The sequence below is a fragment of the Hirundo rustica genome, chromosome 4 (genome assembly GCF_015227805.2).
Source record: "Hirundo rustica isolate bHirRus1 chromosome 4, bHirRus1.pri.v3, whole genome shotgun sequence".
Lineage (NCBI taxonomy): Eukaryota > Metazoa > Chordata > Aves > Passeriformes > Hirundinidae > Hirundo > Hirundo rustica.
In genome coordinates, this window is record NC_053453.1 from 66404215 (window position 1) to 66649297 (window position 245083).

The window sequence follows — 245083 nt, forward strand, 5'->3', positions numbered from 1 at the left end:
GACAAAAATATCTTGAAATCTCTTTTAACTTAAAATTTGATTAAGACCTGCTCTGATTAAAAAAAAAAAAAAAAAACCAAAACAAAACAAAAAAAAAACCCCAAAAACAAAACAAAACAAAACAAAAAAAAAAAAAAAAAAACCACCAAAAAAAACACCAACACATTATTGGTGGGGAGAAGCAATTTCAGATTGCTTGGTTGCAGGGAAAGGGTTTTTGTTTGCAGCAGAGTCAGTATTTCTGTGGTGGAAAGGTTTGTCGCAGGTACACCATTTGTAACACATTAGTAACACATAAATATCGCGGGAAACAAAACACGGGGCTGAAAGGCATCTCTAAGAACTCTTGTTCGACTCTTGCTCCAGGAAGGATTACCTCTGTCTAAACCATTCTTGATTATCACCTAACCTGCTTCGCAAAATCTTTGATGATTCTCCAATGTAATTTACTCCACCGTACAGCAGTCAACGGTGCTTTCCTAAATGAAAGCCCAAATTTCCTTCTTTGTTCATGCTCATTAAGAACTTGTTAAGCAATCATTGCCAGGAATCATTTAACAGAAAAGTTCCTCCTGCATTGTAACACGTCAGCAGGTACGTGCTGCCTGTTTTGGTTTTTGTTTGTTTTTTTGTTTTTTTTTTTTTTTTTTTTTAATTGTTTGGTTGTTTTGTTTAACTAAAATGTCCAGTTTCCTATCTTCAGTGACTCGCGTCCACTTTGTAAATGATCTCTCTTGGCGTCAACAGGTGCGGGAAGCTTCCGCCTTCCCCTGCTCCTCCCCCAGTCCGTAATTAGCGGCCCCTGAGGTCGGGATGTCTCTGGCCAGGGTGGGTTACCGCTGCCGCGCATCGCCACTCGAGCGAGATCACAGAGCTACGACTGCCTGCGACGGCTCGGGTTACCCGGCCGCGGGGTAGGGCACAAACTACTGGAAGTGGGAAGGAGAGAGCGAGGTGGGGAGGGGATAAAAAAACCTTAGGGCAAGTTTGAGTAGCACAGTGGGAATTAAAAACCCCAAGGCGCCCGGCCGAAAGCGGCAGTGCCGGGGGTGGGGCCGTTCCACGGGGCGCCGCCGCCTCTCCGGGGCTCGGGGAGGGGACGGGTCCCTCCCGAGGTGTCTCCCCGACCCGACCCGACCCGACCTGACCTGACCCGACCTAAGGGGCGGCCCCGGGAGGGGCATCTCGGTCCCGTCCGGCGGTGGGATCGGCGGGGGCTGCGCTGGCGCCGGGGCTGCGGGAGGGAGCCGCGCTCTCGGCGCAGGTGAGCCCGGGGCTGCGGGGGGATGCGGGGCTCGGCGGGACCGGGGCTGGGCGGCTCGACCCTCGTGTCCCGCTCGGGGAACGGGATGTTTTTGCGCGGGTGGAGCGGCCGTGCTGCCGGAGCGGCAGCGGGACCCCGGTAAGGCCGGGCCGGCTCCGTGCGGCCGCCGGGGCTCTGCGGGGCAGCTCTCAGCGCTCCCTCCCGGAGGGGCGGCGGGGTGTGGAGGGCAGGGCAGCCCCCCCTCGGGCCCCCCGCACCTCTGTGAGGTTTGTGCGGCGCGGGCAGCGGTGGCGAAGGGGCGAGTGAGGGCGGCAGCTCACACGCCGTGCCCGCCTGTGCCGCAGGCTGCAAGGGCTCCGTCCTGCCCCGGGAGCGCTGGTGGGACGCTGGAGGGTCCGGGAGGATGGCGGCGGTGGGAGGCTGAAGAGGAAGGGGTCAGCCGGGAGGGAGAAAAGCGGAATTCCGCTCTGTCGGCGGTGACTAAGAGGTCTGGCTTGGCTGAGAAGGTGGAAAGACATCAGAACTGGTGAGCGGGGAGGGTGCAGTTGGCTGCCGTGTTCCCGGGCAGACGTGCTCTGGAAAACGTCGGAGTCTGGACGGGGTAAGGTTGAGGAATAAAGATGGAGATTCACCATAGAACTGTAGGAGACGGGAAAGAGACCACCTACTAAAGAGGCATAAAAAATATTACAGAACTCCTGTAACTGTAGTAGCCTAAAACTATTAATGTTGCTGAAAGAAGACAAGTTTAGAAGCTTTGGCTAAAAATGAACCATCCCGGTGAAGTGAACATGTTGCTTCCTAACGTGGGAGAGGTTTCTCAGAATAGACTGGATGTTTCTTAACTCTGACGAAACCGGTGGTTTAGCACTATTATCTATGGGGTTTGTTACAATGGAAGCCAGAGGAACAAATCTCAAGAAACTCAAATACCCCTGCGTCTGGGTTTTGTAGTAAACCCAGCAGCATCTCGAGTCATTGGCTCTGTAGGAGGAATCACTGACTGGTTAGACACACGTGAACGTCCTCTGTCCTGTTTGGCAGCACAGAAATGGCCATTACCCTTGAAGGCAGAAATGTATGAAGTTAAGTGAAAAGAAGTCTGCCTGCCAGGTTTAGCTTTAGGTGTGCAGTTCATGGAGCAGCTGTCCCTGTGCCTCAAGGTTTCCTTCTCATGTGATTTTTACTGGCTTTTGAAGCATTTGCTCTCTCCATCCAGTGGTGGCTCTAATGAAGCTTTTCCGGTTCAGGGGCATCATTGTGCCAAGTTACCGTGCACTGAAGTTCAGTGAAACCAGAAGGATGCAGCTTCCTGGATGCCTGCTTAGAATCTTTCTGTGCCTCTCGCTGGTGCCTGAGCCACAAGGAAGAACATCCAAACCTTCAGGAGAAGCAGCCTTTTGCTGTTTTAGCTTTAGCAAGGCTGGTCACAGCAGGTTCAGAGGAGCACCAAGGAAGAGCCAGAGAAGGGAGGGAGCGGGGCCACTTCCTTTAGCAGCAATCAGCCATCATCTTGGTTTAGTCATCAGCAGATACTTTGGCACAAGGTGCTGATGAGTAAATTCTTCCATCTTACTTTCATTTTGTTTGGTCTCTAGCGTAGAGAGAAGCCTCTGTGCTGGTCATGGTCACCATATGAAACCGTGCAGATGTGCATGTTTCCTGTGTAGAGGTGAGACCAGAGGAGCAGGATAGCCATGTGCTGGATGTGCCTTGCTGCCAGTGCCCTGGTGGTTTGGATCATGTTACAGTATGTGATGGCAGGAGAGACTGGGGACACCCCTCTTTTCTTTACTGGCAGCCCACCAGTAAATCAGCGTAGCTGTGCTGTTACTCAACTCCCTAAGAGTTGTGCTTCCCAGGTTTGTCAAAACCTTGGTCTGTGTCTTCTGGCTTTGTGGTTCATTCCTCTGCTCTCATCAGGGGGGTGTGTTTTACTCCTGATTAAGTTAACACTGAAACTCCTCAAGTTGCTGGGTTATTCAGGTTTCAGAACAGCTTCACAGGTCTTCTTTTAGGTGGTCCTTTCACTGGGCAAGAGGTGATGCACTACCAACTCACTTGTAATTAAATTATTTTGCTGTCTTCACTGACTTTTACAATTGTCTTGAACCAGGGCTGTGAACTCTGCCCAATAGTTTAAATGAGGTCTAGTGAACTTCAGATTATGGCATTGTGAACCAGCCACTCCCCTGTCAGCAAAAGACTAAGTACAATCATGTTTATTTAGATTTATCTCTTAGAAAGGAAAATGTTCACATTCTTTGAATTGCATAACATCTCCTGTCAATGCAAGGTTAACGTCTCCCAATCTTCAATAAGTTCAGCCTTTCATCTGAGCTGTCATATAGGAAAGTACTTCCTCAATACTCATAGGAGGAAAGCTGTGAGACAGAAAAAGAACCCCTGAGATCTTTGAAGAAATTTAGTCATCAACTTCAGTATAATTTCAAAACAGAGGTGACACTTCCTGTTTCAGTTCTAAGTGACCTGCTCCTTGGTCTGTAAGAAACCTGTTCCAGAGCAGCAAAATAAACAGAGGTCCCCAAAATCAATCTGTATTCGACCGTCTTTCTTTGTAGTTAGCAGTGGTACTGTGAATTAACAGAATTTTCTCACTTCCTGATCAGGTGGAGTTCTGGTTTCTGTGTTTTCATGGTCTCCTTGGATGTGCCACCAAAGGGCAGCTCCTTTTCTAGCCGTGTGCCAGTATTCTCTTGAGCTGTGAGGGTTAAAACAGTGTTTAGTCTTAAATTTTATACCCCAGCACACAAGAGCCTGCATGGTTTCCTACAGAAATGCAGTAACAGGAAACTACTGTTTGGAAGCTGTTGGTGGCATGGAGCTGTATCAGTTTCCCAGCTCAGCCACTGCTAGCATCTGTCCCTTTGTCTCTTTGCCCTTTCCAGCAGCTTTACACAGCCAAATTCTGCCATCCCTTTCATCTTAAGTATTGATGAGGGGTTTATGTAGTTGCTTTCTTAAAACTAAAAGCTGTGAGGTACAAAGTTAAAGACCCAAAAGATGGTCTACACAAAAAAGTGTGGGGAAACTTTTCTTGACAAGGATGCTGAGAATGATTCTCCTGTGTTCTTTTGGGTGGAAAGTGAGATACCAGAGGTTTCTCTGCTGTTGTGCAATCCCATCTCCTGTCCTGCCTCACGGCTCAGGGTTTGTGGGTTGTTGTTCAGGAACCTCTGAGTCCTGAAGCCATCCTTCAATATCTGCTGCTCCCCAGTGTCTCCTGTGCCAGGCTCAAGGGCTGTGGCAGGGTGGGGAGGAAGGTAGTGAGCAGAACGATGTTGGGGAATTATGCCACTGCCACAAGGAAGTGAGGCGGCCACAGCCCATCCTGAAGGGGGTTGGTCAAGGTTCAAAAAAAAAAACAAAATGAAGGGTGAGCTTCAGGTTACTGCAGGCCTTTTTGAGCTGGGAGGCAAGTTCCAGCTGCCGCATCGCTGGCATGCTGTGTTCTGCAGCAGGGGAGATGTTTTGTCCTTCTCTTGTAACTCCAGGGGGGAGGGGGTGGATGCCTTCTGATAATGGCCCAGCCATTAAAACCAGGCAGGGCAGTGTTTCTTATCTCTGTCACCACTCCTCCATCCTCCAGGGGAACATCTTCTGATAATGGGCCATTAGGGACCACCAATGGCATGACACATTCCATCATCCCATTGTGAGATCCTCCACACAGTGGGGGAGGAACCAGCTGTTACCAGCTAGATAAAAACTGGGACTGAAGGACACAAGGTATCCGGTTTTTCCACTCGATTACCGGAAGAAGACCGGACCCGTCTCATCACCCCTGGACTTTCTACAGGACCATCTCTGCTCCCCAGAACCACATCTGTTACTCTGGGAGGAGTTATTTGGATTGCTTCAAACACTCTGACCAACAGGGTGCCGGGTCATATCCCTGACTCTGTCAGGGTTTTCTAGGATTTTTGTTTGCTTCGTTGCTTGTTTTTTTTTGTACTACTATATTTGTATTTCCCCCTTTTTTTTTTAAATATTCCTAGTAAAGAACTGTTACTCCTATTCCCATATCTTTGCCTGAAAGCCCCTAATTGCAAAATTATAATAATTTAGAGGGAAGGGGGTTTACATTCTCCATTCCAAGGGAGGCTCTAGCTTTCCTTGGCAGGCAACTGTCTTTCAAAACCAAGACATTGCGTAATCCCAGGTATCCACAAATAGTGAGGAGCAGATGTCACCAGAAGGTCCTCCTGCCCCACACCTTGGTGGCCTGGCCCCAGTGAGGGCAGCTCATACCTGCTCAGCTCCCTGGAGGGCTTTGGGAAAACATTTCTGCAGGGCAGAAATGACACTTCCCTGCCAGCCAGTCCTCTATTTGAGTAAGATCACAGAATAAGCTGAGCTGGGAGGAACCCACAGGGATTTATTGAGTCCAACCCCTGGCCCTGGACAGGACACCTCAACAATCCCACCCTGTGCCTGAGAGGGTTGTCCAAATGGTTCTTGAACTCTCTCAAGCTTGTGCTGTGACCAAATACCTGGGGAGCCCGTTCAGTGCCCCAGCATCCTCTGGGTGAAGAATCTTTTCCCAAAATCTACCCTAACCCTGCCCTGGTGAGCTCCAGCTGTTCTCTCAAGTAGTTCAGCCCTGTGTTCATTTGAGCAGGCAGTCACGATTTCAGTGTTAAAAATCTCTGCTCTTGATCAGGCAGGTGAATTCTCGGTGTGAGTGCCATGTGGAACATGAACAGAATGTAATTTTAACAGGATGCCTTCAGAGAGGTCACCAGTGATCCTGATATGCCCTGTTTGAGCGAAGTCCAAATGGGATATTCTCATGAAGCCTGCAGAAGTGAACAGACCCAATTGCATTAGCTCTTGGTGTTCCATACATAGTGGTATCAGGCTATTGGTATCCCATGTTCCATATGTTCTGGTGTTCCTCAGCGAAAAGGAAGCTATAATTTAGGTGCAGGCTGTGTGAAAAGTCAAGGCATTTGCGGTGTGGTGAGCGCAGTACCTGGTGCAGCCTTGGGAAAGGCCCCACGCTTCCCCCTTAGGCTGTGATGGTGGGAATGGCTTCACACAGACGGAGCTGCAGCCGCCCCCATGCAGCCCGTAGCAGTGGGACAGGACCAAGGAAGCGGAGGTCCACACACGAGTCCTGAGCCCATCTCTGCTGCAGGCTGCCTCGTTCCGAGTGTTTCTAGAGACCGGTCTCCATCACAGCTCCCCACAGGACATGGCAGCAATTCAGAGTATCGCTTCCTGTTTCTGCTCTTGGTAAACAGGCTGGACTGGAAAGAGTGAAGGGGTAAAAAGCAGAAGGTGCAGTGCAGGGCAGTTTGGTCTGTGGTCTTTGGAAGGAAAGAACCCACATGCTTTGCTTTGACCATTTGTGCAGTCTGTAGTTCTAGGAGGGTTTTTTTCCTAATTTGTTCTTGATGAAAGCTTTGCAATCTTGAATTTCCCATTGTGCTCAAAAGGAAACTGCGAACTGATTTATGTAAACTTTCAGCGGCTATTTTTTTTTTTTTTTTTTTTTAATTTCACTTAAGGGTGCCTTAACACCAAATGTATTTGCTGGGGTTTACACCCACTCGTTATTTCTAAATTGCCTTAGCTTTGGATCCAAGATTAGTATGTTTAATTTTGGTGTACCAAATGTTATTTAAAAGTCTGCCTTGACAATTGTGCTTTGATTCTAGTTTGAGATTTTGTGTATCTTCTTGTGATTTAATGTTTCCATTGGCTTTTAAAGGAAAAGCTTAAAAACAAAGCAAACAAAAAATCTTGGCTTTCTGGGAAAAACAAAGCAGGGGCGAAACCTGTTGGCAGGTAGGAATGGAATAATGGATTCGATCTTCTCCGTGAAGCAGCAGCAAAAAGACCCTGGATCTTTTTGAAATATCCTCGGTATCAAGGACTGTATTTAACAAAGCATTTAAACCCAGTGTTTCACCTGACCTGTGCAGAAATGCCCTAAACTTGTATTATATGACCTGGAGTGGGTTGCACCCCTGTCTGCCTCTGGAAACTCTGGGATGGAGGTTTTGTGCCTTGCTGAGCCAAACAGCACATTGCTGCAGCTGGGGGTAACCAACCACTGGGGCTGGAATGGGATGTGGCTCTGGCAGCATGTGGGAGCTGCTTTGTGCCTCTTGGGATTGTTGCTGGGACGTGGCACACGGTCCTGCACAGCAAGTGCCACACGAAAGGGACTTTCAAAAAGCAAAGTTTATTCCTTGCTCTGTGTGCCATGAGAAAAGCACTCTACAGGTCAGTCCCTGGCCCCGTGGGAAATGCAGCCTGGGTTTGGTGAGGGAGGATCTGGCTCTTGTCTCTGGCTGCTGTAATTAATATCTCTTTCCTCCCAAGTCATCTCTGTGTTGTCCCAGGGAAGTCCTAAAGTGCCTTTTTCTGACAGGGCATGAGAACTTATTAATGTTTGCTTTGCTTTACTTTTTAGGCAGTCACAAAGTACTGCTAAGGTAAAAACAGGAGTGAATTTCAGGCAAACACAGCTGCATGTTTGCATTGGTGTGGCAGTCATTGCTGTGCTTGTGATCTTTCCTCTTGCTTTGTTTTCTCCATTGAAACTGCTGGATGGAACCTGAGGGGTGCATCGCCATCAGCTGTTGTGTCGCTTCTGATGAGACTTTATCAGACAAAATGGGAAGAAATGGAGCTTTTGCTCTGGCTTCAGAGGTGTTTGCAGTGCCCCAGAGGACCCTGTGGTTTCCCTGCTGCTTTCACCACTGTTGCTGAAACAGCTGCTGGAACCTGCTGTGCCTATTTACTGCCTGTGGTAGTTCTATATTTCTCCCCTTTTGAGCTGTGGAGTGTCTTTTAAAAAAACCAGTCCAGATCATTGCTGTTTCCTTGCTGTTTGTGAGAAGCTGAGGGAGCAGTAGTGCTCTTAACTACTCTCCTTCAGAGCTGTGCTTCAGTTGAGCCATTCTGTGCAAACCAAACCCTCAAGAAAGCTTCATATTTATTTTGTAGGCAAAGTTTTCTGCCTCATGTTACTGAGGTAATCCCCTCTTTGTTGGCAACTTCTCCTTAGGCTGGTTGAGTTGCAGCACAAAGTCTTGCTTTCTGGGAAATCTTCACAGTTGTGTGGCAGTGCTGGGCTGTCCCTATCTTCCTGTTTAACTGGTCTAGAGCCTTTTGGTGCAGGGATCAACTTTTGACAAGTTTAAACAAATTAGAAAATATGGGATGGGAAGCCACCAATAAATTGTTGGCTAGTCCTTTGCATTCAAGTTGGTAAATGATGACATGGAACTTAATATATTATTTGTCTTCCTTCTTTAAAGAATTTCTAAAGGATTGGACAGGTAACTTTTAGAAATTGATGTTACCCCAGAGGGGAGGGAAATAAATATATGAGTCATTCAGGAAACCAGTCACCCTCACCACCTAATTTCTTTTATAACCACTTTTGTTCGCCCTAGGTAGTGAAGAACAGCTCACCAGCTGGTAATCCAACATTCAAATCTGAATTTCACCCTTACAGGAAGGAAAAAATCTCTGTATTTAAACATTGTGAAGCAGTCTGTGTTGGAGTCCAGGGCATTCCTTTGGTTGCCCTGGAGGGGCAGGGACCTGGGCAGGGGGGTCTGGGACCCCAGCCCAGAGCTCAGAGAGACACTGGCTTTGATCTCAGTCCATGGGAAAGGCTTCCTACACTGAGAGAACGTTTACAGGCCACAAGAGTGTGAAAAATAGTAGTTTAGCTTATCACAGGGTGAAAAAATAGTAATTTTAGATTCCTAGCATTGAAGTGAATGGGGACAAGATGGAGAATCTGGGGTGTTGTCTCCTTCTTTTTCATTCTCCTTCCCTCACTCCATTGCTGCCTTGACGTGGCACAAAGTAGGTAGTGAGGATTGGGTCAAGGTAAAGATGACCTTTTTAGTAATAGTGATAGACATTGGTAAGAAATAGTAAATATAAAATACGTAGCAATTAGTATAAAAGATAAGGACAACCCAGCTCGGGGGGGAGACGTGAGAAATCCATGCAGCTGCGAACACCTTGTCGGACTCTGAAAGAATTGTAAGATAAGAAACAATAAAAAGAAACAATAAACGAAGTATGCAACCTTGAAAAATCTGAACCTGAGAACTCCGTCTCTTCCTTCAGTTTGGCTCAGAGCTGTGCAGGGGGGCAAAGGACCCTGAAACCACCTGAAAAATGGGGAAAGCCCCCAACAAGTCTGTATGAGGCAGAACCAGCAGGGTTTGGGGAGCCAGGGGCTGCAGGGCTCAGCTGTGTGTAAGGGGGCTCTGATTCCAGCTGGGTCCAACCAGCTCCAAACTCGACAAACTGCTGCTGGTCAGAGCAGCACACATCCTTTTAAGAAAGGATGGAAGCTGCTAGGGACAGGATGGTGGGGGTCTTGCTGTTTCTTGCAGCTGTACGGACAGAAAGTGTGCATTACCCTTTGAGTCCCAAGGAAAGGGGAGGGCAGCTAACCCGGAGGTGGCTGCTGGCCAGGTGATGTCAGGTAGTGTAGAAACACTCCAAAGTGGCCAGTCTGAGAGGCTGGAGGTGTCTTGGAGAAGTCATAGAACAATAAGGCTTTCGTTCAATAGAGGGGGGAAAGAAAATGAAAGAGAAAAAATATTCTCAGCAGAGAGTTTTCTTCCTGTTTTCAACTGAAGAATGATTAATCTGAAGTGGAAAATTCTGTTATCAAGCTGACCCATAGTTCTCTTTAGGAGACATAATATAGTTCTCTGTTACATTATGCACATTTCTGTTTTGTCTGACAGAACTTCTGGTTTTTTCTGTCAGATTGTATTGATCTTATTTCTTTTAAATTATGTAGACTTTTACCAAAAGATAAACAGGGATTAAAGCAGAGGAGACGATAAAATGTTCTGCATCTTTCAGACAACTTTTTTATCTTTTTCTTCAAAGAATATACTCTTTGTGAAATATTTCTAGGTTTTTAACTTTATTAAGAGCCAGCACTTCTGAGAAAAGCATTGCCACACTGATGACAGTGCCCTTCAATTAAAATGTGCATTTATACAGCTTATTTCATGCCATGTCTCCTGTCCTTGGGCTCATTAAACTTGGCTGGTACACGGATGCTGTACCTCAAGGGGGAAGCCACGGGTGAGGCTGGAGATGCAGAACTGGCCAGTGCAGCAGAAGAGGAGCATGGAAGGATCAGAAAGGTAATCCTGGATCCAGTCCCCTGGGAAGTGACTGAAGGATGTTTATTTTCTCTGTGCTGCCTGAGAGCTCTCCTGTGCCAGAAGCTCTCGTGTTGAGGGCATCCAGGACACATAGTAAGGAGTAATGATCTGTAGGGCTCTTTTTCCCCTTGTTATTCTCCTCCTTGTTTTATATCCCTCCTCCCAAAATGTGTAGTCTGGGAAGGCCATAGTGCAAAGTAGATTCCTGTGGGAAAGTGAAGTTACCTGTCTTAATCTGACATATGCTGGAGACTGAACTCTGCCCGGGGCTGGTGTGTCCTCAGCAGGAGAGAAGAGGGGAAGCAAAGCTTTCCCCGTGCTCTGTTTGGATATGCTGTTCATGAACATCATCCAGCTAGTCTCTCATAGGTACTTCAGGTTTATCTCTCTCGAGTGGTTGTGACCATTCCCTTGTTCACTTGGCTCGTGGTCTGGTTTTTGCTTTGTAACCATTCCTGGAAATCAGATGAGCAGGCAGAGGCAAGAGAGAACTGCAGGAGGAAGTCACTCAGCTGCACGCTGCCATTATAGCCCAAGCTGAGCTCTTGACATTTAAGTGTATAATGATGAAGCCAAACAGCATCCTGCAATATGCTGGCAGAGGTATGAAAAGTACAAAACACTCTTCAAAATGGCATCTATAACCAGGGGGAACATGAAGTAGGCACATGAGGTCTGGCAAGTTAAATATGGCAACATCATGAGACTATAGAAAACACTGTTTGAAAACAATTTCCCAAAGGTAGTAGAGCTACCAACAGTACTAATTATTTTTTTTTCTTTTTTTTTTTTTTTTCAGTTGCAGAAGGAATATGATGCCTGCTAAAGAGGCATAAGGTCGGTAGGGAATGAGATTGGAAGCGAGTTCAGAGATCACTTTGAAATAATCCAGAATTAATTTCTCCATCTGTCTACAGGTAAGAGGAGCTTGAGGATGCTGGGCTCTGCTGTTTGTGAACAGAGAAGGGCTGGTGGGAGATGTGATGGTTGGACTCTGCCTTGGGCATAGTGGTATTGAAATGAGAGTTTTCAGTTCTTGAAGAAGTATGGCATGGAGTCACAAAACTTCTGCCTTAGACTTTCAGATTTTGGCCTGTTCAGGGCACTGGTTGAGGCAGTCCCTTGGGAAGCAGTCCTGAGGGGCAAGGGGTGCAGGAAGGTTGGACATTCTCCAAGGATAACATCTGAAAGGCACAGGAACAGACGAGCCCAATATGCCATAAGACAAATCAGCAGGGAAGAAAACTGGCCTGGATAAACAGGGAGCTTTTGATTGAACTTAAAGGAAAAAAAAAAAAAAAAACCCAGCCTAAGAAGAAGGGGCAAGTGGCTCAGGAGAATTACAAGGGTGTCATTAGGTTATGCAGGGAGAAAGTCAAAAAGGCCAAAGGCCCAGCTAGAATTTAATCTGGCAGGTGCCACGAGAGATAACTTTTTTTTTTTTCTTTTCCCCAAATATATTAATAACAGAGAGCCAAGGAGACTCTCCATCCTTTATTGCATGTGAGGGGAAACATTGCCACCAAGGATGAGGAAAAGGCTGAGGTAATTGATGCCTCCTTTGCTTCATTCTTTAACTGAAAGACCAGTTATTATCAGGGTGTCAAGGCCCTGCCTGGGCTGGTTATCCCACAGGATAACCCCCCTGTGATCCAGGAGGAAACAGTAACCTGCTGCTCCACTTAAATTGCACAGTCTGTGGGGCCGGGTGGATCCGCTCAAGGGGACTGGCGGGAGCTGGTGGGTGAGCTCACAGAGCTGCTCTCCATCACTCACTGGCAGCCCTAGGGAACTGGGGAAGTCCCAGAAGACTGAGGGTTAGCCAATGTGACACCCATGTATGGGAAGGCTGAAAGGAGGATCTGGAGAGCCACAAGCCCCCGAGCCTGACTGACCTTGATGCCAAGGAAGGCTGTGGAACAGATCATACTGAGCGTAACCAACCAGGGGGGCGGGCCCACACATTCCTGAGAGGCAGGTCCTGCTTAGCAAACCTGATCCTAAAAATTTCTGACTGTCTAACTGGCATTACTGACCACTTTCCCTTCATCTTGGGCTACTGCTTATTGTATTCAGGGAGGCTGATTGAAAAGTAATGATGTTGCCATGTCTGGCTATCTGATTTTCTGTTTGGGGCCATTACTTAGGTACATCATTGATATTCTCTGTTGCAAATAATAGAGCCTGTAGATATATTTTTTTCTGGACAGCTTCAGTGAGTTGCCATCATATCTGTGGCTGTTTTGTGTACAGTGATCTGGGAATCAGCAGCTATCAAAACTGCCATATCATTTCTTCCCACAATCGGTTTTTTTGTAGAAACTTGCTAATCTCATTCTCTGACACTTTGCTCTGGTTTGCTTTTAATGCATCTTATCCCACAAAGTGTCTATCCAGCATTTCATTACAGCTATAAAAGAGGGTGTTTAAACTTCTTTTATTTCAGGAGAAAACTTGGTTCTAAACCCACTGTCAGTGAATTGGATATTGCAGGGTTCATTCTGGAAAGGTGAAATTGTGACAGATGCAGAAGATGCAGTTAAGAGACAGGTGTCTTAAATGTCCTCTGCCTTCACCCGCAGTATTTTATTGGTGTAATATAGTACATTTACAATATTTGCTCACCTCTTACCCAAACATTCATACGTGCTTGGTCTGCCATCCTCTCTGACTTCAGGAGGAGGAGCTCTAAAACTGTTGGTAAAATGCTAATAACTAATTCCCCTAAATACCAGGGGAATTTGCTGGTGGATACATCCCTGTTGGGCACCACCGTGCTTCTATGCTTAGCAGACTGATTGATCACCTACTGAATGCCGTTATTGTCAAATCTCACCTCTTCTACTCTCATTAGTAATGTAGATCTGGAGAAAATTAAGATCTTTAGCTGTTTTCTGGGTCCACAAAATATTTCTATCAGGCTGCTTGTAATGGGTGATATTTGTTGTTTCAGGCCCTTAGCAGCTACCTAGGTATGCAGCAGTACTTTGCTAGACATTTTCCCCTCCCCTCTCTTTTCTGTTACCGAGTTGGTAGCAAATTTCCAAACACCACCTCAGGTGTTTTGCGCTTCCTATGTCCACACATTTGCTTGAAAGGACATCGCTAATCTCAAGGGTGGGTTCATTATCCTGAAGACAACAGGGGCTAGTGCAAACACTTTTTCCAGGGCTAACCAGAGCTGTGTTGCTGTGCTTGATGTATATTCAAACATAGCTTTTATAGTTTAATGCCATAAAGTAGTTGAAGTCTTGATAAAAATACACAACAACAAGCAGTAATAAAACAAAGAAGTGAAGCTATACCACAGTGTACTTCCTTTTAGCCTGCAAAGACCAGAGGTTCATGAAAAATTCTGGCAGATGTCTACCAGATCCTCCAGAGCCCCAGGCTCAGCTCCTCCAGTGCTGGGTCCCTTGCTGCAAGAGCTGCCACTCTCTGCTTTGCTACCCCAGCAGTACTTTCCTTAAACCCAGAAGGATATTTTTAGTGCCCAGAATTGCAGGAATGACAGTTGACCTGGCCACGAGAGAGAGCACAGCTATTGCTTGAAAATGTTGGGATCAACCAAAGCATCTTGCCCAGTTTAAGATGCAGAACCATCTCTAACCACTTTCTCTGCATGTTCTGAGGTGCAACAAAGAATTACATTGCAAATCCATTTTAGTTAATAGTATATTATGTATCTATAGATACATGTATATTTGCTAATTGTTAGATCATCCCTTTGAACCTTCTCTCCTGTAATTTTCTGCTAATTTGCAGGCCTATCCAGCTTCATGGGCTAAATCTCCTAATTACTCAGGTATAAGCTGTATCAGTTAAATCCTAGAAGGGAAACAATGAAGTCCTTATTGATGTCCTTCATTTATATTCTGTTTTTGAATCAACACTTGCACTTATGGACATTATTTTCCTGTAATGATCTGATCACTTCTGACTAAAACACTTGTTTTTACTTGGTATAGTAAGATTTAGGCCTGGAGGTTTTGAGACCTTCTGCAGAACTCATATTCTGAGAATTACACAGTTCTAATGTAATTATGTATAAACAATCCTAATTGCTTTCAGTGCAAAGTGAGAATGTAACATTTCGTTCTCTGACATGACTAAATTATGCCCCTAAAGAATTTTTACAGTTAATTTCTTTGTTATCACTATTTGAAGCGTCATGTAGATCATATGATGTTTTATAAGAATATCACTCAATAATGATTTTTTTTTAATTAGGAATGATTTCCAAAGTTTCAGGGACTTCTGAATATCTGCTGTTACAATTTGAAAAGTTAAGGGTTGCAGGAATGCAGGATGCTTTTTTTGTTTCGTGTAAGTTGGCTTCACGCACAATTCATGTTGTACCATCAGTCAATCATTCAATTATCATCTAGTTTGGGTTGTTTCTCTTTTTTTTCTGTGACTTTCCTACCAAGGAAATATCAGTCATGTCATGTAGGGCAGGAAATCACCTTGCTCAGGGGAAGGGTGCACTAAAAGTAGGTGTGAGCATGTGCTGATCCAGCAGCAGCAGACTGCAGGCAGTCCTTGCATGGTGGAGTTACAAGATCATCTGTGGTGCCAGCCCTGTGTCCGTTTCCTTTGTTTTATCTCTTTTGTGCTTGGAACAAGGGATCCTCGATGATATTTCAACATCAGGGATTACATTGTGCAGCAAGGTGTCTCTGCATTTTGAAATTTTTGTTTGGACATTATTTTTTGTTTCCGTATTTCATTTTCACATTGTATTGGTTAACTTTGCTTTTAAATTTAATAAGCGAGGCCATGAAAATGATAGGCAACATTTTCATGGAAAGCACTTGGATGGGAGAGGGCCTGGTGGTCCCCTGGACCACAGGCTGACCACGAGCCAGCAGATGTCTCCACAGCCTGTGCACAATGGCCTGCAAGGTCATGGGGAGGGATCCTTGGCCACTGCTCAGCCCTGGTGAGACACACCTGCAGGGCTGCTTCTGGAATCCCAGCATGGGGGAGGCGTGTCCGTACTGGAGCAAGTCTGGCAAAGGGCCGCTGAGGTGAGCAGGGCACTGGAGCACACGGTGCGTGAGGAGAGGCTGGCAGAGCTCTGCTGACTTTTCTTGGGCTCGAGCAGGCTGGGCTGTCTGGTCAGGGTGTGCAAAGACCTGACTGAGGGTGGGTGGGTGAAGGACACGAGCGAGACTCTCCTCTGTTGAATGCAGAGATGGCAGGAGACACAATGGGCACAAATTGAACTGTGGCAAGTTAGAATGAAAGGAATGGTGGTGAGACACTGGATGGGGTAGCCCAGAGTGGTTGTGGGGTCCCTGTGCTGAGACAAGAGTTATCAGGAGTCCATCCATGGTGCTGCCGTTCATGGAAGGGCCTGGGGAGAGGAGAGGGGTCTGGGACTCTGCAGAGCAATTTTTGTTTCAGGCAGCTGAGGAAGAACTGCAATAAACCCTAGGTTTAGTGGTTGTACTGATAAAGGATGGATTTATGAAGGTGCCAATGGGTCTTATGCAAGGGAAGGACAGCCACCCTTGATCACGGGGGCAGGGGGGAACTCCCATAGAATGAGGGACACCTGAATGTGGCAATGTCCTTCAGTGAGGTCCCCGGCATATGAGGGAATATTTCCTGATGAACCAGTAAAGCCTCTGTTTAACAGTGTGTATTTTCAAGGGGGCATTCTGTACTTGGGGCTCGGGGTGTGAGCAGGCAGCTCTATAGAAGGGTCAGCTCCTTTATCAGTGGCAGCCCCAGGCGCAGCTTGAGCGCTGGGATTTCTTAGCAAAGGAGGAGAAAATCAAATGAGCCATTTTACCCCTATTCTAAAGCTTTAAGTGTAGCAGCAGTTGGATTTCAGTTTCCTCCTTTTTTTTTTTTTAATTACTTTTTAACTAACTGGTTTGTTCATAGTGCATCTGTGTGACCTTTGTATCAGCTACTCACTACAGATGCATGATGTCACATCCTCCCCTTTTTCCCCATGTGCTCACCGTTCCTTTTCAGAAGAAGGAAGTGCCAGACCATAGAGAATAGGCATCCTCACAGATCTTAATTTCTTAAGCATCTTTCCCGCTGAGCAGAGAATTCTGTGGTGTCTTGAAAGCAGGGACAGGTGAGTTTTGTGCCTTCTCTACAGCACCGACTCTGTCCCACCAGGTCTGTGCCTCTTTGTCTCCTACAGCTTAAAAAATGATTCACAGGGTTAACCCAGCTGTGGTGTGGAGGGTGGGGACTATAAAGGGGTCTGTAAAAGGCAAGGCGGGCTGGGTTTTGTTGTCTGTAGCATGGGCAGCACACACTGGCATTTCTGTGCAGGAGGAGAAAACCTGGGGATCCCGAGCTGATCATTTGTCTATCGGCTGCCTCTGCTCTGTCCCCTTAGTCCCAGTGCCTTGCATTTGGCTACGTCCCAATGCCTCTGACAGGCCATTTTCTGGGCACGTGAGAAGTTCCATATGTGATCCAGGCAGAGTGATTAGGGGAGAAATGACAAACAGGATAGTGTAAGCTGGGATCTCCGTCCTGTTCCCTGCTACATTGGTTTCCTCCTCCCAGAGATTTGCGTATGTATCTCATGTTAAGAATGACTGGAAGCTATAGAGGGTGACAGATGAGGTTTCTAATGATGTTCCCAGAGTTTGTTGTGCACTGCTCTGAAGGTGGGACACACCTGTGAAGGAAGGCTCATACTCTGCTACCTCATCTGTCAGGTTTTTTTCTTTCATTCCCTTCAGGCTGTCTTGGGAGAGCAGGCTCTGGCTGGAGAGAGGATGTTCAGGATGCCCAGCTGTCTCCTAAAGCTGACCAGGGTGGTGCTGAGCCACAAGCCCTGGGCCCTGTTTATCCTCATCTTTGTGTTGGTATCCTTCGCCTACATCAAGTTGTATTCGAGTGTCTGGGAGGACCCCAAGAGCAGAGGCCCTCCCTACAGCTTGTCTGCTGAAATCAGCTGTGCTGACTATGTGCCTTCTTCCCTCAACATTGCTGGTGAGCCCTCTCCTTCCACAGCAAATGTGTTTTTTGTGGAGACCTCGGAGCAAACTTCCCCAAGTTACCTCTTCTCATGCTCTGTGGAGTCAGCGGCCAGGACACACCCTGCATCAAAAGTCGTGGTGCTCATGAAAGGCTTGACCAAAGGGAACGTCTCCTTACCCAAGCACTGGGCTTTCTCCTTGTTCAGCTGCTTCCCCAATGTGGAAATACGGCCCTTGGACTTGACAGAGCTCTTTTCTGGAACACCTCTGAAAAGGTGGTACTTATGGCCTCTGAGGCAGTGGGAGCCTCATTTTTTACCCGTCCTGTCTGACGCCTGCAGGATTGTTCTCATGTGGAAATTTGGTGGCATCTACCTGGATACAGACTTCATTGTGCTTAAGAACTTACAGAACCTCACCAATGCCCTTGGGATTCAGGATGACAAGGAACTGAATGGGGCCTTTCTGTCCTTTAAGCCCAAGCACAGGTTCATGAAGCTTTGCATGCAGGACTTTGTGCAGAACTACAATGGCTGGATCTGGGGCCACCAGGGCCCGGAGCTCCTAACTCGTGTCTTTAAGAAATGGTGTTCCCTCAGGACTATCAAGAGCACGAGGTGCAAAGGTGTGAGTGCTCTTGCCCCAGAAGTTGTTTATCCTATTCCCTGGCAGGACTGGAAGAAGTTGTTTGAGGCAGTCAGTGCCTTGGAGTTCCACAAACTCCTGCAGAACACCTATGCCGTGCACATATGGAACAAACTGAGCCACGGGACCAAGTTAGAGATCCCCTCCCAGGCTCTGCTGGCTCAGCTCTATTCCCAGTTCTGCCCTGCCACCTACGCAAAGATGAAACAGGACTCTGAAGAGTTGTCAAGGAGCGCAGTGTGACCTGTGGGCCCTTGGCTGCAGGGATGTTCCTCAGACTGAAGGAAACTGAGTGCCTTTGACCTTCCCCAGAGCTGGCTCCTAGTCCTCAGCACAGGTGTTCTGTGTGACAGCTCTGTGGTTTTGTACCATTGCTGATATCTGCCTCAGATCCTTTGAGTTTCAAATTTACAGCAGAACCTGAGGTCAGCCTCTCTTGCTGTCCTTCAGGAGACCTTTTGCTGCAGGGAAGGTTGACCTGGTTCATCTGCGTCTCTCAGCTGGTCCTCTCTGGGTGATCTCCAATGGCTCCTCTTGTCAGTCCTGGCCTGAGCAGCCCCTTGTGATGTTTCAACAGCTGTAGGGACCCTTGCCTTCCTCTGTGTGGCCTTGCTGAGTTTGTAAATCACTGCCAGGCAGTGCCAAAGGGCACTATTTGCTGGAGCTCAGAACGGAACTTCCTGGTGGCAAAGATCATTTACGCCTGGGGAAATGCATGACAAGTATATGAAGATTACTTTTAGGAGCAAAAAACATTTTAGATCCATGTGTGGCTCAGTGTGAAGTTCTTCCAAACTGAGAAAGTTCAAATGATGCTTCCTACTCCTTCCAGTTCCACAGCTGTGGGATGATATTTTTTTCTGGGCCTCCTCAGGAAAAGAAATAGACAAAAGCACTTCTTTTGGAAGCAGAATTTATAAAGATCCTTGCTCTGCTGCAGTAATTCTAGTAGGATACCAGCATCTAACCAGCCATTGTCACAGTCCAGAGGGTCTCAGCATTGCCTGTTTCTGCAGTGCTGTGAGGAGGATGATGTCCCTTTCATTGGAATATTGAGCCCATTGTGGAAGTCCAGAGGACAACAGGTCCACATGCACAGAAGGACCAGGTCCAGGACTCAGAGCAGAGTCCCCAGTGACAGAAACAGAAACTCAGAAGCACATGAAGGTTGGAAAAGACCTCCAAGATCATCGAGTCCAACCTTCAATTCAGTATAACCATATCCACTAGCCTTTATCCCCAAGTGCCGTGTGTACTCATTTTTTGGAGCACTTCCAGGAATGGTGACTCCAGCACTTCCCTGGGGAGCTGGTGGCACACAGTGCTTAAGCACTCTGAAGTTTTTTCCTCATATCTCAGCTGAACCTACCATGGTGCAGGGAGTGCTGCATCCAGCCCTGGGATCCCAGCACAGGAAGCTGCTGGAGCCAGGCCAGAGCAGGGACACCAAGGGCAGCACAGGGATGGAGCAGCACTGCTGGGAGGAAAGGCTGAGGGAATTGGGATGGTTCAGCCTGGAGAGGAGAAGGCTTTGGGGTGACCTCACTGTGGCCTTGCGGTGCCTGAAGGAGCCCACAGGAAAGATGGAGAGAGACTCTTGGCAAGGGCCTGCAGTGACAGGACAAGGGGCAATGGCTTCACACTGACAGAGAGCAGGGTTAGATGGGATATGAGGAAGAAATTGTTCCCTGTGAGGGTGGTGAGGCCCTGGCACAGGTTGCCCAGACCAGCTGTGGCTGTCTCATCCCTGGCAGTGTCCAAGACAGGGTTGGACGGTGACTGGAGCAAGCTGGGATAGTGGAAGGTGTCCCTGCCCATGACAGGAGGGGTGGAACAAGATGATCTTTAATGTCTCTTCCACCCCAAACCATTCTATTGATTTTTCCCCTCGTCCTGTCCCTTCTTCCCTGAGAGCAGAACCTCATCCCCACCTGGCTGTGCCCTCCTCCCCTCTCAGAGAGTTGTGGAGAGGCGTAAGTCTTCCCGAGCCTCCTTTTCCTCCAGGTTAAACACCCCCAGCTCCCTCAGCTTCCATTCATCAGACTTGTGCTCCATCCCCTTGCCCAGCTCTGTTCCCTTCCCTGGACACGCTCCAGCCCCTCAGCGTCCATCCTGCAGTGCCAGGCCCAGAACTGGACGCAGCCCTTGGGCTGAGGCCTCGCCGTGACAGGGGGACAGTCACTGCCCCGGTGCTGCTGCCCGCTGCCCTGCTGACCCAGCCCGGGAGCCACTGGCTTCCTGCCCACCCGGGCGTGCACTGTGCTGGCTGTGCACCATGGAGCAGAGGCCCAGGCCCTCTCCTGCTGGGCTCTTCCCAGCCACTCTTCCCCAGCCTGGAGCTGCTGGGGGTTGCTGTGACCCAGGGGCAGGATGTGGCACTTGGCCTTGTTGAACCTCAAAGATATGAAACAGGACTGGCCCTGACAGTGGTCCCTGGGGTACAGCACCAGGGACGTGCTGCCAGCTGGATTAATTCCACCACCACTCTCTTGGCACCGCCACCCAGGCAGTTTTTTTCCCTGCAAACAGGCAACCAGTTAAATCTGTGGGCTGCAAGGACGAGGTTCTTCAGGAGAATGCGGTGGGAGCAACGATCAAAAAGGCTTTCCTGGACGCCCAGGTGCACAACATCCACAGCCCTTCCCCATCCATCAGGTGTTCATAGAAGGAGGTTGGGTCAGCCAAGCAGGACCTGCTTCAGCCCCTGCTGGCTGGGTCTGATGCCCCAGTGGTGCAGCACACATCGCGTGGATGCAGTCCAGGTGATCTGCTCCATACCCTTCCCGGGCACCGAGGTCAGGCTGACAGGCCTGTGGCTCCCCCGGTTGTCCTTGCAAGCCTTCTCCATTGGGTGTCACATTGTCCATCCTCTGGTCACCCAGGAGCTCTGCAGTTAACCAGGGCAGCTGATAAACGATGGAGGGTGGAGCTGTGTGAGCTGCTTCACCAGCCCCCTGCACAGCCGTGGGAGGAAGGATGGCATCTCCCTAGACTTGTGCATGTCTGGGCAGCACAGCAGCTCACTAACAACTTCTTCCTGCAGTGTGGGGACTTCATTCTGCTCTCTGTTTCTGTCTTCCAGCTCAGGGGGCTGGATATGCAGAGGGCAACCGGGCTTTCAGTTAAAGGCTGAGGTCAAGAAGGCATGGAGTACCTCAGCCTTTTCCTCATCCCTGAAGGTTGTGTTCCCACCCAGCATGCAATAAAGGATGGAGAATCTCCTTGGCTTCTTTTTGTTATTAATGCATTTGGAAAAGCATTTTTTCTTAACTTTTATGCCGGTGGCCAGACTGACTTCTAGCTGGACTTTTACCCTTCTAGTTTTCTCTCTTTGCTCTGTCATGATTAACTTAATGACGTTTTTGTAGTCTTCCTGAGTTGCCTGATCCTTCTTCCAGAGCTGCTGAACTCTCTGCTCTTTCCTGAGTCCCAGTGGAAGCTTGCTGTTCATTCTGGCCCGCCTTCCCTGAACTCTCTTACAGCACATTGGAATGGGCTCCTTCTCTACCTGTAGGGCCTCCTTCCTGAGGAATGTCCAGCCTTCCTGGGCTCCTTGGCCCCTCAGGACTGCCTCCCAAGGGATTCTCTCAGCCAGTGGTCTAAAGAGGCCTGTCCTCCACAAGTCTGAGGTAGTGCTCTTCCTGACCCCCTTCCATCCTCCCTCCCTCCCTCTCTCTCCATTGAGAACTGAAATCGAATCATGTCCCGGTCACTGTACCCAAGATGGCCTTTGGCAGCCTCATCTTGCACCAGTGCTCCTCTGTTTGCAAACAGCAGATGCCCTGGGACACCTCCCCTGGTGGGCTTGCCTGCCAACTGTGTCAGGAAGTTCTGTTCCACATGCTTCAGGAAACTCCTGGAGTTTCTCCTTTCTGCTGGGTGGGAGTCCAGGAGACACCTGGTAAGCTGAAGATGTCACCAAGGATGTAGGCAGTGGATGATGTGGGGTCATCTGTGCACCTCTGATGGGAATCCTTGGCCAGCACTCAGCCCTGGTGAGACACACCTGCAGGGCTGCTTCTGGAATCCCAGCATGGGGGAGGCGTGTCCGTACTGGAGCAAGTCTGGCAAAGGGCCGCTGAGGTGAGCAGGGCACTGGAGCACACGGTGCGTGAGGAGAGGCTGGCAGAGCTCTGCTGACTTTTCTTGGGCTCGAGCAGGCTGGGCTGTCTGGTCAGGGTGTGCAAAGACCTGACTGAGGGTGGGTGGGTGAAGGACACGAGCGAGACTCTCCTCTGTTGAATGCAGAGATGGCAGGAGACACAATGGGCACAAATTGAACTGTGGCAAGTTAGAATGAAAGGAATGGTGGTGAGACACTGGATGGGGTAGCCCAGAGTGGTTGTGGGGTCCCTGTGCTGAGAGAAGAGTTGTCAGGAGTCCATCCATGGTGCTGCCATTCATGGAAGGGCCTGGGGAGAGGAGAGGGGTCTGGGACTCTGCAGAGCAATTTTTGTTTCAGGCAGCTGAGGAAGAACTGCAATAAACCCTAGGTTTAGTGGTTGTACTGATAAAGGATGGATTTATGAAGGTGCCAGTGGGTCTTATGCAAGGGAAGGACAGCCACCCTTGATCACGGGGGCAGGGGGGAACTCCCATAGAATGAGGGACACCTGAATGTGGCAATGTCCTTCAGTGAGGTCCCCGGCATATGAGGGAGTATTTCCTGATGAACCAGTAAAGCCTCTGGTTAACTGTGTGTATTTCTAAAGGGGGGCATTCTGTACCTGGGGCTCAGGGTGTGAGCAGGCAGCTCTATGGAAGGGTCAGCTCTGTTATCAGTGGCAGCCCAATAAACTGTATGAATGCTGGGAATTTTGAGTAAAATAGGAAAAACAAATCTAAAATTTTCCTGGCACAGAATAAAGCTTAAAGTGTAGTACCTCTTGAGTTGCATTTTGCTCATTTTTTAACTGAGTTTTAGTTACTTTTTAACTTTTTGGTTGTTCACGAGGTTTGTTCAGTATTGCATCAGTTAGTGGATACATAAATCTTTTTGGACCCTCCCCTTTGTCTTTTCCTCTTGTGTTCTGGCTCTCTCTGTCACATCATTCCTTTTCAGAAGAAGGAAGCATCCGACAATAAACTTCGTGTCAACCTCTAAGACATTAATTTCTTAACTATCTTTTCCAGCTGAGCAGGGTATTCTGTGGTATCCTGAAAGTGGGAACAGGTGAGTTTTGTGCCTTCTCTACAGTAGCAGTTCTGTTCTGCCAAGCTTGTGCCTCTTTGCCTTCTGCAGTGCAGAAAGTGATCTACAGGGTTAACCCAGCTGTGGTGTGGAGGGTGGGGAATGTAAGGGGGTCTGTAAAAGGCAGGGTGGGCTGGGTTTTGTTGTCTGTAGCAAGGGCAGCACACGCTGGCGTTTCTGTGCGGGAGGAGAAAACCTCCTGCGGACCCCGAGCTGATCATTTGTGCATGAGGAGAAAACCTGGGGATCCCAAGGTGATCATTTGTCTGTCGGTGCCTCTGCTCTGTCCCCCAGTGCCTGGTGCAGAGTGGTGGCTCCATGCTCCAGCCTTTGGATGCCTCCCAGTGAGGCTGACAAGTTGGTTTTGGCCACAGGGGAAGCTCCGAGTGTGACCCAGGCACAGTGATCGAGCAGCAGGGACAAATGGGACCGTGCCCGCTGGGTCCTCTGTTGTGTTCCCTGCCTCTTTGGTTACAGCTGTTGGATTAAAGCTTTTCCTCTTTCCTGAACCTTTCTGTCCCAGAGCGTGGAGCTTTGGAGAGGGAGCTCATGGAGGCAGGAGAAAAGGTGGAAGCCTTGAGGGTGGAAGAGACCTTTGAGTGCCCGGGTCTGACCCCAAAGCCCGCTCTGCCAAGTCCACCACTAAACCAAGCCCCTAAGTGCCACACCGACATGTCTGTTAAATACCTCCAGGGACAGTGGCTCCACTGCTTTCTTGGGCTGCCTGTGCTAATGCCTGATAACTCTTCCAGGGCGTAAAATTCTGAGTAATGTCCACTCAACCTCCCTCGACGCAACTTGAGACCATTTCCTCTGGTCCTAAAAGATGCAGCCTTCCTCGTTGCTTCTTCATGTGCTCTTGCCTGTTGACCTTTGGGGCCCGGTGGTGGTCGCAGGAGGTGCTGCTTCTGGGTGCTGCTTCTGTTGCCCTTCAGTTTAGGGAGAGGCAAGGGCAGCAGTGCTGATGCTAATGCTGAGGATGGAGCCAGACTGACTTATCTGTTTGTTGCTGCCTCGGTAATAATCTCTTCCACTCCATCCCTGCCTTTTGCCAGAAGAAGGGAGGAAGTAAAGGCAGGAGAGAGGAGGGATTGCCTGTCCACCAGCAGGATCCACTGGGAGAGTTGAGCTGGTCAGAGCAAGTGTGGGCTGTGCAGGGTTGGGAAGCAGCCTTGGAACTCCCTTTACAGATGCAGTTCTGCACCTTATTGTCTGCATCTGCCTCCAGAGCTGCCCTGGATCAATTGCTTCCCTCCATCCATCCTGCCAGGCTGCAGTGCCAGGAACAATGGGCCAGGCTCTCTGCAGGGGCAGGTGGTTGGTTTGGAAAGGCAGCGACTGCCACGCCAACAACCTGGAAGACTGAAGCTTGTGTTTGGTTTGGGGGAAGGACATGTTGTGTATCAGGAGAAACCAACTCTCCTCACGACAACCAGCTGTCACTGGGCCTTAGCTCGACACAGTGTCTGTTGACAGGGCTCTAGCAATGGTCATAAGGAACATTCCTATTTCCTCCTGCCAGCGGCTTTGCCTACGTCTCATGTTCACAGTGACCTGAAGTTCTAGAGTGTGACAGATGAGGTTTCTAAAGATGTTCCCAGAGTTTGTTGTGCACTGCTCTGAAGGTGGGACACACCTGTGAAGGAAGGTTCATACTCTGCTGCCTCATCTGTCAGGTTTTTTCTCTTCTATCCTTCCCTTCAGATCATGACGGCTGTGTCGGGAGAGCAGGCTCAGGCTGGAGAGAGGATGTTCAGGATGCCCAGCTGTCTCCTAAAGCTGACCAGGGTGGTGCTGAGCCACAAGCCCTGGGCCCTGTTTATCCTCATCTTTGTGTTGGTATCCTTCGCCTACCACAAGTTGTATTCGAGTGTCTGGGAGGACCCCAAGAGCAGAGGCCTCCCCTACAGCTTGTCTGCTGAAATCAGCTGTGCTCACTATGTGCCTTCTTCCCTCAACATTGCTGGTGAGCCCTCTCCTTCCACAGCAAATGTGTTTTTTGTGGAGACCTCGGAGCAAACTTCCCCAAGTTACCTCTTCTCATGCTCTGTGGAGTCAGCGGCCAGGACACACCCTGCATCAAAAGTCGTGGTGCTCATGAAAGGCTTGGCCAAAGAGAACGCCTCCATACCCAAGCACTGGGCTTTCTCCTTGTTCAGCTGCTTCCCCAATGTGGAAATACAGCCCCTGGACTTGACAGAGCTCTTTTCTGGAACACCTTTGGCACAATGGTACTTGCAGCCTCAGCGGCAGCAGGAGCCTCATTTTTTACCCGTCCTGTCTGACGCCTGCAGGATTGTTCTCATGTGGAAATTTGGTGGCATCTACCTGGATACAGACTTCATTGTGCTTAAGAACTTACAGAACCTCACCAATGCCCTTGGGATTCAGGATGACAAGGAACTGAATGGGGCCTTTCTGTCCTTTAAGCCCAAGCACAAGTTCATAGAGCTTTGCATGCAGGACTTTGTGCAGAACTACAATGGCTGGATCTGGGGCCACCAGGGCCCGGAACTCCTAACTCGTGTCTTCAAGCAGTGGTGCTCCCTCGAGACTATCAAGAGCACGAGGTGCAAAGGTGTGAGTGCTCTTGCCCCAGAAGTTGTTTATCCTATTCCCTGGCAGGACTGGAAGAAGTTGTTTGAGGCAGTCAGTGCCTTGGAGTTCCACAAACTCCTGCAGAACACCTATGCCGTGCACATATGGAACAAACTGAGCCACGGGACCAAGTTAGAGATCCCCTCCCAGGCTCTGCTGGCTCAGCTCTATTCCCAGTTCTGCCCTGCCACCTACGCAAAGATGAAACAGGACTCTGAAGAGTTGTCAAGGAGCGCAGTGTGACCTGTGGGCCCTTGGCTGCAGGGATGTTCCTCAGACTGAAGGAAACTGAGTGCCTTTGACCTTCCCCAGAGTTGGCTCCTAGTCCTCAGCACAGGTGTTTTGTGTGACAGCTCTGTGGTTTTTGCCATTGCTGATATCTGCCTCAGATCCTTTGAGTTTCAAATTTACAGCAGAACCTGAGGTCAGCCTCTCTTGCTGTCTTTCAGGAGACTTTTTGCTGCAGGGAAGGTTGACCTGGTTCATCTGCGTCTCTCAGCTGGTCCTCTCTTGGTGATCTCCAATGGCTCCTCTTGTCAGTCCTGGCCTGAGCAGCCCCTTGTGATGTTTCAACAGCTGTAGGGACCCTTGCCTTCCTCTGTGTGGCCTTGCTGAGTTTGTAAATCACTGCCAGGCAGTGCCAAAGGGCACTGTTTGCTGGAGCTCAGAACGGAACTTCCTGGTGGCAAAGATCATTTACGCCTGGGGAAATGCATGACAAGTATATGAAGATAAGGAGCAGAAAACATTTTAGATCCATGTGTGGCTCAGTGTGAAGTTCTTCCAAAGTGAGAAAAGTTCAAATGATGCTTCCTACTCATTCCAGTTCCACAGCTGTGGGATGATTTTTTTTTCTGGGCCTCCTCAGGAAAAGAAATAGACAAAAGCACTTCTTTTGGAAGCAGAATTTATAAAGATCCTTGCTCTGCTGCAGTAATTCTAGTAGGATACCAACATCTAACCAGCCATTGTCACAGTCCAGAGGGTCTCAGCATTGCCTGTTTCTGCAGTGCTGTGAGGAGGATGATGTCCCTTTCATTGGAATATTGAGCCCATTGTGGAAGTCCAGAGGACAACAGGTCCACATGCGCCGAAGGACCAGGTCCAGGACTCAGAGCAGAGTCCCCAGTGACAGAAACAGAAACTCAGAAGCACATGAAGGTTGGAAAAGACCTCCAAGATCATCGAGTCCAACCTTCAATTCAGTATAACCATATCCACCAGCCTTTATCCCCAAGTGTCGTGTGTACTCATTTTTTGGAGCACTTCCAGGAATGGTGACTCCAGCACTTCCCTGGGGAGCTGGTGGCACACAGTGCTTAGGCACTCTGAAATTTTTTCCTCATATCTCAGCTGAACCTACCATGGTGCAGGGAGTGCTGCATCCAGCCCTGGGATCCCAGCACAGGAAGCTGCTGGAGCCAGGCCAGAGCAGGGACACCAAGGGCAGCACAGGGATGGAGCAGCTCTGCTGGGAGGAAAGGCTGAGGGAATTGGGATGGTTCAGCCTGGAGAGGAGAAGGCTTTGGGGTGACCTCACTGTGGCCTTGCAGTGCCTGAAGGGAGCCCACAGGAAAGATGGAGAGAGACTCTTGACAAGGGCTTGCAGTGACAGGACAAGGGGCAATGGCTTCACACTGACAGAGAGCAGGGTTAGATGGGATATGAGGAAGAAATTGTTCCCTGTGAGGGTGGTGAGGCCCTGGCACAGGTTGCCCAGACCAGCTGTGGCTGTCTCATCCCTGGCAGTGTCCAAGACAGGGTTGGACGGTGACTGGAGCAAGCTGGGATAGTGGAAGGTGTCCCTGCCCATGACAGGAGGGGTGGAACAAGATGATCTTTAATGTCTCTTCCACCCCAAACCATTCTATTGATTTTCCCCTCGTCCTGTCCCTTCTTCCCTGAGAGCAGAACCTCACCCCCACCTGGCTGTGCCCTCCTCCCCTCTCTGAGAGTTGTGGAGAGGCGTAAGTCTTCCCGAGCCTCCTTTTCCTCCAGGTTAAACACCCCCAGCTCCCTCAGCTTCCATTCATCAGACTTGTGCTCCATCCCCTTGCCCAGCTCTGTTCCCTTCCCTGGACACGCTCCAGCCCCTCAGCGTCCATCCTGCAGTGCCAGGCCCAGAACTGGACGCAGCCCTTGGGCTGAGGCCTCGCCGTGACAGGGGGACAGTCACTGCCCCGGTGCTGCTGCCCGCTGCCCTGCTGACCCAGCCCGGGAGCCACTGGCTTCCTGCCCACCCGGGCGTGCACTGTGCTGGCTGTGCACCATGGAGCAGAGGCCCAGGCCCTCTCCTGCTGGGCTCTTCCCAGCCACTCTTCCCCAGCCTGGAGCTGCTGGGGGTTGCTGTGACCCAGGGGCAGGATGTGGCACTTGGCCTTGTTGAACCTCAAAGATATGAAACAGGACTGGCCCTGACAGTGGTCCCTGGGGTACAGCACCAGGGACGTGCTGCCAGCTGGATTAATTCCACCACCACTCTCTTGGCACCGCCACCCAGGCAGTTTTTTTCCCTGCAAACAGGCAACCAGTTAAATCTGTGGGCTGCAAGGACGAGGTTCTTCAGGAGAATGCGGTGGGAGCAACGATCAAAAAGGCTTTCCTGGACGCCCAGGTGCACAACATCCACAGCCCTTCCCCATCCATCAGGTGTTCATAGAAGGAGGTTGGGTCAGCCAAGCAGGACCTGCTTCAGCCCCTGCTGGCTGGGTCTGATGCCCCAGTGGTGCAGCACACATCGCGTGGATGCAGTCCAGGTGATCTGCTCCATACCCTTCCCGGGCACCGAGGTCAGGCTGACAGGCCTGTGGCTCCCCCGGTTGTCCTTGCAAGCCTTCTCCATTGGGTGTCACATTGTCCATCCTCTGGTCACCCAGGAGCTCTGCAGTTAACCAGGGCAGCTGATAAACGATGGAGGGTGGAGCTGTGTGAGCTGCTTCACCAGCCCCCTGCACAGCCGTGGGAGGAAGGATGGCATCTCCCTAGACTTGTGCATGTCTGGGCAGCACAGCAGCTCACTAACAACTTCTTCCTGCAGTGTGGGGACTTCATTCTGCTCTCTGTTTCTGTCTTCCAGCTCAGGGGGCTGGATATGCAGAGGGCAACCGGGCTTTCAGTTAAAGGCTGAGGTCAAGAAGGCATGGAGTACCTCAGCCTTTTCCTCATCCCTGAAGGTTGTGTTCCCACCCAGCATGCAATAAAGGATGGAGAATCTCCTTGGCTTCTTTTTGTTATTAATGCATTTGGAAAAGCATTTTTTCTTAACTTTTATGCCGGTGGCCAGACTGACTTCTAGCTGGACTTTTACCCTTCTAGTTTTCTCTCTTTGCTCTGTCATGATTAACTTAATGACGTTTTTGTAGTCTTCCTGAGTTGCCTGATCCTTCTTCCAGAGCTGCTGAACTCTCTGCTCTTTCCTGAGTCCCAGTGGAAGCTTGCTGTTCATTCTGGCCCGCCTTCCCTGAACTCTCTTACAGCACATTGGAATGGGCTCCTTCTCCACCTGTAGGGCCTCCTTCCTGAGGAATGTCCAGCCTTCCTGGGCTCCTTGGCCCCTCAGGACTGCCTCCCAAGGGATTCTCTCAGCCAGTGGTCTAAAGAGGCCTGTCCTCCACAAGTCTGAGGTAGTGCTCTTCCTGACCCCCTTCCATCCTCCCTCCCTCCCTCTCTCTCCATTGAGAACTGAAATCGAATCATGTCCCGGTCACTGTACCCAAGATGGCCTTTGGCAGCCTCATCTTGCACCAGTGCTCCTCTGTTTGCAAACAGCAGATGCCCTGGGACACCTCCCCTGGTGGGCTTGCCTGCCAACTGTGTCAGGAAGTTCTGTTCCACATGCTTCAGGAAACTCCTGGAGTTTCTCCTTTCTGCTGGGTGGGAGTCCAGGAGACACCTGGTAAGCTGAAGATGTCACCAAGGATGTAGGCAGTGGATGATGTGGGGTCATCTGTGCACCTCTGATGGGAATCCTTGGCCAGCACTCAGCCCTGGTGAGACACACCTGCAGGGCTGCTTCTGGAATCCCAGCATGGGGGAGGCGTGTCCGTACTGGAGCAAGTCTGGCAAAGGGCCGCTGAGGTGAGCAGGGCACTGGAGCACACGGTGCGTGAGGAGAGGCTGGCAGAGCTCTGCTGACTTTTCTTGGGCTCGAGCAGGCTGGGCTGTCTGGTCAGGGTGTGCAAAGACCTGACTGAGGGTGGGTGGGTGAAGGACACGAGCGAGACTCTCCTCTGTTGAATGCAGAGATGGCAGGAGACACAATGGGCACAAATTGAACTGTGGCAAGTTAGAATGAAAGGAATGGTGGTGAGACACTGGATGGGGTAGCCCAGAGTGGTTGTGGGGTCCCTGTGCTGAGAGAAGAGTTGTCAGGAGTCCATCCATGGTGCTGCCATTCATGGAAGGGCCTGGGGAGAGGAGAGGGGTCTGGGACTCTGCAGAGCAATTTTTGTTTCAGGCAGCTGAGGAAGAACTGCAATAAACCCTAGGTTTAGTGGTTGTACTGATAAAGGATGGATTTATGAAGGTGCCAGTGGGTCTTATGCAAGGGAAGGACAGCCACCCTTGATCACGGGGGCAGGGGGGAACTCCCATAGAATGAGGGACACCTGAATGTGGCAATGTCCTTCAGTGAGGTCCCCGGCATATGAGGGAGTATTTCCTGATGAACCAGTAAAGCCTCTGGTTAACTGTGTGTATTTCTAAAGGGGGCATTCTGTACCTGGGGCTCAGGGTGTGAGCAGGCAGCTCTATGGAAGGGTCAGCTCTGTTATCAGTGGCAGCCCAATAAACTGTATGAATGCTGGGAATTTTGAGTAAAATAGGAAAAACAAATCTAAAATTTTCCTGGCACAGAATAAAGCTTAAAGTGTAGTACCTCTTGAGTTGCATTTTGCTCATTTTTTAACTGAGTTTTAGTTACTTTTTAACTTTTTGGTTGTTCACGAGGTTTGTTCAGTATTGCATCAGTTAGTGGATACATAAATCTTTTTGGACCCTCCCCTTTGTCTTTTCCTCTTGTGTTCTGGCTCTCTCTGTCACATCATTCCTTTTCAGAAGAAGGAAGCATCCGACAATAAACTTCGTGTCAACCTCTAAGACATTAATTTCTTAACTATCTTTTCCAGCTGAGCAGGGTATTCTGTGGTATCCTGAAAGTGGGAACAGGTGAGTTTTGTGCCTTCTCTACAGTAGCAGTTCTGTTCTGCCAAGCTTGTGCCTCTTTGCCTTCTGCAGTGCAGAAAGTGATCTACAGGGTTAACCCAGCTGTGGTGTGGAGGGTGGGGAATGTAAGGGGGTCTGTAAAAGGCAGGGTGGGCTGGGTTTTGTTGTCTGTAGCAAGGGCAGCACACGCTGGCGTTTCTGTGCGGGAGGAGAAAACCTCCTGCGGACCCCGAGCTGATCATTTGTGCATGAGGAGAAAACCTGGGGATCCCAAGGTGATCATTTGTCTGTCGGTGCCTCTGCTCTGTCCCCCAGTGCCTGGTGCAGAGTGGTGGCTCCATGCTCCAGCCTTTGGATGCCTCCCAGTGAGGCTGACAAGTTGGTTTTGGCCACAGGGGAAGCTCCGAGTGTGACCCAGGCACAGTGATCGAGCAGCAGGGACAAATGGGACCGTGCCCGCTGGGTCCTCTGTTGTGTTCCCTGCCTCTTTGGTTACAGCTGTTGGATTAAAGCTTTTCCTCTTTCCTGAACCTTTCTGTCCCAGAGCGTGGAGCTTTGGAGAGGGAGCTCATGGAGGCAGGAGAAAAGGTGGAAGCCTTGAGGGTGGAAGAGACCTTTGAGTGCCCGGGTCTGACCCCAAAGCCCGCTCTGCCAAGTCCACCACTAAACCAAGCCCCTAAGTGCCACACCGACATGTCTGTTAAATACCTCCAGGGACAGTGGCTCCACTGCTTTCTTGGGCTGCCTGTGCTAATGCCTGATAACTCTTCCAGGGCGTAAAATTCTGAGTAATGTCCACTCAACCTCCCTCGACGCAACTTGAGACCATTTCCTCTGGTCCTAAAAGATGCAGCCTTCCTCGTTGCTTCTTCATGTGCTCTTGCCTGTTGACCTTTGGGGCCCGGTGGTGGTCGCAGGAGGTGCTGCTTCTGGGTGCTGCTTCTGTTGCCCTTCAGTTTAGGGAGAGGCAAGGGCAGCAGTGCTGATGCTAATGCTGAGGATGGAGCCAGACTGACTTATCTGTTTGTTGCTGCCTCGGTAATAATCTCTTCCACTCCATCCCTGCCTTTTGCCAGAAGAAGGGAGGAAGTAAAGGCAGGAGAGAGGAGGGATTGCCTGTCCACCAGCAGGATCCACTGGGAGAGTTGAGCTGGTCAGAGCAAGTGTGGGCTGTGCAGGGTTGGGAAGCAGCCTTGGAACTCCCTTTACAGATGCAGTTCTGCACCTTATTGTCTGCATCTGCCTCCAGAGCTGCCCTGGATCAATTGCTTCCCTCCATCCATCCTGCCAGGCTGCAGTGCCAGGAACAATGGGCCAGGCTCTCTGCAGGGGCAGGTGGTTGGTTTGGAAAGGCAGCGACTGCCACGCCAACAACCTGGAAGACTGAAGCTTGTGTTTGGTTTGGGGGAAGGACATGTTGTGTATCAGGAGAAACCAACTCTCCTCACGACAACCAGCTGTCACTGGGCCTTAGCTCGACACAGTGTCTGTTGACAGGGCTCTAGCAATGGTCATAAGGAACATTCCTATTTCCTCCTGCCAGCGGCTTTGCCTACGTCTCATGTTCACAGTGACCTGAAGTTCTAGAGTGTGACAGATGAGGTTTCTAAAGATGTTCCCAGAGTTTGTTGTGCACTGCTCTGAAGGTGGGACACACCTGTGAAGGAAGGTTCATACTCTGCTGCCTCATCTGTCAGGTTTTTTCTCTTCTATCCTTCCCTTCAGATCATGACGGCTGTGTCGGGAGAGCAGGCTCAGGCTGGAGAGAGGATGTTCAGGATGCCCAGCTGTCTCCTAAAGCTGACCAGGGTGGTGCTGAGCCACAAGCCCTGGGCCCTGTTTATCCTCATCTTTGTGTTGGTATCCTTCGCCTACCACAAGTTGTATTCGAGTGTCTGGGAGGACCCCAAGAGCAGAGGCCTCCCCTACAGCTTGTCTGCTGAAATCAGCTGTGCTCACTATGTGCCTTCTTCCCTCAACATTGCTGGTGAGCCCTCTCCTTCCACAGCAAATGTGTTTTTTGTGGAGACCTCGGAGCAAACTTCCCCAAGTTACCTCTTCTCATGCTCTGTGGAGTCAGCGGCCAGGACACACCCTGCATCAAAAGTCGTGGTGCTCATGAAAGGCTTGGCCAAAGAGAACGCCTCCATACCCAAGCACTGGGCTTTCTCCTTGTTCAGCTGCTTCCCCAATGTGGAAATACAGCCCCTGGACTTGACAGAGCTCTTTTCTGGAACACCTTTGGCACAATGGTACTTGCAGCCTCAGCGGCAGCAGGAGCCTCATTTTTTACCCGTCCTGTCTGACGCCTGCAGGATTGTTCTCATGTGGAAATTTGGTGGCATCTACCTGGATACAGACTTCATTGTGCTTAAGAACTTACAGAACCTCACCAATGCCCTTGGGATTCAGGATGACAAGGAACTGAATGGGGCCTTTCTGTCCTTTAAGCCCAAGCACAAGTTCATAGAGCTTTGCATGCAGGACTTTGTGCAGAACTACAATGGCTGGATCTGGGGCCACCAGGGCCCGGAACTCCTAACTCGTGTCTTCAAGCAGTGGTGCTCCCTCGAGACTATCAAGAGCACGAGGTGCAAAGGTGTGAGTGCTCTTGCCCCAGAAGTTGTTTATCCTATTCCCTGGCAGGACTGGAAGAAGTTGTTTGAGGCAGTCAGTGCCTTGGAGTTCCACAAACTCCTGCAGAACACCTATGCCGTGCACATATGGAACAAACTGAGCCACGGGACCAAGTTAGAGATCCCCTCCCAGGCTCTGCTGGCTCAGCTCTATTCCCAGTTCTGCCCTGCCACCTACGCAAAGATGAAACAGGACTCTGAAGAGTTGTCAAGGAGCGCAGTGTGACCTGTGGGCCCTTGGCTGCAGGGATGTTCCTCAGACTGAAGGAAACTGAGTGCCTTTGACCTTCCCCAGAGTTGGCTCCTAGTCCTCAGCACAGGTGTTTTGTGTGACAGCTCTGTGGTTTTTGCCATTGCTGATATCTGCCTCAGATCCTTTGAGTTTCAAATTTACAGCAGAACCTGAGGTCAGCCTCTCTTGCTGTCTTTCAGGAGACTTTTTGCTGCAGGGAAGGTTGACCTGGTTCATCTGCGTCTCTCAGCTGGTCCTCTCTTGGTGATCTCCAATGGCTCCTCTTGTCAGTCCTGGCCTGAGCAGCCCCTTGTGATGTTTCAACAGCTGTAGGGACCCTTGCCTTCCTCTGTGTGGCCTTGCTGAGTTTGTAAATCACTGCCAGGCAGTGCCAAAGGGCACTGTTTGCTGGAGCTCAGAACGGAACTTCCTGGTGGCAAAGATCATTTACGCCTGGGGAAATGCATGACAAGTATATGAAGATAAGGAGCAGAAAACATTTTAGATCCATGTGTGGCTCAGTGTGAAGTTCTTCCAAAGTGAGAAAAGTTCAAATGATGCTTCCTACTCATTCCAGTTCCACAGCTGTGGGATGATTTTTTTTTCTGGGCCTCCTCAGGAAAAGAAATAGACAAAAGCACTTCTTTTGGAAGCAGAATTTATAAAGATCCTTGCTCTGCTGCAGTAATTCTAGTAGGATACCAACATCTAACCAGCCATTGTCACAGTCCAGAGGGTCTCAGCATTGCCTGTTTCTGCAGTGCTGTGAGGAGGATGATGTCCCTTTCATTGGAATATTGAGCCCATTGTGGAAGTCCAGAGGACAACAGGTCCACATGCGCCGAAGGACCAGGTCCAGGACTCAGAGCAGAGTCCCCAGTGACAGAAACAGAAACTCAGAAGCACATGAAGGTTGGAAAAGACCTCCAAGATCATCGAGTCCAACCTTCAATTCAGTATAACCATATCCACCAGCCTTTATCCCCAAGTGTCGTGTGTACTCATTTTTGGAGCACTTCCAGGAATGGTGACTCCAGCACTTCCCTGGGGAGCTGGTGGCACACAGTGCTTAGGCACTCTGAAATTTTTTCCTCATATCTCAGCTGAACCTACCATGGTGCAGGGAGTGCTGCATCCAGCCCTGGGATCCCAGCACAGGAAGCTGCTGGAGCCAGGCCAGAGCAGGGACACCAAGGGCAGCACAGGGATGGAGCAGCTCTGCTGGGAGGAAAGGCTGAGGGAATTGGGATGGTTCAGCCTGGAGAGGAGAAGGCTTTGGGGTGACCTCACTGTGGCCTTGCAGTGCCTGAAGGGAGCCCACAGGAAAGATGGAGAGAGACTCTTGACAAGGGCTTGCAGTGACAGGACAAGGGGCAATGGCTTCACACTGACAGAGAGCAGGTTTAGATTGGATATGAGGAAGAAATTGTTCCCTGTGAGGGTGGTGAGGCCCTGGCACAGGTTGCCCAGAGCAGCTGTGGCTGTCTCATCCCTGGCAGTGTCCAAGACAGGGTTGGACGGTGATTGGAGCAAGCTGGGATAGTGGAAGGTGTCCCTGCCCATGACAGGAGGGGTGGAACAAGATGATCTTTAATGTCTCTTCCACCCCAAACCATTCTATTGATTTTCCCCTCGTCCTGTCCCTTCTTCCCTGAGAGCAGAACCTCACCCCCACCTGGCTGTGCCCTCCTCCCCTCTCTGAGAGTTGTGGAGAGGCGTAAGTCTTCCCGAGCCTCCTTTTCCTCCAGGTTAAACACCCCCAGCTCCCTCAGCTTCCATTCATCAGACTTGTGCTCCATCCCCTTGCCCAGCTCTGTTCCCTTCCCTGGACACGCTCCAGCCCCTCAGCGTCCATCCTGCAGTGCCAGGCCCAGAACTGGACGCAGCCCTTGGGCTGAGGCCTCGCCGTGACAGGGGGACAGTCACTGCCCCGGTGCTGCTGCCCGCTCCCCTGCTGACCCAGCCCGGGAGCCACTGGCTTCCTGCCCACCCGGGCGTGCACTGTGCTGGCCGTGCACCATGGAGCAGAGGCCCAGGCCCTCTCCTGCTGGGCTCTTCCCAGCCACTCTTCCCCAGCCTGGAGCTGCTGGGGCTTGCTGTGACCCAGGGGCAGGATGTGGCACTTGGCCTTGTTGAACCTCAAAGATATGAAACAGGACTGGCCCTGACAGTGGTCCCTGGGGTACAGCACCAGGGACGTGCTGCCAGCTGGATTAATTCCACCACCACTCTCTTGGCCCTGCCACCCAGGCAGTTTTTTTCCCTGCAAACAGGCAACCAGTTAAATCTGTGGGCTGCAAGGACGAGGTTCTTCAGGAGAATGCGGTGGGAGCAACGATCAAAAAGGCTTTCCTGGACGCCCAGGTGCACAACATCCACAGCCCTTCCCCATCCATCAGGTGTTCATAGAAGGAGGTTGGGTCAGCCAAGCAGGACCTGCTTCAGCCCCTGCTGGCTGGGTCTGATGCCCCAGTGGTGCAGCACACATCGCGTGGATGCAGTCCAGGTGATCTGCTCCATACCCTTCCCGGGCACCGAGGTCAGGCTGACAGGCCTGTGGCTCCCCCGGTTGTCCTTCCAAGCCTTTTCCGTTGGGTGTCACATTGTCCATCCTCTGGTCACCCAGGAGCTCTGCAGTTAACCAGGGCAGCTGATAAACGATGGAGGGTGGAGCTGTGTGAGCTGCTTCACCAGCCCCCTGCACAGCCGTGGGAGGAAGGATGGCATCTCCCTAGACTTGTGCATGTCTGGGCAGCACAGCAGCTCACTAACAACTTCTTCCTGCAGTGTGGGGACTTCATTCTGCTCTCTGTTTCTGTCTTCCAGCTCAGGGGGCTGGATATGCAGAGGGCAACCGGGCTTTCAGTTAAAGGCTGAGGTCAAGAAGGCATGGAGTACCTCAGCCTTTTCCTCATCCCTGAAGGTTGTGTTCCCACCCAGCATGCAATAAAGGATGGAGAATCTCCTTGGCTTCTTTTTGTTATTAATGCATTTGGAAAAGCATTTTTTCTTAACTTTTATGCCGGTGGCCAGACTGACTTCTAGCTGGACTTTTACCCTTCTAGTTTTCTCTCTTTGCTCTGTCATGATTAACTTAATGACGTTTTTGTAGTCTTCCTGAGTTGCCTGACTCTTCTTCCAGAGCTGCTGAACTCTCTGCTCTTTCCTGAGTCCCAGTGGAAGCTTGCTGTTCATTCTGGCCCGCCTTCCGTGAACCCTCTTACAGCACATTGGAATGGGCTCCTTCTCCACCTGTAGGGCCTCCTTCCTGAGGAATGTCCAGCCTTCCTGGGCTCCTTGGCCCCTCAGGACTGCCTCCCAAGGGATTCTCTCAGCCAGTGGTCTAAAGAGGCCTGTCCTCCACAAGTCTGAGGTAGTGCTCTCCCTGACCCCTTTCCGTTCTCCCTCCCTCCCTCTCTCCATTGAGAACTCAAATCATGTCCCGGTCACTGTACCCAAGATGGCCTTTGGCAGCCTCATCTTGCACCAGTGCTCCTCTGTTTGCAAACAGCAGATGCCCTGGGACACCTCCCCTGGTGGGCTTGCCTGCCAACTGTGTCAGGAAGTTCTGTTCCACATGCTTCAGGAAACTCCTGGAGTTTCTCCTCTCTGCTGGGTGGGAGTCCAGGAGACACCTGGTAAGCTGAAGATGTCACCAAGGATGTAGGCAGTGGATGATGTGGGATCATCTGTGCACCTCTGGTGGGAATCCTTGGCCAGCGCTCAGCCCTGGTGAGACACACCTGCAGGGCTGCTTCTGGAATCCCAGCATGGGGGAGGCGTGTCCGTACTGGAGCAAGTCTGGCAAAGGGCCGCTGAGGTGAGCAGGGCACTGGAGCACACGGTGCGTGAGGAGAGGCTGGCAGAGCTCTGCTGACTTTTCTTGGGCTCGAGCAGGCTGGGCTGTCTGGTCAGGGTGTGCAAAGACCTGACTGGGGGTGGGTGGGTGAAGGACACGAGCGAGACTCTCCTCTGTTGAATGCAGAGATGGCAGGAGACACAATGGGCACAAATTGAACTGTGGCAAGTTAGAATGAAAGGAATGGTGGTGAGACACTGGATGGGGTAGCCCAGAGTGGTTGTGGGGTCCCTGTGCTGAGAGAAGAGTTGTCAGGAGTCCATCCATGGTGCTGCCGTTCATGGAAGGGCCTGGGGAGAGGAGAGGGGTCTGGGACTCTGCAGAGCAATTTTTGTTTCAGGCAGCTGAGGAAGAACTGCAATAAACCCTAGGTTTAGTGTCTGTACTGATAAAGGATGGATTTATGAAGGTGCCAGTGGGTCTTACGCAAGGGAAGGACAGCCACCCTTGATCACGGGGGCAGGGGGGAACTCCCATAGAATGAGGGACACCTGAATGTGGCAATGTCCTTCAGTGAGGTCCCCGGCATATGAGGGAGTATTTCCTAATGAACCAGTAAAGCCTCTGGTTAACTGTGTGTATTTCTAAAGGGGGCATTCTGTACCTGGGGCTCAGGGTGTGAGCAGGCAGCTCTATGGAAGGGTCAGCTCTGTTATCAGTGGCAGACCCAGAGGCAGTGTGAGCCCTGGGAATTTTTAGCAAAATAGGAGAAAACAAACCCAATATTTTCCTGGCACAGAATAAAGCTTAAAGTGTAGTGACAATGATGTCTGTATTTCCTCCTTTTTTTCCATGATTTCTTTATAATTAGATGGGTTCTTTGCAGCACTATCTACATCCTTTTTATGGCCTACTCACTGGGTAAATGATGTCACATCCTCCTTCATCTATTGTGTTTTTCCACGTATTCAGACTTTTTCTCCTATCATTTCTTTTCGGAAGGAGGAAGTGCCAGAACATGGAGTTGTAGGCACTCTCACAGACACCAACCTCTTAAAACACTTCTCCAGCTGAGCTGTGAATTCTGTGGCGTCTTGAAAGCGGGGGACAGGTGAGTAGTATTTCTAGTTTATTTACAATGGCGTTTGTGTTTTCAGGGGAAGAAATTAACCCAGGCTTCCTGTGTTTGTTTTGTAAAAGAATTGCTCTGGCTAATGCAGCATCTAAACTTTGCCTTATCTGCTCCAAAAGCAGAAATATATTTCTAACTTTATAGAGATATGATGGTGGAAATTTTCTGTCTCTTCCACAAAATACACCAACAACCTCAAACCTTGCTTGTGGTTAGATTAGCATGGTGCTTTCCTGCTCCTCTACTGCACAGGAACTTCCCCCCAAACCTGTACCACTTTCACTTCTTGTGCTTGCAAAGCAAAAATTATTTACGTGGTTAACCCAGCTATGGTGTGGAGGGTATGATCTGTAAAAGGCAGGGTGGGCTGGGTTTTGTTGTCTGTAGCACGGGCAGCACACGCTGGCGTTTCTGTGCGGGAGGAGAAAACCTGGGGATCCCAAGCTGATCATTTGTGCATGAGGAGAAAACCTGGGGATCCCGAGCTGATCATTTGTGCATGAGGAGAAAACCTGGGGATCCCGAGCTGATCGTTTGTGCATGAGGAGAAAACCTGGGGATCCCAAGCTGATCATTTGTCTGTCAGTGCCTCTGCTCTGTCCCCCAGTGCCTGGTGCAGAGTGATGGCTCCATGCTCCAGCCTTTGGATGCCTCCCAGTGAGGCTGACAAGTTGGTTTTGGCCACAGGGGAAGCTCCGAATGTGACCCAGGCACAGTGATCGAGCAGCAGGGACAAATGGGACCGTGCCTGCTGGGTCCTCTGTCGTGTTCCCTGCCACTTTGGTTACAGCTGTTGGATTAAAGCTTTTCCTCTTTCCTGAACCTTTCTGTCCTGGAGCCTGGAGCTTTGGAGAGGGAGCTCATGGAGGCAGGAGAAAAGGTGGAAGCCTTTAGGGTGGAAGAGACCTTTGAGTGCCCGGGTCTGACCCCAAAGCCCGCTCTGCCAAGTCCACCACTAAACCAAGCCCCTAAGTGCCACACCGACATGTCTGTTAAATACCTCCAGGGACAGTGGCTCCACTGCTTTCTTGGGCTGCCTGTGCTAATGCCTGATAACTCTTCCAGGGCGTAAAATTCTGAGTAATGTCCACTCCAACCTCCCTCGACGCAACTTGAGACTATTTCCTCTGGTCCTAAAAGACGCAGCCTTCCTCATTGCTTCTTCATGTGCTCTTGCCTGTTGACCTTTGGGGCCCGGTGGTGGTCGCAGGAGGTGCTGCTTCTGGGTGCTGCTTCTGTTGCCCTTCAGTTTAGGGAGAGGCAAGGGCAGCAGTGCTGATGCTAATGCTGAGGATGGAGCCAGACTGACTTATCTGTTTGTTGCTGCCTCGGTAATAATCTCTTCCACTCCATCCCTGCCTTTTGCCAGAAGAAGGGAGGAAGTAAAGGCAGGAGAGAGGAGGGATTGCCTGTCCACCAGCAGGATCCACTGGGAGAGTTGAGCTGGTCAGAGCAAGTGTGGGCTGTGCAGGGTTGGGAAGCAGCCTTGGAACTCCCTTTACAGATGCAGTTCTGCACCTTATTGTCTGCATCTGCCTCCAGAGCTGCCCTGGATCAATTGCTTCCCTCCATCCATCCTGCCAGGCTGCAGTGCCAGGAACAATGGGCCAGGCTCTCTGCAGGGGCAGGTGGTTGGTTTGGAAAGGCAGCGACTGCCACGCCAACAACCTGGATGACTGAGGCTTGTGTTTGGTTTGGGGGAAGGACATGTTGTGTATCAGGAGAAACCAACTCTCCTCACGACAACCAGCTGTCACTGGGCCTTAGCTCGACACAGTGTCTGTTGACAGGGCTCTAGCAATGGTCATAAGGAACATTCCTATTTCCTCCTGCCAGTGGCTTTGCCTACGTGTCTCATGTCTCGTGTTCACAGTGACCTGAAGTTCTAGTGTTACCCTAGTTTTTTTTGAGTTTTTTAAAGCCTTTTGATTGTTCATAAAATGGAGTCAGACCTTTAAGCTACTGCACAATATTAGGAGCAGTTTCTACCTTTTTCCCACATATGTAACATAAACAAATCATTTGTTTTTCATTCTCTGTCCTTTGTTTGAATATTTCTAACCTGAAAACAATTGTAACTGACAGTTGGTCTGGCCAGTTGGCTGAGAGGTAGAAACTCCAAAAGCCAATCTTCAGCCAGACCCACAAATGTATAAAAAGTAAGAAATAAACAGGCAGAGGGCTCTCTGCCTTGTTCTCCACCTTGGCTCAGACTTGAGCTCTCTCGGAGGAACCCTCTGCCCTGTGAAATCTCTCGTCTCTCGTGTGATTGCTTTCCGTATCCCGATCACACTAGAGGGTGACAGATGAGGTTTCTAAAGATGTTCCCAGAGTTTGTTGTGCACTGCTCTGAAGGTGGGACACACCTGTGAAGGAAGGTTCATACTCTGCTGCCTCATCTGTCAGGTTTTTCTCTTCTTTCCTTCCCTTCAGATCATGATGGCTGTGTCGGGAGAGCAGGCTCAGGCTGGAGAGAGGATGTTCAGGATGCCCAGCTGTCTCCTAAAGCTGACCAGGGTGGTGCTGAGCCACAAGCCCTGGGCCCTGTTTATCCTCATCTTTGTGTTGGTATCCTTCGCCTACCACAAGTTGTATTTGAGTGTCTGGGAGGACCCCAAGAGCAGAGGCCCTCTCTACAGCTTGTCTGCTGAAATCAGCTGTGCTCACTATGTGCCTTCTTCCCTCAACATTGCTGGTGAGCCCTCTCCTTCCACAGCAAATGTGTTTTTTGTGGAGACCTCGGAGCAAACTTCCCCAAGTTACCTCTTCTCATGCTCTGTGGAGTCAGCGGCCAGGACACACCCTGCATCAAAAGTTGTGGTGCTCATGAAAGGCTTGGCCAAAGAGAACGCCTCCATACCCAAGCACTGGGCTTTCTCCTTGTTCAGCTGCTTCCCCAATGTGGAAATACAGCCCCTGGACTTGACAGAGCTCTTTTCTGGAACACCTTTGGCACAATGGTACTTGCACCCTCAGCGGCAGCAGGAGCCTCATTTTTTACATGTCCTGTCTGATGCCTGCAGGATTGTTCTCATGTGGAAATTTGGTGGCATCTACCTGGATACAGACTTCATTGTGCTTAAGAACTTACAGAACCTCACCAATGCCCTTGGGATTCAGGATGACAAGGAACTGAATGGGGCCTTTCTGTCCTTTAAGCCCAAGCACAAGTTCATAGAGCTTTGCATGCAGGACTTTGTGCAGAACTACAATGGCTGGATCTGGGGCCATCAGGGCCCGGAGCTCCTAACTCGTGTCTTCAAGCAGTGGTGCTCCCTCGAGACTATCAAGAGCACGAGCTGCAAAGGTGTGAGTGCTCTTGCCCCAGAAGTTGTTTATCCTATTCCCTGGCAGGACTGGAAGAAGTTGTTTGAGGCAGTCAGTGCCTTGGAGTTCCACAAACTCCTGCAGAACACCTATGCCGTGCACATATGGAACAAACTGAGCCACGGGACCAAGTTAGAGATCCCCTCCCAGGCTCTGCTGGCTCAGCTCTATTCCCAGTTCTGCCCTGCCACCTACGCAAAGATGAAACAGGACTCTGAAGAGTTGTCAAGGAGCGCAGTGTGACCTGTGGGCCCTTGGCTGCAGGGATGTTCCTCGGACTGAAGGAAACTGAGTGCCTTTGACCTTCCCCAGAGCTGGCTCCTAGTCCTCAGCACAGGTGTTCTGTGTGACAGTTTTGTACCATTGCTGATATCTGCCTCAGATCCTTTGAGTTTCAAATTTACAGCAGAACCTGAGGTCAGCCTCTCTTGCTGTCCTTCAGGAGACCTTTTGCTGCAGGGAAGGTTGACCTGGTTCATCTGCATCTCTCAGCTGGTCCTCTCTTGGTGATCTCCAATGGCTCCTCTTGTCAGTCCTGGCCTGAGCAGCCCCTTGTGATGTTTCAACAGCTGTAGGGACCCTTGCCTTGCTCTCTGTCACATTTATAATTTTCCCAGAATATTCTGTGTTTGAATACCCACGACCATCATGGGTCCAACCCCTGACCCTTGCCAGTGGACAGGACACTCCAACAATCACACCCTGGATTAAAGCATTGTCCTTGGGGCTGTGACCATTCCCTGGGGAGCCTGTTCAGTGCCCCAGCACACTCTGGGGGAAGAATCTTTTCCTGATATCTACCCTGCCCCTCCCCTGACACAGCTCCAGCCATTCCCTGGGTCCTGTCCCTGGTCACACAGAGCAGAGCTCAGTACCCGCCCCTCCTCTTCCCCTCGTGAGGAAGCTGCAGAACTGCTGTGAGCTCTGACCTTAGTCTGCTCTTCTCCAGCTGAACAGACCAAGTGCCCTCAGCTGCTCCTTTTGTGGCTTCCCCTTCAGGCCCTTCACCATCTCCATGTCCCTCCTTTGGACACTCTCTGAGAGCTTTAGGACTTTCCTGTAGTGCTGCACCCAAAACCACACACAGTATTCCAGGTGAGGCTGCCCCAGCCCAGAGCGGGGTGGGATAGTCCCCTCCCTGTCCTGGCCAGTGATGCTGGCCCTGGTGTCCCCAGGACAGGGATGTCCCTGCTGGTCACTGCTGGCTCATGTCCAGATCGCCATCAACCAGGAACCCCCACATCCCTTTCCACAACACTGCTCTCCAGCCTCCTGTTCCCTTGCCTGTACATCCGGGGCTGTCCCGTTCTACGTGCAGAATCCAGCCCTTGTCTTTGTTAAACTTCACAGGGATGGTGATTGCCCAGCCCTGTCATTTATCCAGGGCTCTCTGCAGGACCTCTTCACCCTTGAGGGAGTCAACAGCTCCACCCAGTTTTGTACCATCTGCAATTACTTAGTATCCCTTCCTGTCCTGCTTTCAAGCTTTTCATGAGGATTTTTAAGAGAACAGGGCCTAAGATGGTGCCCTGTGGAATGCCACAAGTGACAGGCTGCCAGTCTACTCTCACCCCAGTTACTGTCATTCTTTGTGCTTGACCCACGAGCAAGATGCTCATCCATCACATTATGTGTTTATCCAGCTGTAGGCTGCACACTGAGATAGATGATATCCAAAGCTTTACTGAAATCCAAAAAGATTACATCTACTGATGTTTTTTGATCAACTGGGTCGGTTACCTTAGCCTAAAAGAAAATTAGTTTTGATAAGCAGGACTTTCCTCTCATGAAGATGTCCTGGCTGTGACCAGTGATTGTGTTGTCCTTCAGGTGTTTTTCAATACCTCCTGGAATAATCATCGTCATCTCCGTAATTTCACCTGGCACTGAAGTGAGACTGAAAGACCTGTAGCTTCCAGGGTCATCCTTCTTGTCCTCTTTGAAAACTGGGACCTCTTCAGGTTTGCAAGACTGTTCAAAAATTATCGAGAGGTGCCTTGTGATGATATCAGCCAGCTCTTTATGTTTTCTCAGGTTAATCCCATCACACACGATAGATTCATAAGGATCCAGGTGGAGCAGCAGATTCCTCACACCTTCAAGGTTAACTCAGAGTTTCTCATTCTTATAGTCACAGTCTTCTAGCTCAGGAATGCTCGGACTTCCTTAGTCTGTCATCAGTGTTGAAGACAGAGGCAAAGTATTAAACATCTCTGCCTTGTCCATGGCCCTGTTTGTGAAGTGAGCATCCTCAACTTGTAACAGGCTGATGTCATTTCAGCACTGCCTGTTGCCATTAATGTATTTTAAAACCCTCTTTTTATTGTCCCCCACATTTCTAGTGGCTTCAATTGCAATGGAGCTTTGGCCACACAAATTCTCCCCCTACAGTGATTAGCGGCATCTCCGTATTCCTTCCACATCACCTGACCTTGCTTCCCCTGGGCATACACTTTCCTTTTTTCCCTTATCTTCAAAAGAAGATTCCTGTTCGGCCAAGGTGGCCTTCTACCTCATTTGCTTTGTTTCTGATTTTTAGGAATTGCCTGTTCTTGTGCCTTCAGGAGCTGCTGCTTAAAAAGTGACTGGCGCTGATGGACCCCAGGACCTTCAAAAGCGTTTTCCCAGGGGACTTGACTTACTGGTTCCCTGAGCAGCCTGAAGTCTGCTCTTCCCATGTCCAGGATTGAAGTTTTGTTGGCACTTTTCCTCCTGTCACCAGAGTTTTTAAACTCAATGGCTTCATGGTTGTTGTGGCCAAGACAACCAGCAATCTCCCAAGAGCATCACAAGATCCTCTCTGTTGACAGGCAACAAATCAAGGAGGGCATCTTTCTGAGTCAGCCCTTTTAGTACCTGTACCATGAAGTTATCATCCAGGTGTTTCAGAAATACATAGGGAGTATATGAAAATTGTGTTAAGAAACAAAAAAATATTTTAAGGTCTGCTGTGGATCTGATAATCATCTCCCCACCCTGTGTGTCCAGGTCATTGTATTGTAAAAATGCATTTGAAATTAACTTCTTATTAAACAAGAAGAGGAAACAAAAACATCCTGGAATTCTGCCTTTGCCAAATCAAAGCTTCTGTCTGGAAGGTAAAGTGTAAGCAATGTGTGGTTATTGCTCTTTTAGATATGCAGTGATTAACAAATAAGAGAAATATGTATATCAATTTTAATACAACCTTTTTCTAAATGCCATTATTTGCTGAAAAGTACAGGGCTACCGTGCACAAGGGAAAACTGATTGTAATTTAGATGTAAATTTAATGTGAGCAGGAGTATGTTTCATGGTTTTGCAGACAGTGTCACAGTACACTATGATTAAACACTCCATTGCAAAAGAGACAGAGTCATCGATTTTTTCTTGAAACGAGTTGCATAAAGCAACATATTCACTTTGCTGTCTGGTCCTGTCCACCCCCCATCCATTCCTCCTCTCTCCACCACTCCCCCCTCCCCCGATTTAAAAAGAAAACTTTCCTGCTCACTCCACTAGTCCTCACTAGTGGTGCTGAGCAGTACTGGATACGCTGTCCCAATGTGGTGCCCATGGCGCCAGACAACCATCTGTAGGTCATACTCATCTATCTTCACTGTTTCACGTGTGACTCTTTCTTCAGACAGCAGGAAAATGACTGTGTAAAGGGCAAATTCGAACTCCGGGCTGACACCAATAAAGGTGCTTCCAATCGGCTTGATGGAGCCCTTCCAGCTGAACTGGATGCTCAGAACTTGGTCGTCCTTGTCAGGCTGAAAGCATATATGAAACAACAGAATAATCTCCAACACAGCTGTGATTGGACAGATAGAATTTCTGATTTCAGATTTTTGAGAGTTTTGTAAGACTTGGTCATCCTTGGTGTGCCTGGGTGCTATAGCTGGAGCATAATCTTTTCCCTGACCTCTGGAACATGACCGTTTATCCCAACTAAGCCTCAGCAGCGCTGCAAGTCTGTAAACAGCAGCACTACTTTTTAAAATAGCTTTTGAAAAAAAATGAAGCTGGAAGACATGTTATTATTAATTCTTCTTATATACAATTATGCACTGTATATACTTATTACTGTTCAAAACACTGAGCCTATGATTGCATTGTTACACTTGTTTCATTACAACTTTTATCTCTGGATCCATTTGTCTTACTTGAAAAGCCCCCCAATGGCTTGTTCATACCCTGGTTTTGTTCTTCCGAGCCACATATCCCTTGTAATCAATCTGGTTCAGCTTTTCCTGAAGGTAAAATTGCACCCAGTTGTGCAAACCTAAGATCTCTTTACCATGCCTTGTTTCTCCAACAAAAACATGTTCAAAACCACAAGAATCCGGTCTGTAATGAAGAAGAAAATAAGAAAAAAGAATATATAGGTCTTTTATATGTTTCATAGGACCGTATAATGGTTTGGGTTGGAAGGGATGTTAAAGCTCATCTTATTCCACCCCTCCTGCCATGGGCAGGGACACCTTCCACTATTCCTGGTTGCCCAGAGCCCCATCCAGCCTGGCCTTGGACAATTCCATGGATCCAGGGGCAGCCACAGCTTCTCTGGGCACCGTGTGCCAGGGCCTCACCATGTTCACAAGGAACAATTTCTTCCTCATATCCAATCTAAATCACCTCTCTGTTAAGTGTGAAGCCATTCTGAAGCTGTCTTCCAATTCTATGTGTAGCAGATGGTACTCAGGCTTTTATTTACCTAAATCAGAATAGCACAGAGATTATCAGTGCCCATACCCATCAAACATACCTGTCTCCTTCTTTCCTGGCATAGAGCTGGAACCAGATGTCATAAAGCTGATGTTTGAAATCAGCAAGGTTTGGCTTTGCTAGGTTTTTTTTCAGCAGATAGTCATGGGCTAGCTGAAGGATGGAAAACCAAGATATATGCACAATTTACTTTTTTACTCAATGTTTTCAGCAACAAAAAAGATGTGTTACTCACTCTCATGACTTTGGTTGCTAAGATAGCATCAAGGAAACAATTGTTTTCAACTATTTCTTCTGGAGTCACTACTTCTGCTATACCAGTTGATGTCTCATAGTTGTCCAATAAGGAAATAAAGGCTGCAGAAAAAGAGAGAACTTTCAGTCTGCTCATATGCCCAATCCAGGCATTAGAGTTCCATCATAAAAAGTCACCACAGAATATGCCTTGACAGCCCTTGGAGAAAGCCATTTTTTTATATGTCAGAGTCTACTCTCAGGTATACTGTTAAGTGTAGGCCTCAAGGTGACTCAAGGTCAGATCACTGCTGTACTTTTTAAAGATAAACAGCTACTGACCTTCCTTATGGAGCCAAGTGCTGAAGTAATAATGACCTTCTACCGAAACAAATCACATCTGGCCACCACAATTACAGACAGGCTTAGGACCTTGAGCTATGCTGGAACAAGGTTTTGTGGGCATTATTTCAGTAGAGGAATAACAGAGCATAAAGCTATATCAGATGTCTTGAGCTTGAGAAAAATTAGGGAAGGAAACATACATTCAGACATGTCTGAAATATAGCCCCCCAGAAATGCAAGAAATAGCTGTGGGTCTAGTACTATCTGAAAGGGCTTAGAAGCTGTAAGTAAAGGAGTAAAGATGAATTTGCTGTCTTTTTCAATGTATAGAATCATAGAATGGTTTGGGTTGGAAGAGACCTTAAAGATCATCCAGTTTAAACTCCCTGCCATGGGCAGGGACACGTTCCACTGTCCCAGCTTGCTCAGAGCCCATCCAGCCTGATGTTGGACACTGCCAGAGACAGGGCAGCTACAGCTTCTCTGGGCAACCTGTCCACCACTGTGTCTCAATTGCCCTCACAGGAAAGAATTTGTTTCTAAATTCTAATCCTAACCTCCTCTCTGTCAGTGTGAAGCCATTGCCCCTTGTCCTGGCACTCCAGGCCCTTGTCAAGAGTCTCTCTCCTTCTTTCCTGTGGGCTCCTTCAGGCACCGCAAGGCCACAATGAGGTCACCCCAAAGCCTTCTCCTCTCCAGGCTGAACCATCCCAATTCCCTCAGCCTTTCCTCCCAGCAGAGCTGCTCCATCCCTGTGCTGCCCTTGGTGTCCCTGCTCTGGCCTGGCTCCAGCAGCTCCCTGTGCTCCCTGTGCTGGCCCAGGGCTGGATGCAGCCCTGCAGGGGGGTCTCAGCAGAGCGGGGCAGAGGGGCAGAATCCCCCCTCCCCTGCTGCCCTGGGGCTCTGGGTGCAGCCCAGCACAGAGGGCTCTGGCTCCCAGCGCACACGGCTGGGGCAGGGCCAGCTCTCACCCACAGCACCCCCAAGTCCTTCTGCCAGGGCTGCTCCCTCTGCTCATCCCCAGCCTGCATTGATCCTAGCGGTTTCCCTGGCCCAGGTGCAGCACCAGCACTCGGTCTGGGTTAAACCTCATGAGATTCCCTTGGGCCACTGCTCAAGCTTGTGGTAAGTGTCTGATCCCTTTTACTTTGTAGTGGAAGAGACACAGAATTCAGATTTTGCCTAAGGCACAAAAGGATGTTCCTCCTGAGGCTCAGGCACAGGTAATCTCAAAGCAACTGTTATGAAAACTCCCTTCAAATGACCTGCAACCTGATGATCCTCACCACCATCCAGATTATATACAATGTTTTAGGCAAACACGTCAAAAACAGCACAGATTTTTATATCACATCCACCATTAACAGAAGAAGAGGTCTCACTTGCAAAAGTTTTTATGCTCCTCAGGCGTTCTTCATTTACATTGTGGAACAGATGTCTGGCTGCGTTGTCCTGGACAGCACTGTCACCACGCTGTGCTGGACCCGCTTCTCCCTAGGAAGAACACCGGAGGAAAACAATGTAAGGAGAAAGATGTCTGTCCTTAGAGGAGACAGTGCCCACCTCTACGATAGTCAAACCAAACCCTGTAATGCCATCAGGATTCTTTGCTAGGAATTTTCTTCCTATGAAACAACAGACAATATTACAGAACTGCCAGTGTGAAGAAAAACAACAATCTCTGACAACTTTAAGAGCCTGAAATTTCTCTGTTGACTCAGAGGTGATTGTAATGGCTCATGTAATTGTTCAGTTCTGCTCAGTAACCAGCTGTCAGTGTCCAGCATCATCTATTGTGCTATTATACTATATACGTCACAAATGGTAAACAGAAGTAATGTAGAGCAAGGACTTCCTCCCAGCACAAATAATTATAATGGAGATTAGGTACCTTCTGTTTCTGCAGTTTTAAGGAGGCTTTCCTGGTAATTTTCAAATTTCTATTTCATAAAGGGCATTCTCAAGGAAAGAAGATAGAAGATGAGTAGCAGCTTGTTAACATGGGCAAGGGGTACCTAGAACCTTGTTCTGACAAATGGAGAAACCATATGGGGGAAGTTTTCCCCACACATTTTGGCTTGAGGTAGGTGCCACTATTTTGAGTTTATCAGCAACAGGAAGTTATCTGTTATAACATGAAGCAACATTGGAATAAAGTGTTTGGGTAACATCAGAATAAAGTGAGTTCTCGTGTAAGTACAAAACTGGATTGTGAATATCCTGACCTGTTGCAATTTGTGGTCAAAACGCATGGTCACATTTGCACTGCACTGAGCTAGCAAGGAGTGAAATGGCTGCTTATGAAATCTCTCACTCCTCCCGCACGTTTCCCTGGGGCTGGAAGTGACAGTCCTGAAATCTTCTTCACCCATCCCTCTCTGCTACTCCCTGCTCTCTCAGAGAAACCCAGGATTTCTCAGATTCCTCCCTTATTTCCCTAAGAATGACTTGGGACCTATCTCCCTTTCTCCCTTGCTGCAAGTCACCCAGACCACACACACAAGCTGTCATTCCCACGCTGAAACACACGGGATGGAGCAGGACATCTCTAGTGCTGCTCAAAGTGTGGTTAACGCTGAATTCAGACTCTTTTCCTCAGGGTGTCATCTTATTGGGTCTTGAAAACCTCCAGAGGTGGAGATTTCACAGCTCCTCTGGGCATCCGGTTCCTTTGCCTTTGTTGAATTCCATGATGTTCCTTCCTTAGCGTATTTCTCCAGCCTGCCTATGTCCAGTGGAAGAGAAGCCCTGCGCCTGAGCATACCAACTTCATCACCACAGTTTGCTGTCATCTGCTAAATTGGAAGGCTAGCACACTAGTTCCTCCTCCAGCTCACAGACAGAGATGAAATATTACAGGACCCAAGACAGACACCTGGGAGATTCCACTTGTAACCAAAGTCCCGGTAAGTGTGAACCATTTGTGTTCTTTGTACTGTTCCCTCTCCTAAGGGATGCTTTCCTCACTGGACATGGCAAAGCACAGGCAATTTTTTTAAGCAAAAGTGCCTTTTTCAGAAGCCTTTTCCTGCAGCACCACACTGCCCTTAATCCTGACATGGCAATTGGTTACCTGCACTTCAATTGTGTAGTCTTTCCCAGGCCTAAGGCGGTGAACATCTGCATCCCACATCTCATTGAAAAGCTTAGAAAGTTCACGATTTAAGGCCTTCCTGTTAAGAAAGTCAGAGGAATACATGTGTTTAAAAAAGGCACCTGCTGTTATTTCTGCAAGTCACTTCTAGAGTCTTCTAATGCCACTCCATGTTCTGGGTATCAGCCTGTCATCAAGTTTCTCTTTCTCCCCACACATTCCTGTCAGTGCCACTGTGAAAAAACCACAATGCTCATGTTCCACATTCCTTTTTAAAGAATGCAGGTAACCTGTAAGGAAACCTGAGCCTTCCTTTATTGTCAGACAACAAAGTTCTTGTTGATAAGTCTTCCTGTGGTTTTCCATGTAATGAAACAAAAAGGGTGATAGTGGTGTTTCATTCCCGAGGATTCCGTGCACAAACCAGAGACAAGCAGGAGATTGTTACCAGCATGCAGCAACACTGCCAAAAGAACAGGAAGCAAAAAGTTCACTCTATGATGCTTTTCTAGCAGCAATCTATATTATAAACTCTTCCCTTCTTCCTTCAAGCAAGATTCCACACAGAATGTTTTCCTTTGCTATTTGATTATCCCAGCGTAAGGGTTGTGGTGACAAAGGGTGAATAAGGCTCTAAATGCCATGTCTGCATACTGTAAAAATCCCTCATGCACTGATCTTTGATGCACATACTGACTCAAGCTTCTCCTACCCTTATTTTTAATGGAGTCTTGTCCTGCATAATAGTGTACAGTTTTCAGAAGTCTGTCCATTCATCTACCAGCAAGATTTAGGAAGGGTTGTATGTGTTGGTTTTGCATGGCCCCTAGTTTTTGGTACTGGGCGGGGACACAGAGGGGGCTTCTATGAGAAGGTGCTAGAAGCTTCCACTGTGTCCAGCAGAACCAGTCCCTGATGCCTCTGAAGATGCACATGCCTCTGGCCAAGCCTGGGCCAATCAGAGGTGATGGTAACACCTCTGTGATACCATATTTAAGGAGAAAATCATCACAAAGTAGGCACAGCTCTTTTCCTAGCCAGAGAAGAGAAGGAAGTGAGACTATGCAAGGTAAACCACATGGAGACACCAAGGTCAGTGGAGAAGTGGGGAGAGGAGGTTCTCCAGGTGCCAGAGCCAAGGTTCCTCTGCAGGCCGTGGTGAAGACCACGGTGAAGCATGGATCCCTGGAGCTTCACAGGGGATGGGGATCCACAGGAGATGCAGAGAACCACTCGCAGCCCATGGGGGAGCTGCTCATGGTGGAGGGCGTGGATGCCTGGAGGAGGCTGTGATCCAGTGGGAGACCTGGCAGAAAGAGAGGGGCCCTGCTTCCAGGCTGGAGCAGCCTGTCCTAGGACAACTGCACCCCGTGGAAAGAGAGACTCAGCGTTGCAGCAGTTTTGGGAGGACTGTTTGCACATGGGAGGGACTCACATTGCAGCAGTTTTGGGAGGACTGTCTGCACATGGGAGGGACTCACATTGCAGCAGTTTTGGGAGGACTGTTTGCACATGGGAGGGACTCACATTGCAGCAGTTTTGGGAGGACTGCTGCCCATGAAATTCTAGCCATGCTGGAGAAGTTCACAGAGAACTGTCTCCTGTGGGAGGGACCCCACGGCATAGCAGGGGAGGGACTTCTTTCCCTGAGCAGCGGAAGAAGATCTTGGGTCACCAACTGACCAAAACCCCCTACCCTGTCTCCCTGCACTGTTGGTGGGAAGGAGGGAGGGGCTGGGGGGAAAAAATGTGTTTTAATGGCATGTTCTACTTCTCATTATCCTCCTCTGACTCTGTTAGTAATAAATTCACTTTGTGCTTCTAAGTTTAGCCTGTTTTGCCCTTGGAGTGTTTTCTCCCAGTCCTTATCTCAACTCATGAACCTTCATTAATTTTTTTTCTCTCCTCTGTCCAGTTGTGGGTGCCTGGCCTTTGCCCAGTGTCAGACCAAGACAGGTTGTTGCTGTGATAAAGCGCCCAGAGGTAGCTCCAGTTTCAAGTACATTATGTCCACACTAAGAGGGGATCAGTACAACAGAGTGGAGAAAAAGAGAAGTGGATTAATCTTTAAATGACTGACAGAGGAATCAATCAATTACAAACCAGCACATGCATCAAAGCCCAGAGAAGAACCGCTTGATAATTTTGAATTCTCCTCCTAAAGAGACGTTTTCCAGAAAAGAAGAAAAGTACAGAAATCTGTCAACAACTGGCATTTATTTCAAATACCTCTTGGGGCAACTTGCCATTATTTTAACTACTGGTTCTCCCAGACTGAACCAAGGCACCTTCAAGCCCAGTTCTGAGCCTCTGATTAGTGTTACGTCTTCTCCTTCTGTTCCGGCCAGGATGGAGACAAGTCGCTGCATCCTCCTGCCAGTGGCAAATTCCATGCTCTCTATCAGGAAGAGCAAACAAAGATTGTGGCAAGGGCACAAGGGCAGGGCAGATAACCCTAACTACAGCAGCTGCCACACCTCAGCCCGCCTCTAACAGTGGATCTGAGCCGCTGTGTTCCTGAGCGATGCTGGAGGCACTGGAAGTCCATTTTCCCTCAGGTTCTCTGGTACTTTGGGATAGCTCTGGATGGGAAATCTAAAAGATCACTTGAATTTTTAAGTAGGCTTGAGCAGGTGTCAATACATGAAAAAAGGAAAAGGATTAAAAATTCTAGTGTATAGAAGCCAAAAGATATGTTCGCTGGCTGATTAAACAGGAATGTGAAGGAAGATTTGTGTTTGGAACAGGTACTTGCATGGATCTCACAGTGGAGAAGAAGGAGGCTGTCACAGAGGAGCTTCATTCAGCCACTGCCCAATGCCCAGGTCCTGCTTGTACAGTCAGTGGGGCTTGTGGTGTCACATTGTCAACAGTGGCTGGGCAGCCCCAAGGAGGCCCCTGCTCAACATCCCAGGGAGCTGCCTCAGAAGCCACCAAGAGCAGCAGTTTTATTTATTTCCAGCCAGACTTCCATATTCTCTCTGGAGTCTTAGGAAGAGCAAGCCCTTCTCAAAAGAGCTCACAAACCAACACCAAACAGAAAACTGCTCACTTCAGCAGCTCAGCTGAAGGCCCAAGGACAGGACTGGTGAGTTGACAGAATAGTACTGGAGAGGTTTTTCAAACTTCAAGCCTTTACCTTGGACTGCCCTAATTTTATTGGATCACTTCTGTGCTGCGCTCTGGACTCTCCTGCTGTTTGCTCCTCTGCATCAGCTTATCCTGTCTGTTTGAGAACCAGTATATTACGTTTAATAGAGTTTTTACTTTGGAAGGAACTACTGCTGGTGAAGAGGAGTCTTCTGCCTCCGGAACATCCAAGGCATGTGGAACTTCAGGGAGGGTGTCCCTTGAGTTTTATTATAATATTCTGTTCCACAGATACAGTATTTTATATACATATCTTGTAGTATGTGTGTATTTTGGTAACAGTCGCCTATCTAGGAGAGATCTGTCATCTCTTTAATACCCACTTGCTCTCAGGCTGCTCTTGGCAGATTTGTCCTGTGTTTATAAAGCACTGTAGGGCTCTGTTTGACCTTTCTTCCTTTAGAAATATTATGAAATATCACATGAGCAGGGAGTATTTACTCAGGAGAGGGTTACAGCAAGAGTGTACCTACAGATTTTAATCCTCATTTTGGTTCAATAAATATACTTCTACTAAATTTATTCCCGCTTTCAGGAAACTTGTCCCAAAACTGAAATCACTAAATTTTACAGAGTAAAAGCCTTTACTCTCCTTTATTTCTGCTAGGTGCTACCACAATATCATCATGGATTTTCCTCTCCTTTTTGTTGTCCCTTTAGTTTCCAAAGAGAGAGAGCACCTGTTTATGCTGTAACTGAAAACCAAATTAAAAAAAAAAAAAAAAAAAACCAAACCAAAAAAAACCAAAAACCAAAAAAACCTTGCCAAAGCAAAAAACTTGTCTAGCAACTTACACAGTCATCTTGTAAAAGCTCTTTCTGAACGTTATTTCTTTTAAAAGGGCCGTACACTTAGCTTATACATACAGGGTGAGACAATTTCAATGAGAAGATGCCGAACACCTTTCATGCAAATCCATGACACACCAGCATGTAGATAAGGTTGTCGTGGAAGATGGCATTGCGTATTTTCCCCCTGGTTTTCAACACAATGGCATGGGTGACTCAAGACAGATTTTTATCAGTTCTCAATCCCTTCCGTATGGTAAAAGCTCTGAGTTGTTAGATTTATGATTTCACATAGAATTAATTATTTCTGTGCGAGAAGCCCGGCCGATTGGATTTTGTCCAGTTGGAGCCTGGCTTGGATGTGCTTGTGTGGGCAAAGCACCACCCCAGTAACAACACTCAGTCTGCACTTTTAAGAGCTAAAAAAGCCTAGGGAAGGGTCTTTGCAATAGCAATTGATGCACCAGCAGTGTGTTTAGAGCAAAAGAATCTAACATCTCCATTGTATTCTTCATTCTACCCAAAATAATGCTCCAAGATGAAGACTTTATTGCTATAAATCAGAAATTACTCAATACATGAAGAGAATTAAAGGTCAATGGCAAATAAAGCGACCAAGTCAACAGTGTCAGAGCAAGAAAAACAGGTATTGCAAATGGGTCATATGAAGCCCCACAAATAAGGTCTGATTGAACACCTTCTCCAAAGTAAATTTACTTTCAGAGATCTTTTCAGCAGTATGCAAGCTTATACAGCCTTTAAAATTTACATAGAGAAGAAAAGGATATGGAATACCTGATGAGCAGCCATTTGCAAGAAGTTTCCAATCATTTAAAAAACTTGGTTCAAATGTGAAATACATGCAACAGCTTTAATGGCTAACAGAAGATAGAAACAATTGTCTAGATTTTCATCTCACACCAGTGTCTATGTCTTCTTTTTGAGTCCAGTGATTTTTTGGGTTTTGTTTTTGGTTTGTTTTTTTTGTTGAGGATTTTTTGTTGGTTTTTTTTTTTTTCATTTAAAGCTGGTGGCAGCTGATGTCTGAAGAACTGATTCTAAGTTACCAGCTATGTTTAAGCACAATCTGATTTTAGCATCACCTTTATTTTAAGCTAATGGTTCAGTAGCCTTACCAATGTTTTACACAGCAGTGAGTCAGTAAAACTGAACAGAAAGAGGAAGAGGGTTCTTGCTGTCCTGCACATTTATAATATTCACCCTTTTACAGACAAATATATCCCATCCCCCCTGTCCTTCCTGTTAGAGAAGAGTTAGTATGATTGTCTCTTACCCACTTGCCATGTCAGGAAGTTTTTCTCTTGGGAAATATTCTGAGCAAGGAGAAGGCAGCCAGAAGCTCAGCAGTCCTCCCGTAGCACAAGGCACGGAGCTGTGTTCCCCTTTCACTTCTCTTGCTCAATGAGCACTGTCACTCAGCCTGAGAGGAAGGCACAGGAGAGGCAGGAGGTGCCAATTCTCACCGGAGTCTAAGGACAACACCACAATTCATGCCGCTCTCAGCGCAGGAACACTGCAGGAACCTGTAGCAGGCTCCTGCTTCACCTTATCTTGCATCATGGATTATTTGCCAAACCGACTTTATGTCTCTGGATGAAGTTTGAGCCCAGGAAAAAGCACTGCAAGTCTGAAAGCCTTGAAATAGACGGGACATTATAGTCTTAGAATGTTATTCTGTATCCAGTTATTATTTGACAGTAGAAGGGAAGATGGTAATTAATCTGAGTTAAAAAAAAAAAAAAAAAAAAAAATCGTGAGTGGGGAAGAAAAAAAAACCCAACAGATGCTTCTCTATTTACAGCTGAAACTGCTAAGCGTGATCTGGTGAATATTAGGAGATGCAATAAGCATGAAATGTTTTAGAAGGGCAGAGCTCTGCATGTGCCACTGGGAGCAGGTGGTGGCGAGTGCTGGTAGGTGCAGGTACTCACTCCAGTGTCTGGCCTGGGAAGCTTGCATTCATTATGTGACTAAATCAACCTCCAGATGGTTTAAAGCTTATTGTTATTTGGTTGGTACTTGTAACATTTTCTTCTTCATCATATTTAATTTCTGAAAAGCATTGCTTTAGGTCTAAACTAGATATATGTATATAGAGAAGCCAGGATGGCTTAAAGCTAGCTACCAGTCATACAAGTGGTTCTCCACCTCTGGTCCATGTACCCCTTCAAAAACTCAATTTAGGGCCAAATAAAGCCTCTGGTGATGAAGACCCCTGACACACATAATTGCATAGGGAACAAGACATGCAGCCCACTTAAAACACTTAAAAGTGAAGCTTCCTTCTGACACTGGTAGGGGAAATTAAAGTATCTCAAAATTGAATACCTTAAATTTTAACAAAAATTTTCTTTACCATCTTTGGTTAGTATTTGTTGCAATTCAGGGTAAACAAGGTAAATGACAAAAATCCAGTGCCCTGGATTTGTCAAGTGCCCCAGTTTATCAACTGAATAAAGAATTTCTTCTTCTGTGTTTTCATTTAAAATACAAAAGCCAGTGGGCATATTCTGTCTGTAAGAAAGTTGCAAATTCTTTACTCACACTAGCAGAAGGAGCCCAGATGGGAGCCCAGAGAATTTTCACTTACAAGCAGCATCATCATTGGAATCAATGGTTTTAAGTTAATCTTTAATAAAATTACAGGTCAGTAGCATCACCAGCAATTTCACAACCAATTGTGTAAGTGAATCTCTTTTAAAACTTCTGTCTTTTGATTTGGACAAATTAAAATGCAAAGATCCTTGAGGAGAGTGAAAGGAAACAAAGCACTGATCAAAGACAAATTAGATCAGCACAGAATCTGGATCATTCCCAGGTCTAATACAGCAAAACAGAAAGTGCAGAGAGCAGCCTTGGTATCTACATGGGTTGGCTTCCTCTGCAGCAGAGCCCAGCCAGTGCTTTGTCAAACCCATTGCACAGGGCAGCAGATGTGGGTTTTGTGCAAGGGTTGACGCCCAGCTGCCTCTGTGCCCTTTTCCTCTCTGTTCCTCTTTTTTTGTCACAAGGGAATGGGGGAAGTGTTTGGTGCAGTTTCACTCACACATGGCCAAAGGAGTGGGGCAAGGAGCTTGTGAAGATATTCTGTGTGACAAAACCACCACCTCAAGCATCAAACGCTGACTTTTACCAATGTAAAGGATCAAGGAGATCCTGGGAATAAAATATGTTTCTAAAGCATGCACATGAATACAATCTCTGCACATTTCTGGCCTTAATATTTTGCTTTTCCAGACAAGGTGGCCAATGGATAAGTGTTGGTTTGTCACCTCTAGCCTACACTTCCCTGAGGGGAGAAAGGGTTAATTCAGAGTTATATAAATCTCTTGGGTCAATCTAGAGAGGTGTGACTGAGAACATGGAGTTTTACAGGCTTCTAGACCAAAGCAGCCAAGGCTCACACCTTCACAAAGGGCACGTTCGGGCAGTACAGGCTCACTCAGGGAGACTGAGTAAAAGCTGCCAGCTGGAACAAACACCCTGCAGATCTGTAGCACGCTCAGTCCTTTCCCAGGAAAAGGTAGAGTAGGTCTTTGGGTCACATTTTGCATGTGGATGTAGGGAAGAGGAAATTTTATGAGAAACTGAGGATGCTGGACATTCCCGTGGGAGCTTTGGCTATTGTTGCCAAGTCCCCACAAGCTGACACACACTGAAAAGCAGTGGAGACACAGCCTGGGCTGGAAGCCAGCCAGGTCAGAGCTCAGTGGAAGCAGAGCATGGGGCAACTGAGGTCTCCACCCTTCCTTAAATATTAATATTCAAGCTGGAGCCTCTTCTGCCAGATTGTTTCCCACCAAACTCCATGATCCCTGTGCCTGTCTCAGTCATCTCCCTTTTCCTAAGCCTCAGCCTCTCAGTCCTGGAGTCCTTCTCTGTAGCTAGTGGTGTTACAATCTCTGCAACTACCGGGGAGTTTCTGGTGCAGCAGCTGTATTCCTGAAAAAGAAAACGATGAGGATTACAGAGCCAGGCATGTTCTTGTCACAGAAATGCCAGGAATAAATAACTCCATCCCTGCAGCTAAATGTGCGTACCCGGACTGTGACACAACCTTCTCACCAGTAGGTAGGCCTGCTAATATTCTTTCACTTACCAGTGCTAATTCCCAGGTCTAATAAGTAAATAATGACTGACTTATGATATATTCTCACTGCCAGATGAAGCCAGCTGCTCGCTCAGCAAACCACAAGATTGAAAGAAAACATCTGCTTGGGCACACAGTGGGCTCAGTACCTCTGTGTGAGCCTAGGGGATAAGGAAGGACATTTTTTTATTATTTTTTTTTTTTAGGACTGCTAAGCATACACCTTTCTTGATTTTGTAAGGAGAAACTGTCTAAGTGTCATTGAAGACATATTATGAAGACGTAATATGTGAAGATATCTTAATTAAAGAGATTTGAAGTGTTTCACGTTTAGCACAGACACAAAGATACATGTGGTAATTAGTCACTAACTTTCACACATTGGTGCAAACCAAAATTGAAGGGAGCCTGGCCGAAACATCATTATCTTATTGCACCACTCACTTCTGGTGCTTTTTGGATAAACGTTGCCATTAAAGAATCCTTAAGGCTGGGAAAACTGGGATTGTTGAGCCTGGAGAGGAGAAGGCTTTGGGGTGACCTCACTGTGGCCTTGCAGTGCCTGAAGGGAGCCCACAGGAAAGATGGAGAGAGACTCTTGACAAGGGCCTGGAGTGACAGGACAAGGGGCAGTGGCTTTGTAATAGACTATGAACACGAAGAAAAGTTCCAATAGGAATTTATTACATTACAGCAGGCAAAGCAAAGGCAAATACAGCGCTGGACGGCAGGGGAGTCTCGCTCCACCAACTGCCGTGTCTTGGCAGGTTTTTCAGTCTTGCTTTTATCTTGCTTCTTTCCTCTGATGATGTATGTGTGACGTGTTGCTAGGAGGGTCTCTTTCTGTCCCTCGGTGGTCGCAGAGATGAAGGCTGTAGTTGTAAGCTGGAATTCCTGAAACTTAAAGCTGATTAAGCAAGTAGAGAGAGAAAACAGAAATGGGCGAAGGTATGTTTGCCTATAAGCTTAGATAGTAACATAGTAACTTCTTGTTATCTTGAGTTATTTGATCTCCAGTGAACAAAAAATAGTTAATGTTTATCACAGCTTCACACTGACAGAGAGGAGGTTTAGATGGGATATGAGGAAGAAATTGTTCCCTGTGAGGGTGCTGAGGCCCTGGCACAGGTTTCCCAGAGCAGCTGTGGCTGCCCCACCCCTGGCAGTGTTCAAGGCTGGGTTGGACAGGGCTCCGGGACAGTGGAAGGTGTCCCTGGCCGTGGCAGGAGGGGTAGGACTGGATGACCTTGACAAACCCTTCAAACCCAAAGCAGGCTGTGTTTATTCAGGCAGTAAATAAAGCGCACAAGGGCGCTCGGGCCGCGCTGCGCTCACACACCGCAAGACGCCTGAGGAAAGGGGCGGGCCAGCGCCACGGCCATGCTGGGGCGGCTCGTGACGTCACTAAGGGGGCGGGAGCATCCCCAGGCGATGCGTGACGTCACGGGGCGGAGCCTGACATGCGCTGCTTAGCGTCTCTCGTGACGTCATGAGCGAGGCGGGGCGAAGCTCAAGGTGTGTGACGTACTGTGTGACGTGCCGGGGCGGAGCGGGCCCGGCGCGGTTCATCGCGGTGCGTGACGTGCCGGGGCGGAGCGGAGCGGGGCGGTGCCCGCGGTGTGTCGGGGCAGCGATGGGGGCGCAGCTCAGCGTGGTGAGTGAGTGTCGGGGAGCGGCCGGGAGCGGGGTCCCTGCCTGCCCGACCCCGGCTCCGCCCGCAGCGCTCCGGGGCGTGGCGGTGTCCCGGGATGTCCCGGGGTGTCCCCGCTGCCTCCCGCCGCCCGAGGACCGCGCGGTGCGGGTGCGGGTGCCGGGAGCCCCGCGGCGCTGCCGAGGCTCCGGGGACTGCTGCGGCTGGGGCGGTGTTGGTGCCCGTGCTGGCTGCCCGGCCGGGGCGTTTTGCCCTGCCAGCTCCGGATATCTGTGTTTATTATTGTCGTTTCTACTGTTGTTATTGTCGTTGTTGTGGGAGGCCCGCGCTGTTATTGTTGGGGGCCCTGAACGCTTGTGGTATTTCCCTCCGTTGCCGTAATTTCAGACTGTAAGTGCGTGGGCTTAGAGCGGCTGTGAGGAAGAAATTCTTCCCTGTGAGCGTGGTGAGGCCCTGGCACCGAACACCCGGAGCTGTGGCTGCCCATCCCTGCAGTGTCCAAGGCCAGGTTGGATGTGGCTCTGAGCAGCTTGGGATAGTTGGAAGGTGCGCACGGTGTTGGAACAAGATCTTTAAGGTCGCTTCCAACACAAACCATTCCACAATTCTGTCCGCGATCGTGCTTGCTGGGCAGTGAATCTGCAGCGCTGTCATCTCTGCCACGCATCGTTCCCCTCTTTTCTCAGCTGCCTCGTACGGCTCTTTGCTGCTGTGCTCAAACACTTCTTCCTCTGCGTTTGTGAGAGGGGAAGGACGGAGCTGGATTCAACATGTGCTCGTTCGGGAGCAGCTGCTCATGAGGTGCATTCAACAGAGGAGATGAGGCTAAAGCTACAGAAGTGAAGAAATCCTGTTATCCTCTCGCTGGTTTCTGAAACAGATTAGAAGCATGTTTAGCTGACATTACTTCCAAATCAGGGATTTGGAAGCCGAGGGTACAAGGTTTCTCATGCCAGAGCAGGATTTGGTCTGTGTGTTCGTAGGGCAGGGCTGTGCTGGGGTGTCGAGCCGTGGGTTTGTGTTTTGGACTGTGCTGTGCTCGCCACACCCTGGCAGTGCAGTCTCCATGGCTTTTCTCTTTGTTATCACATAGAGGCCTCTTTCCATTAATAAAAATTCCTGCTCAGTTACTAACTCTGCCTTGTCTGTTTGCAAAGATTTGTGCAGCTGGAAATGATGAGTCACAAGGTCCCCATTTAGTGTTTCCCAGGCCTTGTTGCTCTCTGCTGCTGGAGACCTGATGCTGTGCAGTTATCTTCATTAAAATCTTGGTCTGCCTTGTGGTGAGAGTATATAGGCCACTTTTAACCCAGAGAATTCTTTTCTTAGCAAGCATGACTTTTTGTAATCATTCAGCCTTCAGTTCTTCCCCTTTTTTCTGCCCACCTGGGGATAGATCTGAGTAAGGGACTAAAATAAAATAGCTTTCTGAATTAGTGGGTGTGCTATTTCTTTCCAGGCCAAATCCCATGAGACTTTTGCACTAATTGATCATGAATAACAAAGTGCTTTCCACTAGGTAAACGCTGTGTTAAAATTATTTGTTACTGCCTGACAACAGCGGTGCTATCTTTTTGTTCATTTTAGATAGCCACATTTGCAAATGAAACTGTTTTTAAGTTATTAATGTCTCATTTGAGATACCTGCTGCAGAGTCAGCTTGCTATTGCTATCAGACCCTACTCACATATTAATTTCTCATTAAGGAGTTTACCTGCTGCTCTGTCACCTTGAACAACTTCCCTCCCTCTCCCCTTTTTTGTGACTCAACAACAGAAGTTCTTCCCAGAGCTGTAGTAATCTGGTGGATCTATGAGAGTTAAGGAATAATTTTCCTGTAAACTTCAGCTTCTTCAGAAACAACTTGTATGGAGCTATTTCAGTATTCCCAAATAAAAGTGAAAAATGCAGCATGTATATATGGCTTAGTGTGCCCTCAGGCTGTCCACGATGGGGGTACATTTTAAACCTGTACAGTAGCATTTTAAGAAGAGAGAATTTATGCCGTCCCACAGTTCTCTTATTAATAATGTAGGAAGTTTTTATACCTCCTGAGAGACTGTCACAGTTGCACAAATGCCATTCTAAAATACTGTTCAGGTCCCTTTAAAATAAAATGAAAGTGAAAGCTAAGCAGGCAGACCTTTGAGCTCTTTTTTTTTCTTTTTTTTTTTAAACTTTTGCGGTAGTTGTGCTTTTCCCCCTCTCCTCTGTTGAAGTGTTGAATAACAAGTTACTGAGTGAGAAGGGATTTTTATGAGTAGTTGTGCGGTTTGTTCTCCTGCTCCGCTGTGAAGAGGAGTGGCGTGGTGTCGGAGCATAATTGTTCTGTCTTACAGAGCTTCAGATGTGGGGGAAATGGTGGTAAAGGGACAAGCAGGGCTGTCCCTTGGTTGTGTCCTGCAGCTTAGCTGCTTTCCCAGGGAAGGGGTGCTGCTCTGCATGCACGGGTCCGTGTGGTGGTGGAAGCACCAGTGCCTGCACCGCAAACTGAGCTGGAGGGTGTGTGCATGCTGCCAGCACCCAGCAGCAGCGTGGCACGGCTGGCAAAGCCCTGCTCAGCTGCCAGAGAGAGCATGGGGTCTGTGGGCGAGTGTGAGAGCCCAAATTATGGGGTGTCTGCAGCGCCTGGGGTGGCCTGCGAAGGGGTCTGTGCAACAGTGGCCCCTGTGTCCAGCTGGGCAGCCTGGAGAGTGGGCACACTCTGCCAGGGCAAAGCCAGCTGCTGGGGGATCCACCTCGTACGTGTGTGTGTGTGTATGGAATTCCCACTTGTGGACCTTCATCCTGCTCAGTTGGGAGAGGGACACGGTGAGCCCATCCGTGCTGCTTGCGTGTGTGTGGCTGTGTTGATCAGTGTGGTCAGCCACGTGTTTAGGTTGGATATTAGGAAAAGGTTCTTCCCAAAAGGGTGGCTGGCCACTGGAGCTCCCCAAAGAACAGTTACAGCCTGACAGAGTGCAATGAACATTTGGACAATGTTCTCAGGCACAAGGTGGGATTTGTTGGGGTGTCCTGCAGGGCCAGGGGTTGGACTGGATGATCCCGATGGGCCCCTCCTAACTCAAGATATTCTGTGTGTATTTGAACACCTGTGACACATGTGTCTGTGTGCCTGCTGGAGGTGGGGATTCAGGGGACCTGGGGGTATGGAGCTGTGATAGCCTCACTTTGTGTCCAGAATGGCATCACCCCACTGCCTCAACACAGGAGTGATGCCAAGTCTTCATAAAGCAAATCTGTTTGGGATTTTTTTTTTTAAAATGCTGCTTCTTCTTCCTGCCCAAATAAACACGTTCTTTTTTGGTGGTTAGATTGCCATGGCATAATACCCAATTCCTTGTCACCCAAATAACTCCCTTTCATTCTGCATTTGTGTCTAATGCTGTTTCTGTGCTGCTGCAGTTGCGTCAGGTTGTGACATACCCAATATGGCTGATCTACACCACCATCATGAGGCTTTTCAGGAATCCCCAGCCTGCAATTACCCTGAAGGACCCAGAAGTGAAGTATGCACTGAGGCTGATTGATAAGGAGGTAGGTGCACGTGCAGTGCTGAGCATGACCTCTCCAGGGGCGCTGTGAAATGCTTACAGCTCCTGAAGTCTTGGGTGATATCCCAACAGGGTGGATACTTTTGTCCTGAGGAAAGGACTTCTTTACAAAAGCTCTTTGTGTGATATAACTTAGTTCTGCACTTCTGCGAGCAGCTTGTTTCCAAACAGTTTAGAGTGAAGAACGCTGCTTAGAAATGACCAAACTCACAGTCATGTGTGTCTCATGTTGTGGAGCACATCAGCAGAAATTCCCAAACTCTGCACCACTGCCTGGGCTAAAAGAGAGAAGTGCTGCTGTCAGGCAGAGAAGGCAGTGTAAATGTCCATAATATCTGGAAAGTTATCACTTAGTCTTAATCTGCACACAAGTATTGTCAAATGTCATTAATTCTTAATCCTGCAGGATGCCAGACTTGTCTTGTTTTAGAAGTGAAATCACAAATGTTAAATCCCAACCACGGAGCTGACCGTTGTTTTGATTTTCCTCTTTCAGGAAGTTAGTCATGACACAAGGAGATTTCGATTTGCTCTCCCTTCCATGGAGCACGTTCTGGGTCTCCCTCTAGGTACGTCCCTTATGAAGAATCCAAGTGTTGCTTGCATTATTTACACTATAAGAGATTTTGTAGGGTTTTTTTGCCCTATGTTTTGAATTTGAAATACTGCTCATGTGGCTGGAGCTGTTACTGGGAGCTCTGCAAGATTATCCTCATGATGTGAGTAATCTGGAGGCTCTGATTCGCAGTGTGCGAGTGAACACCCAGCTTATTTCTGTGGAGAGTAGGAACAAACACAGGTCTTCACTTGTACTTTTCCAGTCTCAGCTTTCCAGCATGTGTTATTCCTGTGGGGCTGAATCCCTGCAGTTCCTTTCCATGCCCTAAGGCACCGCTCTCATCCACTTCTCCTCTAACACTTGTGGTTTACCGGATGATCTACTCACTTCTGAATTTCATGGAACTTTTGAATCACCCAGGGGTAGCTGTTTCCAAAGGCCCTGCCACGTGGTCTGGTGCCTTCCATAACAGCTTAGTGCCATTGTTTCCTCCTGCTTGTATAAAGAGCATTTAATTGTGACTGGTTTTTAATAGGACTTCTGCTTTAACAAGCTGCTGCAGTGATCCGTGGCTCCTGTGCTTTGTGGTTGTTATCAGCACCTTTTCCAGGTGTTCCATCTTGTTTGGGGTGTTAAAAACCTCTTGATCTTTCTAGTAGCCATGAAATCAAAGCTCCTTTCCCTGGCTTATCCAAAATGGACGTTGAGGAGTGGTTTGCAGGGTGGGACTTGGGAAGCAGAGAGAGCTGAAAGCTGCAGAGGATGGAAAAGCAGCTGGGAGCAGCAGAGCTGCAGTTGGGTGGCAGATGCTGTTTAGTCCAGCACCAGCATTTGCCTTTTATCACCAAAAACACTGAAAGCTTCATTCTGAGGGAGAGGGTTGTATGTGGCCCCATGCAGAAGCTGCCAAAGTACATCCTGTCAGCTGGGGTAAAGCTCCAACAGGTGAGGGCATAAGGCACGTTTTCTCTCTGGAAGGAGCCCCTTTTCTGCTGTGTACCAGTTCCTGTGAGATTGGCCCAGCAGCAGCCCCACTGTCCAGGCTGCCAGTCTGCAGCGGTCACCAGGGGTCCGTGCCTGCAGCTCCTTCTGCCCTAGAGAAGGAACAGGAGCTCCCTGCTGCAGCTCCCTCCAGGATGTCTGTAGGCTTTGCTGGGAGCAGTACTGGAATATGATGTCCGTGTGCAGCTTCAGGTGAGTTGTGGTTGCTCATTCCCCAAGTCACCAGGTAGCACATCTTCCTTCACCTGGCACTTTGTAACCCTTCTGAAGTAAGGAATTAACCATGCCTGAAGGGTCAGCTGCTTCTGGAGCAATGTAATATGGTCATTATGATCATTTGCAAACCAGCTCCTGGTAAAATCCCTTCTTTGTGTTCCCATAACAAGCAGAGGAGCTGTGCCATACTGGAGATGCTTTGTTCTGTTGACCTAATGGTGATAAAAAAAGCAAAACTCAAAACCTCTCCCTCCCCTCCTGGTTAATATTCACTTGGGTGTCTTAAGAATGATGGAATTTTATAGGAAAACCTTCGACAGAAGTTAGTTATTTTCTTGTTTTTTCAGAAAAAAATACATAGACATTGAGAAGAGAAACTGTTGTAGAGAGCTCAGAGGATGTGTGACAGATGGAAGCGTGGTTGCTGCATTCACATGTTAGGCTGGAGGAACAGCAAGGTTAGAAAAGTGCTTTGTGTCTAGGTAGCCTTAGCAAAGGCAGCTGGAAAGCTCCTGGAAGATGAGAGGGGTCTGTGGTCAAAGCAAGAACAGTTACAAACTCAGTTTTCACTAAACTCTGGCAGTTTACAACTAATAAAGATGTGTGAACAGCGCTGGACAGTTTTCCTCTCCTGTGTCCCTCTTATTTGTCTGTACAGGAGAGACAAAGCCCATCTTTTGAAAGATCTCAGGTACAGCTGAGGCTTTGGTAAATATAAATGCATGAAGTTATGATTGACACACAGAGTTAGCAGTGGAGTTATCTGTCCTTCCAGGTAGATGTGTGCATGCCTAACAACTCTGGCAAGGTGTTGCAGTATCAGGTAATTAAGAAAGGAAGAAGTGATGCCCCAAAATAAGGTAGTTAGAGCTTTGAGGCTGCATTTCACTCCATATGCCAACTCAGCATATCCACTAAAAGAAAAATCTTTTGAAAGAAAACTAGGTTTTGGGTTTTTTTTCCCCTGCAACAGGGCAGCACATCTACCTGTCTGCACGGATTGATGGAGCTCTGGTTGTCAGACCTTACACTCCAGTTTCCAGTGATGATGACAAGGGCTTTGTGGATCTTGTTGTCAAGGTGAGAGTGTCATGCTCTGTTCTCAGGCTGGGCAACTTCTGAGCCACCTTTGCAGTGTGTTTATGTGAAGTTTGGTGTGCTGGCTTCTCATCAGGAATGTGCCAGGGACCTACAGTCCACATGGCATTTTGCAAGCTCTTCTTTAGTAAGGGTGTTTTATGAAATGCTGCATAATTTTCCACCCTCTATGTAGACCAGCAGATGTTCATAAGCTTTTTAAGTCTTCTGGAATAAGGAATTAACCTTGCCTGAATGGGCAGCTACTTCTGAAGTTAAAGGAATTTGGTCATTATGATCACTGAGAGTGGTGTTCATGATGCAGGCAGTGGAAATGATTGATTTAATTGGTAAGAATGTGATTTTAACGCTTGTGACAATGTACTTTTGTTTTGCTTCTTGGTAGCTAGACTACCTATCATTTAAAGCTGTTAGGAATTTAAAATATGAATATCTGCACTGGATTTCCTCTTAGAATTTTGCTCTTTGGAATCACAGTATTTTGGTTTTTTTCTTTATTTTTCTAGCCCCTTTTAAACTTGGGTGTAAATTGTGGTGATTATTACCAATATTTTCTGTGTTGCCGAACTGCAGTGGAGAAATCAAAGGTCTGTGTCCAAAAATTGGGGCAGGAGTGGCATTTTAATCCTTTATCAGTCCGACGTTGCATTTCTTTATGATGTAACTGTGTGCTTTGCATGAGGAGTACTTGTACCTAAAAATTTGAAGGGCAATGCTCTTGTCTGAGCTGTGAGTTTGAATTTCTTTGTTATTGTTTTTAACAGGTCTACTTCAGAGGTGTCCATCCCAAGTTTCCTGATGGTGGGAAGATGTCTCAATACTTGGACAGCCTGAAAATAGGGGACACCATTGACTTCAGAGGACCAAGTGGCCTCCTTGTGTACAAAGGAAAAGGCAAGGCTGGTTTGGAAGATAGAATTCACCCAGAGTAAACAGTACAGCAAAAATGTCTTATTGCTATAGAAGTGCTTTTTATTGATGTTCTCAAGTAAAGGATTGGTTTTTTCCATGCTTATATGGACATAATTTATACACTGACAAAAACACTGGGTATTTGCACTGTCCACTGCTAATTTCCCAAGTAAAAATGAACTCTATGAGTAGGCATTACTTTTATGTCAGTGTAAAATATCTCATGTTAGCAGCCAACAAATGTGTCACAAAAACCTTCTGGCAGTTTTGTGAAGCAGAACTCGGACATGTGGTTTTCCAGAGCTTTGTATGTAGCATTCATGTTATCCTGGATGAAGAGAGGATGTTGTTGTGAATACAACACAACATTTTGGGGAGTTGCAGACTCTGTTGTGTTTGGCTGAGATGGGCAAATCAGCTCCAAAAGAGAAAAAATTTAAAAACCCACCATGCAGCATATGTTACGTTTTCCCTTAAAGTAATCTGCTCAGGGGAAATAAACTTTCTGAGCAAATTAATTCCTTAGTGTTGAACTGTTTCCAGAATCTGGGCTTGTCACTGGGGGTGTGGGATGTGAGCAAAGTGCAGTACAGGTGGTGTGTATGTAAGCTGTGACCCATGTCAGTGTCTGATGTTACCACCTCATGTCTCAAAACCTTCTTTCATGATTGATTTAATTTGGGATCTTCACCTTTTCTGTTCTCTGGGAGGAAGGGTGCCAGGGCTGAAATGAAGTCAATTTAGCAGGATGTGCTGGAAAGGGATAACAGGAGGTGTTTCCTGCTTGCTTCAGTGTTTTCCATCTCTTTCTCTCTTCAGGCAAGTTTGATATCCGGCCAGAAAAGAAAGCTGAACCAGTTACCAAGACGGTGAAATACGTGGGCATGATTGCAGGGGGGACTGGTAGGTATCTGTAAGGATTCATCTGTGGTTTCTGACAGCTGGTAGATGCATTTGCTCACATTTTCCCATTTGTCCCTTCTTTTACTCCACATCCTCACATCGCTGACCTGCCTCTCTCTCTCCCAGGGATAACACCTATGCTGCAGATCATTCGAGCAATCATAAAGGACAAAGATGACCCCACCGTTTGCCAGCTGCTGTTTGCTAATCAGGTAATTCTGTCCTTTTTTTTCTGTTTGTAGTGTTTTACTTACCTGGCAGGACTCCGCTCCTCAAGTGAAACCACAGGGATACAAACCCTGAGGGGGGAAGTGACTGAAATGTTGTGAACCTCCCATATAAAAGCACTGAGATAAACAGAGGGTTTAGCATTACTACAGAAATGTTTGCTAATGTTTGCCTTCCTGTGACTCAGTGCCTGCTTCTAATCCAGTTTATGAATGTTAAAGCCCTGCATTCCTTTGTGCAAGTTGTTAATGTTTTGGGCAGACTTTCAGGGCTGTCTTTCTTAGTGGAAACTTGAAAGGGGTGGACGTTTGTCTCCTCCAGCAATTTTCACTCCCCAGCTTTGCAGCAGTGTTTGTCTGTGGAATCTTTCTGTCTGAGGACTTCTTGGGTGAGGCTAAAACTAACTGTGGTCTCTAGCAGGTCCCTCAGTCACAGAGCTATGATTCTTCTTGGCTGTCTGCTTTCATTTCCATCCCCTCTGTCAGTTTTTCATGTGCTTCTGTTGCTCCTTGAGGTGTGGCATGCTGGCCAGAGGGAAGCTTTCTCATCCATGGAATCCTTGCAAGAGAGACAACACCCCTTCTTTGCCTGATGTTCTTCTGCTGTGAATCTTTCTGCTTTTTAATTTCTACCTCCAATGAGTATTTGTGTCTGGATTATGAGTCATTATTTGTGGTGAGCTTCACTTCGTGCTTGTGGTTTTTAGCTTCTTCAGGCTCTCCTCTATTTTTCTTCTCATATTCAGTTGCGCGCTCATTTCATTTGTGCCATGTCTAGGCCTACAAGAAAGATGGAGAGAGACTCTTGATAAGAGCCTGGATTGACAGGACAGGGAGGAATGGCCTCACACTGACAGAGGGCAGGTTTAGATGGGATATGAGGAAGGAATTAATCCCTGTGAGGGTGGTGAGGCCCTGGCACAGGCTGCCCAGAGAAGCTGTGGCTGCCCCTGGAGGTGTCCAAGGCCAGGCTGGATGGGGCTCTGAGCATCCTGGAGGATGGAACTGGATGAGCTTTAAGATCCTTTCCAACCCAGGCAGTTCTGTGATACCTGAGTTAGAACCTGAGGTTTTTCTGCCCAGGGGCTATGATCCAAGAGCTGAGATTCCCTTCTGAGGAGCCCTGCCAGTGCTCTCTGCTGCTGGCTGGAGCCCTTGGATGTGGCTTAAAGTGCAGTGGTATCAGGACAGGAGGGCCAGGATTTGCTAGGAATGATTCAGAAATGCTAACACAGGGCTGGAGCTGCTTTAGTAGCATGGGAAACCCACTGCAGCTGGGAGGGAGAGCCTGGGGAACTGTTCCCTGTTTGCAACAGCCTATGGAAACATCAGTCCCTGGCTTTAAAGAGTCCCTGCGCCCAGTAACCCCACAAATAGAAAGCAGTTTTAAAAAATATTTTGAAGTGTTTAAAACAATGTACATGGGCTCCTGCTGTGCTTCTGGCTGGCACACTTTGAGCTGGCCAGAGCCAGTAGGGGGTTTTTCTGGAGCACCTACAGCTGCAGATCCAGGAATCTCACCTTCTCTGGAATAGCTGCTGCATTTTCCTCCTTATCCCCAGTAATGGACTTAGTGGTGACCTCTGTGCCAAATTGCTATGGCTGCAGGTAATGGCAGCAGTTTCAGCCCCTACCCTTTTCCTTCCAGCCCAGACTGCAGCTGCTCTTAGGGAAATAAGGCTTTTCTTCTGCCTTCAGTGGTGCTGCATCAGGGAGGAGCCGAACTTGATACCCCGAGTAATGTTTATTGTTCCAGCCAGAACTTGATACCCTTTTGGTTGTTCATTCCACATGCTTTTTAAAAGCCAAGCAGTCTCCATATGGCAATGCTGATGATACTTGAATTAGCAGAGGTGAAAAGCCTGGCATTTCCCTCTCTGGATGGCACAGTATGAAGGGGTGGGGAGATATTTCTGTGCAGTCACAATTAGTGTTTTGATGTAATAGTGCTATAAAGGGCTTAATTCTTCTGATTCCCTGATTAAGTGATGGTTATGCTTTGTTGTATTTTTAGAGGGAAGGCATTGCATGGTCAGGATTTGGGAAAGTTATGAGCCTTTTATTAGCTCTGCCACAGGCTAGGCGTGGAAATAACTTGGGTTTGGTCTCTTCAGCCTTTAAAATGGAGTTGAATCATCTCTTCCATCTCTCAGGGCTGTGCAGCAGCTGCTGCTCTGTGGCCATGTGAGGGCTGCACTCACATGCAGGGTGTGATCACTGTTTTCCTTGTCCTGCAGACTGAGAAGGATATCCTGTTACGTTCCGAGCTCGACGAGATCCAGGCCCAGAATCCCAGTCGCTTCAAGTGTTGGTACACACTGGACACAGCACCTGAAAGTAAGACCTGAAGTGCCACACTCATGAGTATAAATGTGCTTTACAGGAGACATGCTATGTCACATGTGTATTTCTGAGCTCCATGATCCATTTCTTGCTTAGTGAATGTCTGAGTGCATCTGGTGGCATCATTCTCCATGCAGGGATGCACACAGGCTCAGGTGTAAGCAGAGAAGTGTTTCCAAAGCTCCCCTCAGGCCTGTGGCAGTGCAGTGTTCCTCCCATGGCTACACCTGAATATTTACCATTTTCTCCTTCCCCACAGACATAAATATATCATGTTCTCCTTGTGTTTGGAGCCTCCCTGAGGCAGCTGCAGTACCAGAGGCACTGTGTAGCTCACAGGCACAGGTCCCTGCCTGAGCTTGCTGGACAAGCTTAAGGAAGAGAAGGCTAAACAGTGTTGTTCCTTGTGGTTTTCCTTTCTTACCATTCCTTGTCATGCCCACCCACGGCAGGATAGATTCACACTCGTATTCAGTGGGGGTTTGGGGCAGAGAAGGAAAAGCTATATTCCTCCTCTTCCCTGTGACCAAGAAGACACCTCTGGTACACTGAGGGAAGGGTCTTTTCATCCCCACAGTCTGTTCTTGTTGTCATCCGCTGCAATTGGTGTTCTCCTGGAATTTCTGATTGCTGTTCCTTCTTTGGGGAAATTGTGAACTAACCTTAGCAAGTTGGGATAAAAGTTCCTCTTTGGGCCTCCTCAAGACTGTTCTGCAGACTTTCACTGTCATGTATGAAACCTGACCAAAACTGGGATACAAGAAAAGTGTCAGTCTTATGGTGTCCAAAAGTTTGGGTCAGCAGCAGCAGCAAAAGTTTGTTCTGCATCCGGGGCTGGGGATGTGGTGATGTGATGGTTAAACCCAAATCCCAGAAAAACTGACTGTTACTGTAAATGTTCCAACTGGGAACAACTTCATCAGCAAGATTTCTCCTTTCTAAAATGACTTGTAGCTCTTTTTTCCTCCTTTTAACTTCATTCCCCTTCCCCTACTTTCATGTTTTTTTTAACAGATTGGGATTACAGCCAAGGATTTGTGAACCAAGAGATGATCAGAGATCACCTGCCCCCACCTCAGAATGATGTTCTGATCCTCATGTGTGGACCTCCTCCAATGATCCAATATGCTTGCATTCCCAACCTGGACAAACTGGGCTATGCCAAGGACATGAGGTTCTCCTTCTAAACACGACTGTTATTCAGGGATCTTGTGTAGAAGGGAAGGAAGAAAACCCCAAAACATTTAATGGGGAACAGGACAAAGTTACAGAGGTGGCTAATGCACAGTGCTGGGAAAATACATTTACATTAAAAATGCTTCATATTTTCAGACTCTCTGGCAAGTAAGACACATAACTGTGCTAAACCTGTGTGTAGAGAGGTGGTGATGCCTCGTGCTCTGTGTTGTGTGCCCCATGTCCAGGAAGGACAGTGCACCTGCTCAGGGCAGCACACGCTCATTTATGCTTTTTCTTAGTGCTGTAATCAAGTGGCAGTAATACCCTACTTCCTAACACTGTGCATACCCAGGATTCTATTCAGTATGATCTATGAAAACAATGAAAAGTATTGGATTATTCACCTTGCTTGTGCCAAATTGTAATCCTTACAGAGCTCTGAGGGCCAGGAGTGTTTGCCTTGTATCCATAACCTTTGCAACATCACTTTAAAGATGCTTGTTGAGTTGAAGGATGCCAATTAGCCACTCACGACTGAAGGTGTTGCAGCTGCCTCGTTAATCAAAACAGAGAGGTAGGCAGTGATAAAAAAATGGTTTTTCTTTGCGTTTTGGAATAGCCTCTCCTAAGTGCAAACACTCTTCCATCTGGTCACAGTTCTCATCCCTGGGCAATGAGAGAAACTACAGAAGGTGGCTTTGGGTACTGTTCCACAAGTACCTTGAATTTTTTTGCTTGATAATGTGTGGGATACTGAAAAAAAATTCTTAATTTTGTATTTACTCCTAAGTACTGGACGATGGCATAGGAGTACAAAAGCAATTCTTCTGCATGAATTGTGCAGTGAAAAAAAAAAAAAAAAAGAAGCTAGGTGAAAACTGGATGGGATTTTCTTGTTAATTGTTTCCCAGAGATGGATTTGGACTGAAGGGAGTCCAGGTTCATTGCCAGGGGGGTTTTTGCAGGCAGCCCTGCCCTGGGTGCAGTAGCACCCGATCACCTCTGTGTCTTGATCAGGCAGAGCTCCCCAGGGTTTGCTTGGTAAGGATGTGTGGGAACAGCCTTAAATCACCAAACTGACAGCAAATTCAAGTGTCTCACTGAGTCTAAAACTGTTTCCTAGAAGCTGTTTACTACAGCTTCAATTTTTATTTTTTTTAATATCCTTTTTTTACAGCAGCCTTTTACCTAGCTTGTAGGACACAGCAGGCATCTTGCATGCCCAACCTTGTGCTTCTGACTAGCAGATGTGCTGCTGAGGTTGGAGTGTCCTGCAAGGAGTCTAGGAAACTAAAAACCTTGTTCTGGTGATGACATCAGAGTGACTGAAAGGATATTTAGTTATGTGTAAAGTACTGTGGGTGCTGAGGTAGCTACAGGTGTCAATGTACAATAGCGATTTTTAAAGATTGGGTAGGAATTCAAGGTTATAACTCACTGTGTTTTCTTTTGTGCCCGTACAACAGGTGGGTACTGTGTATTTAAAAGGTTCATTTTTCAGCCAGAATTAAAAGGCAAAGATACTACAGTTAATTTAAGGAACCTCAACTAGATAATATTGTTATTAATTTTATTAATTTGACGTTTGCCTCAAGTCTTGAATTTTCAATGTGTGTTTATGAAACTTGTTCTTTAATACTATGCTCCAAAGTTGAAATACTACTCAATTTTTCACGATTTACTCCCTTTTTTGGAAGGCAAAGAGCAGAAATACGAGAGACGTGATCTTGCTGCTGGTCTGTATCACTGTGGGATATGCATAGATTTTTTTCATTATTGTATTTGCCGAGGTCATTCTCATCCTTTTTTATCCTGAATAAAGTTTTGGAAAGCTGAGTTTCATGAGAACTGATTCATATTTTGATTATTCTTAATTTGGAGTTTCCCTTGAAACCAAAATCAGTGGGTAAAGCCAGCATGTCCTTGAATGGCCATAAGATCCCAGATACCCACTCCCCAATTCCCTCAGGATTTGTTCATTGAAGCTTTTCGGGGTTAATTTAGCAAACTTAAGGTTTTGGCAATTTCATGATCCAAACAGTACATCTGTGAAACTTAACTAAAGCTGCCTAAAAGTGGCCCCTGCTGATGGCTAATTAAAACAACTCACTGAAAATGAGGTAGGATAATAAAGTAATTCCTGGCTTTCCAACACTGAAAATGCAATACCAGGGGGTTCTGTTATCCCAAGGGTTTGGGGGATATTTGGCAAAAAGTTATGGTGGCCCAGGTTGGACTTTTAACACTCCCTGGATTCACAGGATTGGACGTTCCAGTGTGCACTGCACAAGTTTTTTCAGGGAAGTCTCTTGATCTCCAAATCCATGTGAGTTGAAAGCAAAAACCCCTGGGAGTTGAAGGCAACAGAATGCTTCTGGGGCATTTTGAAGAATTTGGTGTGTCCTAAATGTTAGGTATGAATTAATGCAAATTTTCCAGGATTGTGTGTTCAGAGTTGCTGGCTTAGGGATGGCAAGGTCTGGATTTGGATTTGTGGGCACCGAGTGCTCCTTGTGTCAGCTTTAGGTCTGGAGTGGTGGGAATTGTTGGAGGAAGGAGAAGGGAATTGAAATGCACAGACCATTCCTGGAGAAATGATCAGGATGGGAGAAAAGAGGGTGTGGAACTGCTGGGAGCTCCTGGAGTGAGGGAAAGGATCCAAGGATTGGAAGCAAAAGCTGTGGAATAAGGCCTGAAAAGGGCAGGGGGTAAAGAGGGAAAGAATCCGTGCTCCAGGAATCCAGCAGGGAGCAGGAGAGGAACATTTTCCACCCACCAGCTCTTGGTGAAATCCTAGGAATTTCCTAGAGGAAATGATTTGTTTGCTATTAGGTTTGGAATGAAAGGTGCTATTCCAGAGGGGATTATTTACCTGTTGAAATTCTGTTGGATAAAGAAAAAGAGGGAGGGAGCAGCTGGGGAATGAACAGGTGGATTTTTGGTGGATACAGGAGAAGATGTGGGAAGGGGCTCTTAGGTAAAATACTCGTCATGGGTACCACCAGGAAAAGCCCCAGCTGCCCATTTTTCCAATCCCTGACATTGCAGAGGGGTAGCCAGTGGTTAGCACATCCATTTCTGTGTTCCTTGAATGCCCAGTGCCTTGTTGGGAAGAGAGAATATTAGGAAATTAACAAATCCAGGGATGTAATTCCTGATAAAAAGGCTCTGGGGGCCCAGGTTTTGATATTCTTCCAGCAACTAAACCCAACAGAGGGAATCCTGGAGGAGGTGGAAAACACTGTCACTCTGTTGGTGGAATTAATGGGAAATGGAAAGGAGCAGAAGCAGTAAAAACAGAGCTAGAACCAGACTCCAGCCAGGTAGGGCAGACACTTAAATCCTTTGAAATTAGAACTGGGCAGGGGTGAAGAGAATTAACTGCTAAATTTGTACTCCACGGGATACTCCATGAGAAGATCTAGACTGGGGACTGTTCCCAGATGGGAGCAGTGAGCCTTGGAATTGTCTGAAGGGAAGAAAGGAATCCTTTCAGCCCAAGGATCAGCTGTCAAACATGGAGTTGTTACCAGAAAATTACTCAGGACTGTCTAGTTCCCAAGCCAAGTCAATCTCCTGCCTTGTGAAGCTCAGAAATCTGGGAAGACCCCTACTACAACTGGCTAAAAGTGGTCCCCGCTGATGACTAATTAAAACCAACTCATTAAAAAGGAGGTAGGGTTGATTCCATACTCACAACCCCATCTTGCCAAGATCAAAGTTCTCTGCCCACCAAGGACCCAGCAGGGACATTTCTCCCACTCTCCAGCAGAGACCCTCATCCCTCCACACCCAGGGAGCTGCAGCCACTCAGGGAACAGCAACTTAGACTGGGGCTGGGAACAAGAGAGGGACAAGGAATATTCTGAAGTCATTCCAACCTCAGCGGTGTCCAGACCTGGGAGAAAGCACTTCCCACACCACTCTTGGAATTTTCTTCCCTGTCCCTTCCAGCTTTGGAAGGTTTCTGTGGGAGCCTGACTTACTTGTGTGCTTCAGAAGCTGTACCTCCCTAAAGCATTCCTTAGGGGACATGAAGCTTCCCTTGTGTATTTCATTTCTTTATCCCAAATACTTTCCCCAATTATCTGTAATGTAGAAAGAAAACATTCCCCTGCTTTTCCACCTCTGATTCCCTCATTTTTACTTCACAATATATATTTAATGAAGTTTTTCTCAAGATTTGCCCCCACAACTTTCCCTGCATGCCCACTGTTCATCGCCTCATCTTTCCCTAGAAAAAGATGTTCATTTTCTACGCCAGAGATTTCATCAAGTGTTGCCTCCAAAATTTTCCCTACCTGTCCACTACAGAGTTCCTAATTTTCCCCCCAAAATATTGATGCTATTATTCTAGTATTCATTCATTTAAATATTCTATTTAGTCCCCTACAGCTATATGCACAGCTCCATTCCCCTGAGTCTTGTAACTGGTCACCAGAGAAAAAAGATCAGTGTCTGCCCCTCCTCTTCCCTTGTGCTTTATATACATTTCACTTCCCAGGTCTTTAAGAATTTTAAGGTTTTGTTGGTTTTTTTTTTTTTTTTTCCATCTGCAAATGCAGTTCCGGTATCAGATCCTGTTTTCATTATCACTGAAGAGATGAGAAATCCCTCATCAAACAGCAAGGCAGGTGAGCTTAGTGCAGCTTGCTGGAACAACAATCAGCTTCTAAAGATTTGCTCTGTGCAGCTCTGGGCTGCCCACGCTTCATTCCCTGTGGAATCTGTGCTCCAGCCCCTCGGGTGTTCAGGATGCCCACTCTGCTGGGGGCAGCGATGGGCACAGGCTGGCTTCTAGGACAATTGGTGCAGGAAGAGCTGCTTCTCCTCTTTGGGGCTCCTGCTAGTTCCACTGTCAGATTTCTGTTGGATTTGTGGATTGCTGCTTCTGGAGCTGGAGGAGCCAGCAAAGGCTGTTTCGTATCTTCTGTTTCTCTGTTACTCGTGGCCACTTAGGTCTTTATGACAGTGCTCTTTTATGAACCCCCAGCTTCAGAACTTTTTAAATCACAGCAGTTTTCAGGCCTGTTTTGCTTGTGGTTTATTACAGTAATTTGCTGCCTGCTCCTAGATTATCTTTAAAAAACCCAAAACAATGTATTTAGTCTCCTGTGGTAATTTTTAGATATTTTGTATCCAAGTTCTGTAAGGAATTTGAAGTTTCCAAGACACGTGTTGTGTATCTCAGAAATCAAAGGTTATTATTGCAGGATTCCTACAGTTGCTTTGGTAAAGAGTCATGGGAAACGCTCCCATGTTGTGGGAGCTTGCAGATAAACAGAAAGATCAAATGGAATGAAACTCCAGATGCAGCTGCAAGAAACACACGTTTTTCACCCCCCCCTCCAAAAAAAGGGGGGGGGTGGAGGGTGGCAGAAAGTCAGGACAACTACTTAGATAAATAATCTAAACCCCAATTCTATCCCATGCTGCAAGCAAGACACTTGTATGACTGTGTGGCATGCTGCTCCCTCAGCTCCTTTGGGATGAAGAAGAAGGGGATGGATTGTTTGCTCTTCTCTCTCTCTCCACCTTTGCTGCATTTAAACCAAATATTTACTCATTCTGATAAACTTTTTCATCATGGGCACTTTTCTGGTGTTCCAGATTTGTTGAAAAGGGTTGGTAACTTTTAAAATGGTGAAGAGGATTTCTGACAGCAGCTAGAGAAGAAGATATTTCCAAGGGATTATTTTCCCACTTAGTCTATTACACAACTACTGTGGCTACCCCTGGATCCCTGGCAGTGTCCAAGGCCAGGCTGGATGGGGCTCTGAGCAACCTGGCGTAGTGGAAGGTGTCCCTGCCTGTGGCAGGGGGTTGGAACTGGATGGGCTTTACAGTCCTGTCCAATTCAAGCCATTCTGTGATTCTCAGAGGGAGTAGGTCTTTAACAATTCAGAGTTCAGACATTTCAGTCTCACAGCAGGATGCTTTTCACAGGACAGAACTCCTAACTGTTCCAGTAGTCCTAAACCACTTCAATAGATGACTCTGGATGTGGCACTTATGCACATGGTGGACTTGGCAGTTAGGTTTACAGTTGGATTCAAGGATCTTGAAGGGCTTTTCTAACCTAAATGATTCTATAATTCTAGAAATAGGTTACAGATGTGGGTGTGGGATGGCCAGATTTTCTTTTTCCCCCAAGTGACCAGACCTTCATCGGTAATTTCATTTGGTCACCGACGGGGAGGGAATTTTATGGCACTATTATCTGTAATTCTGTGAAATGCCCAGCTTAATCTTGTGTACAGCAATGAATGATTACACACTTCTTTGTCATTAAAAAAACCTGTGGAACATCTTCCAGCCCTTCAAATTCAAATGGAGGATGAGCTTTTGTTTCTTCTGAAAACTGAGTTTCACTGAGAATGCCGAGCAGAATTTACAAGATTTTTACTATGTCCCAAGTGAACATCCACATTGTAATTGATTTATACTGACAAAAACTGAGTGCAAACTTGACCCCACTGCAGTCAGGGAGAATCTTTGCCTTCAGCATGGCCAAGATCAATATTAAGAGTAATTGCGAGGTAGCTGTAAAAACTGAAGCTCAAGGTAGAAAAATGGGCTGAGTATAAATCCTCTCTGCAGACAGGCTGTATTTTTTCCTCCATTCTTCCTCTGCAGTTATCATTGCACAAGATTTATGGGCATATATGAATCAATATATATTTAATTCACACAGGCTGCAGATGAGATCATTGTAACAGAAGTTGCTTTGTCACGTGTAGGCAAAGTAATGCATCTCTTAATAATCCAAACTTTCTAAATGTTGATCTTCTTAGGAACTGAGAGGTTAAAGTCATGTACAGCTGTTAAAAATGAAGAAGCAAAAAAGAAAAATGCAGCAATGCTCACATACTGCACTTAAGGTCAGTGCCACAGGTAATGGCTCGGAGAACAAGTCAGATTCAAAACCAACATTTGGACAAGAAGTTTGTGTCAAAACAATGAAATTAGTTCACATTTCACGTGTTTTATTTCGTAGAGCTGGAAATGGTATAACCAATATTTTTTTATAAACAAATGCTTATAAATTACCTGTTGTGAATGGAAGGATGTTGTTTATTTTTTAAATGATGGAGCATTTTCTTGCAGAAAGATCCCTGCTCTCCTGATGCCACTAATGATGTGATAATGCTGTGCAGCAGTGTCTTGAGAAAGCCCAGAGCTGTTTCAAACCAGGCTGTTTGTGTCTGGCACAGTACAGCACCATCAGCACACCAGTGAATCCCAGAAATAATCAAGTTACAGGAGCAAAGCCCAGCAGACCAACCTAACTGGCTTCTCTTCCACCACCTACCTCCAGTTCCAGCTTGGGATTCTCCACACAGCACTCTCAGGATGGTGTAAACATTGCCTAGAAGCTTAATCTGGCAGATATTTTATTGTAAGTAGCTTTTGTTCTAGACTAGCTCTGTTGAGAATTATCCCCAGTAAATATTTACACTTGGAGTGTACATGGTAAAATTAAATTCCACAATTAAATTGCTGCATTGGTTGGTGGTTAAGTGGAAACTCGTGGCAGCACTGAAAGTAAAAAAGACGAAATAAGAAAAACAGGTGGAGCCACAGGAAAAAAAACTGAATTGCTTTTTAGCAAATGTTTACAGCATCCTAACTATGTTGAGATAATTGTAAAATTATAGAAAACTTAAATAGAAGTGATCTATTAAAACTTAAATTGAGGCGATCTGCACCTCAATTTCAAACTTACTTTGATTTTTAACGCAACAATTTTAGCTGAAATATTTCTCCAAGAAACACACAGGTTAATTAACATTAGGAAAATATCAGCAACATTTTCTTAAGAATGTGTAAACACTAACGAATTGCTGAGTTCTTTCTGCATCAGAGACAGAACTTGGGAGTTCAAGGGCCTTTTGCTGAAATTCCAGGACAAATATTAATGGTGAGCTGAGCAGAGCTTCTCCTATGGAAATAGGAAACTTGGCTGCAGAGCAAAGCCAGGATAAACATGTGGATTCAGCCATCATTTAGCTTAAGCAAAGCCACACAAAAATAGCTGCAAACTTTACTGAGCAGATGTGACTTCTCTTCTGTCAACTTGGGACACCACTTGCAGATTTGTAACTTTGCCTATTGGTTCTCATTGTTACAGCCATTCTTATGATTGCTATGCATTTTTAGCGATGAATTTACTTTCCCAAAGCCCACAAACCGAAACAAAAATGTCTTCTGGTCTTGCCTGTTGAAAGTGTCACCATGTGTAGGAATAAGGAGAAGATTTCTGGGGCCAGAAGGAGACTGAGGAAGGGAGCACAGTCCTGTGCACAAGGAGGAATGAGGCTCCCCACAGAATGAAAACTGGTCACTGGCTGATGAAGTTGGTGGTTTTTTCCAAATAGGTGACATCTCTCTATGTGCATGTGAATTGTGAGGAAAATTCAGATGGTCAGTTGGGATTTGAGCCGCCCAGCTGGGATTGCTTCACACATTCTTCAAGCCTTTCTGTGGGAAAGAATTAGTTCAATACTCTCCCTTGGCTTGTGTTTTCAGTGTTTGATGGAGGGAGGTGCTGCCTCTGGCCACAGCTCCATGACAAGGAAGGGCCTGACCCTCTCACACTTGAGCAATATCCACTCTCCAATCACTTGCATGTACCATCACTTGCAGCAAGTCTTGGTTTAAAGATGAGCCCAAATTAAAACAGGCACCAACTCAGCGGGACTGACACTTCCATGTCTGAGAGCTGTCCTACCCCCAGCCTCACTGCGTGGCGCAGCAGTGGTAACTCAGTGTCTCACCTCATCTGCCTTCTGAAATAAGGAGGATTCCAATGGGTTTCTACTTAGTCTTTATAATGAGAAATGTAGACTTAATCTGCAAAATCTCATTATCTGGCTTTTCGTTTGGGGTGATTTGTCAGTGGCAGAATTACATCACTTAAATGAGTTTAAATGAGAATAGGAATTAGGCCATCAAATCTGAGATAGCATGAGAGTTACTGCTGTTTGGAGCTCACCGAATCCCAGTGATGTGGGGCTTACAAAGAGTTTGGGAAAGGGAGGTCTTTGCTTCTGCTGCTAATGCTGAAATAACCTGGTTTGGATCCTCACTTATGTAGCAGGTTGGTAGTCAAAGGGTGCTGTGCAGAGGAGTAATTTGTAATTCTTGGTTCTGGGAATTCTCCAGGTAAAGGGTGATTCCTGCCACTGGTGCTTCTGAGAGCAGGCAGGGGAAAAAAAATGCTGAGCTGAGACAAAACAAGCTAGGAAAACTCTTGGGACTGAGATTCCTCAGATTTTTGTTTGAAAACCAGTCAGGACCCTAGAGCTAACATCGAAAACCTATTTGCTGTTTTCATTGGCATGATAAGGCTGAAACCACCGACCATGCAAAGCTCTGTTTGTCATAAAATCCCATGATTCGGGGTATGGGGTGTGAGTGAACTGTTCTGACTGCAGTAGCTTTGCTTCTTGGCAGTGGCTGGGGAGATGGATGAACTTCAGTGCTTTAACATCGGTGCCTACAACATCATTTGCCTCACAGTGGCTACTCAGAGCTGTTCCTCAGCCTCATAAGGAGCTGGAGCAGGCTCCTTGGGCGCACTTTGCATTTAAGGATGGATGTTGGTGCAGATGCTGTTGTAAACCCATGAAAGAAAAGGAAAATAGGAGGGAGCTCTTTCCACTGCTATTTTTATTCTGCCTTACATCACGTTTACAAGGATACTGAGTTCAGCCATTGTGCATTTTAGACAAGGAGCCTGGTGTTGGGATCTCTGTGTTTAGTCCTTCAGCTTTGCATCCTGGGTGACCTTTGGACTTCATATATTGCCTCTGTTTCCCACCTGTGTAAACAGAGCCCAAAGCACTCCACACTTCAAAGGCCTTTCCTTGAGAAGAATCAATTCACTGTTACAGGAAGAACAATCATAAAGTGCTCAGAGCTGAAGAAAGGCTTCTCCTACCTGGGAAGGCTGCACAGATGGAGAGTTAATAATTGCCAAATGTAATTATTGTCAAGCTGAGGCTGCATTTCTGAGCAATGTACAGGGCAGACAGTTAATGCCATAAGGAAATCAGCATCACAGCTGGTACTGTAGCTCAGGTATGGGATGGAAAGTTCTTGCTAATTTGTTAATGAATTGGTGTGCCATTAGGATAAAAAAATAATGAGGTGTATCAGAGAACAGTGGAGTGGCTGGGCTTTAAGGCCTGGAGAAGTCAGATGTCTCCTGCTGCTGGCTCTCCTTGCCTGTCAAGGAATGCTGCTGCAGTCTCACAGTGATGATTTTGTTGGTAGTTCTTCCTGAAAAGTGAAATAAGCACAGTGAACCAAACTCGAGTCTGAAAAGCTGAACTTGCAAGCAGCGACACTCTTTTTCAGCTTGATTAATTAAAATTTAATCAATAGCTGGGACACAGCTGCTGACTAGAAAACCAGCATATGGAGCTGATCTCCATATGGATCGTCTGAAGAAAATAAGAATTTGTGCACACATTGGCCCTGCCCTGCTGTTACATCAATCGCTGATTATATTTAAATCTCGTCAGATTGACAGTGAGTCTGAGTTCTTACTGTGACTTGACTTTTGAAGGTTTTTTGGGGAAAATGGCATGTGGAGATCAGCTTTGTGCTATCTATAGGATTTCCTGTCTCACAATAGCCCACCCAGCTGTCTTCTCTATAGCTGAATATTCATCCCCAAGTAATGATGTACAGAAGATGTAATTCTGCAACGCAGCAGAGTGCTAATGGCAGCTGTAGATTTGCTATCCCCCCATGTTAGTACAGAATACAGAGGTTTTAGTGTCCCACTACAAAGAATTGTGGCCAAAGCACCCTTCTTGCAGGTGTACCTGGGTCATTGCTGGGCTTGTACTTGTAATTGTTCCCTCGGGTAATTTTAGCCCGTTCCCTGTGGTGTGCAAAGTGTAAATTGATGTTATTCCTTCAGGCCGAGAGAGGCTTGAAATCTCTAGAAGGCTGTATATAGAAATACCTGATTCTGCACACTTCTCTCAGGGGGATGGAGCTAACCTCTGTTTTGCTCCTGGCCATTACAGAATGGATGGAGCTCGAAGGGACCTCTGGTGATCACACAGTCCAAGCAGGTTCACTTGGAGCAGGTTGCACAGGATCACATCCAGGTGAGTTTTGAATCTCTCTAGAGAAAGAGATTCCACATCCTCTCTGGGCAGCCTTTTCTGGAGCTCTGTCACCTGTACAGTGAAGAATTTTCCCGCATGTTCAAATGGAGTGTGTTCCCGTTTGTGCCCATTGCCCCTTGTCTTATCACTGGGCACCACTGAAAAGAGCCTGTTCCCCTCTTCTTGACACACACCCTTAAAGTATTTGGACATATTGGTAATATCCCATCTCAGTTGTCTCTTCTTCATTCTTCCTCATCAGCTATTACTGTCCAGACAGCTACTGTGAGATAGACCTCAGATTAAGGGATTCTTTAAAAAAACCCCAGCTTTTATTAAATGAGATTCCTGAAGTCGGGACTTCCAGTGCCTTGTTTACAGCCGGTCACTGAGCTGAGCAGTGCTGCACTTGAAAGAGTCCTCCAGAACATTCCCACCAGGCAGAGCTCAGATTAGGCCAGATGATGGTTCTGATTACCAGAAAGTAAGTGGGAACAGAAGATTCACCATGGTGTGTGTAGCAGAAGCTGGGACCATGCAAGGAAACCAAATGTCTCAGAGGGAGATCTTTCCAGGGTGCTGCACCTGCTCCCCAGCTCGCAGAGCCAGAGAAATTACAGCAGTGCCATTGTCTTCCTCAGCATCTGGCCTTGCATTGTCACCAGGGAAGCTCTGGTTTAACTGACAGGCAGGGATGGCCACACAGACAGGTAAATCCCCAGTGAGAGCACCGATGCACATGCAGGGAAATGTTATTCCAGAGTTTGTCCTAGCTCCGGTTCAGAAACATCCCCTGCAGACCTGCCTGCTCTGCTGGGTCTTACTTCTCTTTAAATATCATTCTGTGCTAGTTTGACATTTCCCCCTCCTGCCAGCTACAGAGCTGGTCTGGAAAGCTGGAGGGGTTGTTTCTTTTTCATGACGTGAACGGGAGCATTCAAGCAGCGAGGCAGATCTGCTGCAGGGCACCAACAAATAAATGATACCAGCCCTCACCCAACAGAGCATAGATGGGAATTTCAGCTTCAGAGAGATGTTCTTGTTTCTCCTGCACCAGCATGGCATTTGCCTCAGCAAGACAGAGGCACTCTGCTGTCCTGCAGCTGTAGGTTCTTGCCTTCAGAAGCTGCTTATGTAGGTTTCGAACCTAAGACATTCAAACCTAAGACAAATACCTACAACAGGTTACAACAAGGGATGGAGGGAAAAGACAAGCATAATATGACTGGAGGTTGCCATTTTGTCTCCTGGCATATCTACTCACTACGATTTGTTTCTGAGTTTTGTTCAAAGTTATACTATTGTGCTCTCAATCCCCCTCCTTAGCCTGCCCTGCTAGAGAAGCGGCTGCCCACGGCCCAGGCCTTGTGAGGGACATCAGGACAGGTAAGCCAACTTTTCCCACAGTGCTGGAGTCCCTGGAAAGGCTGTGTGTCCATCTGAGGTGCATTTGAGCACAACCCCTCCCAGTCTGATGGTGTGCTATGCTTGTCCCCCCTGCTGGCTTCCTCCCAGGCTCCTTCCTCTCATTCTCATCCTTCCCACAGCGATAGCCTGTGGAGTCTCATTCAGCCATTTCACAATAACACTGTATTGATGCTGGAAGTTCAGATCATTATTTACAGAGATTACTTCCCCCTGTGGCACTCCAAAAGCTGCTGGCAGGCCTGCACGGCCCTTGTGCCAGCTGCCTTCCCAAGGAAAGCAAATTCCAGGTGGAATCAGTCTCGAGGCCTGGGGCAGAGAAGGGGATATGAGTCTTGGCAGAGCAAGAACTCACTTCTGACGCCCCATTTTTGGGAATGCCATGGCTGCCTTTGGGTTGGATGAGACAAACGTTTTGAAACTGCCTGAAACTCGTGTTGGTTGAAGTCACTGGGGGCCCGTGTCAGTCTCCCAGTGTCTCCCAGCTTGTTCATGCAGGAGCAATCAGCTGTATCATTTTCATGGGAAGCAGGAGGGCAGCTTGTTTTAATGTCTTCCTACGTGCAAAATATGACATGTCGAATTGAAAAATGCCCCCACGCACTTAATGCAGCTTTGGTAGCTCGCTGTGGGGGCCCACACTGATTGCTGCAGCCCGTGGGGATTCTGTGGGCTGAGTGACAATGGGGGACAGGAAAGGCTGTGATTTTTAAGTCCTTTTTGCATCATACTTTATCATAAGAAATGCAACATTGTTTGTCCTGTGTCACTGGAACATTCCCATGATCTCCTGTGTTTGCAGGAGAGGGGGAGCTCAGTTTGTCCCCTGCAGGGACATGCCCGTGTATCACATGTTTATTTATTAATTAGATCTGACTAACCTGGCAGACCTGGACAGGTGTGCTGTCCACAGAAGAACCCATGCAAAGCTCATCACCATCGACTTTTTCAAAAAACGTAGCTGATTTAGACAGATCATTTACAGGAGGTCAGTATCCCTCAAAATGTAATCCTGAAGAGAGGTGGCACTTCCATTCCTTGCTTTTATTCTCAGTTCATGCAGCAACACAAGCTTTGGTGGGTAGTCCCCAGTTAGTTTCTCAGCTTTGAATTTATTGCTGTTCCTGTTTCAGATTATTCAGCTTGTTGAGATCCAATATCCTTTCTGCACATGTAGAAAAATCCCTTTTATCAAAAGCTTCAGCCAATTCTTGTTCCAGATGTTCAGATGGTAATTCCATCAGCCGGGCTGATTTTATGTTCTTTAAAACTTTAGTAGCAAATGTTCGTGATTTTCACCTTGAAATTTATTTAATTTTAAAAAATATGTATTAAACTTATGTTTTAATACTCCGTGTAAGAATTTCACACCTTTTTTTAAATGGGCTTATATCTTAAGTATGCTATTGAATTATTAGTGAATCCAGCTTAACTGTTTACTTATGTATATGCAAAAGTATAGACATATACTTTAAAAGAAGAAAAGATTTTTAAAAATCATCCCATCTGAAGTCCTGATTCCCAAACATTAAGGGGGACTTTTGTGTTTGAAAAACACTTGCCAGAAGATAATGATTACCTCTGACTTCTGTTTTATCTTAAATGTGAAAACATCATTCCTCAGATGCCTGAGATGGACTGAAGCATCTTTTAATGATCCCTGCACATGTAAAAATTAAAGGCCTCATATCTGAATTTCCTGCCTTTCTTTTTTTTTTCTTTTTTAATTTCCAGGTGGTTTGTGTACAAATATAGCAGTGCTGTATCTAAGTACACAAGAAGTAATGTGAGTAAGGGGAAGTGGTGACTAAATTATTTGGAAATGCTGAAAGAGTTCTTTCCAGAACACAGGAGTAGAAAAAAAACCCAAAGCAATGACTTTGATCACTTATGTTTGAAACTTCTTTAAAGAACCTTTGTAAGAGAAAACGATTCTTTTAGGAACCAAAGCTGCTTTTCTAGAAGATGGACACAGCTGTTCTCTGAAACTGAAGCAGACCTCCTGCTCTGAAAGGCCTTGGTGAAACCTTCTTGGTGCACTCTTTCCACTGTCTCTTTAAAGAAGTTCTCGGGGGTTTTTGGCACGAAGGCGAAACAGGACAGGACCGCTGATGCAGAATCTCTCGTGCCTGTGCATTAGCAAACTGGGCATTAATGAGCTGATAGGGCTGGTTCGGCAGGAGGCATTTAGCCAAGCAGGTATTGTCATGAAGCCGAGCTGCCAGAGGAGGTGTGGCTCTCATCCTCAGCAAGGTCGGGCTCGGGATGTCATTAATCTCGTCTGAGATGCATGTTTGCTTATCTGCCTTTACGTTGTGCTCACCTGCTTTCTGTGCCTTCCTTTCTCTGCTGCGCGTGTTTGACCTTTTATCACTCACAACGTGTGTTGCATCCAGGCTGCTCTCCTTGTCCCGGTGCAGGAGCTGCAGGGACAGCAGCACATATTAAATGGATGCAGAAGGTACAGCTGAACAAGACAGAGGGACCCTGCAGCCGGGCAGAACTCCTGTGCTTTGTCCCAGCCTTCACCTCCTCACTTGGTCTCCACCACCTTTTCCAAGCTAATCCCTGGATGGACACGTGTATTCCCGTGAAATAGCCTGATGTTTACGTTGTGATTTTCATATTATTTTGTTTAGCTGCTGTTCTTGGAATATTTGCTTTAATGAAAATCCTAAATATCCATCTCTTCATCCCAAATGCATTGCTCTAAATGTTAAAATCAATGCTTTGTCAGGGGTGGAAGTTAAAATGTTTGACCAGCAAGGACATTGTTGAGTAAGCGCAATCTGAAAAAGCAGAAGAGATTCTTCCCTGTGAGGGTGGTGAGGCCCTGGCACAGGTTGCCCTGAGAAGTTGTGGATGCTCCATCCCTGGAAGCATCCAAGGCCAGGTTGGATGGGGCTCTGAGCAACGTGGGCTAGTGGAAGGTGTCCCTGCCTATGGCAGAGGGCTGGAACTGGATGGGCTTTAAGGTCCCTTCCAACCCAAAGCATTCTGTGATTCTGTGACATCCAGATTTCAATTGTGTAATGACTTCAGTGAGATATTCAGGCACTTCTGCAATGGGAAGAGGCAACTATTCCTCCAATTCACCAGCAGACAACTGAAATTCAGTCCATCCTGCACGTCTTCCAGCAGGAATGTTGAAGGGTGATTTTAGTTTTTACGCCATTGTTTGTCTCATGGATGGTCCTCAAATCATTTGTTTTAGGTATATAACATAAACATTTCAATTTTATAGGTTCAGTGAAGTTCTATTTATAAACTATTCCTATCAGCCATACTCACTCAGACATGACTTATTCCCCACTTAAACAAAATCGCTTTGTTTCTTCTTCTACTAATCCTTAACACAAAAAGACAGGGCTCACAAGTGAAGTGGAGAAAAAAGATCATTTTGATGTCTTTTCTAACCTAAAAAATAGGTATCTTCCATAAATGAAAGCTTTATTCTCCACACCTGTGGAGAGAGGGAGAGAGAGGGAGATCAATTCCAGTAGTACCTACATTGATCACCATTACTTTGTGCTCCCTTGCAGCTGTATTTTCCATGTTTCTCCCTTCTTCCTGGAAAAAATAATCCCTGTTGTCTGGCTGTCTGTCACTTTGCTTGGAGCATGGCAAGCACCGTGCTGACTGATACAGTGAGACAGCTCCAGTCAGCCCCTAAGACTTTCCTTATCACTTCTTGTCTCTCCAGAGCAGAAGATTCCAGTAATCTCAAGTGATTAACATGCTTGGGTCCTGCCACCTGATTGACTCAGCCAGGGAGCCTGGTTTGGCTTCCCACCTCAGTGAGTCACCAGAAAAGGGCATTTCCAGAGAGGTCAGTCCAGGAACAAACGATGTGAACGCATCTCTTGGAGATGGGAAGCAAACGCAGTTCCTGCTCCCGTCTGGGCAGGATGCTGCCGCCTTCCTCCGTGGCCTCTCAGCCCGAATCTTTCAGGAATGTCTGAAGCGCATTGTTTTCCGCTCCTGAAGGCCACTTAAAGCCTGAGCCCTGGCCGAGCCGGCTCTGACACTGCCTCATTGTGCGAGCTGCACCGAGCGGCTGCGGTTGTGCCGCAGCGTGCCGGGCAGCGACATCCGCGCTCAGCACTGCTGCTCCTGCAGGGAATGCACGAGGGGAGTGAAGCCTTCGGCTGCTCTGCAGCATCACAGCCCTGCTGTGGCACTCACACTGCTTGAGATACCCTTCAGAAAGGTGCTTCATGGCTGTCCCAGTGCTGGCTGGAGGGATCTGGGGAGTGCCTGTCAGCCTGGTTCTGTCGGGACTGTGGAAAGACCGCCTTGAGCAGCACTTCAGGTGGTTCTTCATTACCAGCTAGAAGTTGATGCCAGGAACAAACCAGGAGATGTGCTTGGGTATCTGAGAAACTTCAGGAAAATTTAAGGAAAATATTCACACAATTCCCCAGGCAATGGGAATGTGGAAAGATATTTTGAAAGGAAGGAAGGCAATATGTGCTCAGAATTAGTGGGAAGTGAAAAGTGAGAGTTATCCTGGTGTCTGGGGAGAAAAACTTCAGTGTAGGATGTCATCAGCAGCCAGGCATGGATGAAGGGTGGCAGTGAGGTCAGCTGTGATTATCAGTGTGAGTTGTGCAAGGGATGAGTTTGGCCGTGGCTAGAAGGAAAAGTCTCCTCCAGATTAGACAGATGCTACAAAGGGAGTTTCTGGTAGGGTTGTTATGTCCTGCTGCATCCAGCACGCCTGCTTTGCTCTGATAACACTTTGCTGTGCTTCACAGACTTGGGTATGTGCCTTGCTGTGCCAGCCTCGTGTGTGCATTTCAGTGGAGAGGTGCTTATCTGGGACATTCCAGTGTGCGGGCTACCAGGAGAAGTTATTGCTGGCACCTCTATGCCAGTTCCTGACTCCTCTGGGGAACATTTTGTCCTGTGTTTGAAGTTAAACACTTTTAGTACCCAAAGGGCTTCTCTTCAGCCCCATTGAGATCTGACTATACCAGGAATCCTCTCCTGAGTGTAAGCAACAACTATCTGCTGATACTGAAATTGAGGGAATGCTGTAACAAGTACATGTACATGAACCTAATGAGGATTTCAGCCCAGTTAAGGTGCACTTATACCTAAATTAGTGAGTGGGAGACCTCCAGGGAGAGGAAAAAAAATGTTTGGTAGGCCTGCAGAAATTTAAGCATGTAAAACTTTGTCAAAGTGTAACCTTTCCTTTCCTGATTCTTGATGACAGCAGTGATTTAGAGAAAGGGGAAGACAATGGTCTGGAACACCCAATCTTTTCAAGCAGCTGTGCTATTGCACATACCATGATATGGATTCCTCCAGCTGAGCCTGATGTGATTCCCACTCATGTCAGGAAGTTTTCTCTTGCTCACGTTTTACATAAAATATGCAGCATCTTCTGATTTGTAGCACTGCTCTTTGTGATTTCCAGATCCACCCTGACACTTCTCTGAGGTTCATGCTGGTTCATGCTCAGTGTTCCTGCTGGAGATGTTTCTGTAGCTAATTACATTTTCACCCTCATGGGTACGAGAAATTTTACAGAAAGCTTCCTTGTCCACTCGAAAAAGAACTAGAGTTTGCTTTTTCTTGATTTGCAGGGGCATTCCACACACACAACATTCCAGATCAAACACACGAGGCTGATCATCTGAAACTGAGCACTTGAAAGAGTCCCAGGTGCTGAGGCAGATTGGTCACTTCTTACATGGCCTTCTGCTTTTTGGGGGGTTGAAACCAGAAACTTCAGGACAGAGAAACTTTAGACGAGAAACTGCAGCAGAGCCAAGAGAGGCCAACATCTCTTCCATCAGTTCAGCAGCAGGTTCAGTGTGCAGGCTTTTCTTCCTGCTTTCAAACTCTGTGGGAAGAGTCAGGGATGGGACAGCCAAGGTCAGGTTTGACTGTTTCAGGGACAGTTTGGGAGCATTTTGTACTTCAGCTGCTTGGGATAAATGAATCCTTTGGGCACCAAATCTCTCCTGCCCTTTTTAGGAAGGGATTGGATGGGAATTTAAATATGCGGAGAAAGGTTCAGGTATGGATTTGACAGCTAGAAATAGTTTATGCAGTGCTTTGTCCCAGGACTGAACATGGTGCCAATACCGAAGCTCAAGGCCAAAACAGTTCGCTGTGTTGAGCATTTAACAGTCAGGATACTTCAGGTAGCTGAAAGCCAGGACAGCTTTGACAGCCCGGCTACAACAGCTGGTCAGAAGATCAAACATTTCCGAGATAATGGCTTCTAACAGTAAAACAGTGCTGCTGCTGAGAGAGTGAATTCCAGCTCCCTCATGTGAAAGAAGCTCCCAGGACAAAAGCACCATTTTCTCTCCCTATAACTCCATCTGCACAAGGTGCTTTTACTGGCACAGCTCCACCTTCAGAGGATCTTATCACAGCCCTGACTGACACAACTGTGCCGAGAGAGTCAATGCTGGAGCTCTGACCTGAAAACACCCTGTCTCAGCTGCGGGGTTAATATCTGGCTGGGAGTAAAAGAGGGACTCACTGAATCCAGTTTCTGAGCTGTCCTGAAGTGAAAGCCATGCATAGCCTGGGTGGGAAATCATTGTTCTTTGGGAAGGAGATCCCTCAGCTCTTTCAGCTCTTGTATTTTGGGGAACAGGTTTGGTGTAGAGGAAAACCTTTGGGGCCCAACAAAATGCCGAATTTATTTACAAAAAGTTGTTAAAAATTGGCTGTGATATACATGGGTTGTAATTGCGTTTCAGTGCCTTCCCCGTGAGCTAGCATTGATTGAATCATAGAATTATAGCATGGGTTGGATTGAAAGGGACCTCAAGGATCATCCAGTTCCCAGCCCCTCCCATGGGCAAGGACACCTTCCACTATCCCAGGTTGCTCCAAGCCCCATCCAGCCTGGCCTCAGATGCTTCCAGGGATGGAGCAGACACAGCTTCTCTGGGCACACTGTGTCAGGACCTCACCACCCTGATAGGGAAGAATTTTTTCTTAAAAACACTTGCTTTGTGCCGGGGATCTTGGAGTTCATCTGCTCACCCCATTGATCCAGCTGAAAATTAACTGCAGTGGCTCACTCCTCCTGGCTGTACCATGCTGTGTGTGGGAGATGGGAAGTACTGCCCAAAGAAAATCCTGTAAGAAAGTGCACACTGCTCCTTCAAAATGCCTCTGACAGCTCTTGAAATACTGGGCTTAATGCCATTTATTGATTTGTAACCACGGAGACGGTGCGTGTTCCCAGTCCAAAGTCAGGGAAAAACTCTTTTCCTTTACCTCCTCAAGGAGTGAACAATGCTGGAAAATGCTCTTACTCCTTGTAACCTCCCCAAGCCTTCACAGGAGGGACCAGCAAATTGTTTGCCTGCTCAGAGGCTGCTGCATTTTCACAAAGGTGGAGAAAATCAACCATTCCTTGTAAACCAGCCTGGAGCAAAAAGGGCTAAACTATTCTGGGAGATGAGAGATAAGCACACCAGAAAGCCTTATCAGAGATTTGTCTTAACTTGCAAAGGCATTTTCTTTGATGAAAGAATCCAAACAGTTGTTTGAAATGTTCTGTCTGCTAAGATTTGTTTTCAGAGAAATCTCTCTCTTGCCATGCTGCCAAATGAAACCCTTCTGCATTAGGTTTTTTAATAAAGATCTTCACTTTCTGAATTAAAAATTCAAAGTGCAAAAAGCGCAGTCAGAAACAGAAAATTCAAAAAGCAAAGGCTGAAGAATAGTGGATCCATATTTGTTCCAAGTTCTTGTTATTGGGCAAATCCAAGTCCAGCCATTTTGGTTAGGATGGAGTGCTGGAGCAGGATCCCCGTGATTCAGCCTGGTGTGACCTGGAGTGTGACCAGCACTCACCCATCAGCTGACAGCAAACTGGTAACATTTGCCGGAGAACTGATGACAATTTGAGGAAAATGGGAAAAACACCAACTGCAGAGCACCAGAACCATAGGTAGGCACCAAAGTTTTGAAACAGAGGTACTAGAAATAGAAGATACCAAAGAAATCCAGGTATTTTAAAACTGCCTTTCTTTTCTCATAGTCTAAAATTCAGTCCTGCTGTTTAATCTGAGACACACTGGAGCTGTGTGGCCAACATGACAGGCTGGTAACTTGCCAGAAAAAAAAAGTGGTTGGATCGACTTGTCCTCTTTGCCAACTGTGTTTAAAAAGCAAGTGATATCTTTTCATTTTTGTTTGGAATTCAACATGTCACCAATACCTTTTTTTTTTTTTTTTTTTTCATTTTGAATGGGAACTTCCACTTTTTTGCGTTTTATAGTCAGAAACGGAGTACAAGCAAATTGTCTTTTCCATGAACAAAACATGAATTTTTTCCTCCAACCCAGCTCTTGGAGAAGGAATGGGAGGAAGAGCTTTGAGTCAATGCCAAACAAAACTAAGAGTTAGTTGGCTGACCCCCCCTTGGTCTGTTATTTGTGCGGCTCCACTCCTGAAAGTGCAGCATCTCAGGCCTTTCTGCCCTGGAGCTGGTAAAGCAAAGGCTGGTTTTTGGCACGGCCGCGAGGCTGTTGATGCAGTGCACTGAGTCCCTTACACTGCATAAATGAGAGAGTAATGCTCGTGCGAATGTAGCAAGGACGGCTGCATTAAAACCCGCACCGTGTTTACCCTCGGCACTGAGGCGAAGCGCTGGCATGGGTGCACTCAGGTGCAACCAGGGTGTCTGTCACCCAGTGCTGCGGTGCCCCGCGGTACGGTGCTGCCTCCTGCCAGCCGCAGCGCCGGGGGCCTGGCCCGACCCTTTTCCTTGCCGGGGAGCGATTTTGGGGAGATCTCGGGCTGCTCCAGCACAGCGCAGACCGCGGACATTGCTCGGGGTCCCGAGGTGTGCGGGGAAGGCCGGCTCCCGGGCAGGGCACCCTGGGCTGCTCCCAGGGAGGTGGCGGAGTCGCGGCTCTTGAGGGTGTTTTAAGCCTGGACGCGTTTAAGTGTTTGAAGTCACTTGGTACCAGGGTGAGGCTCGCAACGCGGTGTTCAGTCACGGGCTGCACTCGATGATCTCTGAGGTCTCTTCCAGCCTCAGCGATGCTGTGATTGCCCGTGAGGGGCATTGGGAACACGGCGGCTCCCTCATGGCCGGCCCCGGCAGCGGCGACGGGCGGTGCCTCGGCCGGGCGGGGCAGAGCCGCGGCTCGGGGCCGGTCCGGGGCCGCGGGCGGAGCGGGGCGGAGCGGGGCGGGCACGGAGAGGAGCGGGGCGGGCACCGAGCGGAGCGGGGCGGGCACGGAGCGGAGCGGCGCGGGCGGGACGGCGGCGGGGGCTGCCCGGAGCCGGCGGAGGCGCGGCCGCCCCGGGAGGGCTCCGCGCGGTTCGGCCGCAGGTAAGGGAAGTTCCCGGGAGCCGCTCCGAGACCGCTCGGAGCCGAGTGCGGAAACTTCGCGTCCCGGCGGGATGAGCCCCGTCGTGCCCTGCCCCGGCGGCTCCTCCTCTCCTCCTCTGCCGCCGCCATGGCCCGGGGCCCCCGGCAGCGGGGCCGGAGCCGGCCCGGGCCCGGGGACGGGAGCGCCGGGTGTGCCCGGAGCGGGGGGCAGCGGGGGAGCTGCCCCGCCTCATCCCGCCAGCCTCTGTCCCCTGCGTGTCCCTGTCCCCGTGCCCCGCCTCATCCCGCCAGCCTCTGTCCCCTGCGTATTCCTGTCCCCATGTCCCGCCTCATCCCGCCAGTCTCTGTCCTCTGCGTATTCCTGTCCCCATGTTCCGCCTCATCCCGCCAGCCTCTGTCCCCTGCGTGTCCCTGTCCCCGTGTCGCTTCCCAGGGCTTTCGGCACTCCCGACCTTCTGTGCCTTGTTTCTGTGCTGGACCTGACGTAACTTTTCGGGAACTTTTGGGGAGAGGTTGGCGGTCTCCGGTTTAATCTTTTCAGACTCGAGTAGGACGCTTCAGGCACCGGTGCTGTGAAACTGCAGTTATGAGTTTTATCTAGAGCTAACAAATGTGGTTTGATTTAAGGCCTGGGGTTCTTACATCCTGTAATTATTTTTTCGAGGTCTGTTTCTGTTCGAGCCGTGACTTCTAGCAGCTGAAATAGCCGTGCTTGCTCACGCCGTGTCTGGGCTGCAGCCGGAGCTGTAGGAAGGTGCTTTACACCTCCGTGCCTGTTTCTGGGGAGAAGGGAAGCTTTGGTGTTCAACGCTTGGCTGTGGTGTAACACGTGTGTGCTCCCTCGTGTGAGTGAGGAACACGAGAGGAGTTCCAGGCTGGGCTTGGCCGAGCCTGAGCCTCCGGAGGCTCTGCTGGCTCTCCTTGCTGTGTCCCGAGCAGAGCCAGGGCCGGCAGCACCGTGTGTAGGCTCTGTGTGGGTTGCACTGGCAGCATATTGAGCAATACGAGTGTCGCTGCATTCCAAAAAGTAAACAGCAGAAATGGGTCACGGAGTGGGAATATTCTCCATGCTTACCCCATGGAGCTTTGGGGAGGAAGATGTCCCAGAGTGTCAGCTCGGGATTTATTGCCTCTGTTAAAGGGAGCAGCTGTATCTTGAGGATTTACATTTATGTAAGTAGAGGTTTCAGTAAAACTGGTGCTCTCAGTGAGGCAGCATGGCAGGTTGGTTTGAGAGGCATTCTGGAAAGTACAAGTACAGAAATGTACTTCAGCTCTCAGTTTCAAGTGCAGCAAAGATTTTGGCCTCTTAACTTCTTCCCATCACTGGGAAATGAAGAGCCAGAGCGCTCCCTAGATCAGTTTCGTAGCCTTCCCAGTGCTCCCAGTGGAGTTTTGGATTTAGCACAGCTTCTTGAGGAGCTGTGTCAGAGCTCAGCTGCTGGCAGTGACAGTGACTGTCGGTGGTGTGCAGCGGTGCTCACACATGAGGATGGATGTTCCCGTGCCAGGAGTGTGAAGTTGGTGTTTCTCTCCTCCCTGAAGGCAGCGGGAGCCCCACTGTTTGCCTGGCTGTGAGGGGGCCCTGAGGAGCAGGTTCCCTCTTTGGCAGCCCATCCATCTCCTGCCTCCAGCCCTGGGATTTCATGCATTTGCTGCATGTGGGTGTAGGAGTTGTGCTGAGGAATGTGGAAGTTGGTTTGTCCCGGGCACTGTGTCTGCAGCAGGTCCAGGCTCTGGAGAAAACTCGGTGAGTAAGGTTCCTGCTTGTCCCTGACACGCAGGGTGGAGCACCTTGAAACCAGGGATGTCCCATGGGCCAGGGAACCGTGGGGAATTGCATCTCTTTTTCCTATTTAGATACATAGTCCTGTTTCCTTCTGGGCTTTGACACACATTGCAGGAAGGAGAGGGGTGCTGCTGAGATTGTCTGTGGAGGTGCAGGGGGAGGCTTTGCCTGGGACCCGTGGCAACAGGAGGATAATTGTTAACATTCCTGAAATGGCAGCCATTCCCAGGAGCCCGAGGCTCCCAGGTGGTGCTGCCGGCCTGTCTGGTGCCATTGGTCCCTGGTGCTGAGCAGGACAAGGTGTGGTCAGTGCTCACTGGCCGGCTCAGGTGGCCCGAGGACAGGCCGAGCTGTGTGCTGAGGTGCTCGGTGCAGTGTCCTTGAGGAGGTTTGGTCTCTTTAATCCATCCAAGTGGGGGTTCTCCGATGGTTCTTTCCTCGCTTGAAGGAACACTTCCAGTGAAGTGGAAATCCTTCCCCTGCAGAGCTTTGAAACCAGCGAAGGTTTAGTCACTTTCTTGTCGGTGGTATGATTGCATCAAACCAGGCCTTTGGCTTGCTGAGCACAGGGGAGCTGCTGTAAACTCCTTTGAGGAACTGATTCTCTTTGTTGTGCTTTGTGTTTTTCTGGGAAGGAAGGGAGGAGGGAGCATGGAGAGGGGTCCAGATCCCAAATCTGGTACAGCTGTTCCAAAAACATATCCCTGACTCCTGAGGTGGTTCAAAAGGGGTGCAAAAACCCCCAAATGCCTCTGACCGGGAGTCTGCTGTTTTGCAGTAGTTTTCAACAGAGAAAGCAAGAGCCCAGATATTGGGCAGGATTTAGGGGGCTGATAAAACATCCTGTGGTGTTAGTGGTGGTCAGTAAAGCCCCTGTCCCACTGCTGAATTTGCATGCCCTTCCTCAAGGAGGTGCTGGTAACTTTTGCCTCAGCTGCTAAATGGTGATGTGCAAGTTAGGTTGGCACATCTGAGACAGCTTCTTCTCGTACTTACCTTGGTGATTGTCAGGGCTTCAAAGCAAAACTGAAGTTATGTGGCTGCTTTAAAGTGGGCAATTATGATCTGACCTATTTCTGCCTGGCCAAACCACATCTCTAAACTTACAAAGGCAAGGAACAGGTTAATTGGAAGGTTCAGGCAAGTTTTGTTGTGTTCACTCTTCTTGTGTGGAACGTGTGCATGCAGCTGTGCATTAAGGATGCATAAAAACACTTAATACCTTCATAAATAAAACTACTTAATACCTTCCTGTACTTAGGCTGAGTAGTGAACCCATTCCCCCATTAGTAATTGTGAGATCCCATTAGTCATCCCATTAGTCATCCCATTAATGTCTTTGCTTTTGAATCCAGCCTAGGAGAGGTGAACTACGTTGCCCTGCCTCATGCTTACTGCTGGTGTTTATGCCCACGTGATTTTTTAGCATTTACAATAATTCCCACCCTGACTGAATGAAGGCAGGGTGGTCATTTAATGACAGCTTCAGAAATCACAGGTAGCTCTTTGGAGATGTTTGCCTTGCAAGCATTAACCTTTTCATCACACAGAAAAGATTCTGTGCTATTGCTCAGAGATTACATCTCTCTGTCTTTGGACAAGTCAGCGTCTAATCCAGAATGCAAACTTGGTCATCTTGGAGGTCAGTGTTTCTCCTGCTATGGGTTTGCTACCTGTTATTGTGTGTTTCCAATTTGAGGCAACTTCAGCAGAGATCACAACATGTCCTGACATCTCTCAGTGGGTCTCTCATGGGATCTTTGCCTTGGATCTCCCTCTCCCTTGGGAGGTTGCTCAGCTGGGAACATACCTTGAGATGTAGGGAATAATGCATTTTTGTATTCTCTCCTTTTTATTTCCCCCCGTCTCTCACAAGTTGACCTGGGTGTTAACTCAGCTCATACTGAAGACAGTAACTGTTTGTTACTTTTCCACTAGTTCTTGCTGCCAAAGTAGTACTTTATTTGTGCTTAAAGGATGGAATTCTCAATTAATAATTCAATCATCACACTGGATTCACAGTTGCTTGCCCACGCTTGTATTGCCCTTACTATGGGCACATACGATTTCCTGGTGTCCTTTAGCTTCCAGAGCGCTTTGTTCCTCTGTGACTTCTGCAGTGCATGAGGAAAGTGCGTTGGGTTAAAGTTTTCCCCTTTTTTCGTTGGCTGTCTTTCTGTTTCTGTTAAAAGGCCAAGATAAACCAATTGTGTAGAAAGCTGATTTCTTTCCTCAGTGGAACTATATTTAGGTACAGGTTTTACAGCCCATTGTAGGCAAAGCCTTTCTGTTCCCTGCCCGGATCATCTTTATTATCAATCATGGAATCACAGCTTCTGTTAGGCTGGAAAAGACCTCCAAGGTCAATGAGCCAAATCGTTGACCAATCTCCACCTTGTCACCCAGCCCAGAGCACTGAGTGCCATGTCCAGTCCTTGCTTGGTCACCTCCAGGGATGGGGACTCCAGATCTCCCTGGGCAGCCCCTTCCAATGCCTGAGCACCTTTTCCATGAAGAAATTCCTCCTGATGCCCAACCTAGAGCCCAGCTAGAGGCTGTTTCCTCTTGTCTGGTGCCTTGTTCCCTGGGACCAGAGCCTGAATTCCCTTGGCTTCATTCTCCTGTCAGGGAGTTGTGGAGAGCCATAAGGCTCCCCTGAGCCTCCTTTTCCTCCAAGTTAAACACCCCCAGCTCCCTCAGCCGTTCCTCATCAGGCATGTGCTCCATCCGCTTGCCCAGCTCTGTTCCCTTCCCTGGACACGCTCCAGCCCCTCAGTGTCCATCTTGCAGTGCCAGAACTGGACACAGCACTTGGGCTGAGGCCTCGTCATGACAGAGGGACAGTCACTGCCCTGGTGCTGCTGGCCGCTCCCTTGCTGACCCAGCCCAGGAGCCACTGGCTTCCTGCCCACCTGAGCAGGTGTTAGCTCATGTTCAGCTATTGCCAGCCAGCACCCCCCATCCTTTTCTGCTGGGCACTTTCCAGCCACTCTGCCCCAGCCTGGAGCAATGCAGGTGGAACTTGGGATAGACTGGGCTATGTAGTCCAGCCTTGCCAAACTAACATATCTGCTGGCTGTGAGTCCTGTCAGCTCTTGCTGTGGAGTGCTCGGTCCCTTTGTGCTGACAGAGCTGATACTTCAGGAGAGAGCTCCTCACCAGAGGTGCTGCCTGGGAGGAATTGTTTTTGGTCAGGTGAGGATGCTCCTATTCCCCTCTCTGTGCCACTGCATCATTAAGCAGTGCAAGTTGTGTCAAGGAGCAGCATCAGAGGCCACTTCAGCAGTCTCTGGCTTGTGGTGTTTTAGGGGAGATAAAAGTAACAAACCCAGTGACTTTAAGCAGCCCTTGGCATCCATTTTGATGGGAATCCCTGTTCCAGCAGGCACAGTGTGGTAACTTTTGCATGAATAAAAAATGCCAAATGGTACCTGTGCACAAAAGGCTCTGAGGTCAGGTGTGCTGATGCAAAAGTTAGTTTGCACTTGCATCTCTCTTTATAGGCTTTTTCCCTAAATATTAGTGGAGAACTGGAGGTTGAGGCTTGAGCCAGCTGCTGCAGCATCTGAACTCCAAAGTGGAGAACTCTGTGCTGCCAGACAGCTGTGAAATCGTCACAGATGGGAAAAATCTGATAACCACTAGTGTGAATCAGCATCTTTTAAATCCAGCAGTCCTCATGACTCCAAATGTGATGGATTTGGGAGAAGAACTTTGCGTTCTTGCTTTGTTACAGACGCATCAAAATAAGAGGAAATTATAATGGTCTGGTCTCCCCTGCCTCATCTCAGACTGATCAGTTCTGAAGCAAAAGCATAGGGAAAATCAGGGTGTATTTTATATGTCGGTGTAGAATTAACCCTAGATAGTTCATGGGCACTGCAGTGGTTGTGAAGGGAGACACAATACACACAATTTACGGTTGGTGACAGAAAAATAACTAGAAAAAAACCTAAAATAACTAAAGTATACAAACGGCCAAACAACCAACCCCCCAGCTGCCTCATTCTCAAGTCTTTCCCTTGTTGTGCTTTGTTATGGAGGACAGAAACAAGAATGCACATGCACTCACCCAACCAGCACCAGGATCTGTTTTAAGGATGAGGGAGGGCAGTCCCTTTCCTTGGTTCTGTGACAGCTGTGCACACAGCTGTCCATCTGCTCTGTCAGCAGGCATGGCCGTGGGGGTCTGGTTCCCTCCCAGCTTTGTGGTTCGTGGGCTGAGTCTGTCCAAAGAGTCCAGACAGAGAAATCTTGACTTCATATTTTCTCTTTATAGTGTGTGTATTTTCTCCAAAGTGTCTGTACTAGCTACAGCCAGGTAGGAAGTTTTGACAGAAATACAGCCTTTGTGAAACATGGAAAAGATGTGAGCACTGTTGAAGGAAGTTAGGTATTCAGACTAGCCCAGGTCATGCAGAGTGTAAGGGATGGGGAGAAGAACCTGCATCCCATTTGGAGGCTGTTCTCTGTGGTTTTGGGTGTTGTGAGGTTGGGATGTGAGGATGTCTGTAGGATCAAATTAAGGTTCTGTAGTGTGTAGTGCTGCTAATTAATCTGTCTTGAAGAGCAGGTGAGAAGAGTATCTTTTTTGGAAAAACACCTTGAGCTGTTGGTGTGTTTCTGAAAATAGTTATGATCTCACGTGGTTGTAGCCCTTGTGATCTTGGGTTCTGTACAGCTTTGCTGTGTCCTTACACAGCTGCCATAGGTTGGTAAAAATCCCTCTGTCTGTATGGAGAGTGTCAGAGTCTGTTCTCTGTGAGGCTTGGATCAGGTGGGCTGCTCCTGTGGAAGAAGTGCTGTGGAGACAGGGGAAGGGAGCAAATGCCTTGGGATCTTCTCAGTGTGAGGGTAAGCAGATACTCATAGATGTCAGCTGTGTTTTGCATGATTTTGGAGCATTTTTTTGTGTCTTTGAAGTACCCATCTCCCCTGTTGTCCTGGTTTAGGTTTTGCACCTGTGCTAAGAGTAGGATGGATTCATCTTTGTCCATCCCCAGCCTCAGGGGGAGTATGCTGTCTTGGAGAGCTGCTGCATGTAGGATGCTGAGGCAGGCAAGGGCTGGGATGTGGGTGAAGCTTGGAGGAACAGGAAACATTCCTGGTGCTGGAACCTACATTCCAAGCTGGAAAACACGTGGGAGGTGGTGGTTTGATGGCTGTGATGCTCAACCTTTTTGCTCTCCCTCATGTGCTGGAAGCATCTCTGTTAGACTTTTGTTCAGTGGTGAGGGAGGGATGGTACAAGAAGTTCCCTTTGAAAGAACCAGACAGAAATTTTATCCTCCCCATGAAAAGCAAGGTGCTCCATCCCACAGCTCACAAATCCTTTGTGTGATCTACACCCTGGGGACCTCTGTGCTGCGAGGGGGGACCTCCACATTGCAGCTGGAGGCTGAAGTAGCCGTCCCTGGTGACTTCCCTCAAGATCCAAGTTCAAATGTCTGTTCTCCTGGACATGGATGTGCATCATAGGCAGTGTCATTGCATTAGTGGCCTACAGAGAGGGAGGGGAGGACATGTTGGAGCATCCAGGGCACACTGAGGGCTCCCCATTGCTGCCCACAGCTGTTGGCACAGTGGAGCAGGGGTCTTGCTGAAGAAGAGATGGGTGTGTTGAGCAGCTGATCTCCAGGAAAGGCTTACAGCAGCTGGGTGGCTTCTGGTGGGTTCAGGTGCTGGCTTTGTTGTAGTATCCTCTGTCCTGCTTCCAAACCAGGATTAAGCCAAGGAAAATATTTCTTTGCTCTTAATTTAAATCCCTGGGAAGTTGGTTTTGCATCAGAGCAGACTTGAAAAGGCTTATCAGTTGGATCTTAGAGCCATCAGCATTTTTTTTCCCCTCCACTTAACCAAAGCTGTTTTAATTGGTGACAGCACTTTTAATTTGTTATGTTTGTAAAGGAAACATCACAGGGGAAAGTTCAGAAATGCATATTTATATTTCTTGCCTGAGCTTAAATTTGCTCTAAGAATTTGGGGTTTGTGTTTTTATAAAGAAGGGCTGGATTTTTTTCCTATATTGCACAATTTTTGTTTGGTTTATTGTTTGTTTTCTTCTCCTCCAGAACCAGCGTGTAGTAGCTTGCTTTGGTGTCCACCTTCTCTTGGATGTGAAACATGTAACTAACAGATCCTAACCAAAAGCATCTTCTCAGAGGTTCCCACACTCATGGTGGAGCTGGTGTTGGACCTCCTGTGCTGGGCAGGGCCACTGCAATCTCTGATGGTGCTGGACACAGCTGTATTTTCTGGAATAGCTTTAGGATGTGCGGCAGGAATTCGGATGTTGTGGGGGGGTTGTGCCATTCCCTGCCCCTCTTCTTGGCAGGACTGGAGCCTGTGCTGGTGAGGGATCCTAGGGAGGTGTGTGCCCTGCTCTGGGTGAGTGGGAGGACTGCAGCTGGGTTTGGGGTGCAGATATGCCCCCTCCCTCCCCAGTGCCCTGGGGGAGGCATGCAGCCATCCAGCAGCAGTGGCTGAGGCTGGGACTGTGCCCCGTGGCGCAGTGGGGACGCTGCAGTCTCATGGCTTGCTGTGGCAGCTGTTGGGTGGTGTGACCAGATTTGTTGTACTGCTCTAATGCTGGGATGCTGCTGGCAGTGTTGAGGTGGTGGAAACATCTGGGAGCAGCTGGCTGCGCGATGAGGTGAGTCCTGTGGCTTCCCCCTGGCATTGCCTGTCCTCAGACAGCTTCTTGGGGAGCTTAGAGGATGATTAATTCTTCACCCATTTCAAGCCTTCACAAGAGCTACAAAGACTGCATTGAAGATGTGGCTGCATAACTGGATGGGCATTAGGTGGACAGAGCAGTCATGGGTTTGTTCTGCAGCAGCAGCATCTGGCTCTCTTTGCAGTGGAGCTTGAGAGTGTCCTTTTGGTGAGCAGTGATGAGGCTGTAAACGCATTCCTGAGATGAGAAGACTGAGATTTGTTTTCAGGGTGGTGCTGGTAAACTTCCTGCAGCTTGTGGTAGAGATAATTCTGCAGGTTCTGGCTCCATTATTGTGGCTGGGTCTAAGGTGAATTTAAGAAAAAAGTTTTGGTTGAACAGGCTTTCCTTTCTGTTTTATCCAAAGGGAAGTATCTGTTCAGAGCCTGATCTGTTGTTCTCATTAATGAGGGAGTTTCTGAACAAGATCTAAATCCATGATTATTTGCATATCCTTATCTGTGTCACACAGAGTTTTCCAGGTCGATATCTCATGTTTCAGACTCTTTTGTCATGGTGTGCGGTCCTAAATCTGCATATGCAGGAATGATTTATCTTTAAGGGTCAACTGAGTGAAGGCATGTTTCTCAGCATCCTTTTGGGCAGAATCAGCTGCTGAGGACTGGCAGTCCTGAGTTCATAGAAAGCTCTTGGGCTGTTGTTGGAAGCAGAATGAAATGCAGAACTGTCCATCCTGTCCATCACGAAGCTGTAATGCCTGGTGGGGGTGGCGAGGAGAAGGCAGCATCTTGTAGCCCAGCATGACTGTGAGGATGGAGGTCCACCAGAGAGATTTGTGTTGGAGCAGAACCACAGCCAAGCCTTGTGTAGTAGGGCCTCCATTTGTGCAGGGTGATGGCAGCGGTAGCTGGAAATGTTTTTCCTTTTGGAGCTTGTTGGAAGACAATCCCTGTTACGTGTGTGTATGTTTACCTCCTTTTTTGCATAAGTACCGAAGCAGGACCAGGTTCAAGGCTATCTTTTGCAAGGAGCTTCCGTGCTGATGTCTCCATCTGAAATCTGCTCCCATTTTCTTCAGCTTGTTGCTCTCAGACCTCACAGTGCTTGAAACTCCCCCTCCCTTCCCCACTCTTCCAAGGAATTTTGCAAAGAAATCAATAGCTGTCTGGTTATGACAGCAAAATGAAAAAGGCTGTAACGTCTCCATAGCTACCTAAAAAGTACTTGTAAAATGCTGGTGGAAGAGAGTGCCCTGGAATTATCCCATGCATTCCTTGCACGCAGACTGAAAATGGTTTGCATTAGTTAAGTAATCGCTGCACGCTTGTCCGGTGAGCAATGTTTGGTTACTGCAATAAATTTTTGTTCCTTAAACCCTGTGAAGCTGAAAAAATGAATTTGTTTTACATAGAAAACAAACTGACCTGAACTCTCTCTAGATGAACTGATTGTAAATGGACCAGCTTAATCCAGCTTGTTTTTTTTCTCATGTTTCATGTAGCATCTGAAAAGAGACAGCTTGTGGCAAATTAGCCAGGGTGAGGCTACAAAAAGATTGAATTATTCCTGTTTGAACAGTTCCCAGCATGCAAGCACTTGCTGCTTGGCTTGTACATCATTTGGCTTGCCAGGGCTGCTGTGATTGAGGTGAAAGTAAATAACCTCCAACTGGAAATCTTGCTCTTGCTATAAATGGTGATTTATTCGTTCACCAGTGAAAATGCCACAGAGATATGATGAACAAAATCTGTAGTTGCTGTGTGTTTGGCTTTCTTGCAACAGATGTCCCTCCCTGTTGCATTGCTGAGCGGAGAAGCTGTTGAACACTTTCTCCTGTGCTGTCCTAGGAAGTCATTTTGCTGCTGGTGGAACCTGGCACTGGTGTGGAAATGCAGCTGTCAGAACAGAGGCGTTGTGCTTGGCGTGTGTGCTTGCCTCACTCTGGGGCATGGCAGCAGGAAAACAGGCAGCAGAGTTGGGCCTGCCCTCTTTAGGCAGGGCTGAGCTGACTGTGGGGCGCCTGGAAATGCGAAGAGTTGGAACAAGGGGTTGTTCTGTATGGGCTTGCCTTGATACACTGGTGTATCTCTGCGCCTCTTTCAGAGGGGAAGGACTCTGCAGTTTTGAGAGCCACAATATAAGAAGGATGTGGAGCTCTCAGAGAATGTCCAAAGGAGAGACATGGAGATGGTGAAGGGCCTGGAGGTGAAGCCACACAAGAAGCACCTGAGGGCACTTGGTCTGTTCAGCTGGAGAAGAGCAGACTGAGGTCAGAGCTCACAGCAGTTCTGCAGCTTCCTCACGAGGGGAAGAGGAGGGGCAGGCCCTGAGCTCTGCTCTGTGTGACCAGGGACAGGACCCAGGGAACGGCTGGAGCTGTGTCAGGGTGAATATCAGGGAAAGGGTCTTCCCCCCAGCAGATGCTGGGGCACTGAGCAGGTTCCCCGGGGAATGGTCACAGCCCAAAGGCTGTCATAGCTCCAGGAGCATTTGGACAACAACCTCGGGCACAGCGGAGGATTCCTGGGGCTGTCCTGTGCAGGTCAGGAATTGGATTTTGATGATCCTTGTGGGTCTTCCCTGCTCAGCTCATTCTATGGCTAAAAAGGGTAGGGAAGCTACAGCACATGTGGTAGTTTGGGATCAGCTACCCGGTTGTTTAGGATGGTGTATCCAGCTGGACTGCTGAGGCTAAATTGGAATTTGGCTGTGATACTGCAGTTAATTTCTCTTCTTACTAAAAATGCTCTATATCATTTTCCAATGGCTGTGGTAATTAGGCCTGGCTTTGTGGTTGCACATGGTGAGGAAGAACATTTCTGTTCCTCAGATCCAGCTGTGTTCACGTAGCTCCTGCAGAGCGTGCATTTAGGAGCAAAACAGGGGATCTGTCTCTCTCTGTGTTAAAAGGAAGGAATGGGATCCTACCACCTTCCCTCTGAGCGTTACTTTGTTGTCTCTTTGCCCTAAGATGTGGAGCCATTTGTGGGTGAGGTGTTACTCGCTGTAAGCACAGTGAGAAATAGGAGTGCTTTCTATTAAATACCTGCTAGAGCCAATGACAGCACCATTTCTGCTTCTAGTCAGACTTCCACTTTGCATTGTTTGACTTGCCTTGAGTCTTTGGAAGAGAGAGGTGGTTGGGGATGGAGACCCAGTGATGGTCTAAATGGAGATGCCTTTGCTGATGTCCCTTTTGCCTGGGCAAGCTGCTAGGGGGATGGCTGGGAAAGGGAGGAGGACACCCTGGTGTGGAAGGGGTGGTGGGGTTTCTGCTGCTGAAGTCCTTGGGCATGGAAGTGAGGGGCAAGGTAACAGGTCCCCAGGGAATGTAGGAGAGCTGGGCTGGGCTCATTGGGTGGTGAGAGCCCCACCTGAGCTGCTGCAGAGCAGGGAACCTTGCTGGCTTTTGGAGTTTGCAGTGCCACCTGCCATATGGTCCATCCTCTCTGTGCATGTCCCTGCCCTCCCACAGGCACACAGGGAAATTCAGAGTGCTGTAATTTGTGGTGTCCTTCCTTCAGTCCTTCCTGTCTTGCCTGTGCTGCAAAGTTCTGAGGCAGACGTTTTCCTCTGGTATCTAGGTCCTCATGCCTGGATTTTGTTGATGTTTATACAGAAGCATGAGGGCAGCCAGAGGTTCTGCAGGGTCTGATAGAAGCCATACATGAAATTAATCCAAATTAAACTGTTAGTCATTCCCTGATAAACAGGAGGTTACAGCGCAGACTCAACATGTTGCATAGCTTTGAGACTATGAAAAATGAAATGGGAATCCTCCTGTAAAAGCTGGCTGTCCCTGTTTGAGGCCTGATGAGGTTTTGAGATGAGCCAGTACACCAAACTCGCTGTGTAGGCGTTTGTGGGAGATGAGGCAGATTTCTGGGAGGGGACTGTGGGTGCAGGGAGGCAGAGAAGTGCTGGAGATGAAATAAAGTAACTTAAAATCTATGGGGCTGCTCATGGTCAATCTATGGACCTCTAGACACTCCTCTGTGTGGAGGAGGGAGAGGTCAGGTTGTGTGTCCCACTAGTGTGGGCCAAACTGGAGCTGCTTTTGCTTATATGATGGGATTTTGTGTGCCGGTCTGCATGCCAGCTTCCTCCTGGTGCTCCACAGCTGTGGAGCATGTGGCAGGGATGTGGCAGGCAGGGGAGAACAGTCTGGACAGGGCAGCTTTCCAGTGAGTGGGTGACAGCCCTATTCTTGTTGCAGAGCCTCTGGTGGGGCTTAGAAATGCTGGAGGCTGATTAATGGCCAGATTCTCGATGTGAAGCAAGGAGTTTGAAACTGCAGGTCAGCCCAGGAATGCAGCAGTGCTTCTCCAAGGGGAAGAGCTGCCTCTCCTGCCCACATGGAGCTTGTGTTGGTCTGGTGGCTGTAAATAGACCTGCAGCCTTTCTGCAGAGCTCTGATAGCCGTGGAGAGGCAGCTTCTGAGTGGGACACTGATTCTTAGCTGTGATCCTGTGTGCAACACAGCCTGGAGGAAAGGAGCAATTCTGTATTACAGTCTTTAAGGCAAGCATATTGATCTCTTTCAACACTGCTTATGAATAAAGGATCAAGGAAATACTGCTGGTGGCAAGGAATGAACTTTCTAATTCCATGCTTGTGGGTCCCTCCTTCCCATGGGCTGTATGCTTGGCACTTGAACCATACTAACTACTTGTGTTTGGAATTCCGAAGAAGAGGCTTCCCCTCTAGACTTCTTATTGCAATTTACATCTGTGAAGCTGAATGCAGATGCTGCCAGCCAGGCTGTGGAGATTCATGTCCAGCTGTGTATGTACAGAGAGGGAGAGATGTTATTTTGGCATCTGCAAAGGCAGCTTACTAAAAATAGGCTAAAGCCCATGAACCCGGGAGTGAAAGTAGTTGTCCCTTAAGTCTCACTTGATGCATCTTTGGTTTTTTTCTGCCCTGAGAAATATTTGTTTGGAGTATGCTCCATGTCTCAGCGTTTGCAGAAAAGCCAGCTGTGTTCTTGCTGGAGCTGCTGTTGTGTGGACAGGGTCAGACTGAGCTCTTAATTCCACCACTCATTGCCTTTGAGACTGGGATAAGTTGCCTTCCTTGTTTTCACTGCTTTCCTGCTATCATGGCTTTTGTCTGGCTTCTTGAAGCCTTCATGCTGTGTGAGGGCAGACAGAAATCCTGTCTGAGCAGGAGCAACACTTTTTGAGGAGGCACTGTGTTGCTAGAGGACACAAAAAGAATTATACTCACACAGTTAAGTCATCAGGGCAAAAAGAAGGGAAGTTTATTTTCTTGACTTTGCTTATATAGATTCTGGCCGATGACCAGGGATTGGGGAATAAGGCTGACACCTCTCCACCCCACTGGTCACACTAGAAGTCTATCAATTGTCCTTCCTCCAAGGAGGAATGCGAAAACAATAATTTTGTTTATGTTACAATCCGTGAGGACTCCAGTACAAAAATGTAAACGATCAGAAGGCGAAAAGAATATGGCAACAGCACTGCCAGTCAAGTGGCACGTGAAGAGGTCAGTGTGTCACAGCAAGGCCTCTCCAGTCACTGAGGCTGCTGGCCCTGGCCGTGTTTTGTGGGTTTGTTACAGGCAATTCCTCACACACACGTAGCAGCCTTTGCTCCTGAGCTGCTTCGTGTCTCGAGTCCTTTCCGTACCTTGGTGCTGTCTTTCCCTGCATCTCTTCCTCTCGTGTGTGCATCCTTTGAACTGACCTGTGCCAAGGAGTCCCTGCCAAGACCTCGTGCAGGTGTTGGGAGTGGAACTGCCAGGCTTCCTCCTACACAAGGCTGGGGCCTCCGGCAGTGCAGAGCTGGCTTCGTTTTCAGGAAAACAGAATAAAGCAGGACGGTATTAACTTGTCTTCACAGAGCTGATCCTGGCTGCAGCTTAGCGGGGTCATAGCTGGTAGAGAGAGGGACTTCCAGATTTTAATGCTGTGAAGAGAGAGCCTGTGCTTGGCTGTGTCTTCATAATTGTTTTCTTTCATTGACTGTGCGCCTGGAATAGTAGGGAGGTAGTGTTACATTTCTGGATAATGCTTTGAGCAAGGTCTGCTGTCAGAACAGCTTGATAAACTGCTTACTGTGATGCAGAATGCTAGTCTGTCATTTTGCAAATTGAATTGCTGGAAAGCTCTTACGATTATTAAAAGATACTTTGTGTTAATTTAATTTCCTGTAAAAGACACAGGCTGGGTGATTTAAAGAAACAAAGCAAATGCTTAATCAAGGTAAAAGCAAAAACTTCATATCTGTACATATGTAAATCTTAAATATTGCATACTTCCAATGGCATCCTGTGCAGGGACAACGTAAAAAATTATACAGAAACCCCCTCTACTTTAAAATTCGTCAGTTTTGAAGAAAGCTGGAAAATGAGTAATGAAATCCAGGCAAAGCAGGAATGAAGAAAATGTTGGTTTAATATCTTCTCTGAGTGATGAGAAGCAGGAAATTTTCCCCTCATTGTGTTTTAAATGAGTTTAAAGCTGTGTTCCAGACAGCTTGTGAACAATCAGGATTCAGGGGTGGTTTTGTGAGCAGAAGGGCTATTATCTGGGCTTTCTGGCTGGGTTCCAGCTCAAGGAATCTCAGCTGGGGTGAAATGCCTCCTTGCTATAGGCAGGCATAACTGTTGCCTCCTCTCCGTGTTCCTCAGGGACCAGCAGCCTCTCCTCCCACTTTTTCATGCTGATGTCCTTCAGAACCGAGTTAAGCTCGAGTGATCTCACCCACATACATTGAACGTGGCTTCTGCTGGCAGTGAAGGGCTTGTGTGCCCAAAATACTGAACGATTGTCTGGCCACTCTACCCGTGCTGAGCGGCTGAAGAGAGGTGTTCTCAGCTGTGTGTCCCAGTGGGACTGGCCCCTCTCAAATGAGTCAAACATGAGTGATCTTGGACATCCTTTGAAGGAAGGATGCTGCTCTGGAGAGCAGTAGCTGTGCTTTTAAGGATGCTGAGGGGTCTGAAAGCTCTGCTGTAATTATATACAGCACTAAACTTTTAAAACAAATATATAAAAATATGTGTACAAATGTTGTGTTGCTTTCTGAGTTTGTCCACAGGGAATTGTGTTGAAAATAGTTGGAGAGCTTTGGGGTCCCTGGGTGTTGGTTGCCAGCAGTGGTGCTTAGGCACTGCTTAAATGTACTTAATCAAACATTTGCCTGTGTCTCCTGCCAATTGAAGTTAAGTGTCATGCTCGAATTCAAGATGTAGATAGAGGGCAAGTCAGGGACAGTGCTGGAGTTAATTCTTCACTATAGACAAACTCTCTGGTAATCAGTCTGTTTATCTAAGTCCTGCAGCAGTTTAGCATTCCTGTTCTGCTGTTCCCTTTGCCTGTACTCTCCCCTCCTGCTGCGCTGCTGTTCAAAGTCCGTCTGGCCTCGGAAGCGGCTCTGCCTGTCGATAACACATCAAGTGATGTTCCTGGGGCTGTGTGTGCTCTATAAAGTGCATTGCGTGGATAGCTGCTTGTATCGTTTCCAAATGTTTTTCCTTGCAAGAAGACTACTAATGCAGCGGTGTTCATCATGAACTGAATTTTTCACTTAGTGTTATTTCTCTTACAAATACCCGACCCTGGGAGCAAGGTTGCTCTGTGTGTGTGTATCTAGGTGGTGTTTTATTAACTGTGTTTTGTTGAAGAGCTTTGCTGTGTCCCGTTGCTGCTGATTCTGCTCTAAAGGAGTCATAGAATGGCCTGAGTTAGAAAAGACCTTAAACATCACCTAGTTCCAACCCTCCTGTCAAGGGAGCACCTTCCAGTATCCCAGGTTGCTCCAAGCCCTGTCCAGCCTGGCCTTGGACACTTCCAGGGATGAGACCAGCCACAGCTTCTCTGGACAACCTGTGCCAGGGCCTCACCACCCTCACAGGGAACCATTTCTTCCTAATTTCCAATGTAACCCCACGCTCTTTCAGTTTAAAGCCATTCCTCCTTGCCCTGTCTGTCAGTACCTGCCCTTGCCAGAAGTCTCTCTCCAGCTCTCTTGTAGCCCCAGGAAGTCTGGAGACCTGAGTCCCAAGAGAATCCTGCTACCATGTGTGACTTGAGCGGATCCCCTTTGCAGGACAGCTCCAAAGCGTGGTTCCCTGCCCCTGTAGCCCAGGATGTCTCAGGTGGGGTGAGGGGTTCCTGTGCTGGGCTCTGTGTGTGTGTAGCATGGCTGTGCCCAGCCGTCCCCAGGCCGTGACCCTCCTAGTGTTCCTGAACTGAAAGCTGCAGGTCACAGGAAGTACAGCTGCATCGCTTGGAATCTCCTCAGTTCTTGAAAAGGATTTCCTGGGAACAAAGGCTCTTATTGCTCTTTTTCTTCAATTTGTTGTTTTGGGTATTTTTTTCTTCTTCTTCTGCCTGCTAATAATCTTGGCTTCTTGTTCACTGTTCTCTCCCTTTTTAAGGAGGCTGAGGAAATAATGGTTTCCTTGTTTTGTTTTTTTTTTTTTTTTTTAATTCTGAATTAAGTTTGCTGTGGTATCTCTAGGGCAAATAAATCTCCTTTTTGCTTCTTCCTGGCTCAAGAATATCTTTAATTTAAGAGAAACTATAAATCTGAAATAACAAAAATTACAGTTTGACCTTTATTAGTTAGGAAAATAGTGATGTAATGAAGTGGTTACTGAGAAGAATCAGTGGGAACAATCGCATGGCCCTTTACTTGTCTGTTTCCTGGCTCTGCTTTCCAGAGAGCCCCATGCTTTGCCAAAATTGGGTTTTAGCCAGTGCAACCATAGGGCTCTAAGTTTGCTTTGGTATCTGCCCTTACCCAAATGATCAGTTCCATGAAATTTAGATTGAGCAAAGGCAGAGGGAACAACTGGTGAGGGGTTGCAGCAGAGTTCCTTGCTGCCCCATCTGTCCCAGGACAATCTCACCCCACTGGAGCCGCATGCCAGATGTGCCTGCCTATAGCACAGCCCTTCTTCCCCCCGGCCAGGCAGTCTGGAGCAGGAGGGCAGTGGGCCATGGGGATAACCTCTCCTTGCAGCCCAGGTTAGGGCGGCATCCTTGTGAGGAGGGCTCTCAGGTGGCCATACTTCTTTCCTTTTCCCACCCCGCCCCGCCCCTTCGCATCATCTTGGGGATAATTGCAGCTGTTTGGGGAGCAGAGAGCTCCAGCTGCTGAATCAGTGGGCACATGCATGTTTGGATTGTTCTCCCTCAGGGTTTGGGACTAGACTGTGTCTTCACAAGCCAACTGTAAAGGATTTGTGACTGACATGAAAAGACCTGGAAAACCTTAAAAATTGGTTTAGCTTTGCCCTGGTGCCTTCTCCTGCTTTCATGGCATACAGGTGTGAGCATCAGAACTTGGCTTTCTGGGACTAATTCAGCCTTGGCTTGAGGAAATGAGTATTTAGATGGTACTCCATTAAGTCAGTGCTATAGCTTTTTTACAAAATGCCCTTTGAATCAAACTTGGTTCCTTTATGCTGAGATAGAGCAAATGATCAGTGTTGGCCTGGGTTTGCAGACTCCCCTGCTTATCTTGTTCAGTGCTCTCTTCCTTCCTTGACTTTACAGTGCTATTGAGTCATACCTCATTGGGTCCTGTGGTGTGCATGGCTGCCATGTGGAAAATCATCTGCAATCCTCAATCTACTGCAAATCTGTTGGAAAACCTTATTGTTCAGCTTAAACAAGGAGTTGAAGAGACTTGTAGTGGCTCACTGACCTTTTGAAAACACACTGAGCATGGATTGTGCAAAGTTCAGTCTTCAAAACCATATCCTGCACGCTGGTGTGTTTGTTTGGTTTTATCTGTGCTAACAAAGCTTATTTTAAACTCAGTATCGGCATCCTAGTATGAAGGCTCCAATATTACCTCTGGATTTATTACAGCCAACTTCACCGTGTTGGATTTGCATAGGCTTAACAAGGTTACAATGTACAAGTTTAATTAAAAGTAGTAGAGCCTTTGGATAGGAAGTCAAAACCACTATTGTTAATACTGTACAATTAAGTTTCTCAGTACCTAGCTAGTAATTACACAAAATTCATTGTAGTGTGGAAAGACTGTTTGGAAGCAGAAGCACAGAGGCATGCAGAAGGAGATTTTTGCAAATACCAACTGCCTGAATTGTTCTGCATTTAAAAAAACATTTTCTCCCTTTTGTTGAAAGTAGTACTGTTTCTGCTGTTTGGAATTTGTAACTACAGCCTATTCCTTCGCTTGGCATGGGTGGTTTTAAACAGCTAAAGCTTTGAGGTTTGTGTGTCATGAGGTGCTGCAATCAGTCATTAATTTTCTCTTCCTTGGTGAGTGTTTACGGAAATTTTGAGGGCTCAGTGAAGACTTGGACTCATCCAGAAGCAAAATCATCTGTCGTGAACACTCTTGGATTGCAGGGAAGGCTGGATACAGATCTGTATTCCATGTTGTCAACTGACTTGTAGGGAGTGGTAGTTAGTGCAAGACAGTGATTATTTCAGCAGTGACCTTTTCAGCATCAAGCATTCTTATTGCCCAAAAACTGTTGGAAAAGCTATAGTCTTTAAGGTCTGGATTGCACGCACAGGACTGGGGTCTAAGCACAGAATAGCAGCTCTGGGTTTAGGCTGTCTTTTGTTGCCTTCCCTGAGGGAAGCCTGGAACAATGAGGTGAAGAGGTGTGCTGGAGCTCCTGAATGGGTTGGTAGCAGAGTCCTGAACCCGAAGCCAGAAGGCAGAGCAGGCTGTAGTGTGATCACCAGACAGTAATTCTGGAGCCACGGCTCTGGGCAGACGCACAAGTGCATCGCTCTCCTGCCGCGTGTGGTGCTGGCGTCTGTCCTGCTCCCCTGTCCTGTGCTCATCGTGAGCGTTAGGTAAACTCCATTTACCCTGCTCTGTGTGGAGAGTTGAATTCTTCAGTGCTGCAGTGGAGGAGTTATTTTAAGAAGGAAGTTCATGGATTTCTTTTGGCAGGTAACTGGGAGTAAACTCGAAGATGTAAAGCTTCCTAAATTACTCATCTTTTCCACACAAAACTGGGTAAAACGTAGAGCTTGTCTCAGACTTTTTTTTTATGAACAAATGTATCTGGCATCAGACTGAACATCTGAAAGAAACTTCTGGGAAGGAGCGCCTTGGAATAAACAGCAAATGAAATAATTTTACAGCCCTCTTTTGTATTACCAGGGGAGGAGGAGAGTGATTACTTCTTAGCAAATTAGTCTACATAAAAGAACTCTATATAAAGATTATAAGTGCCCTAATGAGTAATAATCAGTGACGCAAGCAGAAAGGGGAAATGCATTATCGCCCTTGCTGCCATGTCTGTGAGGATTACTGGGCTTTAATGAGGACCTGCAGGAAGCTCTTTCAGTAATTCCATCTTGCAGGAGGTGATCTCTCAGCCTGCAGGTCCCCAGCTTGCATGAAGAGTGGGGGAAATCCTGAATTACAAAACAACGTGGTGTTGCATGTTGGGAGCCCAGTGCTTGAGATGCCTTCTGTGCAGAAGAGAGGTAGCCAGTATCTCCGTGTGGCAAGTTGTGCAGTGCTGCACACAGCTTATACATATCTTCCCAATTTGTCCTTCTCTTCCCTGCATTTCATTTCTTGTGTTCTCCTGGTCCATCAGTACCACCCTCTGTAGAGCACTGCATTGATGTAGTCCTCTCTTATGCTGGTCTTGATCTGCAGAGCCCCAGATTTAGAAGAGAGTACCCGTTCAGTGTCTCCTAGACCTTGTCTTTGCTGGGTTAGAGAGATGCTAGATACCTCAGGATAGTAAACAAGGAATGTATGGGAAGTGAAGGTTGTGCTGCAGCTCAGCAGCTAAGGGGTTTCATAGAAATCAAAATTTTTGCAGTGTTTTGTGAGTGATGACTTGCCCTGTAGATAAAGCAGGAGCTATCGTTTACTGTCTGGTCAGGTATGGAAAGCTATTCTCTTCCCTCATAAGTTTATAGGATGCTTAGAGGAAATTTCAGGAGAAAAGGAGCTGAGACAGAAGCCCCATCTTTGAATAAGTCTCTCATGTTTTTTGTGGAGAGGTCTCTAACGAGACTAAATGACTGTGTACAGTAATGAGGGCGGCTTTGGATTGCAGGAGGTGAGAGATATGTGGTGACTTTCCCTGAAAAGCCCTCTTGGAATGACCTTCTCCTGCCTCCATTGCTTCCACCATCCCCTCCATGGGACAGCAGCACGTGCTCCTGGGTATGGCTCAAAGGCACAAGACCCTGCAGCCTTCCAGCGTGTCGTGGGGTGACTGTGTATGCCCAATCGTCTGTTGGGTGCAGGGGGGAGGGCAAGCGCGGTTTGTTTTTCCCCAGGAAAACTCTGCTCATCGGAGTGACCTTGAAGCGGGGGAGCTGGAACACAGCAAGACAAAAGAAGCTCTGGTTTTTTTCCCCAGCAGTTAGTTAGTTTAGTACTAGCGTAGTTAGACGCTGTAGAATAGCTGAAGCTTTTTGCTTTTTTTTTCTTTTTCTTTTTTTGTCCTTTTTTCCTTCCTTTTTGCTTTTTTTGCCCTCTCCTCGGAACTGTTCCAACCTCTCCAGACTAAGGACCTGGGGAAGCACCGGGGGCCTCCACAGGGGATCCACCCCACCAAGACCAGCCCTGCACATCTCCTTTTCTCCCAGCGTCAGCAGAGACGGAGCGGTGGAGCACAGTGACGACCCTCAAGAGGAGACTTTCTTTAAGTTTGTTATCCCTCCGTAAGCGGCACGAAGCTCTTGTCATCGGGTATTGTGCTGGGAGTGCTTTGCCTGTTTAATAAACAGGTTTTTTCCACTTCTCTCTGAGGAAATCTTTTTTCCCGAACCGGTTGGAGGAGGGGAGGGGGGCGCCGTGGGAGGGTTTCTCCCAAAATCTGCCTAAAACCACCACACAGCGAGAGGCTTAGGTTTCACCCAGCCCTTCTGCACACGCGATAGATCTTCCTGTGCTCCACTACCTCTCCTGAAGATGGCCCCTTCCACAGTTTCCCTGATGGAAAATAATCAGTTTAAGTGATGTTGAAGTCTTTTTTTACACAGCAGTTAAAAATCTGTTTAGGTGAATTGTTGGATTTTAGGAATATCTGTTTGTAGGATGTTTAATGGAAGCAACCTTGTGTGGGATATATCCTGCTTCTAATATTAGCTCTTCCCTGTGGTAAAGATGGTTATTAGGGGATTTCTAAATGAAGATATAACACAACAAATATATAATGGTGCACTTGTTTACCCTCAGCATCTTCTAAGTAGTGCTTTCACATCTGACCTTTCATTTTGGAGTCTAAGCAAAGTTTGCCTCTTTCCTTAAGAAGACTTGACAACTGCTCTTCCACAAAACAAACCAACCAGCTAAGTATGAAATATATTTATTTATCCATATTTCATGTGAAATATGAAAGTGGCTCTCGTTGTGCTGCTTTCTGCTTGGCTGCTATGGTGGCTAGGGCTCGTTCTTCCACAAGAATGAAAACTGGGGCGATGAAGGAGAGTTTCTTGGACTAAGTTGAGTGGAAAGCTCATAGGTGAAGATGCTGCTTTCTGGGGTCAGATATACAATCAGAGACTGGCTTGGGTTGGGAGAGACCTCAAAGATTATCCAGTTCCAGCCCCCTACTGTGGGCAGGGGCACCTCTCACTCTCCTAGGCTGCTCAGAGCCCTGTCTAGCCTGGCCTTGATATCCCCATCTCACGCCGTTTCAGGATATGGTACAATGAATTTTGTTGGTTGAAATTCATTGGGATTTAAGGCTTATTGTTTTTGTGGAGTAACCTTTATGCCCAGGCTCCGTCTTGTTCCCAGTCCCAGTGTTTTGAAGCTCTTTTCCATAAACCTCTCCACCTTGCTCCTGACAGACTGCACTGCTTGGCACAGAGCCCTGGGCTGTGGATGCCAGCAGCTGCTATTAATAAGAGGAGCCAGGCTATCCCAACTGGAGAGAGATCCTCTCATCACAGGACACATCCGTGCTCCTGGCAGGACCAGCATTTTCTCCATGCTGCCATAAGGACACGTGTTGCTCTTGACCTGGGGTGTTTGCAGGGGCGATGGAGCTGTTGTGGCTGTCCTCCTGTCTGGAGGCTGGCCAAAGTGCCTTCTGTCAAGTGGTGGACGTGGTTTTGCATATTATGACCCTGGAGAGCTTGGGGGAAAGCTGCTGCTGGTGACTTTTTAACTCACCGCGTAATTGGTCTGCAGTTGGAGTGATGGTCTGGAAGTGGAAAATGATTTTGCATCTTGTTTAGCCCCCGGGTCTTGTACTCTGCCTGCATCTTTTCTGTGTCATGAACTACCTCCTTGCTGTTTTTTCTGATAGAAAAGCTGCTTTTTCTGTTGTTGCAAGATGCTGACCTCTTTAAAAAAGGGCAGACTGAAAGCTAATGAAGTTTTTCCTCTGAGAATAATGCTCTCTAATTGTTAGTGAAACTGTTTTTAATACTGGTGGCAACATCCTTGTTTGTTCCTTAACTAAAGTACTGTAATAGGTTAGTTATAAAGCAGATTCCTGAATAAAATTAGGAAGTGGGACTAACTATATTTGCCACTGGTGACCATGGAACTTGCCCTGAGGTTGCTGATGGAGCAGCTGCTGGGCCAGCCAAAGGAGGGAATTGCTGAGTTCCTGCAGCAGAATCTGATCCTGTGAGAGGCTGATTTGGATGTGTCTCCTCTACCTGCATAATAATTTTCCCTAAAGGTGTAGGAATGTGACACCTGCTTGGATCTCTTCACCTTCTGCCAAATGTGGTCAAAACTGACAAGCAAGTTGAAAATTTAATAGGGTGAGGACTGACAAACAACCCTACCACCATATAAGCCTAATTTCTTTAAGAATCCAGGCCAGAAATATGTGCTGAGGGTTTTATTCTGCAGTCATGTGCTTTAAAACTGTGTGGAACAATGTGATTAGTAGAAATGGTATTTTCAGGATCATTTGCAGTGCATATGAAAGCACGACAGCTGAATCCTGTTGTGTGCATGTGTATTAGCATGTAACCAACTTTAAAGGGCTGAAACAACCCAAGTGTTTGCATGGAAAGAAAGCAAAATACATGTATAAAGCTTTTTTGTGAAGCTGGAGAAACATCTAGTTAAGTTGATCCTAATTTCTAGGGTTTTCAACTCTAATCCTTGGGCTGCCTTCTCTTGACAGGGGCAAAAGGATGTTATTTTCTTCCTTTTCTTGGTAAGTGCTTTTGGGTTTTCCTTCTTGCAAAGCTTCCTCCTCACTTCCCAGCTCTGGAAATGCAAGAGTTGGGCTGTGTGTGCTTCAATAACAGGATTCTGTAAGTTTGTGGTGATTGGAGCTGTTTAAGTTCCTTTAAGGAACATCGAAGCAGTGATGTGAATGTGAAGGATACCCAGAACAATTAAGGGTAGTTGAAGGGCAGGCATGTTCATGGAAAGTGCCATGGGAGACCTTATGTTATGGGGAGCCTGGTGCCTTTTTGTCAATGAATATCTTGTGCTTGTTGTGAGCACAGTTGGGAAGGAAGACAGAAAACAGTGTGGCAGCACCAGTGAGGTTTAGGAGACGACCACCACTGATAGAGCAGTGCCTTTTGCATCTGATGGAGTGCACCAGGGTTGAAGGGATGAGGGACATGGAGGCTTTTCCTGGCTCTTTTGCATATGCAGTAGAGTAAAATCAAACTGGTGCCTGAGAGAGAAAGCTCTTTGATAATCTTTCTGTGTTCATTTAGTGATAGCAGTGCTTCACTGTGACATCTTGCCCTAAGGAAAAAGCGGTCTCCTCTAGCAGCTCTTGCAGCCTCTGCCTTCTTTGGGTAGCTGTCTGATTAACAAGATACATGGCTTTAGTCACTTCAGTGTCAGCAAACGTGACACAACTGTGAGGGGAGGACACTGACAGCACCAGCACTTGGTGCTCTCAGATCTGTCATTCTTTCATTTCTGATTCCACAGACTTATCATCACCCTGTTTCAGTAACATGGGGTTTGGGGCATAAGATCTTCAGTTAAATTAATGAAGGAGTCCTCCATGTTTTTCAGACAGTTCTGCATCTTCCATCAACTAACATCTGCATTTTCACAGATGATGAACTGCATAATCTGTTGGTTTGGCTTGTAGAATTAAAACAAAGCACTAGCTGACAGAAGCTGCTTGCAGTGGCATTCCAGTTCAGAGATGGACACAGTGATTAATATAAAATTAGTCATAGAGTAGTCATATTTTTTTCTTTGTGTAAATCATGTCTAATTTCACTTAATATCTGATAAGTTAGTGATTTAAAACTTCTGCAGTTTGTTCTTGCTGCTGGTCTTACAAATATTTCATTGAATCGTCTATCTTGTGTTTTTCATCTCTGACTCACGGGATTATTCAGAATATTTTATTATGCTTCCAGAAAGTGTTTCTTTGCTGTGGCGATTGGCTATGTCGTCTGTATCCTCCAGTGCTGCTGTGTTGATTCAGTGACTTCTGTGCATGTACATTGTTCAAAAGTGCTGTTTTGTGGTAGGAAATGTGTGAGCTCTCAGCTGGTTGGGTCACTGGAGTTAATGATGTGGTTAATTTTGTTCAGGCCCCTTTAGTTGTGCCAGACCCCCTGGGTTTGGATCGAAACTTGTTTTTTAGCTCAAGGCTGGCACTTGTAAACGCACAAGTTTTGGGTTTCAGCTGTGGGTGCAGTAAGACCCAAAACCAGACTGGCTTGTTACCATTGATGCTATGTGATTTTTGCCTGTGTCTAAATGTCTGCGGCCTTCCAGAAACCAAAAATAAAGATAAGGGCTCAAGCATCTGTGTTTTCTGTTCTTGCCGAATTTGTCTGAGTGCAGCTAGCTTGTCCCAGCTTAAATAAGAGATCTGCTACATGGTCTGCAGCGGATGAAAAATGCATCCTGGGACAGGGTGATTTAAAGGTGAAGGAGGCTGTGTTGGTGGGTGATACTTGTCGGGGGATGGACGGTTTATACAGATGTGAGGAAACCATTCAAGCTGCAGTCCTGATTGCTTCCATTCAGATTCAAACCAGCCTTTGCCCAAAGGCCTTTTACAAAAAATTGTGCCATTAGTGTTCCAAAATAAGATGTGCATCAATGGCTTTTTCCATGGAAAACCATTATCTCTTCAGATCATTCAAACTGTTAGTGTTTCTTCCTTGCTTTGATTCTTGGCTTTAAATCCTTCCTCCCACCTTTCCCAGGCGAGATAGCTGGACACAATCAGCGTGCATCAGTGACTTCCTTAGAATTGTATGTTAATAGTTTTTCCTTAGTAATTTTGAATCCTGTTGCCTGTGGAAATTTCTTTTTAAAATGTAGGAAGAATGTCATAGTAGATTTTTAATTGAAACACAAACAGGCAGACATGAGGCAAGTGTGTGGGAAGTAGCAGTGATTTGAAATGTGCTGTGACTACTGGGGTCCCATGTTACTGAGTAATTTTTCAGCTTTTAGTAGACAGGAGGGGCTCTTTCAGATCTTGCATCTCAAAGCCCTGCTTTTCTTGATCACAAATGATTAGGCAAAACAGATCTTTATTTTTATCTAGTAAAGAACAGACATGAATCAGACTATTTGCTTGCAGTGCTCTTGGTTCTTCTGGAAATGTTCCTGAAACAAAGCTTCTAGGAGTCACAAAGCAAAGAATTAGTGCTGCATCTTTCTCATTAAGCTGTGCCCCTAAACACAGTGCAGCATGTGAATTTTTCAGGTCTTTGAGCACAGGGCTGTGTCCTGTTTAAATTCACACAGTGTGTAGTTAATTGCATACAGTTACGCGTCTTGAATTTGAAAAAGAAATGGGTGACTGTTGCAGAAAACATTTGATTGGCAAGGTAAAATATTACTGCTGAACATGCAAGATTGTGGGATTAGGATTTGCATTTTCTTCCTGGTTAAGAAATTAGAGTCTGGAGAAGAAAAAGAAGACCATATCATGCACCTTTTTTTTCTTAGGGATGTTGGAGAGGTTCCCTCAGGGTGTTTATACTTTGTGATGTTCTCTCTATGAAAGCAAAAACCCAATTAACTCTCTCCTGGTTTGCCTAGTCCTGCTCTTCTTAAATGATCATTCCTAACAACTGGCTCTTGGTTGTGAGTGTGGTTTTCTGGGAAGATGTTTTCTTCATACTGAAAGTGAACTTGGATTGAACTCGGTGGAGGGCTTTGCTCTTGCTGGCGAGGCTGGATAGCCCCTGGCCACCTTTGTGCCCTCACATCAGGGCTGTGTGTGACATGGGAGCAGCTATTCCCTCAGCTCCTGTTCTTGGTTGATAATTTACCCTTCCAGTTAAACCAGAAAAGCCCCACCCTTTCCCAGAAGTCCCGACAAGTCCCAGTTTTCACTTGTCATCCTGAACTCCAGACTTTCCCTGGGGGCTGTCAGCCTTCCTGGCATCCTAATGCAGGGCACGGGGTGATCCCCCTGGATCTCTGTGTCCTGTGCCCTGTTCAGGCTGGAGAAATGCTGGGATGAACATCACAGCTGGTCCTATAGGAAATACTTCTGTAAACAATCTTCAGAGGTGAGGCTGTGCAAGAGGGGTTTCTTTAGCTTAGGGTTAGAGGGTGTCCGGTAGTGGTAGTGTTTGGGTTAGGGCAGCACTGGTGGCTGCAGCAGGAGGACCCAACCAGCAACTAAACCCCAAAAAGTCACTTACTCACTCCTTTCCTGGTGGGATCAGAGGGAGAATTGGAAGGGTAGAAGTGATGAAGCTTATGGGTTGGGACAAAGATGGTGTAATATATAGGGAGAGCAGAAGCTGTGCACACAAGCAAAGCAAAGAATTCATTCTCCACTTTTCATGGACTGCCAGGGATTCAGCCATCCCCAAGAGTCCAGGGCCCCATCACAGGTAGCAGTGACTTGAAAAGACAAACACCAGCACTCCGAACATCCTCCCTGAGCTGTATATACTGAGCATGTTGCCATAAGGTCTGGAACGTCCCTTTGGTCAGCTGGGGTCAGCAGTCCCAGCTGTGTCCCCTCCCAACTCCCTGTGCACCCCCAGCCCCTTACTGGGGTGGGGTGAGAGGCAGAAAAGGCCTTGGCTCTGTGCAAGCCCTGCTCAGCAAGAACTAAACCATCCCTGTGTTATCCCAACTGTTTGCAGCACAATTCCAGAATTTAGCCCATACTCCCCGCTGTGAAGAAAATTAACTCTATCCCAGCCACAGCCAGCACCGTAAGTTCATTAGTCAGAATTAAATTGAGTTTGAGGAAGGAAGGACGCGGGGGAATGGGAAATGAAGCCCACTTCCCTAGCAGCCTTGGGAACAAACTGAATCCTTGTGTTGCCAGGGTGTGAGGCAGTTTGTTCCCTTTTGAGGAATGCAGGGACACATTCCCTTCCTCATCAGACAGCCAGTGGCCCTACAGCTTGCCCGAGGTGTGGGCTGTGTGTGTGTAACTCTGACTCTGTCGAGAAGGAAATGACTAAACTTGCTGTCAAACCACAGTAACAAAGAACATCTTTGATTTACTGAAATAGTGCTGGTGGAGAGGCTTGGGAATAGCTGCGGTGCTGCCAGCCGTGCTGGGAGTAGCAAGTCAGTCTGGAGAATGGCCCTCGTGGGGAGCGTGAGTCTCCTGCAGTGATGGAGGGAAATGGACCCAGTTCGGTTCTGAGCAGCTGCTGGGACTTCCCTGCGCTGCAGAGGATGCTGAGAGAGTTAGGGCAGCACTGGTGGCTGCAGCAGGAGGACCAGGCCAGCTGTGATGGGCAGTGCTGGCCAGTCCCATGCAGCAAAGATGCAGCTGCAGCATCCCATGGCCGCCACGCTCTGTGTCTCCTTCCCCCTGCCCAGCTGCTGCCTGCGTGTCCTGATAGCCTGGGCAGTGGGAATCCCAAAGGTCCTGTCAGTCTGGGAGCCTCAGCTCCAGTCAGATATTTGTAATGAAGGGGAGAAGCTCCATCTAATTATAGGTTTTCCATTTTGGCCCTTCATATTACTTTAGGCAGGCTTAAAATAACACCGTTAACTAACTTCTGTTCTCTGGCTTTACAGTTTCATACATGACATTCTGCAGTGCCCTTTATAGAAACCTCAAATATTTTTTTTTCCCCCGCCTACCACATTTTGTGTCTTTTTCCATCTGGCAGATGTTATTTCCCTGCATTGCACAGGGCTCAGTACATAATTATTCTCTTGCTATAGCCTGGAGCCCCAGTCCTGTGACGGAGTCTGCTTACACAGGTTCCTATGTCCTGCTCAGTTCTGTGTAATTTTTTTTTCCCCCCTGGTGGTTTTATTCTATCTACTCTAAAAAACTATTCTGAGAAGTAATGAGCACCCAATCATTTGTGTGCCTTGAGATTGTCTATTATAGTGTTCTATTGTATAGCCCTGAAAATGTTTGTGTTTTTTTCCCCTCCCAGTCATACAAGGGCTGAATTCTCTGTCTTCCAGTTCACAACCTCTGGATATTTGCAGTTTGTTGCAACAAGTCAACAACTAGTCAGTGTGCCTTTATTCCTTCATTTTTGAGCTGATTCTTTGCTTTCCAGTCATGTTGCTTGTCTTAAACTCCTGCTCTTGCTGATGGCATGATTTTTGTTTGGAGAGCAGTGTCTCAGTGTGTCAGTGAAGTGTCACAGGTTGGGGTACACTGGGGTGTTTCTGGTTGTTTCCATCCTTCTACTGACCATATTTCACTGAGCACGTGTATTTGAGTCACTTTTTCTTAAGCCTCTTCTAATGGGAGCTCGTGTAACTGCATAGGTTTGGAAGTTTTTAGTTATTAGCCTGAAGTTTTATTCCCCAAAATCCCTTTTGCATTTCAGATTCAAAGCCTACTCAGAATCTTCTCCTGGAACAATTTTGTCAAATTTCCCGTACCAAATAGCTCCTCTTTTGGGCACAGTCTGTAGATGGGAGTATCCGAGACTAAAACTTCCTGTCAAACCACAGGAACAGAGAACATCTTTGATTTACCAAAATAGTCATAGCAAAGAGACTCAGGAACTCGAGTTGTTGGGAGTGAGTTGTGGGGTTGTTTCAGTGCTCTGGGCTGCTCTGACTTCCACTGGCTTTCCTTCACACCGTGATTTTCAGATGTTCAGCAATGTTGGGTGCTTGTTTGGGGTTTGTTTTGGTCACAGTAGTGAGAAGGAAGCCTTGCCAGGCATTATTCACTTTTGTTATGTGCTACACGTGTGTGATCAGCTGAGGAGGTCAAGGGCAGGCACAGGCCTACTATGTAATGTAGAGATACTGAGAAATAATGTTGCTGGGAATTATTTGGAATTAACATGCTCATTTCCTTTTTGTACACCCACTGTCATCCTTTAATCTCTTGGTATTAGCTTTTTATAAATGCTGTTATGTACACCATCCACAGTGCTTCCTGTATCCTGTGTCACTTGATAATAAACTTTTACAAGATATCACTGTTAAGTCATCTCAGACTTTGAGCAATTAATCAAAATCTCTATTTCTCTTTTTCTCAGTGTTGGAAGTTTATATGGATCAGTGGTACTTGCTCAAGAGTGAGAGTGGAGATCAACACTAAGTCTGCTCCTGTAGGTGAGTAATCTAAACCCACTGCATTGCTGATGTCTATTATCTACTAGCTGCTTTTTAAATTTTTTTTTTGCTTTTTGATACCTTGCACAACAGCTCCTTTGGGCTTTCATTTCAAATGCCATTAAAATGATGCTGTATATGATTTCCAGTAAGAGTTGTAGAAGAATGTCGGTCTGCTTCTGCAGATACCCATTGATTTTGTATCTTTTAAAGGATGGTCCTTACTTAACACAGTCTAAGCTGTTGTTTAGAGTCAGAGAAATGTGGAAACTGTGTTTCCACATTTTAATGACAGTGGATTTAGGGTTAACATGTGGGCTGTGGCAGAGTAATGAAGTATATTTGGATTATCCAAGAAGCAAAACTGAAAGGAGCGCTGGAGCTGGCATATGAAAGGTTCAAGCAGTGTCAGTGTGCCCCAGTTTGGAGGGTTCAGCTCCAGCACAAGATCCCCCTGGACATTCTGTGACTGAGTGATGCAGCTGTGCATGTGCAGTTAATCTGACTCAGCAGGTCTATGGCAGCATGCAGAGAAACTGCCAAGAGCTTTCAGATTACTGGGGTAAGTTTATGAGAAAATGCACTCAGTAAAACAGAGTATGTGTTATAAGATCCTTTGGAATTGTCCCAGTTCTGTTTGCTTCAAGGAGCAGCATTTTGCATTCGGTCTAGACTGATTTGATCCAAGTAGCCCGGTGCATGTCAGAGCTGGCAGTCTTGTTTTGGGAATGGTTAGCCCTCATCTACTTTGTTTTGGATATTATGGTACGATTTAGCATCCTGAATTCCAGCTGGAGAGCGGGGTCAGATTGCTGACCCGTGCACTTGATCTGTGCACCCTATGGCTGGGATGTGCTCATCCCATAGCTCCACAGCTGGGCTCCCAGTCCCACAGGATGTGAGGACTGGTGTCTCATTTAAAATACCATTTGCCTTATTTTACTCCCTTACTCTCTCCATAGCTCTTGGAGTGCTTCTTTGTGGCTCTTCAACCCTTCCCACGCTAAATCACTGTGCATGAGCTCTCTGGGATTCACAGCTGCACAAGGTCTTGCACCAGACCTGGAAAACAGTGGGTATTGTTGCTCCTTGTTTGTCAGAAGCCCTAAACTCCACTGCCAAAAGCTTTTATTCCCTGGGTTTTTAATCAGAGGTCTGCTGGCTCCGGGAGTGGTTGTCACCTATTATCTCCCATCCTGGTCACATTTGTTCAGTTTTATCACTGCTTATCAGGGTTGGTGGGCTTACATTCCAGCTGGACTTGCATCCATCATGGCTGTAAAAACATGGTTAAAACTCTGATGCTGGCTGGCAGCCACATTCTGCTGGCTGTGTGTTTGGAGATCTTCAGTCTGCTGGCGGCACCGTGCGAATGTCTTGCCTTTGCTGGAAGTTTCTCCCTGTTTGCTCCGCAGATGCTGTGCTGATTCCCCCTCCCCGGGAGCAGCAGAAGGCCTGGGACAAAAACCTGCCCGGTTTTCCCTGTCACTGGTGCTGCTGCTCCCTGGGAGGGGGTGTGTGTGTGTCCATGACCATCCAGGGCTGTAGTAGCAGGTGCTCACTCCTCCCTTCTCCATTCCTGTGGCTCCAGTACCGGCAGGTCTCTGGCATTTGGAGGAGTCAGACCTGTTGCCCTCAGCAATCAGTCTGAAAAGCCTGATTTCTCCAGCTGCTGCTTGCTTTCCCCATTAAGCAGATAAATAAGAGCCTCTCCTAACGAGATGGCAGGAAATTCCTGTGCCTGACTCAGCACTGACAGGGGCAGGGGACTGTGTTTCAGGGTGCTGGCTGCTTCTCTCAGATGGAGAGGAACACGGGCTTCTTTGCTGGGTTGCCACAAGCTCAGCACAGATGTCTGACCTCCAATCTCACCACACAGAATACACCAATGTGTTCAGAGTGGAGTTTAAGTGCCTCTGCCCATGGCCTCTATTTATCCATAAAAGCATGGATTTCCATCCCGCTGTTCCCTCCCTTGCTAGCTCCATGTTAAACATGCTGCTGCCAGTTCAGCCCTGCGCCACAGTAAGGCCACATGTATAAATAATTCAGAAAAGCTAATAAGGCTTTTAAAATAAGCCTTAGCAGAGATAACTGCTTCAGCATGCTGCCATGAAGACACAGAACCCTGGCTAAGTCCATGTAGCCAGAATCAGTCGTACTCCCTGCAGATCCTGCTCTTTCCTAGCAAAACCCTGCAGGTTTGCAGGTGTGTCTTCACCCTCCTCCACCAGCTCTGAGTTAGGCTGTGCTCAGTGGCAGCAGATTTTTGGTGTGTCTGAAGCTGAGACAGAGCCTCACATGCAGCACTGAAATAGTGTCCAGTCCACCCTCTTAGAGTGCCTGTGTGCATGAGGCAAAAATCAGTATTTGTTGGGTTTTCCCCCCTCAGTGTCACATTGAATACAGGGGGGAAAGAAGCACGAGGCTACTTCTATGTATTCCATTTATTGGCGCTTGATGACTTGTCCTGCAGGGCCCAGCCCTCACACAGCTTTTCTTGGGCTTTTAATAGCTGTGCTAAACTAAATTGTGCTCAAAATAGTAATAATTTCAAACATTTCCCCAGAGCCTGTGGCTGTTCTGAATGTTTATGGGAGGTTGGGGCATGGGAGGGTCCCCAGGCAGGCTGTGATGGGGATTTTTCTGGTGTCTTTTTCCTCCCCTTCTTTTGAGAGGAAATACTGCAGCTTTCTGAAAAGAAGCATGCTATTGTGCTTTTGCTCCTCACATCTTATGTGATGTGGTTTGGGTAACCTTAATGTAATTTGAGGTTCTGCTCACCCACAGTTCTGATGGTGGCTCTCTAACACACATAAATCTCTGCAGGGACGGGGGATGTATTTATCTGTAAACAGAGAGCAGCCTGCCCTGTTTATCCAGCATGAGACTGCTCTGCTGCACACAGCGTTTTCCTGCCTCCCTCCCATCCGGTTCTTCTTATTTTATTGACTTTCCCAGTCCTGGAAATGGCTTTATAGTCAGAAAACATAAATTCATCCCTCACAAAGCTTGCAAACACGATTTCAGTTCTTCCCTTCTTCTTTGAAAAACTCTTTTTGCTCTCTTTAAGACTGAAAATGTACATTTTCCTTGTTTATTTAGACAAGCTTATTTTGTCTGCAGAAATCTTGTCAAAAGCCAAGTTTCTTTGCTTGCATTTATAATCCTCTGAGGTTTATGTATTGGGAATAATCTTTGTGAGCTGGAAAAAGATTGTCCAATCTGTTTTAAGATGTCCCACTTTTCGAGTATTGCATCTCATTAGGAGTACAGTCGGCTGTTTGCATGGCTTTTTTTTTTTTTTTTTCCCTCTGTATAGCTTGGGGGAGAAAATATATCATTTCTTCATCTAGTGATAATGCTTGGCACTTTGCATCTTCAAAGAACTCTGTGGCTATGGATTGAATAATTCCTCTAACATTGTGTATTAGTTTCTCCTCATTTCCCCCATTTTACAGATGGGCAAAGTGAACAAGAAGCCGAGTGAGCTTAGGCCATGGAAAGAGAAACCAGGTCAATTTGAGTTCCCCCCTTCCTGGCTTCTAGAGCAGAAGGAGGTTTGATTCAGGTTGACACAAAGGGAAATGTAATGATCTTTCCTAACCTTCTTAACTACTTATTAAAGTGCATTTGCTGGTGGTGTTTTTTGGTGGCTTGGTTGTTGTTTTTTTTTTTCCTAAATAAGTTTTCTCACTGACTGATGTGGTTGGAGGTGTGTGAGGAATTGTCTGAAGTTTTATAAAGGTGAAGCAGCGTGTTAATGGGGTTGTGTTTGTGGGGTGTCACTCACAGCTGTCTGGGGATCTCTCTACCCCTTCCCCCCTCCTTTGTCTCAAACCAGAAGCAGAGGAGATCTTTTCTGTATTATTTGGGAATATTTTTTTCCCCATCTTGTTTTCCATCTGAAAAGACGGGAAAAGTGATCCTCAAAATGGGAACTGTATCAGCACATAGAAGCTGATCTTTCATGTTTCATCCACCACATGCCATGCTAAGAATTTTTTTTTTTCCCTCCCGTGGATTGTAGTGGAAGTTGTTGGCTCAGAGTGGTGTCTGGAATGATGTCATTTGCAGAAATAATTTCATACAACTGCACTAGGCTATAGGCCTTGATTTACAGCTGCTTAATGAACTGACAAGACCCCCAAATGCATACAGAATAGGTGAGTGCTGTAGGCAGTAAACTGTGGAATTAGGCACTCTGTTACGGAGGAAGTGATGGTAACAATTTTGTTGCCTACTTGCTAGAAGTTAGTTAAAACCTATTTTTTTTTTCAGGAATTCTGGCTTTTTACAGAGTTGCTTCAGAGCACTGGGCAGTGTTAGGACAGTTTAGTCCTCTGGGGGAGTACAGATTATCTGCTAGGTGGAAAGGAGCATGGAAATCACATGAAGAATTCCTTATCTTCTTTAGGAAAATCTCATGGCTGCTTCTCTGCGGGCTCTCAGAGGTTCCCTGGCCACCTTCTGCCTGGCTTCAGATGCCTTGTTTGATAAACTTTCAGGCAAAAAGCCTTGCATGGCTTAACACAACTTTATTCTGGGCATGCCGTGCCAGTGAAGGCGGTGGAGAAAGCAGCTGTCTTCCTCCATGTGCTCTTTTTTGGGGATGCAAAACTTGACAGAGCCTTTTTTGGGGGCTCAAGATTTAGTTCCAAGATTATATTTAGTCTTCTGTTTCTGATGGGGGGGTGGGACAGATATCCTGATGCTTTAGATGAGACCTTCAGTGATGGACAACAGCACCAAGGTATCACAGTCGGTATTTTTACTTTCATTTTTCTTTGACTTTCTTATGTAGCTGATACCTCATTTGTGCATGCTCCTTCCCAGTGTTGTGCAGAACATGCTCTATGCTCCCAGGGCGCTGGTTTCACCCTCTGCTTCTCATGACACCCAAATTGCTGATTACCTTTTAAGGATCTGAATGTGGCTTTTCATGAATCTGGATGTTTTTCCCTCGCTGGGCTTGGGAAGCCCTCAGGGCTGAGTTGGGACCTGGACTTTGCAGCAGTGAGTGCACAGCCGCTGGTGAAGGCTTTTACGCCTTGCTTGCAGGGTGTGAGTACTTGTGGGGGGGTCTTGGTGTCTCTCCATTGTCATCTGACAGCTTCTCTCATTAGATTTTGATTTCAATTGCTTAGGAAAAATATCAGCAGCTCAGCCTGTGGGGAATTGCATGTGCATCTGGGATTGTTCTGTTGTGTTTGTTTTAATTTTGTGTTCTGTCGTTTTTTTGTGTTACTGCATCCAAAAGTGGTGAGTGCCTCCAAAAATACGCCCAGGGCGAATTGCTGGGATCATGCTGATAGCCAAGGAATTTTGTTGAGATCCTTTAGGATCTCTGGTTATTCTTAAGTGTTAGAAATTAAGAGCAAGGGACCAACTGGCTGGAAGGGCTGGAAGGTGATTGCCTAGGGAGAGTTGGATAGGGCTTTTTATTTTTTCCCCTGGGGCATCAAACCTCTGTCAGAAAACACTGGGGTCTTCAGTGGAAGACCAGCTGTTGACATTTTTTCGGCTGAGGTGGTGCGGCCCAAGTCTGACAAGGGCTAACTGGGGGAACCTGGCTGTGTTCTCTGCAGGGGTTCCAGCTGTAAGCTGGCCATCTAAAATGAGCAAGGAAGTGGCTTCCAGGCTGAGGTACCTGGAAGATATCAAGGGGTGGGTGACAAGGTGTGAAAGGCAAGGGCCACTCTGAGCGGTGAGAGTGCTCCAAAAACCTGGCAGCAACAGCAGTAGGAGCGGTGCTGGATGCAGCTGGAGGTGGGCTGGAGCAGGAGCTCTGTGTCCAGTCTTTCCCCTTTCTCTAAGGGAAGTTCAGACCCACTCTGCATGAAATTGGTGTTTGTCCCAGCCTGCTTATCTGCTGGCCTGCCCAGGCACTTGCTCCAGATGTTCTCTTATCTCAAACCCGGAGATGCACCTGAAATTGTCCTTCCAAGGAAACTTTTTTGATAAAGATGTCTGTCTGCCAGTGTTTTCAAGGACACATCACACTTTGAAATCGTGGTATTAAAATAATTGCTTTTGAGATGAAGGGAGGGTCATGTGTCCTACATCAGAAATTCCTCTAAGTGCTTATTAATCCAGTATATAAATGTCGTGGCTTACATCCACAGGGTGTTTGTATTGAATTTTTAGCTGCATCACTATCTCTTGCTCCTCAGAATAAATGCCATATAATCTGGTAATGAGCAACATTCTTAATTTAGAAACCAAAAATAGGACATAGACAAATCTGAGTTACTGAAAGAAAGTAGGAAATAGCCTTACCTCATGAGGGGAGAGCAAATTCAGTTGAATCATCTAGTGTTTAGTGTAATGGTAAGGCCAGAGAATTCCACCTGTTTCCCTAGGATGGCACAGCAATTGCCATATTCCAAAGGCCTGATCCTCCTCTGGTTAACATCTTCTGAGGCATGTAGTGGGTTAGTTGGGAAATATCCCTTCTTTCCTTACGCAGAGTAGGTCAGTGCCCACCAATTGGAGGTACATTGAGCAGTAGGGATTTAGGCTTATGCCCTCCAACACCCTGTTTGAGGGAGATGAAGTTGTTCTCTGAGACCTGCAGTGGGCAGCACTGGCTGGGACAAGATGAGAATTTGGGAGCGGAATCATCCTTGCTGTGGCAGGTGGACATCATCCAAGATGTCTGGAGCACTTTCCAAGCCGACAGTCCTACACCCGAAGGAGGTGCTTTTTCTCATGCCCTTAGCATCCGTTCTTAAGTGACAGCAGGGGAACCAATAGTCATATAAGCATCAGTGGCTCAAAAAGTCAGTCCCTAGTACACTAAGGATGGTAATACTGCAGGATGTCCCCACAGGGTGGTGACTCAGTGGCCAGTGTTTGTTTTCTCCTCACCATGAGGGGCATAGGCTGTTAACTTTTAGCTCAGGTGCTGTTTGAGTGCTGGGCAGATGGGTGAACTTTGTTCAGTGGAAACTTTCCGTGACTTACTCCTTTTCCCGGACACAGCCTGCTCTCCCACCCTGTGAACTCCCTCGGTGCAACAGAGCAGCACTTGTTTGCCCTGATTCACTGAGTGAATTTTGGTTTGTGTTCTGTATGCAGTAACAGTGGCTCTGTGTAACCCTAGGTAAATTTTGCCTTGAAACACCTTGGTCAGGAAGCTACCTTTCTATGTGGTGGTGGAGTCACACTGAACCAGAGTGATGTGGAGCAGGATCCATATTGAAAGTGAACGTGTCTTTGTTGCAAACGTGGAGTGGGTTTTGGAACTTCAGTGTTTTCCGTGGTCCCAAACACACCCACACCCCCAGGGCTGTGCTCTGGTGGCGCCTCTGAGAGGAGAAGGAAGGCAGATTGTCGCCACAATGATCAGGATGTTTGTGGAGATTTGCTCATGTTGTGTTTGTGGCTGAGGCCATGTCTGACAGATGGTCTAAAGTCAATCAAGGTGAGGAGAAGGCTGCTATTATTACTGATAGCACCCGCAGGTTGCACAAAGCTGCCAGGATATGTATTTTGAGGTCCTGTTTTGGTCACTTGGTCAAACAGGCAGCAAGTGTTAAGCATATTCTCAGCAGCATTGACTTCAATGGCATTAGAAACATGCTTGACATCAAATGTGGGCTTGTGCAACTTGCTGATCTCAGGCTGGGTGGGTCTTGCTGAAAAGCTCCTGTGCCGACAGAGAGACTGTCGCTATTTCAGGCTGTGGTTCTGCTCGGCTGTCAATCCAATTTAAGGGGACCAGATTATAAACACTGTGAAATGCTGAGCTGGTGCAAAGCTGCTTTGCTGATAAGGAACTGTTCAAAATATTTGGAAAGTTCAACTCTGCTGCAGGACTGGGCAACCATTCCTGGCTCCACTCCCAGGGCGCAGTGCCAGGGGTGTTTTGGCTGGTTTGCCTGCTTGGCTGGATGCCAAGTGGCCGAGGCTTGACATGCCCTGGATGTCACTGTGCCTGAGGGACACTGGAGAAGGGCAGTGGTAAAGCTGCTGTCCTGGTTCTGCCATCTGGGCACTGAACAGCTGTGTGTCCCTGTGGGGACAGAAAATAGAGTGGTGCATCCCATGGGATGCTGCAGCATTGCCAGGAATACCAAGACTGACCTTATAGCAGCTCTGGTCTCCCTGTATCTGTTCCCAGCTCCCAACAGGAGATGAAACTCTGATAGGTGGGAGTGCTGCATCCCTGTCTGAGGAAGAGCTTTGTTGACTGTCAGTGTTTCGGCCCCAGAACAGTCTGGCAACAGAGCAAATTGACAGCTTGCAAGTGCTTGCAGGAGCCTCTTTGTGGATTTGGTTGCTTTCTGCTCCAAGACGTCAGCAGAGATTTCCACGGTTCCTTCCTTGCCCTTGTCCTGGCCCTTGCCCTTTCCCACCCTGTCCTTCGCAGTGCAACAATGTGCTAGTGTTTTATTGCTTCCCTTGTAGATTTTGGGCACTAACAGAATTAAAAGAGTCATAGAATGGTTTGGGTTAGAAAGGACCTCAAAAACTATTTCATGCCAACCCCCTGCCATGGGCAGGGATACCTGCCACTATTTCAGGTTGCTCAGAGCACCATCCAACCTGGCCTTAGACACTGCCAGGAATCCGGGGGAAGCCACAGCTTCTCTGGGCACCATGTGCCAGGGCCTCAGTACCATCACAGGGAACAATTTTTTCCCAATCTCCAATCTAAACCTGCTCTCTGTCAGTGTGGCGCCATTCCCCCTTATCTGTCACTCCAGTTCCTAATGAAGACTCCCTCTCCAGCTTCCTTGTCGGCCCTCATCAGATTCTGGAAGGCTGCTATGAGATCTGTGTGAAACCTTCTCTTCTCATATTTTTGTTATCAAGGGGTTTGTCATGTATAAACTTAACACCTTTGCATCCTGTGAGTATCTAGAGCAGCTACACTTGCATGTTCCCACTCCTCTGTACCCTATCTCATCATTTCCTTTGGGGACCTTCTTTGCAGCTGTGCTGCCATTCACAAAATCTCTGCCAGCTGTGCTGCAGTGCTCTGGGCAGGGAATTGGGGGGAGAGATGTGCACAGTCCATCATGAGCGTGGTGTTGTGTCCTCTGGATAGTTCCTGTAAGCGCTCACCTGCTCGGATGCCTGGTGCCAAGGGGTTTCCTGGAGCCTGGATGCAATGTTTAGGTGTGTTTTCCTGTTAGCAGGATGTTGTCAGCCAGTGATTATAAATGTGTCAATAAAGGCAGGGGCAGAAATAGCTGCCTGTTGGGATGATGGGAAAGGGGAGCTCAACAACCTTGCTACATCAGGAGAAACTATGAGTGCAGTCAGTTCTGACAGCGGGAAACCGTGTAGGTACACAACAAACAGCAGTAATGGGCTGCGTCTGTCTCCTCTTGTGCTTCCCCTATCTGATCAGTTGTCAGCATCTGTTAATCTCTGCTGCCACAGAACACGGAGACAGCTCTGAGGTTTGTGTTGGGAAGGGTGTGTGCTGTGTATAATTCACAGAGCGTTGTGACAGCTGTAACGAGCGCTGTGATCCACGCCAGGGAGCAGTGGGATACGGCTGCGTTATCTCCGGTGTTATCCAGGAGCAGTTGGGAGCCTTGCTGGCATTAGAGCAGGAGAGGGAACGTGTGTGGTCATGTAACCTCAGCAGACATTTGCATGTGCCTCCTTGGAGCACCAGGGTTCTGGCCCGCAGCCACACCGGCGTCTTGGTATCTTGTCAGATCTTGCCAGCAAAGGAGCACCAGGCTGGGTCACGGTTCTTGGACAAGAAGCTTCCAGGGAACAAGCTGCTGATGCAGAGATACCACAGACGTCCTTCTGGTGCCCTGTGCGTTCTGACATGCATGCTGGGTGTGTTTCCCTTTTACTGTTGTTACTTGGTATTTTCTGACTTCAGAAGAACACTACTATAATTCTAGTGTCAATGAGAAATAAGTTGACCCTCCTGACTCTCCTCACCCCTATACCGTGCCCAGTTGTAAAGGATTTGAAATGAGTGTTCTGGAATCTGCAGAGGGGTATAGCATTGATAGTTTATGAGATAAAAATTGCTCAGGCACAAGTTGAATATCCACTTGTGCTAAGCTTTAGCAGCAGTGGGGAGCTGTGCTTCAGATTCCTGGATGCAGTTGCCATGTGGAGAGCTGTCTTTTTTCCTCACTGGTGTAAAGTTCCCACGAGTGAGAAGTTCCCACTGGAGAGAATTTTGCACTAAGTGGAATGTGTGCCCTGCCTGAGTAGGCTCAAACCCTTAAAATAGCCATGAAGACCAGAGTAACAGGAGCCCCAACTCAGGTGGGCAGCTTTTCACCTAAGCCCTTCAGGATAGCTGGTTTAGCTAAGCTGTTTCTTTTGATTTAATGCCCAGTTTACTTTACCTTCATGTCTGTCTTCAGTCAGGTTAGCTCTCTTGAGTTTGGCAGCTGGAATTAGGAAAATAATGGCTGTTTTGTAGCATATTATTGGCACGCTGCTGTGTACGAGTTCAAAATTGTTGACCCCACCTAAGATGGAAGTTTCCTACCTTCACCCATGGTGCTGCAGTACCAGGAGAGCCTCTTGGGCAGGGTTGCCACAGGTTGAGGTGTTGTGTGAGTACAGAGCATGGGGGTCTCAGCTGTCAGAACCGCTGCTGAGTACAACCTGAGGAGTGTCTGTGGCATGGGAACTCACCAGCAGCTATGTGGGATTGTTTCCTCTGGCTGGAAGGAGGATTGCAGCTGTCCGGCCATGATCTGGCCCCTCAGTACTGGTTAGAGGCCTGAAGAAGTCCTCTGTCCCATATCTGTTGGTTTTCCTCCTTCCCCTTGCAAGCTCTCTGGGCAGCCCTGGTGGCCGGAGCACTGCCTTCTGGGCAAAAGTCGCTGGTCACTTGCTGTAAGGCTGGTGGTAAATGTCTCCTCCTCAAGCTCTCAGATGCATGGTCAGATCAGGCTGGCCTCATTACCTGCTTACTCAGCAGGCTGCCTTTGGAGACATCCCAGGTACCCTACTCACAGCTCTTTCTTCCCTGCCAAGTGCACACTTGTGCTAAATCACTTCCTTCCACTCCTCATCAATGGTCACGAGTGCGGTGAGACATAGCTCTTGTTTCATTGATACTGAGACGTAGTTTAGAAAAACAGGATGCCATGGAAGTAATTGTCTTGTTCATGTTGCTTTCCTAAGTCTTGATTTTTTTTAGATATAATAATGTGACAGGGAATTAAACCCCTACTCTTTGGAAGATTTTTAATTAGCTGACAGTATTGATTAAGATCTTGCAATCTGTAAAATACTGCACATCACGCTACTACATCTTGGGCAATGCTGCATTTTATTTTAAAGACAATTTAAATAGAATATTAGGGGAGAGGGAAAAAAAAATCACCCCAAACCAGAGCACAGAAATGGCAATTTAGGATTCTTGACATTGCTCAGAAAGCTGCTTAAGATTATCTCCTTAAAATGGCAGATTTTGCCTGCAAGTCAAGTAGAGGAGCAGGAGCTGGTATTTCATTAAAGTACTAGGAGAGGCCTAAATGCATTTATGATCATTGAGACATTTGCAGGAAAAAGAAACATAGAACTGCCAAAAGTTTTAATAAAGGACAAAAAACAAATCCCAAAATCCAACAGCATGGCTCAGATACTTCCTCTGGCAGAGATCTCTGCTTGTTACCATGTAGAGATACTGTTCTGGCATTTTTTTCCCCTCCTTTTTCTGTGTATGCTTGTATAAGCCTTAGCCTAAACTTCCCAACACAGGTCTGTCCTCAGGACCCTGGTCACCAGAGAGAAGAGATCAGTGTCTGAAACAAACTAAATAACATTTCAGTAGTGCATGATTCCCAAGGTATTTCAGTACCTCCAGAGCTGTAGTGTACCAGGAGGGAGCACGCTGATGTTAAGGGATCCTGGGCTGCACCCAGAGCCCCAGGGCAGCAGGGGAGGGGGGATTCTGCCCCTCTGCCCTGCTCTGCTGAGACCCCCCTGCAGGGCTGCATCCAGCCCTGGGCCAGCACAGGAAGCACAGGGAGCTGCTGGAGCCAGGGCAGAGCAGGGACACCAAGGGCAGCACAGGGATGGAGCAGCTCTGCTGGGAGGAAAGGCTGAGGGAATTGGGATGGTTCAGCCTGGAGAGGAGAAGGCTTTGGGGTGACCTCACTGTGGCCTTGCAGAGCCTGAAGGGAGCCCACAGGAAAGATGGAGAGAGACTCTTGACAAGGGCCTGGACAAGTGAGTGACGGGACAAGTGGCAACAGCTTCACACTGACAGAGAGCAGGTTTAGATGGGATATTGGGAAGAAATTGTTCCCTGTGAGGGTGCTGAGACCCTGGCACAGGTTGTCCAGAGAAGCTGTGGCTGCCCCATCCCTGGAAATGTCCAAGGCCAGGCTGGATGGGTTCTGAGCAACCTGGGAGAGTGGAAGGTGTCCCTGCCCATGGCAGTGGGGTTGGAATGAGATGATCTTTAATGTCCCTTCCAACCCACAGCATTTTCTCATTCTACAATAGGAATTAATTTGCAAAAACAACAGAATTTATCAACGAGAGCTGAACCTCTGTGGGGTAAATTACCATGGTAGCTGTGTCTTACCAGCAAAACCTTTAAGTGGATGAATCCATGTAGGTAAGTGGCAGTTTAGTACTGTAAGGAGGGTGGTGAGTGATGGGGTTTTATAGCACTGCTGGAGGGGTGGGTGCAGCAATGGATTTTTCTGTGTGCAGTTCAATGTGCTTGCAATGTAGAGCTGTCCCCGTTTCTGTCCAGTGACTGAAGCCGTGCAGAGCTGCCAAAATGCCCCTGCTGCAGCCTGTTTCCATGGAGTGGTAAATAAACATTGAGCTATCCCTGAGAGGAGCTGTACTGTGACACGAGCCTTGCGTGAAGATGTGTGACAATTTCCATCCTGAAATAAGTGATGTTTCTTTCCCTAAACAGGGGTGAAACTGTAGTTCTGTTGTGTATGTAAAGCGAACATTCGTGCCAGTTTTGGATTTATTTTTCCCATGTTAAGCAGCAGGATCATCATGGCTGAGGCCTTGGCATCACCAGTGTCTTCTGCAAGCCCAAACTAGGCTTGTCTCAGTGCTTTTTTATGTTCAGCAGAGTTAGTGTAAGAGCCTCCTCTAAGGGAAAATCCCTTCCTAACTTTAGCCTCTTTAGTCCTTTAGAGCTAAATATAACCTCCCAGAAACCATCCCTCCAGTGATGGCTCAAGTAAACACATGGAAAAATACTTAGCCCCAAAAAGGGAAGCACAGGAGGCAATAGTTTTATATAGTTATTTGTACATATCTGTTATATATGAAGCAAGAACCAACATTTTAAAACTTATTTAGTGCTTGAGAGCATGCAAGATTATCTCCAGGTAACTCTAGTGTCTCCATGTATACCACAAAGGATTTGGCCCCACGTGTTTGCATGGTTGCTGAGGAAGCTGCTAATTCATGATGAGAAAATGCAATAATTTGTTTACTTCTGTTATTTGGGGGTGGGGTTTTGCATTTTTCTGGTTGGTTGGTTTGTTTCCTGTGGGGTTTTTTGGCATGGTAGTATAGGGCAGCTCTAGGATCATCCTTTTATTTCAATGGTTCCAAAAAGGTCTTTGATTGAAGCACAAAACCTGGTACATCTTGCTAGCTACCCCCTATCACTTCCTGTGGTAACTTTCACAGTGTTTGGAAGTCACGTTGAGTTTTTCCCTTTGCCTCTTAAGAAAACCACTGAAGATGATCAGCTCACCCCAATTAAACCCCATAAGGGCTTTGCCAATACTGCTGTACTTTGGTTTTGTCCCAGCCTCCTCCCTCCTGTTGCCTTCATGCACTGGGCACTTCTATTAATCACAAATTCCCATTTGATGGCAGCAAGTCAGGTTGTATCCTACAGGTTAAATCTGTGTTGTTATTTGGGAGCAGGATTTTCAGCCACGGGTGGGGACTGGAGGTGTACCCTGGCTCTATTTGACCTTTGATTCATGAATAACTCCTCCTTGGCCAGCTGGTATAGTGAAAATCAGCCTATGGTTAATATATACCTTTCTTTCTATGAGACTGAATCTTGCCCCACCACCCATAAAGGTTGGGAAAGTGTGAAACACTTTCAGTGTCTGCTTCTTTTAGCATCAGATGTCTAATTTGATTTGTATGTAAGTAGGAAAACTTTGAAGTGTGGTCAGAATACAAAGGGAAAAGTACTTCAAAGAAATGTAACATTATAAGTGCATCTGATCCCTCAAGGTTTTTGAAGCTTTATCTTGAGATTATGTATTCAGAGGAAGATTTGTATGGAAATACTGAGGGTCATTAATGCATCCAAGCCTTTATGAGTGTTGGCCTTGAACTATTCTGTGCTAGTTTCACTTTACATGGTGGAAGGCGAGTGGTCCTTCACCCATCTGTCTGCGCTGCCAGTGCCCCTGGCACAACAAAAGTTAACATGGTCTCTGAGGATGAAACCAAAGCAAAAGCTGATACAGAGTGAGACTTGTTCAGCACTGTTACCCCATGATCAGCAGAGATCTCTGGTACGGCTGAACAAAACCAGTGTGCAAACTCCCCAAACTTCTGATTTGCACTGGTTGCTCTGCTGGAGTCCAAGGTGGTCTGTGGTGCTGGATTACAGGTTTCTAATAAATACTTTGAACTTTGGGAGAGTTCAGATCTTGGAGCTGAGCTTTGTTTTAGGGTTGGGCATCCACCCCTGTACAAACATGCCCAGCTGTGCTGCAGGAGAGTGGTTGTTGTTTTTCCTTTTGGCAGACAAGGATTCTGGCATGGAAGTTTTTAATTGCAGGAATTATATTAGCAGTTCCCAGTGCTCAAGCGGGGGGTGTGTGTATGTGTGCTGGAGGAGCTAATTAGATGTGTATAAATAATGGGCTTGGGAGCTTTTAATCCTAGATTTATTGTTCCATCCTTGCTATCATCTCTTACAGTGGAGCTGTGAAAAGTAAGAAAATGATGAAGTTACACAAGAGCCACTTTTTCTCAATACAACTTTGAAACATCAGTGAGGTTACTTTTAGTCTTTCTGTGTCATAAAAACATCTTTGAATTTATTCAGTGTTTTAATAAAAACATCTTAAAATATTACAAATTTTTAATATAATTTTTGAATTTTTTTTTTAAATTAGATTTAATTTTTAAAAAATTAGATATGTAGGTCAGGGGAATGGAAACAGTTAAGCAGTCTAGGATTTTTTTTTCTCTATTACAGACTTTAAAAAAGTCAGGTGATCTTGTTTCCCCATGCCTTCCTTTCCTTCTATGCTTTACTGTATTTCATGTCAAATAAGGGCCTTTCTGTGTTCAAACTTTCAGGATATTCATAGATCACAAAACTTCCTTCAGCAGCCATATGCCTCAATAATGCTGTTCTTTCTTAATGAAAACTAATATCCCAGTGGAATGGCTCCTCTGGAAGACCTCGAGTTTTGCAAGAGTTTGTGGGGTAAAACTGAATTTCCAGAAGAGTCTGTAAACCTGACTGGTTTAAAAATGTGGCAGATACTTAATAATGGAGAGGGGCAGTTCAGCTCTTGCATGTGTTGGTATTTCTACATTATTGTTGTCATGGGGTTTAGCCACACCTAAGTTTGCTTCAGACTTGTTGACTTGGATCATGGCCCCAGTGGTGCTGTGTGCTAACCCATCCACTGCTGACCCTGTGCCTACAAAGAAAGTTCTGTAGCCCCTTGCTTCAATTAGACTGTTCTGGATACTCAAACCAGGTGATTTATAGGTGTATTCACACTGAGCTGCTGCAAATGCACTGTAAACTGCTCTTAAAAGTTATTTTCTTCTCCATTTTAATGTGTAATAGCCCTGTGTGCTAAAGGCAGCCCACTCTTGGTAAGGTCAGTAATGAACCTCAGTTTATTGTTGTATCTCAAGAAACAGACATTTTTCATTATTCTATATAATAAAAAATGTTTCATGTTTAGAATACCTGTACTAAGTAACTCCAGTCTCAGTACCTTGTCATCCCAGAGAAATCCGTGTAGGTTTGCAGTAGCTGCAGTTCTGCCCCAGTTGGGTATCAGACATCTCTCGATGCAAGCATGTCTTAATTTTCTGAGTGCTAAGATTTGTCTTCATCTCAAGGACGGCATCTTCCTCAGTTGCAAAGCCAGTACTTTCTGCTCATCTTGCTGTTGGGACGAGGGGTGGGACATTCCCCACTCCTACATGTGCCCAGAGGCTTGGCCATGGGATGGAGAGTGACCACTTCCTTCCATCCCTAGACCTTTTTCTCTCTTACCGGGGAAGCAGCAGAAAGAAGACACTTTCTTCTCTTCCAGCCTTTTTTCCCCCAGTTTCTCTCCCTGCTGTTAGGAGCAAGAGGAGAGTGTAGGGCTGGGTCCTGTTGTGTTTAAAGCTCTGTCCTTGCAGAGGCCACAGCTCTGGCTTGCTGCTGGTCTGCTGCTTCCCTCTGCCTTGCTGGTGAAGCCCTCCTACCCTTCAGTATCAACCACGAACACATTATCCTTACCTGTGTAGCCCTCCAGCCCACCCCAGCATTGTTTCCATTCCCCTAGCGCTGATGCCTGTATCTCCTGAGCTCCTCTGAGCCCCAGGCACAGATCAGCCCCTGCTTCACCGAGTTTTTTAGCCTTGGGTGATGCTGGAAGCTGCAGGGCACCAGGGCTGAAACTATCTTTCTGCAAGGGATGGTGCAAGAGGAGGAGAGGTTGAGATGCGCTGGAGAGGACAACATCTATACCCTGAAGAGCCATCTGCAGGTTTTCAGGAGAAAGGAGTGAGCTGCAAAAGAGCTGATTCCTGTGTCCTGGCTGCTACAGTGCTTCTGTGCTGAAGAACAAAGCTGGCACAAGGGTAGGCAGGACACACGGCTCCCCGGCCAAGCAATGGTGTGGACAGCATGTGGTTTTTTAAAGCTGCACTGTAGTAGTAGTGGGGTTTTTGTGATTTGTTTGCTTGCTACTCACCAGTGCAGCATTCAGAAGAGAAAGGCCCTCTCTTGGAGCTGAGAGCACACAGCTTTTGTCCTTCATCTCTTGGCACTGGGACTTTGGTGTTGAAAAAGCGGGACAAAATCAACAGCACTCTGCTCCCTGGCTGAAAATAAAAAAGAATAAAAAAACTTTGCTTACTCCAGTGTTACTGAAATCCCTGGGACTGTGCTTTCCCTAGGGATTGGAGAAGGGCTGTGGGGAAGATAAGTGGTTGAGAGAAAGTTTGGGAAGAGCAGCACTGGGAAAATGCCCTGTGTGTGTGTGTGTGCCTCTTCTTCAGCCTAACATCAGCGAGTGGCACTGGAGCTGCGCAGTCAGCACAGGCTGTGTCCCAGAGTAAGGAGAGGATGCTCCTGAGGGGATGAGGGAGTGCATCCCTGGGCAAAGAGGCATCTCATTGTTGTGTAGATGGGCAGAGCCTTGCTCTGCAGGGTGTGTGGCGGCTCTGGCTGGCTGTGGGATAGCACACTCCGCAGTTATCAAACATCGGAGGTCACTGTTTGAGGAGAGCAAACACATTTTTCAGAGTGTTTTGCCCGTGAGCCACTTGTTCTTTTTCAAAGCTCAGAGCTAACAGATAATTTGAAGTCTGTGTTTTGAACCCACATCGAGTATTTCAGGAATATCAAAGGTAAAACATCCATTTTTAATAGTGATTAAAGTCCATGTGCTGCCTAAAGCAGCTTGGCTTGATGTGGACTCTCTGATTCCTAGTTGTGCTACCTAAACAAAGGCTGTTGGCAAAGTTCCAGCGTGAGTTATGAGCAAAGGGCTTCGGTTTGGGAGAAGATGAAGAGGTCCACAAGTTTTTGAGGAGAAAAAATCAGCGGGAAAATGGGCCTACAATTTATTGTTTTTCACTTTTCTGCGATTTTTTTTACTCATTAAAATTCAGTCCCATTCTATTACATGGCAAACAAAGATTCCTTGACCAAGCTGAATTTTACCCTGCTTCATTTTTAAAATGCCAGGAGAGTTGAGATGGCAAATCATGTTGTGGCAGTGGTGCAGTGATGGTACTGGCAGCCTCAGCTTCTCAGAGATTATGAGTCTTTGAAAAACTAAAGTATCCTCACACACGAATGTGTGCATCAGCTGTCACACTCTTGTTTCATGTATTACTCCTGAAAGGTAAATCTTAACACAGCAAAATCAGAGGATGCAATATATACACACAGATTTTCCATGTGTAACAGCTGATGCTGCAAAATGACAAGGAATTGGGGTTTTTGTTGTTTTCTACAGACACGTATTAAAACACTATTAAGGCTAAATGTATTTTATTTATTTATGGACTTTTTATGGGTGGTGCCCTCTGTGCTTTGTGTGGTGCCAGCTCTGAAAGTGTGCATCTGGGAACCCTGAGACCTGAAGGTCCAAAATCGAGACCCAGATCCTTTCAAATCTGCAGGCTCGTGAATCTGACCTTTGGATGCAGCTCATTGAAAGAAAATGGCACAAGCTGTGAAATGGGATCTAAATGTGGGTCAGTGCTCAGGACTAGGTGGGTTTTAAGGTTATTTTTAAGAATTACCTTTTGGCCTGTCACCCAACAGTGCCCCTTTTGTTTTGTAGCCTGTGTGGCCACCGTTTGTCAGTAACATGTTGTTGGGGAATGTGAGGCATTTCCTTGCTTGCATTAGCAGTCTTGGAGTCAGGGATGAATATCTCATTTGTTTTTCTAATCAGTGGACCCAAGCAAAACAAGTGAGAAAATTATGTATTGGTTCTCAGGCTCTCTGAGGTGAGAAGTTGAAGACTATTAAATAATTAACCAGTAAAACAGGAACAGCCTGAAGTGGTCTGTGGGGGGATGTTTTGTTTTGTTTTGTTTTGTTTTGTTTTTTTACAAGATTTCATTTGTCCTTGCATTGCTGGTGAGACAAGAGTGAAGGTGAGTCTGAAGAGGGTGTGCAGACAGGTATTAGCATCACACAGCTGCTGTGCAGGCAAGGAGCTGCCTCCCTGTCACCCCGGCACTCAGAGCCCACAGAACATCACCTGTCAGTGGAAAACCCGGGTTTTTAAATTTCCTTTCAATTGCAACAACAACAACACAAAAGAGCTGCTGGAGTGCACTAGCAGAGATAAGCAACCAGAATGATTTCAGCGCTGGAGACCCAAATAAAGGGTTTGTTTTGTAATTGGATATGAATCTAGCCATAAACCTTGACTCAGAGACTTGGGTGTTTACATAAGCTGTTTGCTGTGTATGCATCTCCGTCTAAGGATCTCAAGGATGCTTATCTTGTCGAGGCTGAGCTTTTGATTTACGACCAGAGTGTTTAACAAATTTTAAGGCAAAGTGCAGAATGCGACTCAGCTGCTTTGTAGTAAAAGTTGTGTGATTTGAGGTAAGTTTTTTCCCAGGTATAAACATTTACATTTTGGAAGGACTTCTGTGTTTTGTGCTCTTAAAGTACTTTAAAGTAATTTCTACAGCTTGAAACCTTTTGTCTCGAGACGTTTCTTACGTACTATGGGATGGGCTTTTTTCCTCAGCGTGCTTCCATTCATTTTTATCAGTTAAAGGAAATAAATAGTGTTTGTTGTATAATAAAGAAATAATGAAACTCAGGGAACAAAGAAAGGATCTAGACTTAGGGAACAAAGGGACATTTGTTGCTTTTTTTGTAGTCCTGCGTAATAGGACAGCAGTATTGCTTTGATGTCATTGACTACAGCTCAGCAAATTCAAACAGAATTTTATTTATAAAAACAAATAGGCATTATCAGTTCAAAGTAAGCCTTTGCCAACATTTGGGTTGTTTTTATCCAAAATAATGTTATGGATACACCTGGCTCCACATGGTGACCTTGGGTAAGGGGGACAATGTCTGAATTATTTGGCCAAAAAGCATATCTGGCACCTTACTAGATTCCCGTCCCTGCCTGAGACTGATATTTCTCTATATTATTCCCATTGAGGTATTCCCAGCATTTCCTAATTTGTCTTTTTAAATTTAATTTGTTGTTTTATTTCAAAACACCAGAGCAATGTATTCAGCTAGGATCCATTTTCTTTTTTAGTTTCTTCTCCCAGGCCTGGAAGGAATGAAATGGAGTCATCATTTACATTAGAAGAAATGTTAATGACTCCAAGTGTAAATTACCCGAATATATTCATTAGTAAGTGTTAAACTGCTACTGACTGGTGGCACTGTCGTTGAGCATCTTCAAAACATTCCATGAGTAACTGTGCCAGGAATTTGGATTGAATTCATTTGAAACTGTTTGCAGTTGTGATTGAAATGTATTTTGTAAATAAGTCTCTGTGTGTTTGTGTTTCTCTTCTGGCCTGGCAGAAAAAGCAGAAATAGCTGTGTCTGAAATGGCATTTTTCTTCATGAAATAGAGCTTTATTTTGTGAAAGTTAATTGCTAAGGATGTGTTCTTTTATTGCAGTGAGGCAAGAGAGATGAATTCAGAAGTTGCTTTAGACCTCTTGTGCCGTCATCTGGTACGTGTAGGACAGAGAATGTAGGACATGGATTTTGACAGCATTTAGGGTCTTACTTTTGCAGTGGCACAGGTCCTTTCCCCCTATCCCCCCCCCCCCCGAAAAGATGACTGCAACTTCTTAGCTTTTTCATTTTACTTTCATGGGAGGCTGCTATGGAGTGACAGCCAGCTCTTGGGGGTCCTCTTTTACTCTCAACAGCTCTCAGAAACAAGCCCTAATCAAGGTTTTTAATTTGTGTGTATCAAAATTTCCTGGCTTAAGGAGTGTTATGTGTGAATGGGAGAGCTGGGAAACTTAAGTCATCCACCTTATTGCATCATGTCATAAAAATAATCTGTGACTGATGCTTTATTTCCCAACGCTGAGCATTTGCAACCCATGTGCACAAAGAGGAAGGCGAGTGGGACCAAAGGCCAGCCCTCCCTTCCTCGGAGTGGTGACATCCAGGGCACGGGGTGTCCTCTGGGCCTTCAGACCTCTGCCAGCAGGCAGCTGATTCCCTTTAACTCGGCAAACCTCTGGGCTTTAAAGCGTGGTGTGTTTTGCAGGTGGAGATCCAGAATGAGACCACCCCCAAAACAACAAACAAATGGGTCTGAAGATGTTGCCCCTCGATGCCTCTGTGTGTGCTGTTTGATCTAGGAAAGAGGCAGCCTCTGGGTGGAAAACTATCATTTCCTACATATGTAAAGTGCTTAATCACTTTCTTCCCTTCTCTTTTGAAGTCTGCCATCTTCATTAAATATGAGATTTTGAAATCCATATCCAGGCAGCTTTTCTGTTTGCATCCAACAGACTGCACTTCCATTCACAGAGCCCCTTGTTGGTTTTTTTTTTTTCCCCAGCTTTCCTTGTGTTTATTTGCAGGGCAGCGTTTTGTTTTCTCTGTAAGCCGTTTGGAATACGTCTTCACCAGTGCTGTAGCCAGAGGGTTTGTATGTCATTCAAAAATAAAAATAAAAAATCTCCACCTACTGAAAAGTGAACAGCACAGCCCTAGCAACCGGCTGGTGCGTTTGAACCAGAGGAAGGGACATTAAACAAGTAAGACCACATTATGTCTTCTCTGTTACAGCCAGGGATGTGGTAGAAATGCCAGCTAGTGATAAGATTAATCATAAATGATAGTGGAGAGAGCTGCATTTGTATTTTATTTTTGGGGGTTTTTTTAATGGTGGGCTATAAATACAAGCTCGACGAAGCGATGCTTGTTCTTGCCGGCATGAGCAAGGTATTCAGCTGGGAGCTCTAAAAGGGGGATCTGCCTCTGTAGAGCCCCCCACACCCCACCTGGCACTGGTTGTGCACACAGGAAGGTAAGTGTTGTCATTTTCTTGGAAAGCAAGAGAAAACTTATTTTAAATTGTCTGTCAGGCAGGGCGCTGTCAGTACTTTCCTCTCAGGTGTGTTGTCAGTGACGTTATGCCAGGAGTGGATTTCATGCATCTGCCTCTCTGTCTCCTGTGTGCACCTTGATGTCTCATTCATCTGCCATGCCATAGATACCTGTCTGTGTCAAAGGGATGCTTTTCCCCTTCCTGCTTTTGTGGATGAAGGAATTTAAATTGCTTGTCATCATTAGCTACACATTATTTTCCTAAGGAGCTCCACTGCACTCCTCCAGGGTGGATTTTTGTTCACGTTACCTGTGTGGTTTTCCTTAATCACTGCCAAGAAAAAAACCCAAAGCCTTGAGTTTTCTCTTAGGTTTTATTTGTATTAGACCAAAGCCATAAAGAGGAAAGAGTGTATGTAAGTTCCAATGTGTATTGGAAAAGCTCTGCTGTGTGAGTGGCCAAGCTGAGGCTCCTCTCAAAGTCTGTGAAGTCAGAGTGTGCCCTTCAGGAGGCACAGGGATTAATCTGCTGGTGTTTCATTGTTGTCCCCTTTCCTATAGTCCGCAGAGGGCTGTTGATTGCTGATTCGTGTTTCTTTGGCTCCCTCTGCGCTTACTCTTTCCACCCTCTTCCTCCTGGGGTTTGTTGTCTTTTCTGGTTCCATGCAGTTTGGTCCTTTGCTCTCCTGCTGTATGAGGTCCTCTTTGCCCTCTGTCCACCCCCTCCCCGCATGCCGGTGATAGTTGTGCAAAGACCAAAAACAATTCTACGCTTTTGCTAGGGAAGGATACTTCCAATATTATTTTTGTATCACAGCAATTTTACTTCCTGACTGCTGGATGTGCTGCACTGTGCTGGGAAGGTGGCCAGAGCAGGATGTGCTGTTCCAGGCTAGTTTTCAATGACCACTTTTAGGACCAAATAACCAGGGAAATGGGATTTAGTTGCGTCAACCCCAGCTGTACGGCTTGGGGGCTTTTTGTTCTTTTTGATTTCACCTCTCCAAGTTTCTCAGCTGTGGGCTTGGTCAGGCTGCTAACAGATGCTCCATGAGTGGTGGAAGAGTTTTTGGAGGTCTGTGTGTTTGCAGGGTCTTGCTTCAGTAAGTTTTATCTTAAAATTTCTCCCTGCTGCTCTGAGCAGTGCAGCTCCTTTGGGAGCAGCAGTGGAGGAAGCTCCATGCAAAGCAACGTGCCTTTCCTTAGAGGCAGAGCCAGGTAACCTGGAAGTCTCTTGGATGCAGTTGGTACCACTGTCTGCTCCCATCAGTAGAGCTGTCTTAGGGATTTCTGATAACCGTGGACAAACCCCTTCTTTAGGCAAGCAAGGAGTGCTTTTTGCAGACATGAGGGTTGGTTGTACCTGGATGAAGTGCAAGGATGGTGATTTTTCTATGCCTACGAGCCATGGCTATCTTGTGCAAGTATCAATTACCAGTTCCTTGTCCCCAGTTCATGCATTTTTAGCCAGAAGGTGAGAATCAAGGGATGCACTGTGAACAAATGTGGTTAGGGAGCACTCTGTTCCTTTGTGTGTGTTTCAGCCTATATAGGCTTTTCCTACCTGCCTCCAGGACTGTGTTGAATGCTTGATCATGAGCTGCACTGATCTTGCTGATGCTGAGGTGGGAAGGCACCACTGAAGGTCTCCAGCCCAGCCCCTGCCCAAAGCAGGGATGCCCAGCAGAGGCTGTGCCATGCAGGATCCAGTTGGGCTGTGAGCAGCTCCAAGGTTGGAGACTCCCAAAAGGCAACCCTTTCTGTGACTTGCCATCCTTGTAGTAAAAAAAAACAACCAAAAACTTTCTAAAAACACTTCTTTTTATTTAGGCTTTTTTTTTTTTCTCTTCTCCCCCTTTTTTAATTCTAAGGTGAATTTCCCTGTGTTTTCATGTGTGCCCATTGCCTCTTGCCATGACACTGGGCACTCCTGACAAGAGCCTGACTCTGTCCTCTTTACTCACCCCATGAGGTGTTTCTGCACTTTGAAAAGCTCATGTGCACTTCTGATTCCCAAATATCGATTGGTTTCTGTGGGTTTGTGGTTGCTTTCTGCTCTTGGTCGTTTTCCACTTAAAGCTGTGAGGAATCAGTGTTTTGCCTGGGGCTGTAGAAGCCCCAGGCTTTCTCATGTGTTCTTTGCCCTTTGAGGGAAATCCACAGCAGATTGTTCACACTCTGCCTTCATAGACACCCATATTTGAGCAGGACCTGATATCAGAGCCAGGAAATCTTAAGCAGTTAAAAAAAGAGACTGTCTTCGGTGTTTTCCAAGTGAATGTGTGTGCAAAAGCTGCATTTTCTGCTCATTTTTATCAGATGTGGAGGCACAGAACCCTACAGTTGTCTTGTAGGATCTGCATATTCCGGCAGGTCTTATACTGATTGAAACGGAATGTTTACATTGTGTTTAAAACTGGGAGCTCCCTCCTTGAAGGCTGAAAGTCTTTAGTTACAATGCTACTGCATTTTTTAAGATTTGTGACATCTTCACTTACAGGTATTTTGACTGTTTAAAGTTCTCTTGGTTTTTCTGACTCTGACAACCATGTAATAAAACCAGGCATTGGCCAAAAGCACGGCAGTCTTTGTGCTGTCCTTCAAAAGTTACCTTAGGGTTTGGACCTACTTCATGTAATAAAAATGTTGTTGTGGAAGATGAAATGTTTGTTGGCATTTTAAGGATAACATTTCAGCAAGCTGGCTGGCAGCCTCCAATAAGAGCTATTTCCCAGCTGGGTCAGACCAATAAGGTGACTCGTAGGAGGGAAAAATCAGTTTATAACAGGGATTTTTGTTTAGGTTTGTTTTTCAGTAGATTCTTTTCCAGGACTTACGCCAGAGATACGGTGAACTACTTTCTTAATTGCTCATGTTGGGGCAAGTGTCAGCAGTGGTGCGGCCTAATACAAAAACCAAATGGCAGGGCATGCAAAGGTTAAAGCGAGTTTTCCTTCCTGCTGTTTGTTTAGCTTTGTTCCCTCGCTGTATTTATAGCAGAAGCAGTCTCACGTGTATTAGATTAAAGCCAAGGCAGTCTTGGGGAGGTGGGTGGTTGTGTGTCCGTTGTGGTGGGCTGGAGGGATTGGAGATGCCTCTGACCCCTGCAGCTCCACGTCAGCCAAGTTCCTAAGCACCTGCTTAAATTAACTTGTAGCCCATCAGGATTTCTGGTTTACTAGCTCACCTACAGGCAGCATGGTGGGCAGGCTTGCTTTTCCAGCCTGCTGGAAATACTCCTCTGGGGACCACTTCTGGCTTGTAGAAGTTTGGGAGTGAGATCACATTGCAGTGTAACGATGTGAATCTGCTGAACTCAGAGCAGGGATGGTCCATGCACGCACACTACATCCAGTGAGCCGTGGGCATCTGAGAGATCCTGCCTGTAGGCAGACAGTTCCACACCAGGAACTTCTGGATTGTCAGACATCCAAAAATCTCAGACAAGTGGTCAGACTTCTCTTTTCCTGTCTATTGGGGAGAAAATTACAGCAGACACACATGTGGTTTACTGCTGAGTCGCAGCTCCCTTTTAGTGCCAGAAGGCCTGTGTCTTCTCTGTGAGCTTCCTGGAATGTGGGATTTTGGAGGTGTTCTGTGGGATGCCCTGTCAGTGGCATGGACCTGTGGGCAGAGCAGGCCATGGGCCAGTAGAAACTGGGTCATCAGGTCAGTGCTTTGATTCCTTGATCTCAGTCCATGCCTTGTGGTGAATACCTCTGGGTTCTATTGTGATGAACAGATCTTCTTTCTGATCTGACAAGAGTGATGCCCAGTGATGCCTGAATTCAGAGAACATGCAGTGAAATCAAATTCTCTTTTGCAGATTAAATTGCAGACTTGAGGCTCTGGACCAACTCACACCGTCGGCGTTTTACTCCTCCTTAGGGTTTGGCTGCTGATTTGTTCCTGAGAAGAGAGAAGATGATGAGTGATGCAAGCGACATGCTCGCTGCAGCCCTGGAGCAGATGGATGGCATTATAGCAGGTAAACACCTGGGGCAGGTGTTGATTTTGCTTTTTGGGTGCTCCTTTCCCCCACTGGGAGGACAGAGTTCCAGGTGGAGAAGGGAATATGCTGGGAATTGCTTTTGTTGCCTTTCATTATAGCTTAGAGTTAACAAATAACTGGGGTGGAGGGATTGCACAGACTCTCACAGGCTCCATGTAGGGTTTTCTCCTACCCTCTCTCAAAGGGCTGCTGGAAGTGGCTGAGTGATGCAGTTCAGCTCCTGCATGGAGTACCAGGAAGAATCAAGGACAAAAGGGGCTACTCTGAATCTCCCTCAGCTGGAGGAGTTAAAATATTAATTGAATTTTCCTTTTTTTTTTTTTTTTTTTTTTTTTTTTTTTTTTTTTTTTACTTTTTATTTTTTCTTTTCAAAATTAGAGTGCTTTGGGTCCAAATGTTTGGTTTGGAACTGCTTTGAATGTTTGGATTTTTTATAAGTACCTGTAAATTGTAAGTTGCCTAGTGAGAGGCATTACAAAGAGCACAACCTCTGCTTTTAAGCTAAGTCTAGTGAGATAGAAAGTAATATAAATACCCAACACATAGGAGGGGAAGATTAAGAAGTCAATAGTCAAAAATACCCTCACAAGTATAGCAACACAGTTATAAAAATTTTAGTAGTTCTACTTAAACAGTTTTCTTTAGGGAAAAAATAATCATACAGTGTGTGTTTTGTTTGAACAATGACTCTTCTCTGCCTAAAGATATTAAGGGCTCATAGCAGGAACACATGTAAAGGGGATTCAGTTTGATCATGATGATCTCTAAAAATACATGTAAGCTGTGACTTCAGTAATTTCCATAAGTAGACGCTGGTATTTGGATCTGATCGTGTATTTGTGTTTCCAAGAGCCCAAGTTGGTTATGGCAGGATGAGGTTTAATATAAAAACAAAATGTGATGTTGGAAGATTCAAGTCACCACAGACTTCATTTACTCATGTCTGTGAATAGATCTATAAAGGAGTATAACAAAGGGATATCAGCTCCTTTGCTCTTGAGGTTATTTTTCTCTTTTTTGTCTTCAGTGGGAATTTAGCAGAATTTTTGGATTTTTGTGGCTTGCCAGATGGGGTGAATGAAAGTTCATGGAAGTGCATATATGGCATATCCCTGTAGTTTCTAAAAGTTGACAGCACAAGTGAAGGTCTGTCATGAACATGTCTCATTGTGCCAAGGTATTACAGAATTAAGGTCACAAATCAGTGTACTGGAATTACAGTTGGAATTAGCTGGGTTGGCTTAAATCAACCTTAATCCTAAATTCATAGTTTCCTTTCTTAATATGTAGCAACTTCTAATGTAGGTCAAATATGCATCCTGTGAATTTATGCAAATGAGAGATTTTTCTCTTTATTAACATGCACATGTCAGTGCTACTGTGTCAAATTGCTGGGTTTAAAATTTATTCCCATGCAGAAGCAATTTGGTCTTTTAATTTACCTTCGTCTTTATTATTTTAAAAAATTTCCACTGCCTTGGAGCAGCATAACACATTCCTGCATGGAAAAGGCAGGGCATGGTTTCCACTGGGCTCCGTCACTGGAATGTGACTTGTATCACTGAGCACCTGCAGGGTGACTCAGGGCATTGGCAGAGGATCTTCCATCCTTGGCAGCACCTTCTGCCTTGGGAATTCATCCCAGGGAGCAGGAGCCCAGTCCATGCCTCAGCCCCAGGGGCAGGCTGTGGCATTCCCATTCCGTGAGGACCAACCCACCTTGTTCCTGCTGGAGCTTCCCTCCCCAAGCACCAGTGCTGAGTTTGGTCTGGATAAACCCTGCCAGGAACAACCCCCACCCTTTCCCAGCCTCGGGGTGCGCCCAACCCTCCTCCTGTGCCTGACCCTGTGCGATTTTACTCCCTGCAGGTTCCAAGGCGCTGGAATACTCCAATGGCATCTTTGACTGCCAGTCCCCCACCTCTCCATTCATGGGGGGCCTGCGGGCGCTGCACCTCGTGGAGGACTTGCGGGGCTTGCTGGAGATGATGGAAGCGGATGAGAGAGAGGGGCTGCGCTGCCAGGTTCCGGACTCCACGGCAGAGGCTCTCATCGAATGGCTCCAAAGTCAAATGGTACCGTTTTACCTATACCAGGCTCATTTTGGGTGTTGGCTAGACTGGCTCTGTTTCACACAGCTATTTATGAAGTTTAGAGTGGGTATCAGGGAAGAGATTTTGGTTTGGAGATACTGCTGTGGAGCCTTGGAAAAGCTGTTGCTCAAATGCCTTGTGCAGTGGGTTGGCCTTTGCTGTCTTTGATATACCACTGTGCCTCAATCTAGGGAGCCAACAATAAAATGTTGTACTTACCAAAAGGTAAGTTAAAACAGCATCATTTTTGAAGAAGCTGCTGGGTTTGCTTCCAGATGCCCTGTAACTGGTGTCTGCCAAGCAGGTCCAAGGAAGAGTCCTTGTGCTCATGGTGTGTGGCAGCGTTTGTGTTGTGGAGGTTTTGGGGAAGCTCCAGCAGTGGAAGTCAGGAGTTGCTCCCAGAGGCCACACTTTGGTTTTTAAGCCAGCCTCACCGCAGCTGGCAGTGACGGCGGTGGGTGGGCACTTCAGCATATTCTGTCAAATCCATCCTGCAGCCGTGGCCAGGTCCTGCTGTGTCACACACTGGCTGTTGGCCAAGGTGGCACCGTGCTGCTGAAATTGGGGTGCCAGCCCTGGTGGAGGCTGGGGCTGCCGCGGTACTGTGGTGGCTCTGTGTTCCGTGTGCCCCGCGTGCCGCTGCTGTTGGGACAGACGGCCACCGTTGCCTGCTCCCTTCCCAGGATGGGCGCTGCAGCCCCTGGGAAGGACTCAGTCTCCCTGCAGTCACGGCTGATCTCGCAGAAAGCATTTTTAACTCGACGAACGGATTGATCTCTGCGCCCAGTCGCTGCCCAGAGGACTGCTGGGCGCAGGGCTGCGTTTGCTGCGGCTGGCGCTGGGCAACCCTTTGTGCCATCTGCTGTCATGGGGGCTGAGCACAGCAATGTGGGGACAGATGGGCACCTTGGACTCGCTGCTGTAGCCCTTGCAGGAAGATCTGAAGGGAGAGCCTTCTTTTTCCTCTTTTAAAATCTTTGCTTTGAACTACTCCTTTGGAAATGCTTGAAACGTACTGAAGCATGTGGGAGCCCTCCCGCTGCCTCCAGTGGGATTTGGATCTCGCCCCCACTGTCAAAGTGTGGCAGCCAACGCTGAGATCAGGAGGAGGAGACAGGAGTGACATTGAAGTCAGATCTTTAAAACAGGCAGAGTTCCTGCTAACATCAGCATTCCCTGCCTGTGTAACATACAGCTGTGAACATTGCTGTAACTACTTGCTGCTCTCTGTGGCCATTACAGGTTTCATGCAACTATGGCCTTGATAAACAAAAAAATATGCCAGATAAACAGTCTTGGAAACTGCACTCTCCCATGGTGTTCACAGTCATCTGTAGGCCATGTTTAGTGGGGCTGATCCCCTGCAGGTTATTCTGGAGTAAGGGGGCCTGGCAGCATGGCTGAGGCTGCAGTGCTTGCTGAGATTAATGAGGTGGAGACCAGTCATCGCCCCTTTTGATGGCAGATGTGTGATTTAGGGGTGCCTGGCTGGTGGGATCTGGAATGGGGCCCTTCAGACCCACACAGTGTGGATCACCTAATGGCAGTGAGACATTGAGCAGTGGGGTTTTATTGCACCCATGGGCTCAGTAGGAGAGGAAGGGCTCTGTTGTGCCGTTTAGTACCTCGCAACCCCTGGAAGAGATGTGCAGGGCTTGTAAGTACCAAAGATTACAGAAAATTGCTATTCCGTCTATGCCTCAATTGCTTTTTATTCTGCCTCAAATTATTACCCTGTATTCTCTGTCATCTTTAAGGCTGCTTGTAGGAAAAACTTAACATTCCACTTATAGTGTGCTACAGCTAGAGGATTTGCAGGTGTCACCCGTGTCACCAGTCCCTGTCTGGGCAGGGAGGTATCACATGAAGTGCCTGGGTGATTTGCAGGAAAGTTTTCTGCAACTATGCCCCTCCTTACAGAGGAAGGGCAAACACCTTCTTTGTTTGAAACTGGTTTAATCCTCCATGCATGAAGTTGCATCCCCTAGGATGCTGGAACTGGTGTGTGATATCCCATGTGGGGCCATAAGCAAGCCTCCTGCATCTCAGAGGAAAACAAAAATAGCGTTTGCTGCTGCCAGACAGTGTGTCACAGGAGAAAAATCCTCCCCTGGCTCCTGCAGCCAAGCCACTGCTGCCCACATTGGGAAAAGGGGATGACAGCAGTCACTCGAAGTTTCTGTAAAACAGGGCAGAGCATTCAGTCCTGCCATGCCAGAATGGGCTGCCATGTGTCTTTGATCCTCTTCCTTTCTGCTCCTCTCTGTGTGTGTCTGCAGGCACTCAAAAAGGGCCGGTGGATTAAAACACCTCGTGCTGCTTTTTGTTTTTTTAACGGGTGGGTGCCAGATGGCCACGTGACGCCAGAGCACGCGTACAGCGCCCGGACATCTGGCACAGCTCTTCCAACAGAATCCATGATGTGGTCCCCAAGGGGAGCTGGGAAAGGTTGTACATGCAGCTCTCTGCTGCACAGAGAAGTAGTTTCACTGTAACATGTCATTGCAGCTCAAAACTGATCTCTGCTGCTGAAACCCTGCTCACGTCTCCACCTGCAAATGGTGAATGTCATGAGTGAATATACCGACAAGATTGTTCCGAGTCTGGAAAGGGACTGAGACCTTTCTGAGCTCAAACATGTTTGGACTCCATGCTTTCACTGGGAACCAGGCCTGAAATCCATGGCCAGGTCATAACTCTTCCAAAGTTCTGGAGTTTTTTCAGAATACTCTCGGTCAGCAGAAATGTTTAGTGTGTTTCAGCGTGCACCGTAATAAGGCATGTGCTGCACTCTGTGAAAATGGAGCTTCTGGCTTCAGTACAGGCACTGTGTGAGTAATCTCTAACAACAGCACCAGTAGCAAAACCATTTTAAACAGAATTCCACATTTTGCAAGACCAAGGCAGCCCCGTTGTGTCCAGCTGGAAGCTGATAGATCCATCTCTTGAAGGGTAATTCTCTCAGACCTTGCTTCCAGCCATGAGCGTTGCTCCAGTTTTTCTTCAGCTGAAACAAACAAGAGGCAGTTTTCCTTCTGGTTATTACTTTTCTTGAAAGTGGTTGGGGTGGGTTTTTTTGCATTTTTTTAAAAATACATCTTATGCAACAACCTTCCCAGAAAGAAGAAACCAACTGTGTCTTGTTAAAAGCAAGAGTGAAGGGTAGGAGTGGGTGGACAGTGCCTTCCCACACCTCTGAGCCATTTTCCCCATGCTCCTCATCTGAACTTGTGTTTGTGGGTCCTGGTGTGTGCCTTCTCCTCTTTAAAGGATCTGCTCCTGAAGTGAAAGAGCCAGGATAACGTAATATTTTTTCTTTAAAACCCACAGCAAGTGCAGCTGTGGCTTTAGCTTTGGAAGTGACTTTCTGAATTTAAATAAATAAATAAATAAATATATAAAATAAGGCATATTTTAATAATTATTTTCACTTTATGAGTTAATTTCTGAAATTGACTTTAGGATCAAGCAAAACGTTATGGCTTCCAAAGGTTTCTTGAATCATATGGAATCATAGAATCATTGAGGTTGGAAAAAACCTTTAAGATCATCATAAATTCCAGCCTCAGAACATTTTCAGCTCACTTCAGGATGATGGTTGAGCTGAGGTATCCATCGTGGCTCAGGCAATCCAGTGTGTTGCTGCTGCCTCACACTCTGGCTTCAGATTTTGACATGTTTTCTTTTAAGTTGATTCTTCCAGAAAGTAGCTGGGAATAAGGAGAGTTAATATGAGGGCATATTAGCTTTCAGGGAGAAATTTTCCTTGCTGGATTGACATAGCTTGTAATCTTACAGAGATGTGCTGACCTATTTGGACAAGAGGGTGCTTCCCAAGTGGATGAATCAGGAATCATCTCTTACTCATGGGAAAAAAATTAAACCTTGTCTTCAATCCCAAGTTTGTTGTTTGATTATCCTGGTGTGGGTGTACAGTGCAGTCATTTGATTCAGCTTCTGCTTGTTTTGAGTTTAGGTATCAAAAGGTCCTATGCTAATGTGTGGCACCAGGGTGTTAGCGCCGAACAGTTTGAGATCTCTCCTCAGGCTGCCATATGAAAGGAGTCTTGTGATACTCTGACAGCCTGTCATCATCCACTCCCTGCTGGCAATGCGTTTTGTCCATGAGAGATCCACCTCCCAAAGTTCTGGAAACACAGGACCCTGCTCAAGGTGATCATCCAGATTGGTGTGGGTTTAACACTGGAAGATGAGAGGGGCTCATTTATGGTAGGCCTTGGCACGGTATCTTCGTGCATCGGGAGTGAGTTCTTCGGCAGTAAGAACGACCCATCAAAAATCACCATTCCCAATCCCAAATGCATCAGTTTGGCTTAAAAAACACAGCTCCTGCTCGTCCTTTGCTCCCCTGATATCTGTGGAGTTACTCAGCATTCGTGGGTTTGAGATTTTTCTCTGTCAATGGTAGTTGTAGATGTTTCATTATAATAATAAAACTGATTTTTGAGATAATCACAGGACTCTTGGAGCTGGGTTCTGTGGTCAAAAATACTAAGAATTTGTCATGCTGCTGCTGGTAGTGGGTCAATTGAAACTTGAACCCGAGGACAGAGGTTGGTTGTTACTGTTGCTTGGTACAGCATCCTGGAGTATGACATAAACTTGGAACAAGCCGCTTGCGAGACCTGGGACAGTTGAGTCAACTTTTTCTTCCATTTTCTCTTGGCGTCTACAACCGAATTCATTACGTGTGCTCCTGCGGCTTTTACAACTGCTAGGAAAGCCCCTCCTGTTTACTCTGTGGTCAGGCGAAGGGGTGGGAATTGCTCTTTTCCCCTGTGTTTTTGGGTCGGATGCTTTCCGGGCGGGTCCGGAGGAGGGGGCTGCGCTGGTGACAAGAGCGAGGGTGGAGATGGCCGGGTGACACCTGCGTGGGGCTGTCCTTGCTCCCGGTCCGGTTTGTGCTGCTCTGCCCCTCCCTGCCTGCATCCTGCTCCTGTGTGCGCCGGCTTGGAGGAGTTTCGTGCCGGGCTTTGATGTGTTAATTCCCCAGAGCTGCTTGCTCCGCCTGAGGAGCGCTGCTGCCTTCCCACGTCTCCCACTCCGCTCGCCTCCATCCTCGGCTGGGCGAGGGGACCTGCTGTCACTTAACCTCGGCTCCGAGGAGCGCCGAGCCCTCAGCCTCGGCTTCTGGCGTCCGTGAATGCATGAAAACAGTCATGACCAGCATGGAGTACAGCTGGGACATTCACGGGCACTGCGTCTGGCTAAATAAGGTAAGGAGATCTCTGCTTGTGCTGGCTCCTGCGTTTCTCCCAGGGACAAGCCGTAGCTGGGCACGGCTGGGAATGAGCCTGTCATCCTTCTCATGTACCAGGCACCAGCTGGGCTGCTGTGGAGGAAACAGAGTATTGTGGAAAGGTTTCATCTTCCCTGTTCAGCAGCGTGTTATTAATGCTTACAAAATGTTTCAGGTAATGCCTGAGTGAAGGGCCGTGTTCAGCTGCTTTTCTTTCACTTTTATTGTAGTGAAGTCTTTAAAATATAACGTGGGAGGCTTTGAGTGGGTTAGTGGTTGTTTTTATTTTTCCCCTTGTCATTCTGTGCGGAGGAAGTAACCTGTAAACTTTAGGGAGAGCTTAGCAGCAGGTCTGCTGCTGGAGCATGTGGAACAGTCTGCAGATATTCTGAGCAGGGAAGCGGGAAATGCAGGAGAGGCTGGTTTGGGAGGGCAGAGATGGGCTCTCACATAAACTTGTTACACACCAGCTCAGACAGTATGACCAGTATGAATTTGGGATGGGATTGATGCTGACAGAGGGTAAAGCTGTCACGGGTCTGTATCACAGGGGCTGGGTACTTGGCTTGGGAAGCCCAGAGGCTCTGCTCAAGGCGCACCCAAGTGATGCTGAGGTAGTTGAGGCCGGAGGAACCGTCTTGTAAGGGACTCTAAAGCTGAGGGAACAAGCAGAACAGCAGCAGCTTTGTTTAACTGAGCATAGGTAATATGTATTGTAATGATCTGAACCAGTAAGCATGTTGATGAGCTCTAATTTAACTCCAGATGGTCGGGAAAGAGGTGTTGGGAAAGGCTGACTTGCCCAACTGTTGACTTGACTGTGGTGGTCAAAACAGTCAGTGCAATCTGCTGTACAGGGAAATGATGCTGTGGAGTGGCTGCTCCTTCTATACAAACCAAGCTGCACATACAGCAAGAGCAGTGTGATTTGTGCTGCTTATTTCATCTCCAAAGCAGAAGAGAAAATGAAGGAAAATGAGGGTATCAGCTGTGATAGGCTAAAAATGATGTTTATTTTTGAAAGGAGAATTCAGCAACAGAGAGGAAATGGATTTTTTTGTTGTTGTTATATTATTAGGAGTTTTAAACCAGCAACCACTAGAAATGTTCCTGCAGTTTGGAATGCTAGCTCACTTCCAGGGAAAAGGGATTAAAGACTGAAGGCAGGCAAGCTGTGAAAGTTTGGTGATGCATCTACTTAGTACAGGAATAATTCCCTCCAGAGCAGCATGGATTTTTACACTTAGATGCTTACAGACAAAGCTTTACACACATGTTTATCAGATTAGCTGTGGATTGATCTTGCAGGGTTTGTAAGTGCACTGGGTCTGATCTTACAAGGCATTTTAAGTAAATGCTTGACCTCATACTTCTGCGAAGCCTCAGTGGCATTGTGACAACTGTTCTTTTGTTTTTAGGATTAAAATCGCTATGGTAAATCTACATTCTCTCCCCATACAGTGTTTTGCAATTAGTAACTAACATTGAAAACACAAGCAAAATCTAGCTGCTTAGTTGAAGGTGGATTTTAGGTTGCTGATAAGAAGAGAAATGGAAAGCCTTTCTTACACATCTAGTAAAGTATGTTAATCCTTTATTGACTTAAATGATATAAATATGATCCAGAAATACTAAATGCCCTAAATATGCTTGCAGTTGCTGCTCAATCAAATATTTGCTTTTCTTTCCTCCCCCCCCACAAAACAGAGCTGTTGCTCTGTGGGGTGAGTAGTTGCTGGGCTCAGTCTCAGGGAAGGATGCAGATCCCCTGGTGAAGAGATGCTCCTGAGGGACACACTGAGTGTTGCTCACCCAGGTTTTTCGCACACCAGGTTTCCTGGCATTTTTCAGACCTCCCTGCAGCCCATTCCTTCCCGTTGGGTCTCCCTCCACCCCATCTCCTGATGCACTACTTTCCTAAATCCAGTGTTAGAGCATATTCCCGCTCCGTTTCTCTTCTGTCCTGCTCACTAGCATTATTGCTCTGTTCTTTTCTCTTCCTTCCTCATCTCTCTGGGAAGAATATCATGCCAGGAATCAACATTTTACCTTTGAAGACAGTCCCGAGCAAAGATCTGGGAAGGTGTTGTGTGTCCAGTGCCTGCAGGCCCTTGGGTGTGTGCACCACTGTAAGCAGTGCTTACTGCTGCTCCTGGAAATAGCTGCCGTGGTCCTTCTCCATCATCCATTCTCCAACTGTCATCATTTTCTCCACTGAAACCAAAGTCAGGGGCTTTCTTGCCTTTTCATACCTAAAATTAAGGGTCAGTCACAGGTGGTATACAGAAGTTACAACACTTCAGGCAAAAAGCTAACAATCCTGGTGTTGTACACAGAATTTTCTGGGTTGGGTGTGCTACAGGAGGTCTGGTTTTATGCAGGTTTTAGAAAATACTTCGGGCAATACCCAGAAAAGAGATCTTTGCACCCAATACACACAGGTTGCAAAACTAAGACGTCTCTGCAAGGTTTCTCCCAAAGAATAGATGTACTGCCCTAAGTGTTAGGATGAGAGGAAATGGCCTCAAGTTGTGCCAGGGGTTGGGATTAGGTCAGATATTCTGAAAAATTTCTTTCCTGAAGAGGTTATTAAACATTGGAACAGGCTGCCCAGGGACGTGGTGGAGCCACTTTCCCTGGAGGGATTTAAAAAATGCATGGATATGGCACTTGAGGACATGGTTTCATGGTGAACGTGGTGGTGGTGCTGGGTTGATGGTTGGACTTGATGATTTTAGAGGTATTTTCCAGCCTTAACAAGGCTATGGTTCTATGAGCACTAATTTTTGTTTTGTGGGAGACAGCCTTTGCACTTGTCCTGTTTGGGGTTCCCATCACTTCTTTCTAATGGCAGGGTGCAGCTGCAGCCTGAATTCTCCCTCTCTATTTAAAGCCAAGGCTGACGTGCTGAGCCAAGTGGATTTTTCCTGAGAAATGTGATCGGAGTTTAACAACAAAGGTGTCTTGGCAAGATGCTGTGCACAATGACTAACGTTCTGCTTTCACACCTCGTTGGTTTTCACAGACATTTTAATCGTGCTGTGAAACCAAGACTTCCCTCCCCGCATTTTCTTCCTGCGGCCTTTGGGTTTAGTTAATTTGTGTCTGGTTACGCTGACTGGAGCTCTCATGGGGGTCAGTGGTTCAGATGTTGTTGTGGTGGCTGGGAGGAAAGGAGTCAAGTCTGTGCTTTGGCACGGAATTCCGTGTCTCTGCAGGTGTCTCTGCAGCTCTGCTGCCTGTAGTGAGGGATGGATACCCCTTTCCTACATCAGACACATGCATTGGATTGATAAATGTGTTGTATATTACAAAATTCTTACACAGGCTGAGTAAGTGCTTGAGATTTACTGGAGGACTTAAAGGACAAGGGAGTTGCAGAGCAGCAAAAGGAGACAAAACCCTCAGTCCTGTTTTCACAAACAACTCAGGTCACAAAATCTTGAAGCATAATCTACCAGTTGAACAGCTAAAAGGTTTATTTCATTTTGAATTTTTTTCACCTAAATTGAAGTGTTGCAAAACAGAAGATCTCACTGATCTTGAGTGGCATGAGCTAAATTCTGGTAGAGGTCAGGGGAAAAATACGGCAAACTCAGAAGTTTAAGGGAATTTTGCCCTGGGGTTTAGTGTCTGGGTGGCTTAATTTTGTGCTGCTAAATAATGCAGATACAGGGTCATAATTCAGATCATTGTGATGAGGTACTGGTACAAATTACTAGAGAGCATCCTTTCTTAGTCTGCTGGAGCAAATTTCAGGGGAGATATTATAGTCACCAAGTGAAATTTCATGCTTGGGGACACTTTTGGTACTGCTCAGTGATTCGAGGCTTGCCGGGACACAGCCTGATTTCTGGAGAGCACTGAGGTGAGGTCAAACACTTTTACCTTCTCCTGTTTGCTTTATGCTAGATCTTTAAGTGATGCTGGAGGGAGTTTTATTGTTTCAGGCTCAAACAAGGCAGTTTCTCCCACCACGCTGGGTGGGTCAGACATGTACTTTAGAAAGGGAGTTTTAGCCAGGAGGTTTCCTGAGGTATCCTCTGTAATCAGGGGAGATTCAAAGCAGGAGCTGGAGGCTTGGAGCTCCTCAGTAGTGGTGTCTTCTCAAGGCAAGGTTGTGCTGCAGGCTCATGGGGGCACAAGGATCAGTCACTGAGTTTCTTTTCCTCACATATTCAGGAGGAAATCAGTGCCCCTAAACGTTGCTGGGTGTCTCCGCTGAGCACCCTGGATTTCAGAGCAGGGTCTCAGCCTCCTCTAAGCCATTTATACCATGATGGGAGCAAGGCTTCCTTTTCTGAGCCGAGATCTGATAGTGGTGTGGATCACAAAGTGCTTTGAGACAGCTTTGAATATGGATAGAATAAAATCCTTCCCACTGCTCCAGAGCATTGAAGTTATTATGAAGAAAGTTGCTGATTCGTCTGAACTCTCTGATAGCATTAGCATGTATTCTTGTTTCTCTCTAGCCTCAGGCAGCTTTACAAAGAGATGTGTTTAGAGTGCAGACGTTCACCCATACCCAGCAGAATGTGCCTGATGTAAAAGGATGTCTCTGACTGTGTGTCTGACTGGCAAGAAGTGTAATACACATTTTGTAGATTGTATGTTCGGCTTTTTTCACTTGCTAAATGTCTCAGGGTATTTGTGTCTTTGCAAGTATGGCTTAGTGTTGTATAGCAATGAGTCCAAGTTTTGTTAGCAAAATGCTGAACGCACAGTAAGTGAATTTTGCAGAACTGGGTCACCAGAAGGTTCTTCCTTTCTCATCTTGAAGCTCCTGAACAATTCTCTCCTCTCCACAGGAATGGTGGTCGTGTGTCCTTTGTTGACAGTTTATTTGATTTGTAACCCTTAGTAGGGGGCTGGAGAACACTTCAAACCTGTTCTTAAACTGTGCAGACTAAAAATGCTCGTGAAATGTTTTTATGATGTTGGATGGCACTGTGGCACAATAGCTGACTATGCAATATTGGTTGTCTTTTCCAGACTAATGGACACATATCTGGGAATGGAGATGTTTATCAAGAAAGGCTGGCTCGTCTGGAAAATGATAAGGAATCTCTTGTTCTGCAAGTGAGTTGTCACCCAAATTATTTTTTTTTCTGTTCTTGCATTCACAAGACTGTCTGATAGTATGTGATAAAACCTCTGAGGAATTATTTGGAGTTGTAATGTCTTGGACAGCGTTCAGAAGACTTGCTAGTATGTGAAAATTAACCTGAATTAGGGAAAGGTGTGAATTTAGATTCACGGGAAAAATCTAAACATCTTTCTGTCTGTGTATCTGTTCTCTTTGAATTTTGTTAGTGGAGCAGGTCTGTAGAGCAGCCACCTACTTAAATCCACGTGTATCCTTAAGATCACCATTTCCCAGGGCCATTCACATGATGCCTGCATCAGGAGACAGTCTTCCTGTCCTTAGGAAAGGTGACAAAAGCTGCAGGACGGAGCAGTGCGCAGAAGGAGACAAGCAGCTCCTTGGTGGTCCTGCTCACCTGCTGCTGGGCTGGATGGGGTCAGCCCTGGCTGCTCTGACTGCTGGCTTCCTCTTGCTGTTGGAGCTGGGAGTAGCTGGCACCCCTTGGACTGCTCAGGTGGCATTCCCTGATGTGGACCCAGCCTAGGGGCTGTGACAGCGCTGAGCTCTGCTTTAGCCAGCTCACCCTCCTTCCCAGCAGTACTGCAGGAAGAGCCTGTTGAAAACAATAAAATTCATTCAGAAAAGGCAAAAGGGAAATCTGTCTGCAGTCTCAAAAATGTTGTCTTGGTCTTACCCAGCCTCTGGCTGTGTGTTTTAACCTCATTTGCTTTTATTGTTCCGAAAAGGAGAAAGTGCTTGTTATGGTACTCTGTGTGCAATCACTTGGGAAGGAGAATAAATTATAGGCAGCGAGGTTTATGTGGTGATTAAGGTAGGAGCTAATGGGTTAATGTATTGTCACAGCAAAGGCATAATTACTGGTAGTGAAATGCAGCAGCCAGCCCTTGTGAAAACTTTCAGTGAGATGGGGAGCTGCAGAACTGCAATGTGTCTGCCAGAACTTTGACTGAAATTCTAGTAAGTGTGAGGGGAGACCCTTCCCTCTTCTCCTGTTCTCTTTGCCAAGTGTTGTGCTCACTGCAGTGCTGTGCTGCTCCTCTTCATCCCTGAGCAGTCCCAGTTAATCTTTAGCCCAACCAGCACTGTTGCTCCCCTGCAGTTCTTCAGCTGACACATATGGCACAGGAGCAAGGTGTTAAACATGCATCACTTTTTTCCTGCTGCCCAGGTAAGTGTGCTTACAGACCAGGTGGAGGCCCAAGGAGAAAAGATCCGGGATCTGGAGTTCTGCCTGGAGGAGCACAGGGAGAAGCTGAATGCCACGGAGGAGATGCTGCAGCAGGTATTTCACAGCTCCATGTCTTTCTTGCTGTCTTGTCATCCTTCTGTCTCAACAAACTTAGGTGAGAGCAGGGCCCTTCAAGGTGTTGCAGCCCTTGATGTCTCTTAACTAAGGGATGATTTTCTACCATATTGTCTTTAAAGTCTTTGTACTTAGTAATGTCTGTGCTGCTTTATGCTGCAGGAATCCGGTTCTGCTCTCCTTTGAGTCCTTCCTCACTGAACTTCAAAGAGCCTTAGATTAAAGCCTCTGGCTGGATGGGTGGATTCCCCTTACAGCTCCTTGCTGCCCGGAGTGACTGTGATGACAGACAGGCTTTTTTCTTGTCCTGGCAGCCAGCCCGTGATAGTGCCCCCGTGATCCCAGATGCATCCTAGGTGCCTGGAATCTGTCACATGGATAATAGCTGTGTCTCAAGGGCTTCACATAGTGCAAGGATGAGGGTGATGCTATTCCCATGAAGGAGACCTTTAGCTGTCAAAATAAATTACTGTTTTCTTCCCCTTGGGTAGATAATTCCGTTCTCTTCCTCTTTATCTTGAATCAGGAGCTTTTAAGCCGAACAACCCTTGAAACTCAGAAGCTGGATCTTATGGCAGAGATTTCCACTCTGAAATTAAAGCTTACCTCTGTAGAGAAGGATAGATTGGACTATGAGGACAGATTCAGAGACACAGAGGTGAGTAAACCCCAACAGGATAAATTGTGAAAGTTGTGTTTGTCTTCACATCACCTGAACATTTTCTGGGATTTTTTTTTTTTTTCTGTCAGGCAAGAAGGGGACTCATCTTTAAGGTTAGAACATGCTCGTTTTAAAGTAAAAAGTGTCCTCTTTGTTAAATTCTGGTTTTACAAAGGAAGATTTCCAAAGGCAATTTTTGATTCTGGCTGTCAGGTCTCAGGAAGGATGGATTTAAGTTGGATTTAAATAAAATCATGAAATCATGAACATACTGAACTTTCCTGACCCCACATGAAACTGTCACCTTCTGAGTAAGGCATGTCTGAGGCCAGTGCTTCAGCCCAGTGCAAGTACAAAAAGCACCTGTGTGCAGAGACACAGCACAGTAAAAGAGCTTTGGGGGTTGGTAACAGACTGAGCTGACTCGATGTGGGGCTGGTGGGAAGCCTGACTTCAGACCCCAGCCTTGCAGGAGCCCAGGACCAGAGGCTGGGGGGAGCAGAGCCAGGTGGAACTGCCTCCCCTGGCAGTGCTCTCCTGAGACATTTCCCTCTGTGCTGCACATCTGTGTAGCTGAACCTCGGTCATGTTAGAAGCCAAAAAGCCTCAAAGCAGGCGGGCAAACCCAAGAAACCCCGGTTATCATCTAAGCTGTCCTGACAGGATGATAGAGCCCTTATCAGAAATACCTCAGCCTGCCTATGAAGCAGAAGGAAATTTCCAGTTTGGGTTTCATAAATGAGCTGAATGTCAGGTGTTTGTTATGATTGTGGATGTTCCAGATGCCATTTGTTTCTAGAAAGAAATAAGCCATATTGCCATGACAGGACACAGAATTGCCCTTTCCACTTCTGCCAGTGGTTTCCCACCTCCTCAGTTTCCAGTAAAGCACAATTCCTCACTTGTATTGCAAGCACGAGAACAAAAGTCAGACTTGCTTTGGAATTGCTCTTTGGGCCTGTGTGAAGTAATCTGCAGACCCAAAGAAGTCCACAGGTTGAGAACTAAGGACTTGTATCACTTTCAGATTTGAAAGTGATGCTTTAGGTCGTGACAGCAGTATGCATTCCTGCAGTGCAGCACATTTCCTTGGGTGCTGCTAAGCTGTGGATGCATTCCTGTTGCCTCCTGTTCCCTTTCCCTCTGGACTGGTAACAGGTGTTATGTGAAGGATCACGGCACTGCCTTCAAAGCAGCTGATTTTGCAGTGCAGGTGAGCTCTGTGCATGGCATTGCTGGAGGGATTGGCAGGGGGGAAGGCTGGAGGGAATCACTGGAGGTCTCCTGAGTCTGTGGGAGGTGTGTGTAAGAGCTGGCTGCTCTCACAGCTCTCCTGGGACTCTGCCCACACAGAGCTCAGCTCTTTCATGAATTACAGCACACAGCAAATAACTCCCTGTGGGCTGACACTTACTCTAAGCAGCCCAAATGAGGGATAAACAAGCTGGCACCAGCAGTAAATGGCTGTGGGGAGCAAGGTTTGGTCCAGATGACCACAGGGAGCAGGTGCTTTCTGACCTGGGTTCTGTTGCATCTTCATTTGCAAACACCCTGTGGTCTCTTGTGCTTTCCAGAGCTGGTAACGACCATAACTGGGCTCTGAGTGATTTGCTTCCTCTATATCTACCCTTGTTTTTACTGAATATTGTAGAGTTCTCCTGGACTCCCCCTTTCTTTGTTTCCCCCCTGCACTGCAGTCTCTCCATAACTTCATTGCACAGCTCAGCATACCAAGAAGGTGGACAGGGAGCTACAGATTCCCAGAAAAATGGTGCCAGTGTGCACACAAACTGCAAATCTGTAATCTCTGTGCAAGAGGCTTATCTTCTGTGAAGACCTCCCTCTCTGAAATACTTTGAAATACACTAAATGCCTTTGATAAAAATAACCTAAATTTTATTTAAGTAGTAGTTAGTGTAATTAGGGACTGTATGGATTTATATCAAGGGTATTTATGCCAGAACTAATGAACTATTACTAAAATGTTTCTCCCTCCATTTGAAAACCAGAATGATGTAGTTTAGTGTTATATATATTATTATATTGTCTCTTCTTTATTCCAACACTTTGTAGCTGTAAAAACACTTAGGCTTAAACACTGGAAGGGATATTATATCTTAATTTCCATTTGGTTCAGTGAAAATATGAATGTATAATTAGGTGTTAGGGTCTCAGCCCTTATAAAATCTCAGAGATATTTTGGAGACAGTACTTATTCAGAAGTACGAAGTATTTTATTTGGTGTCGATCTAATTATATTGCTGTTTATCAGTTATTTTAGAAAAGCCGAGTATTTAAATGAATATTTAAAATATTTTACCCTAAAACACATTATGGCACTTATGTGGAATGATTGAAATGGAAAAAGATTCATACCCAAACTAGGAAAGCAAAACTATGAATATTGCTTCTGGTTTTATTTAGGGAAAAGAAAAAAATTAATGTCTGACAACTTGTGGAGCTACTGTCTCCTACAGAATTACTATTCTGATTAAATCCTTCATATTATCCATTTATTACTTATGTCTGTCGTTGCAGCTTCCCATTCCAGCTTGGTTGGTTACTCATATTCCCCATTCTTTGTCTAAACAGATGCCTCAGTAGATCTTTGTGCTCTAGGATTTGCTGTCTAGATGTTAACAAACACCCAGCTTTTTCAAAGCTAACTGTGTGCTTAATTGAGATTTGTAATTGTTCTGTTCTTTGAATTATTCCAGTATTTCCACTTTCTCAGCAGACACCAGCGTTATCTTCCTTGAGGAGCATGGGTGGTCTGAGTTGGGCTGAGTTTATGTGAGAAAATACCCTGCAAAGGAGTTTACGTAGGAAGGAGTCCATAGCCAGACTGAGCCTTTGAATCAGCAGCCAGAGGGTAAAACTGGCTCACTCACAGGGAATTCTTTGGGATTTATCCACCATCACCTCCAGTCTGGTTGCAAGATTGTTCTGTTTTCTGTATCACACTGAGTATTTTAGAAGTCACATCGTTCAAGTGGCAGATACGTGGCGAGTAGCCTCAGCAGCGAGTTTCACACAGTGTATTTTGACGTTGCATCACGCTGCAGGAGAGAAAAACCCCAAACAAATCAATTGTTGAGGAATTTCAGGTGTACCTGGATTAGAAAGTCATAGGTTAGAAGCAATAATTACTAAAAGTATGAAAATGTTCTGTATTTTCACTTTCCTCGTAGTTCTGAGAATCGAATTTGGATCTTTCTGAAGAAATACAGATGCTGCTCTCTCAGCATCAGGTTCATTAAGCACAAAATAAGAACCAGAGGCTTATAAGCTTAGGAAGTGTGGTGTGGGTCTGGAAGGCAGGTGTTACCAGGGACCCATGAATACCCTCTAAATGTCAGCTGCTGGCTCGTTAATTTATAAATATAAATCTCTATTAATTATACTAGTAGTTCTGAAAAAGTGTGCTTAGAGCTGTTAGCTCGACGTGCAACATTGCTTGGCATGGATAGGGTTTGCCTCAGATGAAGGAAGGAAAGCAAACATAATGACCATAACAATTCCTTGCCTGAGGGTGCTGAAGCCCTGGCACAGGGTGCCCAGAGAAGCTGTGGCTTCCCCTGGATCCCTGGCAGTGTCCAAAGCCAGGCTGATCGGGGCTCTGTGCAGCCTAGGGCTAGTGGAAGGTGCCCAGGGCAAGGGCGGGGTGGAACTGGATGAGCTTTAAGGTCCCTCCCAACCCAAACCATTCTCTGACCTAGAGGATGAGGAGGCTTGGTGGAGCAGTCAGACTCAGGGTTTGTTGGACCAAGGGGGCTGGGGGCACTCAGGCCTGACCCCCAAACCTGGCAGGATCCATCAGGAGGTCGAGCTGGTCTCCTGAAGAGCTCAGATGTGAGTTTGTGACTGCTCTGAGGTTCTTCGAAGCCAGGCTGAATTTGCAAAGCCCAGATGCAGTGGTGCCATTGATGATTAAACACAGGTGCCTTTGCTTGTAGGAACCTGTGGTGGATCCTCTGTTCAACCCTCAGTGAGAGGGCTCTTTTAAGTGGTGGAAACACGGATTTTTACAGTGTAATCACTTCATATTTTGAAAAAAGCAGGTGATGGCTGGTGAGCCCGGGGCAGGAAGGACTGCAGAGGGGAGAATGTGGCTGCTACGTGTTGAGGGATGTCTGCCCCTGTTTTCCATTGCCCATCCTTAGCATTGGGCTCCAGGCAGCTGAACAGAGAAGCAGAGGCCCTTTCCTGGCCCTCAGCACAGGGAACACAACTTCAATTTATGTCTGCCTTTGTCCTCTGCCCTCTTTTGGTGCAATAACACAGAAACTGAGAAGCTTGGTCCCTAGATATTTAGGAAGCTCTGAGTTGTTTGACTTAGTGATGGATTTGGGTGGTGTGGTTTTGTGTACTGAGTTCCTTTTATGCCTGCTTTTCTTGTTGTTACAGTCTTAGCTATTCTTTTGTTCTGTCTACTGAAGTTCTTTGTTGTTTCTGGTTGTCTTTTTCCCTCCACTCAGGATTTGATCCAGGAAATAAACGAATTACGGTTGAGGGTGGGAGAAATGGACAATGAAAGACTCCAGTATGAGAAAAAACTGAAAACAACCAAAGTAAGTGAGGCTGAGGGGAAGAGGCAGATACGGGTGTAAATTAGGCTTTAGGAATTCACTCTTTTCCCTAATCCTTGCCTGCACCCTGCAAAATCCTGAGCACTCTCAGGTCCTGGAGTTTCATGGTTCTCACTTAGCAGCATACATCCCAAATTTCAATGCTCAAAACAATTTGAGCATTGTTTTTATTAGGAAGGATAACTTATCATGCTGTTAACAATAAATTTATTACCTGTTTAGACCTTTGTTTCACATGTGTCAAGAAATACCAATTGCAGTATGTAAGGTGCATGCCGCAGGTTAAAAACAGCATTTATTTTCTCCTAAACGTACTAAAAATAAACCACTTCTGAAGAGAAAGCATTCACAAGTATTTCTAGCAGCCTGTTTCTCTAAGTGTCTAACTTCTCTTTGCCATTTAGCCTTGTCTCTTTTCTACCTTTAGTTTTCTCTCACTCCTCTGTCTCTGTTACCAGTCTTTAATGGCCAAACTTTCTAGCATGAAAATCAAAGTGGGTCAGATGCAGTATGAAAAGCAGCGGATGGAGCAAAAAAGCCAGATGCTAAAGGTGTGGTAGCTTCTGGGTAACGCTGGGCCTGTTTTGAGTCCTTCATGTTCCACCCTTTGCTTGTCTGTCCTGCACTGTGCTGTCATGCTCTGTTCTTCATTAATTGCTGTGTGTTGATATGCAGTGTGCCCTTCTTCATTTGATGTGGAAAGCTCTTTATGTAGATGTTCCTTGTAAACAGCTTTTATATTGCAGGGGAGAGGATTTTCCTGCTCTGAACCTTGCATAGGTTACACATATTGGCATTAGACTTGGGTTAAAATCACTCCCCTTCCAAGGGAGGATTGCCTCATCTGTAGCTTACATCCATTATTTAAACAGAACTTTTTATCACCCTTTTGTAGAAAATGTATTCATGAAAACTAGCTGGGAAATAGTGATTCTTTTATACTGCCCCCTCTCCCACATGTAAATTTGCATATTGTACTTCTTATTCAGGGGGAGAAATACACTTTGACAACCACACGCAGCTCTAGATGCCTGTGGGTATAACAGCAGCTTCTCAAGTGACCAAGAAATGGTCTTGTTTTGGAGTAGCATGGATCCTACACTGGCAGAAATCCCATCATAGTCATAATCAGTGCCAACTTGGAGCGCTGGAGAATTGTAATTATTGCCCAGCCACTCTTGTGCAAAAAGCTTTGATTTCTTGACGGTTTTAAGATTGATCTATTTTTTTAATGATGCTTTAAAGCAAAGAGGAACCAATTTCAGGAGTAGCTGGGCCATAGTTTGTGTTGCAAACATCACTTACGTATTTGCAACGGATCACCTGAGGGTAGCTCAGGAAAACACCTAAGCCACAGTATTCTAGTTTGATTTATTCCGTTGAGGATTTAAAACGTCATTTAGAAGCTGTAAATGCCAAAGTGATGAGTCTTGCCTTGTTTTGCTTTGTTTACAAACTGAACAAATTAAATTTTCAGTGTTGGGTACAGTTGCAGTGAGGGTCCTGTCTTGATGATGCTGTTGCACAAGATATCCTCGGACATCAAAGAAACATGTTACTAAACTGGGTAGGATTTGACTCAAATTTTAAAAAGTTAAATGCATGGATCTGTGCCAGTCACTTGCTAGTGCAGATGGTTAGAGCTAAGTTAAAACTTGACAGCATTTTTCTAATACACCCCAACTCCCCCAAACACCATCTGTCTTATTCCCAAGAGTCTCAGCTCCAAGCTTTCTTTCTTAATGCTTGATCAGCAAACCCAAACTGTGGCAGAGGCACCACGTTCTTGTCTGAGCTGCTTTCCAGTATGTGTCCATGTGCTTGCTGGTGTTGTGATTGATTTTTCTTCCATAGAAGCAGTGGTTGTTTCTGAAACTGTCCTCAGCCTGGTATAAGCACAATTGTTTGGCTTCAAACATGCAGAATACCCTATAAATACCTGAAAAATACCCTAAAAAAAAAAAAGTGTGGAAATGTTAGCATTCAGCCTTTTCACCTGCATTTTTTTTCTATCTCTGCAAGGTTAAACAAATAAGAAAACTGCTTTTTCCCCCCCTTTTACTCTTTTGTCTTTAAATTTTGATGTGAAGTTTCTTTCCAATCGTACACAAGACCAACAATTTCAGACCACAGACCCCCTGATTTTGCTCTGTCATGGGCTCAGAGGTCTGTTGGGATGTTCAGAGTCGCTTTGCTGGGTGCACCCTCAGGCAGTGTTAAATGTCAGGGGCCCTCAGTCACTTCCACCAGCTGAGGACCTGTCCACTCTGCTTCCTAGGAGGGAATTGTGCAAACATCTCAGCTGCCTGTGGAAGCTGTCACTGAGTGGCTCTGTGTCTTTACAGGATGAGCTGTCAGCTCTGAAGGACAAACTAGAGCAGAAGGAAGCCGAGGTGAAAAGGTTGCACGAAAAATTGGTTTCCAAGCTGAAAGGAGAAGGGATTGAAGTACTGGACAGAGGTAAGAAAAAGGGAGGCTCTGTCACTGTGTCCTCCTCAGTCACCTCATCTGGGGTCACGTTTCCTTGTAGAGGAAATAACTGATAAAAGCCTCAATTTTCCTTTGTCTTGATGTTTACCTCTTGAAATATATTTAGAGGGTGTTGACGATGCAAGTGCTGAACTTGCTGTCACAGCAAGGTCTTGGTCAAATTTAAACAAGACAAAAAAAAATCCCTGATTAGCTCCTTATGTGACTTGCATGGGGCCTCAAAAGATACAGTTTATACTGGCTGAGAAATTTTTTAACTAATTTCAACAAATGCTCCAAAAACATTGTGTTGAAAAGGAAACTCGCGGGTAAGGAAGGGGAAGAACCATACTGCAGACCAAAGTATCAAGGACTGTTTGTGGATTTGTGTGCTCGTTAAGTCTAAACCTCAGTTAAGCTTGGATTAGTACAAAAATTTTACGTGCTGGGTAATTCTTTTGTTTGCTTGTAAAGAAGAAATATTAGCATTTGTTAGTATTTCTTTGAAGGAATCTTAGATTGAGGACTTATTTAAAAAGATAATTTTTTTGTTAAAACATCACAGGAATTCTCCACAGACTTTTTTGACCTGATGCAATTTCAATTCTAAATATATCTTGCTGATATTGCTGATTTTAAGACTGTGCTTTTAAGGTGTGTTTTTTAGAAAAAAGAAATGCACAGGACATTAGTCTTCTCCCCTGACCTGAGGAGGAATATGCTATGTGTAGATTGTCACATTTTATTTCATGAAATGGTGTTTTCAAAACCGCCGCCTAAGATCACTAAAAGTGACCACAATGAGCTGTGATTCCTTTTTTTTTTTTTTTTTTTTTAAGAACATTTAAATGTGAACAGGGTCTGACTTCATTGCATTCATGACTACTTATATAGGGCTTTTTTTCCTCGGGAGCTACTTGAACTCTCATTACCCTCTGGTCCTCAGCTTTATGGATTTCAGTGTAGCTCAGCAGAGGATCTTTTGCTGTGATGAAACGTGCTTTATCTGCCTTGGACTGATACTAAAAAATGCTATTTACAGATAACAAATCATCTGCCTCATTAGCTGAATGAAGTGAGGAAGAGTTGACTCATAAAGTATCAATAATGTCTTAAAAGTTATTTCATGTCATAACCTTCATGCTAATTTCCAATCCAATGGATTTTCCCCGCACAGATGAAAATTGTAAAAAGAAGCTCAAAGATAAAAGTAAGGTTGCTGGTGTCTTTCCATGAGCATTTGCATTCCAGAAGTGCTTTCCAGAATAGCTTTCTGCATGTGTTTGCAAAACTGCTTTAACAAACATCGTTAGGTTGCATCATCTATAACCCTTACTTACACTTTAGCAAAACTGCAGAGCAAGGCTGGGTCCATAACACTTGAAACACAAAGTTTTCTGAGGAAAACCTGATAGATGAAGGAAGTTTGGGTCTCGGGAAAGCTCACAAAGCAGTTGCTTCTCAGTGAAATGCAGTTGCAATCCAGTAAACCAGATTTTCAACCATCATAACAGGGAAAATCACTGGAACTGGATCAGTCGCTGGTTTAGCCCGATGTGTCTAAATGTCTTTCATCTAGAAAGCCAGCCAGGCAGCTTCCTTTCTTCATGTGTTCCATCAAGGAGGAGAATGTCCTTCCTGCTCTGTTTGCTTTCCATGAATTTTTGGGGAGTTGAAACAAGGCTTTTTTGCCTGTGAGCTTGGCCACCTGCTTACATTCGTAGTGAAATTTGAATTTTACTTCTTTTATGCAAGGTAGATCTTTAGGAAAAAAAAAATTGAGATTATTTCCATTCTTTTTGAATTCCTAGTCCACAACACCTCCAGAACATACACGTTCCCATCTATTTCTACTTCTTGGTAAATAAGGATTATAGATGAAGCGCTGTTGTCTGTGTTAGGAACCTTTCCCAGGCCTGAGCTGCAATGTAATATTCCAGCATGACTGCTCATCACAGCAAATACCTGTATCATTCCATTGTGCCCCCCTCATTGCTCCATCCCTGCTGGATTAGGGCTGAGCATCACTGCACCGTGCTTCCTTCATCACATCCATTAATCCCCTGGCTTTGCCAAGTAGGTTTGTGAGATGCCCTTTGGGGTGGTCGTTGACTGTTGCACTGAGGATGTGTTTTATTGCATTCCAAATGCAGTGCTGGGGTTTTAATTATTTTGGACTTCTTGTTTTGCAGGTATTTGGTTATTTTAAAGATAGAGATGGTGAAAGTCAAGCAGTTGTTTTACTCTTGAGTTTTCCCTTCTTGTAAGGCTTGGAGAGGGGTGGGGGGAGGAAGGAAATTTCCTGGACTTCACAGTTTCCTCAATAAAAGTGTCAGAGAAGAGGTTTTGAAGAAAAATAGCTTCCTTCTTCGTGTTTGCATTTAAAAAAGTATTTAAATGGCTTATGTTTTGTCTGTAAATTTGTCAGTCTACTTTCAGATATTACTGGGTTGCTTCTAGATTTTTTTTGTTTTTCTTGTTTCCTTACACGGTCTTATTTAAATTGACTTTGAGAACTGTGTTGTGTTTTTAGATATAGAGGTGCAGAAAATGAAGAAGGCGGTAGAATCCCTAATGGCAGCAAATGAAGAGAAGGTAGCAAAGTCATTATTTTTTCAGTAATTATTCATCAGATTGGTTTAAATCTCTAAGAAAAACCTTCATGTGTGAGCTTTTCACAATTCAATTAAAAATCAGATTTATAAGAATCGATGATTTCCTGCAGTCAGAAAAATCAGATTTGTACGAATTGATGATTTTCTGCAGTCAGAAGCACTGCAGTGCCTTTAAGGGACTATGAGGATTTATGAGCTCTCTGCATCTGCACAGAGTCCTTACACTGTTGTTGTGTTGAATTCAGTGTGATTAATCTGTGTTCTGCAAATGTAAAGATCTCCATACAAGTGCCAGATCACAGGCTGTGCTTCCAAAAGGGCTTTTCTGTGAAGTATGAATTATTTTCATATGTGATTTTATGCTTTCATATGCATGTGCATTTTGTAGGATGTTTTCTTTTGATCACCAAAGCCCGAAGTCCTTTGTACATGGCAAATTTATTATGCTCTACCTTTGACTTAATAAGGGAGCTGTGATCCACTTTCAATGCTGGGACAGTCCTGGTGATTAATCAGATGATAGTTTTTGCTAAATACGACTTCTGATATTTCAAAGCCTCTCAGCATTCTGAGTCCTGTCCCATCCACACTTCCCATTTCTTTTAGTCTCACAGCCAGTTAAAGCAAAGGATCTAGTATTTGTACTTCTTATTTCTGGGGGAGGAAGCACAGTCACAATTTCCTTTTATTTCAGGATCGGAAGATAGAAGAGCTTCGGCAGTCACTGAATAGGTACAAGAAAGTCCAAGACATGGTGATACTGGCTCAAGGTAAAAAAGGTATTGTGCAACCAAAAAAAAAAAAAGAAAATCTTCTGTTTCATTTAAACTCCAGGTGTGTTGTGGTGATGAGCTTAACCGTGTGACTGAAGCAGAAGCTGTATCTATGCCACAAAATGTAATGGCCCATTCCATATATTCTAAGACTGGTGGAGGTTTCCAGACCCCTTCAGAGGGTGAAGATTGTCAATAGCCCACCAAGAGTGAAGAATTGTCAATAGCCCACCAAGAACAGACCTTGATTCTCTGGGAGCTGTGTTAAAATTAACAAATTATTTTACATTTTTCTATAACTAAAAAACTAAACGGTACTAACCCATGACACATGGTCACTTCATGGAGCATGGACAGAGATTTCAGGCAGTGAAAAATGGGCAAGAGAGGTTTTTGTTGTGAACAGACTTCGGTGTGTGTGTTTGTCTCAGGTCTCTGGCAAGGAGCAGCGGATTTCTGCTCACCTTTTAGGAAGTATTAGCTGTCTTTCACGACCAGTCCAATCCTTTTGGTAGCACTGAGGTAGTTGAGAAGCATCCAGGGTGGAAGGAGCAGATTGTGGGCTCACTGGTGTGGGCTTTAGCACTACCTAAATGTGACACGCTCGGTTTGAGGCAGGCTGCAGACCTGATGTGCTCAATTCTAGGCTGGTTATAGACCCCTGAACAGTGGGCTGCATTTTTCCTCAGGGCACCTTGAAGGGACCACAGAGACATCTTCAGTTTTAGGCAGACTCGACCTTCTGGTCTTTTCCTTGGTAAATAAGGGAAACAAAGTATTTAGAATGAAATTCCAGAACAAACAGGAAAGAAGTACTCCAGTTTATTCAGCTTGTAGAAACTAATGCCACTAAATGCCCTGAGGGTGTTTGCTGGGCTTTTTGACCTTCCTCTGTTCCAACCCTGCTGTGTTGTGATGGTTGAATTGAGAAGTGTCACTTGGCCGTGACTCTCTTTCTCCTCTTGTAGTCTGTCCTAAAAAACCCCAGCAATCAAATCCTTACAATTTTGGCCCATAACTGAGCACACTGGCTGCAGCTCGTGTGGGAACAAGGGTTGTAAAACCAACAAGTTTCCATGTTCTCTCCCTTCAGGCAAGGAAAGTGAAAGTGAAGACTTGAATTCAGGGTCTGTTTCCATGGGTTTATTGGACGCACCAAGTGTGACTGACCCAGAGAAAAGCCCATCCCCAACCCCAGTAACAGCATCTCCAATCCATGATGAGTTCAACGTAAATATTCATGAAGAGGTAGGTTGTGGGTTTTTTGCTTTATTTAATGCCATCGTTCCTTGAAAACACTGCTTCTGCTGGATTCCTATTGCAGATGACAAAACTCGAGTTTCTGAAAAGATTTTTTTTTTTATGGGTTTCACATTTTTTTGTAATGTCTCATATCCCTTTGGAGAAAGTAGTTTTCTTGTGAAAGCTGCTGAGGAATTTCAATTAAACTTACTTTTCTTAATCCTCAGATGGGATCAGGAGACAGCAAATAGCTGTATTTATCATGAGAACAGATCTAAATGACTTTTTCTATTAGACATAGAAATTATTTTTCTTAGCAAACTTAGCTGTTTTAGGAGCTACATTTACTTTGGCATGAACCCGAAGTAAATATGTTGGGACTTGTTAAATATGTCTTGTCTTATTTAAAAGGATGCAATCATAATTGCATCCATTCAGTTAAATGATAAGCAGGTTGTGATTCAATCTCTGATTTTTACAGTCAGATTTTCCAGTAAAAATCTACAGATCTCTTCTCTAAGCTCTGAGTCAGAGCAGGGTCTTGACTTACTTAAACAGCAAGAGCACACTATGAGGAAAATCAAATGAAATTAAACGTTTAGCAGCTTTTTTTGTATTCTCTGAGTGTCTGAGGACAGGATTAAACCTGAAAAGTGGATACCCTTCATGGTGTCTGTGGTAGAGACAGATTTAGTAGGCAGCCTTGGGAGGCTTGTGAGATTTTTGTGTTTGCTGTAGCTTAGCTGTGCAATGATTCATGTTTTATCTGCAGTGCCATCTTTCAAGGAGTAAATCATTCAGTTACAATAAGGAAAAAATCACTTTTGAAACGTTATTTCAGATCCTTCTCCTCATGGTTTATCTGTTACTCTTTTCTTCATTTATGATTGCTTAATTTCAGCTCATAAGATTGTAACACATATTCTTCCTTCTTTTCAGAATTCCTTGCAGATCCACACCAGCATTTTACAGATTCCAATCCCTTCCTTTTCATCGACATCCAAGAGCTCAGAAACTGTTGCAGAGAGACTGAAAACACACCCTAGGCCAGATCCTACAAGTGAAATGAGGTATTATGGTTTCTATGTATTTTTCAATTGTAAATCAAATATTCTGTGACATTTAAGAAGAGCAGTAATCTGTCAGTCACTGAATTATCAAGCCATTTGCCAGGTAAACAAGGCTAGGATTCCCTTGCCTAGCTGCAGCAAACCAAGCTAACGTTCCTGAAGTGCACTGATTAAATCCTGAGTAAGCAAGGGCTGCTTTGGTTGCTGTTGTAGCAGCACTCATGGTCCGTACCAGCTGTGTAAGGCACTGCCAGAACAAAAGGGCTTCCAGCTCTGACCTGAGGAGGGGAGGAAACCCAAGGGATGTGTGGCTGCAGCCTGGGGCTGTGCCTGAGCTGTGGCACCCAGGGGTCCCCATGCTTGGAACCAGTGACAGCTGCTGGGTGAGGAGTGGCTGTCACCTTTCACCAGCATTTCTAATCCTGCACCCTCCGTGTCCTGGGAGGGAGCCCAATGAATCCCTGCAGACCTGCACTGGCACTGCAGGGAGTACAGAAAAGCACCTCACACTCACAGCTCAGCAAAGGCTGTGCTTGGGTTTTTTCCTTCTGGGTCCAAATCCCTGGCTTTATCTTTAGGAGTGTGAAACACTAAGAATCCAGAGGCAAGGAGATGTTGACTTGAAATAGTCATCAGTCTCAATGTGAAATATCAGTGTGAGCTCAATTTGATGTGTGATTTTTCCAGCTCCAGTGGAGGAAAGGATCCTGTCCAGAAGCCCAGCTTTGTGCTGTGCATGTTCCTCCTGCAGCTCGAGCTGTCACCAGCAGGGATTTCACCTGGGTCTCCTCTTGGAACAAACCAAAGCAAGCACTAAAGTGCAGCAGAGTGCCCCATGCTGTGGATGGTGTCCAAGAGATGGTGACTGCCTCTCCTTGTGCTGCTGCAGAACTTGCTGGAACCTCTGCATTTATTGAAGTTAAATAGTTCAGTATTGTCATCATCTTACAGTGAGAGTTGTCTTTCCTGGGGCTCTTGAGCTCACCTTTGTCCTTTATCTTTTACAAGACTTGCCAGCATAGCAGGAAGAATTTGCCATATGTTAGTACCATAAGAGCTGAAGTGAAAACAGAATTAGAGCAGGCTGAGATCATAGGATTTCTGTCTCAGCCTTTTTTCTTATCTTTTTTGTTTTTACAGTGAAGGAAGATCAACGGGTTCCTCCCCTGAAACTCATCTGTGTGATAGTCCAGTGTAAGTGCCATAATCAAAACAGTTCAGGGGACATATTTAAATGTGATGGTCTACTTGAACCCCCACGAGGCACCTCCCCACATTTTACACACACATGTAAATAGGTCAGTTAATTCTAGCCAAGATGCTCTTTGGTGATGGTAGGTTTCTGCTCGTGTCTCATGCTTTCATGATCATTATTTTCCAATGCTTTATCTGGGCACGTGGTACTTCCTGTTACATTGTGAAGCATCCCTAATTTGGTGGTAGACTATCAATGTACTTTGAAATTGATAGTTTTCCACAATGCATGCACACATGATTTGCCTTTTTCTTTTGATAGTGGGGGGAAGGTGATCAGCTGACTGCAATGAGAAAATAATTTTAGTTTCTGCCACATATCCATATTCCCTAAAGCAGCAGTTATTCCAGTGTGGAAGTTCTTACAGTATCTCATTAAATTGCATGGGCTCTGATTACTGCATTTACTGCACTGATTACTGCATCTTAATTCAAAATATCATTTGGTTTATATCTCATCATGTATTATAATGCTGTCTTTAAAGCTGATTCCTTTGAGTGTCTTTATCTTAGCAAGTTTAATTCTAATAATTGAGCTTGGTTTTTATGTTGTTGTTTCAGAACTTCCACACTGCAGAAGTCCAGCAGTCTGAGCAGTTTGAGGAAAGAGGCATCTGAAGTGGTAGGTTTGGTCTCGTGCTTCCATCTCCTTGCACATAGGTGTGCTGTTGTGTCCCTGTGGGTGTTGTGTTGCCTTCTGAGAAATTGTGAGTGAAAGCAGGGCTCCCTGTGGCATGTGTTGGCAGTGGTCACACACATGTGACATCTTCCATATTCTATTAAAGGAGAAATCTGTCCTTGAAAACACAGGTGCTTTTTTTTTCCCGCCTCTTTGTTTGAGCTTTTTACCTGAGATTCTCTTGCTATGTTTTCGCTCAGATAATGAGGTGGGACTTTTTTACTCAATATGCTTTTCTGATTTAAGACAAGAAAAAAATAACTCCCACCACCACTTCCTACCTGTGTTTAAAGTGAATAATTCTGGAGGGCCATGTAATTAATGCACTGTAAAATATGGTCTGGGCTGACTGTATGTATTAGGTAGTCAGAAACAAAATACTGAGCTGTTGGATGGCTGGGGATAGCTTTAGTTAGGCTTCTGTGGAAGTGACTAAAAGCAGGTAATCTCTAGCAATGCCGTCCAGTCAGTGCAGTTGATGTGCTCTTTTGTGACAGTCTGAGCTCCTGGAAGCTCCTGAATTCCCTGATACCTCCTGTGCCTTGCAGTGTAGGGGCGAGGCTGACAGGACTGAAGATGTCACCAGAATCTGATAAGAGCTGGAGTTCATGGCTTGGGGAGTCTTTGGTTTTTTGTTTGTTTGGACAGACAAGGAGCAGAGGCTGTGGATGTTTTATCTACTTGGCTCCTACCCTGTCTGGTCCCTGCTCTGGGTCCCCTCAGGCAGCTCTGCCCGTGAGTGCCTTCACATTCTGCCTGTCACTAATCGTATGCACAGCTAATCCTTCACAAAGTGAACCAAAGCAACCCTATTTCCATGTCAGCTCACTGACCTAAAGCAAGCAAGGCTTAATCCGTGTGAAATACAGCTCTAAAGAGATTTTTTTTCTGGGGAAAAGGAACAGTCAGGGAAGGGTATTTCACTCAGAACTTGACTTGGGTAATCATAATGAATTGAATAATGGGTGTAAACCATGACCTTTTTAAATGTCTTAATCTTTCCCAAACAGGACAGAGACTGTGCACAGAAGCCATCAGAGGTAATGTGTGTGTGCTGATGTGTGTCCTTGGAGAAACATGGGCAGTGAGGAGGTGTTGGGAGGCTGGGAGGGGTGGAATTGCCACACGCTGTTCCAGAGGGGGAATGGACGTCCTGCAGGCGGGACAGAGGAGTCTCTGGTGGGTGTCACCATCGGTGGCACTGCTCAGTGCTCAGCACGTCCTTTGCCTCCTCACACATGGATTATCTTCCAGTCTGACTGAGAATAAGGCTACCAGCTAAGCTAATGCTTTTCCCCCACTAGATAATGAGCAAAGCTAACCGTTAAGCATTTTACTGACTCGGTGATTATCTTTGATTAGCGTATCTTGTAAAACCTTTAGGTTTCTCAGTTGTCTTCTGTGAGCAGCAAGCGTGTTTCTGAGGAGCCTGTCATTGCAGAACAATCACCCTGTGGTACCTTAAGGCCACATCTTGCAGTTCTTACCTCTAGGAACGCCTGAGCAGAGGTGACAAACCTCAGATACCACTCTTGGGATGAATGCTGTATTGATTCAGCAAAAGCCAAAGGATTATATTTGGGCTGTGAATGGTTTTGCTTCCTTCTTTCAAAGAGACAGTGAAACAGCTGGCAAGGTTACAGTACTGCTTTAAATTGGCTGACTGGAGTGTCTGATATCTCTCTTGGCATTTATACTCCTTGCTTGATACATAATTTCCTCTTTGCTTTGGCAGTGGACACAGTCAATTAATCCATTAATTAAGAAATTGCAGGGCAATGATAGACAGAAAGAGCTCTCTGACACTTGGCAAACAACCAATGTACTGTGGGGTGTTGTCTCTCTGCTTCCCACTTACTGCCCCTACAGCTGCCAGTGGGGGAGACAGGGACCCTGAAATGCTGGAGAAGTTCAAAGCCGTGCAGGACTCTGTTTTTACCTTTTCCATACCTTTAAGTCAGCCTTACAGAAATTGAGGAACATGTGAAAGAGCACAATTTACTCTTAGCAGGTAGTGGTGGTAATCCTGGATTCTGAAGACACGTCAGGGTTTAATCCTGGCTGACGACAAAGGGACCCCACAGCTGGTCCCCTTCCCTGCCCCAGTGGGATGGAAAAGAGAATCAACAAAAAAGAGAGAGAGGACCTGGGGATACGAACAGTTTAATAATTGAAGTCAAGTAAAATTATCATAATAATATAGTAATGATAAAAAATACTAATAATAAAAGGGAGAGGAAGTGAGAGAGAAAACCCAAAAAAGACAAGTGGTGCACCACAATACTATTGCTCATCCCCCACGGACCAGTGCCCAGCCCATCTCCAAGCTATGACTGGCTCCCCTTCCCAGTAACCTCCCCAGTTTATGTACTGGGAATTCTGTGGTGTGGAATATTCCTTTGGTAGCTCAGGTCAGCTGTCCCAGACATGCTCCATCCCAGCTTCTTGTGCACTTCCTTGCTGGCAGAGCGTGGGAAAATGGAAAGTCCTTGACTCGGGGCAAGCACTGCTCAGCAACAATCCAAACATCTCAGTGTTATCCATGTAATTCCCTGCTAAATCCAATGAAGCAGTACACCATCTCGAACTAAGAAAAAGTTAACTCCATCCCAGACCAATCAAGGACAACATATTTAAATGAAGATCTTGTTTATGGTTTTCTTTATGGTTTTTATCTTCTGTATTCTTGTAATGACAGATGAAGAAGGACGTCCCGGATTATCTGCCGGTGGTCGCTCTGCAGGCTCTCAAAAGGCCTTCTGCAATTCCCTTGTATTGACTCTTTATTTCCCTGATTCAAGCAGGTTAAACCTCCTGTGGAAGGCAATAATTTTGCAACCCTCCCTCCCAAGTCTCCTTCCCACGGGGGCGCAGGCGACGAGGACAGTTTCGGCACCCGCAAAGCCAGGTCGTCCTTTGGCCGAGGCTTTTTCAAGATAAAAAATAACAAGAGGACTGCAAGCGCCCCCAATCTGGGTAGGTACCATGCCTCTGCATTTAGCTTGTGTGCATTTGGAAGCATCTTAACAACAACTTAACAGGCTGTAACTGCCTTAAGAAGCAGGAAAGGCAGCCTTAGTCTCACTGTGACTTGGTGGCACTTCTGACAGTAGAATGTTTGGAGAATATCAAACGGCAAGCAAAAACAATCACTGATGAAAGGAATTATTTGATGTGGTTTAGACTCTGCAGTGGTATCTGCCCTGGGACCTCACAGGGCCATGCTGCTGTATGAAATGGTGGCTGCCTGGCAGCAGTTCACACATGGGATTTGTGGGCTTTTTTCCCCCTGGCTCCTTCCTCAGTTTATGTTTCATAGGATTTTCAGATATACAGAAATAGGACAGCCGCACTCAGTCTCTCTTTTTTTTCTTTTTGTACTTAAGCAGCCTTGCAAAAGAGGTGATGACAACAGGAACGGGATTGGCAAGTCATTCAAACTGATGTTGATTTTTCTACCTGTAGCGTTGGTGGGGGCGTTTTTTGGTATTGTCATTTGGTGACATTTGCATATGACAAAGAAATAAAATGTTCTGCTTAATGCAGAAGTCACTGTTGTCACTAACTGGAATTCTACTTATATTTACTGCTCTGCTCTAGCAGTCTTTCCACTGATCCAGTTCAAGCATCCAGTGAGTCCCTGCGTCAGATCTACTGCCAAACATCTCAGATTTTTGTTTTCCTCTCGCACGAGATTTAGGAATTTAGCTCTCTATTTCAAAAGCCTGAAGGGGGATAGCTTCTGCTTTGTTACTTACTCCAAGAGAATTTTAGATTTTTGTTCCAAACAAGTAACATAACTACACGTTGATGATATGTTGCCCATATTTGCCTGTGACATACAGCCTGGGAAGTTGCTAGCTTACTTGGAATAGATGTACAGTCTATTCTGAGGGTTAGACTCTTCGTTTTGGTTTATTTCATGTTTGCTTTTGTGTAATCCCGTTTTGTCCTGAAATTAATTTAACAAAGCGCAGTACTTGTGTCTGTCGTAAAGGAGTGAAAGATGGGCCATCTAAATCAGGGTCTTTGAGTAAATCATTTACGTTATCCAGATTTCAGTGCTTCCTTCTGTAAAGCTGCTGTCCAGATATTTGCCGCCTCACAGGAGCAGTGGGGTCCTGGAGCAGGTGACCTCCTTCCCTCCTCACCACAGAGCTCCACTCCTTTGTTGTGACAGGGAGTTTCCCAGTGAATTGGGGATCCTGATCCCGTGTGAATTCAGCATTCGTGTGGCGCTTGTGTCTCACGTCCCTCCCTCCTTTCGTCCCGTACTTTGTGAGTTTTGAACTGTGTTTGACCTTGTGCCTCTGCGTGTTCTCTCCCGTTGCGCTGCGTGTGCCTTTGTGCCTTGTGTGGATATCTGAAGATCGCAGTCGAAGTGCCAGTGCACCGACTTTAGGTACAGTAATGCTGCATGTCTGCCCGTGCCAGCGCCGTGCCCTGACTGCTGCTGACAGCTGGCTGTGGCCACACACTTCCCAAACCGCAGCCAGGCACCAGAGCTCCGCCTCGGAACCTCTGCCCATCACTAAAAGGAGTTTTCATGTAACATCTGCCCTCTGCTAAAAGTCAGCTGTGCTGGTCCTGAGTAGCTGCTACTAATGAGAGATTGCGGGTCAATTTGCAGAGACTTTTGCTGTAGCTTTGAGCACAAAGTTACCACAGACCCAGGTACCGGGTGAGAATTGGTGATGCTTAGTTGCCTTTGTGCTGCCACCTCTCCTGGATCCGCTGGAAGAGTTTAAAGGGTGGTGAAGTTAGGAATGAGCTGTATTTCCCAGGCATTCATTTAAGGGAGTTCTGAGGGAAAGCATATCTAATTTGCCTTCTAGATGTAGTTGTATTTAAGATACAGTGAAACGAATGAGAAATAATTGGGGCAGACGGGGAAGCAGCCTTTCACAAGTAAATAAAAGTCTTGTGATGTGAGCATTCCCTGGGTGGTGCTGGCGAGGGCAGGTGAGACCTGCCTTGGGAGGAGCTGTCTCAGTGGAGTGGCAAAGAGACCGAGGGCTCTGGGCCCTCTCTTTTTCTCTCATGGCCCCCTAAACGTTATCTGTTCTATGGGGTTGTGTCAGCGCGTGGAAAGGAGCCAGGTTTGAGGAGCAAACAGCACAATTCCCGCAAATCTCTGCTACTAATGCATCCAACCTTGTCTTGGTGTTCTGTCTCTAGATTGCCATTTACGTGTTTTTGGTTTTTATACTTTACCTTCTACAGTAAAGCAAAAGCCACGAATGCCACAGCCTGGTTCGATGTTACTGCTGTCACTCTTACTGGCAGGATCCCTGTGTTCGATAGTGGCCAAACCAAAGTGCCTGGAAATGGTCTTTTGTGTGACCTTGCTGCTTCACTGCAAGGTTTGACAAGGTGGAAAATGGGACAAGTTCGTGGATATTCTGACTGAACCATCTAAAGTTTGCCCAGGAGAGGGATACACCGGCAAAGCCTGGAATTTGTTGCTGGTCATGGCCCTTTTTGTGGCCATCTCCACATTAACTCTGTGGCTTGAGACCACATGTCCCAGCAATATAAGCTCTGCCTTGATGCTTTATTTACTTTTCTCCTGGAAGTCTGAAAGTCTGTTCCAAACACAAGTTATGGTCATTTAATTACAGAGCTATATTAAAAGATGCTGCAAGTAATTCCTGGCCTGACTGCCCTGCCACAGCTGCTTCAGCTGAACAAGCTTGTGCTCTCACTCTTCCCCAGCAAGCAACTGGCATAAACTACACGTGGTAGTTTAAATCAGCTCTATGACACTGGCTGGCACATCTCTGCTTATGTAGTCTAGTAGATACTGCAATTCTTTCAGGTGGTTGTTTTTTTGTTTTTGTTTTTTTAATGATCTTAAAATTGTTTTTCCTTTAATAGTTTAGCTTTTGTGGTACTTTCCCCCTCTGGGGACAAGAGCCCTCAGGTTTGTTGTCGTGGAAAACAGCTACAGATCAAGGATTTAATGCTTTTAGAGTGGGTGGTAATGTTGAGGGTCTCTGATCAGAGGCATTTTGTTCACTCAAAACATACAGTTCAGACTGTTCATGCAGTTCAGAGCCTAAACTCCACGGTGTTCCTCTGAGGAGGAACAAAATATTCCACAGTTTGCATAAGTGAGGGGAAGAGGGCCCTCCTTTTGAGGCAGGAGTTTTGTTGCTGGAATTTCCTGGCCAGGGAATGACATACTGCAGGTTTTGCGGAAAGATATCCGCAGGGAATATCTACTTGGCTTTCTGTGCTTTGGGGACTCCTGGTTCAGTTCCCTGCCACTGCACTGAATTGTTTCTGAGCACCCACGTGCCTTGGCTCTGTCTGTGAAAGCACTGTAAGAGCACTCCCTGAGGAAGAGTAGATTTGGGATTTAATTCACTGCTTGATTCACGAGGTGGATTTTCCCACCTTGGATGCAAGGCGTTTAACTGAAGCAGGACATCGCCTTGGAACGTAACCAGCCAGGCCCACGAAGGAGGAACATGTGGTGTTTCTCATGGACTTTCCCATCTCTCTTTGCCCCGTTTTCTTGATATGGTGGCTGTCAATAATTTAGCAGGAGTCATTCCCAAGGTCAGGAGCATGTCTGTACAGACCCTCTTGTGCAGGGCTTGACAGAGCTTTTGTTTTCTAACAGCTGAAACAGAGAAGGGATCTGCAGACCACTTGGATCTGGCTGGCTTGCCCCCTCGCCCAAAAGAAGCAGATAGTCTGCAGATGACACCACCTTCTCCAGATTCCAGGAAGAAGGCCAGAGGAATCAAGAAGCTGTTTGGAAGGTAAGTAAAAGATGAGAGATGACCGTTCTCCAGAGCTGGGGCTTGGGCAGGGGTTTGCTGGGAACACGCCTCCTCTTCTCCCCTGCCAGTGTGGCTCTATGGTGTCATATCCCAAGAGCAGGAGCCCGTGTGGTGTTTGGGAGATTTAACAGTAGGCTGGGGGCAGGTAGAAGAGGAGCTACAAGCCCTAGGGGAGATCTTGGCCTGTGTTGGTTGCAGTGGCAGCAGAAACATGCCTTTTCCTTAGCCAAATGTGAATGTGCTTTCTTCCCTTTAGACTTAAAAGAAGTCAGTCCACCACCTTCAACCCGGACGACATGTCCGAGACGGAGTTCAAAAGAGGAGGGACGAGAGCAACTGCAGGGCCCCGGTTGGGCTGGTCCCGGGACCTGGGGCAGTCCCACAGGTGAGGCACGAGTGGGGACCAGGTGTCGGTGCTTGGATCCCAGCGGCACCCAAAGGAGGAGGGCAGTGCCAAAATGAGGCATCCCCTCTCCTGGCTGAGCAAACCCAGGCTGCTCCCTCCTCTGAGAGAGGGTCTCTGCAGGGCTGAGCTGGGCTGGGGGCTGGGGTCCTGCTGCTGAGCTCTTGCCTTCGCAGGACGGGGCTGTGAGACGGAGCGTGAGCCCTCGTGTGGCAATGACAGATCCTCCTTCTGGCCCTTTCCTGCTGCACTTCCAGGGATTAAAGGAGAGAGTGAAGCCTTCCAGTCTCACTCCAGAGCTGTAGCCATGCTAGGCAGCAGAGGAGGCTCTTTTCAGTAGGATTATAGGAGCCTGTGTTTATTGTGACAGTGGCAACAGATCAGCGCCCAGCACTTCATCGTGCTGATGGTTCACCCTCAGAGATAGTCCCAGCTCCCACAAGATGTGAACTAGGCTTGATTTTTTGGTTTCTCATTATTTATGAGAACAGGAGATTGGAAGCACGGGATTTATCAGTCTTTTTTGGGTAAACTCTCCCGCAGTGAGCTGGACATGCCTTTCGCAAAGTGGACCAAGGAGCAGGTTTGCAACTGGCTACAGGACCAAGGGCTTGGCTCTTACATCAATAATGGCAGGCACTGGATATTGTCTGGGCAAACACTTCTGCAGGCTTCTCAGCAGGATCTGGAAAAGGTGAGGAATACCAGAAACGCTCCTTTCAAATAAAGGTACAAAAAAATCACAGTTTCTGTGAATGTAAATCAGGTCTGTAAAGTGCACCTGGTAAAAAGCTGTAAACTAGATGAGTTTTCAAAATACTGTCACCTGCAGTGATGTCAAATCCATTTCTTTGTAGCTGAAGTTTTGCAGAAATTTAGTGCTCTGTAATGAAGCTAATAATTACAAATACATGATTTAACTTCATTAAGCATGGACACATCAATTGACTGTAGCACCTTCTAAAAATATGCATGTGAAGCTGCCTCATTATCATATGAGTTTGTAGCCTTGCTTCATTAGCACTCATATGTGCTACAGTTATTTTATGCCTATGTTAGAAGGGTGTGAAAAGGTGCTATTTTGGTCTAATTGTATTTTCTGTCCATTTTATACAAAGAGAAATGAGGATTCGTTACACACAGGTTGATCAGTCTCTGTCTTTAATTGCTGCAGGATTGCTTGTCTATTTTTAAAAATGAGAAACACAGAAGAAATTAATTCAATTTATACTTTTAATCCATAGTATTTGCTACAATTTGGATTTTCAGCTTTTAAAAAGTCCCTCTCCTCACCAAATAGTAAGCCTGTTTTCTCAATTGGGTAGTTACACTACAACTGGAATAAGAGAAGTAATGGCTTCTAAAAGTGTTATCGGAGGTAACATTAACCAGCAGGCACTGCTGAAAGTGGAAATGGGATTAAAGAGATCCTGGGATAGCTGCACTTGGCAACTAAACTGGGGAATGATGTTACGCATTTGGAACCATGAATGAATTTTAGTTGTTCTTGGGACATTCCTGTGCTCTTAACTAAATAGTTATTTTAACTTTACCTGCCTAAGTGAGACGGGAGGAATGAATCCCAGCAAGTATTTTTTTGATTGCTAGCATTTTAATTATATTGTGGAATTTTTCTTTTTTTTACCTGTTATGAGAATATTGTGGCAAACATTTTAATTCAGTTTGAAATCCATCACTCCTTGAAATTAACCTACCACACTGTGAAACTACTCCACCCCAGTAAGCGGGCCTTTCCCTAGTGCTGAATGTGTGCTAAAAAAACGCTGAAATTCAGCAAATAGAAAATGCTCCTGCCAGGTCACCAGCAATGCTGTGGAAGTGTGACTCTCAGAAACCCTTTGTCATTCAGCAGGGGGAGGAATAAAATAGTATTGTCTCTTGATTGACTGCTTTTCTTCCTTTCACAGGAGCTCGGGATAAAGCACCCTTTGCATCGGAAGAAGCTCCAGCTTGCTCTGCAGGCACTGGGATCTGAAGAGGAAAACAACCACGGAAAACTGGATTACCACTGGGTTACCAGTAAGATTTTACTGAGTGCTGAAGCAGTGGCTTGGGATAGGGGTCCCTAATTGTGGCTAATTTGGGGCACTGAGGATGGGAGCAGTAAGTGCTGCCACTCTGACAGGAGTGTCTGTCCTGCCCTAGGGTGGCTGGATGACATTGGCCTGCCCCAGTACAAGACCCAGTTTGATGAGGGGAAGGTGGATGGACGCATGCTCCATTACATGAGTGTGGTGAGTAAATGGTTTCTTCCTTTCCTGACATCCTTTCTATGTTCTTGGCTCCTCAGTGTTCAAAAGGACCCCTTTAAACTCCAGTAAGTGTCCTGTGTTAATGCCAGTAGCTGTAATCTATAGAGATCAGATGCTACTGCTCACCTGCAAGCATTTCCTAAGTTCCTTCCATCTTTAGAGCTGCTAGGTTCAGGTGGAAGAGCAAACACCTGAGAGTGTGTTTGCAAGTAAAAAGAGTAAGCAAGAATCTGGACTCGTGCATGAGAAATGGGCAGTGCTGAGCTGCAGAGTTGTGTGTCACACCGGTGTGCTCAGGCAGGGCTTGTACACCTTGTAAAGGTGTGCAGATGCTCTGGTTGCCATTCATGCTTTTGCTGTTCATGTTGTTATTAATTAATTAATAGAAGCAGATGGAATCCTTTTCTTCAGCGAGCAAGCATTCTATCAGCTTGCTTATTTACACGGATGCTTAGGTGAAGAAAACCCAAGCAATTTCCTTTGAAGAAAATTGCAGTTCTAAGAGCCAGCTTGTTTGAAAGCAGGTTACACTTAACAGCTTTTGCATTTCAGAGTGCTTAGCACAGGCATCACCTCCCCACTTCACTGCCAGTCAGGTTTCCTTTGTGTGAGGGCTCAGGTAAGATGAGATAAGACCTTCCTTCTCTGGGGACACAAATGCAAATTGAACATCTCTAATATTAATTCTTTCTGTACGACAAAGAAGAAGTCAATCACAGCCCTGCTCTCTCATGAACCATGAGTTACCTTTTCATGCCACTCTTGCATGTGTTTTGCATAGGTTTTACGTCATGGTTTGCAATTTTATTTATTGTAAGATTGCTTCTTCTCCTTCTTAACCCTGGGAGGTGTGATGCCAGCAACCTCCATCGAGTTTGATGTTGTGTTGGGAGACTTTAGTACCATTGTCACTGCCCTTTAATTGTAGATCACTGGGGATATTTTAAGAGCAAGTTTAACCATCAAATTATGACAACAGATTTGCCATAAATAACAAACAAAATACGCAAAGTATTAAACTAATACTTGTTATGATCTTTTGAAGTTACTCCGACTCAAAATAAATAATAGGGAACATTTATTATTTTATAATAAATGAAACAGCAAACCATGACATAGTAACCTAGTGTCAGATTCATCACAAAGTTAGCTGAACACAGTGGGATGTTTGGGTAAGCAAAGAATCTTGTCTTAAACATCTGACAAAATAGATTCCAGTGCTCATAACAAGTAGCTAAAACTGAAAGATTAAGCTAGGCTAACCCTGGAACAAGGGTGCATAAATTTATGTAAGTTAGCCAAATTGCACTTGGACTTCGAGACACTTTTCTTCTTCACCCTTTTTTAATTTTTTTTTTTATTCTAACCATAGAGAATGTCCCAGTTATCAGGGTAATTTATTGTTTTCAGTTAAACTTCTAGCTGGACATTTGAGGTATTAAAACTTCTGGCAGGATTAAGTGCCAGGTGAGTCTAGTGCGTTGGTGCTGTCCTGTTGGCTCTTATCTTGTCACTGAGGAGGTTTCATCTCACCCTTTTCCCCTCCCTGTAACCCAACATTTCTTGTACTAAGCTCTGTACTCTGTGTGAAAAACATCCCCCAGGAGCTGGTACAGTGCAACACAGGAAGTTTTTATTTTGGGACGGATGTTTTGATATGAATCACCTGTCTGATACATTAAAATCTTCCCCCCGATGTGTCAGATGTGCCATTTTAAGCCAGGGGCCAAAGCAGTCCCCTCCAGGAAGATGCTGGTCCCAGGAATAAGCAAGTCTGTATTTATTAATTTCCTCTTGCTCTTTGACAGGATGACTTGCTGTCCTTGAAGGTCATCAGTGTCCTTCACCACCTCAGCATCAAAAGAGCCATTCAGGTTTTGAGAATAAACAACTTTGAGCCCAACTGCCTGCGCAGGAGGCCGTCTGATGAGGTACTGCTTTACGGGGGAGCTGTGAAGAGGAATCCTCTGGGGTTTTATCCTCGGTGTTTGATTCTTCCTGCTCGGCTCTCTCCTCCTATCTCCTCATTCTATTTCATTTTTTGTTTCCTGTTTCTCAGGTTGTTCTGTTAACCTCAAGCTCTGACATCACTTTCTTTTCTCTACCTGCCATGACCCCAAACTCATGTCCCCCTTTCCAAGTCTCCCGCTTCTCCTCCAAGCCAACAGCTGGCTCTTTTGGCCCAGTCTCTGATGCCCTGTCTGGAATGCAAATTGTCTTGAACTCAGAGCACTGTTGCCACGAGTCTTGTGCAACTCTCTGGAAAACCGATGGCTGTGTCAAAATTTTCTGTGTTAAAGGAGCTTGGCCCCATTACCAGGCTGGAGACTGCCTTCACTGTGTTTTAGAAGCAGTGAATGCTGGGTAGGGCAATGGATGACAGACCAACCCAGACTCTTGGATTTCGATTCCCAATGTGTACCTGCAAGAACAGCACAGCAGCTCATGAAGCCAGCTGAATTTTCAGCCCTACCAGTAGAAATGGCAAATAACCCTCGTGCCCAGCACAATAATCAAATGACCTGACACACCCCTGCCCAAGGCAGCAATCCAGACAGATTTTTCTCCTCACTGTAAATAGGATTGTATTCCTTAAGGGCAGGGGAGGTATGTTCCAATAAAGACTGGGGCTGGGATTCAGCTGGTTTTTGACATCCCCTGACCCGCCTGTCCCTCCTGTTGGCAGAATAATGTGACACCTTCCGAGGTCACCCAGTGGACCAACCACCGCGTGATGGAGTGGCTGCGCTCCGTGGACCTGGCAGAGTACGCGCCCAACCTGCGGGGCAGCGGCGTGCACGGGGGGCTGATGGTGAGCTCTCGGGGCGGCTTCTTCCATTTTATGGAAAAAAAGATGTCTGGGAATCGCTGGGTCAACGTTCTGACATTGTATTTGCCGCAAACGCCTTTTCTGCTTATTCTGCTTAATAAGAAGTTTCTTACCTTATGGTTTAAAGGATATGAATGTCTTGAGGGGAAGTAGTGTGGTTTAATACTCTGTATTCCCCTCACAATTCCACTTTGGTATGGCATTCTCCTCCTCCTGTCCTACAGTGGTACTGTGCTGTTGGGCAGCTGCTTTCTGCCTTCCTAACCTGGATGTGGTTTTCTTTTGTGTGGGAAGCTTGTTACTTTTGTAAAATGTGGGATTACACTGTCAAACCAGGATTGTTTTTAATTGCTCTGGCATCACATACTCCAGACAAGAAACTTACACCTGCACAGGTTTGTTGTGGTGATTAGGAATTATATCCCTGCTCCAGATGTTGTGTGTTTATTTTCCATGGTTTCTCTGGCTACCTTTTCCAGAATTGGAAGATGATGCTGGGTAAACATTTTGTGATAGCTTCACATGGTACTTCGGTTAAGGGTGGATCTATCTGTTCATTTCTTCTTACCTGCCAATTTTTTCCTATTTATAACTCCAGAAGGAAAGCCTGGAGGTAGCATTTTAGGAATCCTTTAACTAGTTAACTCTCATTCCTCCTTCTTTGTTGTGTATTTCCTCTAAAATACAAACAAAAATCCCAAAGCAGCCTTAGGGAGTGACCAAGATAGGCCTGGATGTCCTTGAGATGTCATCAGACAGTGCTGGCCTCAGCTGGTCTCTCTGATTGGATTCCCAGGTTTTGGAGCCCCGTTTCAATGTAGAAACCATGGCCCAGCTGCTGAACATCCCACCCAACAAGACGCTGCTGAGGCGGCACTTGGCCACTCATTTCAACCTGCTGGTGGGGCAGGAGGCCCAGCAGCAGAAACGTGAAGCCATGGAGTCCCCAGACTACGTCCTCCTGACAGCAACTGCCAAAGTCAAGGTAGGCCCCTTGTTCTGGGAGGGGTGGGAGGTTCCAGGGAGGCATTTGGATCTCCGGTTTTATCCGTGCTGGGAGGGCACTTCAGTAAGATATGAGAAAAGGGGTTGGTCCTGAAAGAAAGAAGCATGAGAGCAGGACTGGCAGATCTGGGACACTTATGTCTACCATGGGCAGGCCACTTCTCAGCCTCTCTGACATGCACAGACAAGAGGTAGCGCTTGTGTTGTCCTTCTGTCTGTACTGAGATGTTTGGGAGGGAGACTTACTCTTCACAGACTCATGGTTTAATGTGGAATTTTTACCTCATTTGGGATTTGTTAAATGGTGGTGTCTTAACAGCGGTAGAATGAGAGGACACATTGTCCTTTCAGGTGCCACTGTCATGAAATCCTGAAGATCTGTGTAGGAGAGCACTGGGGTTTTGACCCTTTGTCATGGAAACACAAGAGGGCACAAGTAGGCCTGTTAATTCTTTGCTGTTTCTCTAAATACTTGGCGAATTTCTTTTCGCTTTTAAGCCAAAGAAACTTACCTTCAGCAATTTTGGGAGCCTGAGGAAGAAGAAGCAGGATGATGTGGAGGAGTATGTGTGTCCCATGGAGCTGGGACGGGCATCTGGCAGTGGATCAAAGAAGGGCTTTAAGCCTGGCCTGGATATCCGAGTCTATGATGATGATGATTTGGACAGGCTGGAGCAGGTAAGTCAGTTCTAACAGTTCTGAGTCTTTGAGCTGTCAGGTTGGGTGGGAAAACCTTCCATTTCCCAGGGCAGTCTTCCTTTTGCTTCGGCCCGTGAAGGCCCTGACTTCTTGCTGTCACACAGCATTGGTGACAAAAGGGTCTGCTCCCCAGGAGGTCGAAGGTGTGAATGCAGCACTTTTAGGACCTGCTCTGGAGTAACTGTCCTCTCCTGACAGGCCGTGCTTCTCCCTTGGTCTGAGCATCTCAGGTGTAACCAGTAAATTGTGTGCTGCACCTGATTGTCACTGTTGTAGCAGGACAAGGACACAGAGTGGATTTAGATCTTAGGAGGTTTAGGATACTAGAAGAATGTTCTTCCCTGTGAGGGTGGTGAGGCCCTGGCACAGGCTGCCCAGAGAGCTCTGGCTGCCCCATCCCTGAAAGTGTCCAAGGCCAGGCTGGATGGGGCTGTGAATAACCTGGGATAGTGGAAGGTGTCCCTGCCTGTGGCAGGGGATTGGATTGAACCAAGATGATTTTTAAGGTCTCTTCCAACCCAAGCCATTCTATGATTCCACTCTGTGATACAAATAAGTTATTATTAATTCATGATTCATTATTCATTCTCTGTTTTTTTTATAGATGGAAGATTCAGAAGGGACAGTGAGGCAAATAGGAGCGTTTTCTGAAGGCATCAACAACTTGACAGTAAGGCTGTGGATGGGGTCTGTGCAGTAGGGTCTCTGTTTCTGTGGGATGTGTGACCCCCTGGGCAGTCACTCGTGTTAAACAGTGTCAGTGAGGTCCTTTGGGTGTTCTCAGGGACAGAGGGCACAAGAAAACCAAGTGTTTCAGGAAGGTACCTGCCCATCCTGGTGGGGAGGTTTGGTGGCCTGTACTGGCTCCCCACACACTGGGGAGGGCAGGGGACACAGCCCCCATTGCCCATGGTCGGTGGGTTTCCAGGCTGCATTTTCTGGGTGGAAGCCCCGAGCCACTGGGGCCAGCAGGCAGCAGAGAGCTGGTTTTGCAGCAGGGTGGGTGAAAACCTCCCTCAGCAGAACAAAGCAGTGGCTGGCAGGCAGTGTTCGCTGCCCAGCACAGGACAGGTAGCTGACTCCAGTTGTGAGATTGACTCTTCCCTCCTTTCCTTTCCAGCACATGCTGAAGGAAGATGAGATGTTCAAAGACTTTGCCACTCGCTCTCCTAGCACCAGTATAACAGATGAGGACTCCAACGTGTGACAGTCACCGCCAGGCACTGACAAAGGCTCATTCTCCTGCGTGCAAGGACATCCCTGTTCCACGTGACAGGCAGCACATCATGTACTGTACATTGCTCTTGCTTCTGTTTGTTAGAAGTAACGCTGAGGGGTGGAGAATTTTAAAGAGAAAAGGAGAAAAAACAAGGTGCCTACCTAAGTTGCCATAAAAACCACCCAGACGCTGGTGAATGGTAATTGTTTTAACTCTATTTAATGTACAAACTGGTGATATGTTTCAGAGTGTTGCATTGAAATTGATGTGGTATGATAGTGCTGCTTTTGCTTATTCGTGGCCTCAGATAATCCTTTATACTGTTTGAAAAGAACAGAAGGTGTTAGGTGGAAGTGTTGCGTCTGTAGATACCGCGCATCCGCTCTCTCTGCGCTCTCAGCTGAAAAATAGAAGTTTCTGCTCTTTTCTAAGTGCTTTTCTTTGGCACAAGCACCAGTTCAGCCCTGTCCAACGTAAGATTTTAGAGTTCTGTGCCCTGTGTAAGCTCCCTGGTAGCCCTTGACTCCTGTTGCTCCTATTTTTATACTGTTTTATAAAAAAAAGAAAGAAAAAGAAAAAATAAGTATATGAAGTACATATAAAAGCAAAAATTTAAATTTTGTGAGATAGAGTGATGGAAAGTTGAAGGTGTGTGAGGGAAAGGGAGAAGGTTGTAAAAAAAATATGCCAGTTTGCGAACCAGCTGGTTACTGGGAAAGGCAGGCTGACCTTTGGAACTGTTTGCTTTCGTTGCTTTTTACTGAGTGCACAGTTTAATGATCTTCCATTTGAGATAAAACAATTCTAAAGCATGTTTCTTCTAGCAGTGACTCATCCAGAAACTGCACATTTTAAAATGTCTTCTTTTCTTGTCCCCAGCAGCAGTAGTTAGTGCATTCAACGAGGTTATTAACTCTTCCATGACTTTAAAAATTTCCTTAAAGCTGAGAGTACTCCCTGCGTATGGAAGGGATATTTCTGTGCTGTGACTAACGTGAAGATGGTGTAGTTGCAAAAAAATAAAGTTATATAGAGAAATGTATAGGAAATATATTATTTCATATTATTAAGCCTAAGGTGGGACTTTTCCTCCAAAATTCAGATATCGAATGTGTGGCTCATCATTTTACCTTCTTAAAGCACAGCTCCTCTAATCTTGAGGATCATCAGGTTTTAAAATTCCTAAGTAGCCAGTGGGAATCTTGTGTCAGACTTCCAGTATTGCGAGGTGTCCTAGCCAAAAGCAAACAAAGAAAGTAACTTTTTATTCCAGTGGTCATTTGTATGGTGTTGAACGTTGCATGTATTTTAGCACAATGGCATGAAGCTGCTTTGCTCCGTAAAGGCAAACAGAAATCCAGCTGGAATTGTTCCTTGCGGTGGTGTTGCTTTGCCAAGCGTTTGTCACCCGTTTTGTCGCTCTCCTTGCTGGAGGTGAGACCATTCCTGGTGTCGTGCAGGGGATTTGGGGTTTGTGCTGACTTTGGGAGCGTTTCTAAAACACTGTTAACAAAGCTAGGAAAGGAAGAGAGGGCTCTTCCCAGGATTTTCAGGGAACTCCCCTCAGATCAGAGGCATATCCCAGCATTAGAATGATGTAAGCTGACCTGGACCTTTGAAGGTTGTGCAGTGTAGGTGATTATTGATGTACCAAGATGGAAAATTTAATGTGGGCAGGTTTAGGGTGCAGATGCTTGTGATGTGGATTCAGGCTTCCCTTTCTGTGAATACTCAATATTGTTACTATTTACATGGAAGTTGAACGTAAAACCCTGAGGAAGCGCTGGGAAATGTGGTGCAGGCTTCTGAACAAAAGTGTTCCTCTGGATGGCTCTCACTAGTCACCGGCTACTGGACAGGACTGGGTGTTCACAGGGGGGAAGAAGGGAGGTAGTGACACAATAGTGTGTGCTGAAATAGCCACAAACACTCTGCAGTTTCTCTGGAGTGTTATCAGTGAGGGCAGTGATTGTTTATTTAAGTGCAGTGAAGCAGCATTCTGCTCCAAACATCCCCTTCCTGGCAACCAGGTCATCCCCTCGGATCTGAGCCCTGGTTCTCTTATAGGGTGGGGACATGAGAGAGGTGATGGAGTCGAGGATTTTATGTGCATGTGTGCACGCTGTCGATACCATCAGGGCGTTTAATTGGTTTGGAGAGGGCAAACGTAACTGCTGTGTATTGCCATGTGAAATCCAATAAAGTCTGTGGAAAATGCCAAGTGTTTCTGGAAGCTGGTTCCCTTTTTCACATGTCTTCTTTTTATTTTTTCCTTTTAATTTTCTGAGGAAGCTTGTTCTGTCCTATTCAAAAAACAAAGGAGGGAAAAGCGGCAAAATCACACATTTTTTGTTGACTCATTAATTTGTTTGTCAGTCGTGCCTGCAGCAGGGCTCAACTAACAGCTAAGAAATCAACTATATCAAGACTTTCTAGTTATTTCTTGGATCCAGATTTGAACCATCTCAGGTTATTTGGTGTGGTGAGAAGTGGCACGATCATTGCTCAATGTGTGATCCACAGGAAGCCCTCCCAGGGTGCTCTGTCCCTTCTTGCTGTGAAAGACACTCTCTCTCTGGTCCCAAGTGTTAGTCTCCCTTCTCTGGGAGATTAAAAGAAAAAGGTGGTTTCATCTCCAGGCAACACGCTGTGCCAAAAAAATGGTTTCTGTGCAATAGTCCTAGAAAGGAGATCCAGGGAGATAAGATCAGGCTGGAATGAGATAACATCAGTCAAAGGAACGGTGCCGGAATTAACAATAAGGAAAACAAGCAGAGATGAATTCAGTAAGTGTGAAAGCTACGGGGCCTGTTGGGCTGGTCCCTGCTCAGTCAGCTGTGGAGAAACACACCCAGGAAAAAGCCTGGCTGCCCCACGGGCTCACAGAGCTCAGCTCTGCCATCACCTTCACCAGGGAGGCTGCAGGTGTCCATGTGCAGCTGCATAGGTCTGGCTGAGCCCAGCACCTGCTGAGCCTTTGCTGGAAAATAAAGATTTGTCCCTGAGGCAATCCGCATGTGGAAACGACCTCTTCTGGCAGAGAAGATGGGCCAGAAGGTCTCCCAGGAGGACAGCCAGGAGAACAAGGCTGAAACTCTGGTCATCTGTGAAGTCTTCAGCCAGGGTGTGCTCCATGCATCTCAGAGGCTGCAGGACTACCTCGGTTTTGTGGATCCTCAAAGCAAATTCCAGCCTGCCACGAACACGCTGAGCGAGATCTTCCTGGTCAACTTCATCAACTTCTGCGTGGGGAAGAGCATGGAGGAGCAGATCACGACCAGCAAAATGACCAAGCAGCAGTCCTCCCTGTTTGGAGTGGACTGGATCTGGACTCTCTGTGGCTCTGACAAGCAGATCAAGCTCCAGATCGCCGTGCAGGCTTTGCAGCTGGCCGAGCTCTTCCACGGCGAGGGCGCTGCCGAGGATTGCTGCCGGGAGGCCGCGCTGGCCGACGAGCGCTTCCAGAACATGAGCAGGTTTGAGAAGCTGGCCGAGTTCTGCCGCCTGGTGGGACGGGACTGCCTGGGCTTGTTCGTGGTGTTCGGCGTGCCAGGGAAGCCCAAGGACATCCGAGGAGTCTTGCTGGACAACGTTGCCAGGGAGGAGCAAAAATACCGCCTGTCGGGCAGGAATGCGCTGCGGCAATTTGTCACCAGCACTGACAGCTCCCTGCCCACAAAAGTCATGCTGGAAAACTGCCTGGGCACCAAAAACGGGCTGAAGGATGTGGGCAACGTGTACATAAACTTCGTGTGAGCAGCTGGGCAGGAGCAGTGGCTCCGTGCAGCACCGGGGGCCGCGCGGGGCTCAGCTCTGCTCCTCTCTCCTTCCTCCCCACACTCCATTCCCTCCATCTTCCCCTCGACCCATGGTGTTCCCTCAGCTCCTGCAGAAGACAGGCTGAGTCAGCCTCTCCAGGTTTGAAAACAACAGGACAGACCTGCCAGAAAAATGTTTATAAAAGGCACAACGTTTTTCCAGAACATTTTGTTCACCAGACATTAAGTCTTGGCTGGAGCTGCTGAAAGTTTTATCAGCCAGAGCTCTGGGGAGGTCCTGGTGGATTTGACTCAGAGCCTTTGTTTGCTGTGTGGCAGATTTTTTTTCTGCCCTAGGAGGGTGGGTCTGTAATAATGGAAATGTGCTGGTGCTGGTCAGAAGAGTCGCAGTGAGTATGAAGAACAATACCAGGCCTTAAAATTACTGATTTGAAGGCGCGAGCTGGTTTCAATTAAGAGGAAAAGCCCTTCCCAGTGCTAGAAATGGGCTCTGAGAGAGACTCATTAATTACCTGCCACCTAATTGGTGCCAGGCTTCACAGGGCCTTGGAGCTGTGAACAAAAGGCAGCAGGGCTGGGGCCAGCTGTGAAGCTTTTCTCGCTGAGTGGCTGTGTCAGGGCAAGGTATGGCAAAAGCTAGGGGCAGGTGTTCAAGAACAATCGAGCAATGGGGACAAAAACCAAGCCTGATGTGGGTGGGACCTTTTCATAGCAACAAAGGCACCCCTGACCATTCACAGCAGAGAGCAAATTTGGAGGAGGCAAGATTATTTCACTTAGAATTTCTTTTCAGTAGCTTAGAGCTGATGGCATTTATGGGCTTGATTTATTCTGTTTCCCTCAGCTTTTACTGGACTAAGTGAGGCTTTTGGGTTGGTTATACCATTATAATTACTTGCTTTGCTGTTAACCAGTGAAGCAGGACCTGGTCCATATTCAAACTGGTAAACTCACTTTGGTTATAGCTGGTTGAACAGCCTTGTCAGTGAAAAACTCATCCACCTCTAATTTTCGTATGAATTCAGTCATTTAACAGAATAAAAATAATTTTGAAAACACATTCATCTTTCACTATTTACTATTGGAGCTGTGAGATGGGGGCAGCTGTGAGAGCTGAGAATCAGAGGCTGTTACTTAAAGAGCCATTAAACAAGAGCCTAAAGAGGCTGAGGCATCAGTGCCACAAGTGTTTGCAGCATTCCATGGCAGAGGCAGGGAGGCTGAAAGGGGAACTGAAATAAAAACAAACACAGAGAACTTTGACATTTTTGCTGAGTCACAAACGTAGCTGGAATTGGAGAAGGGTGACCTTTCAGTCCTGAAATAGTTCATTTAGAAAGAATTGCTTTCAAAGAGCTGCTGTCACTTTATCCTGTGTGTGTGGCTGGGCTTGGTGGGAGGAGACAGTTCTGGTGTGTTGCATAGAGAACCTGCATAGCTGTGGGGGATTGGGGGTTTTTTGGCTGTCTAACAGAATAATCAACACTGCAGCAGGATTGATACTGGTTTATAAAAGACCTGCAGAAAATTTTAATTTTGCATTAAATTGGTATATTATAACTAGTGTGACTTCACCTATGCAGTTCTTTAGAAAAGTTGTCTCACTTGAAAACTGGACCTTTTTTCCATTGCACATTTTCTCAGCAATAGAAGGGGAAGGGGAAAATCAAAATGTCTTGACTGTAGAGAGTTTGAACTATGAGAGTTACACAGTGGGGCAGTTGTTGATTATTCTGTTAGAAAGGCAAAAGACCTGGAAAAATCTCTGGAAAATCTGTGCCAGGGCCTCAGCACCCTCACCAGGAAGACTTGAGAATGAGGCAGCTGGGGGGTTGGTTGTTTGGCCGTTTGTATACTTTAGTTATTTTAAGTTTTTTTCCAGTTATTTTTCTGTTACCAACCATAAATTTTATGTTGTGTCTCCTTTCACAACCACTGCAGTGCCCATGAACTAGCTGGGGTTAATTCTACACCGACATATAAAATACACCCTGATTTTCCCTATGCTTTTGCTTCAGAACTGATGAGTCTGAGATGAGGCAGGGGAGACCAGACCATTATAATTTCCTCTTATTTTGATGCGTCGTAACAAAGTGAGAACGCAAAGTTCTTCTCCCAAATCCATCACATTTGGAGTCATGAGGACTGCTGGATTTAAAAGATGCTGATTCACACTAGTGGTTATCAGATTTTTCCCACCTGTGACAATTTCACAGCTGTCTGGCAGCACAGAGTTCTCCACTTTGGAGTTCAGATGCTGCAGCAGCTGGCTCAAGCCTCAGCCTCCAGTTCTCCACTAATATTTAGGGGAAAAGCCTATAAAGAGAGATGCAAGTGCAAACTAACTTTTGCATCAGCACACCTGACCTCAGAGCCTTTCGTGCACAGGTACCATTTGGCATTTTTTATTCATGCAAAAGTTACAACACTGTGCCTGCTGGAACAGGGATTCCCATCAAAATGGATGCCAAGGGCTGCTTAACGTCACTGGGTTTGTTACTTTTATCTCCCCTAAAACACCACAAGCCAGAGACTGCTGAAGTGGCCTCTGATGCTGCTCCTTGACACAACTTGCACTGCTTAATGATGCAGTGGCACAGAGAGGGGAATAGGAACATCCTCACCTGACAAAACACAATTCCTCCCAGGCAGCACCTCTGGTGAGGAGCTCTCTCCTGAAGTATCAGCTCTGTCAGCACAGACAGAGTACATGTACAGAGACAAGTACAGGAAGGTATTAAGTAGTTTTACTTATGAAGGTATTAAGTATTTTTATGCATCCTTAATGCACAGCTGCATGCACACGTTCCACACAAGAAGAGTGAACACAACAAAACTTGCCTGAACCTTCCAATTAACCTGTTCCTTGCCTTTGTAAGTTTAGAGATGTGGTTTGGCCAGGCAGAAATAGGGCAGATCATAATTGCCCACTTTAAAGCAGCCACATAACTTCAGTTTTGCTTTGAAGCCCTGACAATCACCAAGGTAAGTACGAGAAGAAGCTGCCTCAGATATGCCAACCTAACTTGCACATCACCATTTAGCAGCTGAGGCAAAAGTTACCAGCACCTCCTTGAGGAAGGGCATGCAAATCCAGCAGTGGGACAGGGGCTTTACTGACCACCACTAACACCACAGGATGTTTTATCAGCCCCCTAAATCCTGCCCAATATCTGGGCTCTTGCTTTCTCTGTTGAAAACTACTGCAAAACAGCAGACTCCCAGTCAGAGGCATTTGGGGGTTTTTGCACCCCTTTTGAACCACCTCAGGAGTCAGGGATATGTTTTTGGAACAGCTGTACCAGATTTGGGATATGGACCCCTCTCCATGCTCCCTCCTTCCTTCCTTCCCAGAAAAACACAAAGCACCACAAAGAGAATCAGTTCCTCAAAGGAGTTTACAGCAGCTCCCCTGTGCTCAGCAAGCCAAAGGCCTGGTTTGATGCAATCACACCACCGACAAGAAAGTGACTAAACCTTCGCTGGTTTCAAAGCTCTGCAGGGGAAGGATTTCCACTTCACTGGAAGTGTTCCTTCAAGCAGGGAAAGAACCATCGGAGAACCCCCACTTGGATGGATTAAAGAGACCAAACCTCCTCAAGGACACTGCACCGAGCACCTCAGCACACACAGCTCGGCCTGTCCTCAGGCCACCTGAGCCGGCCAGTGAGCACTGACCACACCTTGTCCTGCTCAGCACCAGGGACCAATGGCACCAGACAGGCCGGCAGCACCACCTGGGAGCCTCGGGCTCCTGGGAATGGCTGCCATTTCAGGAATGTTAACAATTATCCTCCTGTTGCCACAGGTCCCAGGCAAAGCCTCCCCCTGCACCTCCACAGACAATCTCAGCAGCACCCCTCTCCTTCCTGCAATGTGTGTCAAACCCCAGAAGGAAACAGGACTATGTATCTAAATAGGAAAAAGATGAAATTCCCCACGGTTCCCTGGCCCATGGGACATCCCTGGTTTCAAGGTGCTCCACCCTGTGTGTCAGGGACAAGCAGGAACCTAACTCACCAAGTTTTCTCCAGAGCCTGGACCTGCTGCAGACACAGTGCCCGGGACAAACCAACTTCCACATTCCTCAGCACAACTCCTACACCCACATGCAGCAAATGCATGAAATCCCAGGGCTGGAGGCAGGAGATGGATGGGGTGCCAAAGAGGGAACCTGCTCCTCAGGGCCCCCTCACAGCCAGGCAAACAGGTGGGGCTCCCGCTGCCTTCAGGGAGGAGAGAAACACCAACTTCACACTCCTGGCACGGGAACATCCATCCTCATGTGTGAGCACCGCTGCACACCACCGACAGTCAGTGTCACTGCCAGCAGCTCCTCAAGAAGCTGTGCTAAATCCAAAACTCCACTGGGAGCACTGGGATGGCTACAAAACTGATCTAGGGAGCGCTCTGGCTCTTCATTTCTCAGTGATGGGAAGAAGTTAAGAGGCCAAAATCTTTGCTGCACTTGAAACTGAGAGCTGAAGTACATTTCTGTACTTGTACTTTCCAGAATGCCTCTCAAACCAGCCTGCCATGCTGCCTCACTGAGAGCACCAGTTTTACTGAAACATCTACTTAAATAAATGTAAATCCTCAAGATACAGCTGCTCCCTTTAACAGAGGCAATAAATCCCGAGCTGACACTCTGGGACATCTTCCTCCCCAAAGCTCCATGGGGTAAGCATGGAGAATATTCCCACTCTGTGACCCATTTCTGCTGTTTACTTTTTGGAATGCAGCGACACTCGTGTTGCTCAATATGCTGCCAGTGCAACCCACACAGAGCCTACCCACGGTGCTGCCGGCCCTGGCTCTGCTCGGGACACAGCAAGGAGAGCCAGCAGAGCCTCCGGAGGCTCAGGCTCGGCCAAGCCCAGCCTGGAACTCCTCTCGTGTTCCTCACTCACACGAGGGAGCACACTCGTGTTACACCACAGCCAAGTGTTGAACACCAAAGCTTCCCTTCTGCCCAGAAACAGGCACGGAGGTGTAAAGCACCTTCCTACAGCTCCGGCTGCAGCCCAGACACGGCGTGAGCAAGCACGGCTATTTCAGCTGCTAGAAGTCATGGCTCGAACAGAAACAGACCTCGAAAAAATAATTACAGGATGTAAGAATCCCAGGCCTTAAATCAAACCACATTTGTTAGCTCTAGATAAAACTCAAAACTGCAGTTTCACAGCACCGGTGCCTAAAGCGTCCTACTCCAGTCTGAAAAATCCACAAATCCAACAGAAGTCTGCAAATGGAACTGGCAGGAGCCCCAAAGAGAAGAAGCAGCTCTTCCTGCACCAATTGTCCTAGAAGCCAGCCTGTGCCCATCGCTGCCCCCAGCAGAGTGGGCATCCTGAACACCCGAGGGGCTGGAGCACAGATTCCACAGGGAATGAAGCATGGGCAGCCCAGAGCTGCACAGAGCAAATCTTTAGAAGCTGATTGTTGTTCCAGCAAGCTGCACTAAGCTCACCTGCCTTGCTGTTTGATGAGGGATTTCTCATCTCTTCAGTGATAATGAAAACAGGATCTGATACCGGAACTGCATTTGCAGATGGAAAAAAAAACCCCAACAACTTAAAATTCTTAATGACCTGGGCAGTGAAATGTATATAAAGCACAAGGGAAGAGGAGGGACAGACACTGATCTTTTCTCTCTGGTGACCAGTGACAAGACCCAGGGGAATGGAGCTGGGCCAGGCTGGAGATCAGGAAAAGGTTCTTCCCTCAGGGGGTGTCAAGCACTGAACAGACTGCCCAAGGAATGGTCACAGCCTCAAGGCTGCCAGAGCTCCAGGAGTGTTTGGATGACACTCTCAGGCAGAGTGGGATTTTTGGGTATCTGTGCAGGGCCTTGAGTTGGACTCTATGATTCTGATAGGTCCCTCCCAACTCAGGAGATTCCATGATTGTATAATTAGGAAATCAATTTGCTTATCCTATTGTGAAGATGAAGTCTAAGTAGGGAACCACTCCTCTCGAAGAACTTCTATCCACTCACATCTGAAAGTATTTAGCAAAATATTAAAGGCCCAGTGCTATTGCCTTCTCTGCAATACAGCCCTGTCTGTAAGGTTTATGAAAGCAGCAATGTTTGAAGTCAGATTTTTTGTTTAAAAGCATTGCACATTACCTGAGCTGTTGCACAGTTCAGAGTCCTGCTGCTCACCTTAGAGCGCCTTCCAGGAACACCCTGATAAACCTCACTGTTACCCATTAACAGTGTTACCCAAGAGCCCATTAATTATGTGCCTTTCTCTCCATTGTGCCAGGCTTCCCTGGGTGGTGTAGGACTCGTTACAGATGTTGGGTCATGTACACTTGGAATCTGCAAATGCCAGGGAAGAGAAGTTAGCAAGCAGACAGGGTCAGCACTGCAGCAGCAACAGCCAAGGTAGAGCTTTCCCACAAAACTTTTTACCATTTCCTAGGATTGTGGGATCATTTCTGATGGTTTTGATGTGAAAACAAATGAATAATAAAAAGTTATGTGCAGTGCCCACATACCTGAACTTATCTTTAACACATCAGGCAGGCTGAGGTACTGTATTCTCTTTTCTGTCCCACTTTGGAGCACGAGCAGAAACCCTGCTGTGAGTGTTACTAAAATGACTTTAGCCTTTTGTGCTTGTGAGCAAACCAAACTTTCCAGTATTCTAAAAAGTGTAACATCCACAGTAAATTCCAGAACTACAAAGCACAACAGGAAAGAAATCCAGACTCAATCTCCGCTTTTTACCCAGGCAACAGCACTGTACCCTACCCTACAAGGGAATCCCAAAAGCACAGAAAGGATCCTCTCTGTCCCCAGGACATCCAGTGACAAATGTTCATAGGTACAAAACTGTTTAGGTCAAAAAAAGGCCTCAGAGATCAAGTCCAGCTATAACCCAGGAGCACCAAATCCACCATGACCCCCTGCCCATCAGTGCCACACCTGCACATCTTTTAAACATCTGCAGGAATGATGATCACTACCCTGGGCAGCCTCTGCCAATGCTTAATAACCTTTTTTTTGCCCCAATATCCAATCTAAACCTCCCCTGGCACAACTTGAGGCCAGTTCCTCTCGTCCTGTCCCTTGGGAGCAGAGCCTGACCTCCACCTACCTCCAAGCCAGGCAGTTGTTGAGTGCTGAGGTCTCCCCTGAGCCTCCTTTTCTCCAGGCTGAGCATTCCCAGCTCCCTCAGCTGCTCCTCACAGGCCTTGTGCTTGCAACAGGAAATGGAAAAGTTCAGGGTTAATGTGTGCACACCTTCAGAGTTCATCCCTGCAGGGCACCAGGGTGGTCTGAAGCCCTGTTTGAATCCCCAAAAATGTCCATTAGCTTGGATTACAGGCTCTCCCTGCCTGGGGAGCATCACACTGAGCTACCAAAATCCACAGGAGTTCCACATCCCCGTTCATGTTTTTAGGGAAGGAGCCTGGGATCTGAAAGAATGAGTACTTTATATTTCAGTTCAGTATTCGACAGAATTGCCAGCAGACTAACAGCAGGGCATCAAAATAGCATTTATTGACCTGGTTTAACCACATCCTACCATTACCTGCCCCATGCCAGGAACAAACTGTCAGGATCTTACTAGAATTGTGTTGTTATACAAACAAAGGTAAGCACATGCTATCTCAATTGTATTCAAAAATGTCTATTAATTTCACCAAAAGTATTTACAAGTGACACTTTTTCTTGAAAAGGCTGCTTTAAGCCAGAAAAAAAATTTACAAATAATAAAGGGAGAATCTAATAAATGAATTGAAAGTCACAATATTTGTCATTGACTGCAAAAGAATCAAAGTTATATTTTGGGGTTTTTTTAGGGTTAGCCAAGAATCCAAAAATAGTGGTTTGAGTCTAGACACTTATATAAGTCTTGTGAAAGAATTAATCTGCTCCTGCAGTAACAACAGCTGCCTCATTTCCAAACTAATACAGTTAAAAAAAAAAAACCCTGTTCTAATAAAGTCTGTATAATTTTAAGTTATTTATGTAGTCATTTATCTATGAGCTACAGTATTTGCTGGTTTATTTAGCATTTATTTCTAGAATAGAAAAGAGAAAATGCATTTTACAATGGCAGAATCTCAAATTCCCAGATTTCATTTACAGAAGTAGATTTCTATCAGTTCTTAGAAAGTGCCTGTTTATTTCTCCCACTTTGTTTCATGATATAGCTCAAAATTCAGAAAAAGCAGAAAAGTCTATTCTAATAAAGCAAGAGAACTGATGATTTTGGCCCCGTGCCTGTAAAAAAGAGATCTGAATGCAGGAAATGACATCTAAATTAAATGCAAAAAAAAGAAGAAGAAGAAAAAAAAAAAGTCTACTGAGTTTTATAAAAAGTGAAATTAATCCAAGAAGCCATTCTAGCAAATCACCATGACCAAAACGACATCGTTTGCAAAAAGGAGTCATATTATCTGTAAGATACAGAGATGCTCTGTAAGCAGAAGCCACTTCATGGCCAGATGGTGTCCTCACAGGGACAGGGTGGCTCCCCAGCAGCACAAGGATGACATCTAGTGACGGCCACTTCCATCTGTTCCCAACTCCAGCCTTCCTAAAAGCACCAGCCCAGACTGCCATCCTCAGCTGGAGTGAGAGAGGTTAGGGTAGTACCTGTCTTTAAATGTCTGTATTAAAGAGATGCAAATGTATCAGATCTCTTCAAATGCTTTCCTTTCATTACCTGAATTAAGAAAAAGCAAAACAAACAAAACAACAAAACCCAAACATGAAGAAAACATGGAAAAATCTGTAATTTTATGATATATAATTTATACAAAAATTTGTTTAAACCTTCAATACCAGAGATAAAAAGACCCTCTTGCTATATTAGTGCTATGTTGTTCTAATGCAGCCTCTAAAGTGCCATGTTCTTGAGTCATTCGCTCAACTGGGATATAATCCTTGCAAAAGCTGTTCCCAAAAGATCATCCTGCATAGCATTTACTTACACAGCTATAGTACAGAGAGATTTTAAAAAGTCACACACTCAAGCAGTAGAAAATTCTCCCAATCTCTCCAAAAACACAAAAGATGCTCTAGAATTTTAACATTTTTTCACCAACAGACAGTGCAAGCCTCAGTCTGGAGCCAAGGCTACCCATTCAAACTTCTCTAGTTAGTAAAGAACCTGGGACAAGTCCAAAGTGCTTTATTACAAATAGAGCATGATTTTTTTTCTGGTTCTATGCACTGCCTCTCTAATAATACATTACAAATAATACAAAACAGTAATTAAGAGTTTGTTGCTCTTTTCTTATACCCTTCTCGTGTTTGTGTACTGGAAAAATGAGCGTTTTTCTCAAAAAGTTCTCTTCTGTTTATTAGGGTGATCCAATCCTTGCTCCCAGAACTGGAGGATTCATTTTCACCTTTGACTGCAAAAATTGCACTGCTGAGAAGTGCAAAGAACCACAAGCTGCATCATTTGAGGATTGCAATACCTTAATTTACAACTGTAGTGTGTGCAAATCATTATTTCAATTAAATGTAATAGTTACAAATATTCTCAAACCATATAAGTACAGTAGGTTCTACAGAAAGTAACATGGATAACCAATATTCTGCAACTTGAAACAAAGACAATAAATAAAAGTTTGAAGTATTAAAACTAAGAAAAAGTAATCCTGTACATTGTACAGTACCTTTTGGTTAAAGCTTCTTAGCAAAAATATACTAATGTGTTCTAAGCATTCCAGTTACAGATGGTTCAATATTAAAACGTCAAGGTTTCCTCATCATGAAAAAAATATTGCATTTGTCTGTAGGTGCAGCAGGAGATGTCTCTCTCTGAGCAAGGCTTCGGTCTTTAAAAATGCAGAGACGGCAAGTCTGAATGGAAAGGGACCATTACAAAACTCCAATACAGTACTGAGGATGTAGGGTTCTTGTGCATGAGGGGGTTCTGACGTTCCTGTCTCCCAGAAGCAGCTCAGAGAGCCCACTGGATGTCACTGAGGTCAGCTGCGTCTCCCAGGCCTCCGTCAGCCTCCAGGTAATTCATCAGAGCTGTCATTGCAGTGTCATCGTTCTCACAGATGGCATCGAAGTCCAGCTGAGAGTTGCCACCTACACAGTGATTAAACAGGGGCTTTGAAGCAGGTATGAATGCTGTGAAGCACAGAGAACATGGCAACTGCAAAACAGAATTGCTTTGAAGCAGCACCTGCCTCTCAAGTCAAGGCAAATATTCCTATGTTAAAAAAACCATAACTTGACTCCCTTTTGGTTTAAAAGTGTCACTCCTTCTTCTGTGTTGTTAGGGTTGTTTTTAATTGGTTTTTTTCCCAAACCCTTATGAGAGGATTCACATTTTTTCCTTTGTGTTTCTTTTTCAATGTTTTTCTTTTTTGGTTGGTTGGTTTGGGTTTTCAATTTTTTTCTGAAACGGTTCATAGTTCGACTCAAAGAAAGCTGTAGATTATAAATAAACAAACAAATCCCTGGTAATGAGGGAGAAAAAGGAGATGGAAGTTTCTAAGAGCTGAAATACAGGACCAGCATAAACATGGCTTTTACAGCATTTTGCCTTTTATGTTAAACATAAAGAAGTGGCATTTTCCTCTTACAGGGCGAGGGAATTCTGTATCCAGACAAACTTAACAAGGGAAAGACAAAAAAAAAATCTTTCTGAACCATTCTGAGCAGTCCTTTGTATCAACTATTCCAGCTTGCAGCTAAGAAAGAGGTAAAGTGCTGAAGGACGATAATTCACAAAATCCAAAACATTCCCTGACATTACATTGAAATACCTTTCCCTCCCCATCTCTGTCCTGGAGAGAGAACAGCAAAGTGCCTCATGAAAAGTTTAAGAATGTAATGGTAAACTTTAGTTACAGGTGTTGTTTTTTTGTCCTGAGGTTGCCTCACTGATCAAATTTTGCTGTTTGCCCTGCAGCTGTAACACATCTGTTTTCAGAGGGCTCTCATCCCCAGCCAGCCAGCCAAATCTCTACAATCTATAAATGGCTGTAAAGCGGTGCATTCAGAAATGACACCACTGATCAGAAACGTCAGCCCCTGCAACTCCCAGAATATCCCCAAGAGAAATAAATCTTACTGAGGAGAGGCTCATTACTGGGAAATGGAATAGCACCCTGGGTTTGTTCTGAATTCTCCAGAGCTTCTGTTTCTGAAGGACATAACTGAATCAGCTCTTTATTTGGCACCTGAAAGAGCAGAATTGGTAGAAAGGACAGAATTAGATCCTAAATTTAGTCACAAATATTACATTACAGAAACAACACAGACTGCTGTCAAATTATTAAGAATAAATAAAGAAAGTGAAAAATAGACATCCTCAGGCAGATAGTTTGCATTTAGAAACAAATTTTTAGACGTTCATATAAGCACCGGACCTGGCTTAAATAAAAGTTGTGACTTACACAGCTGTCAAAGTGATGACACTGCCTGAGGGTCTAACTCAGTGCTCAGTAAATAAATCCAGCACTAATGTACTGGTTTGTACTTTCCACATCTACTACCAAAAACTACCAATTCCCAGTGACCTCACATTTGTCACTGTCAAAACATTCCAGTTAAGAGATTTTAAAAGCCCTCATACCTCCTACATTCTAGATGCATTAAATTATGTTTATCATAGCAATAGAGATGGAATTCATCCTAACCCAAAAAAAAGGATTTTTTTTCCCCCAATACTTGTTTTATTTAACACATAGATGTAATTTAGCAGGAGGGATTCCTAGGATTGCCTGACTTGTGTATATTTTATCAGGAAATTAATAAAAGTGAAATGCTTTCCAAAAGTATTTTAGGAAGAAATCGGATAGCAAAGCCCAGAATCAAGAAATCTCTTCAATGAAGATGATGAAATTATCCTTATGATGAGACATTACATGATTTAGGGAGTTCAGCATATATAAGACAAACAGCTTCTAAGGTGGTAACACAGGGGAGAAGTGACCATAAAAGAAAGGGGGAAGTCAAAGCAGTTCCTAGACCAGAATAATGGGGTGTTCTTCATAGGAAATGAGAATTACAGTGAAAAGATAAACTGCAACTTAACAGGAAAGAAATTTGCATTCAAAGAAGAGCTGCTGGAGAAGTTTATCCCTGCAGTGTCCAATGCAAAACATACAACATCTTTAGGTAAGAAGATATGTTAATTATTGCATAGCTATGGGCAATAACTATGTTAGTTGCAGTTTGTGGTGTTACAAGCACTAGTAGACTTACAAACACTACTAGATTAGCATAACTATCCATTTCTAGAAGAGTCATGAAATACCTCCAAAGTCACAATTTTAAACATTTCTAAACAGTACAGATTTTTTTTAAAGTCCCTTCAAAAACATTAAAAGTACACATTCTTGCACAAAAACAAATCAGGGCAATCTGGCTCAAACACAGGCTTTGAGCTGACATTAACCTTTTCATTCTGGATTTTTACAGGCAGGGGTGTACTCACATCACTGCAGTTTATAGTTAAAGCTGGAGAAGGTGACTTTCTGAGGAGATGTGATGGACTTAACTCTCCAGAGGGTGAAGAATGCATCCTAAAATTGCACATGTTGAGTTGATTTACCAGGTCACATTAATCAAACATTGAAAGACAGACTGTGTGTTGCAGAACCCACCAGACATCCCCAGTGACAAAGCATGAGTCTGATAATTTGGAACAATAACATCTTAAATTTTCCCAAAGATTCTAAACCATCCTGCTCCAAGTTTTGGGAGCAGAAAACAGAGGAGAGATCAGAAAAGGCCATGGGTCACTTTTCTGTCTCTGTTGAATCACCAGCACAATGATGTGCTCTGCCAGGCCCGAGACTGACATTAATTATAATGCTATCTCATAATGCTATTGCTCAACCTAAAAAATGTTTTACATATAATACAATAAAAGTGAAACTGGAGCAACCCTCACATCATCATATATCCCTCATCCCTGTCTTTACTTAAAAGCCTAATGATGATGTTATGCATTTATTACCTTTGTAATTCTAATATTTCATTTGCAATTTCGGTTCCTATACTTCCAGCACCAAGAACTGTTCCAGAGGACATTCCAGGTACACTTACTAAGGACTGTTTTACAGCATCTGGAGATAAAAAAAACCCAAAGCTCAAACAAGACCTTAAACACAGAGTAGTTTCAGTGCAGAGCAAGGATTTATTTTAAAGCACCTTTTGTTCTAGATATACTTATATACACTAGGTAAGTATGTATTTTCATATATATATTCAGAACTTATAGTCCTTTAAATACTGTTTCATGGCAGAGGGTGTTGCAATATAAAGTGAATAATCTGTTTGTGAACACTGTGGTTCTACAGCAGTGAAATACATTTAATCACTGCCACCTCCAGTGTCTCTCACAGACATTGCAAAGAATGAGTTTAAAAAACCCCTTGGATTTCTCATCAACTCAAATGAGTTATTGAAAGAACATTTTGAAAAGCAAATATAAAACTTTGACAGCAAGATAGAACAGCATGCAGAAAGCAGAATCTATGCATAGCAGAAAAACAGTAACAAAATGTGTTCTGTATTAGTATTGCCCTGTGTGTTATAGATAAACTCAGCACGATCTGTTCAGAAAACTGGGCAAAATATAAAAGGTCTGTGACAGAAGCACAATATCCTACTAACCAAATCCCCAGCTCTAACAGAAGCTGCTGGAAATTAAAAGTAGGTTATATACACTTCTTTTTAGTGTTCTGTGAATTGTATCAATTAGGACTCTAAGTAACCAGACACTGAAAAAGAAGTAGCTTAAAAAAAAAAAAAAATCCTTCCTTGCACACAACCTAGAATAAAAAATCCCTGGACTGGATAAATCTAAACTGATTGATCAGGAGATGCAGCTGATAACTGTAGGAAGTGATACTTGCCTTCTGTAGGTTGGGAACTATAGAGGACCTCTTCTTCAACTGATTCCTTATGACCTCTGAGATTTAAAGAAATGAAAAAAAAATCCAAAACAAACCACAAAAAGTCAGCAGGTTTTTTTCAAGAGCAAAATCCAGTATATATTTATGTTTAATTTCAGTAAGACTTTACACAGAACCAAAGCTAACATCCTCAAACTAGGGAAATAGAAGATATTCCTCCCATATTTCCATGTTCAATTCTTTGTCATGCTTCTGAGCAGTGGGTGAAATACTAATTTCCACTTACTCTCCAAGTGAAAAAGAAAGCCAGTAGGATTGTCTGAGTTCCATGACAAGGGAACAGGGCTGTCATTTTTAGTGTTAGGAGGGAAATCACGTAACCAGGAACAAGGACAGGTCAGTGGCTGCCTCGTGCCAGCAGCTGTTGCTCTCCTTCCCTCCTGCAGACAGCTGCAAATGCCCACAACGCCAGGGCAGGCAAAAAAGCGTCCTTGGGCTACTGGCCAGCACAGACTGTCTGAACTGCTCTTCTCTGTCTTCTTGGGGGAAAAGGACATGGGCAAAAGAGGTGGGTGATGTTGACTTAAGGCATGAACCAGAAACAGAAGGGGAAAAAGGCCCCCTCAACAACTTTGTTTAATGGAAATAAAATCCCCTCTGTCCTCACTCAAAACCCCAATCATCGGCAAAGATCCTCAGTGGTTCTGGAACAATCCCAATTACAGCTCCATTGCAAAGTGCAGAGAAAGAAAAAGAACTACAAATAAAAAGAAGAATTAAACACATGCATTTACTGTCCCCCAGGCTCCACCCTTGCAATCAATTTGCAGAGGATCTTTCTGTCCTGCCTTGCATTTCCACCATCTACCGACTGTGCTTCTCCACCTTCTGACACCTGGGGGTAGGGCAGCACTTGGAATTGGGTCAACTGACACACAGAGATTTGTACAGACCAGAAGGAAAAGCAGAATTAACTTGACAGTTCCATTTATTCAAATCTACTTTTCTTAAAGATCCTTCCCTCCTTCCTTTAACAGGAAACTCTTTCACCTCATTTTTGTCCTAATGGGAAACAACACAGTTTTCACAGTCAAATCCACAACTTAGGCCTGAAACAAAAATAGCTGGTAAATGCCAAAAAGATGTTTGTCCAGGTTGTTCAGCACCTTTTTGTGCACGGTTGATGTTTTCTAACTTTGTTCTGCTTTCTAAGCAGGTTATTTTCTGTTAGTGTTAACCGTAATTATGACGAAAATATGATGGAGAATCATGTAAATTACTTACAATACCACAGTGTTGTTTGATACAATGTATTCCAGCTCTTTGGTCCAAGGATTCATGAAACTAAACCACTGACTCTTTAAAGTAACAAAAGTCCCATCTTTCGCTCTAAATTTGTAGGAATTTGTAAATACTTTTTCTTTATTCTGCAACACTAGATAAGAAAAGTAAAGTTAAAATCACCATATTTAAGCTTAGAAAGGTAAAGTTAGAAATAATAAATCTGTTTTATAGCATCATAAAATCAAAATGTTTCTGTTGGCCGCAGAATAACGTGCCAGAACAAACTGGGATCTGTTCTAAAATGAAATTATCTAGTTTCAGCAGGGTCATAAATCTTCCATTAAAAAGCAAATACTAAGTGTCTGCAAACCACCAGGAGACTCATGACTTGGTGAGCTTTAACTCATGCCTTTGATTATGTTAGCAGACACATCTGCTCTTCAGGACCTCTTCCTCTTCCTTACAAAGAATGGAAGCAGAGGGTGTGACAGATGCACTGACATTATTCCCCCACAATTAAGGCCCTAAGACAACACAAGTCTCTCCCTGATTTTATTACAAGCCTTCCACAGGCTTGTCTTAACACAGACACCACAAAGGGCAGTGCTGAGGTTGGGTGGTTTGGGTTTGTAGTGTTTTCCCTTGCAGTTACACGGAGCTGTAAGTAGTCTGGGAGGACCAACTATTTTGTACCTTCTTTGTGTTTTTCAGCTAGGTGATTGTGATCATCTTGATGGCAGTACTCATAACAAGAAGTTCCTAGAAGCTCTTGTGGCAGATACCCTAAAATTGCTGTTGCGCTGTTAGAAAAAAAGACGTGAACTACAGCGGATTCAAAGCTGTTTTCTTCAGTAGCAGATAAAGCAGAACATTAATATTTAAACAAACAGAGGCCCGTGTTTGTGTTTGGGGAAAAAAATATAGCATTAGTACAGCTCTAAGACAACAGCTAATACTTTTCACAGCAAATTATGTATTTGCAATGAATGACAATTCAAAGGTAAAGTAAGTGTTTAAACATGCAAACTACATGTACACACTAAATACTTCTGCTTAGTGGCTTCCCTTTAGCCAGTCACAGTACTGGTCACATGTAAGAGTCAATATAAAGCGCAGTAGTTGAATTTTGCTCTTCCACTAAAAGGAATTCGTTTTAAACTGACAATTTTAGTTGAAAGAAAGGAAGACTGAAAGCAGTAACATTGCCAGTGACAGTGAAATTCAAAATGCAAAGTGGAAACTAGGTCTACAAGAAATAAAAGTCTGGTTCAGAAAGTACAGAAAAAGGGAACTTAGTTCCCACTTCTAAGGAACTAATTTGGTACTTCATTTAGATAGAATATATTTGTTACAAATTGCAAGACTCTCAGAAATAATAACTTTTGGTTAAATGTTTATTACTTCAGTCATGTGCAGAGCTATGAAGCTCTAACTTGAGATTTTTCTTTTTGAATAAATGAGTCCATTTTCTATAGGACAATACACTTCTATACATTATGTATTATTTGATGAAAAAGAAACCCCCAGTACACATAGTTTAAGAATTAACTGCTTCTTGTGTAGAACAGAAAAACATTCCGAAAATTAGAATTTTTGAGAATTCTCAAAAAATTCTCAAAAATTGAGAATTTAAATTAGAACTTCTACCCTGATGGAGAAATTACAGTTTTGAGAGGGTATCAGAAAATGGAAGCAGTTGTGTTATTTCTCTTCGTTAAAGAACAAAACGCTTACCGCTGATCTACATAAACAAATTTTCCATCCATGGCAAATCGTGTAACAAATTCTGTTGCTTTCACTTTTATCTCTCCACTCTTTTGTGGAACAATATAAGGGTGTAACCTCCCAATTGCAACAAGACAGTTAAAGTTACTACTGTCCTTTTCTACATCATTTTCCTCTTCTACTCCCACCTCATTAGGAGGCCAGTTCTTCAAATACCCAGTACAGTGAATGGTGCAGTATTTTCTGTGATCTAATGGAAAGAAATTAAATAAGAAGCAGTTATTGTTCAAAGAGTAAACCAAGCTACTTATTTTATTTTGTTGGCCATGAGACCAGCAACTATATTTCATGCTTACCTACACCAACTGTACAAAGCTAAAGATCATTTTACAGAGTATTTTTCAACTAATTTTGTTCTATTCAATTTGGGCTTACCTGCAGAGAGAGCTTCTAACCCTATGTCAGATTTAGGAAGATGCATTATGGGTGTTGGCAGTTCAAATACAAGTTAGACAGAAAAGAAAGTAATAACCCACAGATCACTTTACTTTTATATGGTTTTATATGGATTGTGAATTAAAATTAACCTGAGGCCCTCTGTAGCTTCCAAATCAATTTACCTTTAGTAGCATCATGATCTGATGCTCACTGCAGGTGGTTGAAAGAATCCGTCAAAAACAACCCAAAGCAATCCAGCTTATTTTCTATTTATCTCTATTTATGGGAACACAAATATTTTAAATACCTTAAATTCCAGCATACACTGTCAATCATCTCTTTTTGCTCTCTAAATAAAATGCAATCACGCTCAGAAGCATGAAGGTTTGACATTATCTGTCCTACAGTAGCTGTCTTTCCAAAAAATTGCCGAAACATTCTTGACATCTCTATGCTGAACAGGATGCTTTCCACAGCTTTGATATTGCTCTCTATCACAAAAAAAGAGACCAACTCTGCAAAATGAGAAACTGAGTTACTCCATTAGGATTTTGTCACAGTTGCTCAGGTACCTTCCCTCAAAAGTGCTTTCCCAAGAAGCATTTACAGAAGGTAAATTCTTGTCTCACTGAGTTATCTGACACATCAGGGATACCAAATTCTATTTACTTACAATCATGGGCCTCTTAAAATTTGTGGTGTATCTCAACAGTAACAGGTTATAGTGAAAAACAGAACTTAGATTTTTTCAGGGTCAAACAATTTCAGCACACCTTTGCAAAAATCAGTACTAAGGCATTAAAACAAAAGCTGGAAATTGCATCTGAAAATTGAAATTTAAATTTTCACTGGAAACTTGACAAGATTATTCTGCTCTATGGGCATATCAAAAAATGAACTAAAGTAAAATTACTGGGAAAATGAATGGAATTACACTAATAAATTAACTTTACTATGAAAAGAGGAAAAAAAAGGAGAATTCACACTTTTAGATACACACAACACAAAAAGTAAATCAGAAAATAAAGTTGGTTTACTTGCTTTTTTCCCTTCAAAATAGTAGAGTTTGCAGGCTTTAGTCACTCAGTTATCTTCAAGACATAAGTTATTTAGTTTCATTCTTCTGATCTGCTCCAGTTCTTTCAAATATTTCCCTGAGACGTCTCAAATTTGACCACAACAGAGCACATGCTCCTATAGAGCCACTGTACCTCAGGTTCCTCCCTCCCTCTTTCCAGGAGGGCACCAGGAGGAGAAAGAGTACAATTAGACTGATTTTCAAAAGCTGTCCCTGATCCATATTTACACTGCTCTACAGCTACTTGGTGAGATCAACAGGAAACAGAAAGTCATCAGTGACTCAGAATTTAAACAGGTTTCAAGAGAGCAAGCCCCCACTTCATCTCCACTCTTTGAATACCTTTCTTCTTTGGGTTGGGCAAACACTCCTTCTCCTCTTTGACTGTGGTCCTGCTACACTTTATCCGACAGAAGAAGGAACGTCGAGCACCAGAGTTCAGCCGAGCTGGTCCAGCTTGGAAATCTGTGTGTACTTGCAAGCCAGCTTACAAAGATTTAGTAAAGTAGTTTAAAAAAACCAAAACCAAGCAATAAAACGTCAGAAAACAAGATGTTTTCTGCATTTACCTCCCAGTACGTTGTCCTTAGAGTTTAGCTGCCTAAATGTTGTCCTTACAATTAAAAAAGTCTAATAGTTTAAATAGGGCAAAGAAAACATGATTGACACAGATTCCAAAATTAGAAAGAACTACTCAACTATTTTTAAACCCTTCTTAATATTCTTAATAGAATTTTACTACTGATGCTTTACAGACTTTCACCTTACATTCAGTACAAGGAAGAACTGCAAAGATGCTTGTAAAAGCCAGCTCTGAAATAGGCATTAGCTGCACAGTACACAATGCTTTCCTTATTAGAAACAACTGCAAACTAAAGAAGGTTTGTTTACATTGGGATTGACACTTAGCATTTTCAGAGGAGACAGTGATTCTTGATATTGAAGTATTTTATCCCATGTTCGACTACATCAGGTCTTTTGTATTGACAAGATCTAGCAAATACAAGAAAAAAAAGCAGTATGCTGGTAGGAAGAATATCAGACCACATCTTGGTAAATGCTTAACAGTGATTTCATTAAATTAACAGAATTTCAGTAATTCTGGGCTAGCTTGTCAACTCTAAATGCATTCTAAGCAGCAGATACGCATTCAAATGTTTGTTTCACAGAAACAACTCAGGTTTGTTCATACATCCATCCATACAAACGCCTGAATACATCCTGACAAATAATTAGATTTATTAACACCTCTTCAAAAAATCTGAGCACGTCCAGCTCTGACTTACTTTTGCCATCTACGAGCTTCTCCCTAGGTGAGACGTCCGATGAAGAAAGTTGCTCCTTAACTTTTGCAACATCTTTTGGATGTAAGTAATCAAATAAACTTTGTCCAATTAAACTGGCCTATTAAAAGAAAAGAAAAGAAACAAAACAACCAAAACAATAAAACCCAAAAAAGAGATGAGACGTACACCATTTAGGAACAGGACCCCACACATTACTTATCTCAGGAAAACGACTGCCTACACTCCTAAAAAAAAGTCAATTCCACAGTTACTCTAAACATCAATATTTTGTTTTACATTTCATTTGTCATTGTTTAATATAGTTTTTATATAAAAGGGTAGTAAAAACATTAGTTTGTTACTTCCCTTTGAAAAACAGCAGATTTAGTTGGAGATTAAATGAGTTCTGTACAACTAAATACTTTATGTGAATAATGCAATTCCTGGTCCTAGCCAAAGCAGGTTACGCACTGTAACTCCACTCTCAGATTATTGGGGAAGGAGGAAAGAAATAGGATGAAATATTCAACTACCTAATGACTCTGAGCTCTAATTTGGTTGGACAAACTGGCACCACTGAGCCAGGAGCAGGCTGGAAGCAGGGCTCAGCTCACCACAGCACTCCTTAGCAGAGGATATTTACAGGGATGCCTCCAGCTGGGATGCCTTCCATCTGCTCACTCTGTTCATGCCAAGTAACTGACCTGCTGCACCACTTCCTTTTGGAACAGGAAGGAATTCTCACAGAAGCAGGCTGCTTTGGGTTTTCCACTGCTTACCTTCAGCATGGCAGCCAAATCAAAGGATAGAAAGGAGCTGTGTTGACAAACTCTACTCTAGACTCAACCTCAGGATAAACACCCCCAGTCTCCTGCTGTCTCCCAGTCCCCCTTCAATCCTAATGCAATGGGGAAATGCTGAGTGCTGCTGAGACAGCCTAACAGCAGCCTTGCCAAAATATACGGGTGTAACAGACCAGATTAAGCTGCAGCCTGGGATTCAGAATCTAAAGCAACTCCCAAATAAGCTAGTAAGTCCATGGGTTTTATTAAAGTCAGTTATGTCCTCTGAATCTCCTTGTCGGGAATAGAGGATATCTTAAGGGTCTGGAGGAAAGTATGTCTAACATGACTCTAGAAAGCACTTTTAGTTCTTGAACAAAACCAGAGTAGAAGTTAAAAAACAAAAAACAAAGAACAAACTCTGCTTTATTGCTTTATGCTTATTCCCCTTGGATGATTCATTTCGCTTTAATTTAAAAAGATAGTTGAGTACTTAAAAAAAAAAAAAAGAGATAAAAATAAATCTATGAAAGAGTCCAGATTGGTTATTTGTACATTTATAAAGAAAATGAAGATAGCACGAATGGTTTCAAAGTTACGAAAGTAGACAGATGGCAGCACTAACTGTTTTAGCCTCTGTTTGTGAAACAGAAGCCATTGATACAAGAACAAATTATCACCCCTCATTACTTGTGGTAATTGCCCATCACGTTAAACACCAGCTAATGGAAGGTACTTCTGTTTTTCCAATTTCCCGTATTCTACAGGCTAAGCTGCCTCCCAGACAGTCTCCTTCAGGTTAAGGGCACACACTCGGATAGTTATTGTGGATGATGTGTTACGTGGTGCATACCAGCATAAAAGCATCACCGAGGAAAGCTTTAATTAACTTCCACTGCTGAACTACCCATTTTCCTTGGCCTAAAAAACCCACCCCAAATCACTTCACTATGTGAAAGAAAACCTCTTGCACACAGAAATTAGGACACCTTCAAATTATCCCTTCCTCTCAGACAGGCAGTTTTCTTAGGGATGATCAGCTGAAATCTGGTGCTGTTCCTCAGGTTGGGAACACTGATGTACTTGCACATTTTTTCTTACAGCATATTCAGCTTTACGCTGAATAAGATTAAATCAAAGAAATTCCAAGAAATTATACACAAGGACTGGTTTGATGTAATATAGAATAAAATATTAAAGTTTTAAAATTCCTAAGAAAATGCAAGAAAGCAAACAAGAAGTAACAATAACCACCTGATCATAATTAAGTATTTTGCAAACTGATTCAGAGACAAACAGAATTTTTCCTCTGTTGCATCCAACCACAAACAGGAATCCATCTGCAGCCTGAAAATATAAAGATACCGTCTTTAAAAACACACAATTAAAATAAACAATTAATACTAATGACTACAAGGAAGCACACTTTTAAACCTGATTTTTAAAATTAAATACAAGAAAGCTGGAGAGGGACAAGAGGAAATGGCTTCACACTGACAGAGAGCAGGTTTAGATTTGATATTAGGAAGAAATTTTTCCCTGTGAGGGTGTTGAGGCCCTGGTTGCCCAGAGAAGCTGTGGCTGCTCCATCTGAGGAGGCGTCCAAGGCCAGGCTGGGCAGGCCCTGAGCAAGCTGGGATAGTGGAAGGTGTCCCTGTCCACGGCAGGGGGTGGAATGAGATGAACTTTAAGGTCCCTTCCAACCCAGGCCATTCTGTGATTCTATAAAAAGCGCAATTAAGATTGCAAGGACCAAATGAGGCCTTCAACCACACACAATTGAAGTTTCTTAAACACAGCTTTGGCAAAAAGAAACAGCTACTAAACAGCTTCTTTGGGAGCCATTTACAGATCTTGGCAAAGTATTATTGCAGCAAAAGAAAAAAACCCACAAACCTAGCTGTGAATGAGATGTGTGGGTTTATGATGAAGTGTGCAAACAAGAGGGAAGATTTTATTCCAGGTATTTTCTGCACCTTTTTCAAAGTACATCTTTAAAAATGTACATGAAGGACAGCCAACAACTGTGAGGCTGTTCCTGCATAACTGGCAGCATTCTCTGCAGTTGCATGAAGATTTTAGGAATGGATGTATTAAACAGGCAGACTGTACACAGATTATTGTCCCTTCCAGGGCTGCTGCCTGCCACGCTCCCAAACCACCTCTGCACACCTTCATGAATGCCTGAGGAGTGCACAGAGTTTAGAAACCAGTACAACAAAACACCTGCCTGAAGGAAAAGATGGGAGAAAAAGCACCGTCCAAGTGAAAACTCAAGCTTTAACAAGGACATGATTTAACTGAGAGTTTCCTCCCACTTACCCTAAGGATTAACTGTCGCAGTTCATCATCCTTCAAAAATGAAGGTTTATACCGGACTTCTGAGTAGGAGCTACTGGAACCTGGAAAATGGATGATTCACAGCGATCATGTCAAATGTTATATTTTAAATTCACTTTTAGCAGAGTTATACTTGTTATGTCTCAGAATTTTCCTCTATGATCCCAATGGCTGAATTTAAAAAATAATTCAAGGTTCTAGATATTCTAAAAATAAAATTAAAACAAATCTCAAATATACACTAGTAATGAAAGCAGACACGTAACCGGTTTTTTTCTTGCCCTTTATTAACACAAACCAAGGAAAATTCTGTTCAGATATCATTAATGTACTGCTAGAAAAATGGTATTATGAGAACTGAATTTTCTAGAAATACTTCATAGGTATATTTCAGACCTCTTAACTAAATTCTCTTTGCTGAAACCGAATAATCCCAATATTATCAATTATCTTTTGGCATTAATAATGCTTCATTAATACTATAAAGCCAACAATCAAAAAACCAGACTACTGTAGTTAAATCAAATGTCTCACTAAATACAGTGAGACTGACTCACTGCATGTACTGTTCTAGCACCCATGGCAAGTACTCTATAAGATAATCTTTGTCCATTACATTTCTATATTTTTTCTTGTTACATTTTTTGTAACAGTTGAACATTTCAGCCAATTTCATCATTCACTACAACTCCACATAGACCATGTATTCTCTTAAACCATTTGTTTTGAGGTAAATACAACTGTGCTGGGTGAAGTCTAGTTTTCACATCCTGTTTTAAAATACAAATGCTTGAGTGGAAGATTTCTTGTTTAAACTGCAAGCGCAGTTACTGCCCTGCTGTTTTGTCACATTATTTCTCCATGCAAAACTCTCAGTCTGCTTGGGCCTTTAGAAAACCCTCAAAACCCTTTACACCTGAGCCATTCTATGATTGCATTACTGTCAAGGCAGCAATATAATTGATTTTCTACACTTCTTGGACCAAAAATTAACTGGGTTCTTATTACATCTGGGTTCATAATCAGTGGGGTTTGCAATGCAGATCTTTGCTTAGAGTTGACCAAATTATTCTCAAAGAGTGGAGCCCAACCCCCCATATATTGTGTGCAGCTGATAGACTCTGCAATATGCAACTTGTATTTGGATATTTTTGGGGGGTGGGGAGAGGAAAATAAAAATCCCAAAATCTAGCAATAGCAAAAGGAGAACAAAGAGTATTTCCTGGTAAACCATTCCCTAAGATCCATTATTAACTTTGCTCTCTGACTGAGGCTATCAGAAGTTTGTTTCTTGCTACTCTCTAACATGTGAGGGTTTTAAAGACTTTAATGTAATCAAACTCATTGACCATTTTGTTAAAGTGTGTCAGACTTGCAGCTTTCCTTTTCACTCCTGCGCTTTCTAAAAAGAATCAAGGAGTGACCCAAGAGCAAGGCACGTCCTGAGCAGACAGAAAGTATTAGACACTGAAGGGTGGATTTTTTTCTGCTATACTAAGCAAAGATTTAAAATTAAGTTCTGACAGCTGCAGACATGTACATTTAAATGAGGAGCAGGCTCGGAACTAAACCCAGTGAGGAAATGTAAAATAAAATACTCTTGATTTATTTAAAATCCAGGAAGATACACACTATAACTCCTACTAGAATAAGGGTTTACAGGATGACTTTCCCTAAACTCACCTTTTAAAGACTTCAAGTGCTGCACAGCCATCCGTAGCACTGTGAGTTTGTCCAGCTTTCGGGCCATGGGATTGCACTGTGGTATCATGGCAGACAACTCCTCTATCAAATTATTCATTTTGTCTCTTCTTCTTTTCTCTGTTTGACTGTGAGCCTCTCTAAGAAGAAAAATCATTTTTAAAGAGTGATGTAGAACACACAATTTTCCCCATAATATTCAATTCTATTTTGGGAATGGAACTATCACCAGTACTACTGCACTGAAACAGTTTTTTATATGCTACTTGTATTGGACAATTGAATTGGATTCACTTCAACAAAGACAAAATGGTCTCAAGCAACAATTTGATTGTATTTGGCAGGAACAAGAGGTTATGAAGCCTTATAAAAGTTAAACCTTTCTTGTGACCCCTGCCATGCAAGTGATGACTTGGACACCTCCGTGTATCCCAGAGAACTCTTGATGTCATCAGGAATCAATGAAAGACATCCCTGCTCCCACCTCTGCCTGGCCTGTGTAACTAAGATGGGATGTTCATTCTGCTGCCTTTTAAAAAACCCAAGCAATAAACACTACTTTTCCACATGTTTCTAAGAGATGGAGTGGAAATGGAAAGAAAAAGCTGCGCCTGGTGTAATTTACCAGAAGCATCTCAGAAAGCTTTCCCTTTCCTCATAAGGTGGTTTAAAGGCTGTCTCAGGTGTCATCTCTTGGTAAGCCTGTCTAGAACTCAGCCACAGAAAGAGCTCCTCTTCTCGGCCACTTTTCATCAGAAAACTCCTTCCAGGACACATGACTGCACATCACAAGTGCATTCGTAGCTCAGGTCACCTCTTCTTTACTTCTTTCTGCTGCACTACGTCAGCTTTTCAGCCCATGTCCTCCCTTCTAACATCCTCCAGCAGACCAAGGGAAGTTTCATTCACTCTTTTCCTCCTTACCAGAAGACAAGCCAGCCACTCAATTAAAACCCAGATGATTTTTCTCTCTGATTGAAGCCAGATGCAGTAGTATAGTTATGCAAAATGAAGAACAAGTTTTGGTTAATTGAGCTCCAAAACTTTTACTCCTAGGCATACTGCAACAGAAGCTATTAAAGGTAATAAAGTTAACTACACCTGGCCTGCTGAGAAAGAACAAAGTACAGTTTTCAAGATCTACCTGACTACTACATTAATTTTATTCTTTTTTTCAAAAAAAATGAATGCATTCACACAATTAATTCTGGGTCATTCTGCCAAGCATCCAGTTTTTCTCTCTCAAAAGCCTTTTCTTAGATTTAATTTTTTGAGTTATGCTCAGACCTGTGGGTTCACCCAACTCTTCCTTTATGTCAGGTAGGAACAATCAAGTAATATCCTGCATATGCTCCTTGAACTGTGAACCTCAGGACAACAAATACAAGCATTCCAAGAAAGGGAACGACCTTCCACATCTCTGAGGGTCAATGAGGAGTAATAAAAAACTGAACAGGTGGATGCAGAAATTCAGGAGATGACTGAAAAAGCCTTCTGGTGCTTGCCCCAGCCACAGAGGCAAAGGGAGAAAAGCAGGTTCCACAATAAGCTTGAGACAAGAAATACTGGAAGGAGAGAACTGATAAGCAAACCTCCTGAGACCTTTGCTCTGATTCTTTTTCCCTCCAACTAATGCACTAAAAAATAAGGGAAAAAAGTTAACAATGCCACATAGGAGTCATTAAAGCAATGTACAACAATCTTGCAGGGCAATCTGGGCTGCTCTGTGAAGAAAAAATAGTTCTGAAGTGAAACTGTAAATATATCTTGGAACATTTTAGTTTCTTTAATTTTGTTTCAATTACAGGAACACTTCATAATTACTAGCTAGCATACTGTATAAATGATACTCCTGACAGCATGCTGAGTGGATTATGTGTTTCTGGTTTGACATCTCTGCTTGCAGGAAAAATGAAAGATTTATTTTTAAATCGACTTTACAGCACTGCTCTGGTTTTAATATGTGGTTTGTCTGTAGTTTAAAATATTTGTTTGGCTGAACTGTGGTCACACATTTCAAATCTTGCAAGTGCTCTCTGTGAATTTCAGTTTATGTGAATTCAAAGTTCAATGGCAAAATTTGAATAATTCCCTATACAAATGCTTGTTCAAGAACAAGAAAACTTTATCGTGCTTTAGCCAAATCCATTTCCATGTGGAATAAATTCTAAATATCTCCAGAAGCAGGCAAATCTAGAAAAAACAATTCTCAAATTCATACAGACGAAGGATCATCTCCTCATACATTATTTGGGTGTACTGCATTTAATTCTCACCTTAAAAACTTCAAACTCATGTTTTTGCTAAACCATCTGAGATATCCTGCAGCAACTTTTATCAAAATTATTAGCAAATAAAATCCTCAAGGAGGCTTTAAAAATGACTATCAATTTAGCAAGGAAAAGGAAAAGCTTACTGTTAAATATTTAATAGTTTTAATGAATGTTATCCACAAACTCCTATTTTACTATTGTGAATCTCAGTATTCACTAGCAAAACATCTTTCTATTGAAAATTACTACCTGAAATCTTTTACTTTAACATGTTCTTCATCTTCACTCCTAGAAAAAACAAGATACAGAATTTTACATTACATATTTAATACTAGGTATTTTTTTCCTCCCACAAATTCCAGAAGATAGAAAATGCTACAAATTTACTGTGGCTCCAGCAAAAGCAAACCCACAAAATCTCTAAACCATAGCTGACCTAGCAAGTGATGCATAACAGAAAGAGACCGGAGCACAACTGGCAACATTCACAGTTGTGTGAACATATTAAAGGGATAATTATGGGGCTTTTTTTTATTCTGGAGACAACAACATTATTAGAACATTCAAATAACTTAGACTTGATTTTTTGTTTGTTTGTTTAAAATTTTATAAAAATTATTATAAATATTAACTATTTATGGTTTTATTTCTAATACCTTATTGTCAAATTAGAAAATAGGTAACCCTAAATTATACTAAAATAATAATAAAAAAAAACCACAACAAAAACCCCAAAAACCCTGAGCTATTTCCCATACCCTATAGCAATGACCGGGAAGTCGTAAAGTCATAAAACTGTACATGAAACACAGTCCTAAGTGTCTGCAGCACAATAAACACTCTGCAACAGGAAACTATAAAGGATGATTCAAACAAGGGCAATGAGCTTTTCTCTCCCTGTGAGCACTGCACTGTTCACCACTCTCAGTGAAGAATCCCTGGCCTTGGTACCACAAGGAACAAGAGGAGAGGCATACAGCAGCTGTCTCCCATGAGGAAATGGAAGCAGGAGGATCCTTGGAGATTGCAGCTTGAGGAAAGGTGCCAAAAGCTGCTGCCACCTGTAACTGAGCACTGACCCCAGTGAGGATTCAGAAGCCAAATTAACGATGCAGAATCTGGGATTTCACTGGAACCCAAACAACAGGAGGAGGTTTGGCTCACAACACTACAAGGCTTTCATTCATTGTTTCTGATTTAGACAAGTTAGCAATAACTAATATTTTCCTTCCATTTTAAAAGAAACTTATCAGGAATATCCATATACTGTGAATTCCAGCTGAAGTTACATTCTCTGACCATAAGAGAAGAGGTAAGGAGGAGCCAGACCAGCTGCAATGCAGCATGTGCCCTATTAATTAACTTTCTTTCTCCCTCAGGAGCTCCACTTGGTGAAAAAATCTAGCACAAATTTGCTGCTCAAGCAATCAGTCCCCGCCTTCACTGGATTTTTATAGCCTCTGTCCTAACAGCTGTGGTGTTGCTGACATGAATAGCTAAATTAAAACTACCTTGACTACATGAATAGAGGGTGAAATTCCACTTTGTGGCTATAGTGTGGGTATATTTAGTTGGCACTAGAAAGGACAGAATGGGTATTAATCAGAAAAAAATAAAGAATACCAGCTTTTCTCTACTTTTTCAATTGATTTATTAAATATACTTCCCCATTTCTTCTAAAATGGAAGCAAATGTTTCAAAGGCAGAAAAGGAGGGGTTTTAGTCACACTTTCCATCACGAGCACCATGGAAAAAAAAACATGAAGAAACAACCAATTTAACCCCAAAGAAAGATTTTTACACTACTCTTTAAGCTATGTACCAAAGAGTGACTTCCCTGCAGAAAGGGACCTGGAGGTGCTGGCTGACAGCAGGCCCAGTTTGGGACACTCAGAGGGCAAACCACATCCTGGGCTCATCAAACACCAGAGGGGCAAAGAGGGGATTATCCTGCTGCGCCTTCACCTTGAATATTGTGCGTACTTCTGGGCCCCAAAATGTGAGAAGGTGTCTGGTGAAGATGGGAAGGGCCCTGAATGAATTCAGAGGAAGGAAACCAAGCTGATGAAAGGGATAGAAGGAATGTCCTGTGGGGAGTGGCCAAGGACTCCTGGTTTGTCTAGTTTGGAGAAAAGGAGGCTGAGGCCACCTCTCTGCTCTCTGCAGCTTCCTGAGGAGGGGAAGTGCACAGAGAGGTGCTGAGCTCTTCTCCCAGGTATCCAAGGACAGGACACAAGGGAATGGTTTAAAGCTGTGCAGGGGAGGTCTAGACTGGACATTAGGAAGCATTTCTGTACCAAGAAGATGGGGAAACACTGGAACAGGTTTGCTAGAAAGGTGGTCAATGTCCCAGGCCTGTCAGTGTTTAAGAGGCATTTGGACAATGCCCTTTACAACATGCCTTAACCTTTGGTCAGCCCTGAAGTGCTCAGGCTGTTGGACTGGATGATCACGGCAGGCCCTTTCCAAGTGAAACAGTGTATTCTATAAAAACACTGCATGGCTACTTACCAACAAATATTATTCGAGTAAGGCGTTCAGATACAGAAAAAGAAAATGCAACAAAGTAATCATGTAATTAACAACCGTCCTGGCACATCTGTTCCACAAAGGGTTTGCTTACGCTGCATAGCCACCTTGTAACAGCATTATTTTAACACAGTTATTACAGTTCTGATTTAAAAAGCACTTTAAAAGCTTAAAACAATAAAGCTTACATTCAGCAGTCTTAGAAGAATATGAGAGCTTTCCTTTGCCTCCCTAAGTCCTCTTTTCACTCCTTCCCATTCTAAACTTCAATACTAAGAAGTGTGGTAAAGCTGGAACCAGAGCCTCATCTTAGAAAGAACTATCAGGAATCCTTAACACTGGATGGATCTGTCCATCCCGTTCCTTGGCTGGATGTTTATCACCTTGTGCTGTACACACATGCCCTGGAACGAAGCACACCTCAAGGAAGCCCACAGCTCATCCAGCCAAACAGCAAAGTGCGACAAGTTCACAGAACTCAAAACAGAAACAGATTCATTTATAAAAAGTACCTTTTCTGAAGATCACCATCAACTTCAACTGCAGAAACATCCCTGCAGAAACAGGTTACACAGTAAGCAAAGTGGAGTTTGAAGCACAGTGAGACGACTGATAGACCCAAAAAAACCAGCCACAGAAAAATTTCAACAGTAACTCCACTTGATTGGTTATTTTCAGCAGGATCATTAGAAGTCTTAGAACCTAATTACTACTTCTTATAAGCCAGTACTTTTTCAATTAATTTTTCAACTTGGACATTTTTTTTTTTTTACCAGAGAGATCCAAACTTCAGGGAACAATTACTGTGGAACCAACACTTCTACTGAACAGGTAAAAATCAACAAGTGCTACGGAAAAAGAATGGAGACACTTTCTTTCCCCAGAAACTAACATATTGCTGGAGTTTTCAGTTACCCACATCATACACTTGATCATGATCTCCAAGTTGACATTTACATCAACACCCACGTACAGCTACACTCTGTAGACCAGTGGACTACATATGGAAGAAGCAGTGATTAAAGAGAATTGCCTTAATAATCACAAATACATATAAATCCCCTATTCTCCACCTTTTTAAACACGGATTTTCCACACTAGTTTGGAGACATTTGTAGTGCCTTGCCTGCCTGATTTACACATCTCTGAAAAGATCACTTTTTTGGTTGAATGGCATCTGTTTGGCAGTTACAGAACAGGATAAAACAGTTGATGGTGCCACCTCAGCAGTCAAGTATGACCCACTTAAAAAGACTGAGCACTACAAGAGGACAGTCCCCATTTTTAGGTCACAGGTCTGTCTCCACATTTAAGGAAATGGCTGCTCTGGTCACTGAAGCAGCAATTCTAGATCAAACAACTTAATCAGTAATCTCGTTTCAGGCTTGCAGGTGAAATTCTAGTATGTGCCTGGGAGGTTTCAAGCAACTTAAGAATTTGCCTTTACTAGCGGGCAAAGGAGGAGGAAAAAAACCCTAAAATTTAGGATTGAAATTTCAGCATTAGAGACACATCCAGACACTTCAGAGCAGGAAACAGCATTACAGAATCCTACATATATCCCTTGGATTTAAGGATTAATTTTTTTATTTTTAATAATTGGAAACTATCAAAGAATACATTTGGAAGACATTGTAAATGTAACGGTAATAAACAAAGGAAAGAGGATTAGAACGGAGGAAGGAAGAGGAAAAGGAAAGACAGAGACCACGTAGCATAAATAACAGACGAATGTCTCAGAGTCAGGTTGAGACACGGAGATTTGATTCACTCACTGGCTATCAGAATCGCTTCCCTTGCGTTTCCTTGGAATGTCAGGCGCGGCAGCGTTGAAGGAAGCGGCGCTGGCAGGTTTAGTGACCGGATTCATGAGGCTGGGCACTCCACAGGACACGCACGGGCTCCCATCCGCCGAGAACTTATCTGTCAGCGACAATAAAGGCTCAGTGGCCAGCCAGAGCTGCATCGCTCCGATCCATTCTGATCCTCACTGGAACAAAAAGCTGTCTGTGTGTGGCTGCTGTGCCTGACACAGAAAGCCACGGCTCCACTGCCACAAGCCAAGTCCAGCAAAGAGTGCAGCACCTTTCCCACAGCGCTGCAATGATCTCGCCAGCCCCGTACAACACACAGCAAGGCGGGAGAAAACAGCTCTCCCCTCACGCAACCTTTGCACTTAAATCCCCCAACACCTCAGACATCCTGCTGCAAAATCACCGGCTGTGCCGCTTCTCAGCAGATCAAAATACTGTGGCTCAAACGAAAGAAAAATTAAAAATACATTGCAAACTATGGGGGTTTTTTTTAATCAAGTAGGATATCCAAAAAATGGAAGTTTGCTATAATCATACTCCTGACATAAAATCCACAATTACACAGAACATCTGCCATGAAAGTTGGAAGAGCCTCAAAAACTTGTCAAGTTCCCTTCACAATTCTCCTCTTAAGGAAAACTGTTGTTTCTGGGAAGGACAGAAGAGAAGTCACAAGCCAAAGGAATCCTAGCAACCTCCTGGGAAAGGAGAACAGTCTGGAGGAACATAAGCACTATTATTACGCTGTTCTTCTGTCTCAACACAGCTTTCACAAAGCATCTCACAGCTGATGTTCAGGCAAAGAGCCAGAATTAACTGTTTCAGCAAATGCAGGAACTCCTTGAGGCTTCATGTGCCACTAAGGACAGATGAGAGGTGAAGAGATGTCATTTAAGGAAGTGAGCATCTCCTGCTTCTTAGCAGGGAGCAAAAACCAAGAGGATTACTTTGAAAATCCAGCAAGAAGTAAAACTGGACACTTTCTTGTGAGCTTTCTCTCTTTTTTTTTTCATCTGTGCTGTTTGCAAAAATGTAGAAATGTGCAAAAATCAATTATACAAGAGATATTTTTTCCCTCTTAGATGTAAACACATCTCACACCAGAAAAATTACCTTCTAGGTTTTTATTTGGTGATGGAATACAGCTCTGGAGAGTTAAATGAAAATAGGCTAATACTCCAACAACAGCTTGCCTGGTCTTCCACTAAGCCTCTCTCTATCAAATCAGACAACACAAAGTCAGCCCCTGTTTTATTTTAGAAAGCTCTTTAACTCATTAAGTCACAAAGGAGGTTTCAAAAAAAGAGGTGGAAACAAAGAATCAACAAATACTTGACAAATAAGTGACAACCTCTGGACATCTGTGACATCCAAGAAAATCTAGTTATTTCAAATACACATCACATTCAAATTAGGGATGTTAGAAATATATTAAAAGAAATTACATGATAAATACTAAAAGTATTTATATAAGACAGTGGTAGATGTCTCAAATATTTTTATGATGAGCCTCCCCAGAAGTCTCATTTTATATTTCTGTTATTAACACAATCCCAAAACAAACAAAAAACGCTGATGGATCCAAAGGAACTGTTTATTTAAAAGGAGCAGGTTTAATTCACCCAGGTCACAGCAGCATATAATTCCTGATTAAGATGTTGAAGTATAATCAGCCTTGATGAATATTTATAAAAGAATACTTACTAAACAGCAACCTACATGGTTCCAAGACCAGAATGCCTTCAGCACAACTGATCCTTTCGTCCTGGAACAAAGCAGGACAGCACAGACCCACTGACCTAAATACTGCTCTGCACACAGATGGCCAGCCTGCTTTCCAAACACTTCCCTTTAAAGGAACAAAATCCAAGGCCTCTTTTACAGGTTTTCCAATTTATCTTCAATATCATTAAACAACTCGTTTTTTCCCTCATACCCAAGCAACAAATTCTGAATAGTGCACTTATGTCTTCTGCCCTTACTAACAACACCTATTTTCGTTATTCTTAACTGAGAAAACAAAATATCTTCAGATTACCAGTAACAGTGACCTATTAAGAACTTCTGCACTACAATTATTAGGTGATAAATTGAATCCTTGCCACTATCCCCGGGACAAACTAAATTCCAGTAACATGGGTGGCTGATCTTGGACAAAAATACAAGTTTAAGAATCTGTACTGATCTCTGACATGCTCAGCATGCAGCTTATATTCTTTATATATTTATATTCTTTATATATATATATATATATATACATTTTAAACCATGAACCAAACCCAAACCCCCTTCAATAACACAAAAGAAAACAAATAGAGAAATAAATTTAAAGCTTCAGAACAACCAAGCACAGCAGAACAGCGATCATGAGGAGTTTAACAGAAGAGAGCAAATCTTTTTAATACCAATCACTCACTGAGCAAGAAGTGGGCAGAAACAGCTCCTAAAGCCAAAGCAGCTTTGAGAAGCCAGGAAAGGGGATGGAAAATATCTCTGAGGGCTCCATAGCAGCCATCACTGTGATAGTGGGTGATTCCAGGGTGCTCACTCCCTCCCTGGAGAGTGTCCCAACCCTGTGTAGGCTGTGATGAAAGATTTCTTTCCCTCTCTGGCTACACCACTTTGGGAGAGTTGGATAAAGGATTTAACAATCTTTGGGTTCACAAAGAGAACGGTCTAGAATGTACACCAACACCCAGGGTGGGCTTCTATGATAGGAAAACATTGGATTTTTACCTGTCATTTGTGCACCTGGTTGAATTTCTTATACCTGCATTTCCTATGAATGCTCTCATACCTCTAAACACACATGAAGCAAAATGAAATCATTCCTAATCTCATAGCACACTTGCTTCATGAAAAATAATATCCAGAAAGATCTTTATTACAAGTTGATGTTTCTATAAAACCAAAATCACTAGTAAATTCTAAAATTACTCAAAACAGTTTAATTTAACTAGAGGTGTTTTGTTTTACCACCCTCAAGGCTCTTACTTACACTAGTCTGGTTTGCAAGCCAAATAAAATTTCAGCTGAGAAATTATGTTTTTATTATTGTTCATTCCATTACTAATGCCCTGGAATACTGATAACCAGATTTTAATGTCAAGTGAACAGTTCCTCAAATACATGTCTACTATAATCTATGTCTGACTCTCAGCATTAAGCCTATGTGCTTGTCAATATTAAAAATCAAAAATATTTTTAAGCATATTATGCACATTGGGACAGATGAAAATAACAAGAATAGTACAGGAACTCCCCCACTGGAATCTTTCCCTCTGTGAAAAAGCAAAGACCATGCAGACAGTACAAATACATATGGAAAATAGTTCCTTCCCAGTAAGTGTATCAGAAACGAAAAAACTGTTAGCTTGGTGCTAATTTTAGTGTCTCTCATATTTGGGCAAACAAAATATTTAAGGGATGGTTATCAATATATATTTCTCATAACAAGAGCATCCCCTATTCTTGTGGTTTTCTACATGGAAAAGAAATAATAATCAAGAGTCCCCAAAGGGTTGGAAAAGAAGGGAACAACTGCAAAGGAGCTGCACAAAACTGCTGCTTGGGGGGAGATATAAAGACAAACAGAATCAGCCACATTTCTGTGTCAGCAAAGTTGCTGTGACAAATCCCATGCAATGCACTGAGAAACAAGGCTTGGGAGACTCCACATTTTTCCAATTACTGACAATAATATTTTCTAATCCCATGCCACATTCCTGAGCAGTTTTCTCTACCAACAGTTTTAAGGTTTTCAATTCCTAAGCAAACACAAGCTTTTAGATAAGGTTTATGGCCAAACTCCTCCAGCCATAAAAAGGGAGACTCAGCTGAACCAATAACGATGTCCACATCTGAAGTAGCGGTTCTGGTCCCTCTTGGATGGAGGAAGACATTTCTAGGGTGATTCATCTCTCCCCAGAATAGATTCCTACATTTGGCTAGATGAAATAAAACAGTTCTAGGGTGATTCATCTCAATCTAAAATAGATTCCTACAGTTGGTTAGATGAGAGACAGCCTATCTCTAGTGCCTATCTCTAGTTAGTAATCACACAGGGACCAAAGGAACTGCCTAAGATTTGGACATCTAAAGATAAGTGAGATTAAACCCACCCCAAGTACAGAAATACCACACAATTCTTAAAATGCAACAGCCACAGACAGCACCTGTTTGCATCCTGTGCAACAAGTTCAAGCCCAAGACAGACCTTCCAAATTTTGGCCTGATTATGCTCTAGCTCAAGACCACTCACCCCTAGCAAGGTTAGCTTTTCTGTCTCGGTTTGCAGGATACAAATTAGCACTCCAAAAAACAGTAGGAAGATACAAGTCATGTAGTATTAATAAAAAAATTAATTAATAGAGCTGTCAGTCAGCCCTCATTGAGCCAGTTTAAAAAAGAACATCCAAATTCAGCTACCAAGATATTACAGTAAAATGGGCTTGAAATAAAATATCATTGAAGAAGTACATTTATAAGGCCTATGGTGACACGTTCCATAGTCTGGGAATAAGTGAGACTTGGAGAAATGTGGCAGCTCTGCAGCTAACTAAATTAATCATGTGTTAACACTGGCACAACCTTTCCAAAAATAAGGAACTTTTAATCCAGCTTCCTATTTTGAAACTCTCTCAAAGTAAAGGAGAAGAAAGAGGCTGCTTTGAATTCAGACTATAAAATGTGCATTTTCCAAAGGTATGTACCTGGCATGCACAGAACCGTTCAGCTAGGAATCTGAGCTTTGCCAAGTTTAAAGAACTCCAAACTCTGGTAGAAGCGAGCAGGAAGTGGCACCTGAGGGTTGTGCTGCCCAGCCAGAGCAGCTCCTTTTACATTGTAAACTTCTGTCACATGTGTTTTGGGGTTTTTGGGGTTTTTTGTTTGGTTGGTTTTTGTTCTTGTTTTGGGGTTTTTTTTCTGTTTTTGTTTGTTTGTTTGTTTGTTGTTTTGTTTTTGGTTTTTTGTGGTTTGTTTTTTTTGGTTTTTTTTTTTTTAAGATGAGGTGGAGCAGCTCTGCTGGGAGGAAAGGCTGAGGGAATTGGGATGGTTCAGCCTGGAGAGGAGAAGGCTTTGGGGTGACCTCACTGTGGCCTTGCAGTGCCTGAAGGGAGCCCACAGGAAAGATGGAGAGAGACTCTTGGCAAGGGCCTGGAGTGACAGGACAAGGGGCAATGGCTTCACACTGGCAGACGCAAATAACTCCATGCCATGTAAATTGTTTTATTTTACTATGGAGTTACTCTTCTAGAATTTTAGTTTATTTTAATGAATTCTTGCTGCAGATATTCATTAGAGAGCATGAAAATGACACACACAGCCTACACTCTGCAGTAGTGCATGAGAAAGAAAGTTACAGGTGCTGTGATGTCAGTTTAATGTCCTGCACATCTGAACACCTATAAAACAAAAAACCCCACATTTTCTACACATAGCTGAGAGTTGTACTAAATATTTCTCTGAATTCTTTTATTTTAGACCTTTAAAATAGGTCATGAAAAGCATCTTCAGACTACTTACAGCAAGTCTGGCATCAAGACCATTGCCTACAGTACCTCATATTGAAAGGTGGGATGACAATCTTTGGAATGAAATTCTGAAAAGAGTAGAAATGTATGGATTAAAGCAGCTTATTCTTTACCCAAATTTTATGAGCATGTGTAATGCAGGAGCAAGATACAGAGAATCCAGTAATGAAACCATCTTATGAACAACACTATCCAGAAAATAAACACTTCTATGTTAAGAACATTGGATTTGGTTTTAATCTCACAAAATGAAAAAAGGAAAAATTAAAACATTCTGAATTAAAGACATTTAAATCAAATAACACAGGCAACTGATTACTCTTGGCTTCTATTTTTACTTGTTTTCATCACCTGGAAGAGAAGTAGTCAAGAATCAACAACTTACCAGTTAAATGACACATTTACTTAACAGATTTCAAACACGAAATATTTGGCCAAAGCTCTTAGTGTATTAAAAAGTAAAATAAGGGAGGAACCAGCTAATGGAAAGATCCTCCCCACGGCCTGCAAAGGATACTCTGCTTTCCCAGGCACTTTCATGTTCTCACCAGGTAGAAAGCACTGATAGGAATCGGGAGTCTCATATATCATAGTTCATTTCTGAAAACAAAAACAAAAACCAACCAACCAACCAAAAAAACCAGCTCACAAATCCTCTCCAATTATATACTCCTGGAGGAATGGTGGAGAGTTGTTTTCTTGTACATTTCAGAATCGTATGATTGCAAAATGCTGAGTCCTACCAAGTCAGCTGCAGAACTTCCAGGTTTTCAGCTGGCCCTGCAGTCCAAACAGGGAATTTTCAAAAGTTCACAATGATTTGCTTCCAAAATCACCCACCAAATTATTCCTTCTTACAACGAATTTGTTTCTTGGATGGGAACTGTCCAGTTTAGAGTTTGTTTTTCATAATGTGCAAATGTACCAACAAGGCGTACATTCAAGTAAAATTAAAACAAGCTAAAAACTATTAGGCAGGTAACTTTAGTGTGGCCTGTCTCACAAACAAATAAGATACTTTTGTCTTAAAAACAAAGAAACCCAAAACTTGTTTCTTTAAAATCCACTAAAAGAACAGGTATAAACACAGGCAGCAGAAGAAAACAGGGATGGGGGTTCATCCCACAATAAAACATGAAAGCCTATGGTTCACTGATTTCCTAAATCCACTTGTAAATGGAAAACACCTGTGTATTTGGAGGTTTCTTCATTTTGATGATATTCTCTCCTTTCAGTATATGCATGATATAGAAAAAAACCCCCAAAAACGTAAGTTTTAAGCACAGTTTAGCAAACTACAAAAACACTACAAAAAAAAAAACACCAAAAAACCCACAAACCCACAACAACGCTTTGTTTTCAAACACTACATTATTTCCCACAAAATTTTACAACAGTATTTAAACAATCAAGCAGCACAGACAGAAACATGCCAAGGATTTGAGACAACCAGGATCCCCACGTACATTAAAACACACTTAACCCAAGAGGCATTTAGAAAACAACTACTAAACCTAGAAGAATTGGTGCTAACTACACAGAAGCGCAGTGATGGCTCAGGAGGGATTGGACCATTTCTGTTTCCACACACCCCGTGCAAAACACTCCCTTCTCCTCGGCGAGGGGAAGCACCCTACTCGTTTCCAAGCAGGAACACGAGCAGCAGCTGGTGGTTTACAACCAGCCTTGATTTAGTACCAGAAACTTAGGATTAAAACCACGGAAAGATCAAACCTTGATCGCCATACAAGCGTGGGCACACACACAGAGAGATAGAAAAGCCAGAGTCACTATACCTAAAATACTAAATTATGTTTACCTACCAAAATCAAATCATACTAGAGCTTTAGGAAAGCGAGGCTACACGTGCACCAGAAACAGTGAACTACAAACTAAGTTAAAAAAAAATAAACCAAACCCGATTTTTAGTACACATCGCATCAGTATGGCGACACATCTGTCACAGCAATACAGCACACAGTGACCATTACACAGGCGATGCCAAAAGGACGGGGTCAGGCTCTTTTCACTGAGTGACAGGACAAGGAGCAATGGACAAACTAAACACAAGTAGTTCCACCTCAGTGAGAGGAAAAGCTTCTGTACACTGAGGGTGGCAGAGCCCTGGAACAGCTGCCCAGGGAGGGCCTGGAGTCTCCCTCTCCGGGGACATTCCAACACCACCTGGACACGCTCCTGTGTCACCTGCTGCAGGTGACCCTGCCTGGGCAGGGGTGTGGACTGGACCCTCTCCAGAGGTCTCTTCCAAACCCCATGCCGTGATTCTGTGTTTCCGTGTGGGCGCTCCAGGTACCTGCACTGAACTCCGCTGAGCGGGAGCAGCGAGCGAGGAGCTCCCAGCAGGAATTAAGACATAAACCCGAGCGGCCCCGGAGCGGCACCGGGCACAGGAGCAGCCCTGAGCGCCCTCACGGAAAGGCGGCAGTGCCCCACGGGCACCAGCCCCGCAACAACACCCGCCCGTGCCACATCACCGAGGCGGGCGGACAGACGGACAGACAGAAACAGACAGGCAGACACACAGACACAAACAGACGGGCAGACACACCCCACACACGGCACCCGCCATCGTCCCCCACGCACGGAGCAACGCGCGGGAGGAGAGAGGGGGACGGGGCACCCACCGCCCGCTCCTGGGACGGACCCGCTCCCACCTTCCGCCGCCCGCCGCTCTTCCTCGGCGCCCTCGGCGCTTCCCGCTCCTGCTTCGGCCATGGCGGGCGGCCCCGTGCCCCGCTCCACAGCGCCCCCGGCACCGCCGGCATGCAGGGGGTGAGCTGAGGTGAGCCGAGGAGGAGCCGCCGGCGCCGGGGAGGGACCGCGGGCTGCCCGGCCAGCCCCCTCAGCGCCCCCGCCCCGCCATGTTCCCGCCCCGGGGCCGCGCCGCCTCTCGCGAGATGTGCGGCGATGGCGGCCCCGCCGCGGCCCCTCACGGTGCCCCTGCAGAGCGGGTTCGATCCCCGGCGTGCAGCGGCCCCACCGCGGCCCCTCACCGTGCCCCTGCAGAGCGGGTTCGATCCCCGGCGTGCAGCGGCCCCACCGCGGCCCCTCACGGTGCCCCTGCAGAGCGGGTTCGATCCCCGGCGTGCAGCGGCCCCACCGCGGCCCCTCACGGTGCCCCTGCAGAGCGGGTTCAATCCCCGGCGTGCAGCGGCCCCACCGCGGTCCCTCACGGTGCCCCTGCAGAGCGGGTTCGATCCCTGCCGTGCAGCGGCCCCACGGCTTCGGTGGCAAGCGCAGTGAAAGCCAGAGACACACCGAGGGCTTATTTCAGAGCCGCCCAAGCCTGGCTGCTCTGCTGTCATGCCGCAAATCGAGCACTACCACCAGACTTTTCATGCCATTATTTATACACGGAAATTTAGAGTAAGTAAGGTTCCAAGCACAGCACCTTTTTTTAGGATTGTGTGGGGTTTGCCGTGTAAGCTTCCCATGCAGCTGACTTCCACACTCCTTCCCTTCACCTGGGAAGGCCCTTTTTGACATATAGATGTAATTTTTGTGTGTGTGTTATAATGACTATAATTCAGCTGTAGAACACATCGACATGGAGTATTTTGCCAAGTTAGCAATGTATATACATACATCAACACTGATTTACTATATCCTTAAAACATGTTATTTCCAGGATGTTGAGTAAGGCATGCTGGCAGCTGCCTCTTCCAATGGTTAGATCTCCATTCTTGCTGGTTAAGCTTGGAAATGTACAAAAATCTTACATGAAAGAATATGCAAACTTAAGATAATCTTGACATATTCCCCATTTTGCAACACTTGGGCCGGCGCCCTGCCCACATCCCCAGGCTGGGCAGGGCTGGTGATCCTTTCTCTGGGTGCTCTACAGAGGACGCTTCAACTGAGGAATCCTCAGGATCTTGGAATAGTTTTGGTTGGCAGAGGCCTCTATGGTCAGAGAGCAGTTACATCTGTCAGTGAAAAGAAGCATAAAATAGGGTTAACTTTCACAAGTGTATTGAATTGTGTTAGCAGACCTGTAGCTGTTTTGGCAGTACCAGGAGCATGCTTCTGAAGTGAATCTGCCCGTCACAGTGCTCTGGTTCACGCCCTGGAGTGCTGATGTGAGTGAGGTGTGTTCCTTTTGCAAAAAGGCCTCAAGGTGCACCTGTGTGTTCCAACTATTCCCAGGTATTCCTTCACTCCAGCAGATCCCACTAGAACCAGTCCAAAATGAAACCTCTACAAACACGTATGGACCTCAGCAGTGCCTCTTCCATGTGATGGAGCCTCTCTTGCTGTCCTGCCCCGTGTTGGTGCGGCCTGTGCCTGCTCAGTTCCACTTGCAGCTGTGACAGAAAGGCTTTTGCTCAAGCACACAGATCCTGACCCGTGCCATCTCCATGGGCTGCACAGGTGGTGCTTCTCTCTGTTGGGGCAGCACAGTATAAGAAAAATCTAAAGCTCTCAGAGAGTGTCCAAAGTAGGGTTATGGAGATGATGGTGAAGGGCCTGAAGGAGAAATCACTCGAGGGGCAGCTGAAGGCACTTGGTTTGTTCAGCTGGAGGAGAGCAGACTGAGGTCAGTTCTGCAGCTTCCTCACGAGGGGAAGAGGAAGGGCAGGCACTGAGCTCTGCTCTGTGTGACCAGGGACAGGACCCAGGGAACGGCTGGAGCTGTGTCAGGGGAGGGTCAGGGTGGATATCAGGAAAGGATCTTCCCCCAGAGGGTGCTGAGCACTGAACGTGCTCCCCAGCTCCGATGCTGTCAGACCTCCAGAAGCATTTGGACAACGCTCCTAGACACAGGATGAGATTGTTAGGGTGTCTGTGCAAGGCCAAAAGTTGGACTTCAGTGATCATTCCAACTCCAATATTTTGCACATGATATTTTGTTCTTTCATCTTCAGTATCTAAGCTGTTAAAATTTGTGTCTTTAGAGCTGCAGACGAGGAATCAGTTTTTTCAGATCTGGGGGCAGACTCTTAAGATAAAAACATCCTTTGCTAAAAGTGAATAAGAAAATGTGACTAAATACACACAAAAAGGCAGTTTGGATCAGTCTCCCAAGTAAAAACCAATAGGATGAGAGGGAACAGCCTCAAGCTGTGCAAGGGAAGGTTTAGATTAAATATTAGCAAAAAATTCTTCATTGTAGTGTTGTCAAGCATTGGGAAAGTCTGTCAGGAAAGTGGTGGGGTCACCAGCCCCAGAGGTATTTAAAGCACGTGTGGATGTTGCACTTGGGTATGTGGTTTAGTGGTAGATTTGGCAGTGCTGAGGTAACACAGACTCGATGACCTCCAGGGTCTTCTCCAAGTGCAACTGTGATTCTAAGGGCTTGAGAAAGTAAATCCTCACAAAACACTGCCAGCCAAATGCCTTTGAATACCTATGAATTTTATGTAATGTGGTGGAAGATCAGCAACTCACCTAGTTAGGTAGAGTTGGGGGAAAAAAAAACAACCAGAAAACAAGGATGTGTTTCCTTCATAGCTTTCAGAGATGTAGGCAGAATTCACTTGTCTAAACTCCAAACTGTAACCTTGAGGGCGGTTCCTCAGACGCAATCACGAACTCCATTCGTGACATCTTTTATAAGTGGAAGCTCCCAACACATTTCCCATTTAATGTGGAAGCTCCTTGTCTGTGTGGGAGCGGGCAGCTCGGCATCTTGCCCGTGGCAGAGACCAAGGGTTAGAGCACGTGGAAGGAGTGGGTGCATGGCTCTGACAGAATAATCCAGGGAACAGGCCAGGGAATCGTGGTTCCCAGCTGGGGATGCTGCTGAAGAAATCCCATGGTGCTTTTGTGACAGTCTCAATGCACACTTATTCATAAGGTACTTTTTTCCCTTGAAATCTGACTTTTCATTTTAGAGTTTTATGTTCTATAATAATAATAGTAATCCCACTCTTACTACTGCAATTAAATATATATGTATGTATGTATGTATGTATGTGTATCTCCATCATGCTGGGTTCAGTTGGTCTTGCAGAGTTTGCACTGAACAGAAGGAATTACAAACCCTTTCTGCCTTAAATGAAATAGGAAACAGAAGGGAGAGCTAAAAATCAGAAGTTAAGATGCTGTTGCTGTCTTTGAGAAAACCACTAGCATTAATACACACTTATTTTATTAATATACTACAACTGTTACTGAGAAAATTTTCTAAGGATTTATTTCCAGGAAGCTTAAATGTCATCTTTTGTCCTGCTGAAATACTGTCTTGCCCCAGTTTTGAAGCTGGGAGCTCCCTCCTCCAGGTTTGCATCACCAGTGGACACCCAAATGTTAAGGGGATTTCAGAAGTGAGTCAGCCACACTGACTGAAAATATTTCAGCGACTCAGGAACCACAGAAAGCTGAAGATGGCTGTTATAAAGCTCAATGAGTTAAACATTTAAATAGTTCCTCAAAACTGTTTTAACAAGCTTAATAGCTAAACAGCTATTAAATACAAACTCTGCACATGGAAACATTAATGAGGACATATTAAATCATTTGGGTTTTTTTAACTGACTCACTAGAAACAGAACTGCTGTACCCGATTCGCGTTTTATTTCATATTTTTTAGCGCAGTTGCAATTCACTGTGGAAGTTTTTGGCAGCAGATCAGAAAATCAGATCAGTTTCTCAGAGTATTCTGCCCGTCATGTTACCCATCCATGGTCAGTGTCATGTCACCCGGCACTTGGATAATTCCTACAAAGAGAAAGCACTGCCAGATCATTAACACAGATTTGAGACATCATTTCTTATATTTGTTTCTTATTCAGAGCTGATGATTGGGCTCTTCGCTGAACCTTTAATACATGACAGTAACTGATGTTTATAGCACAGTTTGCCTCCAGTCTTGGCAGAGCAGGATCCCAGTTTATGTAAGGCAGTGATTTTGAGTAGGCCACACTTGATGTTTTTGCACCATTTTAAGGTGAGCACTTTCTCTTGAGTAGCTTTCAGCAATAAAATAGGGAACAGAACGCTTTATGTAAGCCACAGATAGCCTCTTTTCTCCAAACAACTTATACAACAACGTGCAAAAGGGGTAAAAATAACAATCAAACCTCAGGGCAGTTAAATAATAGCCTGAGACTGATCAGTTCAAATGTCTGTATTACCCCTCCTTATTTTCTCTTCAATCACATCCAAAGCATAGCATGTCTTAGCTGTTTCCCAGGACATGGGAGATGCTGTCCTGAAGGTGCGGATTTCTTTGTGTATTTGCCGGGGCCAAGCTGGCCCCACACACACCTCACCGATGGGACCTGGGAGGGGGAACACTGAGAGTCACTCTCCATTATTGGGGTGATTTGTGTTACTTCTCACAAAAACACCCCAAGGTCACTGCTCGGGGCGAGCCAGAGAACTTTTTTTCTGCTGAAGCTTAATAGCAGGAAACTGAAGTGACTCAGCTTTGTAAGTACAGAGATTTTTCATAACCTTCTCTCCCAGAACACAAATGTTTATGGTTTCCCCTCAGACCATGGTATTACATAGCTGAAAGTACAGAAACGAGTGTGGTTTTGTACAGGACATGTGAACAAGCTAGCTAGTTGTAAGAATTAATATTTTCTTAAAAAAAAAAAATCTATTTCAGTCTGTTATTTGTATTTTATGCTGCTTGAAGGTCATTGGATTACTTTTAAGGGCAGCACAATCAATTTACTGACTTTGCTACAAATTCTATGTATTGGTAAAATCTGCTGTCACTTTAAAGCAAAACTTCTTCCCCAAATCAGTCTTTTGCTTCAAAAATTATATAGATATATAAAAATTAATATAAATAGCATAATCATTGGCCAGTAGTAAAAATAAGCTCTTTATTTGTGGTCAAGAATTGCTGTGGAAACCCCTCAAAGAAGCAAAAAATAGGAAGAAAAAAAAAATCAGGCTTCGCTAGCAATGAACTGTACTGTACTGGCACAATACCAGAAGCATGGATTATGTTCTGCAGTATCCCACTGGATTGTGACAGGGATTTACTCTGGCCTTGGACATCTGGGAATCATGGACAAATTCCTTGCATTATGTTTAACTTGAGAAGAGCATCCAAATCCTACTTGTTCTCCCTCTCTAGTCTCAGTATTGGAGCCAGCAGGATGATAACAGTGTGTGATTGTCTAAGAAAATTAAAGGCAGTCAAAAGGATTAACATTTTCCTAAGTGCCTGCTTCATTTTGGAGCCCAGGCTAACAAAAATAATTCACACAAATTCACAAAAAATAATTCACTTGCTTGTAAATCTCTTACCCCAAAGTCTCTCAATTTGATGGTGCCACTTCTGATTTAAAAACAAAATAATTTCAGCTTTGAAATGGCCTTTTTGTTCCTGGCAGAAACTGGTATTTTTGAATGCCTAATGAGTGCCCAAAAGTGGCATTTAAATAAATGGTACATTTTGCAAAGTTTCCTTGGGGCATTAACTTGATTTTGGTTATTAAAAACCAGGTAATATTGTCCTGTTTAACAGCAGAAGTGCCACGCGAGTTTCTCACCGCTGTGTTTGAAGCCAAAAGGCCTCCTCTCCACACACTGCTTTTCAACCAGCTGAGTTGTATAAATAGTGAAACCTTTTTGTCTCATTTGTAAGGAACACCAAAGCATGGTGTCAGCAACCAGTTTGCTTTGAAGACCATCCTTGTTCCTGGTTTCTTTGGGCTTTAGATAGGGATCTTCTGCTGACGTCAATGGGAGTTGGATGAGACCTCAAAGAAAGCCTGCTGGACTGAAGATCTTGACGTGTGTGTCTAGATTGCCAGTGATTTCACCCTGTCCTGATCAAAAAAGTCACTGAAGTTCTTATCTGATCATTCTCTAGTGTTAAACAGGCATGGTGAAGTCAGAAGTAGAACTGGGGAAATGAAGTGTCCAGAACTGTTGCAGTTTTGCACTCCCAGTAAATCACTGCTCCCATTTCCAGTTGGTTTTCTGCATGGCCACACGTAGCCAGACGAGGTTGGGGGGAGTATCTTGGCATCCTGTTGGAGCTCCATCACCTCCATCTCCTGGCCATTATAGCCATGCTGGGGGCAGATCCTGCACACAGCTCTGGAAGGAAGAAGGTGTCACCTCCACCTCTGTAACACTTTCTGTAGCTGCAGTCTCTCTGGAAAGATGTGGAGCAGGGGCTGTGGTTACACTTTTACACAACAGCTTCAAGGGCTCAGCGCTTGCTCTGCTGACCAGCCGCCCTCTCGTCATTCAATTCCAAGGGCAGGGAATGTAGAGGCAAGGGCAAAGATTTTGTCTTTGGAGCAGGGAGGATGGGCAGAGGCACCGGAGGGGAAGGAGCTGCTGCCAGTGGAAGTGAACTGCCTGGGGACAGCACGGAGAGCCAGCACATATTCCTGGAGGAGAGAGAAGCCGCAGCAGATGGTGGCTCACTAGAAACAGATTAAAGCAGCTGGTACGGAAACAAGCCGTGGCACTGAGGGTCGGTTCAGATCTGAAACAAACTGTTCCTAGCAGAGCTCGGGCTTGGTTGGGAAACGAGAACCCTGTGCTGATTCCCTCCTCAACACGAGGAGATTGAGGTCTGTGTGCCCCATCTCCCCCAGGAACGGCGACTTCCAAGGGCTCAGCTAACCTGAGGAGCGGCGCTGGCAGGAGCAGGAGGTGGAGCGATGAGCTGCCTCTGCGTTGGAGAGATTCATTTCCTCTCACAGCCACTGCAGCAGGGTTCCTGAGTGATGAAGTGTCCAAACCCCAGGCCAGTTCAGTGTGTGGCAGACACATCAATTTGCCCTTCAGCTGTCCCTGTATTAATGCACCTGGAACCTGGTGGATTTTAGGAACAGGCATTGCATGCTGCAGAGCCTGGCATGGCTGAACCCAGCGTGGCTCACAAGGAACGGGGCCTGCAGCCACCTTTAGAACCTGCTTCCACCTGGGACATTCAGCTGTGGGACGGGCATTTTAGTACCACATTTAAAATTCACATGTGTGATGAATCCCATTACCTTCAAGAAATGGAATCACAGAACCATGAAGGTTGGAAAAGACTTCCAAGATTGTTGGGTCCAACTTGTGACCTTGTCACCCAGACCAGAGCCTGAGTGCCACGTCCAGTCCTTCCTTAAAAACCTCCAGGGATGGAGACTCCAAATTTCCCTGGACAGCCCCTTCCAGTGCCTGACAGCCTTCTACATTTCCAAATACATGAAGCACTTCCTGAACTGCAAATATATCCTTGTCTAGCCCAGAGCTGGGAGCTACTATTGTCCTCACTCCCAAGGCAGACAGACTGTTTCAGATACTCCTCCCTTCTCCTTCCTTAGGAAGATTGTCAGAAAAAGACTCTCATTGCCCAAAGCATTATTGTTTTGCTTAGGTACCAGGCACACTTTGTACAAGAACAAGGAAACGAAAAATGTAGATATTTGTAGTATGTCTTATAAACCAATATAAGATTTAAAGAGTTTTCCTCATGCTGAAGGCATAGCCTTCATATTTGCCATTCAAGTGCTTTTTCTGAGGAATACCTGATTTGGTGATGCAAGGTAAAGAACTAAACCTGTATTTCCTTATGATTTGTAGCTCTGCCATATAACCATGTACAGTCAAGGGAAGAAAAGGGTGATCCCATTAAATAGAATTTGCAAAATTGTTTTATTTTTCCTTTACTGAGAGCAGCAGCTCTGGA

The 245083-nt window shown here is 45.7% G+C and overlaps 9 protein-coding genes across 42 annotated transcripts; 7 read left to right on the top strand and 2 right to left on the bottom strand.

Moving 5' to 3' along the window:
- Window positions 1-816: 816 nt before the first annotated feature.
- Window positions 817-21421, top strand: LOC120752045 (lactosylceramide 4-alpha-galactosyltransferase-like). Of its 3 annotated transcripts, XM_040062674.2 has the most exons (4): window positions 11262-11369; window positions 11923-11997; window positions 16441-16549; window positions 17172-20228. In XM_040062674.2, the coding sequence occupies exon 4, from the start codon at window positions 17208-17210 to the stop codon at window positions 18297-18299; it is 1092 nt and encodes a 363-aa protein (XP_039918608.1). In that variant the 5' UTR covers window positions 11262-11369; window positions 11923-11997; window positions 16441-16549; window positions 17172-17207; the 3' UTR covers window positions 18300-20228. The 3 variants fall into 3 exon arrangements, with proteins under 3 accessions (XP_039918610.1, XP_039918608.1, XP_039918609.1); XM_040062676.2 differs by lacking the exons at window positions 11923-11997; window positions 16441-16549 and adding an exon at window positions 817-914 and having other exon boundaries at window positions 11252-11369; window positions 17172-21421; XM_040062675.2 differs by lacking the exon at window positions 11923-11997 and having other exon boundaries at window positions 11292-11369.
- Window positions 11260-26546, top strand: LOC120752043 (lactosylceramide 4-alpha-galactosyltransferase-like). Of its 2 annotated transcripts, none has more exons than XM_040062671.2 (2): window positions 11260-11369; window positions 24952-26546. In XM_040062671.2, exon 2 carries the CDS (start codon window positions 24955-24957, stop codon window positions 26086-26088), a length of 1134 nt encoding a protein of 377 aa, XP_039918605.1. In that variant the 5' UTR covers window positions 11260-11369; window positions 24952-24954; the 3' UTR covers window positions 26089-26546. The 2 variants fall into 2 exon arrangements, with proteins under 2 accessions (XP_039918605.1, XP_039918606.1); XM_040062672.2 differs by lacking the exon at window positions 11260-11369 and adding an exon at window positions 23088-23229.
- On the top strand, window positions 11281-45330 carry LOC120752042 (lactosylceramide 4-alpha-galactosyltransferase-like). 2 transcript variants are annotated; one of them, XM_040062668.2, is made up of 4 exons: window positions 11281-11369; window positions 23190-23229; window positions 38678-38786; window positions 41241-45330. In XM_040062668.2, exon 4 carries the CDS (start codon window positions 41244-41246, stop codon window positions 42375-42377), a length of 1134 nt encoding a protein of 377 aa, XP_039918602.1. In that variant the 5' UTR covers window positions 11281-11369; window positions 23190-23229; window positions 38678-38786; window positions 41241-41243; the 3' UTR covers window positions 42378-45330. The 2 variants fall into 2 exon arrangements, with proteins under 2 accessions (XP_039918602.1, XP_039918603.1); XM_040062669.2 differs by lacking the exon at window positions 23190-23229 and having other exon boundaries at window positions 11314-11369.
- Window positions 30870-34319, top strand: LOC120752044 (lactosylceramide 4-alpha-galactosyltransferase-like). Its single transcript, XM_040062673.1, has 2 exons — window positions 30870-31011; window positions 32734-34319. The coding sequence occupies exon 2, from the start codon at window positions 32737-32739 to the stop codon at window positions 33868-33870; it is 1134 nt and encodes a 377-aa protein (XP_039918607.1). The 5' UTR covers window positions 30870-31011; window positions 32734-32736; the 3' UTR covers window positions 33871-34319.
- Window positions 45331-45602: 272 nt separating the features above from the next.
- LOC120752101 (poly(U)-specific endoribonuclease-like) lies at window positions 45603-49021 on the bottom strand. Its single transcript, XM_040062761.2, has 6 exons — window positions 49004-49021; window positions 48806-48917; window positions 47080-47201; window positions 46885-46997; window positions 46313-46466; window positions 45603-45889 (listed from the first exon to the last, which is right to left on the bottom strand). The coding sequence occupies exons 1-6, from the start codon at window positions 49019-49021 to the stop codon at window positions 45632-45634; spliced, it is 777 nt and encodes a 258-aa protein (XP_039918695.1). The 3' UTR covers window positions 45603-45631.
- Window positions 49022-60088: 11067 nt separating this feature from the next.
- LOC120751880 (NADH-cytochrome b5 reductase 3) lies at window positions 60089-74047 on the top strand. The gene is made up of 9 exons (XM_040062370.1): window positions 60089-60221; window positions 63624-63755; window positions 64269-64341; window positions 66523-66629; window positions 67412-67541; window positions 68379-68462; window positions 68589-68674; window positions 70927-71026; window positions 72047-74047. The coding sequence occupies exons 1-9, from the start codon at window positions 60201-60203 to the stop codon at window positions 72217-72219; spliced, it is 906 nt and encodes a 301-aa protein (XP_039918304.1). The 5' UTR covers window positions 60089-60200; the 3' UTR covers window positions 72220-74047.
- A 19964-nt stretch (window positions 74048-94011) lies between these two features.
- PPFIBP1 (PPFIA binding protein 1) lies at window positions 94012-196266 on the top strand. 27 transcript variants are annotated; one of them, XM_058420487.1, is made up of 32 exons: window positions 94035-94087; window positions 123905-123980; window positions 124943-125052; window positions 149525-149686; window positions 151580-151785; window positions 162056-162142; window positions 163339-163452; window positions 164000-164131; window positions 168613-168705; window positions 169182-169274; window positions 171069-171183; window positions 172370-172402; window positions 173726-173787; window positions 174502-174586; window positions 175674-175828; window positions 176762-176892; window positions 178033-178086; window positions 178708-178768; window positions 179836-179865; window positions 181627-181801; window positions 183195-183227; window positions 185454-185595; window positions 185873-186001; window positions 186563-186713; window positions 187948-188059; window positions 188186-188274; window positions 190101-190223; window positions 190979-191104; window positions 191919-192107; window positions 192626-192805; window positions 193431-193496; window positions 193947-196266. In XM_058420487.1, exons 4-32 carry the CDS (start codon window positions 149623-149625, stop codon window positions 194031-194033), a joined length of 3117 nt encoding a protein of 1038 aa, XP_058276470.1. In that variant the 5' UTR covers window positions 94035-94087; window positions 123905-123980; window positions 124943-125052; window positions 149525-149622; the 3' UTR covers window positions 194034-196266. The 27 variants fall into 27 exon arrangements, with proteins under 27 accessions (XP_039919466.1, XP_039919469.1, XP_039919470.1 ...); XM_040063533.2 differs by having other exon boundaries at window positions 149587-149686; XM_040063532.2 differs by lacking the exon at window positions 124943-125052 and having other exon boundaries at window positions 94012-94087.
- A 794-nt stretch (window positions 196267-197060) lies between these two features.
- REP15 (RAB15 effector protein) lies at window positions 197061-197910 on the top strand. The gene has a single exon (XM_040063312.2). It carries the CDS (start codon window positions 197061-197063, stop codon window positions 197799-197801), a length of 741 nt encoding a protein of 246 aa, XP_039919246.1. The 3' UTR covers window positions 197802-197910.
- Window positions 197911-205317: 7407 nt separating this feature from the next.
- Window positions 205318-237259, bottom strand: BMAL2 (basic helix-loop-helix ARNT like 2). Of its 4 annotated transcripts, XR_005700475.1 has the most exons (18): window positions 237138-237259; window positions 228890-229037; window positions 227627-227668; window positions 224835-224873; window positions 222295-222452; window positions 220594-220673; window positions 219526-219618; window positions 217490-217607; window positions 216546-216689; window positions 214697-214937; window positions 213656-213762; window positions 212963-213113; window positions 211679-211734; window positions 210778-210886; window positions 210253-210340; window positions 208885-208993; window positions 207470-207893; window positions 205318-206452 (listed from the first exon to the last, which is right to left on the bottom strand). XR_005700475.1 is itself a non-coding variant. In XM_040061713.1 (17 exons), exons 1-17 carry the CDS (start codon window positions 237196-237198, stop codon window positions 207757-207759), a joined length of 1869 nt encoding a protein of 622 aa, XP_039917647.1. In that variant the 5' UTR covers window positions 237199-237259; the 3' UTR covers window positions 205318-207756. The 4 variants fall into 4 exon arrangements, 3 of the variants coding, with proteins under 3 accessions (XP_039917647.1, XP_039917646.1, XP_039917649.1); XM_040061713.1 differs by having other exon boundaries at window positions 205318-207893; window positions 216546-216677; XM_040061712.1 differs by having other exon boundaries at window positions 205318-207893.
- Between the last annotated feature and the right edge of the window lie 7824 nt (window positions 237260-245083).

Excerpts from the sequence above, each read along its gene's own strand:
- LOC120752045 (XM_040062676.2), top strand. The coding sequence starts at position 17,208 with ATGTTCAGGATGCCCAGCTGTCTCCTAAAGCTGACCAGGGTGGTGCTG.
- LOC120752043 (XM_040062671.2), top strand. The coding sequence starts at position 24,955 with ATGACGGCTGTGTCGGGAGAGCAGGCTCAGGCTGGAGAGAGGATGTTC.
- LOC120752044 (XM_040062673.1), top strand. The coding sequence starts at position 32,737 with ATGACGGCTGTGTCGGGAGAGCAGGCTCAGGCTGGAGAGAGGATGTTC.
- LOC120752042 (XM_040062668.2), top strand. The coding sequence starts at position 41,244 with ATGATGGCTGTGTCGGGAGAGCAGGCTCAGGCTGGAGAGAGGATGTTC.
- LOC120752101 (XM_040062761.2), bottom strand. Across the intron at positions 47,202-48,805 it reads GAGCATAAAAACTTTTGCAA|CCTTTATTTCCTTATTGGAC; the intron begins GTGAGACCTCTT and ends CTTTTTCTGCAG. Across the intron at positions 46,998-47,079 it reads TAGCAACCAAAGTCATGAGA|CTAGCCCATGACTATCTGCT; the intron begins GTGAGTAACACA and ends TCCATCCTTCAG.
- LOC120751880 (XM_040062370.1), top strand. The coding sequence starts at position 60,201 with ATGGGGGCGCAGCTCAGCGTG. Across the intron at positions 63,756-64,268 it reads TGAGGCTGATTGATAAGGAG|GAAGTTAGTCATGACACAAG; the intron begins GTAGGTGCACGT and ends TTCCTCTTTCAG. Across the intron at positions 71,027-72,046 it reads ACTGGACACAGCACCTGAAA|ATTGGGATTACAGCCAAGGA; the intron begins GTAAGACCTGAA and ends TTTTTTTAACAG.
- PPFIBP1 (XM_040063532.2), top strand. The coding sequence starts at position 149,623 with ATGATGAGTGATGCAAGCGACATGCTCGCTGCAGCCCTGGAGCAGATG. Across the intron at positions 163,453-163,999 it reads CGGAGGAGATGCTGCAGCAG|GAGCTTTTAAGCCGAACAAC; the intron begins GTATTTCACAGC and ends ATCTTGAATCAG. Across the intron at positions 188,275-190,100 it reads TGCTCCATTACATGAGTGTG|GATGACTTGCTGTCCTTGAA; the intron begins GTGAGTAAATGG and ends GCTCTTTGACAG.
- REP15 (XM_040063312.2), top strand. The coding sequence starts at position 197,061 with ATGTGGAAACGACCTCTTCTGGCAGAGAAGATGGGCCAGAAGGTCTCC.
- BMAL2 (XM_040061712.1), bottom strand. The coding sequence starts at position 237,198 with ATGGCCGAAGCAGGAGCGGGAAGCGCCGAGGGCGCCGAGGAAGAGCGG. Across the intron at positions 216,690-217,489 it reads GAAGCTCGTAGATGGCAAAA|CTGGCTTGCAAGTACACACA; the intron begins GTAAGTCAGAGC and ends AATCTTTGTAAG. Across the intron at positions 213,763-214,696 it reads TTTGTTTATGTAGATCAGCG|CGCAACAGCAATTTTAGGGT; the intron begins GTAAGCGTTTTG and ends TTTTTCTAACAG.